The sequence below is a fragment of the Mauremys mutica genome, chromosome 1 (assembly GCF_020497125.1).
Source record: "Mauremys mutica isolate MM-2020 ecotype Southern chromosome 1, ASM2049712v1, whole genome shotgun sequence".
NCBI lineage: Eukaryota > Metazoa > Chordata > Testudines > Geoemydidae > Mauremys > Mauremys mutica.
The window spans coordinates 336,479,771-336,746,271 of record NC_059072.1 but is presented as its reverse complement, the minus strand read 5'-3'; the positions used below and the strand labels follow the sequence as shown (position 1 = coordinate 336,746,271).

Here is a 266,501-nt window from a genome sequence, read left to right as displayed (position 1 = left end):
TTCTCCTTAACCTCTGAGGACAGGACTAGAAGAAATGGGCTTAAATTCCAGCAAGGGTGGTTTATCATAGAATATCAGGGTTTGAAGGGACCTCAGGAGGTCATCTAGTCCAACCCACTGCTCAAAGCAGGACCAATCCCCAGATGGATTTTTACCTCAGTTCCCTAAATGGCCCCCTCAAGGATTGAACTCACAACCCTGGATTTAGTAGGCCAATGCTCAAACCACTAGGTTGGACATTAGGAAAAACTTCCTGTTAGGGTGGTTAAGCACTGGAATAAATTGCCTAAGGAGGTTGTGAAATCTCCATCACTGGAGGCTTTTAAGAGCAGCTTAGACAAACATCTGTCAGGGGTGGTCTAGATCAATGTTCTTCAGTGCAAGGCCCACGAGCCAGTAGCAGCGCCCATCGACCCTAAGTGTGGCTCCCTAAGTCGCCGCTAAGCTGCGCGGCTGTGTAGCAGACTATAAATAGCTGAAGATGAGAGAGGTAGGGGGTGGGCAGGAACTGGGGAGGGGAGCAAGTTGGGGCTTGCAGGGCTGCTATGGGCCTCTCCCCTGACCCTGGAGCTCCCTGCTGCCGGCTGGGGGTGGGGGGGAGGGGGAAGGACCCCTTCCCCCGGAGCTCCCATGCTGCCTGCCAGCGAGGGGAGAAAAAGGCCCCTTCCCCCGGAGCTCCCATGCTGCCTGCCTGCAGAGAGAGGGCTTGGGGAGTCCTCTGGCCCCAGCCCTGGGGCAGCTTGCCTGCATCCCAAACTCCTCATCCCCGGCCCCACCTCAGAGGCAGCACCCCTGCATCCCAACCCTCTGCCCCAGCCCTGAGCCCCCTCCTGCTCCCTGAACTCCTCACCCCCAGCTCCACCCTAGAGCCTTCACCCACAGCCAGAGACCTCGCTCCGAACCCTTCGGCCCCACCCCATGTGGCTCTCACATTGAAGGTTTTTTGCCAAAGTGGCCCCCACTTAATAGTGAAGAGCACTGGTCTAGATAATACTTAGTCCTGCCATGAGTGTAGGGGACTGGACTAGATGACCTCTTGAGGTCCCTTCCAGTTCTATGATTCTATGTATGGTACTCACTAGTATGGTACAGATGGGAAAGAAATCAACCTAGAGCTATATTTCTCAAACTGGGGTCTGTGGACCCTTGGGGGTCCCTGAGGGAACTCCAGGGGCCTCGTGGGCCCCACTGATCAACTCCTCTCCCTCCCTCTATCTTCCAGAGGCTACTGAAGCCAAACTGAGAGATTTTAGCCACTAAAACTCCAGCGCTGCAGCAGGGCTAAGGCAGGCTCCCTATCTGCTCCGGCTCCACACCTTTCCCAGGAGTGGCCGCTACATCCCTGCGGCCCCTGGGCGTGGGGGGGGCAGGGGGTCTCTGCACATTGCCCAAGGGCCAACTCCGCAGCTCCCATTGGCCGGGAACTGAGGCCAATAGGAGCTGCAGGGGCAGTGCCTGCAGGCAGGGGCAGTGTGCGGAGACCACTTGCCCTCCCCACTTAGAAGCCGCTGCCAGAGGGATGTGCCGGTTGCTTTCAGGAGCCACCTGAGGTATATGCCTCCCCTCACCCCCTCCCCAACCCTCTGCCCCAGCCGAGAACCTGCACCCTTCACACCCTCCTTGCACCCAAACTCCCTCCCAGAGCCCGTACCCCCTCCCACACCCAAACTCCCCCCAAAGCCTCTTGCACCCCTCCTGCACTCAAACTTCCTCCCAGAATCCGCACAGCTCACCCCCTCCCGCATCCCAGCCCAGAGCCCATACCCCGCACCAAAGCTGTCTCCCAGATCCTGCACCCCACACCTCCTTCTGCACCCGAACTCCCTCCCAGAGCCTACACCCCTCCCACACCCAAACTCCCTCCCAGAGTCTGCACCCTGCACCCCCTCCTGCACCTCAACCTCCTGCCCCAGCCTGGTGAAAGTGAGTGAGGGTGGGAGAGAGTGAGCGATGGAGGGATAGGGATGGAGTGAACAGGGAGCGGCAAGAGGTGTGGTGGGGCCTTGGGGGAAAGAGTGGAGTGGGGGCGGGGCCCAGAGCTGAGTGGGGGGCTTGGGGGGGTCCCCCAAAATTTTTAAATCAAAATGGGGGTCCTCAGGTTGCTAAAGTTTGAGAACCGCTGACCTAAAGCATGGTTATTTACCTAGCGTAACATTTTCAAAAGCATAAAAGGGTGTAGCTACACTGCACTGTAAGACCAGGCTCAACCCTAAAACCCTCTTCCGTCTACTCTCACTCTATCTAACATAAGAACGGCCATACTGAGTCAGACCAAAGGTCCATCTAGCCCAGTATTCTATCTTACGACAGTGTCCAATGCCAGGTGCCCCAGAGGGAATGAACAGAACAGGTAATCATCAAGTGATCCTGTCACAGGCCCAATGACTCCCTCAGGGGGTCCCATGGAGAGGCAAATTAGCATTGTATGTTGCTAATGCGGTTGCAAGCATTGCAAAGCATTTCGGGGGAGGGTCAAAGGTGTGTGAGTGTAAAGTGGAAGATTCCTTTGCAGGTTGGGAAAGACCAAGGGGGGAGGGAGGAAGAGAGCAGAGAACGGGTTAACTCGACACTTCAGCTAGCTCTGTCTGAAGATAAGACGCTGACCCCGGTCTAAGGTCATGGGCTCGACGAGAAATCTGCAGCTGCCCAGCCGTGAGAAGAGGAGAATTAAGTTGAGTAGGGCTGCAGAGATTGCAGTGAGAACAGTGAGAGTGAAGGAGATGGCGAAGGGCAATGTGGGTGGAAAACAAAGTCTCTGAAGCCAGTGTGTTTTGGGAAAGCCAAGGCCACAGCGAGCTGGTTTGGACTGGCACAAAGAACAGTAGAGCACCAGGCACTGAGGGCTCTGAACGAAAACACCCCCAAAAGAACCCAGGACTTAATGAGAGCCAAAGCAAGTTGGAGATCACAGCAGACTCTGGACAACCCGTTCACAGGACAAGAACTCCCGTCTACCCTTCCCTGCTCTTCTTATGTTACACCCAGGCTTGGCCAGACTCAGGTAGTGCGGGTGTGAGTATGAAAGTGGGCTAGAGCCTGGAACACTAACGCTTTGCTTTTTCCTTTCTCTGAGTGACCTGGGGGATCCCCAGCACTCTCTGCTGTTAGTTTATTAATAAAGCTTTAAAATTCAGCACTTGGTGTGCTCTTCATCTCCTCCGCTAAAGATCCTGTGGCCTCAGCCTGATCACCTGATGCCCCAGGCAGATTGGTAACATAAATCTGTCACAATCCATTCCCAGCTTCTGGCAAACAGAGGCTAGGGACAGCATCCCTGCCTATCCTGGCTAATAGCCGTTGATGGATCTAACTTGGGCCCAGGACCCTGAGGGGTGGAGGGTTTGAGACAGAGTCCCATGGATGCACAGGCCCAAACTCCATCATTTTGCAGTATGAACACAGCTCAGCCTGGGCCCCGTCTTTAGTCCTGAGTGTCCACCAATGCTATCCCACAATCCCATGGGATAATGTCCTTTCTATCCCAAGACTGGCCAATCAACTCCCCGGAAACTGAAGCAAGCTCATGATTCAAGTACAGCTGTTCAGCATTTAACCCTTCCATTTTGTTTTGAGTGCTGAGCTGCACACAGAATAAACCTTCCCCTGTGTTTGTAATGGCCACTGACATGAAGAGAGGAAGGAAGCCCTCAGGCTAGTCCCATGCAGTGTCCTGTTTTCCCTTTGGGAAATATGGTCACCCTAAGTCTAAGGGTGTGTAGAAGGGTTCAGCCAAGGCTCATCCCTCCGCGGGGCTGTGGGGGATCCCACCACCTCGCAATAGTTCAATGTGAGTCCAGGCCCTGGGTTAGGGCATGGCAGCAAACACACAATCAGGAGCTCAGGCCCTTAGGCCAGGGCTGAGCCAATAGTTCAATATGGGCCCAGGCCCTAGGTCAGGGCGGGGCAGCGAACACACAGTTGGGGCTCAGGCTTCTGAGCGTCTGGTGTGAGGGCCCCAGCAGCGGCAAGAGGCTCGCTGTTGTGTCAGTGGGGATCCTGATCGCAACACACTGACGTGGGTTCTGGCTGAACTGCAGCCAGACCAGGGCCGACTGCCCCCGGGTTACTTCCAGACTCCCCCTCATAGGGTACCTGGGTTAGGGTGGTGTCCTCAGAGGTTTCCAGCACCATCAGTTCCTCCAGGTAGCGTGCGAGGGGTAGGCTCGGCTGCTCCTCAGGGTAGGTGGCCATGGGTAGGCGGGGCTGGCCTGGTCAGTCCTCATGTCGGCCGCAGCCTGCTGGCGTGTCCCAGCCCGAAGCTAGGCCATAGGCATCTGGCCTCTCCAGCAGCTGGCTTCCAAGTGAGCACTGCAGTTGCTCTTTTCTACTTCCTGTCCTGTGCCCTGCCCTCTGGCGGGGCGGGTGCAGGACACGCTGGCTCTGCCCACATTGGTGCTAGGAGAGGCTCATCCCTCCACGGGGCTGTGGGGGAATCCCACTGCTTTGCTACAGGCTGCATTTACACTGAAGCTGGACAAAAGCTTCCTAGCCCAGACAGAGAGACACACACTAGCAAATAGCAGTGTGGACTTGCAGCATGGGTGGTGGGATGAACTAGCCACCTGAGTATGGACCCAGGGGAGCTGCCAGGCTTGCATTCAGGAAGCTAGCCCATGCAGTCACCCATGCCACAACATCCACACTGCTATTTTTAGCGTGCTAGCTCAAGCACATCTGTCACCTGACCTGGGAGTCACTTTAGGCATTTTAGGCATTATGAATGCCTACACTGCAATAAAAAACCTGTGGCACTGAGTCTCAGAGCCCAGGTCAGTTGACTCAGGCCGTGGGGCTATAAAACTGCAGTGTAGGCATTTGGGCTCATGGTGGAGCCCAGGCTCTGAGACTCTCCCGCTCCCAGGCTCCAGCCTGAGGCTGAATGTCTACACTGCAGTTTTATAGCCTTGCAGACTGAGCCATTGAAGCCCAAGTCAGCCGTGCTGCGGGTCTTTTATTGCAGTGTAGACATACTCTATGAAGCCTAAGTCTCACCTTGCTGCAATGAAGATGGTGTAAAATTGACTACAAGGAGCACAGCAATTTCCTTTCACCCTCTGTCTAGTTTTGTCCATCTAGTCTGGTGTCCTAGCTGTGAAAGTAGTTTGTACCAGGAGTTTCAGAGGAGGATGAAAAGCCTCATACTGCACCTGCACAACTGTACAACCATGGAGCACATTTCTTCTTGATCCTATCCACTGAACATTTTTTCCCTAGAAGCTTGACGATTGATTTCTCTTGAACTGTTATCTAGGCTAATATACACACAGGCACTATTCTTATTCATATGTCTAATCATTCATTTGAATCTTATTAAACAGTTTGCTTCAATAATATTCCACAGCTGTGAGTTCAAAGTACTTGCACATACAAATATTTCCCTTTATCGGCATTGATTGTGTTTGTCTTTTAATTTTATCAACTGTTGATTTGATCTTTTATTCTGGAACAGGGTTAAAAGGATTGTCCAACTGGCCTTCTCTGTTATACAGCATTCCTGTATCTCTCCCTCCATTTCCAAACTAAACATTCCTACCATTAAAAAACCCAAAGAACCCTTCTTATTTTTTGTAAGTGTTGATAAGATTTACAAATGCTCATATATTGACTTTTGTCTTTCAAAGTCATGCAATATATTTTAACTACTAACACAAAAGAGATCCAAAATCAACATATCAAGAAATCAAAGACAAAATAATAAGGGAAACACCTCCCTATGAAATGGTTGTTGCTGATTAAGAGTGTTGAATTACATAACTAAAGGCATAAAAGTCATTGTCTTTTTGTTTTTCCTCCAAGTATTTCCTCCTGCATCTTGTCATGAGTAGAAGTAGAGTTATGCATAGTCTGGTTTTAGCAGTTGGGATAGTCTATGAGTAAGTTTCATATAATACTTGCAGCTATAGTCCCATCCTGCAGTTCTGTAAGGGTGGATCCTTGCACTTGTACGGAAACTCACTGACTTCAGTGGTGCCAATGCAAGGATCCATCTGAGTGGAGCCAGTTGTAGAATTGCAGGTCTTAGGCCTGGTCTACACTAGGACTTTAATTCGAATTTAGCAGCGTTAATTCGAACTAACCGCTCAACCATCCACACCAGGAAGCCATTTAATTCGAACTAGAGGGCTCTTTAGTTCGAATTTGGTACTCCACCTCGACAGGTGGAGTAGCGCTAAATTCGACATGGCTAGCTCGAATTAGGCTAGGTGTGGATGCTAATCGAACTTAGTAGCTCCGGGAGCTATCCCACAGTGCACCACTCTGTTGACGCTCTGGACAGCAGTCCGAGCTTGGATTCTCTGACCAGCCACACAGGAAATGACCCGGGAAAATTTGAATTCCTTTTCCTGTCTGGGCACTTTGAATCTGACGTCCTGGTTGGACATCGGGGCGAGCTCCGCAGCACCTGCAACGATGCAGAGCTCTCCAGCAGAGGAGTCCGGGCAATCCAAGAATAGAAAGAGGTCCCCAGCATGGACAGACCGGGAAGTCCTGGATCTGATCGGTGTGTGGGGCGAGGAGTCTGTGCTCTCGGAGCTGCGCTCCAACAAGCGGAATGCAAAGACCTTCGAGGAGGTCTCTAAAGCAATGATAGAGAAAGGATACAGCCGGGATGCAATGCAGTGCCGCGTGAAAGTCAAGGACCTGAGACAAGGTTAGCAAAAAGTCAGAGCGGCAAACGGACGCTCTGGAGCACAGCCCCAGACATGCCGCTTCTACGAGGCACTGCATGCCATTCTCGGTGGGTCTGCCACCACTGCCCCACCAGTGACCGTGGACTCTGAGGATGGCATAGTGTACCTGGACAGTTCCTCAGCGATGTTCGCCGATGGGGAAGATGAGGAAGGGTTTGTGGAGGACGGCGCAGGCGACAGCGAACACAATACCGCTTGCCCTGACAGCCAGGATCTCTTCATCACCCTCACAGAGATCCCCTACCAACCCTCCCCGCCCGTTAACCCGGACTCAGAATCAGGGGAAGGATCAGGCGGTAAGTGCTATAAACATGGAAACTTTTATTTTTTAAAAAACGGGTATAGAAAAAATAGAAATACTATATACAAAATTTTACATGTCAAACTATATAAATAGTAGGTCCACACATATAGGGATTGAACAATAATCCTCTTGGGACAGTTCAAGAAAGCTCTCAGAGAGCACCTCGAAAAGCCTCCGCAGGAGGTTCCTGGGGAGAGGTGCCTTATTCTGTGCTCCATGGAAGCACACTCTTCCGCGCCAGGAGATCCTAATGTAGAGAGGAATCATCGCCTCCACCAGCATTGCTGCATATGGTCCTGGTCTGTGCAGGGCTTCCAGTAGCATCCGCTCTCTCTGACTGCGAGTGACCCGCCTCAGGGTGATGTCGGTCTGGACAGGCTGCATCTAAGTCGGGCAATTAGTGTATTGTTACTATTGTTAACGGTTTACAATTAGGTTGCATAACAACGACCCTCGCTTAACAGCCACGTGCTGGAGGCCACAGAGAACAAGCAGACATTGATCTTTCCCGTGCACTGGCGGGAGGGGCTGGAAAAGGCTCAGCCTTTCTGCTTTCCAGATTGCCTTTAGCAGGAGAGCACAGCTATCCACTAACTGATAAGCATGATCTACTTTAAGGCTTACCAGGACTGTCTGCAAGACGGATTATGCTGTCTCTCCCCGCTTGTCCGCTCTCCTGTGCAATGGCGCCGCCAATGAGAGCGTATTCCGAAATCTCGAACTTTTCCTGAGATCTCGTGAGACTTGGTGCCCTGTATGGTCTTGTTCAGAGAAACTGACTAGACTGTGTTCACTGTTCGCAAACATGTATCTGTTCAGGGAAATCATTTACTGTTTCCCATCACACAGCTTCTGCTCTTTCCCGGACTGCCCCGGCATCCCCCTCGCAGAGGCTGGCTCAGATTAGGCGGCGAAAGAAAAAGACTCGGGAAGAGATGTGTACGCTTGTCCACGGTCCTAGCGCCTGCCACCCCCTAATGTTAAGGCATGCTGCCCTTACCATGCACTTCCACCGTAGGCGCGATCCTCTCCGCTGCCCTGAGCCCCAACAAGAGCCCTCATCCACGGACAGATACTCACCCTTCCCCCACACCCCTCACCCCTTCCTACGCCCAAACCCACAGCCCAGAGCCTGCATCCAAATCCCTATCCAAAGACGGCACCACTCGCCCCTTCCTGCAAACCCACCCCTACATGCACAACCACTTGAAACCGTCCCCCACCCCAGAGACCTATGTAGGAGCAGGAGGCTGTCCGTACTGTATTGTACAAGCGGTCTGTACATCAGTGCACACCGTACCCAGCACAGTATGCGTCCATGTTTCAAACCCTGAACAGAAATGCAAAGTAAAGGAAAGATTTATTAAAAATAACTGTTCCATTTAATTTGTTTAAAAACGTGTTTTGGAAGTGGGGGAAACTTGGAGAACGGGGTATGTAACCGCAGATCTCACTCAACACATAGAGACACAGGCCCAGGATCAGCTTCTCTTAAAATCAAGTGGAGAGTCATAGGTTACCCTGCTCTCCGAGGAAACTTGCTTTCAAAGCCTCCCGGATACACAGCGCTTCCCGCTGGGATAGTTTTTCGGCACGGGTGTCTGGCTGAGCGTAAACAGCAGCCAGGCGATTTGCCTCAACCGCCCATCCGGCCAAAAAGGTCTCGCCCTTGCTCTCACAGACATTGTGGAGCACACAGCAAGCAGCAATAACTACGGGGATATTCTTTTCGCTGATGTCCGAGCGAGTCAGTAAGCTCCACCACCTCCCCTTAAGACGTCCGAAAGCACACTCCACCACCATTCTGCACTTGCTCAGCCGGTAGTTGAAGAGTTCCTTCTCACTGTCCAAGGCGCCTGTATAGGGCTTCATGAGCCAGGGCATTAGCGGGTAGGCTGGGTCCCCGAGGATCACTGTAGGCATCTGCACATCCCCAAACGTTATTTTGTGGTCCGGGAAGAAAGTACCTGCCTGGAGTCGTCTAAACAGACCAGAGTTCCTGAACACACGCGCGTCATGAACCTTGCCCGCCCACCCAACGAAGATGTTGGTAAAACGTCCCCTATGGTCCACCAGTGCTTGCAGCACCATTGAAAAGTAGCCCTTTCGGTTAATGTACTCGCTGGCCTGGTGGGCTGGTGCCAGGATAGGGATGTGAGTCCCATCTATAGCCCCACCGCAGTTTGGGAATCCCATCGCGGCGAAGCCATCTATGATGTCCTGGACGTTTCCGAGAGTCACTACCTTTGAGAGCAGTTGCTCAACGATTGTGTGGGCTACTTGCATCACAGCAGCCCCCACGGTAGATTTGCCCACGCCAAAGTGGTTCGCTACTGACCGGTAGCTGTCTGGCGTTGCAAGTTTCCAGAGGGCTATGGCCACTCGCTTCTGCACACTCAGGGCTGCTCGCATCCGTGTGTCCTGGCGCTTCAGGGCAGGGGCCAGCAAGTCACAGAGTTCAAGGAAAGTGCCCTTACGCATCCTGAAGTTTCGCAGCCACTGTGATTCATCCCAGACCTGCAGCACTATGCGGTCCCACCAGTCCGTGCTGGTTTCCCGGGCCCAGAATCGCCGTTCCACACCATGAACTTGACCCATTGCCACCATGATCTCCACGGCGTGGCGTACCCTGCTTTGTGAGAGGTCTGCGCCACTCTGTGAATTCCTGTCCTCACCGCGCTGCCGGAGCCTCCTCGCCCGATTTCTCAGCAGCTGACTGTGGAAGAGGTGGACGATAAGGTGCGAGGAGTTGACAACGGCCATAAGTGCAGCGATGATCGCAGCGGGCTCCATGCTCGCAGTGCTGTGGCGTACGCGCTGTAACTGACAAGAGAAGGGCGCGAACAGATTTCCCGCTGGCGCTTTCAGGGAGAGAGGGCGGGAGTGACGGTTCAATAATGACAGTTACCCAAAACCACCCTCGGCACATTTTTCCCCCCAGCAGGCATTGGGGGCTCTACCCAGCATTCCAATGGGCAGCGGGGAGTGCGGGAACTGTGGGATAGCTTCCCACAGTGCACCGCTTCCAAAGTCGACGCTGGCCCCGTGAATGTGGACTCAGAAATTCGAATTAGTGTATTTAGTATGGATACACAAATTCGACTTCATAAGGTCGAATCCACAAATTCGAACTAAGTTGATTCGAAATAGTCTTGTAGTGTAGACAAGGCCTTAGTCTTTTAACACTTGTTCCTTAGTTAATAGTTCCATCACATATGGGACCTTAGAGTAGGGGAGAAATCTTGGTTGTGCAGAATTATTCTTTCTCTCTGGATTTATAAACCCAAGTCTCATAGCCAAGTTATTCAAGAACTGCTTCTAACTAAAGATTCACAATGGAATACTGTGTCATAAAAGAACTAACAGACATCCACAGAGTCATACTGTGGTTGTCTGCTGCCTCTGTGTGTGTGTCACAAAACCTGAGAGCAGTTTGGAATCTTGAGATGAAAGTTTTTTGCTCCAGTTTTGGCTCTGACCTTAACACATGGAGTGGCCATTTGAGAACATCTTCTGCAACAGAAAGCACAGAGGCATTCTGGGACAGGGTTTGCAGATCAGGGTGTGGTCAACACATCTGTGCATCTCTGCACCCTGATCTGGCAATATTAACTTTACACAGCCCTCTGCATAGATTAATTCTACCCTACTCAGCATAGGCACCAACTCCATGGGTGCTCTGGGGCTGAAGCACCCACGGGGGAAAATTGGTGGGTGCTCTGCACCCACCGGCAACTCCCCGCCCCCCGGCCCAAATCACCTCCGCCTCCGCCTCCTCCCCTGAGTGCGCCATGTGCCTGCTTTTCCCCACTAGCTCCCAGCACTTGCGCCGCGAAACAGCTGTTTCACGCGGCAAGCGCTTGGAGGGAGGGGAGAGGAGGGGGAACGTGGCGGGGATTTGGGGAAGGGGTCCAATAAGGACAGGGAGGGGGCAGAGTTGGGGTAGGGACTTTGGGAAAGGGGTTGGGGAAAGGGTGAAATCACGGCAGGGCCAGGGCGGGGTGGGGCCCCAAGCACCCACTGGCACCGGGGAAAGTTGGCGCCTATGCTACTCAGATGCACCTGGGCAGGGCCAGCTCTAGGTTTTTTGCCGCCCCAAGCAAAAAAAAACCCTCCAAGAGCACAAGTGCCAAAGAGAAAGAAAAAAAAGCCTCCTGGAATGCCACCTCTCAAATTGTGCTGCCCCAAGCACGTGCTTGGTTTGCTGGTGCCTAGACTTGGTCCTGCACATGGGGCTATTACCTACTAGAATACTGGTGCACACTGACACTCCCTTTGCTGCATATAAAGACCATGGATTTAATCTTTTATATACAGTTACTTTTCAGAATTGTTTAATCCTTCAACCAAATAGATGGCATTCACCCAAGAGTTCTGAAAGAACTCAAATGTGAAGTTGCGGAACTATTAACTAAGGTTTGTAACCTGTCCTTTAAATCGGCTTCGGTACCCAATGACTGGAAGTTAGCTAATGTAACGCCAATATTTAAAAAGGGCTCTAGGGGTGATCCCGGCAATTACAGACCGGTAAGTCTAACGTCGGTACCGGGCAAATTAGTTGAAACAATAGTAAAGAATAAAATTGTCAGACACATAGAAAAACATAAACTCTTGAGCAATAGTCAACATGGTTTCTGTAAAGGGAAATCGTGTCTTACTAATCTATTAGAGTTCTTTGAAGGGGTCAACAAACATGTGGACAAGGGGGATCCGGTGGACATAGTGTACTTAGATTTCCAGAAAGCCTTTGACAAGGTCCCTCACCAAAGGCTCTTACGTAAATTAAGCTGTCATGGGATAAAAGGAAAGGTCCTTTCATGGATTGAGAACTGGTTAAAGGACAGGGAACAAAGGGTAGGAATTAATGGTAAATTCTCAGAATGGAGAGGGGTAACTAGTGGTGTTCCCCAAGGGTCAGTCCTAGGACCAATCCTATTCAATTTATTCATAAATGATCTGGAGAAAGGGGTAAACAGTGAGGTGGCAAAGTTTGCAGATGATACTAAACTACTCAAGATAGTTAAGACCAAAGCAGATTGTGAAGAACTTCAAAAAGATCTCACAAAACTAAGTGATTGGGCAACAAAATGGCAAATGAAATTTAATGTGGATAAATGTAAAGTAATGCACATTGGAAAAAATAACCCCAACTATACATACAACATGATGGGGGCTAATTTAGCTACAACGAGTCAGGAAAAAGATCTTGGAGTTATCGTGGATAGTTCTCTAAAGATGTCCACGCAGTGTGCAGAGGCGGTCAAAAAAGCAAACAGGATGTTAGGAATCATTAAAAAGGGGATAGAGAATAAGACTGAGAATATATTATTGCCCTTATATAAATCCATGGTACGCCCACATCTCGAATACTGTGTACAGATGTGGTCTCTTCACCTCAAAAAAGATATTCTAGCACTAGAAAAGGTTCAGAAAAGAGCAACTAAAATGATTAGGGGTTTAGAGAGGGTCCCATATGAGGAAAGATTAAAGAGGCTAGGACTCTTCAGTTTGGAAAAGAGAAGACTAAGGGGGGACATGATAGAGGTATATAAAATCATGAGTGATGTTGAGAAAGTGGATAAGGAAAAGTTATTTACTTATTCCCATAATACAAGAACTAGGGGTCACCAAATGAAATTAATAGGCAGCAGGTTTAAAACAAATAAAAGGAAGTTCTTCTTCACGCAGCGCACAGTCAACTAGTGGAACTCCTTACCTGAGGAGGTTGTGAAGGCTAGGACTATAACAATGTTTAAAAGGGGACTGGATAAATTCATGGTGGCTAAGTCCATAAATGGCTATTAGCCAGGATGGGTAAGAATGGTGTCCCTAGCCTCTGTTCGTCAGAGGATGGAGATGGATGGCAGGAGAGAGATCACTTGATCATTGCCTGTTAGGTTCACTCCCTCAGGGGCACCTGGCATTGGCCACTGTTGGTAGACAGATACTGGGCTAGATGGACCTTTGGTCTGACCCGGTACGGCCTTTCTTATGTTCTTATGTTCTTATGTTCTTATTACATTGTCCAAATAATACACTGTATGTAATCAAATTACATATGTGTTTAAACATTACACCAGAAAATAGCATATAATTCATTTTGTGCTGCATTTGACCTGCTTTTTCACACTGAGTAATGCCATACTCTGCAAACACTCCCTTGAATACTATTTGCGGAGAAAGGATTTGAAAATCTGACCCAGAAATATTTATATGCAGAAAATAGTATCCTGCCATTCTGTGAAAATAATCATTTCTGTTTTTAAAACAAACTCTGCCAGGTCTCCCATTGCACTACAGTATCTGGCTCAATAGTTTGGGACTAGAAATACATCACCATCTTCCGGTGCCTTTTTAAACTGGAGTTTTGAGACAGTTGATGAATTTAGAAAGAATTCAGACCTAAATAAACATCAGGTGCTAAAGAAGACAGTGAGTCAGAGAGGATGAAGAGGCCAGCTGGGCAGCTCTTGGGCAAAAAATTTGCTGCTGTTAGAAACTGCAAACATTTGGAATACAAAACAAGCAAATGTGTTTTGCTTTGCAATGCCTTTAGGGCTTAAGGGCCCAATCCTGGAATATTACTCAGTTCTTATTAGGGCATATTTGCCATTGACATCAGTGGGAGTTTTGCCCAAGTAAAGAGAGAGCAGGACTGCCAGATAAGACCCTATGTTTGTTTAGAAGAACCATGGCTAAGGAAAACGTTGCAGTTTCCAGTCTCCCCACCCAGAGAAATTAAGGGTATGTCTACACTGCAATTAGAAACCCAGGGCTGGCCTGTGCCAGCTGACTCAGGCTTGTGGAGCTTGGGCTACAGGGCTGTTAATTGCACTGTAAACATTCGACTTGGGCTGCAGACCGAGCTCTGCACACCCGCCCCCACTCACAGGGTCCTTGAGCCCCAGCTGGAGCCCAAATTCAAGGTCTTCACTGCAATTAAACAGCCCTTTTGTTGGAGTCCTACAAGCCCAAGTCAGCTGGCACCAGCCAGAGGTGGGTTTTTAATTGCAGTGTAGACATACCCTCAGAGACAGATTCCTCACCCTGTCTGAGCTCTGCTCAGGTGTGGGCGGGGGGGCAGTGCAGGGAGCTGGTTACAGCTCTTAGCGTCTGAGCCACCTGCCCCGAATTTATACATTATAAAGACAGCAGGGACCACTGTGATCATCTAGTCTGACCTCCTGTGTTACTCAGGCCATAAGACGTCCCTGAATTAGTGCCTGTTGGAACTACAGCATAGCTTTCACAAAAACATCCAATCGTGATGTAAAAGTTGCCAGTGATAAAGAATCCACCATAACCCTTGGTAAATTGTTCCAGTGGGTAATTACCCTCACTGTTAAAAATGTGCACCTTATTTCAAGTCAGAATTTGTCTAGTTTCAGCTTCCAGCCAATGGATCATGTTATAGCTTTGTCTGCTAGACTGAAGAGCCCCTTATCAAATATTTGTTCCCCATGGAGGTACTTATAGACTGTAATAAAGTCACCCCTTAACCTTCTCTTGGTTAAGCTAAATAGATTGAGTTTGTTGAGTCTGTTACTATAAGGTATGTTTTCTAATCCTTTAATCATCCTTGTGGCTCTTCTCTGAACCCTCTCCAATTTATCAACAGCCTGCTTGAATTGTGGGCACCAGAAATGTACACAGTGTTCCAGCAGCAGCGGCTCCAGTGCCAGATACGGAGGTAAAATAACCTCATTCCTCCTACTCAAGCAGCAGGGAAGCAGGCCCAAGTGACACTCCTGGAATAAAATCCCTTATACCAGGAGAGGATCAGGTATAGGGGAGCTCACATGCAGAAATTTGTCCAAATTTTGTACTCCTTCTCTATAAAGGAAGTGAAGAATTAAAAAAAAAAAAAGGTGACCCAGTGGCATGAGCACAGGAGCGAGAGACAAAAACTCCTGACTTCTAACCCTGGCAATTACATTGATTCTTTCTATGGCAAGTCACTCAATTTTCTTGAGCTTCAGTTTCCCAATCTGTAAAGTGGGAATTATAATCCCTATCTCCCAGGCTTAACTAGTCCACATTTACAACATGCTGTTAGACTGTCAAAGGCAGGCACTTTAAAAGTGCAATGTACTATTATTAATTATTATGATAATTATTAAGTGTGCTTAAAAGAGATTATTATGCTGTCTCTCAAATTTCTGGTGTTTGTGGAAGAGGTAGCAGTTGTTAGGGTCTGAGACATAGGCAGTCTAGTGCAGAAGTCCAAGCTGGGGGTCAGAGCCAAGACTGGTAACCTATGGTCTGAAGTGAGGCATAAGGGCAGGAATGGGAGGCTAGGCAAGGATGAGCACGGAGCAGGAGCACAGTAGGAACTGGGAGCAAAGGGGGTGAAGCAGGATCCAGAAGCAAGTCCAGAGAAGAGCAGGAACTAAGGAACAGGGGTTAGTACAGCAGGCACAAGCAGGGTCTGGTGCTGGAGAAAGACCAGGATCTGATGCTGGAGCAGGAGCAATCCATTGCTCAGACAACTTTTCTTTCTTTTTCTTTTTTTAACGGGGAAGCAGATTTGTCTGAATAGTCAATAGCCACCATCAGCTATAATTCCTAAATACTGTACTTAGTTTATATTTTCTCAGTCTACCCTGTGTCTTTCAGAGAATGCAACAACCACTTTCTAATACTACCCCGTTTCCCCAATATTTTTCATTAAATAACATAATGTAATTTTTTGTTACCTTAAGATGTTTGAATTCCTCAGAAAGCTTTCCCTTTTCTTCATCAAAGCCTTAACATACCCAGAAAAGGTGATCAACTGTTTCTTCCACCTTACAGTGAGTGCACACATAGTCCATCTTTGTGTCTATTTATTTCAACAGGTTTTTTTGTTTAAGCTACAATGGCCAGTTAGTATTCTAAAAAAAAAAGCACTTCATTTTTCCTATCCAGGCTCTGAAATGTATTTTTATCCTCACTTCAAAAAATCTTTTCCTTCTTTTTCTTATTAATTCTTGACATTCCTCTTTTAATTTTTTCTGTACTAAGCTTTTGAATTCTCATTTACTCAAGGGTATTTCTGTGTCAATTCTTCCATTTCATACAGCATTTTTAGTTACTTTTTCCATGATTTAATTCCCTGTTATCTTGATATGTGCCAGGATCCAAGCTAATGCTACACGTATCCCCATCTGTACTAACTTTGTTATTAGAAATATAATTTCTAATGGACTATGTACAATATGTAAAGCTAAGCACATGTAAGTCTTTGTAACAGCAGGACATTATTGTGGAAGTGCTCTTACTACACTGCAATAATACTAAAACACAATTTAAGATCCCGTCTTCTACTTCAGATTGGTCTTATTTTTATTTGCCATAATAGGAAGACAAATAATAAGGTGATATCCATGTTATATTTTCAAATCTCTAGCTGCCGTAAAACCTTGATGTAAATATTTATAATAGCTTGCTCCGGTATACAAGATATAGAGCTTTCGTTGGTGTACGTGAATACAAGAGGCCTGATTTTGACCTTGTTTAAACCAGAATAACTCCACACATTTGGATAGCGTTGCACTTCCTTTACATCGATGTAAGGACAGAATCAGGCTCAAAGTGTATTACAGCTGTTTTTCCTACTTGCTTATTTGGCTTTTTAGGTAAGATTTCAGATTTTTGACTGAAGACTCAATGTGAAACTGCCAGAAATCAAAAGTAATTAGCCAAATGTTACTACTAATCCCCAAAGAGAAAACAAACCTTTTGTTTTACCTTTAAAACAGATAAGGCTATGAAAAGGGGAAGCCTTGCACAATCAGTGACAGAAACAATATCCTATATCGCGGTAGGCAACCTATGGAGTGCACACCAAAGGCGGCACGCGAGCTGATTTTCAGTGGCACTCACACTGCCCGGGTCCTGGCCACTGGTCCGAGGGGCTCTGTATTTTAATTTAAATTTAAATTTTAAATGAAGCTTCTTAAACATTTAAAAAACCTTATTTACTTTACATACAACAATAGTTTAGTTAGATATTATAGACTTATAGAAAGAGACTTTCTAAAAACGTTAAAGTGTATCACTGGCACGCAAAACCTTAAATTAGAGTGAATAAATGAAGACTCGGCACAGCACTTCTGAAAGGTTGCTGACCCCTGCCCTATATCAATGGAACACAGACAGAAGAGTTGGAATTTACATTATATTTATTTTCATATTTCTTAATAATATTTAACATATAGCAACTTACACTTTCAGGGGTCCCAAAGTACTTTATAAATTCTAAAGCAATGACAAAATACTGATTGAGTTCACTGTGTGTAGGATTGGGCTTTGTATGATCAAATCATAATATGCTTAACACAGAACCACCTCTGCAAGCTACCAAAATAAAAACTTGATGTGCCAAGTGGAGCCACATGAATAAAAAATTATGTAGCTGAACTTTCAATAGCATCTGACATCACTGCTAGAAATTATACTACTGAAAGCCATAAGAATTATGATCATAGCCATTATGAATGATAAATATAATGGACAACATCCTAGCCCCATTGACATCAATGGCGTTTTCTCACTTCAATGGGGCCAGGTTTTCATTAATTATCAAGCAAAAATGGCTCAACTAAAGAATCGGCAGCAATAAAGTGGCCCTTTTATATCAATTGGACTCTTCTGTTAGAGCAGGAGATGGTCATCCTCTCTTTAAGCCAGTTAGGCCAAAGTGAACACATAATACATGCGTTCAATTCTCTGCACTGACTTCTGTATACCAGTCATGGTGCTGGTTACCTATGTAGTCCAAACTGTGAGGAGGGTTTGGTGGATGGGTGAGATGGTGTGGTCAAGGGATAACCACCCATTCAACATTCTCACCGGTTGATGGGAAAGGAGTTAGAATATAGGCAAAGTTACTGGAAGGCCAGGGCTGAGATATTTTACTCTTTATTCACATATGTAGTGAGGCACCCTGGCTCCCCACCGCGCCTGAGAAGGACGAGCCAGACCAGGTGCCGGAGTGGGCGGAGCCACCGCCGCCTGTCCCCGCCCCCCGGAAGTCAAGGGGCGAGACAAGAAGTATAAAAGCCCGGCCCCAACACTCAGTTGGGTGGAGGCTGCTGGAGAGGACAGATGCTGGTGCTTGAGCTTCTGCCAGGCCCAGCCTGCCCCGTACCCAGAGGAGTGCTGGCCTGAGCTCCCCCGTGCCCAGTACCCAGAGGAGCGCTGGCCTGAGCTGCCCTGTGCCTGGTACCCAGAGGAGTCGCCTGAGCTCCCCTACGCCCGATATCCAGAGGAGTCGCCTGAGCTCCCCTCTGCCCGGTATCCTGAGGAACCCATGGTCTGGGACCCACCGGATGACACTGGCGAGAGTCAGGTACCTAGGGAGGGGGAGATTGGAAGCGGCCCGGGGGTAGCCGACCCCAGTCTGGCTCCAGGGGACCCCAAGCCAATGTCAGTGTGTTGCAGCCAGGATCCCCACTGACTGCAGCGGATCTTTGCTGCTGCTAGGGCCCCGGGCTCGAATGCAGTGGAGTGGGAGGGCCTGCGTTCCCCTTGCCAGTGCCACCCTTCCAAGGGTGGCAGACTCCCCCTCCCCACTGGCCTGAGGAGGCCTTAGATACTGTGTTTTGCTCAGCCCTGCTGAAAGGCCTGAGCCTGAACTCCCACTGCCCCGCCCTGCTCTAGGGACAGGTTTATAGACTCTGGGTTTGCTCGGGCCCTGCTAAAGGTGAAGTTTCCAAATTGGACACTCTATTTTCATATCCAATAGATGTGTAGGGCCAAGTTCATCGTTCACCTCTGCCTTGTTTAGAGGGTATTGGTTTGCTCAGCCCTGCTGAGGGACTGAGCCCGAGACGGATTGCTGCCTATAGTGAGGTGCCCCGGCTTCCCGCCGTGCCTGAGAAGGACGAGCCCCTTACCGGACCCTTACAACATACATACTCTGTTGCTGGGTTTTCCCAAGTTTATGACTATGTTTCTTTTCCTATAATAAAGATTTTTCCTGTTTGTACACAGTTTTGGAGTACTTGCCAGTGGGTAATCCAAGCAGGGAGTCTTTGGTTTTCCCAGATTTCTGGGTGGGGGCTCAAGCCAGTTTCTCAAGTGGGGCCCTAGATGTATTGAACCCATCTCATTTTGTTGCTATTAACCACCTGGCAGAAGGGCAATTGCATTAGAATAGGGGTAAAGTGCAATTTACATTAGATAAGAGAACTGTGCTGAGTGTTTATAACTATGGTGCTGATCCTCCAGGGAGCCTGCCCAAAGCCTCATTGATTGAATGCAAAACTCACTGCAGGATTGGGATCTACGTTTGCTTTTAACATGTTCCAGTTACTAGCAAAACCTGGATACCCACAACTGAAGGAAATAACTATCTAAAGCATCAGACTTCAAAAATAATAATCCCCAGCCACTTCCACAGTAGTGACAAATTTAGCAAAATAAACATGATCTTATATTTGTCTGGTGAGATGTGTGTTGTTTTTACATTAGGAAAATATTATGCAGAATGTGTAAATCTTTGCAAATAAGGATCCAGCACAGATAGACTATTATAAATATACAGTGACTATCAGGGCTACTGTTGCTTAGATTTTTGTAAGTGCTGTGAACAGGGAATTGGAAGGCTGTCTATGATGCCAACTAAGCTTTGAACACCTCCACACATAAACTCTTCTTCCTTTTTCAGGATCAACATAATCCTGACATAAATCCTCCTAAGCTCTTTGCGGCACGGACTGTCATTTTCTATATTTGCACCGTGCCTAGCACATATGGGGCCCTGATCTGGGTGGCATCTAGAGGCTACTGTTATAAAATTATTTACTATTATTATTGTTATTATTTATAATAAAATCTAAGTTCTCAATCATGGGTCACTGTGGACTGCGGGTAGATTTACATGAGAGATGAACTTGGCCCTACACATCTATTGGATATGAAAATAGAGTGTCCAATTTGGAAACTTCACCTTTCCATAAAATAGCTCTCAGGTTTACAAAGCACCAAAGCTGTACACAGCACTTTGTTAAAACGGGGAAGTCCCTGCCTGCCCCCCGGGGTTTACAGACAAACCCAGAAAATACACAACCTGATTCAAACACAAGGGGACATAGAGGCAATGTGAGAAGGGGATTTAGATGGGTCAAGGCCTGTGGCTCTGGGAACAAAGTGCGTTGGAAGGAGTGATCTGAAGGAGAAGATGGAGGGAAAGTATTTGGAGAATGGAGGCTGTTCCAAATCTCTTGGAAGGAGAGAGCCTAGTCAGAAGTAAAGGAATGAGTGAAAGTGTATGAAGAAGCAAGAGTCCTCCATCCTCACGCTGAGTGTTCACTGGGCCCTTTCCTCACTGTGCTTATTGTGGCCTCTCCCGTCCCCATCCTGCCCTGTGTCTGCTCAGTCTGTACTCTGTGTCCTCATATTCTGTTCCCTGTGTGCTCTCCTCACGCCTATGCTTGGAGGCGGATGGGGTGGGGTGGAGTAGGGAGTGTGCCTCCTTCCTGAAGTGCAACCCCTGATGCAGCTGGTGGAAGGGAAGTGGGTTTCCTTATTTTCTGAGTGAACAAGGACGTTCATGGTGTTTATGCTGCCTTCAGCCATGGCGTGCCACATCAGTAAGATGATGCTGCAGATAAATCAGCCCAGAAAGGATGAGCAGCCAGGAGTGGAACACACCTTGGGGAGGGATGGTGGGGCTGCTAGGGGAACCATACAAGGGAAGGAGGAGGGATGGAAGTAAGGGAAGAGATGTGGTATCTTTAAGGCAAGGAGGGGCTAAGGGATGAGAAATAACGGGGTGGGGGTAGGAGAGGGAGGAAGGAAGAGGCAAGAAGAGATACATGCGCTGCAGGGAGCGGTACCTACACAGGGAGGGGTGTCCCCCTAAGGGAGCGACTGGTGCCCTGCAACGGGGTGAAGGGCCCTGGGGCGGGGTTTGTGCCCAGGTAGGGGGTGGGTCCCTGGGGAGGGGTTTGTTCCTTGCTGGGGGGCGGGTCCCTGGGGAGCGGCCGATGCGCTGGCACGGGGCTGTTGGCCGGGGCTGCTCGGCTATTCAAGGGCCGGGGCCCGGGTGGGCAGGGCTGATAGCGCCGGGCCGGCACCAGAGAGGACAACGTGACCGGCGGGGCCTCCCCCGGATCCCGCAGCTGGGGGCTGGAGGAATCGCGGCGGCTGCCGGATGCTCGCTCCGTCGCTTCGATCCCCGGCTCCCCAGCAGCAGCGGCGCCGGCCAGAGCAGAGGCAGCGCGGGCGGCTGCCCCCGATGGAGCCGGGCTCCGCTGGGCCCCCGGGCCGGGGACTGCGCCGCGGGCGGCGGCGGCGGCGGCTGCTGCTGGCGGCCGGGCTGAGCTGCACCGCGCTGACCCTGTACACTTGCCTGCAGGAGCTGCCCCCGCTGGACGTGGGGCCCGGCCGGGCGCGGCCCCCGCCGGAGGTGACCGTGCTGCTCTGGTGGGAGCCCTTCGGCCACCGCCGCCACATGGCCGACTGCCAGCGGCGCTTCAACATCAGCGGCTGCCGGCCCAGCGCCAACCGCAGCCGCTACCAGGAGGCGCAGGCTGTGATCTTCCACCACCGGGACTTCCTCCTCCACGGCCTGGGCCAGCTGCCCGCCGGCCCCCCGCAGCGCCCCCCGGCCCAGCGGTGGGTGTGGATGAACTTCGAGTCCCCCTCGCACTCGCCCGGGCTCAGGGACCTGGCTGGCATCTTCAACTGGACCATGTCCTACCGGGTGGACTCGGACATCTTCGTGCCCTACGGGTACCTCCGTGCCAGGCAGGCGTCCCCACGCTTCAGCTTGCCCCGCAAGACCAAGCTGGTGGCCTGGGTCATCAGCAACTGGAACGAGGCGCATGCCAGGGTGCGCTACTACCACCAGCTGAGGAAGTATGTCCCCATCGATGTGTATGGGGCACAAGGCCTGGCGCTGGAGGAGGGCAGCATGGTCAGGACCATCTCCCAGTACAAGTTCTACCTGGCCTTTGAAAACTCCCAGCACACCGACTACATCACTGAGAAGCTGTGGCGGAACGCCTTCAAATCCAGCGCTGTGCCCATCGTGCTGGGCCCTCCCAGGTCCAACTACGAGCTTTTTATCCCGCCCAACTCCTTCATCCACATCGATGACTTCCCCAGCCCTAGGAAGTTAGCCATCTATCTGAAATTCCTCGACCAAAACAAACCCCTCTACAGGCGGTACTTCGCCTGGAGGGACAACTATGATGTTCATATGACTTCCTTCTGGGATGAGCAATATTGCAAGGTTTGTGAGGCTGTCAGGACAGCTGGGGATCAACTCAAGATCATACAAAATTTGGCCAGCTGGTTTGAAAGCTAATAGTGTTGGTTGAGGAAGTTTTCTTTGTTGGCTTCTCCTGAGGATGCAGTACAGCCAAACCAAGGCTTAAAAAGCACTAGTTTTCATGGGGTCATCAAAAAACCCAGAAGATTTCAGAAGTGTGTCTGACCTGTCGCTTGAGAGGCAGGTTTAAAAATGTGGGTGAACAGACCATCAGACCGCTATATGTTTGTTATGAACTTATGCAATTCCATCTTTGGGCTGTGACAGACCCAGCACTTTCTCAAGAACTTCATTGTCCGGTGATCCAGAGCTGAAACCATAAACGCAGCATGGTGTTAGAATCATAGAATATTAGGGTTGGAAGGGACCTCAGGAGATCATCTAGTCCAATCCCCTGCTCAAAGCAGGACCAATTCCCAACTAAATCATCCCAGCCAGGGCTTTGTCAAGCCTGACCTTAAAAACCTCTAAGGATGGTGATTCCACCACCTCCCTAGGTAACCCATTCCAGTGCTTCACCACCCTCCTAGTGAAATAGTGTTTCCTAATATCCAACCTAGACCTCCCCCACTGCAACTTGAGACCATTACTCCTTGTTCTGTCATCTGCTACCGCTGAGAACAGCCTAGATCCATCCTCTTTGGAACCCTCCTTCAGGTAACTGAAGGCTGCTGTCAAATCCAATTTCTGTCACTCAGCCAATTTTGTCAGCTGTGACAGTTTCCGGGATTGTGAGACTTCCTCATACAGTTCTGACTGTATTTTTATTCCCTTCTGGTAATATATTTCTGCTGCACAAAGGCAAATGTATTAACAGTGATCATTGGGAAGATGAAAACTCTTTTGCATACAAATTCTGAGCCTTGTGCCTTTAACAATAGTATAGTATAACAATACACAGGCAGTTTTTGGCAGTGTTTTAAATAGCTATAACCAAAACTAAAAATGGAAAAGTCCTTTACTAGGCATCTTAAAAGTCCCAGTGAGGAAGAAGTGTGTGGAAGGATGTGGGTGTGAGTAGAACAATAGCCAGCTCTGAAGGGTAGCAAGTATTTCCTCCACTGCTTGGTGGGTAGCCCAATGTGCAGCAAAGCATGGGATGGACTAAGTCTAAGTAAAAACAACAAGGAGTCCGGTAGCACCTTAAAGACTAACATATTTATTTGGGCATAAGCTTTCATGGGTAAAAAACCCACTTCTTCAGATGCATGGAGTGAAAATTACAGCTACAGGCATAAATATATTGGCACATGAAGAGAAGGGAATTACCTTACAAGTAGAGAACTAGTGTTGACAAGGCCAATTCAGTCAGGATGGATGTGGTCCACTCCCAATAACCGATGAGGAGGTGTCAATACCAAGAGAGGGAAAATTACTTTTGTAGTGAGCCAGCCACTCCCAGTCCCTATTCAAGCCCAAATTAATGGTGTTAAGTTTGCAAATGAATTGTTGCTCTGCAGTTTCTCTTTGAAGTTTTAAACCCCTCTCTGTGGCCTGCCCTCAATAGACGCCTGAGTCTGTTCAAAGGCATCGGCTAAAAAAGCCATCTTATCCACAGTCTTTACATCTTTGTCCCATAGACACTGCTTTACATATGCTTAGGAAATACTTGTGAGCAACAAGATCTAGCATTCCTTCAAAACTTGCCACCTCTTTATCCCTCACCCATTTTCCCAACAAAACTTTAATTTTGTTTACATATTCCCCATTACTCATACCAATATCCCTCTTAAGATTCCTAAATTTAACTCTATATCTTTCAGGGGTAATCTGAAATCTTCGCAATACAGTATATTTAAATTTACAGTTGTCTAAAGCGTCTTCAATAGGCACTCCATTGAATACATTTCGAGCTTTACCAGTTAATTTCACAATCAGAGTGGGAACTGTCTTATCAGGAATTTCATGTATTACACAAAGTCTTTCAAAGGTAGTCAGATATTCAGCAATATCATTGTCCTCACTGTATGCAGGACATAAGTGTTCCCATTTGTGGATTTTTGGAGTGATGGAAATTGCTGGGGTCAGTGGGTTCTGGTTCTTCTCTAGCAGGTCCGGTTGGTGAGTCGTCACTTCGCTACAGGGTGTCAGATAGTTTTATGACAGTAGATGCTGAGATTCAAAAAGTTAACACAAATTGTCAACATCACATGTCAAAATATACAAAGTAAATATCCTTAAATCAACAAATTATATGTGTTTTTACTATTCATTTGCCAGTCCATTTGTAACCAGCCTAATTCAAATCTAAATCACTGGATTTTGACTTTAATTTCTCAAACAGCATTTTTCTTACTTTGCCTATCTGTAAATTTTTATTATTATTGATGGAAATATATTTTGTCAGTAAGTATGTGTATGGTGAAAGTGATGTACTGACATTTATTGATTAAAAATCGAATCCTTCCAACCCTAAGTATCAGTGAAAGGAGAACCAGGTCCAATGAGTTCAGTTTATGCAAGAGGTTTTTTTTGGGACCTCAATCTTCATTTCCACTGAGTGATAAACTCCATCAGATCTTAATGGGTTTTCTATTTAGCTATGATTATTTTGTAGAGCATCCATGATTGTTTTCAGTCCCTATTATTTCAGACTGGATGCTAACATGGACTCCCAAGTCAATCAATTGCTTATGCTCATGCACAAGTAAGTTCCGTTAACCAGAGCTAGGAATGTGCTAAGATGAGGTTCTGGCAAGTTGCCAGCAAGTATGTTAACGGAATAACAGACGTTCTTTCCCCATTACCATTAGATAAGTCTTTTGACACAGAATCATGTGCAGGAAACTGAAACCTGGTTAATGCATAGAAACCACTTCCTTGACTTGCAATCCAGAAGTGTTTTATTTTTCAAATGTAAAAATTACTGCCACTATAACAAATCAAGACATATCTATAATTAAGTATAGATACCTATAAAATTGATATATTCACTGTATAGTGTTTGAGTAATTTATAAATATATATAATATGTCTCATCTGACAAATTACTTAAAAACATAAATAATAAGCACAGTACTTTTACTTAATGTAACTGAGGGAGGAAAGATGGTCTTTAATTTTAAGCACATGGCCAGGAGATGTGAGTTCAATTCCTGGTTTTGCTACAGAGATCCTGTGTGATTGTGGGGGTGTTACTTAAGTTCTCTGAGTTTGATTTTAACTGAAGTCAGTAGAGGTGCCAGGAGTTACAGTCTATAAAATTGCTGTGTAGACATTCCGGCCTGGTCTGGAGCCTAGTGTCTGGAACCTGCAAGCGGGTAGGCAGTGGCACTGGAACAATTTACAGTGGGGGTGCTGAAAGCCAGTGGTTCTCACCCCAAACTTTTTACCTCACCCCCCAACCCCTGTCTGTGCCCCCCCCCAGAGTTGGGGCCAAGAGTGGGACTGTGGTGGGTGGGGGAGGGGGAACATGGATGGGGTAAGGGGGCCAAGGCTGGGACCCCACATGCAGGGCCGGGAACAGAGCCCCAGGTGCAGGTCCTACAGCTGGGAATCGGGACCCTGGTGCAGGGCCAGGACTACAGCCCCAGGCATTGGGACGGCAGCATTGGGACCCTGGGTGCGGGGTGGTGGGCAGGACCTTGAATTAAAAACTGGGGGTGCTTCAGCACCCCCTGCACCTCTATTTCCCATGCCTATGGGGGTAGGGTCCCAGAGCCTGGGCTCTAGCCCAAGCTCAAATGTCTACACTGAAATTTTTAGTCCTGCTGCCCAAGCACTGTGAGCCCAAGTCAGCTGACCTGGGCCAGCTACAGCTGTTTTAATCCAGTGTAGATGTACCCTGGGAATTTTGATTTCATTAGACTTTGGATTAGGCTCTGTGTACCTAAATCTTTTGCATCTGTAAAGTGGGGTTAATAATACTTACCTCACAAGTGTAGTATGAGACTTAACTAATATTTGCAACATGCTTAGTGATCACTGAACAGAAAGTGCTATAGAAAAGCAAAAAAAATATTACTCTACAAGAAGTGTCTCTCATTCCCTAGGTGCATGTATGGAATTACTAAAGCCACTTTTTGGATTTTCATGCTAAGATAAACACCTGGCCTATTATCATAGGTTATATTTCCCCTTTTGTTTTGAAAAGTTGAGGCCATCAATCCTCTTTTTTGATCCATTTGAGTGTTGCCAGCGTACCTGGTACATAGGGCAAAACACATTTCTAATGCTATCCACCTGCACTCCAATGTCTCTGGTTTATCCCGACTGAAATACTGTTATGCCCATGGAATGTAAGTCCTTCAAAGAATGTTGCAGAACACTACAACCCATCCTGAAACAGGCTGCTTGCTTTAGGGAGTAGAAGGAAAGAGACGTTTCCAAGATGGGTAAAATCATGGCCCTATAAGTCAATGGGAGTTTTGCAATTGACTTCAATAGGACCAGAATTTCACCCAATATATTTATTTCCGCTCTCATCAGTTTAACTCCCACTGAAAACATGTGAAAAGTGCCAGGCTCCAAGTGCGTGCCTGGGGCGGCAAGCCGCGGGGGGCACTCTGCCGGTCGCCGCGAGGGCAGCAGGCAGGCTCCCTTTGGCGGCTTGCCTGCGGCAGGTCCGCTGGTCCCGCAGCTTCGGCGGACCTCCCGCAGGCACGCCTGCAGAGGGTCCGCCAAAGCCGCGGGACCAGCGGACCCTCCGTGCTTGGGGCGGCAAAATGTCTAGAGCTGCCCTTGCTCAGGAGCTTGTTTTAACAGACCATGCATGAATGAGAAAGCCCTTTGCCCATGTAAAGTTCTTGAGATGACATCATACCTAATGTTCTGTTCATGTCAAACTCTTCTCCTTTCTGGACCCAAGTGTGAAATATTTTGCTTTCAGTCTCTTGTAAAGGTCTGCAATAAGGCAGGCAGAGAATAAGAAAAAATATATCAATGTGTTGGGTAGCAGGTTTGGGTGTGGGCTTTGGGCAAAAACTGCATGCCTATGAAAGGGCAAAATCTGCAAGACTTAAGACAGAAGGAAAGAATTCACATTGACAAAATCAGTAGAGTGAGCCTTGGCCAATGCAGAGACAGTTACAAAAATGTTCACTCATGGCACTTTAATGTGAAAAAGCGGAGTCTTAGAATTATCTGTTTTCTCAGTTCCCTCTCCTTTTCCAAATGAGGGTTATTTATACCACCTAGTTCAGGTTATTGAAAGCACTATTGCAGCTCCCATTGACTTGAATGGGACCTGGGGTTGCTGTCCACCTCTAAAAATGAGGCTCTTAATATACTCATCTTACTCTATTTTAGAATGTGGACAGCTAGAAATTAGACTAAAGTTCTTATTGAACTTTATCATGGAGCCATAGGCAATTGTCTGCAAATCGAACTATCAAATTCTGCCATAGGTCTGCAGAGAGGTTAAGAATAGAATTTCCTAAAATGTTTATTGACATTTTCCTTGGTTCTAGGAGTAGCTTTAAGGAGCTCATAGAGCAACCCCTCCTTTGAGAGGTCTCTTTCCACTTGAGTCTCCAAAATTACCTGAAATACAGATACAGCTCCTCAGCTGGTGTAAATCAACATAACTGACTTCAACGACTGAGAATTTGCCTCCTCCTATCTTTCTTGGAATATTATACACCAAGCTATTTCTTCCTCCAGAATATTAAGGATGCTAGCAAAAATTAGATTTTCTTTAGAGTTAACACACCATTTCTTAGATTCTGACATACATTTTTCCCAAAGATTCCTTGATTGCAGTTGTTATAATTTGTTGTGACACTTTAATTACCTCCACAGCAGCTAATTAGAATGATATTTAAATTAAAGATTATGATGTGATGTGAAGAATAAGTAGCAGGCACTGATGAATTCTTAAATATCTTCGTTTTATGCACATGTCTTTAGAAGAGGAAGCATAGTCTCCTGATTAAAGCACATGGGGGAGGGTAAGGAAATGTACCCTATTTATCCCACAGGTGATGAGAGGTTTAATTCATTCATGATTGTAAAGTGTATGTTGAGACCCTTGCATAGAAAAAACTACAGGAGTGCAAAAGATAAGATACATCCTTAGATTTTCAGCTTTTTCTGGCAAGGCTTGTGTTTACCTGTGTGTTTAGACAATGCCTAGCACAGTGGGGGTGCTACCACAATATGAATAAATAATAACTAATAGTGAAATGATTATAATACAGAAAGTATATGCTATATCAACATAATGTTATCAAAGATATGCCTGAAGTGGTAACTACCTTTGAAGGCAGCATCAGATTGTACCATTGTATGACTGTAGGCCATGTTCTGTTTGCCTTACTCATGGAGTAATCTTTCACTTCACTGAGACTACTTGTGTAAACTGGGCAAGATTTGGCATAGTGTCATCTTAGTGTAGTTGTCATCTTGCAACATATCCTAGTGTAGCTCTGTTATGTTCTGAATTAATCATGCTGCCCATGACACAAGACTGAGCATCTCACAAGGAGCAAGGGAGAATCAATGAGGGAAGGTGACCCAATGTACTATTTGTAAAGCTACTTTTTGGATTCTCTGTAGGACTTTTTGAAATTCAATACCGAGTGGCATTTATAGGAGGTGTATCTTCTGTAGTCATTATATATTTTTCCCTGTCCTCTGATACTGGAAATCCTACATACCTTAGTCCCTTCCTGGGCAAACAGATTCGACACTGCTCTCTAATTATATCTGTGCTGAGGAAGGAAGGAAGGCAGAGAGTGTTATCCCACCCAGGAGAAAGTGAGTTACTCACATCAAGGATCCCTTGTTTGCTTTTACTCTAATTCGTAACTCCCAAAGCACTTATAGGCTGCCAAGGGTATATCTGGGCCCTCAGGCTATTTGTAAGCCACGTGCTACTTAAGGGTCCGTCAAGACCAACAAAACTCCTAGACAACAGAGCATAGAGTGGCCGAACCTGCAGGAGATCTGCCTGGGGGAGCTGGTGGGCCCAGGCCCCTCAGAGGAAGGGCCAGCCCCCACAGAGACCATGTGGACATGGTACCCATGGATAAGACCCCAAACCCACAGGAGAATGTGGGGAAAAACTGAGGCAGGGAAGCTCCCACCCGAAGAGGGGATAGGTTTCAACCCCATACTTGAGGTATGGGAGGAGACAGGGAAGCTCCCGCTAGAAGAGGGGATAGGTTCCGACCCTGTACCTGAAGTACAGGACGAGCGGGGGTTGGCAGAGTTATGGGGACAGCCACTACTGCCGCAGTGTACCTTCTGCAGGTGGGGGATGGAGCAACCACCGGCAGAGGGGTCCGCCTGGCCACAGGTGGAGGCATCCCCCTGGAAGGCCCCACCCTGGGTTGATGGCAAAAAGGCCGAAGGGCAGGCGGACTGAGGGCGGCTGGGCCTTGTGGCTCTTAAGGGGGGACGGGTGTAACAGGGTGCTGGCTAGGAGATCCAAGCCAGGCCCCCGTTAGCCCAGCTCTGCTTAAAAGTAAATAGTAGGTGGTGGGGACAGACACGAACAATAAAAGAGCACTGGTGCATTTACTCTGGAGCATTTACTCTGACTGAGTTTGTGAAGGGGCCAGGAGGAGGCACCACTACAAACAGCAATTTATAAACAGAGCGGTGACGCTTGTCTAGGCTACAAGCAGAAGATAAGGAAGTAGTGGATTACACCCAGCACATGGAACGCCATAGAAACCAGATGAGCCCTGAAGAAAAAGGTTTTAGACACAAAATCCCAGAAGCTAAAGGACAAATACCACAAGCAGTATAGCAAGGCACACTGGGTGGTCAAACCTTGTGAGAGCGGACAAATGGCATTATATTGATAATCTGGCAACAGAAGCAGAGTATGTAGCTGCTCGTGGTGAACAAGGAACTGTCTACAAAATGATGCGGCTTATCAGTGGTAAATGGCAGACACCAAAGAACACTCTCATCAGGAACAAACAAGGACACCTACTAACAACCAAAAAAGAACAAGAAGTGCGCTGGACAGAGCATTTCAAAGAATTGCAGAACAGGGAGCCACCTAAAGAGGAAGCAAACACCCAGGAGGCAGAAGACCTTGATATCAACCCTAACTAAGGAAGAGATCATTCAAGCCATCAAATCCTTAAAAAATGGGAAAGCTCCTGGCAAGGATAACTTGAATGCAGAATTGCTGAAGGTAAATCCTAAATTAGCAGCATCTATCCTGGCCCCTCTATTTACATGAGTCTGGGAAAGGGAAAAGTGCCAGATGAGTGGACCAATGGGGTTATAGAGAAGATACCAAAGAAAGGAATTCTCAGTGATTGTAATAACTGCATGGTATCATACTTTTATCTGTGCCAAGCAAAGTACTGTGTGAGATCATAGTCCAGCGTATATCAGAGGCAGTTGATAGCGTTCTCAGAAAAGAGCAAGCTGGTTTTCGGAAAGGGCGTGGATGCACAGACCAAATCTTCGCTTTATGAAACATAATAGAACAGTACTTAGAATGGCAATGGCAACTCTACATAAATTTCATAGATTTTGAGAAGGCTTTTTTTAGCATTCACAGGACCAGCCTATGGCGCATTCTGTGGGCATATGGAATTCCTTTCCATATAATCAATGTCATCAAAAGCTTCTATTTCAACTTTACATGCAGTGTTGATCACAATGGACATCTGAAGGCAAATGAAAACAAGGCCGCACGAAAACAACATGGCGAAGAGCTGTGGAAGCCGAGCTGAAAAACCTGGGGCACAGCTGGGGAACCATTGAAAGACTTGCCAGAAACAAACAGGAGTGAAGGAGCTTCGTCGCTGCCCTAAACGTCAGAGGCATAATAGGAACATGATGATGATGTGTTGTCATTTGTCCCAGCCCTCCCACCCTGGTGTTACCAGATGGGTGAGACAATTTGGTGAAACTTGCAGCCTGTGCTATATCTGTTCTGTGGGGATACAGAGAACTTTAGTTTCCCAGGCTGTCAATTGTCTGGCTTCACAAATAGTAATCCACTCTGAAAAAAGAGAACAAATCCAGATATATCCTATTTGGAGCATTTAACTGAGACTCAGAATGAAGGGAAAGATCTAGTGACTTTAATGAATGTACCCAGCTTTGGTATAGCGTGTAGTGGTGTGGGTTGTTTTTTTTTTTTTTTTAAATTAACTTTATTGCAACAGTCACCCAGGGAAGGGCCATTTTGTAAACTTTTCCTGCACATTTCATGTGGTGTAAATAAAAGTGCATTTAAGCAGACCTTGTCCTTCAGCGCAGCAGAGATGGAGTTTTGTTCACTTTCACATGGGTGTCATAGTGCAGCTCCCTCTCTTGGCAAAAAGCATTGTGCTAATAGGACATTACGTGGACACTTCCTCTTTCTTTGGATGGGGTGTACTATGGATATTCCTGGAACCTTGTTGTGCCCCTGTGGTTCCTTGCTGCTGTTACATAAAAAGTAAGACTGGTTCAACTGGGTATATAATAGCTATGAGCAAGAAAACACATCCTCCTCAGAAGGGGACAGATAGCATAAATCAGCACAAAGAAAACGGGGTAGCTGGTTTATTTAAAACCCCTTGTTCAACAACCACTCTTTCAATTCATTGTCAAAATAGCCCCTGATATGGATGCTGCCAGTGACTTTGACTTGAATAGGTGGTGGTTTCCTAGCAAGCTGAGTGAAGAACTTCCTCCTCCAGGGCCCAGATATTCGATTTTCCTGATGAATGTCATCCTCCTTTTGCCACTGGTAATGTCCTTATAGCCTGGAATGTTGTGCATGTGGGGACATCTCACAAAGTAAGGAAGGGCAGGTGGAGTATCTGATGGCGCTCTCCAGCCAGACAGGTTCGGGTACCAGGCATGTTAGAGGGAAGCAGGATTTCTGGTGGGTGGAACGAATCTCTCCACAAGTATTCTTCAGTGGATTCCACAGTCCAGGGATAATGAGGGTTGCAGGTCTCAGGTTTGTCCCAGGACTGGCTTTGCAGCAGCCGCTGAGCTCCTGTGCCCTACATGCTGCCTGGCCGCCTCTTCAGCTCCACTAGGGCCATGGCCACCGCCATCTTGCTGTTGCATCTGGCTGGGGCCACTATAGGAAACTTAACTAAAATGGTTGGATGTCCTAGCTCAGCCTGCATAGGGTCTTTGTTAAAACATGGGATGGAGATCTGATAGGGTATTTTTATTTGAGCTGTTCCAAAGTCCTAGTCAGGAAAAAAGAGGGGATCTTTCCTGATCAAAATAAACATAGAACTTCAAATCCTCTTAGCAGATTATGGCCATTTCATTCTCTGCTTTTAAAAGTATACTTAAGATATGTATTAGTTCTAGTATTAATTCACCTAGGAGCCCAAGAAGGGCCAACCCTATGTGTTTTGCTGCCAGGGACAGAAAACATTTTTGGTGCTCCCGAAGCAGCCGAGCAAACAAAACAAAACAATTTGGCACTCCTGCTCCCCTACCCCCCAAATGTTGATCTGCTGCCCCTGGAAGTTGAAAGTCACAGAATCATAGAATATCAGGGTTGGAAGGGGCCTCAGGAGGTCATCTAGTCTAACCCCTTGCTCAGAGCAGGACCAATCCCCAGACAGATTTTTGCACCAGATCCCTAAATGGCCCCCTCAAGGATTGAACTCACAGCCCTGGGTTTAGCAGGCCAATGCTCAAACCACTGAAACTGGAGAATTGGCCTGAAATCAATATCAGTAAAGACAAGTGCAGGGCACAACACTTAGAAAGGAACAAGCAAATGCATAAATAAAAATGGTGAATAACTGTCTAGGCAGTAATACTGCAGAAAAGGATCTGTGGGTTATAGCAGATCACAAATTCAATATGAGCCAAAATGTGATGCAATTGTGAAAAAGGCAAATGTAATTCTGGGGTGAATTAACAGGACTGTCATATGTAAGACACTGGAAGTAATTGTTCTACACTACTCAGCACTGCTGAGTTTTGAGTGCCACACTTAGGAAAGAGATGGACAACTGTAGAGTGCAATAAAAATGATAAAACTTTTAGTAGACCTGACCTATGACAGAAGGTTTAAAAAAACTGGGCATATTTAGTCTTGAGAAAAGAAGACTGAGAGGGAACCTGACAAGTCTTCAAATACGTTAAGGGTTATTATAAAAAGGATGGTGATCAATTGTTTCCCATGTCCCCATAGATACTATTTAATCAGTTTAATCTGCAGCAAGGGAGATTAAAGTTAGATATTAGGAAAAGCTTTCTAACTATAAGGATAGTTAAGCACTGGAATAGGCAGGGCTGCCCTGGGGGGGGGCAAGTGGGGCAATTTTCCCCAGGCCCCGGGCCCCTCAGGGGCTCCTACGAGAATGTCAGAGGCTCCCTCTGGCCCCGCCTCCACCTTCCCCCATCCCCCGGCACCTCAGCGCGCCGCATCCAGGAGCAGCCCTGGACAGAGCTAAAGCGGTGTGGCTTGGGCGGGGCCTGAGCTCCTTCCATTCAGAGCCACATGGTAAGGGGGCAGGGCTGCGAGCTCAGGTCCCGCCGGAGCCAGGCCACTGCAGCGCCGTCCAGGGCCGCTCCTGGACGCAGTGTGCTGAGGCTCCGGGAGAGGGGGGAGGCAGGGGTAAGCGGCATGGTAAGGGGGCCGGGGCCAGGGGGTTTGGATAAAGGGCAGTCAGGGGACAGGGAGGGGGCAGCGGTTCTGGGCGGGTAGTCAGGGGATGGGGAATAGGGGGTTGGATCGTGGGCATTCTGGGGGTCTGTCAGGACTCGGCAGGGGGGTGGATAGGGTTTGGGGCAGTCAGGGGACAGGAAGCGGGGGGGTTCGTGAGGGGTGGGGTCCCAGGGTGGTGGTTGGGGGATCTCAGGGCGGCAGTCAGGGGACAAGGAGCAGGATGGGTTGGGGATTCTGAGGGGGGCAGTCGGGCGGCAGGAAGTGGGTGGGGGTCAGATAGGTGGCAGGGCCAGGCTGTTTGGGGAGGCACAGCCTTCCCTACCCTAAAGCTCATTCAGCAGTTTGAGGCTTGAAGACAGCTATTTAACACAAAGAGCCAAGCTGTTATCTTTTCCCTTAGGGCTACCATCCCTTTCACTTCTCAAATGCCAAATTATAGTCTACATTTAATTTCAGTGCCATAGGGAGATTCATGTCAGGGGAAGGTAGCTTCATTTAAAATTAGCCACTTTAGATTAACAGTGACCCCCAAGGGTCGGTGCTGGGGCCGGTTTTGTTCAATATCTTCATTAACGATCTGGAGGATGGTGTGGACTGCACCCTTAGCAAGTTTGCAGATGACACTAAACTGGGAGGAGTGGTTGATACGCTGGAGGGTAGGGATAGGATACAGAGGGACCTAGACAAATTAGAGGATTGGGCCAAAAGAAATATGATGAGGTTCAACAAGGACAAGTGCAGAGTCCTGCACTTAGGACGGAAGAATCCCATGCACTGCTACAGACTAGGGACCGAATGGCTGGGTAGCAGTTCTGCAGAAAAGGACCTAGGGGTTACGGTGGACGAAAAGCTGAATATGAGTCAACAGTGTGCCCTTGTTGCCAAGAAGGCTAATGGCATTTTGGGTTGTATAAGTAGGGGCATTTCCAGCAGATCGAGGGATGTGATCATCCCCCTCTACTCAGCACTGGTGAGGCCTCATTTGGAGTACTGTGTCCAGTTTTGGGCCCCACACTACAAGAAGGATGTGGATAAATTGGAGAGAGTCCAGCGGAGGGCAACAAAAATGATTAGGGGGCTGGAGCACATGACTTATGAGGAGAGGCTGAGGGAACTGGGATTGTTTAGTCTGCAGAAGAGAAGAATGAGGGGGGATCTGATAGCTGCTTTCAACTACCTGAAAGGGGGTTCCAAAGAGGATGGATCTAGACTGTTCTCAGTGGTAGAAGATGACAGAACAAGGAGTAATGGTCTCAAGTTGCAGAGGGGGAGGTTTAGGTTGGATATTAGGAAAAACTTTTTCACTAGTAGGGTGGTGAAGAACTGGAATGGGTTACCTAGGGAGGTAGTGGAATCTCCTTCCTTAGAGGCTTTTAAGGTCAGGCTTGACAAAGCCCTGGCTGGGATCATTTAGTTGGGTTTGGTCCTGCTTTGAGCAGGGGGTTGGACTAGATGACCTCCTGAGGTCCCTTCCAACCCTGAGATTCTATGATTCTATGATTCTATGTGATAGAGCCATGGGAGAGGGATCATATAAGAGCAATATCCTACACCACCTACCTCCTTCCCAACCCTACCAAGGGAGACCCCCTCCCCTGCATTCCCCGAGGCTCCAGAGGGGTTAATTCAGTGGTTCTCAAACTTTTGTATTGGTGACCCCTTTCACATAGCAAACTTCTGAGTGTGACCCCACCTTTATATATTAAAAAGTGTTTTTAATATATTTAACAGTATTATAAATGCTGGAGGCAAAGCAGGGTTTGAGGTGGAGGCTGACAGCTCGTGACCCCCAGTAATAACCTCGTGACTCCCTGGGTTAATTTAATTTTAGCACCCTGTGTCCATTCACATGCATGTGCTATTTTTAGCATTTCAGTTTTCACAACATAGGCTCATCCCAGATTCTTGAACAAGCTCAAATGCTCAGTTCATGGAGTATGTACATAAGCTATACTAAAGACAAACCCACAGTAACCATCTCCAGTTTGTGAGGGACCCTGTGGAGCCAGTCTCTAGGAAACAGATACATTCATGCAGGTTAAGTCCATTAGTGGCTATTAGGATGGGTAAGAATGGTGTCCCTAGTCTCTGTTTGTCAGAGGGTGGAGATGGATGGCAGAAGAGAGATCACTTGATCATTGCCTGTTAGGTTCACTCCCTCTGGGGCACCTGGCATTGGCCACTGTCGGTAGACAGGATACTGGGATGGATGGACCTTTGGTCTGACTCAGTATGGCCATTCTTATGTTCTAAGCTAAATGAAGCTAAATGAGCTAAGTTATGGAGACAGATATGAGTCAAGGAAGCCAGCAGAGTATCAGAAACTTGGAAAAATCTCTGACTGGATGGGCTCAGGCGTTTGGTCACAAGCTGAGGTGGTTCAAAAGTTTTGGGGTTTTTTTAAGCAGAATTTTTTTATTGTTTCTTTAAACAATCAAACACAGCAAGCAGCAAATATTTGGCCACACACTTCTGAAACCCCAAACCATGTTCCGGTTTTGGCAGATTAATTTCAGCTTTTCAATTAAAAAAACCACAACAAATTTTGAAGGAAAGCAGACATTGTCCGTGATTTTTTTCTGCTTTTTAAAAACCCCTAGTTTTCGATCCAAAAAAAGTTTTGATGGAAAATATTTGTCCAACGCTTTTAATGAGCTTTAGTCCCTTTTAGCACTAGCTGATGCTGAAAACCAGTGATACTTTGTAAAGGTGACTTGAAAAAAAGTTTTCTCAAAACTGGGTTTGTGCCGAGATGCAGAAGGTTTTTAAATGTTTATTTTTCCTAGGGCCACCGGGGAAGCGGGGGGGGGTGTGTGTGTGTGCAAGTGGGGTAATTTGCCCCAGGCCCCACAGGGCCCCCCACGAGAATATAGTATTCTATAGTATTGTAACTTTTTTTTATGGAAGGGGCTCCTGAAATTGCTTTGCCCCAGGTCCCCTGAATCCTCTGGGCGGCCCTGGGAATAGGTTACCAAGGAAGGCTGTGGAATCCCCATTGTTGGAAGTTTTTAAGAACAGGTTACACAAATATCTCTTAGGGATGATCTAGGTTTACTTGGTCCTGCCTTGGCATGGGGGGGCAGGTGGACTAGATGACCTCTTGAGGTCCCTTCTACCCCTACATTTATATGATTCTATGAATAAAGGTGTGGCAACTGGAGCAGGGGATTGGGGATTACCACTGTTCTGCTGGGTGACCTTGAGTAGGGCGCTAAATCTTTCTTTCCCTTAGTTTCTCCAGGCCTAATCATGGCCCAAACTATGTGGCAGAGCAGGGGTGGGTATAGCAGCATGGGAGGGGACACAGACTCCACAGAGCCATTACATCCCTTCCCTGTGCAGGTGAGCAGGGGAGCACTGTGCCCCACCCTGCACCTTTCTCCAATGTACCTGGCAGTGTAGCTCTGCTGCTACCTCTATGCTGCACCAGGTATAGGCCTAGTGCTGCATATCCCTTCTCTGGAGCAGTGTGGGGACTGGGAGGGAGATTGACTTCCTGAATCAGAGTCTCCCTTTTGGGCGGCTCCCGGGCAGTGCAATGATTTACTGCCACTAATGCAGGGCTCATGGCAAAGCCACAGTTGAGTCCTCAGTTTGTAAAAGGAGAAATAAGCCCAATTATATTTATCTATTTCCTACAGGTGCTGTGAGAAATAATGGTTTAATGTAGGGCTGTAAAGCGATTAAAAAAATTAATCACTATTAATTGCACGATTAATGGTGCTGTTAAACAATAATAGAATATCTTTAAATATTTTTGGAAGTTTTCTACATTTTCAAATATATTGTTTTCAATTACAACACAGAATACAAAGTGTACAGTGCTCACTTTATATCTATTTTTTATTACAAGTATTTGCACTGTAAAAAACAAAAATAGTATTTTTCAGTTCACCTAATACAAGTCCTCTGGAATGGTGTCTGAAGCATTAATGTATACCATATCTGGCATGTAAATACTTTGCAGTGTCTGCTACAAAAGTGCCATGCAAATGCCTGTTTTCATTTTCTGGTGACATTGTAAATAAGAAGCGGGCAGCATTATCTCCCTTAAATGTAAACAAACTTAGTGATTGGCTGAACAAGAGGGACTGAGTGGACTCGTAGGCTCCAAAGTTTTACATTGTTTTGTGTTTGAGTGCAGTTATGTATAAAAAAAAATCTACATTTGTAAATTGTACTTTCACAAAAAAGAGATTGCATTACGGTAATTGTATGAGGTGAATTGAAAAATACTATTTTAGTTTATCATTTTTACAGTGCAAATATTTGTAATAAAAAATAATATAAAGTGAGCACTGTACACTTTGTATTCTGTATTGTAATTTAAATCACTATATTTGAAAATATAGAAAAACATCCAAAATATTTAACACATTTCAATTGGTATTCTATTGTTTAACAGTGTGATTAAAACTGCGATTAATCACGATTAATTTTTTTAATCACGATTGTTTTGAGTTACTTGTGTAAATTAACTGCGATTAATCGACAACCCTAGTTTAATGTCCATAAAGTATTCTGAGAACTGCAGATAACAAACTCTACAGAAGCACTGAGAAGAGACCACAGTAGTACATACAAATAAAAGAAGAGGAAAGGAGTGCTCCTTTAAAACTGTCTGACTCTTGTGACTTTTGCCTGGATAAACTGTGTGACAACTCTATTAATCTGAAGTACTTGCTGGAGCTCTCACTTATCCTTCAGATAAGCATGTGACAGTACAGCTTTTGTGGTTTATAATCCCCTGGATTTTGTCTCAGAGAGAGAATTCTCTGTGCTGTGATGCTTGAACTAAACCTCTTCGCTGAGGTCAGGAGCTTTTCCTTGCTGCCAGCATTCTAGAATTAAGCTTGATTCGGTTCAGTTAAAAGCATCTATTCATTTCTGACTAACCAAAAACCATGGGGAAAATCCCCAGCCAGTTTCTCAATATCATCATAATTATAGGTGGTACTATATTTGGCTAATCCACAGTACAGTCGTGATCACGAATGATCCAGTTCATTCAGATTTTTTCAAAATGGATACAGTACTAAATACAGTGAACCAGCTGACGTGTTTGGTTTGACAGGGAACGCTGAAATAAGGTCATACTGTTCTTTTTCACATACAGCCTTTGTGTAGGAGATATTTACACTCAGATTTATGTACTTTGCACTGAGATAAAGTACAATTTAATTGCTTTGATCTTTGCAGACATTGAGATTACAGAATATACAGTACAGGAAACTGCAAGCAATAATATTATGGCTCCATATGTATTCATGTGCTTCATGCAGAACTTCACAAAGTCTTCTCTGTGTAGATTTCACTTTGCAGTGGTCCCTACACTAGGTGCTGACTCCGTGGGTGCTCTTGGGCTGGAGCACCCATGGGGAAAAATGGTGGGTGCTGAGCATTCACCGGCAGCCCCCCTATCATCTTCACCTCTCCCCCTCAGTGCCTCCTGCCTGCCCGTGGGCCCTGCCAATCAGCACCTCCTCCTCCCTCCCTGCGCCTCCCACCAGCTGCGATCAGCTATTTTGTGGCATGCAGGGGGCGCTGGGGAGGAGCGAGGGTGTGGCGCTTGAGGGAGGGGATGGAATGGGTCAGGAAGAGGTGGGGTGGGAGTGGAGCGGGGGTGGGAAGAGGTGGTGTGGAGGCGGGAAGAGGTGGTGTGGAGGCAGGGTGGGGGCAGGAAGAGGCAGGGCAGGGATGGGGCTTTGGAGGAAGGAGTGGAGTGAGGGTGGGGCCTAGGACAGAGCCGGGGATTGAGCACCCCCATGCACACTGGAAAACAGCGCCTGTGGTTCAATGACAGCAAACGGTACTGCATCAAGAACCTGGTACTATGGGCAAGAACTAATAAGACCACTTATCCTGTATTTTAAGGGAAATCCCTTATTTTGGGTACAATGTCCCACAAATCTTATCCAACAAGGACTCTTTAAGAAGGCTTTAATCATATAAAAATAAGTTTTCAAGCTGCAGATGAACCTCAGAGTTACGGACACCTCAGGAATGGAGGTTGTTTGTAACTCTGAACAAAACATTCTGGTTGTTCTTTTGAAAGTTTACAACTGAACATTGACTTAATACAGCTTTGAAACTTTACTATTGCAGAAAAAAAATTACTTTTTTTTAAACCATCTTAATTTAAATTAAACAAACACCTTTTCTTACCTTGTCAAATCTTTTTTTTAAACTTTCCCTTTGTTTTTAGTAGTGTGTGTTTACCACAGTACTGTATTGTATTTGCTTTTTTTTTTTCTGGTCTCTGCTCCTGCCTGATTGGATACTTGCAGTTCCAAATGAGGTGTGCAGTTGACCAGTCAGTTCGTAACACTGGTGTTCATAATTCTGAGGTTCTACTGTATAATCATTTGAATATATAATTTTGTATTATGAAAAAAATATTGCGGGGTTCTAGACCTTAAAAATAAGCTTGATGTGTAAATGGCCACTCTCACAGGAACTATATGATTCTGTATGAAGTTTTTGCAATGTGTATAGGGACTTTTCCTCCAAACTCTGGAACAAGGAAATTCAAACTTTGCCACATTGGCTTTGGCAACTTGCCAAGAGCCCAGGAGTCACATCTAATTTGCTTTGAATAAATCAGAGCACAGTCTCCTGATTCTTTACTGCATAGGTGTGGCCTGTGCAACAAATATCACCCCATCGTCCGCCATGTTTCTCCCAGTTCATTTGGGATGCATAGTTGTTGTTTTTTCAGTTGCAAGTACCACATTAAAGACACTGTGAGCTGAACTTGGCTCCATCAGGCTACCTTGTGGTGACCCCGAGCTAAAGGAAAACAGTTAGGTGAGGTCAGTGGTGAGGGCTGTCTGCCGCTTCCCAGAGCTCCCATTGGCTGGGAACAGCGAACCATGACCACTGGGAGCTGCGGGCGGCCGTGCCTGCAGACAGTCAATGTAAACAAACTGTCTAGCGGTCCACCAGCGATTACCCTCACGGGCCATGGGTGGTTACCCACAACTGTTCTAATTCATATAAACATAAGTAGGTGCCCATCCCATGTCCTGGGTATCCTAATATAATTTAATTTCACGGTAAAATCTCAAAGCAGTGAACTGCTCTTTCCAACCTAAAATAAACGGGGTGCCAGAAGATAACATGAACTACACATAGGGTGACCAGCTGTCCCGATTTTATAGGGACAGTCCTGCTTTTTGGGTCTTTTTTTTTATATAGGCTCCTATTACCCCCACACCTCCACCCCCCTCCTGATTTTTCACCTTTGCTATCTGGTCACCCTAACTACACAGAAAGCAACAGACCTCTCAAACCCTCAACCCAGCTGTCCAATGCCTGAGGAAAAAAAAGTCCTGAAGCGTAACACACCTGGCAAATCTAAGAGAATATGTTGCTAGCAATCCCCTCCCTTTTATATTGAAGGGCTCTAGATCAAGTACTTCCATGGATTGCAACTGGGGCTGTATTGCACAAGGAGAGAGGCAGACTCTCAGACTACATCTGCACTGCAATAAAGCTCCCACAGCCGGCATGTGTCAGTGGCTCAGGCTCGTGGTGCTGAGGCTGCGGCACTATAAAATTGCACTGTAGATGTCAGGGCTTTGGCTGGGACCACTAGCATTGTGGTGTAACACGCGCTCAGCCTGAAACTTAGCTTTTTGTGCAGGTCATCACATTCTGCACTAGCTTCAGTTTCTAATCTCAGGTGTCTTTGTGAGTATGTAGAATGCATTACAGTATTCCAATCTCACGGTGAGAAAGCATAGATAATTGTGGAAAGGTTCATACAGGAAAGGAACAGACAAACATTTCCTACTAGACGCAGATGGAAAAAAACCTCTTAGCCACAGCTGCTCCCTGGGCCTCTAGAAGGAGCCTGGGATTTAGTAATACACCTATGCTATGCACTTTTGTTACAAACAGTAGTTGCCTTCCCTCAGTCAGGTTCAACGTCACCACCACTTCTGGCTACTTCTTGAAAACCACATATTAAATCTCAGTTTTTTCCACATTCAGTCACAGACAGGTGGCCCTCGTCCAAGTCTCAAGCTCATCTAAACACGGTTATTTGTTCCAATGTACCACCCAGGTCAGACATGAAGCAAACAAAAAACCCTGTTCACTGACAACTTGTGTTCCTAAAAGTTATTAGAAAATGCTGCTAAAGAGACTGAAATCAAACATCCTGAGTGCTCTGATTTTTAGCCAAATCTCAATCCAACCTCCAATATTTGTAGGTGCAATTAAGTAGTTAAGCTTCTAAATGGAGGCAACTGTAGGTGCAATTAATTGCATAAATTATAATGTAATTTAGTTACATGAATACACATAAATATTGACTTCTTCTACTTGGAAGACATTTTATTTTGCTTGTACACCAGCAGCAGAAGTGGCTGACTTCTTTGTTTTTCACTGTCCCATTAGTGATGACAGACTGGAGTGTGCATAACTCTTAAACTGTATGGTCACTATTAAAAGGCCAAAGAACGCTGTTCATTTTCTCTGCTGAGCTCTGTAAATACACTGTTTGCTAACTAACTCTCTGATGGCGATAGTTGGCATCTTGCACTTTGTAATTGCTATGGTTAATTATTTATTTATTTAAATCTATACAAGCATAAAAGCAACTGTCCAGGGCTGTATGTGCCTTTAACAGATATTAAAATATAGTAAATGAATGCAGAAATAATATAAATCCTGCAGACAAGAAGTAGGGGTCACCAAATGAAATTAGTAAGCAATAGGTTTAAAACAAACAAAAGGAAGTATTTTTTCATACAATGCACAGTCAACCTGTGGAACTCTTTGCCAGAGAATGTTGTGAAGGTCAAGACTACAATGGGGTGCACAAAAGAACTAGATAAGTTCATGGAGAATAGGTCCATCAATGGCTATTAGCCAGGATGGACAGGGTCCCTAGCCTCTGTTTGCCAGAAGGTGGGAATGGGCAACAGGAGATGGATCATTTGGTGATTACCTGTTCTATTCATTCCCTTTGGGGCACCTGGCATTGGCCACTGTTGGAAGACAGGATACTGGGCTAGATGGACCTTTGGTCTGACCCAGTCTGGCCATTTTTATGTTCTGATGCTGGAAACTAGGAAGAAAAGAAAAACATCATACCAGTTGCTTACACCCAGTGCACCGGTCCCAGAATTCAGCTCACCCCTCACTCCCAAAAAGGCTAGGAAAAAGAGATGAACCTTGAATGTCAACAGATTTGGGCTATTTTAGATGGAGATGGAGAAAAATGAATTTAAAAGTCTAGAACCCTTCACAAAAAATACTCTGCAAACTAAAGGGGCTCCAGTTTAGGTATCTCCTCTGACTAGTTGTGGCAGGATGAAACAGAAAGAAAGGTGATCTCCCAAAAGGGTAGGTGTAGCCATGATATGCAGGACCATCCCTAGCCATTTGGGTGCCCTACACAGCCCCCCCATGGGGTCTGGGAGGCAGGAGCTGTGGAGGGGCCACTTTTGGGGGCCTTAGAGGCCCAGAGTGGCCGGGGCGATTAGCGGGGGGCCAGGAGCAGCCTGCTCCGCTTCCCTCGCCTCGTCCCCAGACATGTTGCTTGGGGGGCAGGGACTTGGGGGAAGGGAAGCGGCAGGAAGCGGAGCAGCCTGGCCCAAACCCGCTCTACTCCGCCAGCTCCCAGCCGTGGCACTTCGCTTCCTTGCACCTTAATTTGGTAGATCTATTCTATATTCAGAGCCCACAAAAACCATCTCCTTATTGGCTGATGAAAAGATCTGAGCAAAAATGTCCAGAGGAAACACATGCCCCTTCCCACTGTAACTGGGAAGACCAGGAGGATACATGTATACCTGCATGTGTATGTATATGCCTTGTAAGTTAAACTGACAAGAGCCTGGAAAAATATGCTGAATTGCTTAGCATACTAAATATTTATGAAAATGCATCATAGGTATTGGGATCTATCTGCTTCGTTTTTTCTGACAGCATGAACTGTTCGTGTCTGGGTGCCATGGCATTGCACTGCAGCGCAAGGCGACTGTTGTTACGGCAACGTGTGGTGGCTTTGTCACAATGTAACATCTGACTCAGGAAGCAACTTTGTCATGACATTACATGTCAGTTCCAAGGTGATTTTCTGGTGAGCATGACATTGCACCAGGGGTTGCAGCTGTGATGTCATGCAGTGCCCTCCTATTGCCTGCAGTATAGTTCCCCCATCTCTCTCTGCCTTTCCTGGTGCGGCTCTGTACGGCTGCCACCTGGCCAGGGCTCTCCCCATCCCCACCCTGGGGCCGGCTCCACATGGCGAAGGCCCCACTGCCCTGCCCCAGGGGGCTGCTCAACCCTGGGACCAGCCTGCCCCTGGAGGCGTCACGCGGATGCAACACTCCCCCAGGCCGAACGCCGTCGTGTCACTGAGGGGGGCGTGGCTTGCAGGGGCTCGCGCGCTTAGTCCAGAGCGGGCGCGGTATTGCCGCTGGAGGGGGCGTGGCTTTCTGCCGTGCCACGTGTGTGCGGAGGAGCGCGGGGGCAGCTGCGGGCGGGGTTGGTGAGCGCGCGGAGCGAGGCCCTGAGGCGCCTCCGGACCCCCAGGGGGGCGGCCCCGGTGTCTCCCCGTCTGCCGCGGCCCCTGCGGCTCGCCATGGCCCCCGGCCCGCGCTAGAGCCCGCCCGGAGCCGGTTCCGCCCCCGCCCCGCCCCGCCTCGCGGTGACCCGGCCGCTGGCAGCGGGCTGGGATAACGCGCGGTTGTAACGGCCCCGCCCCAGGCAGCGTGTTTCACACCTTCGTGTCTGTGCGTTTCCTGCTCACAGGGCGGCGCGCGGAGCCTCTGCGAGGGAAATGACCGGGCGAGCGCGGGTCCGAGCGCGGGGACAGGCCCTCACCGGCTCCCCCGGCAGCGGGGGGCAGCCGGGCTCCCCACGGCGGCCGGTGCGTACTTCGTGTCCGTGACGCGCTCCGTGTCCTCTGCCCCGACCTCCAGTGTGTCCTTCGCCCGTGTCCTCCCCGTGGGGCCCGGTCTTGTGTGTGCGCGACACCCGGGGCCGGGACAGATCCCGGGGGGCTTCCTGTTGTGTGCTGTCTGTCCAGGTTCATGCCTGTCCCTGACCGCCAGGGAGGTAGCTGAACACTGCCTTGCTCATCAGTGACAGCGGTCACCCCTTCCTCCCCCCCATTGGGGGGTAAAATGTGTCACTTCCCCAGTGGCCCCCAATCACCCTGCTGTGGGGTACAAGTACTTGAGCCAGAGAGTGGAAACTGGTTCTTGTAGCTGTTGATGCTGAGTGCGAATCAAGGGCCAGCACCATTTCATTCCTTCATATAACTGAATTTATCTTTTTGGATTAATCACTGAAATGAAGTCTAATATAACTTCCTTTAATGGCAAGAAATACAAAAATATTCACACTTTTGAGCAGCTTATCTTTCCTTCTTGAAAGACACAGACTACAAAATTGTACCATGAATATTGCCTGGTTTTAACTGACATTGCAAAACTGGCCTGCGTTTAAGGTGGAATTAATAGTCTTTCAGGACAATTTGTCCATGTGCCCTTTCTGTCCCGCCACTCTGTGTTTAGTTTTTATAATAGAGAATGAGTGAAAAAGGCCTGCCTTACCAAGAAGGGGTGACATCTACCATTCAAAACTAAGCACCAAAATTGTTTTCTTTTGACTCAGTATTTTTGTGACATGGATAAAATACTAAAGAAAAAGAACTCTTATTATTAACATCCCTTGAAAAACCTGAATCATGCTGTTTTTTAGAGTGAATTCTATTAGTGTTCGTGAATTGAAGATTTTTAAGTAGTAGACAGGTTGTATTTGTTTCTAGTGTTTGGTACACCTCTCTGTTGCTTCTGTTTGAGCAGGTCTCTGCATGAAATGATCTCAGTTCACTAAGGCTGTGATTCAGCTATCTATCTTAATCAGGAAAGTGTTTAAGCATGGGGGACTTCTGCACAGGCTTAAAGTTAAATATGTGCTGGGGATAATGTTATTTCTATTCTGTAATAGCTGCCTCTGTCTGTTCTATGCAGTATTGAAATTTCTTTACAGTATCACCTGTGCTGTACGTGGTGACTTTCAGCAGTGAAATTTCATCTCTTCCGTGAGAACATGTATCATATTATTAGGTCAACGGGCTATCTACAGAGTAACTATTTTGGTAACTAAGCCATTTTCCATCTTACGGACATCTCTTATCTAAATCTCATAGGATTGTTCTAGAAGTGATGAGCCGATGGCTGTTAGGACTCCGCAATCTGAGAAAGAAGCCTCAACTTCCTGTGGCCACAGGGAAACAACAAAACTTACTCAGCGATGTAAGAGGGCAACTGCATTATTTACTTTATTTTGAAAGCTCTTGAAGGCAGGGACTATCTATTTGTTCTCTGTTTGTACAGGGCATAGCACAATAGTCTTGGTCCATGGCTGAGGCTCCAGGTGCTAGTAGAATACATATTAATAATGGGTAATGTATTTTATTATTAACCACTGTAGCTTGTTTTCTAAGTGAATGTATTAACATGTATTAGGAAATTATAGACAGGATGAAGTATAAAGACATAAATGAGTTTCAAGTCTTGTATAAAAATATGAAAACATCTTGACATTGTCTTTAAAAAGGAATTTATTTTTTAAACCACTTTAAGAATAAGGTGCTGTTAATACTGCTGTGACAATCATGTGGTAGCTCAGGCTCTGGTTATTAAAAAGTGATTTTGCATCTCATTATTACATATTTTATGTGCTGCTGTCCAAATAAAATTCAGTTAAACATATTCCAATTATATAGCCTAATTCTTGCTACTAGGATGACAAAAATTGAAGTGTAATAGACTGAAGGCTATAAAACTACCTGTGTCCAAATTTATGAATTCTTAGGTTATTTTGCTGGATTTACAGGGAATGAATACATTTTACAGTTCTTTCTACGTTTCTGTTCAAGATGGCCTTTCTGCTGGGGTTTCTGGATGCACACTGCTGGAGAGAGGGGGAAAGACCCGATGTAACTTTCAAGATTTGGGAGTAAATACTAGAGAGACAATGGCACACGTGAAAGACTGTAAAACAGGTAGAGTAACTCCATTTCCTTCAGGTTAGCCTTGCCTTCTAAGGGTCTGCTTTGGGGAGGTGCTAAGTACTAGTAGTCCATTGATTTCAGTGAGTTGCAAGAGCTCCATATCTTCAGCAGCAAGCCCACAGTATTTGGTTAATACAGGGGTAGGTAACCTATGGCACGCGAGAAAATCTTTCTTAGTTTTAAAAAAAAAAGCATAGAATAAACATGGCTTCTGTAGTAAGATGTGGAATAAATGTCTCTTGTATTTGTTAAATGAAGTATTAAGAAACTGATTCAAAGATTGACTTTGAACATTGTTCAGAATCAAGAATGTTGTCTATCAAACAAGGAGGGCATTTTGATTTTATTTTTTCATAGAAAAATATAGTCTCTGCTAAACAAAAAATTCTACTAGAATGGAATTGTGATCTTATGGTGTAGCAGAGGACCAGGAGTCAGATCTGTGTTCTGTTACTGAATCTGCCACTTACTTTTTGTGTGACTTTAAGTAAACTACTTATAAAGCCTTCTATGCCTAAGTCTCCCATCTATGAAATGGAGTTAACAGCACTCTACTTCACAGGGGTATTGTCTGGCTTAATCCATTAATATTAAAGTGCTTTGAGATCCTTGGATGGAACATGATACAGAATTAAACAGTATTATTTCTTAGTCAGACGTTAGCATGCATTTCAAAGGGGCAAGTATAACTGGGATCAGTGAACATTTTTAGAAAAAATCAGTTACATCATTGTGGTGTACTGTTTTATTATACTGCAAAGCAGGTTGGGTTTTCAGTTAAAAGCAAACTTGCTCGGCCTAAGTACAGTGACCGCATTTATATGTGTCATGCTTTGTCTGGAATATAAAATATGGTAGTAATAAGTATTTTATGAAACTGCTTTTTTGAGAGAGAGAGAGAGAGAGAGAGAGAGGTCTGACCTAACCCTTACAAGCTGACATAAGCAGGGTTCCTTAGTTATGTCTCCAGAACAGTACACATTAGGGCATCTCTCTGTGTGTAACCTGGTGATTGGTCATAAGTCTGGTCTTCATGATCCCTCAAAATAAGAAATCAAAGGCTGGTTACACACACACACACACACCCTCCCACCCACCCCATATTACCATATTTATTTGGAGCTTTATTATTTGTTTTGACAGGTCTGGTATGTTTGCCAGTCACCATCAAATAGTTCATTGGGAGAAATAAACTAATATTTAGTGTATTTTTGTAAAATAATATATGTTGGCAGTGGAAAATTACTTTTTCTAGCCCATTTTTATCATTTTATGTTTCATTAGACATTGTGTTCCATCTACTTGTATTGATGTTGGTAAGGCATTCATTTTGATTGACTTTCATTTGTATTTTGATGACTTTCTTGTCGAAAAGATCTTAATGTTGTTTCTTAAGTTTACTGGGCAATAAAGTATTGCCTGTAATTACGTAATATGATTTAAATATTTTTGGTAGTAATATTTGTCTTAAAAGAAATAAACTTACTTATCTGTTTCAGGCTTCAGTGGAATTCCAGTGAAAGTGGTCACAAATCTATATAGCTTAGGCTTGCCCAGGGAATGGCAGCTTTACCAATACCATGTAACATTTAATCCAGAGTTGGAATCAAAGCGCCTGCGCCTTGCTTTGCTTTACAGCCATACCGAACTTCTTGGAAAAGCCAAAGCATTTGATGGAGCTATCCTTTTTCTTTCTCAAAAGCTGGAAAATCAGGTGAAGATAAGCCTCTTCTGCACTTTTGCATTACCACAAAGCCAAAGTCATTTTAATTATGACCTTTGTGTTGGCAGGCTGAAACTATCCCCTCCCCAAAACCTTTTGTTTTATTTGTTTAAAAGAGTTCAAATAATTTTGTGAGCAAGCCATCTCCTCTTATCTGAAGATTGGTGTTGGCAACATCTACTGCCGGAGGGGATGGTTTAGTGAGCTAAACACTAAGATTGAAATAGCAGGATCAATTCAGTTCATCCTCCTCCAAGGTAGATATATTGAATTCCTTGCATTTTATTGTATGTGGATCTTTAAAAAATGAGGCTTGTCCACTTTGTGAGGACACTAAAGATGGCACTGTAATGATGTCCTTGGCCAAAATTCCCCTGGCCACCATCTTCTGATGTGTAGAGTTTTACATGCTGGTTGTCTTATCTGACGTCTGTCCTTCTACTCAGAGGTGCCTGCATTTCATTAGTGCTGCATGTATGCATACATTTTGGCAATCTTTAATTGAGCATAGCTCCCATTTTAACTGTTTGTCTGTTAAGCTAATAGAGGTTGTTGTCAGTAGCTACTGGTGTGGTGCTTTGCTCTTGTTCGATGATAATAAGTCGGCTGCGTGCATGTTCCCTCTGTGTGCTGTCCCAGCTCTGCGAGATAGCTGACACAGCAAACCCCGAGAGAACCCCCAAAGATGACAGACTTTAGTAAGGTACAAAGGAACCCGAGCCAGATTTATTGTCAAACAAAGCACAGTAATAGTTTCCCATAGACTCTACAAGACATACTATGGCAATGGACTGGCTCAGTCAGTGGCGGGACTTTCCACTGCCCCCTAGGCAGGGGTGAAAGTAACTTACCGGTACCGCTGGAGTCCTGAGGGGGCGGGGCCTCAACTGGAAGGGGCGGGGCCTCAAGATTTAAAGCTCCTGGAGCACCGGCTGTGGCTGGGAGCCCCAGGGCCTTTAAATCAACCTGGGGCTCCCAGCTGCAGAGGTGGCTGGGAGCCCCCAGGGCTCAGGGGCAAATTAAAGGGCCCGGGGCTCGGGCCGCCATGGAGCCCCGAGCCTTTTAAATCCCCACCGAAGCTCTGGCTGCCGGAGCCGCGGACTGGATTTAAAGGGCTCTGGGCTCCCCGCTGTGGCGGGAAACCCAGAGCCCTTTAAATCCCTGCTGCTGAAGCCGGTGCGGTCCAGCACGGCGAACTGGCTCTTGCCGGTACGCCATACTGGACCGTACCGGCTTACTTTCACCTCTGCCCCTAGGTCAGACAAAGATGTGTACTCCGGGACCTTCTTTTATACAGTTTACTCATTCCTACTGACGTATTGAAGTACAGCCCCTTGGCTCATTAGAGTGCTGTCTCCCCTTTGATCATGTTGTTTCAGACAAACAGATCTATCCATCATGCTGTCCTGTCTCTAAGATGCACCTGCCTGTTCCTTGTTATGTCTATGGAGTGTCCTTGTATCGGGCTGTCCAGGTGTCATCTTGGCACAAGTTCCTCTTATTAGCACTTGTATGTGAATGCACCTGCTTCTAACAGCCCTCTTTTCGCCATCTTCTGTGAGTGAGGCCTCTTAGCAATGCGTGGAAGTACTTTTGTTTAGGCTTCAGGCCTCAGACTGGGCCTCTGACACAAGAGTTTGTTTCACTACTACATCAGTTTCCAGGTCTGTCAATCTAACACTTTTCAAAGCTTGAAAATACAATGTTTTTAAAAAGTAGAAAAAGACAGAACTATGGTGTACAGTTCTTTATTTTCTGGGGCTTCACATAGCACACTGAAGTGTCTTCACTTTACCATGTTAAAATTGCTATTGCACTTTAGTTGTATTTCCCAGTGTTTGGTGGCCTTACAAGCATTGCTCAGTCTCAAGTTTTTTAGTAATATTGCTAGTGTTCCAGTAGTCTGCAGTTTGAAACATATTACTGGAACAAAAGGTGAGTAAGCGGGGGAAAAAGCCTTGTAAACCAAGGAGCTGTTTAAATGGGTTTATGGAAGAAAATGCCACAAACCTTTAGCTTCTTCTGGGTTATGCTGTAGCAGTAGCTTTTTGGCCCAGAAATAAATTTTAAATTATCAGTGACTTTTGTATTGTAGGAAAGCTCTGTCTTTGGGAGAGTAAAGATTGTGCCAATAAATACAGTGCTCTGGATATGTTGGTTGAAGGCCTACGTGCCCAGTTAATTTTTGCATTAGTTACAGTCCTTGTTGTGAACATTAACTTCCTGATCCCAGAAAATCGATGAAAAGACAAATTATCTGAACAGTAATATAGGAAACATTTTTGGGCAGTTAAACTTTTACAACTACTATTCTGTATTCAAGGCAAGATGTGGATTGGATATTATATGTATGTGTTTTGAATTTTTTCTTAGGTTACAGAATTAGTGAGTGTAACAAAAAGAGGTGAGACTGTAAATATCACCATTACACTAACAAATCAGTTAGTATCAAGTTCCCCTGTGTGCATTCAGTTTTTCAATATCATCCTAAAAAAGTAAGTGGTTTTGAAAGTGTTTGTTTTAGATTAACTGTTAAAGATGGAGCATAAAAACATGGCCTTATAAAAATGGTGTGAAAATTAAACTTCTAAAAAGTTGCATATCTAGTAGCATCTGACTTTTTCAATTGTTCAAGTTGTAAAAATGCAGGTTGAAAATCTCTCGGTGTATTGTACATAGTAAAAAAAAAAAAAGAAATTGTTATAAAATATTAATTGTCAGAAGTAGTTATAGAAAATATAAGTACCGTATTTTTCTGTGTATAAGACTATACCTTTTCATAAAATAGTTAGACTAAAAATTGAGGGTCGTCTTATACACGGAAGTAAGCCGAGGAGACCCGCGGGGATGCGAAACTGCCCATACCCAGTGATGAGCTGCCAAAATCCCAACCCCTATCCACCCCCCCACCCCCGAACTCCCCTGCCCTCTCTCCAACACGCCCTCCCTGCCCCCTTACCGCGCTGCCTGGACGTGGCTGGCGGCGCTACAATCCGGCCGCGGCTGGAGCTGGGAGCCCGGGACGCGGGGCCGGGGCAGGAGCCGGAGGATGTGGCGGGAGCCGGGCGGCCGGAGCCGGGGAGGGCCGCGGCCAGAGCCACGCAGCCGGAGCTGGAGCCGGGCAGCCGGGGCTGCCACCGCGCCCGGACCCGCGCTGCCGGAGCCCGGCCGCATGGCAAAAGAGCAGGAGCCGGGCGGCTGGAGCCACGGGGCCAGGCAGTGTCCGGAGCCGGGCATCCGGGATGGTCAGTAGCCAATATAAATTGTGAGTTTGATTCCCCAACCCTCACTTGCTCTTCAGTTGCCTATGATGTAACAAGTATCAGAGGGGTAGCCGTGTTAGTCTGGTTCTGTAGAAGCAGCAAAGAATCCTGTGGCACCTTATAGACTAACAGACGTTTTGTAGCATGAGCTTTCGTGGGTGAATACCCACTTCTTCGGATGCAAGTGGTGGAAATTTCCTGGGGCAGGTATATAAAAGCAAGCAAGAAGCAAGCTAGAGATAACGAGGTTAGATCAATCAGGGTGGATGAGGAACAGGGCCTCATCCACCCTGATTGATCTAACCTCGTTATCTCTAGCTTGCTTCTTGCTTGCTTTTATATACCTGCCCCAGGAAATTTCCACCACTTGCATCCGAAGAAGTGGGTATTCACCCACGAAAGCTCATGCTACAAAACGTCTGTTAGTCTATAAGGTGCCACAGGATTCTTTGCTGCTTCTATGATGTAACAGTGAGCAGCATATGGCTGCATATATTTGTGTTGACTAATAATTCAAAGTAAAGGGTCAAACCTAACTACATTACTATTAGAGAAAGGAGGTTTGGGGATTTCCTCCCATGCTCTCCACTCCCATTCTCCATCCATTGTATTGTAATTTAAATAAATTACCAAAATAATTGAAACTAGCATGATTATATTGTGTTAGTTTAACAAATGAAATATGCAGAATTTTGCAGAATTTTAAAATATTGTGAGCAGAATTTTTAATGTTTTTGGCGCAGAATTCCCCCAGGAGTAAAGAATATAGCTAGATTTGAGACTTGCGTTGTGAGTTCAGCTTCTGTTGTGAATTTCGTTAACTTAAAATGTAATGATCTAATAATGAGTTAAATCTAGTCTGAAATCTATTTTCACTGTGTTCTAAGAATTATACTTGTTATGTGATGTTTGAAAAATATGCATTAATACATAGGGTTTTGAAAAAGCTGTCCATGTACCAAGTTGGGCGGAACTTCTACAGTCCATCAGACCCAGTGGAAATTCCCCAGCACAAGTAAGGTTTTTGGGTTTTTTCCTCCCTTTAATTCTAGAATTTTCTGATAACAGTTTATGGTAACATGTAAATCCTTTCCAGTATATCATGCTGGAGAATAGTTTTACTGTATGAGTCTTGTGTTTGAACAGAATCCCTGCCATCTCACAGAGGATTTATTATTTTAATTCTTAGGATGTGCTGAATTATTAATACAAATTGCAGCAGGAACTTGGGTACAGAATCGCTACCATAAGGCAGAGCAGCAGGAGCTAGGCAAACCAGTGTTGATACTCTTTGTATTACCAGTGTGAGAAGAGAGAGAGGTTATACATCTTGCATGTTTGTGTAGCAATAAATATGCAAAACTTAACCTTAAACACATGGCAACTAAGATGGTGGAAGTGGACCTACATTGTTAAATGTGTTAATTCAAAAAGAGTTATTTTAAATATTTTTCTTTGCATTCCGTAAGACTGACTCTTTGGCCAGGATTTGCTGTTTCCATTACACAGTTTGAGAACAGAGTGATGTTAAGTGCTGACGTGAGCCATAAAGTCCTTCGCAGTGAGACTGTTCTGGAATTCATGACAAGTCTGTATACCAGGATTGACAACGCATGCTTCATACAAACATGTGAAAAGGAGCTGGTAGGGCTTATTGTGCTTACAAGGTAAAGACATTATTATTTATTTTGCTGTTCTGTTGACTTAGGTGTCCTGTCAACTAGAACTATTTGAAAAATAGTGGCTTTTTGCACATCTTTCTATTTAAAAAATTGTAGTCCATGTTAAAAGTTGTAGTGGTTTTTTGTGTCATTCATAAACTAAGTGTTCATGAGGCAGTAGGTGGCTGTCTGCTAAGGATTATAGGTGTGTCTTGGAGTAGAAAGATCTGCAAAAGCAGGAGAGCATGAAAGAAAGCTGGGTGTCCCATGAAGAGGACAAATGTGGAGGTGGATAATGTATGTGGGGGAGAGCTGCTAGTTTTTGTGGATATTAGCCTGGATTGGGAGGATATTGTAGACACATCCAGGTCACAAGGATATGTACTTCACGTGGGAGTGCACTGAGTGTCTCCGCCAGGAAAAGAAACTCCTATGGGAAGTGTCTTTAAGAGGGAGCCTCTCTATCACAGTATTGCTGCCCCTTGAAGGGGCAGTGGGCCATCAGTTTTCTCCCCTCACTGTGTCCTTACTGTCTCTAGAAGGTTGAGTTGGCCATTATTGTCCCTTCCCCCTGCATAATCCTCCTGTTCTGTGGGAATTGGATTGACCATGTACCACATCTGTTTAAAAATCAGAGCCTTCTGGGGTCTGATGTTCGGCCACTGTTCAACCCCTCTTGGGGCTAGGTAGTACACCATTTTAGTCTGTTTTCTCTCTCTTTTTGGATTGCTCTTGCAGCACCTCTTCCTTCTGGCCTGGAAGGAGTGATGGATATGTACTCCTTGAATTTGATGACTTCAAAGCTTGCACACTGATCCTGCAAAGACATATGCATGTCATTATTTTTAGGGTTCTGTGAGTAATTCCAGTGGCCTCAAAGGGCATACACCTCTGCCCCAATATAACGCGACCCGATATAACATGAATTCGGATATAATGCGGTAAAGCAGTGCTCCAGGGGGGCGGGGCTGCACACTCTGGCGAATCAAACAAGTTTGATATAACACGGTTTCACCTATAACACGGTAAGATTTTTTGGCTCCTGGGGACAGTGTTATATCAGGGTAGAGGTGTACTTGCAGTCGATAAAATTAATGCATCCATATGTCTTTGCTGGTTTGGAGCCTTAGATTTTTTTTTTTAAACTTAATTCAGTGTAGTTAAAATTATCACTAAGTTATTAGAGTAAATATGTATCTACTGGTACATCTATGTTAAAACTGTCTTTTGTAAATTAATCAGTCTGCTTTACAGTAATATTTGATAAGTTTTTATTGTACTACTGAAAATTCATTAAAGGTGCAAGCTTTATCCTTTGAGAAAATATAGAAGACAACATCACATACAACTGTTAGGCGATATACTGATAATATTTGTTGTGTCATTCTAAGCTTCCCCCCCCCACATATTTCCAAATGGACAAGTCTCTGTACTGGAGAAGACGTATGACTACAGTCATTTATACCACACTTAAACAGGCCAAGCAATTAAATCCCCTCACTTATTCTGCATTTTCACAGATATAACAATAAAACCTACCGTATTGATGATATCGACTGGTGTGTGAAGCCAACTGACACATTTCCAAAACGTGATGGCACTGAAATCTCTTATGTTGATTATTATAAGCAGGTAGGTTAAAAACTAGGAAGCTGTTACAATCAAAAAAATTTTTTATATTATTTTGTATGATCACTTCTGAATGTACTGGCGCTGTAATTGTGGCAAATATGACCAAGGTTTTCTATATTAAACACAAAAAAGGAACCATTTTTAGTAGTATGATGTACATTGGAAATACAGTACTGTTACAGTTGGATGTTTAAAATTACTTTTACTAATAGACTCTGGTAACTCTTTGCCAGGTTCTAGGATGAGGAACTGTTAGTAAAGTGTTTTGAAGATGAAATAATTCTTTAAGTGTGAAATATTATTAACAGCATTCTGTATATTAGAGCATTTGGCTTAACCTCTTATGAAAAGTAACAGAACTTTAACTTGTTCCATTGTCTTAAAGTATTCTCAGGACAGAGTGCTCTTGGCAAGTAAGAGCAAACATTGCTCCATCCATAAACATACATGCGTAAAAAATAAGTTACAGTGAAATCCTAAGAAGAATGATGTTTCACATTTACATGGTACTTACATATTTGAAGCACTTTATGAACATTAATAAAATCATGAGTATACTTAGTGTGGCAAAAAGCATTTTCACACTCATCGCTACTGTACTGCACAGTGTATTAGTAAAAGTAATTTAAAATATCTAAAAATCTATATTACCAGTGTACAATAGTCCCTTTTTGTGTTTAATATGCTTCATAGTACATAAACGTGCTAATATGGAAAAAAAATCTGCTCATACTCTTAAGATGCTGCGTGTACAATACACATTAAAAGGTGTTATAGTTCATTTGTGTTTCCAGCACTGGAACTACTGTACAGTAGTTAGAATGCCATTGTTATCCATCTTTGCCCTTGTTCATATGTTTAAGGGCTGGCTTACATTTGGTCTTATCGCAGGCATCGTATCCTAATCCTATTTTGAGACATTAGATTGGTGTAAAGTATTGCTGCTTTTCATTTAAAGGTTTAATTAGGCCCAAAGATAAAATTGGGACTGTTACACTTGTTGGGTGCATTTGGCCTTGCACCTTCAGATATACTCTTCCTGAACGCTCTTATTGTTAGTGCCAGAGTAAATCTAGTAACTCCACTGATTTCTGTAGAGTTGCTCCTGATTTATACTCGTATAACTGATACCAGAATCTGGCCTTTCATTGTAATTATTGATGCAGATGTATAAAGTAGCTAGCTGGTCAGATACCTCCCTTTATGTCTACAGGTATAAAGTCCTTTTATGCATTTCGGTTCCATTTTCTCCTTTGTTAATGTCTGAGTTGTATTGGAGGTGATGGTGAATTAGAACCTCTGTCTTTATAATATGAACTGGTTCTTTACAAATACAAGAAAATACTGAAAGATAGGGATTGGCATGTTGATATGCAGAGAAGACAATACTTCATTCTTACCCCTTTTGGTTGGCCAGGAATCACTTTCAGTGCAAGCAAAAGATTATTCTACATACATGTGGAAACCAGAAAAGGAATATAGTAGCTGATGATGGTGGCGGCAGCATGAGAACAGTAGCAGAAAATGTCATACAAGAAAACTTAAGATTCTGTACTGCCTTGTACCTTGTGTAGGTATTTAGACCTGTGTAAAATATTAGCCATTCCTATTTGGTAGCAATTAACACTCAGTGGAATCAGGCCCAATATCTTTCTAGAGAGTAGTTTTGAGTGATGTTAGCAGCACAGGATAAAAATGTAGGGCTAGATTCTCAGTGTACTGGATCCCACTCTCCGCCCTTCCTCCTAATCCTGGGGGCTGTTTTTGACAACTGGTACAATTTAGAACAGTCTCAGGCCTGTTGTGAGCTATGTTGAGTTAGGAGTGGTTCCTGAGGATCCATCCCCTGAGCTGGGGATAGCTGAAGCACTGCCTGCTTCGGCTCTTGCACTGTATGCCCTATACATCGGGAGAGTAAGGAATAACTGGTTTAGAGGTATCTATGCCAGTTTTACCACACAGGAATTCCTCTACACAAGAGGAATCCCATGTGGTTGGGAAAGTGTGCTTTCCTTCCCATTTGTACCTCCGGAGTTGGGGTGTGCATGTGGACAAGCTTAATTTGGTCTTTATTGTACAGCCCAGAACACAGTCACTGGAATAGCTTGCATCTTATGAGCGGATTTGACTAATTATCTGGAATGTGGTGCAGTGTCTCCTGATTAACCTTTTCCTCAATAATATTTCACCTTACAGCAGTATGATATAGTCCTGACTGACCTAAATCAGCCTATGCTGGTTAGCAGATTGAAAAGTAAGCAGAATAGCACTGTTGAACCACGTGTTGTCCACCTGATCCCTGAGCTGTGCTATCTAACAGGTAAACCACACTTAATTTATAATTCTTGTCTGATCCAGCAGCCAAGTAATGTAGTCTGACAGCAAAAGAGGGCAAGGAGCATTTGGAATGGTATTTACTTAGCAAAATGACAGTATATTAAACTTACTCTGACTCAGTATGATGGGGAAGCATGGGGCAGAACCAGACCTGGCTGCTGAATAGAACAGCTCCTTAGCTTATGTGTCATATGGAAACTGCACTAGGGCCTCTGAGGGTATGTCTTCACAGCATTTGGGAGCGAGCCTCCCAGCCTGGTTGATAGACTCAGACTTGTGGTAGTTCTGTAAAAATGACTGTTTGAAGTTGCAGCTTGGGCTGGAGCTCTGGTTCTGAAGCCTAGAGAGGAGGCATGCTTGGAGACTTGCTGCTGTGGGCTGTGTAGATTCAACTTGGGATGGGGTTGGAGAGAACCAAGCACTCCTAATACCGCAAAGTCCTGGGTTAATTAGGGAGAGGAATATGACAGACACCAGTATCACCCCACTTCCCCCAACATAAGAGGTTTTCTTTACGCCATTCAGGGTCCCTATATTGGGATGGGGGGCAGTGAAGACCTAATGAGGTGATAGAGACAAGTAACCCTCCCACGATTAAACAATAATAGAATACCATTTATTGAAATATTTTGGATGTTGTCTACATCAATTACAACACAGAATACACAGTGTACAGTGCTCACTTTATATTTATTTTTATTACAAGTATTTGAACAGTAAAAAAAAGTATTTTTCAGTTCACCTCATACAAGTACTGTAGTGCAATCTCTTTAGCATGAAAATTGAACTTACAAATGTAGAATTATGTACAAAAAAACTGCATTCACAAATAAAACAATGTAAAATTTTAGAGCCTGCTAGTCCACTCAGTCCTACTTCTTGTTCAGCCAATCACTCAAACAAATACGTTTGTTTACATTTGCAGGAAATAATGCTGCCCGCTTCTTGATTACAATGTCACCTGAAAGTGAGAACAGGCGTTCTCGTGGCAATGTAGTAGCCATAGTTGCAAGATATTTACGTGCCAGATGAACTAAAGATTCATACGTCCCTTCATGCTTCAACCACCATTCCAGGGGACATGCATCCATGATGATGACTGGTTCTGCTTGATAACGATCCAAAGCAGACCCTGTGGACCGACGCATGTTCATTTCATTATCTGAGTCAGATTCCACCAGCAGAAGGTTGATTTTCTTTTTTGGTAATTCAGGTTCTGTAGTTTCCGCATTGGAGTGTTGCTCTTTTAAGACTTTTGAAAGCAAGCTTCACACCTTGTCCCTCTCAGATTTTGGAAGGCACTTCCGATTCTTAAATCTTGGGTCAAGTGCTGTAGTTATCTTTAGAAATCTCACATTGGTACCTTCTTTGCATTTTGTCGAATCTGCTGTGAAAGTGTTCTTAAAATGAACAACATGTGCAGGGTCATCATCCGAGACTGCTATAACATGAAATATATGGCAGAATGTGGGTAAAACAGAGCAGGGGACATACAGTTCTCCCCCAAGGAGTTCAGTCACAAATTTAATTAATGCATTATTTTTTTAAAGAGTATCATCAGCATGGAAGCATGTCCTCTGGAATGATGGCCAAAGAGTGAAGTGGGATACAAATGTTTATCATATCTGGCAATGCTGGCTACAAAAGTGCCATGCAAATACCTGGTCTCACTTTCTGGTGACATTGTAAATAAGAAGAGGGCGCCATTATCTCTTGTAAATGTAAACAAACTTATTTGTCTTAGCGATTGGCTGAACAAGAAGTAGGACTGAGTGGACTTGTAGGCTCTGAAGTTTTACATTGTTTTGTTTTTGAGTGCAGTTATGTAACAAAAAAATATGTTTTAAGTTGCACTTTCATGACAAAGATTGCACTACAGTCAGTTCTTGAATGAGGTTAATTGAAAAATACTATTTATTTTATCATTTTTAAGTGCAAATATTTTTAATAAAAAAAATATACAATTTGATTTCAATTACAACACAGAATACAATATATATGAAAATGTAGAAAAACATCCAACATATATAATCCATTTCAATTGGTATTCTATTGTTTAGCAGTGCGATTAAAACTGTGATTAATCGCGATTAATTTTTTTAATCACGATTACTTTTTTTTAGTTAATCGCATGAATTAATGTGATTAATCAACAGCCCTAAACAGTTATTTAACTTAAACTAGAAACAGGAGCCTATATGAGCTATGTCTAGGTATGTGTGTGCTTGGGCAATTTGCTTACCCTCACTGTTTGTTTCCTAATTTGTAAAATACGGATAAATAATATCTGTCATACAGGTGTTTTGAGAGGCTTAATTGGCTAGATCTTATTTTAATTTAAAACAGTTGTAAATCAGGAGCAATTCAGTTGAAGTTGATAGGTTTACACCAGTGCAAGATCAGAATTAGGACCCTGGTGATCATATAGTGCTTTGAAAATGTAAAATGCTACATAAATTCTAATTATTATTTTGTTTACAGGAATTCACTTTAGCCAACAGGTTCAACCGTGATCCGCATGACACAGACTCAGATTCATTTTCTTACGTTTCAAGACAGTCTTTTCAGTACTTTATATGCTGTGTGCAGTTACGTTATCTAAGGGAAGAGAAAAATTAGGTTGTTATAGTGGGTTCTCATATGGTGGGTCACAGTTAGTTTCTTTACAAGAGCTGTGTGTGTTTTTAATTGACTTTTATTCTGCCAGAATTTAGCAGTTATTTTCCCTGTCACCAAACAGCTGCTTTAAATATTCATGAGTGAAGTGCTGTGTACATGCTGCACTGGTGAGAACTAGGCTCATATTTTAGATATTCAGGAAGTGGGAGAAAGTTTGCTTTGCAGAAAATGGAGTTCTTCAAGTGCTTGCTCATGTTGATGCTATGTTAGGTGTGCGTGCCCATGTGGCTGCTGGAGATTTTTGCTTTAGTGGTATCTGTAGGGCCGAATCTGGTGCCTTCTGGAGCCTGGCACTCATGCGCCGGTATATGAGGTGCCACCGGCCCTGTGCTCTCTCAGTTCCTTCTTATCGCCTATGACAGTTGCTGGAACGCCTTTCCTCTTGCGACTGCAAGAACTTACAGTGGTTCTCTTTCATAGTTTCTTGTATATAGTTGTTCAATAGAGTTAGTATTTTGTAGTTAGGAAGTTAGAGTTAGTTAATGGTCCCACTAGGGACATCATCCGAGGGATGGAGCATGTTCCGGTCTCCAGACCTCAAACTGTGTTCCGTTTGCTGTAAGCTTATGCTGGTCAGTGACTCCTATAGAAGCTATCTGAAGCGTTTGAGGGAGACACACGTTTAAGATAAGTACAGAATTCGTAAGAACTTTAGACCAAGGACTCAAAAGGACAGAGATATCTGTTTGAAAGTCCCCCTGATGGAGGCGGCTCTGAGACCGGCCTCGGAGTCATCCCATTCTGACTCTGCACTGGGCATGTTCGCATTGGTACGGAATGCTCCACTGGCACTGGGTTCACCTTGGCACCATCCACCATCGCTGATGCCAAGAAAGAGGTGCAAAAAACAACGGAGTGTTCCCTGGCGCTGAGAAAGGAATGGGAGGGCAGGTAAATGACCCGTGTCGGGCCACCTGCCTTCTGTGGAGTGGTAAGGGGCAGCTTCTTCACCAAGGGCCCCAAGCCCACCCAGGGAACTACCTCAGACTCCTGGGAGCGGTAGGGGACCCCTACATATAACGGTTACTTCAATGCCAGAGGCATTTCAGGTGGCCAGGGACCTCATGGCCCTCCCAGTACCACTTACGCAACGGGATCCCTAGTCAGCTACAGAGTCAACGAAGGCTCTTCCTTCCAAATGGAAGCTCTCCATGGGACTACCACAATGGGCACTTGGTCATTGCCGATCCTGGAGTCATGGCACCAGTCTGTCACATCATGGCCCTGATCTCCTGTACCATAACTATGGTCTCCAATCCTGCGGCCCAGGTCGCTGGCTCCATGTTCGCACTCTTTAGCTTCATTATGTGGCTCACTGACCTTGCAATGTCAGTCACCAACCTCCTGGTACCAGCTGCCCTCCTCTCGGCAACAGTTGTCATGCTGCAGCACCAATCGCCGACTCCTTGAAGGTCCTCGACGTGGTCTCCAGCTCGGTGCCACTCTCCACCATCTTGACTCTGGTCCCTGCCTACACGGTACCGTTCTCCAGAACACTGCCAGTCACCTTCCTCTTAGCACTGCGTTCCGGCCTCCTGTCAGGGCTGACATAGGGAGGCACTGACAGCCCCGCCATGGTCCCCGAGGGAGGAGTCCTCCTCGGAGTCGGAGGGGGAATTCAGTTCACAGCCTCAGAAACATCGGTCAGCCTGGGCACTGGACTTTAGAGCTGGACCCGCAGTTACCCATGACGCCAGACCCGTACTCTCACTGGTCATCTGCAGCCACATCCGAGAAGCAGTCCGTGGCACTGCCTGCACTGGTGAAGGAGCCAGACTTGGTCTTTGATGCTAGTACTGAAGGGCAAGTGTCAGTTCCAAGGGAGACTTCCTGGTAGAAGGTGCCACAGCCCCTCACTTGGTATTGTCATCATCCTCCTCATCCCTGGACGAGGCAGTTGCAGGTTCCTTCCACCCACTCCCACCAGATGACTTTTGGCCCACCAGGAGGAGCTCAGAGCCAACACATAGCCTCTTTGCCATACTGGTGGCTGCAGCATTCTCTAAGTGCATGAAGGGGTTCTGAAAGTGGTTAAGGCCCTTTGGCAGACCCCATCCCCTTTGCCACCAATGTCTAAGAGGGCAGAAAAGAAATTTATGTGCTTGCCAAGCACTGTGAATATTTATATTCACACCCACTTCCAGCATCTCTGGTAGTGTTTGCTGCAAATGAGTGGGACAGGCAAGTGCCACACCTAAAACCAAGGATGCTAGAAAACTGGACCTCTTTGGGAGAAAAATGTATTCTACTGTCAGTCTCCAACCTAGGATATCTAACCAGCAGCCATTCTTGGGGAGATATAATTACAATATCTAGGATCCGTTGAGTAAATTTAAAGACTCCCTGCCACAAGAACTTGGACAGGAGTTCGCGTACATCCTGAAGGAGAGTAGAAGGTAGCCAGAGCCTCTCTCCAGATGGCATTGGATGCGGCTGATTTGGTGACCAGGTCAGTGGCCTCCACTGTATCCATGAGACGCAACTTATGGCTGTCCCAAGAAGTGCAGCAGTCCATTCAGAACCTTCCATTTGAGGGCAAAGTTCTGTTTCAAGAGCAAATGGATACCGGGCTGCACGAACTGAAAGATTCCTGTGCCACGCTTTGCTCCTTGGGACTGTACATGCCTCAGGCCGACATTTCCGGCCGCCTCCACCGCATAGATTCTCGGGTCCGCCATGGCAGAGCTCCTACAAGAGAAGGGACAGACACAAAGGTTTTAAATGTCGTTGTCGTCCCACCCTGTCATGCTCCAGCTGCCTAGTTGGGGCCCGCACAACACCCAGGTGGCCCAGGGCCGGCATTTTGAGGGTGCACCCGAGGACAGTATTTCAGTCTGGCCCCAGGATACATCCCCCCTTCTGTTTCTGAACTGCTTGTCTCCTTTCATCACTGTGCAGACTCAGGTTACCTCAGACTGTTGGGTGCTCAACACCATTGCAACTGGCTACACCCTGCAGTTTTCCTCCATCCCTCCTTCCCTGTGCCTTTTCAGGGACCCTTCTCACGAGCAACACCTCGTCCAGGAGGTGGAAACTCCTACAGATTGGAGCCATAGAGGAAGTTCCTCAAGATATGAGGGGAAAGGGGTTTAATCCCAATATTTCCTAATCCGGAACGCCAGAGGCATCTTCAGACCTATCCTGGACCTGCGTCGCCGCAACAAATATCTCAAGAAGTTGGAGTTCCGCATGGTCTCTCTGGCCTCCATCATCTCCTTTCTGGATCCATTTCCTGTTTCCACATTTCTATTCTCCATGGACACAGGAGATTCCTCCCATTTGTAGTGGGTCAATGCCATTTACAATTCATGGTGCTTCCCTTTGACCTTTTGTCTGCTCTGAGGGTGTTCATAAAGTATATAGCGGTAGTGGCCGCTTACGTGAGATGTCGGGGTATAGATCTACACATACCCAGGTTCTGCACAGCCTCAATTTGGTGTGGGCCACCTGTCAGGATCTGGGCCTGCTTATAAACAAGTGGAAATCAACTCTGACCCCAGTTCAGGAGATAGTTTATAGGGGCAGTACTCAATTCTACTCAGGCCAGGGCCTTTCTGCCAGAGTCCCAGTTCTGAGCCATGTTGGACCTCATCACACACGTAAAAGCCTGACCACTCGGGTATGCCTCAAGGTGCTGGGCCATATGGCAGCATGTGCTTAAGTAGTCCAGCATACACGTCTGTGCCTCTGGACCCTGCAGATGTGGCTGACGTTGGTTTATGCTCCCGGCAGACATGATTTGGATCTAGTGGTCACAGTCCCATCCCACATCCTGTCATCCCTAACCTGTTGGACAGATCTCCGATCAGTGTTGGAAGAAATTCCCTTCATGGCCCAATCTCCATCGATGACATTGGTCTCTGATGCTTCGAATCTGGGGTGGGGAGCCTAACTCGATGACTTCAGCACGCAAGGCCTCTGGTCACAGGGGAATTCAGGGCTATATGCTTGGCCTGCCAGGTGTTTCTTCCCTACGTGAGGGGCAGAGTGGTTCAAATCCTGGTGGACAGTAGTGCCGTGATGTTCTATATCAACAAGCAAGGTGGAGCTCACTTGTCAGCCGTATGCCAAGAGGCTCTCCAGTTATGGGATTTCTGTGTACAGTGTGCCATTCATCTCCTGGCGTCACACCTTCTGGGTGCCAGGAATGTGCTGGCAAATCTCTTCAGGAGGTCTTCTCATCTCGCTATGAGTGGTCACTACACCCAGAGGCAGTCAGTGTGATCCCCCCAGAGGTGGGGGACTTCCCAGGTGGACCTGTTCACATCCAGGAAGAACAGAAAGTGTCACCAGTTCTGCTTGATCTGCAGGTTCACCAGAGGTTCCCTCTCCGATGCCTTCTTACTACTATACACCTTTCCACTGGTACCTCTGGTTCTTCTCCGAGTGCTTGCTTATGTCTATTCCATTTTAGGTATATACACGCCCATGTGAGATTTTTGCCTTAGCGGTACCTGTAGTGTTGGCTGTTGTGCCCTCTGGAGTGCTGTGCTCATAGCACGGTATATCAGGTGCCACCAGCCCTATGCCCTCTCAGTTCCTTCCTACTGCTCATGGTGGTCAGTCAGAGCGCCATCTTGCTTGTCAAGGACTTGTGGTTACTTCCTTTGGGCTTTGTGCCTTTGGCTTTGTGTATAGTTATCTTGAGCGTTAAATACCTGTTAATTGTAGTAGTTAGTGTTAGTAGTTAGGTCCCAGCGGGACTTTGCCTTCTGCGATTCCTGTAACAGGCCTATGCCTGTTAGTGACCCCCACGGTGGCTGTCTCAGGTGCCTGGGGGAAGCGCACGTTTGCAAGAACTTTAGGCCTCACATGCAGAAGGAGACACACATCAGGCTTAGAGCCCTGCTTATGGAGTCCACCCTCTGCCTGGCGTCCGAGCCATCTCGGCATGAGTCTCCCAGCACCTCAGCATCAGCGCAAAGTGCGCCACCGGGGCCCACCCAGCACTGCTCCATGTCGCTGGTGCTGAAGAAAAGGGCCAAGAAGCACGATTCCCCAGCATCGACAAAGAAGGGCCAGTCAGCTGGGAGCAAGGAGTGGGCCCTGAGCCGCCTGCCTATACCAGAGCCCTGTGGTCGGCCCTCCCTGCTCAGGGCCGTCAGCCTGACAAAAGCTCCTCCTTTGACTCCTGTGAGCGGGAATGGACCTACTCCCCTGCCGGCACCGATGCCTTTGAAGGCCTAGGTGTGAAGGAGCACAGGCCTCCGCCCGCACAACCAGAGCGACCAGTGCCGCAGGCTTTGGTTAAGGCTCCCCAAGAGGGCAACCCAGCTGACAAGGCTTCTCAGGGAGTTGTGGAGCGCCGCCAATCCCTGGAGACAGTGGTGCGCTCTCTACCTAAGCACTGCCAGTTGCCAATGCCTACGTTAAGATTGACAAGGACTTACCCCTGGTCGCTGGCTCTGCAGTCACAGTCGCTATTGTCTCCATATTACTGACGCCAGTTACCGTCCCCAAGACCATCGTTACACTGCCATTCTTGGTCACCAGCACCGTGGGAATGATCTCTTTCCTGCCTGCAATCTCCTTGGCATTGCACCCACTCACCATACCATCAGTGCCGGTCCCCTCGGGCGGGGCACTTATCTCCAGTATCAGTGGTCTCTAGGCAGACCCAGGCCTCGACAGCCCCTCTGTGGTGTCCAGAAGGGGGCTCCTCCAGTACCGAGGGCCGCTTCAGCCGGTCACCCTGGCCTCAGCAGCGGGACTGGGCATCAGAGCTGACAGTGGTGGCAGCCAGGGCAGTGGCCTGATCATTGATAGTGTTGGAATGTCTGGAGGGTTCCAGTCATGGCGATGCCCCCCTCGGTCCAGTTGTCAGCCACCACCATGGAACAGCGGCTGCTAGCATCAGGCCCGGCACCGGAGGAGCACCTGGAGGCCGACCCTCAAGAGGGCTGTGCCTAACCCGAAGCCATCCTCCCCAGCGGAGGAGGAGGAGGAACAGGTCCCCCCTCCGCCCATACAGTCTTCCTCGTCCTACCCCAATGAGGTGATTGCAGGTCCATCCAGCACCAGCCTGCCTGATAACTTTAAGGACCACCAGGCCCTGCTCTGGCGCATAGCTGACAACCTGGGCTTGGAAGTGGAGGAGATGGCTGAACAGGAGGAACTCTGTTTAACATCCTGTCAGCTTCAACCCCTGCCCGTATAGCGCTGCTGGTGCATGAAGGGGTACTCAATATTGCCGAGGCCATTTGGCAGATACCCTCTTCCATCCCTCCCACCTCAAAACGAACCGAGAAAAAGTACTTTGTTCCAGACAAAAATCTGAATATCTTTATACTCGCCCCATGGCTCACTGGTGGTTTCAGTGGCCAATGAAAAGGAGAAGCAGGTGCACTCTAGTTCACCCAAAAAAACAAGGAGGCCAAGCGGCTGGATTTGTTTGGAAGAAAAATTTATTCAATAGCAAGTCTATAGTTTTGGGTGGCAAATCACCAGGCCCTTCTGGGCTACTGTAACTTAATAAACACTCTCCTTAAATTTAAGGAGTTCCTCTTGCAGGAGCAGGCCCAGGAGTTTGGCACTCTTGTGCAGGAGGGCATGTCGGTGGCCTGCAGTGCCCTGCAAATAATGTGAGATGCAGCGGACTCGGCAGCAAGAGTGGTGGCGTCTGCGGTGGTGATGAGGTGCAGCTTCTGGCTTCAAACAGCTGGACTCTCCCAGGAGATGCAGACCTCCATTCAGGACCTTCCCTTTGATGGGAACGGTTTGTTTTCTGACCAAACGGATGCGAGGCTGCATGAAGTGAAGGACACTAAAGCAACCCTTGTTCCCTGGGCATCCACACGCCACAGTCAGCGCGTAATCCATTCCGGCTGCCCTCGCCGCCAAGGTCATGGCATCTGCATTCCAGAGCTGCCAGGAGAAGGGATAGTGACACTGCCTTTAGTTGTCACCGCCCTTCTGCCTCCTGCGCAGCCTAGCCAGGCTAAACTTTCGGCAGGGCAGAAGTTCCTGTTTTGATGGCATGGTCAAGAGCGACACCCCAGTGGATTCCCCGGATCTGCTACCTTTCTTCAGTCATCTTTTTCCTTACCACTCAGCCTGGTTGAGGATTATGTCGTACTGTTGGGTCCTGGACATAATCGCTCAGGGCTATACCCTGCAAGTTTTTTGGTCATCTCTCCTTCCCGCCCCTGTCTCTCTTCAGGGACCCTTCTCATGAGCAACTCCTCGTTCAGGAGGTTGACAACCTTCTGCATCTGGGGGCTGTGGAGGAAGTTCCTTGGGACATGAAAGGAAAGGGGTTCTACTCCCAGTACTTCCTAATCCCAAAGGGGGTGCCAGACCCATCCTGGACCTGCGCTGCCTCAACAAGTCCCTCCAGAAGTTGAAGTTTCCTACGGTCTCCCTGGCCTCGATCCCATCCCTGGATCTGGGAGATTGGTATGCCGCTCTTGACTTAGAGGATGCTTACTTCCATATTTCTGTATTCCTGGGGCACAGGTGCTTCCTCTGTTTTGTGGTGGGAGTGCGCCATTTCCAGTTCATGGTGCTTCCCTTTGGCCACCACAGTGTTCACAAAGTGCATGGCGTTGGTAGTAGCAGCTTACTTCAGGCATCGTGGAGTCCATCTGTTTCTGTACTTCAATGACTGGATCATCAAGGGCAGGTCTCCGGATCTAGTGTGGAGCAGCCTCAATCTGGTGCGTTCCACCTGCCATGACCTGCGCCTGTTTAAAAAACATAGAAAAGTCCACATTAGTGCCAGTCCAGCGCATAGAGTTCATCGGAGCCATTTTAAGCTCCATGCCATCCAGGGCCTTCCTACTGGAAGCACACTTTCAGCCACATCGGACCTGATCTCCCATCTAAAGAACTACCTTCTCTCTATGGTCCACATCTGCTTATGGCTGGTGGGTCATATGGACACATGCATAAATGCGGTCAGCCATGCTTGGCTCCACCTACAACCCCTACGGGTGTGGCTTGCCTTGGTCTAAGTTCCCAACAGAAACGCCCTGGACTGGGTAGTCAGGGTACTGGACCATGTCCTTTCATCCCTGAGCGGTGCTGCAGGGAGTTCCCGTCGCTGACTCTAGTATCTGATACCTCAGCTCTGGGATGCGGAGCCCATCTGGGCGAGCTCAGCACCCAGGCCCTCTGGCTGCGGGATGACCTAACCCCTCCATATCAACATCAGGGAGCTCAGAGCAGTTCACCTGGCCTGCCAGGCCTTCTTGCCCCACCTAAAAGGCAGGGTAGTGCAGGTCCTGACGGACAATACAACTGCAATGTATTACATCAACAGGCAGGGCGAGGACAGGTCTTCGGCCCTTTGTCAGGAGGCTCTCAGCCTTTGGAACTTCTGTGTGCGGGATGATATTCATCTGGTGGCTGCCCACCTGCCTAGTGTCAAGAACATCATGGCAGATCGCCTCAGCAGAGCCTTCTCATCTCGTCACAAATGGTTGCTCCATCCAGAGGTGATCAGCCTAATCTTCCGCAGCTCGGGGAGTCCCCAGGTGGACCTGGCAGGTGGGTGAGTCCACAGATGGGCCTTACTTCCAGGCAGAACAGAAAGTGCCACATGTTCTATTCCCTGCAGGGCAGGGACAAGGGATCCCTGTCGGACGTCTTCTTGATTCTGTGGTCAGGAGTGCTGATGTATGCCCTCTTGCTAGTGCCCCTAATTCACAAGGTCCTGATAAAAGTGAAGCAGGACAGGGCGAGCATCATCCTCATAGCCCCGGCATGGCCTTGCGAACATTGGTTCAGCATGTTGCTCAGTCTTTCGACAGCCGCCCCACTGCAGCTACCTCTTTGGATGCATCTGTTGGCCCAGAACCACAGCATCCTGCTGCATCTGAACCTGGCAGTGGTGCACCTGATAGCATGGCTACTGCATGGCTGAATTTGGACAAGTGAGCATGCTCTGTTGGTGTCCAACGGGTCTTGTTGGGCAGCAGGAAGCTTTCCACCAGGGCTTCCTATCTGGCAAAGTGGAAACGGTTCATGTGTTGGGCCTCGGATTGACAACTTTGGTCAGAGGAGGCCCTGCTGCAACACGTCCTGGACTATTTACTGCACCTCAAGACCCAGGACCTGTCACTCTCTTCGGTTAGAGTCCACCTGGTAGCCATCTCGGCATTCCACCCTCCGTTTCAAGGCTGGTCGATCTTTGCCCATCCTATGACTGTGTGGTTCTTAAAAGATCTGGAGCACCTTTACCTGCATGTCGAGGACCTGGTCCCCCCTTGGGACCTGGCTCTTGTGTTGTCAAGGCTCCTGGGCCCTCCCTTTGAGTCCCTGGCTTCGTGCGCCCTCCTGCTTCTCTTTTGGTCGCCATAACTTCGGCCTGAAGGGTGTCCAAGATCAGAGCGCTCACTTTGGAGTCCCCCTATACAGTCTTGTACAAGGACTAAGTCCAGCTGCATCCGCACCCGGCCTTCCTGCCCAAGGTCATCTCCCAGTATCATACAGGTCAGAATGTGTACTTACCTGTCTTCTGTCCAAAGCCTCATGTGTTGGATGAAGAACACAGGCTACACACCCTGGATGTCTGATAGGTGCTGACCTTCTACATAGATAGGGAATGGCTTGGTCCTAAGTCAACGCAGCTGTTGGTTGCTGTCGCAGACAGGATGAAGGGTTGTCCAGTGTCTACCCAAAGAATTTTGTCTTGGATCATGGCCTGCATCCGTTACTGTTATGAGCTGGCGAAGGTGGCCTGCTGGCGATCGTGATGGCCCACTTGATTAGGGCGCAGGCGGCCTTGGTTGCCTTCCTGGTGCAAGTGCTGATCTAGGAGATCTGTCTGGCCGGGCTTCCTCTTACAGAGCCATGGCTGTCTGTTGCACCCAAAGCTAGTGTCCCTGTGCCTGACAGCGTGACTGAATGCAGAGAAACAAGCATGCTCAGCGCAAGTTTAGCAAGTTCTGATGGGTAGCACAAAGCCCTCCACCAGGGTGACCTACCTAGCCAAATGTAAGCGCTTTACAGAGTGGGCCTCAGACCGGAACCTTTGTCCTTCCTGGGCCTCATTACACTCCATCTTGGACTACCTGCTATATCTCAAGCACCAAGGCCTGGCCCTCTAATCAATTAAAGTTCACCTGGCAGCCATCTCAGCCTTCTACCCTCTGATCCAAGGGAAATCAGTTTTCTGTAATGACATGGTGTGATAAATGAAGAGTGGGAGGGTAGCTCCCTTTTATGGACACCCAGCCAGTCAGTTAGCTATAAAGTCCCTCTTGGTGGCTGCTTGCTTTACCTGTAAAGGGTTAAAAAAGTCCCCTAGGTAAAGAAAAGGGAGTGGGCATCTGACCGAAAGAGCCAGCAGGAAGGCTAAAACTTTTTAAAATAGGGGGGAAAAGCTTTCCCTTTATGTCCTGTGGTTGTTCTCCAGAGACAGGGGAACAGAGCAAAGCTAGGGCTTATGACTATGCTGTAAAAAAAAAAAAAAAAAACTTTTTGCCAGGTATGGAAATCATCAGATTATACCTAGGACTACCCAAACATGTAAGTAGATTAGGAAATGTCTAGAAAGACGCGGTTAGGTTTATTTCTTTTCTGTGCTAACCCCAGATGCTTTTGTTTGTGCGTAACCTTTAAGCTGAACCCCCAAGAAAGCTATTTTGGTTGCTTAATTTTTGTAATTGCTCTTTTAAAATCTAGCAAAAGCCCAAGTTCCAAATGTATTTTCTTTCTTTTTGTTTTTAATAAAATTTACCTTTTTTAAGAACAGGATTGGATTTTTGGTGTCCTAAGAGGTTTGTGCATATGTTGTTAAATTAGCTGGTGGCAGCTAATTTCCTTTGTTTTCTTTCTGAGCTCTTCCCTGGAGGGGGGTAGGGTGAAAGGGCTTGAGGGTACCCCACAGGAAGGAATTCCTAAGTGCGCCTTCCTGTGATCCAAAAAAGGGGTTTGCATTTGGGTGGTGGCGGCAGCATTTACCAAGCCAAGGTCAGGGAGAAGCTGTAACCTTGGAGTTTACTACAAGCCTGGAGTGGCAAGTATTTATTTTTTAAAATCATTGTGGGCCCCCATCTTCTGCACTCGAAGTGCCAGAGTGGGGAATCAGCCTTGATACATGGCAATCAAGTTCCTAAAGGGACTAGAAAGGCTTTACCCTCAAGTTTGTGACCCTATCCTACCTTGGGATCTGAACGTGGTGCTGTCAAAGGCCATGGGCCCCCCGGTCGAGCCATTAGCTTCTTGTTCTCTGCTGCTCCTTGTTGTGGAAGGTCTCCTTCCTGGTGGCAATTACATTAATCCAGAGAGTCTCCAAGATTAGAGCGCTGACATTGGAACCCCCGTATACAGTGTTATGAGGACAAGGTCCAGCTGGTGCTCCACCCAGCCTTTTTAACAAAGGTGGTGTCACAGTTCCACAATAATCAGGACACATATCTACTGGTGTTCTTTCCGAAACCTCACAGATCCATCAAGGAGCGCATCTTGCATACTCTGGATGTTAGATGGGCGTTGGCCTTCTACATTGAAAGAACTAGACCCTTCTGTACGTCGACACAGCTCTTTGTCACAGTGGCAGACAGTATGAAAGGTCTGCTGGTCTTCTCAGAGAATTTTCTCGTAGATAACCACCTGGATCACATTCTGTTATGAACAAGAAAAGGTGTCACCACCAGCGATTGTAACTGCTCACTCTACCAAAGCGCAAGCCTCATCATCAGCCTTCCTTACACAGGTGCTGATTCAAGACATCTGGAGAGCCCGCTACTTGGTCTTCTGTCCATGCCTTGGCATCCCATTATGACATCACCCATCAGGCTCAGGACGATGTCAGCTTTGGCAGAGCAGTGTGGCAAACAGCACATCCGTGAACTCAGAGCCCACCTCCAGGGATACTGCTTGCGAGTCACCTAACATGGAATCGACATGAGCAAGCACTCGAAAAAGAAAAGACGGTTACTAACCTTTTGTAAATGTTGTTCTTTGAGATGTGTTGTGCATGTCTATTCCGTGACTTACCCTCCTTTCCTGCTGTCGCAGTTGACAGCAAGCAAGAACTGAGAGGGTGCAGGGCAGGCAGCACCTCATTTACTAGCGCATGAGCACAGGGCTCCTGGGTGCACCAGAGCTGGCCCTACAGATACCACTAAGGCAAAAATCTCCAGCAGCGGTGCGCATCGGCGCGCGAACACCTAAAATGGAATGGACATGAACAACACATCTTGAAGAATAGTTATGCAAAGTTAGTAATCATCTTTTACCTGCAGTCTACTTACAAACTATTATACACTTAAAACAAGATATTTGTAAATTGCACCTAGAGCAGGCATCCAGAGCTGCTATGAAGATGGAAAAAAACAGCATAATCCTCTTTGCTAAAGAAAGTCCTGTTTATGTTGCATATGAGGCAATGATCAGAAATAAGCAACCTCTCACTTCTCAGCTATTTCTGTTAGGAGATGGGCATCTCTCACTGATTTAATCTGGAGTAACTACACTAAATACATATTGAGCATTGCTCCTTGTCAGTTTCAGACTAGAGAAGAGCATGAGTCTGGCACAATTTAAGGTTCACAAATTGACAGCAGTATGAAACATAGCAGCAAATTATATGCTTTTTGGATTGATACTCACTTTGAAACAAATCAAAAGCCCTATATACAGCAGGTCAATTTTGCTTTCAATTACACCACTTTAAATCTGGAGGAACTCCATTGAATTCAATGTGAAACTGACAAGAAGCCATACTAAGACACTGGCCAGGGTTGTGAAGACCAGGTAATACTTTTTGAAGAATGTATATTTGTGTAAATTAAGGATGCCTCAAATAGATTACACCATCTCAGTGACAACTTGTGAAAACAGTCAAGGCTGCATAATACATGTACCAAAATGTTGATGTAAATCTAAAAGAAAAACTACAGCAGTAACCTGAGATGTACAGTTTTTTGGTGGAAGGGGTTACAGTTATTATCAATTTGGACACTTCATCTACTGCTCTCCCCTTTATTGGGCAACCACTTTTATGTCATCTTTTTTTGGCAATAACTTCAACATCACGCATGCCAAAAGAATAACCTGCGTTCTTTCAAGATTGATAGCAGATGTCATCTTTTAACTCATAAGATAAGATCTCCATAGGTGGCATCTGTGCAACCAGGAATTTGAACCATTTAACTTTGGACTTGTGTTCACTACCGGGGTAAGTTGACCTAAGTTGCACTACTCCAGCTACGTGAATAATGTAGCTGGAGTCAAAGTAGCTTAGGTCAACTTACCCTGGTGTCTTCGCTGCACTGTGTCGATGGGAGACACTGTCTGGTCGACTTACCTTAATCTTCTCTGGGAGCTGGAGTACTAGAGTCGACTGGAGAGTGCTCTGCCATCAATTTGGCGGGTCCTAAATCGACCTCTGCTGCATCGATTGCAACAGCTTCGATCTCCCCGTAGTGAAGACCAGTTCTCAGTCTTGCATCCAATTCCCTACTAGTGGGTAGTTTGCACAGTGGCAAAATGGCTGTCTGCTAAACCAAAGAATGCTTTTTTTTGAGGAATTCAATATTAATAGCTAGGGAAGCTCCCAACTAATAAGAATTGCACACATCCTTCTGTTTTTATCTCACTTTCCCTTCCCTTATCCCAACCTTCTTGTTTTACATCGTACTTTTTTGGGGCAGGGATTGTCAATTTTCCGTGTTTATATAGTACCTAGCATAAAGAATCGCAACCAGGTTGAAGCCAGTAGGGGACACCACAATATATCTGTTACGTAATAATATAGTATCAGATACCATGATGGATAGGCCTGGTATGAACACACAGATACTCAAGATCAGTGCTGATGATATCCTTTTTCTGTATTTGTTTGTTTGTTTGTTTTTGGGGGGGGGAGGGAAGAATGCATTCTGACATATTCATTATCATTATTAGGTTTGACCAGCCAGGCAATTTCTGACTTCCGTCTGATGAAGGATCTGGCTCAAGAAATGCATCTGAATCCTGAGCAAAGACAGCAAAGGCTGTCTCAGCTTGCTGACAACATTCAGAGGTAATTTAATATAACCAAACCCGCCTTTAGGACCAAAATTAGACTTCTGCCTGAGATGTTAAGTGAAATGAGTTGTGTGATCTTTTGACAGTCTGTAGTTACCTGTTCTGCTAAAATGCCATGCAATCTCATTCTATGATTCGTCGTCATAGCACAGATGTAGAAGAGGAGGAATGGCTTACCAAAACACTTGCTACTACTACCAAAAAAAGCTGTGTACATAAAATCATGTGACAGCCTGGTTTCAAGCTTGTAAGGACTGTAGAAAGATTTTGGGACACAGTTAAAATATGATTTGCTGTTCTTTACACTATAATTTGGAGCACATTGCTGTCACCCTCAGCAAGTTTGCAGATGACACTAAACTGAGAGGAGTGGTAGATACGCTGGAGTGTAGGGATAGGATACAGAGGGACCTAGACAAATTAGAAGATTGGGCCAAAAGAAATCTGATGTGGTTCAACAAGGACAAGTGCAGAGTCCTGAACTTAGGATGGAAGAATCCCATGCACTGCTACAGACTAGGGACCGAATGGCTAGGCAGCAGTTCTGCAGAAAAGGATCTAGGGTTACAGTGGATGAGAAGCTGGATATGAGTCAACAGTGTGCCCTTGTTGCCAAGAAGGCTAATGTCATTTTGGGCTGTATAAGAAGGGACATTGCCAGCAGATCGAGGGATGTGATCATTCCCCTCCATTTGACATTGGTGAGACCTCATCTGGAGTACTATGTCCAGTTTTGAGTCCCACACTACAAGAAGGATGTGGAAAAATTGGAAAGAGTCCAGTGGAGAGCAACACAAATGAACAGGGGGCTGGAGCACATGATTTATGAGGCAAGGCTGAGGGAATTAGGATTGTTTAGTCTCCAGAAGAGAAGAATGAGGGGGGATTTGATAGCTGCTTTCAACTACCTGAAAAGGGGTTCCATAGAGGAAGGATCTAGACTGTTCTCAGTGGTAGCAGATGACAGAACAAGGAGTAATGGTCTCAAGTTGCAGTGATGGAGGTTGAAGCTGGATATTAGGAAAAATGTTTTCACTAGGGGTGGTGGAGCACTGGAATGGGTTACCTAGGGAGGTGGTGGAATCTCCTTCCTTAGAGGTTTTTAAGGTCAGGCTTGACAGAGCCCTGGCTAGGATGATTTAATTGGGGATTGGTCCTACTTTGAGCAGGGGTTGGACTAGATGGCCTCCTGAGGTCCCTTCCAACCCTGATATTCTATGATTTTAACTGTGTCAGGGACAACTATGTTGTAAATGGGCCCCCAGCATGGTTGATTTTTCTGTAGTGTAGATGGGATCAAAAATAAGAGAATGCATCACTAGTTTAGCCTTCTGGGAAAGTAAGGTTAATAGCTGAGTAGCTATAATGATTATTAATTATTTGGAGGATATTAGCTCAGTTTACATCACTGGTAGTTTCTTCATTTAGGGCTCAATCCTGCACCCATGAAAGTCATTGGGAGCGTTGCCATTGACTTCCATCGGTGCAGCACCAGACCTTTAAAATACTCTGTGTGCAATCAGATACTTGCATCAGTGCATAGATATGTTGGGGTGTACTCTAAGCACCCATTTTAAAAATGTTTGGCCATTAAATTAAGGTGTAAGTCATACACACACACACACACACACCTATAAATATTCTATTCGGAAATAATGGAATAGGATGGAAGAGTGAACGTTCTACTTACATCAGTGAATCGCCATATTTGGGGTCGGGAAGGAATTTTCCTCCAGGGTAGATTGCAGAAGCCCCGGGAGTTTTTTTGCCTTCCTCTGCAGCGTGGGGCATGGGTCACTTGCTTGAAGATTCTCTGCACCTTGAAGTCTTTAAACCATGATTTGAGGACTTCAGTGGCTCAGACACAGGTCTGATACAGGAGTGAGTGGGTGAGATTCTGTGGCCTGCATTGTGCAGCAGGTCAGACTAGATGATCGTAATGGTCCGTTCTGACCTTAAAGTCTATGATTCTATGAATACTTTTACAAGGTTTGTATAGTAATCACTGGGGTGGACTGAAGCTGGTAGAACAGATGGGCTCTGATATTTAATACTATAATTATTTCTGTATACCTGACCATATATATAACCACTCTTATTTTACTAGCTCACTAGCTTATTTTACCTTTTTTATGCAGTGGAAATTATTTTAAGCAGTTTTATTGCTTCACCAGCTATTTTTTAAAAATAGTGTATTACTTGGTTTTGACTGCCTTTTAGCCAGTCTAATCCTTTAAAAGGTATTTGTTTAAATGGGCTCCACTGTATTTATATACTTAAATTGTATAGTATCAAGGTAATATATTGACTAGTGTGGACAATTGGGGGAGATGAAGGTGAGCAGCAGCAAGTTCTACGTGCTGGAGTGATACATTGAAGAAAAGAGGAGGATGAGAGCGCTGTAATGGGACATAAGAATAGGAGGGCTTGACAGTTGTGAGGGAGAGAGTTAAGGAGAGAAAAGTACAGGTCTTGTACTTGAAATAATGCATTACTTTATTTACAATCAACAACAAGCTTTGAATTCAGTATTAGAGTTTTAGCAACTACATACATTTACTCTTATGATTTATGATATGAGTAGATCCCCTAGATGGAGTTAAAGTACCATAATTCTTAGTTAGGTGTTGATGGTTTTATATTTACAGTGCACTAGGCTAGATTCTACATACAGTACTTAAACATAATGTAGTACTCGGGCTCACTAGTTTAGCTGATATAGATTACTGGTGGTGTTTAGTTTTTTCCTTTTATTCAGAAGTTCTGAAACCTTTAGAAATGATCATGTATAGAGCACCCATATTACCAGCTATTCCATTAGAATAAAAGAAATGTATTTTTTCCTGTGAGATAAAAATTAAAATGGAAATAGAAACCGATCCTTTGAAAATTTGTTTGCTACTTTACTGACTGACTCTTCACTGGGATTTTTTGGTGCTGGTGGGTTTTTTCTTCCTTTTTTTAATTCTTGTCCATAAGATCAACAAAAATCTTCTTACAGAATCAAAGAGGCTCGTTTAGAGTTGGAGATGTGGGGGCTGCAGCTTGGGTGCCAAGTTTCCCTGACAGGCCGTGTTGTCCCAACTGAAAAAATCCTAATGCGGGAGCAGACAGTGAGTACAGAAACTTTCACTTTAATTTCCATATGTGAATGTCTCTCTAGGCACTCCCAGTGTGCCCAGTAACTGTTGTTTAAAGGTGCCAATATAGCTAAGGCTGGGAAACTTACTGAGGGAAAGCCTGCTGGTTAGAAAACTCGATTTTATCATTACGAATAGTTATAAGAGTCAGGTAGGGGCTGTAATTTAGGTGGCTGTAGACCACATTGAGCCCTCAGGCCATCCTCTATGCACCCCACCTTTGGAATACAGAAATTCATCCCAGCAGTCTGGATTGAGTCTAGGAAATTGATATTTGCTACCTTACACTTTGTAGCTGAGAATTTACCACAATTCACCCTTGTGTGAATAATTTTCTTAGCTATAGAAAAAAAAATGTCTGCATAGATCAGTTAGCCATCATTGCCATGTTCAGTAACCACCAGCACCTTTAATATGAGGGTGCTGAGCCAGATATGGGACATCTGTTTTGTAAGAAATGATTTTAAAAAACAGCTTTGTGGCTTGATCCAGTGGATGCAGAATGCCCTGAACTCCCTCTGAAATCAGTAGGAGTTAAAGATGCTCAGAAGCTTGCATGATCAAGCACCAAAGCAAGTTAATATAAAATAATAATTGGAGATATACCTATCTCCTAGAACTGGAAGGGACCTCAAAAGGTCATCGAGTCCAGCCCCCTGCCTTCACTAGCAGGACCAAGTACTGATTTTTGCCCCAGGTCCCTAAGTGGCCCTCTCAAGGATTGAACTCACAACCCTGGGTTTAGCAGGCAAATGCTCAAACCGCTGAACTATCCCTCCCCCCTGTTGAGACAGGCTGTCAAGTCGACAGCCTCTTGGGACCCCGGATGGTGGTGTTTGTTAACTTAATACCTGCATATGGTACTTTTTGTATCAGCTCACTTGCTTGCAGAACCATCTCACAGCCAGATACATATTTAGCAGTTGTTTTTAGGTATGATCAATGGAGTAGGGTGAATGCATACTTCATTTAGTAAGATTTTCTCAGTGCATAGAAATAAGTCCTGACATTTGCTCCAAGTGCCAGATCAGACTCTTAAAAGTATTCTGTTCCCACTGTAAACTACTACAGCCTGTCTTTAAAGAGGGCTACTGAATTACCCCTTGAGCTAGGTATAACAATGTAAGAATGGTCAACAAAAATGACACTTAATATTTTCTGCTGAAGACTGTTTGTCTATGAAGAATCGTCTTCTGACACGATATTTTTCTTTAATTGTTAATTTATTGTTGTTTTTCCTTTGGCAGTGTCTGCCAATGAGTGCTGGTGACTGGTCAAAGGATATGCGTAATATGAAGATAATTGGAGTGCAGCCTCTGGACAACTGGTTAATGTTGTGCAGTAACAGAAACGGAGAACTAGCTGAGAACCTTCTGAATTGTCTGAAAAGAGTGGGCGGTCCCATGGGATTTCACATTGAATATCCCAGAATGTGAGATTTCTCAGAGGACTAAACTATATTTGCTTTTCTTTCATCCATCAGTCCTGTGCATTATTACTACCAATAATAATACACCTCTACCCCAATATAACGCGGTCCTCGGGAAACAAAAAATCTCACTGCGTTATAGGTGAGACCACATTATATCGAACTTGCTTTGGCGCCCCCTGTTCCTTGTTCCCTGACCGCTCCCTCCAGAGACCCCTGTCCCCAATCACCCCCAGGACCCCACTCCCTATGCAACCCCCTGTCCCCTGACTGCTCCGACCCCTATCCACACCCCCCATACCCTGACAGGCACTCACCGGCAGCGGCGGGAAGCGGAGCAACGTGGCCCCAGCCCGCCCCACTTTGCCACCTCTCAGCCACGGCGCTCCGCTTCCTGTCGCCAGTGAGTGCGGGGAGGGTTGGGGAAAGGATGCCCCCCGTACTCACCTGCAGAAGGAAGTGGAGCACCGCAGCTGGGAGCTGGTGGAGTAGGGCAGGCTGGGTCCGGGCTGCTCTGCCTCCCGTTGCCGGTGAGTGCGGGGAGGTTGGGGAAAGGAGGCCCCCTGCTCTCACCTGCGGCGGGAAGCGGAGCCCCGCGGCTTCAACCTGCTCCGCTTTCCTGGCCCCAGCCCCAGTTGTGACCCCAGGGGATAGGTGGGGGAGGTTTGGGGAAAGGTCCCACATTCACCAGCGGCAGGAAGCGGAGCGCCGCAGCCCAGCCCACTCCGCTTTCCTTGCCCCAGCCCCAGACTTGTCGCTGACAGGGGGTTGGGGAAAGGTCCCTCACTCACCTGCAGCAGGAAGCGGAGCACCATGGCTGGGAGCTGGCGGAGTGGAGCAGGCTGGGGCCGGGCTGCTCCGCTTCTGCTGCTGCCGGTGAGTGTGGGGGGGATCCCTTCCCCAAGTCTCCTCCCCTGAGCGACATGGCTAGGGCTGGGGCAAGGGAAGCAGAGCGGGCTGTTCCCAGCCCCCCGCTAATCCCCCGGGCCATTCTGGGACTGCGGGGCCCCCAAAATTGCCCCCCCCACAGCTCCTGCCTTCTAGACCCTGCGGGGGGGAGCCCCTGACCACCCCGAGACCCTCTGTCCCTTATCCAACCCCTCGGCCCCGACCCAGCACCCTTAACGTGCTGCTCAGAGCAGCGGGTCAGAGCTTTACCACGTTGTAGGCGAACCCGTGCTATATCTGGTCGTATTATATGGGGGTAAAGGTGTAACTTGCATTTACGTAGCTCTTTCAACTGGCAATATTCCGAAGTCCTTCACAAAATTAACAAATGAATTATGGGCAGCCTCAATCACCTGCTTACCCACTTCTCTCTCAAGAACCACTGCTCTCTTATGCTGTCCCCCATGCACATAAAAGTTCCCAGTCAAAATCTGTAAAGCCACCACCTCATCCTCCAAATCCTTCTTCAAACTCACTTCTGCCATTATGCGTACACTAAACTGCAACCATATCATGGCTAGACATATAGTGAGTTGTGGTTACTGCACCTGATTGGCTAGGATTGAGACACATCCTGTTAAATTTGTTGCTCTTTCTTTCCCATCCAAGCTTGCTTGTGTCTCATCCACTTACTGTGTTTTGATTTTTAGCTCTTTGGGGCAGGTATTTTCATTTTCTGTATGTTTGCACACTGTCTAGCTACAATCTGATTGGTCTCTTGGCACTACCACAATATAAATGTTGAATAATAACAATAATAAATAAGTATTATGTATAAATAATTATGTATGCAAGTTGGCACAATGAAATATGGATTCTAATAGGTGAAATGAATTTTTTTTAAAAAGAGGATGGAATATCTCAGCCACTACTAGAAACAATCACTTCTGGGACATATAGTAGACCAGGTATTTAATAACTTGCAGCAACATTATGTAACGGAGCCTTAGGGTAGAGGAATACTGTATATCCATTTGAAACTACAGAAGTGATTTAGGGAAGCAGAATATAAGTATTGAAGGACAATAAACTGCAAGACTTGACTTACGCCATAGGAGCCTTTCCTATATATTTTAAGGTATCTAATGCAAACTTAGTTTTACAAAAAGTTGCGTTTTAATGTAAGCAGCTTTCAATAGATATATCTTACACTATATATCAGGTTATTGCTTAATTTTCTGAATCTGCATTTTGAAGGAAAGTAACCTTTTCGGATTCTCATTAAACTACCATCCTGATAAATTAAATATTAATACTTTATATTCTGTAGTAACTTTGGGACAGATTCTCTCCTATGTCTGCTTGGCTCGAGAGTATGGGTCTGTTGGAGCCATGTACAGCTCCCTGATCTTCTGCCTTGTGCAGCTGTCACCCACCTTAGATTAGAGCAGTGTAGGGACTATTTTAACCTAATCCAGCTGGCAGGAGTCTCCAGGGGATCATTCAACAGTTGAGAATGGCCTGAGTACACCCATGCTCTGGCCGTGCCCCTAAACCGGCCCTCTCCCACTTCTTGGTGTAGCCTCCTAGGCCAGGAAGGTAGCATAAAGGCCAACCATGTCAGTTTGTTTCTAGTTATGAGGTCCCATGCCACTGGGAAAATTCTTAGCTGGCCAGCTATGGACAGATTCCAACGTCTTTCCTGAGGATGGTAATGTGTAATGTGTTCAGATCTGTTTCCTCGATGATTTTGTATTCACTTATCTTGTTCTTTTGATATATACATATTTAACTTCCATGGATAGTGGGAATTACATATGCAAAAAATGAGCATCTCTTGAGTGAAACTGAAGGGCGGTTAGACTTCATACGGCATTGTCAGGGTTATTCCTTCAGGAAGCTGATCCTGTGATATGATGAGTGATTCTATAGGGTGTTAAGTGCACTTCAAGCGGCTGTGAGACCCCCTGATTTTACAAGGAAGTAACTAATTCACATTTCTCCTTCACCTTGACTGCAACATAGACTGCTGCGACCATGCTACTTTCATATGTTCTCAGTGAGCTGACTGTGATGCTAGTCCTAAAATCTGTGTTCTCCTATATCCCACAAATATGCATTGCCTCTCTTTTTACTTTCTTCACCTCCATGTCAGATTCTGTGGAGTAGGATAATGAACCATCAGCAACCCCCCTCTCCCAAAAATCAGTGATTTGCCCAACTCTAGTCTCCACACAGATGCGGTCTCTTTCAGGCAATGGATGGAATTTTGAGTATGTTTTAATATGAATAACATTTTAGTCTTTGTGGAAAATCTGTTCATAATGCTTCTAAAGATGTGCAGTGAACTGACATTTGCAAAGATAGTGCATGTTTAAATGTCTTTATATGTTTTTGTTCAGAGTACAAGTACAAGAAAGCCCAATGGCATTCCTGCGAGCAGTGCAACAGCATGTAAATCCTGAAGTACAGCTGGTGTGTACAGATTTATGTTCATTAAGTGATGCTTTTGATAGGGCTAAGTCCAGTCTTCTGATATGCAAGGAAGGTGGGGGGAGAGGAGAGAAAGCATAGAGAGCCTCTTCTCCCTGTAGAATCAGCAGAGCAGAATATCTCTGAGAACACTATCAGCAGCCTGGCTACAGCAGCAGATAATATACCATAACCCCAAAGGATGACTTTCCAATAGGAAGCATGTCTAGCTCAGGACGTGCACTACTTCTTTCCAGAACAGCACTGTCAGAGGATGCTTTTTTAGCTACCAAGTGAGCAGCACTTCTAGCCTGTTTTTGTGGTCTTTCAGTCACAAACACACAAGGTTACTTTTTCCACCTCATATACCTTTAATCCTTTGTTTCCTAACAGAGCAGGATGTAGCACAGGTATACAGCATGTAGAGCCTTCCAAACAGCTTTCTCTTTCATCCAGCTCACCCTCTCAGATTCCCCCCCCCCACTTCCTGTTCCTCCTGATTATATATCCTTCCATTACTAAGCCAATTACTTTATTAGCCCACTAATTGCCACCAAGTGTCAGTAATCCCCACCAGTAACAGGTTGATTCCAGTTAAGTCTGCCACTTTCTCTGCACTGCAGCAACCTTGTGACCAGAATTCTGCAACCAGTACTCCTCTCACAAGCACCCTCCCCCATTTGTCAGAATTCCTAGAGAGGGGAATACATCTGCCAATATCTCTGCTCCCTCAGTTTACACTGGTTGTGGCTGGATTTGGCCTATAGTTAATCAACCAGTAAGTGTAATGTGGTCCATTAAAAAAAATTATACACACCTTTATCTGTCAATGTCAGTTTTCCAATCATGGACTCACAAGAGCAAGAGATTTGCAGGAAAAACAAGTTAGTCTGGCTTTATAAATTTTTCAGATTTGTTGGGGAAATTGTATGTCTTTTAAGAGGGTGAAATGTATTAAGTGTAAGGAGATATCTGTAGAAGTAGAGCACTGACCACTGTTCTCCCCTTCTTCGACTTAGGTAATGTGTGTACTGTCTTCCAATCAGAAGGACTGTTATGATTCGATTAAAAAGTTCCTGAGCCTTGATCGACCTGTCCCAAGCCAATGTGTACTAGCACGCACTCTGAACAAGCAGGGCATGATGATGAGTGTCGCCACGAAAATCGCAATGCAGATTATCTGTAAACTTGGAGGGGAGCTGTGGGCAGTAGACATCCCTGTAAGTAATTTAAAATATTTGTTTTTATCACAGCAAAACTTCTTCAACCATTTATATTAACTAGTCTTTGGTATGTCAAAAATGCTTAGCTCTAGCTGAAATTGATTTAGCATGGTATACATTGTGCTTTGTTGACATTTTTCATCTGTGGATCTCAGAATACTTCAGCAACAATAATTCATATGAGAAACCACTCCTCAGCATGAGGAATGATTGCCCCAGTTTGGGCCCTGTGTTAATGATGCAGGATCCTTACTCTTGATCTGATGACTTCACAAAATGTTGGTGTATATAATCCCATCAAAATCATTTTTACATTAAAATATGTCTCTGTGCATACTCAAAACTCTGAGCACTTCTTGTTTACAATAAAAATTGTTACAAGGTACAGTATTGTGAAATATCCATGTTTTATGAAGGTGTACAAACAAATGTCCAACTTCAGCATTTCTTTGATCCACATTTCTGGGCAGGAAATCAAGCATTTGTGACCCTAATGACCCAACCAATGAGGGGAAAAAACCTCTACAATTCTTTAAATCAGCTTTATTTTAATGTGATCATATCAATAGGCTGTTTAGTTTGACAGTATTTTTGCAGTGGTGATGAGATTTAAAAGAATAGAATTTAAAGAAATGTAAAGCTTTCCAACAAAAAAGGACGTGTTCTGGGAAGATATATGGTCTATTGGTTAGAACAGGGGATCATTAGATGTAGCAGTGGTATTACAAATAATACCTGAAGACCCCCAAGTAGGGTCTGGGTCCCATTGTGCAAGGCACTGTACAAACATAGTAAGAGACAGCTCTGTCCCCAAACAGTTTTAACGCATGTGTCTCATATTAGCCATATTTAACACTGGTATAATAATCTTTATGTATCTCACAGAAGTGCAGTGAGGCTTAATAATATTTTTGACCTTTGTGGATCTACTTGTGTGAGTAATAGCTCCCTGATGTAAGGGCTGTACAATCACTCTTGAGGTCTAAACTTGCTTCCATTGAAATCAGTGGCCAAATTTCCACTGACTGAAAAAAGGACAGGATTAGGGCCACAGTTTATATCAAGCAAGCCCTGTCTGGAAATCACAAATTCTAGTGTTAAAATGCCAGTTATTTGATTGTTACTTATGGTATTTGCATGTCCTTCAATACCTTGTGGCTTCAGACTTAAGGCCAAAAGTGAGATTGAATAGTGATTTCTTAGAAACCTGGTAAAAAGTAAAATAAATGATCACACTACAGAATGTTTTCATTCATCAGTAGGAGATTCAGTAAGCAATTCATTCCATATCAAGTTCTGTCATCTCCCCCTGATTTTTAATTGATCATTTTGGGATGCCTCCTGCACATTTTAAAAATACAGTGGAACCCCGTTTATTTCATCTAATTGGGACTGGGACCAGATTGGATAATCAAATTTGGATAATCAGGAGAATGGGCAAAGAGCTTTCTGTCTGTTATTTTAAGATGTGAAATTGCTTTAAAACTAGCTGACCACTCCCGGAAAAGCATTAAAACACACACACCTTTTCTTATCTACTTAACAGAATATACAAACCCCTAGTTCTTTCAAAGAATGTTTTGTTCATTTTTTAACAAGTACAGGTATTGATCATTTTTACACTTTCCTTTTAACCCTGAACATTATAGGGACTGTCTACAACAGTGTTTCTCAACCTTTTTGTTGCAGTTGCCCAGGGCGCCATACCACATGGAGGTTCAGATAAATGGAGTTTTTCTGTATTTCTTAAAGTATTCAGAACTCTGCTTTATTTCATATATATTTTATCAATCTAATGTTTAATGGGAAACAGGTAATTCTGTTTCATCTTTAATCTTTAGCACTGACTTTAACAAGAAAATTTACTTAATTCATTGATTTTCTTTGTCATTATAAAAACAGCTTGACAGCATGCTGAAATTCAGTTGCCAGAACTAAGTGGAGGAAATGGACTACTTTGTTTTATTTAGTATGATCTTTCATCATGAGTCACCTATGCTCTTTTTGAAATTCTTCCATTTCATCTGATTTCCCTTCATAAAAGGTGTCGATTCCTTACTGAACGAGCAGGGCTTAACTCTATTAGTGCTAGACAATATCCTTACAATGACTGTTCTCTTTTATCTTTTTTCATGAACCAGAGAACTCTGCTCATTCTTTATGCCTCTCTGCTATCACTCCCCTTCCCTTCTATGGTTTATTTAGTAAGATATAAAAATGTAAACTATGTACCAAATTTTGCCCTGAGTTACTCCTCTGCAGTTACGCTTTTTCAACCCCACTAAAAGTCCATGTCTGATGTGCTCTATATGTGAATTTCACCCTGTATCTCTACTTCTCCTTGTGTTGTATGAGAGTCTGAGCCTCGTAATGAGGTCCTGCTATAATTATAAATAACAGTAAAAATAGGCACACTAACCCAAGTATCTGCAGTACTTTTGCAGTCCTGTATTTGAATCCTCTTGTAATTTAATTAGGTGAGAGAGGCATCAGACTACAAACATTTTGTGGGGATGAGGATGAGATTTCCATCCCTCTTTAGAATGAAACATTCTTCACTTTCATAGTTTGCATAGGTAGAAACAGATTAAGTAACACAATCTTATTTTCATAATGCACAGTTAAATTTCACCAGTAGTACTGTATGAAATATTTGCTCCTACCTATTACAGAGAGCCTGAGTCCCATCTACAGATGTCCTAAATAGTGGTTATTTCTGACCACTCAAAAGATTTAATTCAAAAGATTTGATTCAATTATTCCAAGTTGATAGTGTCTTTTAGCAATCTGTTCCTTCTCAGAATCACCTTTTACTACTTTTTTCCCCCAAGTGGAAAGCACACTATGACCTGGCCTTCAATAATAAATACGCATAGCAGCATACATAAAATATTTTTTTAACAGTTTTCCCCCAGTGAGCAAAAGGGAGAAAGAAAGGATCCCATTTTACAGACTCTAGTCATGTTGATGCTCATTGGCATATCATTGTGATGGCATGGTAAAATGATCTATGTAGAATGTGGGTACAAGGTCAGGACCTTACAGATATAGCAAATAAGGTCTGAAGTGATTCATTAGCATTGGTGGGAATGTTTCATCTAAACAGAGTTTAAAATGTCTTTATTTAACAAAATTAATCTTGAGGATTTGAGGGTTTTATTGAAAATAGCGTAGTCTCATCTGACAATACTCTAGCTTTGCTCTGTGTGGCTCTTTAACTGTTTCAAAAAGTGATTTGGTAAAGCTTTGAAAATCAGTATATTTGAAGTACTGTATATAATTCAGTGCATCACCAAATTATTGTCAATTTACATTTATTTCACAGCTAAAATCACTCATGGTGATAGGTATTGATGTCAATAAAGATGCCCTTAACAAAGGAAGTTCAGTAGTTGGATTTGTGGCTAGCACTAATTCAAAAATTACTAGGTAAGCCTTTTATACTACTACTCCTAAGGGTCCTATAATTATGCCTACCTATCTCAGAAGGATGTCTGGGGGCTTACTTTCTGTTTTGATTCTTTGGACAGAAGGCACTATCACAGACCTGGAAGAAAACAGTAAAACCAAATGTAAGGTCATATATCTAGCAACAAAGAACATAGACCATATTTATAAGGTGTGAGACTATATCTTGGGAAGCAGTGACTGAAAAAGATTTGGGGATTATGGTGTATAATCAGAATGGAGTCATTATTATTCATTAATTTCTGTACATATATACATACTTAATATCTGCCATCATACTGAGTCAGACTTAGTAAATCACCACAGCCATTTCAAACCAGTATAGTTAAATATAATTTATTTTAAAAGTCAATAATTTTGTGTTTTTCTTTGCAGTCCCTTAAGTACACCAAAGAAAATGAGAGTTTAAAACAAATGTGAAATAACTTCAAATGACTCTTAAATCCATAAAGACTGTAGAAGTCTTAAAAATGGCCATTAAGACATGAGCCTATGCTCATCAGCCATAAATGTTTTACTATCAATTTCAACAGCAGTAAGTTTGTGCCCTTATTCCATCCATCACTCAAACAGTTCCTAAGTATTACAGAATGTATAATACTCTTTAAGATCAGCTATTATGAGCCATATGAGGTGTTTTCCATGTTAAAGACAATATCACACCCTTGGTCACTAGGCATCACTTCCAGTTGATACTGATTGTAGTTGTATATGTGGATCAAGAGTACCATGTGGGTCTTTAATGTTTATTCATAAATATTAAGGAAGGCAGTGTTTAATGTTGTGAGCAAGGGGACTCTTGGGTTCTGCTCCCACATTGGATGTGCTCACTGGTGCTGGCTTCCTCCTTTCCCTCAGGGTGCTCAACCCCTGCTCAGCCCCAGGCTTCGCCTCCACTTCACTCCTCCACCCAAGCCCTTGCCCCACTTCTTCCTGCCCCTGCTTTGCCCCAGGTCCGGCCTCCAATCCACTCCTTCCGCAAAGGCCCCACCCTGCCTCTTCCCACTCAGTTCCACCCCATGCCCCGAGTGCGTCCCACCCCCACTCCTCCCCTTCTCGCCCCCAGCACCTTTTGCACACTGTGGAACAGCTGATTGCTGTGGGCGGGAGGCACTGGGAGGGATGGGGGTGCTGGCTGCCAGTGGGTACTAAGCACCCACTAATTTTTTTTTCCATGGGTGCTCTAGGACTGGAGCATCCACAAAGTCCGTGGCTGTTTTTTGGATAGGATGTAAAATTCATCTGCATGTATTATTGAAAGGCAAGGGCATTTTTTGCAAGAATATGGGTGTTAACCCTGTTGTCTTTGCTGAATTAGGTAATTACATTCTGCCTTCTAAATTGGATATAGTATTCTTTTCACTTTCTGTCTTAGTATTAAACAGCTGCCTTTTTTTGCCCCAAAGATCGATTAAGTGACTCGTGTATATGACTTTAATAGTAGTTAATGGAGTGCTTTAGGATAAAAGGTGCTATATAAATATAAAATAATATTTATTTATGAGTTCAGAACTTTTTGGAGTTTGGACCTGGTATAATGATAGTGAATTCGTTGCAAATCCTTAATTCATACAGTGTCAGGGCAAGTGTTTGTTAATACAATATTCAGTCTGTAGACCCTTCAGAAGATAGAATGGTGGCAATTTAATTTCATTGTTATGATATAGATTCAATGTTAGAAAAAGAAATTTCTTTGCATTCAGAGGTCTGTATAAAGTTAAATATTGTGATGGTTTACGTGTTTGGGGATATAATCAGCAACCAACACAAACTTAATTTTTTCAAAGCTTTTTTTTTTTTTTTTACAGTAATCCAGTAAGGGTGTATTTTTAAACCATTGAAACCACACAGCATTATTTATGAAGAACTCTAGAATTAAACATTGTAACCAAAGTCAGCTATTTTATTAGTGCATGATAGTGTCTTCATAATCCTGGACCTGGAAAGACTTGTTGGCAGCCCTGATGGGGTTCATTATAAACTGACATGATATGGTCGGTCAACTTCTCAGTGCTGAATGGATGTTAATGTTCCCTTCATATATGTTCAGTCCAGTTCATTGGTGTACCCCCTGCTTCTGCATATAATAATAATAATTAGCATTTACATAGAGCCTTCCATCAGAGAATCTGAAAGTGCCTCACAAATATAGTCTATTCATCTTACAACACCCCAGTGACAGATGTAGGCATTTTACAGAGAAGAAAGAAAAACAAGAGGTTGAAGCTCAAGTTTTCAAAAGTGGCCTCTAACTTCAGAGTCCTCAGTGTTTTGGGTGGCCAACTTTAGACACCAACTAGCTCATTTTCAGAGCTGTTGAACATTTAATCTACCAATGGAATCAGTGTGAGCTAACTAGACATCAAGTTTGAAAACTGTAGCTCATAAATCCTGGGGAATAAGGCAGGTCTAACCTGTTCTACTGCATTGCTCAGAATCTGGATTTCATATTCTCCTAAGCTATCCCTACTTTGAAGAGTCCTCCCTTTATTAGTAGTTTCAGGTGATGGCTGCATGATTTATGAGAAGCGCAGCCAATAGTAAAGGAAACTTGGTGTTAAAGTAATGCAAAACTCAGAACACAATTGTAGTGGTTGCCTAGTAACTTACTACTTATTTTTAGGTGGGTCTCTCGCTGCATCCTTCAGAATACAGGGACTGATATCGCAGATTGTTTAAAAGTCTGCATGAAAGGTATAATGTCATGTATCTTTTAAAGTTAGAGCAATACAGTTTATAGGTTGATTATTGGCTATTTCTCAATGTATTGTTTGCATTACATTCTAGTCTCTTGTGTAAATGAATTTCACAGTGCATCAGAACCTGTAGTATTATAGAAACTATTATTATTACAGAAATTGGCTACCCAAACTAGTTTTAAAACCAGATGCACAACATTATTACACCAATTACTCTGTATTTTGTAAATTCTAATATTCTTTTATTGGTTCTTCTAATAATAAGTTAGGGGTTTAACTTGTAAATCCTTAGTCACAGGAATAGTCCTTATTCACTATCCAGAGTACTACTCCCATGTTCTCACTTTGTAAGCTCTTTGGGGCAGGAACCTTGACTTATTATGTATTTGTAAAGAGTAAGGCTCACCAGGTGTGCTAGATAAATACATAATCAAAATTACATGGTAATATATAGTAAGAGACCTTGAAAATGTCACTCATCCAGCATGATTAGAACTCTTCTTCGTCAACATCTGTAGAATCTAAGCTCTACCAAAAAACAAAACAAAACACCTCAACCCCATTTCTAGCTCTTGTGGTTGTGAAGAAAACCTCCCAAGAACCAAATGTGGTCTTCCAAAGGCTTACGTCTACACTATACACCACTTTTGGTAGCATGCAGGGTACATGTAGCTTCACGCTGCAGTATGTGTCAACTCAGTAAAATGCTCTGGCATTTCCAAAAGGTGTCAGTAGCTTCCCCACCAGAGTCTTTTCCTGCAGCTGGGAAAGGCTCAGGCACTGGGACAGTAGATGGCTAAAAATAGCAGTATAGATAGGGAGGCATGTCTTGGGCGAGCAGAACCATGTAGGGTATGTACTTGGTTATATAGCCCCCTCCCCCCCCGATGTATATTTACTTGCCTAAGCCATGTCTCACCATCAACAGTGCTGTTTATATCTATGCTGGGGGTCTGAGTATTTACACTACGCACTGCTGAAAGAAGCCTGCAGTGCAGATGTAGTATAACTCTTCAGAGAGATGGTTCCAATGTTGCTGTCACTTTAAGAGGGGCAGTCTGCCCGTCACCAGTGCTAAGGCTGCCAGAGTCCAGCCATCACTCCTAGGAGTGATGGGCCTTGGTGGGGCTTCCCCACCAAAAGCAGAGGCCCACACGTGCTCAGTGGGAGAATGTCTAGCAGAATCTTTGCTCCTCACGTTTCCCCTTCTCCCCCCCGCCTCTCCCCCTCCCCCCCCGTAGAAGAGCCCTCTGTGGCAGTAACAGGCAAGGAGCCCACTGCTATTGGTCTTCAGGATGGCTTGGATCACCCTGCTCCTTGTTCTGATGCTGCTGCTCTATTTTTGGGATGGCTGGGGTCAGGTACAGGAAGAGGGAAATCTCACTCTCTGCCATTCCAGCACAGTACTCTGCTTTATTTTGAGTTAAGGAATTGGTGCCTAGCAGATGCAAAGAAAAAGATCCAAATTCAGATGCGTGGCTTTTGTCCAACTCTTCATCATGCAAGTTACATCAGTTTATTTACACTATATACACCCATTTCCAGTGTGTAACTTGCATCTTTGATTTTGGCCTCTGGAGACTTATATCCTGATCCAAAGTGCATTAACATCAGTGGGAATGTTTCCATTTACTGTGGTAGGCTTTGCCCCATAATTTGCATATTTCAAGTATATTATAAATAGGGCTATCCAGTGATTAAAAAAATAATCTTGATTAATTGTGCTGTTAATAATAATAGAATACCATTTATTTAAATATTTTTGGATGTTTTCTACATTTTCAAATATATTGATTTCAATTACAACACAAAATACAAATATTTGCACTGCTAAAAACAGTTCTTTTCAATTCACCTAATACAAGTACTGTAGTGCAATCTCTATCATGAAAGTTGAACTTACAAATATAGAATTATGTACAAAAAAAACTATTCAAAAATAAAAACTATGTAAAACTTTAGAGCCTAGAAGTCCACTCAGTCCTACTTCTTGTTCAACCAATCACTCAGACAAACTAGTTTGTTTACATTTGCAGGAGATAATGCTACCTGCTTCTTGTTTTCAGTGTTACCTGAAAGAGAACAGGCATTCGCATTGCACTGTTATAGCTGGTGTTGCAAGATATTTACGTGCTAGATGCGCTAAAGATTTATATGTCCCTTCATGTTCCAACCACCATTCCAGAGGATATGCATCCATACTGATGACGGGTTCTGCTCAATAACGATCCAAAGCAGTACATACTGTTGCATGTTCATTTTCATCATCTGAGTCAGATGCCACCAGCAGAAAGTTTGTTTTCTTTTTGGTGGTTCAGTTTCTATAGTTTCCACATGGGAGTGCTGCTCTTTTAAGACTTCTCAAAGCATGTTCCACACTTCATCCCTCTCAGATTTTGGAAGGCACTTGAGATTAAACCTTGGGTCGAGTGATGTAGCTGTCATTAGAAATCTCACATTGGTACTTTTGCGTTTTGTCAAAGCAGTGAAAGTGTTCTTAAAATGAACAACATGTGCTGGGTCATCATCTGAGACTGCCATAATATGAACTATATGGCAGAATATGGATAAAACCACAGATCAGGAGACATACAATTCTCACTCAAGTAATTCAGTCACAAATTTAATCAATGTATTATTTTTCTAAGGAGTGTCATCAGCATGGAATCATGTCCTCTGGAACAGTGGTCGAAGCATGAAGGGAGCATACGAATATTTAGCATATCGGGTACAAAAACCTTGCAGTTCTGGCTACAAAAGTGCCAAGCGAACACCTGTTCTCACTTTCAGGTTACACTGTGAATAAGAAGCGGGCAGTATTATCTCCCGTAAATGTAAACAAACTTGTTGTCTTAGCAATCAGCTGAATAAGTAGTAGTACTATGTGGACTTGTAGGCTCTGAAGTTTTACATTGTTTAGTTTTTGAGTGCAGTTAAATAACAAAAATCTACATTTTGTAAGTTGTACTTTCACGACAAAGAGATTGCACTACAGTACTTGTATGAGGTGAATTGAAAAATACTATTTTCTTTTGCTCACAGGTGCCGACTTTCCAAATTGCTGGGGGATGCTTGACTCCTGGCTCTGCTCAAGTCCCCACCCCCACTCTACCTCTTCCCCCAAGGCCCCATCCCTGCCCCACCTCTCCTGGCCCCGCTCTGCCTGTTCCTTCCCCCAAGCGCGCCATGTCCTCGCTACTCTCTCCTCCACCCCCAGCCTTCTGCACACCATGAAACAGCGGGCAGGGAGAGGGAGGTGCTGAACCATGGGACCCACCAGCAGGCAGGAGGCACTGGGGGATGAGGAAGAGCTGATAGGGGGGCTGCCGGTGGGTCATAAGCACCCACAATATTTTCCCCATGGGTACTCCAGATCTGGAGTTGGCACTTATGCTTTTGTTTCTTTTTTACAGTGCAAATGTTTGTAATAAAAATAAATAATATAAAATAAGCACTGTACACTTTGAGTGGCCTCTTACAGTTGGTATGGCTACTTCCACCTTTTCATGTTCTCTGTATGTATAAATATCTTCTTGCTGTATGTTCCAGTCTGTGCATCCGATGAAGTGGGCTGTAGCCCACGAAAGTTTATGCTCAAATAAATTTGTTAGTCTCTAAGGTGCCACAAGTACTCCTGTTCTTTTTACTGTACACTTTGTAGTCTGCATTGTAATTGAAATAAATATATTTGAAAATGTATAAAAACATCCAGAATATTTAATAAATTTCAATTGGTATTTAACAGTGCGATTAACCTGATTAACCACGATTCATTTTTTGCGTTAATTGCGTAATTAACTGCAATTAATTGACAGCCTTAATTATAAATTGTGCCCAGCTTTAAATAGATCTAAGATGGATGTGTATTTGTAATATATGTTTATTATATACACAGAAATATATAGTGTTCTGCATTAGGTAGTCTATATTTACAGAATCTTAAATACAAGCATTTGTAGTTTTCTTTGGTACTAGGAATAGATAAAAACTGTGTTTAGCTTTTGGTAAATCATGAACGTTTGATGGAGCCAACTATATATAAAATACAGGAAACCACAATAAAAAGATATAATCAATTTATTTGAGTCATTAACAGCAGGAATGAATTTGTACTATAAGTTTCATAAAATAATATGCTGTATATTCATGCATCAAAAATATTCAAGTGAAACAAAAATGCATCAGAGAACTTGCTGTTACTATTAACAGTGCATACAGTACAGTACACATTTTAGCAGAGAGGGAGATTTATTACCTCTAGAGCCAGGGCTAGATGATATAAGTTTTTATCTCCAGTACTATTTTTATGACACAATATTCTCTGAAAATCAAAACAAAATGATTGAATATTGTTACAAAAGAAAACAAGAATATTAATATTAAATTAGGTTGCAAAGAAATAAACCCTGATCACTCTCTCCTTACTGATGCGGTATGTAATATAGGCGCTATCAGCAAGTGGCACAAGTATAATTGTGAGTTGCCTGCGCGCATCATAGTATACCGTGATGGTGTTGCAGATGGCCAGCTGAAGATGGTGGTGGATTATGAGGTCCCACAATTACTTAGTGTCCTCACAGAATTAACTACTAATTACAGGTAACTAGAATTTCTTCTCCCTGCCCCCCGCCCTTCCATGTTGGAGAAATCAAAGCAAATTCAATGTACTTGTATCTATTATGTCATTTCCTATAGAATATATCTGAAAACATAAAATTCTGGCTGACATCCAAAGAGACTGAGGACTTACAGACACTATCATGTAACTTAATGTGTTCTTTCAGCTCTCAAAGCTGAAAGCATTGTTTATATGCTTTATAAAAAGACATATAAATCTGTTCTATATAGAACATTCTGAATGAGATATAGCAACATAATTCAAGCCATCTGCCTGTTTCTATTCTTAGTCCTTTTATAACTAGGAAAGAGGTAATATGAAATCATTTATTATAGCTACTTTATATTTGTCCTTTGTTTCAAGTCCCAAAGTGTCAGTGATTGTGGTCAGGAAGAAATGCATTCCTCGATTCTTTGCAGAGGCAAACAGAAGCCTGCAAAACCCACCTGTTGGCACTATTGTTGACACAGAGGCTACTCGTCCTGAATGGCAAGTATACTTGCGTCAAACGGAAAGAACCTGCTGTCTCCTTCATAAAGTACAATTTGAATATCAAATTAAGGGAGTATAATGTTATTAAGCAGGAGTCTTCTAAAACTTCAGGTTAGAAAGGCACCATGAAATTTTTTCAGCTCTCCTAATTCAACAACCATACAGTATAATTTGTTTGAAGGAGCAAATGTATCTGTTTTCAGATATGCTTGTAGAATTTCTTCAGCAAACAATTCATTTTACGTTTAATCCATGTACAAAAATTCTGATTTTGAAACTCCTATTAAAAGTGAAATATACAGTGTTCTGCACTGAATTACACTAACCAAATTGAAAAAGTACATAAACTGCATTAATTTTTTAAATGACAGTTATAGTATACAAAATGTACGTACCAATATAATCCATTCATCTTTACATTGTATTTTAAAAGATAAATCCTCCAAAAAAAAAACCCAAAAACCCCCCAGAGAAAATACAACTTTAAGATTCTCATGTGGGTCTGATTTGCCCGTGCATTACTCCAGGTTTAAGTTGATGCAATTCCATTTATTTCACTGGCATGAAGTTAGAGTAATACATGGGCGAATCGGACGCATATGAGAATCCTAAAGTTTATTTTCTCTGTTATACTGGTTATAGGTATTAATATTAATGTAACTAACCAAAGATGCTACATTAATAGACGTCGATACAGAGATGACAGACTCAGAAACCTAACAAAGAAAAAAGTCTGCATTTTGATGTCCTTTTCAAACCCATTTCAGCCAAGATTTTAAACTCGGCCTTGTGTACACTACAGAGTTTTGTCGACAAGTTATGTTGACACTCAAAAAGCACAATAATAAAAATCGGTATTGCATGTTCACACTACTCTCCCTCTGTCATCAGGCACTAGCATTGACAGTGTGAGCAGTGCATTGAGAGTATCTATGCCACAGTTCAGCTCAACACCTTTTGCCACTAAGTCTTGTGGGAAAGCGGAGTGGATCACAGTGCATCTTGGGACTGGGCTCAACATCCCATGATGCATTGTTTTCCATCCCAGCGTTCAGTGGTCTTCCAGCTTTCTTTCATGGCATTTTTCAACAGCCCTGGTTCGCTGTGCACCCCAGCATGTGTGTGTGAAGGGTTGGATCCCGCACTGCTCTCCTATGCTCTGATAACTGTCATTAAGACATCACGGATGGCAGTGCAGTTAATCATGAAGTTCCTAACCAAACAGGACTCCCGGTTGCCTCATCTGCTCTGTGATATGGATAGAAGCAACTTAGATTTCTGTTGGCATTCACGGAACAGCTGCACATGGTGGACCATCGTTTTTGGGCTCAGGAAACAAGCAGGGAGTGGTGGGATCATATTGTCATGCCGGTCTGGGATGACGAACAGTGGCTACAGAACTTTCAGATGCAGAAAACCACCTTCTTGGAACTGTGTGCTCACCCCAGCACAGCGGCACTAGAACATCGGACCCAGAGTTGCCCTATTGGTAGAGAAGCATATGGCAATCGCAGTGTGGAAGCTGGTGACTCCAGCCTGCTACCGGTCAGTCGTGAATCAGTTTGGAGTCAGAAAGTTGACCGTTGGGGCTGTGTTAACGCAAGTGTGCAGGGCCATTAATTGCATCCTTCTATGAAGGACCCTGACTCAGGGAAATGTGTGTGAAATAGTGGACAGCTTGGCAGAAATGGATTTCCCTAACTGTGGAGGAGCGATATTTTGTGGAGGGTGCCAATTTTGACACCAGACCACCTTGCAACAGAGTACATTAATAGGAAGGGGTACTTCTCCATGGTGTTGCAGGTGCTTGTGAATCACTGTGGGTGTTTCACTGACATAAATGTGGAGTGGTCCAGGAAGGTGCATGTCCACTCCACGACCCATTCGCCTACCCTTCTGTTGGAGCCAGCTGGCAAGAAGGAGCTGAAGAAGCGGCGGTTCGGCAGGGCCCTATTTGTGGCACCATGAAGGTGCGATTCCAGGGGGCACTTCGACCAACCCGAAGGGTGCCGCTAGGGGAAAAACCTTCCTGCAACTGTGTCCGTGGCACGCACACACCTACTTGGATTGGACATGAGCAACACATCTTGAAGAACAACAGTTACAAAAAGGTAAGTAACCGTTTTTTCTGACATACAGATTAGCTGTACAGGGAAATGTTGAGCACACAAACACAGCATGCCTTGTATATTTATGTACCCTGAACCCACTTCATGCATCTTCAGGAACACCAGCCTTTACAGAAAGCTGCAAGTGGGGACTTTCTTTCCGGACCAGAAGATTACTGTGGGGGATGTTGAAGTGATCCTAGGAGACCTAGCGTACCTCTTACAGCCATGGCTCAGGAAACCGTACACAGGAAACTTGGATATCAGTAAGGAGCGGTTCAACAACAGGCTGAGTAGGTGCCGGATGACCATGGAATGTGCCTTTGGCAGATTAAAGGCACGCTGGTGATGCCTTTATGGCAGATTAGACCTCAGTGTGGATAATAATTCCATGGTCACAGCTGCGTGTTGTATGTTGTGTAATATTTGTGAAGCTAAGGGTGAAAGGTTTGCTCAGAGGTGGAATGCTGAGGCAGACTGCCTGGCTATCAGGGCTATCGGGGGCTCAGAGGGGGGCAATTCGAATTAGGGAGGCTTTGAGGCAACACTTTGAAAATTGGAACCAGTAAGGTATATCCCTGTGCCCGGTACAGCAGTGTTACATTACATCTAGTTTTCTTAGGAAGGAATTGTGAATTTTGAGGCCTTAAATTCCAGATGATTAAACTGCCTGTGTATGTCTTGGTAGTGCCTGCTGTCTCAATTTGTAGGACACAAAGATTACTTATTCAAAAACTTTGCTTTTATTACACAAAAAACAACACAAACACACTTGGTGGGAAAGAAGGTACCAGGGAAGGGCAGACTTTCAGAGCTGTGCATAAGTCTAGCTATCACTCTGAAAGTTGTCCAAGGGGGTGGAGTGAATGGGAAATAGAGAAGTCTTGGAAAATGGAAAGGAATGTGAGAGTGGAGTTGGGGGACATGGAAAAGAGTTTTGAATGTGCTGCAAGGGAGGGTGGGCAAGCATCTGCTCAGTATGCAGCATTATTAAGGACTTCAGCATCTGCGTTTGCTCCTCCATGACTTTAATCATCTGCACAGTAACATCCTTAATGAACTTCTGATTTTATTTTCTGTCCCGCCTTTTGGCTTCCCTCCATTCCTGGCATTCCCTTTTCTCTGCATTGGAGAATTGCAGTACCTCCCCGAACATGTCGTCTTTGCTCTGTCTTGCGTGCTTTATCATCTGGCTGACATGCTCTGCTAGAGTGTAGGGGGTGCCTCTGAAGCCACATCTGTAGAAGCATAAGAAACAATATAGAGAAGCGTGATTGTTAAGTTCACACACAGCATTGAAACATTTCAGTAAAATGCACCTGCGGTAACAACAATCACTTTCTTGCTGACCCTTGGCAAATACCCCAAGCATGGTGAGTGTTGGCTGGGGGATAGGGGTAAGTGTTCTACACAGGAGCACAGCACTGAGGCCAGCACCGATATCAGGGCTGGTGCCGAGCTTGGCACCAAAACTGAGGAATCAGCATAGGCTGGACCCTGCAAGCTGGAGGGACAGAAGGGCCATGTACCAGCCCGCGTCATCTTCACCCCTGATGAAGTGGTGACACCAACTCCAATGGACAACAGGGCTCACCAGGAGCTGTTGAGGAGAGTGGCCCAGAATCTGGGACTCCAGGTGGAGGAGGCAACGAACCCTGTGGTGGATATTTTGATACAAGGGCCCTTCGAGGGTGGCCTTACTGCTCATAAAGACCATTCAGACCACTACCATGACATTGTGGCTGACACCCGCCTCTCTACTTCCCGCAACTAAAGGGATAGAGAGAAAGTACTTTGTGCCATCAAAAGGGTACAAATACCTCTTTACCCCCACTCAGCCTGGGTCAATGGTGGTAGCGGCCCCAAATGAATGGGAGAAGCAGGGGCAGCAAGGTCCAACACCCAAAGGAAAGGATGTGAAGAAGCTGGACCTCTTTGATAGAAAGGTTTATTCTACTGGAGGGCTCAGCTTCGCATTGCAACTAGCAAATGATCTTTGGTCGCTATAATTTCAACTACACAAAGCACAGCCGCTTAGCAGGCATGTGCTCTCCTGCTTCTTGCTTGCTGGAGAGCAACTGCTGAGACTGGCTAGACACCTCCAGAGTGGTGAACAGTTTCTGGCTGCCTGCCCCACTGGGCAACCCCCCTGTGGGCTCCAAATCATTGTCTATCTCCACCTCTTCATCAATGACTTCGTCCTCCAGGTTAGGTCCTCCTGCCGCCTCCAGGCCCGTCCAAGTATCCATGGACGTCTTGGCAGTGGGGGTTGCCTCTGAGGATAGTGTTCAGCTCCTTATGGAACCAACAGGTCTTGGGTGCAGCACTAGAACGACGGTTTGCTGCCCTCGCCTTCTGGTTCGCCTGCCTCAGTTTTCTTGTCTTTGCTCTGCACTGCACCATGTCCTGGTCATACCCCTTTTCGTACAAGCCTCAAGAAATCTACTCATGGATATTGAAATTCCTATGGCTGAAGTGCAGCTGGGACTGTACAGCCTCCTCTCCCCAAATACTGAGCAGATCCAGCAGCTCCTCAGCTAAGTTCCCTATTAGCTGTGTGGCTGTGCAGCTGCCTGTTAAGCCCCGCACAAGGGCTTGAGGCTGCAGCAGGGAGAGATGCTTCTCCTCCAGCATGAACCTGCGGTGGCAAGGAGAGGAGCCTCTCCCCACCGGGTCCCAGCACGGACCTGTGGTGGCAGGGAGAGGTGCCCTTCCCTGCTGGCCCCAGCATGGACCTGCAGCAGCAGGGAAAGATGAGGAGCTTCTCCCCCCGGGCCCCAGCACAGGCCTGCTGCAGCGAGGAGAGGCACCCCTTCCCAGGGCCCCAGCACAGGCCTGCTGCAGTGAGGAGAGGCACCCCTTCCCAGGGCCCCGGCACAGGCCTGCTGCAGCGAGGAGAGGCACCCCTTCCCAGGGCCCCGGCACAGGCCTGCTGGGGTGTGGGGAGAGGAGAACCTCCCTTGGCCCAGCCCAGGCCAGTCAGAGCTACTGGGGAGAGGAGCCCCGGGCCAGCCCCGCCAGAGCTGCTGCGGCTAGCAAGAGGCACCTCTCCCCTGGTCTCAAGCTGCTGTGGCGAGAGAGGGCTGGGGGGAGTCCTCTCCCCCCTCCCCGCAGCTGCGGGGCAGCCTGCACCCCAAACCCCTCATCCCCAACCCCACCCCAGAGCCCACACTCCAGCCATCTGTCCCAGTCCTGAGCCCCCTCCCTCACTCTAAACCCCTTATCCCCAGAGCCTTCACCCCATAGCTGGAGCCTTCACCCTCCCTGCACCCTACCCCCAGCCCTGAGCCCCCTTCTGCACCCCTCATCCCCAGAGCCTGCACCCTACCCTGAGCCCTCAAGCCCCTACACCCAAACCCTCTGTCCCAGTCCTGAGCCCCCTCCCGTACCCTGAGCCCTCATCCCTGGCCCCACCCTGGAGCCCACACCCCTGAGCCCCCTCCGAACCCCTCGGCCCTACTCCCACCAAATGAACTTTATGTGCACCAATATGAAGGTGATGTGTTATATATGGATGTAAAAAATCAGAGGGAACACTGCTCCTTAGTAGTCCAGCAGGAGAGCTTTTGACACATGGGGTTGCCATGGTCACCTGGGAAGATGTAATGAGACCTCTCCACAGGGAGCAAACAGGAAATGGATTTTCAAAAATTCCCTGGCTTTAAAGGGGAGGGGTGGGGATGGTTGTTTACCTGGCTGGAGGGCAGCAGATTTCAAACTGCTGACCAGAGCAGTCAGGATGGGCATTGTGGGACACCTCCTGGAGGCCAATTAAAGCAATAAAAATCAAGTGCGGTGTCTACAGTGGCACTTCGTCAGCAAAACTTTTGCGCAAAAAGCCTTATGTCTCTCATCAGATGGTTTTATTTTGTCGATAAAACAAGGCATTTTTGCCACCAAAAGTTGCATTATAGTGGTTATGCCTCCACTTTTTTGTAGACAAAAGCTGCCTTTTTTTGGTAAAACTCTGTAGTGTAGACAGGGCCCTGGATTTGTCTAGAATATAAACAGAGGAGGATCAGATTCTCATTTACACTAAAGCCTCTTTACATTGCAAGACTGCTGTAAAGGGGCCTTAGCGGAAATATGAATCTAGCCCAGAGACCCTTAATCTGATTGCAGCATAGTAAATCCACTAGTTTCAGTAGAGTTACTCCTGATTTACAACAGCGAAAGTGAGATCACAGGCCCTTAAATGATAAAGAACCACCTCACATTTTAACTAATAGACAATATTAGTGAGGGTAAACTGTCAAGTGCACATAAGCTAATGCTTTTTTTTTTCCCCTCCAAATTCTTTAGGTATGACTTTTACCTAATCAGCCAACTAGCACGTCAGGGAACTGTCAATCCCACATACTATAATGTTGTGTATGATAACAGTGGATTAAAACCAGATCACATGCAGCGCCTCACGTACAAGATGTGCCACCTGTACTACAACTGGCCAGTGAGTAAATAGTCGCATACAATCATCATTAAAAGTAGTGTAATTTTTCCAGCTGGTTTTAAATAAAACTGGAAAGAAATCACACATAGTTTCACATACGATGATTCAATGCAGCTATCGCAGTACTGCTGTTATAAAAAGGGTAGGAGTTGCAGTTGCCAGCCTGCTGCTGTTATGGTGGGAGGCATAGGTGACTTGTGCCTCCAGATGCTGGGGTAGGGGGCACAATGTATAGGGGAGGACATGTGACTGCCCACATGTCTCTTCTACCCAGCAACCCTTTTGTACTGCGCCCAGCCTGGGGCTGCCATGCTCTCCCCACCCCACCACAGTTACCTGCGGGGAGGGCTTTGTTTTTCTCCTGCTGTGCGCCCCCCCGCCCCATGTTAGACCGCTCTCACTGACAGCCGGGCCTAGACAGGCAGTGGTATGGAGCCACTTCTCATGTGACTGAAGCTGGCCGCTCTGGGTCACTGATTCTGTGTGGTGCAGCAGCTGCCTGAGAGCGAGCCTGGCTGGGGCAGCGGCCCGCCCCACCCGGTCTGCTCCCTGCCCAGGCCCAGCTGCCAGGGACAGGGACTGAACATGCAAGGGGGCAGGTGCAGCAGGAGGAAGAAGGGCTCTGTCCTTCTCCTCTCTCCACCCCCCAAGCAGGCCAAGCAGAAATCTTGATCCCACATGCCTCCGCCATGTTATCTATGGTGGGAGGAGCAGCTTCTCCAGCTGCAAGCTGGTTGGACATATTTACAAGGGCTAGAGGATTGTTTCTTAGTAGCCAAAAAGCTATTTTGAAAGGCCTGTATTTGCTGAAACCTCCCTGGAAAATGTGTTTGATATTAATTCACTTTCTAGTAGACATGTATCCATGTCACAATTATTAATACTAATTGGCACCCTTGGCGTACTTTAATAGAGAGGCCAATGATTGAATAGGCAGACAACCTGCATTACCCATTCAGCTGTAGAAGTGGTCACTCCATTTCAAGGTTGAGACATTTTGGGTATGTCTACACTGCACTCAAGATATGCAATTGCAGCACATGTTGGTGTACCAGAGCTGGCTTTAATTGAGGTAACTCACTAAAAATAGCAGTGTAGCCACAGCAGCCCAAGCTCGCCCCCCGAGTATGTACTCGGGATCCTGGGTCCAGGTATTTTAGACTGCATCTGCATTCAGTTTCTTAAGACCGGGGGGGAGGGGGAGTGGCCTACCTCTCCACTTGGTGTATACAACATAACCTTTGAATAAAGGGGATGGTGTTTTCATTGCGCAGGAGTGCCCTCTATCGGCTGAATTTCATTGATACAAACTTGGGCAATTCCTGCCTACCATTGGCTGGGAAAGGAATTCTGGGATTATATTATGTTTGGAAATGGCAGTTGGGATCTTAAAAATAGTTTGCTTTTCTCAGCAGAAAGCAGCAATACAGGCTGGGAATGTCTGTCTTACTTTCATCTGATGTTTGTTTCATAGGGTCTAATCAGAGTGCCAGCGCCCTGTCAGTATGCCCACAAGCTGACCTTCCTGGTGGGTCAGAGCATTCACAGAGAGCCAAGCCTGGAACTAGCTGACAAGCTTTTCTATTTGTGAGGAGAACAACAATAATATATCATGAAGACAACTTTAAGAAATACTAACATGGCCAAATCTGGATATGGTCTCACGGCTGCCAGCATAGTGTAGCTCAAACTCAGTCTTGTATTTGAAGGAAAACATCTAGTTTTAGACTTAAAGAGAAATATCTATTCTCTGAATTAAGAGAACAGAGCATCCTGAACAGATTAAGGTACTTTACTTCAGTTAGCCCCAATAGGAGACTTGGAGCATACTCCCTAGTAACATTGGAAAATGTAGGGATATATGATAGACATTTTGTTGATATAGATACACTGTACAGCTGATTATTCTGTAAGCATATCATTGCCGTTTAATTTCCAGATTGTTTGAGGATTACTTTTTCCTTCAAAGACTCTTTTAGAAAACTGTTTGGATAAGGTTGACATTTTTTTAACAAATAAAGTTTTATTCTGTTTGCATTTTAAGATTATTTTTGATAATTAGTTAGAATATATACCAAACTTTCTTTTAAGCTCACTCTGCTATTGATAGACAAGTCTTAAAAAAAAAAAAAAGTGCCCAGTGTTGCACGGATGTTTTGCAAATTAACACAAATCACAGTAAACAAAATGTAGGAACAGACACCTTGTTATACATACGTATTAGCTGGGAGGTATTACTAAATGGTTTAGAATTCAGTTAATTGAAAAAATTGGTTTGGAGGAGTCTGGTTTTTTAAGTGTTAAATTACATCTATTGTAGTTTGATTTTTAAATAGTGTAGGTGCCTCACTGCACTAGTTAGATAATAGCCCTACTTTGTGAGTTTTTCATTCAAGGATCTGGGTTCAACAGCCAAATTGTGTCTCAGCAACCCTGGATGGTTGGTAAATGTTACCATATATGCTTAATAGATGGGTAGACTGAAGTTAAGTGTCTTGGTCATAGCAAAATTTTGAGTGAAGAGCAAGAATACAACCTAGGATCCTTAACTCTATCTGATTATGTATTAGTGCCACAGAAATACCTATATTCTATGTTCAGATACTTCACAAACATATGAAAAGTTTCACAGTTTTAAAAGGGGGGTTTCACATAGAGATACAGTCAAATCTGTAAAATAAATGAGTGGGATTCAAAGAGAGAAGCTACCCACAAGCCATATCTAAGGAAGTAATGAAAGTGGAGTCTACACATTGCTGGGGTGAGCTGTTTCCACTTTGGGCAAAATAGAGTTCAAAGAATCAGGATTGATACTGATAGCAAAGAATAACGGTGGAGAGATTGCTGCCCAAAAATGTCCTAGATTAGATTGCTCCCCAAAGAGTTCTGCATCTTGCACCTTTTTCACATAGTTCCAGTCAGTGACCTAGTTCTCTGAAACTAGTGGAATCTATTAATAGTTGTATCATTGTTACCGCAGGTCACTTATCAAAATAAGCACTCTTAGCATTATTGAGTCCCTCATGCAGGTAGTTTGCCACCTGGAAGCCAGTGAGTCCCTAGCCAAACTGGTGATATGAAGTATCTTGATGGGTATCTGATGTGACTATCACATTATTCCATATACAGCTACAGAGTTCTCTATTTTGATAGAATTGACGGTTTCAAAAAAAAAAGTCAGTGAAAGTTCTATTGAAAAAAGAATATCCACACAGAGACTTGCACCAAACTAACAAAACATTTAAACTGCAACTCAGTTATTTCGGTTCCAGCTACCAGGTTGACTAGCCTGCAATGACAGTTGCTAACTGCAGTGTTACTCTGAATAGTTGCATTCTGGCTTAGAGCACATAGGCCTGTACTTTAACAGTGCACAGTTAAAATTATGGATTAACTTGTGGTTTCCAGTTGCCTGAAATCTTATAAACTTACATGCAAAAATCAACATGGAGAATGTTGAAAGTTAATGACCAGGCAGTGCCACAATTAAGGCTGTATAACTTTAATTCCGCCTTCTTGTGGATCTGCATTATGATTTATTGCCAGATCCATAGCTGATGTATATTGGCTGTTAATTTTAATGGTTAACAGCCTATAGTTTAGTGGCCCATAGAACGGAAGATCTGTCCCTCAGTCATTAATTACATGATTCACATACTGTGCTCCCAGGACAGCAAAATGCTCCAGCCATTCATGAACTGTATACAGGGAGATACCAGCAAGCCCCCCCTTGCACCTCAGAAGTGTGCATCTTACACTGCTCAAAACCCCCTTGATCAGAGTAAGCTCATTAATTAGTTTGTGATACCATCAAAGGGTACAAGTATGCACCAGCCTTTGTAACCCACATAGACTTCCCACATTTCAAACAAAAAACACTCTGGCTTAGATAAAACATTAAAATAAGTTTAACTACAGAAAGATCCATTTTAAGTGATGTATAAATGATATAGGCATAGAAGTTCAGAACTGGTTACAAAAAGAAATAAAAGATAAAATTGCAGTCTAATTCCTGAACTTTATCAAACTAAGTCAAATTTAAAGTAATAAGGACCCTACAGCAGTCTGTGCTAACTGGCAAGCTTTGCCAGTTAGGACCACTACTCCCCTCCCCTGGTCAAATGTTTCTTTGTCTTCCAAATATCTTGTTGACTTCGGTGCAGCTGGGAGAGGAGTGGTGAAATGGTGATGTCATTGTCCCTTATTTTATACTCTCCTCCAGGCAGGGCCAGCTCCAGGCACTAGCCCAGCAAGCAGCTGCTTGGGGTGGCCAACGGTGTGGGGTGGCACATCTGGGTCTTCGGTGGCAATTTGGTGGCAGGTCCCTCACTCCCTCTCAGAGTGAAGGACCAGCCCCCGAATTGCTCTGAGGACTGAAACGGCGGCGGTAGAGCAGCAGATTGCGATCACGGCTTTTTTTTTTTTTTTTTTTTTTTTTTCTGCTTGGGGCGGCAAAAACCCTGGAGCCAGCCCTGCCTCCAGATGCTGGAAATATCCTTGCTGTGTCATGGGGGTTAGGCAGCCCTATGGTGTGGAGCAACTGTCTTTTATTGTGCACTGTAAATCTCTTTCTTACAACTCTCCTGCTGCTGAATGGCTTAACACCTGGCTGGGTGTTGATCACCCCTTTGTTGCCACTGCAGCCCTAGTCCCTGGGTGTTTCCTGGACTCACAACATGTTTCAGTAACAAACATAGCAAAATCTCAAAACTTCATATACAATGACGATACAAGCAGCAAAGAGTCCTGTGGCACCTTGCTTTTACAGATCCAGACTAACACGGCTACCCCTCTGATACAATGACGATACAGACATTTCAACAGGACAGTAATGGTCAACAGATTGACTTTTTCAATGATACTTCACAAGGCATACTTTGCACAAGATTGATCATAATTTTTTAAAAGTGGTGACTATAATACTGTAGACTATCACACCAATATATGCCAGCAAATTGCTCAGTGTTGTATACTTAATGCTGTGTGTTGGGTAAGGATGAGTTAATGAATACTTATAAAATGACTTTCAAAGACACTTTATTCATAACAAATAGTTGGATCCGCACTAGTCAGTCTTTAGATCATTATTCTCAATTACTTTTGGATACCTTTAACATGAAAGGCATTAGTTAATATCAAATTCTGTTCTGCAACGATACTGCAACTAATTAGTTTAGTGGACGCAATGGATGAACCTCATAGCATTCAATAGGGTGCATGGCTGCAAAATTTGTCCCTGTATGGGAACACAGGCAAGATCAAACTGTTCAAGTTAATAAAATCCATAAGGAAACAAGTTAATAGAATGGCTGATGATCCAAATAACATCACAGTTAGCTCACTGGCTTGAAAGTAGAGTTGCAGCAAAAGACCTTTGGTCTTATAGCAGATGGAAAAACTGGAGGAGGGTATATATTGAGAGGCAGAAAAAGTAAATTCAGTCCTGGTTGTATAATTAGTGACATTACAAGTAAATCTAGGGAGATAGAGCCTGGTTTTTGTGCAAATTTTTACAATAAAATTGTCCCTCTTATCATCTGGTTAAAATACAACACATGTTCTTCGTGGAAAGTTTCCTCCATTCAATTTCCACTGAAGATGCTCAAGTGTAATCCTTCTGCCAGGTGAAGCCAGCAGCAACAAGGGCCAGGTTCAGTATCTAGGGGTTCCTTTTCAACAATACAACACAAAACCAGCTTGAGCCCGAACCCGGTGAGCTGGGACAATTACACACCAACCCCTGGGCGCCTCTAAGAGGCAATACTTCCCCTCTCACAAGCACAGAGTCTGTGTAGCAAAAACTTTTAATCAAAGGAGGGAATTATCTCAGCATTAATTTGGGAAAACACTGCAACTAGGGTTCATAAACACAAACCATGAGCAAAAGCCCCATCCCCAAGTAAGTTGAGCAGTAGCCTTTTCCCCTCAGGATCTTAAGTCCAGCAACCCAAAAGTCCCTTTAATGTGCCCATCCCTTCTCTGCATCCCACTCACAGTTGCTGTTCTTGGCCAGTGCAGCCCCGGAGTTCAGAGATTAATCCACAGAGTTCACCACCCTGTGTAGAAGGCAGGTGGGGGATAAGGAGGCACCTTACATGCTGCACTGCTCAGGCATTTGCTCATTGCCCCAACAGCTGACTGCCATGCCTCTGCAGGGCTCTGCTCTGGTGCTCTTCACCAGCTTCTCTGCTAGCCACTTGCCACACTTCTCCACTAGTCACCCTGCCGGCTGCTTGCCAAGATGTTTGCAGAGCCCCCCCACACTTAACACAGCTCTTAGTGATTTCAGCTGTTAGTGGAAGAGCTTCACTGCTGGTGCACACTGGATAATCTCTTGTGATAGAGACAGTGTCTCAGAATAGGTCTAATACTCAATGATTTCATCTCTACAGCATGTAACAAGACTCTCAATTAAGCCTAAATTATCTATTTTATTATAGAGAGAAAGGATCAAATCACATCTAAGACCCTTACATAAAACCAGGTACACATACCTATACTCATCTATTCTCAAATCATTGGATTTTGGAATCCACATGACATGCTTAGCGAGTGCTGTTGAGTTGAGGGTGAGTCCCTCCATTGGGGTATGCCAGGTACAGTTCTGCTGCCCTCAGTTCATACAACAAGGATAACAACTCTTTATTACTTCTGCCCCAATAACAAGGAGACTGGGGATCCAACACCAGCAACAAGTGATCATTTGGGCAAGCAATCCCATCATGTTGAGCACCTAGGCAGGATGGGTGTGTCCATGCAAACGAGATCAGCTTCTGAAGTCTTTTTCCACAGCTCACCACTAGATGTCAGGGGAGAGCTCATTCAGACTGCATAAGCAAGCAAAACACAGTGCTTTCCAGTAAGGGGCTTGGAATTCTTCTCTATTGAGCACTGATGATGTTGCAGTTGGGCTGCTGCACTCAGTTCTGGGCACTGTTCTACAGGAAACATACTGATCAGACAAAGGATTCCACCTACTGATTTCTCTGCAATTCCCTTTGCTTCCAGGGAAATTTGTAAATCCAGAAGACACAGACTCCTTTCCAGAATGAAACATTCAGATGGCATCATTTGCTCCATATTTGTGAAAATTACAGATTCCTTCTGCTATCATGTAGGGATTAGACATTAAGAATAGCCACAGTTATCATAATTCATTATAAGAAAAAATTAGGTAGGGATGTTAAATCTCATGCTTCAGGTCTTAAGCAAATCTCTAACTAGTAGACACCAGGGTGAGACCTGATGTAGAGGCAGATTATCTCACATTTGCCTACTGCTAGATTCTGACACCTTTCTCTGAAGCAACTGGTACTGGCCACTGTCCGAGACAGATCCTGGACTAGATGGACCATTGGTCTGATCCAGTACAGCAATTCCTGTGTTTCTATAAGAGTAGGCAACAGAGGAGTGCTGGGAAATACTGTGTGACCCGAGTCAGGGTTCCAAAGATTTTTATCCTGGTCACATGATTAGGTCAGTGTCCATGGACTCCAGTGGCTGCTGTTAGATTGCCTATTCTGTGACTGTCATTACTTGAAGAAAGCTTGTGCAAATAGATGAGCCTTACTTTGTGCCCTAAAGGTAGCAAGACTTGGTCTCCACTGGTTAAGTGACAACCACTTGGAATTAAACAAGATGGTTATTTGTGTAAAGTTATACTAACAAGCAGATTTCTGCTTCTATCTCTGGCCATATAGAAGGCTTGTCTCTCAGGACCTCAATTCAGAAATCTTTCTGAAAATGAAACACAATATTAGCACCTTTATGTTCTTCCACAAAGAGAAAAGCTAGAGGACTTTTAAAGGAAACAACAGGGAATGAAGAGAACAAACGTAAAGTCTCCATGAGAGAGCACAGAGTGTGGGGCTCATGCTGGAACAACCATCATCGTAAATTACCTCACTTGAAAACATCCACCATTACAATCACAGAGCTATGTCTCACACTCCCCTGAAGACTATGCAGAATGGGTTTGAGATTAACTTCCCAGCAATATATCTTATTATCGTAGGCCATATCATCAATATTTAGAAGGTATTTAAAGTGCAGCCCTTCAATACATTATGAGATGGTTTTTGAAGATGAATGAGACTTTTATGCTGTGCAGGGGGGAAATGTCAGGATTATCATAAAACTGTATAACTTGGTAATGCTGCATGAGAGCAGAGAACAAAATGATCATAACTGTAACGCTTACAGCAGGTGCCATTAAAAATGCCACATTCACCCCCAGACTCCTTTACTCAGGCTAGCGCCATTGGCGGAAAGTTACCACTGTGCAGAAAGGCCAGGCACCCATGTATGTGCCTGGGTCATAAGTGATGAATTAAGCCTTGTGTTAGCCCTCTGCACAGGAGTGACTTCCAGGTGTATCGCACCACTACCACTGTACCTGGGCTCCTAGGGGTACCCACTGTACCGGTATTGGGGGGCAGGCTCTACATGCTCTCAAGTGGGAATGCAAGCTGAGGGAGCGGGGGCAGGGAGCCTCTTTGCCTTTAGGTCCAGTGCAGGGGGCACGATGGACTCTCCAAAAGAGAGAGACACTTATCTCTTTAAAGTTCCCTTTGGGTGTCTCTCTTCCCTTGGGAGTGTCACTGCTTGAGTTTGGAACGCCCCCTACTCACTCTCCATTTACCTCCTTAGCAGGAGCAGCTGGAGAAGTGGGTGGGAGTCACGTCAGCAGGGCCTGCTCCAGCATTTTTGCTGCCCCAAGCGGCAAAAAAACAAAATAAAGGTTGCAATCGGTGGCACTCCGGCGGCAGCTCTACTGCTGTTGCTTCACTCTTCAGCGGCAATTCGGCGGCAGGTCCTTTCCTCCAAGAGGGACTGAGGGCCCCACCGCCGAATTGCCACCAAAGACCCAGACATGCCGCCCATCTCCGTTGGCCACTCCAAGAACCTGCTTGCTGCGCTGGTGCCTGGAGCTGGCCCTGCACGTCAGACACACCTGCTGCCTCCCAGCTTGGCAGCCACTGCAGCTGGGACTGGGGAAGTGCAGGGCCACCCAGAGGATTCAGGGGGCCTGGGGCAAATTGCCCCACTTGCCCCCCACTCTGGGCAGCCCTGGGGAAGTGGCAGCTGCTCAGAGCTGCTTGAGGAACTCCTGCATGAGACTTAGTGGGAGGTGGATGGCCTGGAGCGGCTTCACATCACCTGCCTTCCCCACATCACTTCAGCTCTTGGTTTTCAGGCAGTGGCATCAGCTTCATTTCTCCCTCCCTCTCCCCCGCAACTTCCTGATCAGCTGAGCTACTGGAAGCAGCACCTTAAGGCTGCTTGACCCTGGGAAGGATTTGCTGCCCTAAGGACCAGTCTAGGGGAGTATGGCATTCTGGGGTGCAAGCCAGACCAGTGAGGGGCTGTGTCACTCCTGCCCTGCAAACCTGGGTGTCTCATGCTGTAGCTCCCACCTGGGCCACTCACAAACTGCATGCAGTGTTTGTGTATAAGTGTAGCAGGCCAGTCACACTCTGGCTCTGCACCAGCCTTGAGAGAGGTGGTTTATCTTCGTAATTTATTTGAAAAGTATTTAATATCTGACTTGATTTCCTATGGGTTTATTTTTGAGAGTATAATAGGGAACACTGGGGCTGACTCAGAAGCTCTGGATAAACATTGGGCTTTGGTTGAGCGGTAGCTGCAGGAGTTCTCTGCCTCTTCAACCCCTGAGGCTGTAGCTCTCATCAAGGCTGCTTTGTGGTAGTTAATGCCCTAAATGTAGCCAGTCAGATCTTAGCATTACATTGTGGCTAATATTACTGTGAAACATGACTGTAGGAATGGCACCTCCTTGCTCAGTAGATCGGCTCTCTGGGTCAAATCCTGCTCCCATTTACACTGATGTAAGATAGAGGTTACTCCACTAGCGTGTAAGTCCAAATCCAGATCCGAACAATGCAGCTTGGGCCCATTTCTATAGCAGAAGAAGCCAGCACTTTGTTGCTCAGATGGCTTTCCTATCATGTTTCTCTATGGAAGGGCCATTTGGCACTGATTGAACCAAAAGAGTGGGATACAGTTGACAGCATTTTGCTATGGGAGAGAACTCTCAAGATGGCAACACCACGTTATTATTTATTGATATTACAATAATGCGTGGGGACCACAGACAGGATCAGGATCCTGTTATGCTAGTCAGTGGTTCTCAGACTTTTGTATTGGTGACTCACACAGCAGGCTTCTGCGTAAAACATTTTTTATATTTAACACTATTAGAAATGCTGGAGGTGAAGTGGGATTTGCGGGTGGAGGCTGACAGCCCTCAGCCCCCATGTAAGGGGTCACAACCCCAAGTTTGAGAACCGCTGTGTTCGGTGCTATACAGACATATAGTGAAAGATGATCCTTGCCCCACAGAATTTTCAAGTCCAGTTCCAGGCAAGATATAAGCAGTTACTGGAACGAGTCAGGAGAGGGGTGGAGAAGAAGAGGCTAACAGGAAGATGATGCCCAGGCTAGGAGAGGGCACAATTTGTAGGCAGAGGGTATTTTTGTTTACTTGTTTGTGGAGACAGCTAGAGCACTTGGAGGCTTGTGATTGGCAGGTGGTGAGCTGGGTCTACAGCCAAAGAATGGGAGTGGGTGCAGTTTGAGGTGCTCTTTCTCTGTGCAGCATGGAGACTCTGCGGGGGGGAGGGGGTGTTCGGTTCTCTGCATAGCTGCATGCAAGGTGGGGCCGGAGGCACGGATGGAGCAGGGGAGGGGCTGGAGGACACCTCTACTGCAGTCTAGCTCTGGATTGTCAAAGTAATAATATCTGACATCTCTATAGCTCTTCCCCGCACTGTGCAACTTGCTAACACCATGGCTGGCTAGGTCACAGCTGGTGACATACAAGCGACTACATGAAAAAGCAATGGTTCCCCAGAAGGGAGATAGTAAGAGAGCAAAGGCAGAAAACACAAGCCCAGCTACTTTTTAGATTTGAAAAGCCCCTTCGGGTGGTGCTGGGCCAGGCAAGGCCCCCCACGCACGGGAAGGCCTGCGCCACCTGTGGGAGAAGCCATAGGCAGAGCAGCTGCTCAGGTAGGTTCCCCACTCCTTGGAGTGAGGGGAGGAGTAAAAGCCCATGCTCCAGGTGTTGCTGGCACAAAGGAGAGCCGTGGGTTGAACAATAGGGATCCAGTGCTTGGAGGAAATCCCCAGAGGGGACCCCGAAGGTATGTCCACACTGCACTGTAAGCTCAGGCTTACAACTCAAGCTAGCAGAGCCTGGTTTTGTTAACCTGGGGCTTGAGCGCCTGTGCTCGTTTGTAACCCCAGGTTAGGAATTGTTGAACCCTGGGTCCCAACCTCAGGCTCCAGCACCTACACTGCATTCAGTGGGCCTGAGTCCCACCACCCATATACCAGATTTCCTAGCACCCTCCCAAAACATGGTCGTGTTGCATTGTGGGAAAACCTGACTGTCCCGAGGACAAAGAAAGTTGGCCTGTGGGATTGTGGGATACTTTTGGCCAACTCTCAGAGCAGCAGTCCAGTGGGGCTGCATTTACCTAGCAAAGCAATAGAGCTTGAACCTTGGGTCCTGGCTTGGCTCAGACACTCCATCCCTGTGGGGTCCTGGTAGCTGGGTTTCAAGCCTTGGGTTAGCGTGACTTGTGTGTGGATGGAAGAGGGGTTAGGCTTGAGCCTGAGTTGCAGGGTAGACATACCCTGAGGGCTGTGGGTGCTCCACTGCTTGCCCCCGGGCTGGAGAGGAGTGCATTTCACCTTCCCCAGTTTCCACGCAGAGCTCCACATAATCCCAGTTACTCAAGCTATATGAAAGAGTCTGTCATTTCACTTTAAGAGCAAATCCAGCCTCGGTAGACTCCCCTCATTGTGGACCCAGTGCAGTTCCACTGCATGGGGTGGGGGGTAGGAGAAGCTGGATTTTGAAGTGACCATGCAAGGGGGGCTCCCTTCCTGTGCTGTCTGAAGATTTCTGCCTGGGGGTTCCTAGCAGGGACAGTTGGAGCACCTGCTGCTATGGTGTATGGATTCTCCCCTGTGTGAGTCCTGGGGGCAGAGCAGGGAACACGGGCTGCTGGAAGCAGGGCGAGGCCAGGTTGCAGGAGAGGCCCCATGGCAGCAGTGAGGAGGAGCAGTGCTAGCTGCCCCACTGACCACTCAGCGGCTGCACCAGGGCTTCCCCGAGGGCCTACCTGGCCTTGTTCCGCTTCTAGCAACCTCAGTCCTGGGTGCTCTGTCATGGTAAGCACTGGGTGTAATGTGTGCATGGCTGCAGGTGCCACTACCCACTCTGCCACTGGCCTGCAGGATGACCTTGGTCAAGTCACGTCACCGCTCTGTGCCTCAGTTTCCCTGTCAGTAAAATGGGGATAATGATACGAACTCCTTTTATAGAGTCTGTTGACATCTACTCATTAGTGCTATATAGGAGCTAGGCATTATTATTGGGGGGGGAGTATAAAAGATCACAGGGGCATCTCTGGGCTAACGCAGCTCCTGGGCAGGAGTTGTGGTGCTGCCCAATGACCTAGGAGGAGAAGGCCTCCTCTCTGTCCCTGTGCCTGCGGGGCTCACCCATAAATACAGTAATTTATTAATAACAAATAAAGGCTGAAGGACAATCACATGTTCATAGAACAGAATTCTTGGGGTGGGGGCAGGCAAATTTAACATATTTAACACTTTTGACTCTTTATTCATGAGCAGCAGCAAAACTCACTCTGAGTTCAGGATGAAACCTCCTCTGATTACATAATCCCCCAGACTCAGCTCAGCAGAGACATAGCCCATTAAAATGGAGAGCATGTTAAAAAGCCACAGGAAAGTATTTCACCTTATCAGCAGTTTCTCAAATGGGTCCGTGTTACTTTAGGTGGTTTTTTAAAACTATTATGGAATTTAGGTCAGTTGCTATGCATCATACACAGTAAAAAGATAGATTCTCCCTGCCTCCTTCTGCAACTCGGTTCCTGATCCAAAACGCGTTCCAATCCATAGACAGACACCCATTGGCTTCAGCAGGCTTCGGATCAGGTCAATAATAGGTTTTAAATTGAAGATCAGAGTCCTTTCTCTTTGCGAGGCTGTAGAGACTCTGGAGGGTATTTGTGATGGACTCCTGGAGGACTCTTCTGCAGTATATATGCAAAAGTAATAAGATCTACTGCATGTTACATAATGGAATAATTAAGTCTTCCCGCTTCCTTAGCACCTAGGCTACAGCTGAACATGTTCTGTTATTAATAGTTCTTGTATAATCGTCCTAGGGTAGACTTTGTTTATGGTCATTCTTTGCTGATCAATCATGCCATTTGCATGGTGTTGTCGTGCCTGTTGGAGTCTTGTACATCGTTAGAGCCTTTTGTGGATAATTGTTACTTCAGTTCCCTGAGTGAAAATTTTAAATAACATGCCCCAAGTTGAGAACTGGCATTGCTTCAGAATGCCCATTTAGAAAGTGGGCAACCAAGAATGGAAAATGAAAGAATTGGGGCACACCACAATTTAACGGGCACTCATATTGCTGCCTCATTAATCTATCCATGGTGGAGACAGCTTTATGTTAAACATGCAAGTTAATTTGATACCTCAGACTCACTGTGGAACAGCACAGAGGAGGACTTGTGACACACTCCTCAGTGGGTTACATAGACACCACCAATCCTGCTACATGCTTTGCACAGCAGAGCCCCTCTGAGGAAGAGTAGAGAGCGTGAGCTGGAAGAAAGCAGGAGGAGGTGTCCCCCTTGGGAAGTAAACGGCCTCAAGAAAAGTTTCTGCACACCAGAGCGGTTACGTAGACATCTCCAACTGTAGGGCAATCACCACAGCAGGCACAGGAGAAAGCAGTGCTGGGGAGTTGTGCAATGATCCCTGTGTGTGGACCCAGATGTGTGTGGGCTGCAATGTCGCTTACTGTACTTCTTCGGCTTATGCCGAGTTTTGAGCTCGTTTTGCATCGTGAGTGACTTTGCCTTTGCTAAGGGAGTGTGTGGTGGTTCTTCGCACTAGCAAGTGGAGTCTTTGCACCAAGCTTCCCCTTCTGTAGATTTTTGAGAAAGGGGAGTACAGATCCCCATGTATGTAAAACCCACACTGCTACAGAGTCAAGTAAAGCTACCCTTCACTTTCATTCTAACCTACCGGTTGGCCCTTTCTTTAAAACCACAGATTCCCTTCAAAGCTGGAAAGAAAAGAATGCCAATGTCTTGCTTCTGGAGCAGAGCATTGTAGCCTTTTGCCGTGTCCTCCTTTTTACCGGCAGCTTTACACACTTCCCAATCAAAATGAGTCAGAGGGCAGTCATTTGTGTATCTAGCTGCGACTTGCTGGTGGGGCATGCAGTATATTTTACATGCCATATGTATTCTAGCACCTGAGAATGGCACAGTGTGTGAGGTATCCCAGATGGTAGAAGGTAGTTTGCATTTGATCTGAGCTAATCCCAAGAGCAAAAGAAGGCTGCATCGGACATGTTCCTGCTGACAGAAACAAGATAAGGGTTGGGCTGACGAAAGCACCCGGAACATCTGTCAGTGAAACGGAAGGAAAGCAGGTTGGGTGGAAGAGGAGTTGTTGGCCTGGCTCAGCACAGCCTTGCACTTGAACTGCAGCATACTTCACCAATGGGATGGCTGAGCTGTGCAGGCATATGCAAAAGGGGAGTCCCAGTCAGTCTAGGGAGTGATGGTATCGTGTAGCTAGCGCCAGCTCTGAGGAAGAGAACTGAGGCAAAGGTGGAGCCATGGTCCCCTCCTTCCTTCTGCAGCAGCCAGCTGAGGTGGCCTGGAGTGGGGCAGGGCAGAGGGAAGGAGAGTGGTGCTGTGCACTATTTCCTTTCATAGGACAACGGAACTCCTCTTCCCATGAGCTTCCCTTTGGGGCTTTCTGCTGTTGCATGACCCTTCTCACAACTCCTAGTTGCAGCCATTGCCTTATAACCCCCAGCCTGACCCTTAGACATTACTGCACTCTGTCCCTGTGGAGACTACAACCAGGCCCTATTTGGCACTGAAAGTTTCCGTTCCTTTTCTCTGTCTGAGGAACGTTGACTGTGTTTCCCAAGGAGCACGAGTGCTCCAACCAATCAGAGATGCTGCCCAGTCTGATTCCCCCCACTAAATGTTTTCCTTAGAAGTCTGCATCTGTTTTCTTAACAACTCTCTCCTTCGAGAAACAGTGCTGGCCTGGCCTAGGCCTTGAGTTTTCCCATTGATTTTCATCTGTTCTACAGGCTCTCTTCTGTCCCTGCTTAAGAGCTGGGCAAGTGAGTTTTTTCCTGTAACTTGAGCAAAGGAGCTTCATAAATCTGCTCTGGAGTTGGAGCAAAGTGCAACATCTCTGTGGCTAAACCTTTTAGATACAAAAGTCTTGACAGTGAGGAATAGGATCAAATAGAATACACAGAAATGCTACCATAGGCGCATACAGGGGACCTGAGCATCTATAACTGTAGACCAGGTGCTGTGAGAGTGAGACCAGCCAGAGAAGCAATGAGATTTATAGCCCAGAACGGAGTTAACCTGCACAAGTTTCTCTAAGGTTTCCCTTGCCTCTCTTCAAATAGCTGCCTCTGTTTGTCTTCCCTGCTTAGCTCAGCCTCACCACCAGGGAGCGATTAACTACTCAGACTTCAAACAGCTGACAGAGGGTCCAAGGGCTAGGGACTCATGGTCTTTAGCAAGACACTGATCAAAGCTCCAAAGGCTTACTCACAGGTCTGCAGTGCAGCTTTGTAGCCTGTAGACTGAGACGAACAGCCCACAGCTGGCTCAAATGCACCACTCACCAAGTCCTGTGCTACCTCCAAGCACAGCATCTGTAGCTGGAACGACTCCCTCTCAAACTCCCATTAGCTGCTTTTCTTTGTGGCTCTTGATTTTGTCTTGCAAGTGACTTCTTATATCAAGACTTGCCTGCTTCGCTCAGCTAGTAGATGACTTCAGGGAACTTGGGAGTATGCTGAAGAATGTCCTAGCAATCTTCTCTGAACTCTTTCCTATCCCATGAGCAAAGGAAGACAAAAGGCAGAAGATTCTGGAAGTGAATTGCTGGTGAGGTAAGTGGTGTAGGGAGGCGAGCTTTGGTTTTGTGGAACTTTAGCCCACCTTCTATGGGAAGAGGGAGCTGTATAGTTTGGATGGCCTCCAGCTCAGTAGAAGGGAGACCAGTCTCCTGGGGGACAGGAGGGGCTTAAACTAATGGCAGTAGAGAAGAATAAAAAGAGGGAAGATACATGCATGCAGTGCAAAGTCAAGATGTTGAGAACAAAATTAATCAAGAAACAAAAGGACATGAAGAGAAGAAACTCTTGAATTGCCTATGCACTAATGCTATGAGTCTGGGGAACAAACAAGACAAATTCTAATTGCTCATTTATAGGCATAAATTCAATCTAGCTGGTGTTACTGAAAGCTGGTGGGATGATTTGCACCACCGGGATATTAAAATCCATGGTTATAACCTATTTAGGAAGGATTGAGTGGGCAAAAGAGGAAAGGAAATTGCAATCTGTCAAAAATGGCATTAGCTGTTTGAGTCATTGATAACTCAGAAGAAAACGATCTATGATCCATAAGCGTTCATGTCCTAACAGATAAAGCACAAGATGGGGGGGTATTGGTGTCTGCTGCACGCCTCCAAATCACACCAGGGAACAGGATCATTGCCTCCTTACGCACCTATCTACAGTGTGTGTGTTTGGGGGGGCGGGGGGACTGTGATCATGGGGGACTTCAATTTGAGTGACATTCTGGAAGTCTCATGCTGCTCCCCTAAAACATCCTTGGAATTTCTAAATAGTACAGATGACAATTTCCTAATTCAAGAAGTGTTGCAGCCAACATGGTGGTGGTGGTGGTGGGGGGAGGGATTCTATATTAGCCCTTGTCCTAACAGATAAAAAGGAACTGATCACAGAACTAAAAGTTAACAGTAGCTTAGGTACAAGTAATCATGACTTGATCACATTTATAATGTGCAAGCAGAATAAAGTCAAGACCAATTTTATTTATTTTTTTTATATATATATATATATATATATATATATATATACACACACACACACACACACTTGGTGCTTTAAAAGGGGCAAAGTTCATAAAGTTGAAAACAATTGAGACATCATCTGGGAGGAAGAATTTAATCAGAAAAAAGTGAATATTAATTGGGACTCATTTAAGAACAACTTTGTAGATGCCCAAAAAGCCACAATTAAGGGAAAAGGCTGTGATGGTTAAGAAACCAACCTGGTTGAGAGAGGAAGCAAAGGCAGCTATAAAAAAATAAATGCAACAAATAGAAGAAAGGGGAAGTTGAGACTAATGAATATAAATACGTCAGCAATTGTAGAAAGTTGATAAGGGAGGCCAAGGAACACAAGGATAAGTCTATGGCCAGCAGAGTTAAGGACAAAAAGGAGTATTTTTAAAATATATTAGGGACAAAATGAATCCTAACATTACTAGATGGAAATGGTAGATTTTTCAATAATAATGCAAAAAAGACAGAATTGTTCTGTTCTATATTTGGGGGGAAAAACAGATGGTATAGTTTCATCATACGGTCATAACACTCTTTCCATTCCACTGGTATCTGTAGAGGATGTTAAACAGAAGCTACTAAAGTTAGACATTTTAAAATTAGTAGGTCTGGATAATTTGCATCCAAGAGTTTTAAAAGAGCTGTCTGAGGAGCTTGCTGGACAGTTAATGCTGATTTACAATAAGTCTTGGAGCACTAGGGACATTCTATAAGACTGAAAAAAAGCTAATGTTGTTTCACTTCTTTAAAAAGGTTAAGCCGGATGACCTGGGTACTTATAGGCCTGTCAGCTTGACATTGATTCCAGGCAAGATAATGGAGTGGCTGACTTGATTGATAGAGAATTAAAGGATGGTATATAATTTAATGCAAATCAACCTGAGTGTATGGAAAATAGATCCTGTCAAACTAACCTGATACCTTTTTTTGATGAGTTTACAAGTTTGGTTGATCAAAGTACTATTGATTGTAATATATGTAAACTTCTGTAAAGTGTTTGCATGACATTTTGATTAAAAAATCTATAATGCTAACAAATTAACATGGCACATAGCCAATTTTTAATACATTTTGAGACATATCAATTATTAAATGGAACTGTAAAAAGGGACTAGTCATCAAGTGAGAGTGTTTCCACTGGGGTCCTGCAGGGATTGGTTCTTGGCCCTACTCTACTTAATATCTTTCTCAATGACCTGGAAGAACACACTGATGAAGTTTGCAGAGGACACAAAAATTGGGAGAATGGTAAATGATGAAGAAGCCAGGTCACTGATTCAGAGTGATCTAAATTGTTTGGTAAACTTGGTGCAAGCAAGCAATGTGTTTTAATATGGATAAATGTGTGTACATCTAGAAACAGGGAATGTAGGGCCTACTTACAGGACAGGGGACTCCGTCCTGGGAAGCAGTGACTCCGTGAAAGATGTGGGGGTTGTAGCTGGTTATCCACTGAGTCTGAACTCCCAGGGCGATGATGTGGTCATAATGCCTAAGCAGGAGACTCTCAAGTAGGAGCAGAGAGGTTATTTTACCTCTGTGTCTGGCACTGGTGTCCATGCTGCTGGAATTCTGTGTCCAATTCTAGTGCCCACAATTCAAGAAGGAGGTTGATACATTGGACCGGGCTCAGAGAAGAGCCACGAGAATGATTAAAGGATTAGAAAACATGCCTTGTAGTGTGTGACTGGGCAGAGTGGCCCTGCACTGGTACCGCAGGGGTTAACTCTTCCTTCCTAGCAGAGGCAGCCACCCCCCGGAAGCGCTGCTGGGCATGCCCCAATTGGAGACTCTGGCCGCTAGGCTAGGCTGCACTACCCCGCCTGCGAGGGGGGAATTATATGGGCTCTGGCCATTGCGCTGCACTGCCCTGACCCTTGGGGCAAGTTGTATGGACTCTGGCCGTTAGGTCACACTACCCCACCCAAGGGGTGATTGCGTGGAGAGAGGCCATTCGGCCGCATTGGGCTGCCCACAGAGAGGCGAGCACGTGAACTCGGGAGTGGTGAGGTTCTGACACCCCATCCCACCCCTGCCACAACAGGGCAGTGCGGTGTCAGGCCTGCCATATAGTGATAGATTGAACTCCTTGAGTCTATTTAGCTTAGCAAAGAGAAGGTTAAGGGATAACTTGATTCAATCTAGAAGTACCTCCGTGCAGAAGTAGATTATGGTTTTGTGGGGCCGTGGGCCAGAGCAAGTGGGGGCCCCACCCCTTCCGCCTGCAGTCCTCCCCAACCCCCTTCCCCGGTGCTCCTGCCAGGGAAATGGGGTCATGATGCAGGGGCTGGCCCCATTCCCTGGCAGGAGCGCCAGGCGGGTGGAGCAGGACAAGCAACGTGCCCCGACCCTGCTCTGCAGCAGGAGCAGCTGGGCCGAACAGGTCGGGACATGGGGGTGCCCATTTTTCTGGGGGCTCTCAATTGACTGGGGCATGGGCCCCAGTGGCTAATCCACCACTGCCTACAAGGGGAACAAACGTTTAATAATGGCATCTTCAGTCTAGCCGAGAAAGGTAGAGCTCGAGCCAATGGCTGGAACTTGAAGCTAATCAAATTCAGACTGGAAATAAAGCACATTTTTAACAGTGAGAGTAATTAACGTACAAAGGATCACGGTGGATTCTCCATCACTGACAATTTTAAAATCAAGGCTGGCTGTTTTTGTAAAAGCTCTGCTCTAGGAATTATTCTGGGGAAGTTCTACGGCGTGTGCTATCCAGGAAGTCAGACTAGATGATCACAATGGTCCTCTCTGGTCTTAGAATCTCTGAAAGTCCAATGTTTTGTGGCATAGCAGAGCTTGAAACACTTTGGCCGCCCAGTCAGCTATGGGCAGCAGGAACCTTTCACATGGTTTTGGTGTATTTCATACCCATCCTTCCCAGAGTAGTACATACCAATCCAAGGGGCAGAGCAGTGGAAAATAAGTCCCTGCTTTGTTAGTTGCTTTACCTTTGGACTAAAGGCTTCTCTCCACTCTGAGCTGAGGAGACCCTGTACATGTGGCTCTCACCTATGGGTGCAGAACTGGAGTTTAGGCTCCATAGCCTGCTTCCACCTGACTTTGGAAAAATCCATCCAGTGGGGTATTGCACAGTTCAGATATCATGGCTGGGGAAGGAACTCGGGGGTTTGGCCACATTCCATGGGATTCTCCCACCCGGACAAATCTATGGGGTGTATATAAGAGGGAGACATTCCCCTCTACAATAACGCTATTTGCCGCTGTAGTTCTAAACATGCTATGTGCTGCATGTCATTTCCTCAGCACCCCATTCTTTCCAATACTGAAATCCAAAGCAGGAGGGAAAAGATTTGGATTGAATTTTATCTTTTTGCCTCATTCTTCTTAAAGGCAGATTTACATAGTATGCCATAAATCTGTCGTGTAGTTAATGACTCACTACTTGTTTTAAAGCTCCCAGGGATTGCACAATATCTGCTGATCACTTTCTGAAAAATGAGTCTGGCTTGCCAGGTTGTTTATGTAGGCATGAATGTGACTAGATCCTGTGCTGACTGATAGCATCTAAGCACAGACATGTGAATAAAGAAGAGTTACTGCATGCCCTGTGCCAGTAGGTATTGGATGATTATCAGGATTCTATCGTCTATGTAATTACAGCTGTGGGAGTTTTGCTTTATTTTTTTTTTTTAACGAGCCCAAACCAAACCCCCAGTAGCAAGCACCCCTGAACTTCAGTGACATTCGGAGCTGAACTCTGATCCAAACACAGGGGCTTGTCCCAATCTCTCCAAATGGCTAAGCCAAAATCCCAGTCTGGAACTTTGCAGGCGGGTCTATATCTATATCTGAACCTTCTCTGTCCTATGTAAAAGTTCACTAATGGCATATGCATTTCTTGGAGCTTCTAAGGATTATGATTTGAAACAAGCTACCATACCTGAAAACAACCCTTGATGGAGACAATGACAACAGGGCAATCCCACATGGTGACTGATGAAACTCTCATTCCGATCTGGTGGTGCCTGATTCTGACCTGGCATGTACTGATGTAAAGTAGACAGTCCCTGCTCTGAAGCAACATACAGTCTAAGGAGACACAGACAGTCGAAAGGTTAGGGAAGGAGATGCAGCATCCAAAAAAAAATGGATCAAGATGATCACAAGCAAGTAGCTTATTAGTCACAAATTTGCTGAATTAATTTTTAGTCATGTCCACACTAAGGCCTCCTGGTCCCTCCACCACTCTGTCCCCTGGCCTTGCCCTCCACAGCAGTCCCAGCTTCAGGTCCATTATCTCTATACCCCTGGCTCCCAGCAGTCAACCCTTCCCCTTCATGTAATTTCATGCACTTCAAAGCCAAATGGGACCATTAGCTCATCCACTCTGACCTGCTGTTTAACACAGGCCATAGATTTTCATCCAGTTACTCCTGTGTCTAATTTCCCCTAATTGTATTAATAATGAAGACTCTTTGGTGTTTGGTGTCTTTTGTCTCTTCTGGCATCTCTTTAATCATTGTGTTCTTATCTAGTCACTGTTTTATTGAGTATCCCCTTGAGCAATAGAAGGCCAGACCCTCAACTGCTGTAAATCAGTGCAGCTCCATCACAGTCAATACCTATTTATACCAGCTGAGGATCTGACCTATTGTGTGTGTATAATATATAAAAAATATGGGCATGCAGATGGCAACTTACTGTAGGAGAAGTTTCTGTGGGCCTCCTCGTGTCTGGGAATAAATGAAGTGTATTTGGGGTGGAAGGCTGCAAGGAGGACATCTTTCTCCAGCCTAGCAATGACATTTATGGGAGGGTCCTTTCATTGCTATTTAGTGTGCTGTCCTCTAATTGCACTTGAACAACCTTGCCTCACATAGCCAGCTACCAAAGTGCTCCTGAAGACATCATAAGCAAGCAAATAGAGGTAAGATCTGGCTGTGATCAACCTTATCACTCTCCATCATTAGTGTTACCTCCTCAAAAGACTCCATAAAGACCTGGGGAAGGCCGAGAAGACCTTCAGAAATACACAGATGTAGGGAAAATAATCAGTACTGCTGCCTGCCTGGACCAAGGATCATTCTTCTGGGATCCATCACCAAGAGATCTGTCCAGGCAAGAGGTCATGGCTCCTGCTGAACTATTTCCATTACAGTCATGAGTGCATGTCAGGTAAGTGAGGCTGCTGCAGGGATAGATATTGAACTTGCAGTGCGAGTTAGACAAAGGTGCATTTCTTTACATAGTGCTTTCCATTCATGGGTCTCAAAGCACTTTAAAGATGGCAAACAGAGGCAACACTGAGAGTAAAGTCATTGAGGAAGTCCATTCTAGAGCAAGGAGTAGAACCTTGCTCTCATGACACATGGTCCTGGCCTTTAACCACAACACCAGCCTGTCCCCTGTAGGGTACGGTGTCCAATGACCAAACGTGATGGTGGAACCATATCCCACCTGAACAGGTAGAAGTTGGAGAAAGATGCTGGTTGTGGTGCTGAGCTGCTTGCTGCTCTGCCATATGCTAAATAGTACAAACTGCAAATGATCTGTTTCTGGTTCAAAAAATCATATTTTTTACTACAATGTTGTCCTAAAAGTTCACTCTCTCTCTCCTCCTTTATCTATCCATTAGTATTTGTATTGCAGGAGCATCCCCAGGACTCACTGAGAATCAAGGCCCCATTGTACGAACACACAAGGAGATGCAGCCCTAGTATTAAGAATTCTCTCTCTCAGGTGCTCAGCTGGCTGGTTCTTGTTCACATTCAGGGTCTAACTGATCACCATATGTGGAGTTGGGAAAATTTTTCCCCCAGGTCAGATTAAAAGCCACTAAGGTCACTTCCAATCTTCCTCTGTAGCATGGGGTGCAGGTCACTCGCCCGGATTAACTGGGTCTATCTCACTTACTTGTTTGTTTGCCATTGGGAGGGCCTTGAGCACTGGTGCACCTCAATCCCTCCTATTCTCAGCCTGTGGCACACAATAATCTAGTATCCTCAGAGCTGTCATACTCTGGTCTCATTTTGGTTGTGGGCTGTTTGTGTTGGTGGACTGTGGTATCCAGGAGTTGATCTGGTGGTCCCCTCTAGCCTTAAACTCTATGACGCTATTATCTAATTCAGAGGTTCTCAAACTTCATTGCACCGTGACTCCCTTCTGACAACAAAAATTACTACACGACCCCACAACGGGGGACCAAAGTCTAAGCCTGCCCGAACCCCTCCGCCCCAGGCAGGGGAGGGGGTATGCAAACCCAAAGTGCTTCAGCCCCAGGTTGGGGGCCCGTAACCTGAGCCCTGCCACCCAAGGCTGTAGCCTTTGGACTTCGGCTCCAGACAGTGGAGCTCAGGCTTCGGCCCCGGGTGATGGGGTTCAGACTTCAGCCCTGGGAGGTGGGACATAGGCTTCAGCTTCAGGTCCCAGCAAGTCTAACACCAGCCCTGGTGACCCCGTTAAAATGGGATTCCGACCCACTTTGGGGTTCTGACCCACAGTTTGAGAACCACTAACGTAATTTGATAGAAGGCATGACAAGAGAGGGTCACCACAGAAGGGAAAGAAGCTGAGGGTAATGATTAAGGTTAAGATTTTTGTCATGGTTATTTTTAGTAAAAGTCACAGACAGATTGTAGGCAATAAACAAAAATTCATGAAACCTGGTGAGCTGTCCATGACTTTTATTAAAAATAACCAGGGGGGAAGGGCTGACTGCTGGGGGTGGGGGCTGAAGTCGGAGCCCGGGGGTGGCAGGGGAGGGGCTGAAGCCAAAAAAGTGATGGTTGTTCATTAAAGTCATGGAATCCATGACCTCTGTGACTAAATCATATCCTAAGCAATGATGATAAGACCATGTGCTCACATAGGTTTAGCTATTGCACAGCTTGATGGATCCAAACTAGTGCAAGTTCTTTCTTTTAATAGATCACTAAAATTGTCTCCCGCTGACTGCTGCACAGCCTGGGTGTCAGGGGTTGTCTGACTTCTTGGGGGCATCGCAGCAGGAGTGAGCCTTAAGCAAGGATTGGAGAGGCCCTGAAAGTGAAGACACGAAGCTTGAATCCCATGTGGTGTGAAATCCAGCAGAGGAACTCAAGGATGACAGTGACATGGTCAGGCAAGGAAGAATCACACAGATTTTTTTAGAACCAGAAGGAACCAGGGTGATCATCTAGTCTGATCTCCTGTATAACGCAGGCCACAAAGTTTCACCCAGTAATTCCTGCATCGAGCCCATGTCTTCTGGTTGAGTTAGAATATCTCTTTCAGAAAGACAGCTGTTGTGTAACAGTAAGGAATCATATGACCACAGGGGTGCACAAATAACTGTTTATTAATTATATACAACAGGCAAGGCCTAGCTACTTATATACACTGCTACTTCATCAGGGTTACGGTGACTTCTGAAACACAGAAGACAGTGAAGGCCACTCAAGTGCTATTTAAAGGAATACTAACCCAATTTCAATATGTTACAACATCAAATCTGATTTAAAGACTTCAAGTGAGGGAGAATCCACCACATACCTTGGTAAATTGAAATTGTTCCAAGATCATTCTAGCAGCTGCATTACAGATTTGTGGTCAGGTTGCTTCATAACCTCTCTTTGATCAGCTAAACAAATTGAGCTCCTGTAGTCTCTCACTGTAAGGTGTCAGAGTAGCAGCCGTGTTAGTCTGTATCCACAAAAAAACCAGGAGTACTTGTGGCACCTTAAAGACTAACAAATTTATTTTAGCATGAGCTTTCGTATGCATCTGAAGAAGTGAGCTTTAGCTCACGAAAGCTCATGCTAAAATAAATTTGTTAGTCTTTAAGGTGCCACAAGTACTCCTGTTTTTTTTACTGTAAGGTGTGTTTTTTCAAAGCACACATCAGTCTTGTACCAGTTTTCTGAACCCTTTTCAGTTTTTCAACAGCTCTTTTAAAGTGGAGCCACCAGAACAGGACACAGTATTCCAGTAGTAGTCTCATCAGTGCTGTATACAAAGATAATAAGGTGCCCACTCCTACTTGATATTTGCCTGTCAATACATCTAAGCACCATGTTAGCCCTTCTGGAAATCTCATTAGACACGTCTGTGGGCACAATTGTGCTCCCATTTAAGTCAATGGGAACAGGGGCAGGCCTATTAACTGTATTACACCTCCCAATATGCATATGAGGTAGGTATGGGGTACGTAGGAGTAATCATTTTACCCACAAATAAAGCGCAGTCACCTCTGAGGTGGGAAATAGCAGCTGTTTAACATTATAGAACAATTTAGGGTAAGCAGGGACAAAGAATATTCTATCTATTAGAAACTGCAGGGAGAATTCAGATCGAATCATAGAAATATAGGACTAGACAGGACCTCGATAGGTCATCTAGCCCTTCCTCAGTGCATGGGACTGGACTAAGTATTATCTGTAGACCATTCCAGACAGGTGTTTGTCTAACCCGTTCTTTAACACCTCCAATGATGGAGATTCCATAACCTCCCTAGGTAATTTGTTTCAATGATTAACTACCCTTACAGTTAGGAAGTTTTTGCTAATGTCTAAGCCTAAATCTCCCTTGCTGCAGTTAAGCCCATTACTACTTGTCCTGTCCTCTGTGGATAAGGAGAACAATTGTGCATCCGAAGAAGTGGGTATTCACCCACAAAAGCTCATGCTGCAAAACGTCTGTTAGTCTATAAGGTGCCACAGGATTCTTTGCTGCTTCTACAGAACCAGACTAACACGGCTACCCCTCTGATACTGGAGAACAATTGATCACTCTCCTCTTTATAACCTTTTTTTATATACTTGAAGACTGTTATTAGGTTGCCTCAGTCTTCTCCAGCCTAAACAAACCCAATTGTTTCAATCTTTCTTCATAGGTTTTTTTTGTTTGTTTGTTTTTTTAAGACCTTCGAACACTTTTTGTTGCTCTCCTCTGGACTTTCTCAATTTGTCCACATCTTTCCCAAAGTGTGGTGCCCACAACTGGACACAATATTCCAAATGACACCTTATCATCGCTGAGTAGTCAAGAATTACTTCTTGCGTCTTGCTTACAACACTCCTGCTAATACATCTCAGAATGTTTGCTTTTTCTGCAACAATATTGACTCATATAATCCCCAGATCCTTTTCTGAAGTACTCCTTCATAGGCAGTCATTTCCCATTTTGTGGTTGTGCAATTGATTATTCCTAAACGTGGTACTTTGCATTTGTCTTTCTTGAATTTCATCCTATTTATTTCAGACCATTTCTCCAGTTTGTCAAGATAATTTTGAATTCTAATCCTGTCGGCCAAAGCACTTCCAACCCTTTCCAGCTTGGTATAGCCCACAAACTTTATAACTGTACTCTCTATGTCCTTATCCAAATAATTTATGAAAATATTGTCTAGAACTGGACCACGACAACTTAATGTGGGACCTCACTTGATATGGCTTTCCAGCTTGACATTGAATCATTGATAACAACTGTTTGAATATGATTTTCCAACCAGTTGTGCACCCACCTTTATAGTGGGGTTGTCTAGGCTATCGTGTAGATAGGTAGAAGGTAATTTCTTGTTAGAATTTGGTCAGGGCACCAGGGATAACACCTAAACTCCTACAAAAAGGGATATGTGGCCTTTATAGATATATGAAAAAGATGTCAAGTCCTTAATCTGCCAAAAGATGGCACTTCCAGCTGCACAGTGCCTCTTTGCATCGTATAGTAGCACTGATTCTGTACTGATTCAGAGGCTAAAGTACCACCTGATGAATTGTCTCCACCACTTCCTTCAGCACATAGGAAATCATATTCACGACCCAAAAACCAGCCAGGCTCAATCAAACAGGCTGTAATCACAGATGTCTCCCTAGCGCTCTGTGACTCAAATCCCCCTCCTCTTTATCGCAGTAGTACATCCATCAATTCGTCTCCAGGATCCATCTTCTCCTTTCTTCACCTGTGCTTGGACCAAGGAGATTCTCTGAGAAGGTCACCTGCATGTCATCCATCCTCAGTTCGCTTCCCAGGCTGCCTAAAGTGGTTTTTGAGTATTGCAAATGTCCCTTCACTGGAGCCATTTGTTCTGAGGTGGTCTGGAATCAATGGAAAATACCCGGAGTTTTTCAAGATATTCAGTATCCCTTTTAAGATCTGAATAGCCCAGTCACCCTAGATATAGTATAATGTCCTATTTTCTTTATCTGGGCCGTAGATGACTCAGCCTAAGTTTTTTCACTGCAAAGTCACCAGTCAGGATTACTTGCCTTTACTTTCTTCCCTAGTAAGGATCTAATTCATGGCCCACCGAAGTCAGTGGGCTTTGGATCAGACTCTCTTGTGCTTCAGGTAGGTTTAGAGAATCCTCATCTGCTTTTTCTTTCAAACAGATTACACGCTGGTTAAACCTTTGGAAGATGCAGGAACTAAAGATAAACCAATGGCTCTGTTAGCTTTCAGTGCTTGGGAATATGTGAATTAGAAATGCCCCTATGGCGATGCAGTCATTTGGCAGCTTCTAAATGGGAACTGCTCACAATAATACTTTCTACCTTCTAGGAATGAAAATAAGTGTTTGCATATGTTTTTTCCTGTTGCACGTCCAGTGGCTTAATATCCCAAAGATAATTATATGACTCAAGAAAATGAATGCATATTTTAGATACTCCCAGTACTGGTAATGCTGATAGGTGGTTTAGAGTGTTTTGAAGCTCTTTGAACCCACAAGAACAGTTGAATTCCAGGGCTTTACCTATACAAACCTAAGCAAGCCCAGGCAATGGCTGCATAGTTTTCACAGTGTCATCAACGGAAGAAGTACAAATAGCTCACTGGGAGAACAATCTTTGGTCTTGCAGTATCAGGGTGAAAAGTTTTCGTGCCAGAGGAGTCACACTACGGACACTTTGTCAGGTAAGATTTTACTGTTTGTAATTCAGACTTTTTGAAAGGCCTTATCCAGATGTAGCTGGAACATTTTCCACCGTGCGTATAGAAAAGAGCCATGTACTTTCTGGGAGATAAGTATCAGAGGGGTAGCAGTGTTAGTCTGGATCTGTAAAAAGCGACAAAGAGTCCTGTGGCACCTAATAGACTAACAGATGTATTGGAGCATAAGCTTTCGTGGGTGAATACCCACTTCATTAGACGCATGATACCTCTTCTTAGTTCACAGGAAAGCCACAGAGAAGTAATTAACTGTTGACTAGATAAGCAAATACCTAAAATGGACTGGCATCTAATCAGTCTATGCATGCCACTGACTGAATTAGTGATAATGGGCTAAGACATTTTTTTTTTATTTGGTGGTTATCTGTTTAGTAGAGACAGTATGGTTAGCTCTGTATGAGACACAAAGGAAGACACAGCCCTTGCCCTGAGGATTTTAACATCAGAATAGGTCTCTTACAGTCTAATTTTAAAATATATCACGACTGATGTTGAAATAAAAGGCAAAAGAAGAAATAAAAACCATCTGCTTAACTATTCCATGCAATTTACTGTGAAAGGATCTTTTGGAGCTTTAAAATAATAATAATAATGAAGGGTCCTACCAGCTCCATGTGGACATATTGATCTCATAAGACTTTTTTTACAAAAATAGGAGATTACACCACTTTCCTGGCCAATATTTCCAGTCCCACCAATGTTGTGGCTTCCCTCCACCCCAGAGGTGGCTGCATTTCTGTGGCATTGTACAGCCTTAGTTTGGGAGGTTCTCTGGGGTGGTTTGTGAGGGAATCCCCCCCCCCAAAGTAATTTGAGGAGAGATTTGGTTAGTGCAATAACCTATAGGGGGCTTTGGTGGAGTTGATTTTTATGGACAGAGGTGGTGGGGAGTCTGAAATGGATTTAAATGATTATTTTTTGCATAAGTTAAGTAATGCATAGGTGCCTAGGACTATAGACAGGTGACTACAAATTCATCAAAATCCATCTATCTAATCTTTTACATTTCTTCCATAGCTGTCTTACAATAGGCCAGATTCCAGCACCCTTTGTAATATTAAAGGTGACTTAATGTTTCCTGACTCTGCAAATAGTCCTACTGATTTCACATTGGACCAGATTTTAGAAAAGCACTCAGCCATTCCCATCGTCATAGTTATTTCTAGATTTTCAAACACACTTAGCACCCTTTGGCCACCAAGCTCTGTTAGACAATCTGGCCCTAAAATACTACTTTTTAGCTTAAATAAGGGTGTTAGAATTTATCTGAACCATGTTAATGATCACCATGTGTTCTCAGTAAGGTAATTTACATTGTAGCTTTCCCCATCTAAAAATCTTTCAAAAGATTGTTTGGAGACAGCTCTTAAAATAGGGGGTAGGACAGTTGTTGCTATTTTAAATAAACAGCTCTTCCCAGGAGATCATTCATTTCACGATTCCCATGTGCCTGCATTGAATGCTTTCTCCATGGGCAGGCGTGGGACGTGGTTGGAATGTACATTTCAACACAGAAATCTAAACCCTGTCCCAACATGCATATACCATGTCTAAACTAGTGCCTTGTCTCAAGTCATAACAGCTTTTTAGAAGATTTCTCTGCTGGGGATTGCAATGCCCAAAACCCCACAGTGCTCTTGGCTTCTCCTTTAGCTATAATAAAGTCAGATTAATAATGTAGTAGTTCAAGATAACTATCATGAGATCATGTAATTAACATTGTGACCATATTCCATGCCAGTTGGCTCAAACTTCACGGTTTAGGAAACTTTAAGAGCAGCTATATGGATTTTTTTTTGAATGATTGCATTAACGAACAGCTCATTAGCTCTCTGGTTAATTAAAGGAGAATGTTCATGGGGAAGGGATATGTGAGGCAATAAATGGCCTTTGAGGATGATTAAATGAAGAAGCCACGCCAAGGCATTTGATAACCACAAAGGCAGCTTCCTACCTTGTACATTCCAGCACAATGGACATTATTCCTATTATATGAGTGTGCGCGCACACATCCACACTGTTTTTCTGGCCTCATGAGGGTCTGAGTGATTCCGTGTCACTGCGTTCTAGGGGCCTGATCCAAATGTCATTGGCTGTGCTGGTGGCTGGAAGAAGTTTTCACTCATGTTGCTCTTGAGAGCAGGTGTGTAACTGTTCAAAGGCAGGTTCAAAACAATTAATCTTTTCCAAAGGCTGAACTAGGACTTGAGAGCAGGCTGTGCAGAAGCAGAGTGAAGTGACTGCACTGCTGTGAACATTTCAAATTTGGACATCTAAGGCCTTCTTTACACTTAAGTTTTTTTGTTTTTTTTTGCTGCTTTAACTATCCCATAATAGTTAAAGTGGCAACTCTCCCACAGTTATGTCAGTATAAAAGTGCTTATGCCAGTATAACTTACTCAGGTTCAGTGAAGTAATTTCTACCATTAGAAGTGCATTTATACTGGTATAACTGCATCTGCAGCAAGGCTTTCACTGACAGAGTTGTGTCAACCAAAAGTCACCCACTCTCAACCGATATAGCTATGCTGGTAAAACTTTTATACAATGTAAACCAGGCCAAAGCCAGTTGTACATCGACACCCTAAATTCAGCACTTATTTAGAGGGGTATTTGGGTATCTTCAGTGTCCAAGTGCTGAACTGAGGGAAATGCGGTCTAGATCAGTGGTTCTCAAAGCCGGTCTGCCCCTTGTTCAGGGAAAGCCCCTGGTGGGCAGGGCCGGTTTGTTTACCTGCCTCATCCACAGGTTCGGCCGATTGCGGCTCCCACTGGACGCGGTTCACCCGCTCCAGGCCAATGGGGGCTGTGGAAAGGGTGGTCAGCACATCCCTTGGCCCAAAATGCTTCTCGCAGCCCCCACTGGCCTGGAGCAGCGAACCGCAGCCAGTGGGAGCCGCGATCGGCCGAACCTGCAGACACGGCAGGCAGGGCCGGCTCCAGGCACCAGCAAAGGAAGTGGGTGCTTGGGGCGGCCAATAGAAAGGGGCAGCAAGTTGGCAGCAGGTCCCTCAGTCCCTCTTCCTCTTTGAGCTGCTGCCGAAGAGGAAGAAACGGAGTGAAGGACCCGCCACCGAATTGCCACAGAAGAATGAAGCGGCGCAATTGACCTGCCATCGAAATGCCGCTGATCAGCTTAATTTCCCCCCCCCCTCCGCTTTGCCACTTGGGGCAGCGAAAAAGCTGGAGCCAGCCCTGGCAGCAGGTAAACAAATTGGCCCGGCCCACCAGGGGCTTTCCCTGAAAAAGCAGCGGACCAGCTTTGAGAACCATTGGCCTAGATGAAATTACTATAGGATGGGTGGACAACTATCTGAAAAACCATACTCCTGGAGAAGTTATCAATGGTTCACTGTCAAACTGGGAGGGCGTATCTAATGGGGCCCTGCAGGGGTCTGTACTGGGTCTGATGCTCGTCAGTATTTTCATGAATGACTTGGATAATGGAGTGTAGAGTATGCTTCAAAAATTTGCAGGTGACTCCAAGGGAGAGGTTGCAACTTGCAAGCACTTTGGAGGATGGGATTAGAATTCAAAATGTTCGTGACAAATTGGAGAATTGATCTGAAAACCGCACGATGAATTTCAGTAAAGATATGTGCAAAGTACTTCACTTAGAAAGAAAAAATCAAATGTACAACTACAAAATGGGGAATAACTGGCTAGGTGATAGTACAGCTGAAAAGGCTCTTGCAGTCACAGGGAATCACAAATTGAATATGCGCCAACAATGTGATGCAGCTGTGAAAAAGGCTGATATTCTGGGGTGTAGTGAAATTTGTAAGACATGGGAGGTAATTGTCTCACTCAACTTGGCACTGGTGAGGCCTCAGCTGGAGTACTGGCTAGTTGTGGGTACCACACTTTAAGAAATATATGGGCAAACCGGAGACAGTTCAGAGCAGAGAAACAAAAATGATAAAAGATTTAGAAAACCTGAACTATGAGGAAAGGTTTAAAAAAAAACTGAGTGTGGTTAGTCTTGAGAAAATAAGACTGTGGGGAGGACCTGGTAAAAAGAAGATGGTGATGAATTGTTCTCCATGTCCAATAGTACTGGTCCCAGTACAGACCCCTGGGGGACACCGTTATTTTCCTCTCTCCATTCTGAAAACTGACCATTTATTCCTACCCTTTGTTTCCTATCTTTTAACCAGTTACCAGTCCATGACAGGACTTTCCCTCGTATCCCATGACCGCTTACCTTGCTTAAGAGCCTGTGGTGAGTGACCTTGTCAAAGGCTTTCTGAAAAGCCTTGGAAGAGTTCTACCACATCCTCCAAAATCTGACGGTTGCATGGTGCAGTATTGGGGATTTAATCCCATGAATCATTTGCTTGTGTGTATTAGTGTCAAGTTGTTACAATTTATTTTCCTGTTGTTCTGGCTAGTTGAATTCTGCACAGTTTAGTCTTTAAAAAACTCTAGTGCAGCTGTTACTGTCCAGAGAATACATGCAACAGATTGTTTTAAACTGGAAAAATTCCAAACCAGAAGCTTAACTGACCTTTGTCCTCTGACATCCAGTTCTTACAGATTAGAGGTTGAAAAAATGTTACTGAAATAATAATTCACATATTGCAGTATTTATTATGCAGTTAGGGAGGACTTTAACGATGAGGACAAAAAGGAAAAAGACTTGGATTTGTGCCCCCTTTTTTTTTGTTCCTTTTTTGATGTGTAGTGATGCGAAGGATTGAGGTGTGTGTGTTCCACACCCCCCCCCACCTTAGAAATATCAGGAATGTTCAGTCTTGTCCTCCTTGTTTTTGTTAGAGGACGAAGGTCTTGGGTGTATATTGTAATTTCTCAGCCCTAAGTCGAAGGGCTGAGGAAATGCTTATGTAACCCCCTGGTGTGTGAGTTACAAGTCCCCCTCTGTGCCAATTCACAGAGGATATGAGTTGTTATGGCCCCCAACTACAGAGCCTGCATTCGTTAGCACAAGATGTAGCACTGCATACTTTACGCTTGGAGGCAGAAGTGAAAGTAAGCCGGTACAGTACGGTCCGGTATGGAGGACCGGTAAGAAAAAGTGCAGTAGCTACTGGCAAGAAAATGGAGCATTCTCTCCCTCTCTGACTCCGCCTCCTGGCTCCAGCAAAATTGAGGGTCTGGGAGCCCAGCTCCACGAATATTCGGGGCCGGGTCTCCCCCTGGCCCCACCTGCTGCCCCCCCCCACGCCTCCTCTGAGTGTGCCCTGGCCCCCCTTTGCTGCCCCCATGCACCTCCCTGGGTCCTGGAGCAGAGCATTTGTCTCTCCCCGTCCCCTGCAGCTCCATGCTGCCTGCCTGCATTAACTGCCACCACAGGGTCCAAGTGCCCCCCCTCCACTACTGCCAGGGTAGGCTGCCCTTCCCCCTTGGACCCTTTCATTTTCCAGTGGGACACTCCACCAGTACAGCCCCCCCCACCCGCAGTCACTGCTCTTGCCCCATGCTGGGCAAGGGGCAGCCCCAGTGAGGCTACGGTGAGGGGCAGCAGTGGGGAGGAGGTGCACATGTGATGGCAGCTGCCCCCCCTCGGCATGGCACCCACCACAGGGGAGGCAAGAGGGATTCCTGGACCTGAGAGGGGCCCTAGGAGCATGTGTAGTGACAGTGGGGGGGGTGAGTGTGCTGCCAGGGGGCAGAAGGGGGTCCCTACCCCAGAGCTTGCTGCTGCCAGCAGGGAGATGGCTGGGGGGAGTCCTTCTCTCTGGCTCCAGTCCCAGAACAGCCTGCCTGCACCCCAAACTCATCCCCAGCCCTGACCCACCCCAGAGCCCACACCCCCAGCCAGAGCCCTCATCCCCCACACTCCAACCCTCTGTCCTAGCCCTGAGCCTCTCCAAAACCCTCATCTCCAGCCCCAGCCAGAGCCCTCATCCCCCTGCACCCTAACCCTCTGCCTCAGCCCTAAGTCCACTCCCACACCCCAAACCGCTCTTCCCCAGCCACATCCCAAATCCACCCCCAACCTCACCCCACAGCCCTCATCCCTGCTCCCCCTCCCTCCACATCCTCTCCCATCCCCAAACTCCCTCCCAGAACCTGCACCCTGCACCCCTCCTGCACTCCAAATCTTCTCCCCAACCCAAACTCCCTCCCAGAGTCTTGGGCAGGTGGGGGGTAGAGTTTGGGGGGGCAGAGTTTGGGCAGGGGCAGGTTCTGGGAACCTCCAAAACTTCTACAAACCTGCCACCGCTACCGGCAAGAGCTGGTGTGCTATACCAGGGTGGACCGGCTTCCTGAGGCAGCAATTTAAAGGGCTGGAGCCCAGAGCCCTTTAAATTGCTGCCAGAGCCCCGCTGCCAGTGCCCTGGGTAGCAGCTGCAGGGCTCGATTTAAAGGGCCCAGGACTCCTGCCACTGCTACCACCCCGGGCCCTTTAAATCACCACTGGAGCCCCACTGCCGCTACCCCAGGGGTCCGAGGACAATTTAAAGGGCCCGGGCCCTTTAATTAGCCCCCAGAGCCTGCCGGAGCCCTGGGGTAGCAGCGGCAGGGCTCTGGTGGCTATTGAAAAGGTTCGGGGCTCCTGCTGCCTCTACCACCCTGGGCCCTTTAAATAGCCCCTGGAGCCCTGGAGTAGCAGCAGCAGGGCTCCGGTGGCTATTTAAAGGGCCTGGGATGGTAGAGGCAGCAGGAGCCCCGAACCCTTTCACCACCCCGGGCCCTTTAAATAGCCACCAGAGCCCTGCCGCCGCTACCCCAGGGCTCCAGCAGCAGGGCTCTGGAGATGATTTAAAGGGCCCTGGAGGGTAGCGGCAGCAGGAGCCCCGGGCCCTGCTGCTGGAGCCCCGGGGCTCCGTTGGCAATTTAAAGGGCCCTGGGCTCTGCTGTGGTAGCAGCAGCTAGAGCCTTGGGCCCTTTAAATCATCCCATTTAAATTGCCCCCAAACCCCAGGGCTCCCAGCCACCTCTGCAGCTGGGAGCTCAGGGGGTGATTTAAAGGGCTTGGGGCTCCCAGCTGCTGCTACCACAGCCCTAGCTCCGGGCCCTTTAAATCAGGATTTAAAGGGCCTGGGGATTTAAAGGCTCCGCCTCTTCCGGTGGAGGCCACACCCCTCCTCAGGATTCCAGAGTACCGGCAAGTCCTTTAAGTTACTTTCACCCCTGCTTGGAGGTCCCTGCTTCAACCAATCCCTGTGTGTTGGTCACAATGGCAGCCATCACTTCCTCTTTAACATGTGCTCCTAAATACCTGAGGTGATTTTTGAAAATCTCCCTCAGCTCTGATCTGTTATAACTGCATAAGGCATTTGAGCTAATGGGGTGTTCACCACCATGCTGCAAATCTCAGAGTTCTAAACAGTCTGTCTGAAAATCATGTCCCATCTCAATCAGTCGGTTTCACTTGCATCATATCTGTGATGCTGTAAACCAGCTACTTCCCATTTACTCACAGAGTCTTCCACGATGTATGGAAGTGCTGGCAGCTTCCCATAGCCTATGTGCAGGGCCATCCTTAGGCATACGCAGCATATGCGGCTGCATAGGGCACTCGAAAATGTGAGGCATCACCAGGACCATAGGCACCGACTTCTGATTTGTCGAGGGGTCCTCGACCTCCCCACACCTCCACTCCAGGCCCTGCCCCCACTCCACCCCTTCCCCCCAAACCCCTACCCCACCTCTTCCTGCCCCTGCTCCACCCCTGCCCCGCCTCCTCCCCCTCCCTCCCTCCCTCCCGGAGCTTGAATGCCACGATTCAGCTGTTCGCAGCACTCTGGAAGCACTGGGAGGCAGGGGGAAGAGTTGGTAAGTGCGGGGGGGAAAGGGGTAGAGGGGAGGAGCTTGGTGCCGGTGAGTGCTCTGCACCCACTGAATTTTCCCCATGGGTGCTCCAGCCCCAGAGCACTCACCCACAGAGTCCATGCCTATGATGGGAAGAGCAGGTAAGAACAGGTCAGCTCCTGCACACCCAGCGTGCGCTGCAGTCTCCTTACTAGGCATAAGGCAGGAGCCATATTCACAGAGCCGAATGCACCGGCATAGGGCACCAGTATAGGGGCACCACTATTCACAGAGCTGAACGTGCCGGGGTAGGGGCACCAGTTTAATAATACAGCGTAGGGCCCCATAAATCCTAAGGATGGCTCTGCCTATGTGTCAAGGAAGAAGGGTTCAGGAGGGGGAACCAGGTCTCCCCTGTTTCTGGGTCACGGAAGTAGTAGCTGCTTGGTGAGGGCTGAGGGAAAGAAGTCTTCCTCTAAGTGGTTGTAGAAGGAAATGGGGCCCCCAGGCTTTCTGCCAGTGTTGGCACAACTAGCTCCAGGAAGGCGCTCAGAGAGAGTGAGCACCAGGCAGGAGGACTCTTAGTGATTCAGTGCAACAGTTTTCAGGCTCCATGGGATGAGGATGCAACTTTCAGCACTGCTATTTAGCAACATTAGACCAGCTGGGCCTGATTCTCCCCGCTCCCTTTTACATTAGGGTAACTCTGTTGGCTCTGAATTACCTTCGTGGACGTGAGGGGAGAATCAGGTCCATCCCATTAGGTTCCTTCTGATCTAGTCTTAGAGGTATGTGCTGGGCTATGCTTTATCATGTAAATACCGAGGACATAGGTTATGCATTCATTTGGAAACTTGAACTATTGGTGCGGGCGCGCACACATACACACTTCTAGGTATCGATAGAAGCACATATGGTGCCCACAGCCATAGCATCTACATGTCTAAACTGCATCTGGAAGTAATGGCAAGGTCATACCTATTCAGCACAAACTCTCCATGTGGACACTCTTATTCTGCACTGAGTGTCTTTCTGCAGTTTAGCTTAGTCCACTTTCAAAGTGCAGAATAAAGGTGTCCATATGGAGAGCTATTCCACAATAGCGGTTTTGGGCTATTTCTCCATGTAGACAAGGACTGACTTGAGCTTCCACTCAAAAACACACTATGCCCCAGATACCAGGATAAAAGGCCCCTAGTTTGTGTGAAAAACATCTAATACCTAGTATCCAGTGGTTTTTCTCCTGATGTCTGGCTATTGTTCTGCTAAGGTTATGTTAATCGGGTAATAATGGTGGCCCAGAATCTTCCCTGCATTAAGACTGCATGAATGCAAAGCAGGCGCAGCAGTAAAACCAGCACAGCCAGCCCCAGCCTTAGCACTGAATCCAGTTCAAAACCATTCTCCTTGTCTGGACTTGCCTCAAACAAATGCATGGATGGTCTCCTTCTCCCGTCCCTTCTTCCTCAGCTCACCTAGCAGTGGATTCCTCTTTATCTCTCTGCCCAATCTTGTCAAAACAAGCTTGTCTTCCTCTGTGGTTTCTGCTAACTAGAACAGTCATCTGATAACTCTGTCTGCCTCACTGACTCTTCATCTATTTTCAAATCTCATCTGGAATAAAGCTGTGTCATAACCCAACACTGCTAATTACCTGTGGATAGACTGGCAGCTGGCCATACAGGAAGGACTAGGAATGATTCCCATGCTCCTTTCCACATGGACAAGATGGGAGGAAAGAAGTATCTGCCTCCACGTGCTATTAATACCTCACACAATGCAAATCTCCAGGTAATCTGGAAATTGATCATTCAAACTCTAGTGGCCATTAAAATAATAATAATAGTAATATATTATAATTAATACTAGAGTAGATAGCAAATCATTAGGGTTCAGCTCTAAACCACACTATAATCCATAGCTAGAGACTGCTGAGTAGCATCAGAGAATTTCTAATGTTCAAAGGACATGGTCAGGTGGGTCTACAGGGGCTGAACGCAGGTGCTCTGGATCTAAAAGCAGGAGCTGCTGCCTTGGCTAAAGGATTAGCTTGCTTAGCTTGAAAGCAGTAGCAGACTCAAAAACCTGTTATGTGGCTTAGCCCCTATGGGGGCAAAGAATCAGACTGTGTTATTGTGCTATAATATACACATGTAGAATTTTTAAAGATGTGTGGATAATTCTTATGCACGTGGCAAAACTTAAAGCAAGTAATTGTAAATGTTTTGGTATAATTTGGCTCAATGCTGATAAAACACTCTCCCTGACATCAGCTCAAAAAGCCTATCTAGCAATCCTGCCAGTAGCTCCCTCTCATTTAAACCAGGGACCACAAGTTGAAGCACCCTGGCTAGTTGCTACTGTTATGGCAGTCTCTAAGATACAGGTTATACAGCTACAGAACTGGTTGCCACCTTTTTTACATTTTTTTTTGGTCTGAAAAATGCCTATTTGTCAATACCCAAACTGTTCATAAAACAGCGTCAGGTTCGAGACACCTGATTTAAAAAAATTTTGGTTAAAAAAGGTTTTAACTCTATTGAACCAGAAAGTTTTGGTGTTTCAAGTTGTCCTGAAGTTTTAGTAAATTTACACTAAAAATGTTAAAAAAGGAAAAAAGTTAAAACTGAGACAAAACATTTCAATTGACCTGAACTGATTTTTTTTCCTTTTAGTTAATCACAATTTTTGAGACTTCAACTTCATCCTGATGTGCGAAGGGATGGGGAAAAATTTTTTAAATGTCAAAAATTTTCACGGGACAGGAAAACAAATTCCCACTTAACCCTAGTTAAACCAACACCTAAACGTAATCTGGAAACTGTACACCCTTTCCATCTCTTGCACACCCCTGTGTGGTGTGGGCACAATTTGGCCAATAGGGATAGACATAGAAATACTAGTTTCACTCTGTTTCAGTGGTTAGCTGTTGGCAGATTTTGAAGCCTGGCAATTGCAATAATTCACACTAGGTTTTGGTTATTCCTCAGAAAGAACTCTGGGAGGCGTTACCAGCAACTCTCTGATACTGTATGGGAAGCATGGACCTTGGTGACAACTGGAAGCTGGATGAAATCAACTGGCTGACTCACAGTGGTATTTTTCACTTTGCTAGTGACAGAGGAGGTACGGTAGCTGTGCAGCATTTAATCCACCTAACCATTTAGTGTGTATCTCACTCTCTGTGCCCCAGACCCAAAAAAGTTCCCAACAGTTTTGTGGAAACCAAAGTGTTTTGCTTCAGCAAAAATGTGCCACCCAACTCTATTTATTTCCCTTTAGTGCTGGTGATGGCCAATCTTGCACCTGTTACAGATGTTGGGAATTGTCCAAGGTATTGCATGGCCTCTGTCCCTACAAATGCTTTCAAACTATTGGACCTTGTCCTTTGGCTTAGGCAGCAGGGGCTTATGCCACACAATGCACAGCCAACCTGCGGAACTCGTTGCTGGGGAATGTTATGAAGGTCAAAACTGTAATTGGGTTTAAAAAAGAATTAGATAAGTTCATGGAGGATAGCTCCATCAATGACTATTAACCAAGATGGTCAGGGATGCAACCTCATGCTCTGGATGTCCCTAGCCTCTGATTGCCAGATGCTGGGACTGGACAACATGGGATTGATCACTCGATAATTACCCTGTTCTGTTCATTCGCTTTGAAGCATCTGGCATTAGCCACTATCAGAAGACAGGATACAGGCTAGATGGACCATTGGTCTTATCCAGTATGCCCTTTTTAGATCCATAGATCCTTGGTTCAGTCCCCGCAGACAATGACCACAACCACCAGAACATGTCCTGTTTAACACTAGAGATTCTCTGATGCTATTCAGCCATCTCTTGATATGGGGTATAGTGTGTGTTTGTATTGAAGTGAATAAGGCTGTACTAATAATAAGCTGAGAAAATTGTCATTTCACTGCTTACCAAACTTGGATAGCACTTCGCCTGCACTGGCGCTAGGGCTTAAATTCAGCAGGAGCCCACTGGAGAAGAGCTTTGGAAAATATTTTCAAACCTGTAGGAGCTCCGCTGGAGGTGCCGGTGCCTCCCAGCACTCCCCTACCCCCTGGGGGACTTAAGTCCAGAGCCCTGAATGTGGGGAGGGGACTCCAGGAAATAATCTTTGAGAATTTAAACACCTGCTCTGAAACAAGCATTGTCTTAGCAAACCCTCAGACACCTCCCACCATTGTCCCTCCACCTAACCATTAAATGTTGGCTGATTTCTTATAGGCACCACAGCATAGGCTTGCCTCAGCTAAGGTCAGGAAAGGAAGGATGGGCTTGTGGCTGAGGTTGGCCTGGGACTCAGGAGATGTGGATTCGTTTCTCAGCTCTGCCATAAACTTCCTGTGTGACTCTGGGCAAGTCACTTTGCTGCTTTGTTCTTCAGTTCCCCATCTGTTAAGTCGAGATGATTCATAGATAATAAGGCCAGAAGGTACCACTGTGATCCTCTAGTCTGACCTCCTGTAAAACACAGGCCATAGGACTTTCCTGTTTGAATTAGAGCAGTTGTCACCAACGGGTCAACTGTGATCAATTGATTGATCCTAGAGGATCTCCCAGTCGATTGCGATCCCTAGTGGTGCAGTGGGGCTGCCGCTAAGGCAGTTTCCCTGCCTGCCCTGGGCCCACGCCGCTCCCGGAAGTGGCCAGCGCAGCCCCACAGCCCTGGGGGCAGGGGAGTGAGGAGGCAGGGGTTTCCCTCTGCGTGCTGCTCCTGCCTGCAAGCACTGTCCCCGCAGCTCTCATTGGCCAGGAACAGGGAGCTGTGGCCAATTGCAGGGGCGGTGTTGGCAGAGAGGGGTAGTGCGCAGAGCCACGTGCCCTCTGCCCCCCCCCAGGGGGCGCGTTGGCCCCTTCTGGGAGTGGCATGGGGCCAGGGCAAGCAGGGAGCCTGCCTTAGTGGCAGCCACGCTGCACTGTCAACCACCGGAGGTAAGTGCTGCCCGGCGGGAGGCCGCACCCCAACCCCCAGCCCTGAGCCCCCTCCCAGAGCCAGCAACCCATACCCCTCCCTGCATGCCGAACCCCCTCCTGCACCCCAAGCCCCAGTCCTGAGTCAGCACCCCAAACCCCCTCTGGCACCCCAACCCCCAGCCCTGAGCCCCCTCCTGGAGCCAGCACCGCACACCCCCGCCTGCACCCCAACACTCTGCTCCAGCCCGGAGCGCACTCCTGCTCCTAAACTCCCTCCCAGAGCTCACCCACTCCTGCATCCCAGCCCCCTGCTCCAGGCTCAGCCCAGAGCCCTCTCCCACACTGCGAACCCATTGGCCCCAACCCCCTACCCCAGCCTGGTGAAAGTGAGTGAGGGTTGGGGAGAGCAAGCAATGAAGGGAGGAGGTGGAGTGAGCAGAGTGAGGCTTTGGGAAAAGGGAGGGTAGATCCTGGGTTGCCCTTAAATCCAAAAAGTGATCTTGCGCGTAAAAAGGTTGGAGATCACCGAATTAGAGCATATCTTTTAGACAAACATCCAGTAATGATTTTAAAATTGCCAATGATGGAGTTTCCACCACAACTTTTGTAAGTTGTTCCATTGGTTAATTAACCTCACTACTGTTAAAAATTTGCACCTTATTTCCAATCTGAATGTTTGGTTTCAGCCTCCAGTCATTGGATCTACTTACAGGTTTGTCTGCTAGCCTGAAGACAGTATAGTATAATAGTACTTCCTTACCTCACCGGGGTACTGTGGGGATAGATTCACTGATGTGTGTCAAGTGTCAAGATCCTTTGGTGAGGTTGACTTTCTAGATTTCAAGTCCCCATGTCTTATCCTCAGTGTAGGATAGTCCCTAGTGATTTATTTTCTACTAGTGCCTTGCGAGACTTTCTCCTGTGAGTGTTACAGGTGAAAATTCACAGAGTTAAAGGGCTCGCTTGGTCTGCTATTCAGGAGGAGGGAGAAAACTGGGCTGTAGCACTTCCCCTCCTCTCCATAGGTTGAAATGTATTCTGGCTACACAACATCCTCGTTTGATAGACAAGAGATTTCGGTATCAGGGAGATCAAATCCAGTGACTGAAAGGGAAAGAGTCTCTTTGGTTTGTTTATTATTTATTTGTCTTTGAGGATCTGGCCTTTTTCAGGGTTTTTTCTTTTTAAATAATTGAAAAACAAACAAAAATCTCATAGAGGGTGGGAGAGTTAATGCCGAATACGTTTGCCTGCTGTGGTTGCCTAGCAACCAGTGGGCAGGCAGGCCAGATGGCAAAGAGGGGCCTGCAGTAGCGAAGGGAGGTGTTTGTGTCCATTCAGGTGGGCACAGGATCGGCGCACTCACTTCTGGAGCCTCTGTTCTGGTTAATGATGCTTCTGGCCAATCTTTGGACACTAAAAGGAACAGGAGATGGGAGTGGCGGGGTTTCTGAAAAGTCTGGAGGACACGTCAGAAAATGAGGTTCTTATTTTGCATGTGCAGCCTGGGTGTCCCACCAAGGATCAGGATGGTGCAGTGCAGCCCCTTAGGACTCTGCCAATGCAAAGTGTATGGGTGCTGGAGGGACGACGAGGTTTCATTTTGCAGCAAGAATACGCTTTGGTTTTGGGGCTGAATTGACCCAAAGTTTCTTTGACAATTGCTAATTTCCAAACAGACATGCTGAGAGAAAGCACCACCTGGCAGAACTAGGGGCAAGCTAAGCAACGGCCTCGCTGCAGTGTTACTAGAAGCAGTTTTATTTCTCTAACAATATACACCTATGAATCAGGCTGCTCTTTCCAGGCATTTGTTCTTCTTCCTGCAGACAATGAGATTTCCGAAGGCGCACCAGCTCCATTCAGACTGGATCAGCTGGGTAAGTCCCATGCAGAGCATATATTCCTATGTCTTTTTCTTCTCTGCATCCTATACTGTAATTTGGATGAGAAGATTTAGTTAAAAAATAGGGAGGCTGCTGAGTGCAGTCTGCCGCATAAATGCATCATTACCAGTGGCTCCTTTCTGCGTTGCTTTTGAATGCACAGACCAGAGAGTAGGACACTGCTGGATACTAAAAGATGTATTTAGTAGGTTTCTGAATCACATTTGCTTGGTTATTTTATTTTGTGCCAAGAGCTTGCATCTTTCTGTTGCAGAAAGTGTAAATGCTCCAGCTTTTTGGAAGTGCAGTTAAAGTTTAACCCATGCCTGGCACCAGCACTTCTGTGACCTTCTGCTCTGATGGTTAGTGCTATGATGAGCTCCAAAATCTTTGTCCTCCAGTATGCTCTGTTCCTAGTGATTAGAGCAGAGAGCGGGGAATCACGACTAGAAATGTGTGAAGTCTGAGGAGTGAAGAGTCCAGCTCCCAGACTGAAATCAATAGTTCACTTCATATGGGTTGGTTTTCGACAAACTCAGGGGAACATACAGTCAGCCCCTTGCTTGGGCTCAGTATCCCACCCACTTTACGTTCAAGTGGGGAGCTGGGTGCTGATGGCCTGCCCTATCCCTGTTCAGTCTTATAGCTAGAAGTTCCCCTGTTTGCCCTGCAGGGGGCACTAGGTAGCTTCTTGAGGGGCTACCCAGTGTAGGTGACTGGCTCAAATGGGAATAAAGGCATTTCTGGAGACTGAGTGTCCATACACCCAAATAATGCAACAGGGAGCAGCAAACAGACTGCTGCTGTTGGGTCTACTGAGCTGAGGCTGAGAGACACCCCCTAATTCTTTGCTTGGGGTTCTCCAGCACTTGCTTTCTAGGAGAGATGATCCATAATCTCTAACAGGTTCATTAGGACAGCCCTAGGCAATAAAAATCATGAGTCTTCTTTTAGCCCCAGCTCAGCAGGGCCGTGGCAGAAGTAGTCTGTTTTGTAGCCCTAGCTAGAAGTGCTGTACTGAGGCAGGAGAGAGAGGATGAGATGGACTACATGTTGCTCATCAGAAGATCCTCAACAGGTGGCCCATACCATCAGCGCCCTGTAGAGCCCGCTGAAGATATTGACCACCTGTTCCCCTGAGGAATGGGGAGAGGGCATGGAGCTACAAGAGTGTGTGTGTGTGTGTGTGTGTGTATGTGTGTGCGTGCACGTGTGTGTGGTGGTGGTGGTGTGTGTCATGCTGTCAAGGATCTCACATCTAAACTAGATAAGACCAAAACAGAATATAAGACAACTGTGCAAAAATGAAAGAACAAGGAAAGATTAGAGCTTAGAAGAAGGAAAAGAGTTTTTAGCAAGGGGGGTGTGTGTGTGTGTGTGTGAGAGAGAGAGAGAGAGAGAGCGCACACGCGCGCCTCATGGTCAGGTAGTGGGAGACAGTACAGAAGTGCTCCAAGCACTTTCATGAGATTCTCATCCTTCCTGCTTTCTATATAGCTTGAAATATCATGAGAACGGTCTTTATTATGGTATTATGTTTCATGCTGGAAGCCAAAAGAACCAAAATAAGGGGGAAGAAAGTTTAACCAATTTTTTTCCCCCACACTTCATAAAAGGTTTGGTTTGGATGACTAGTTCTGTTGTCCCTAGCAGTCATCAATGAGTCTGATTCTGCATGATGAAGGGCATCTCTTGAGATGAGTTTTGCATGTTCAATTTTCACAAGAGTATAGGAACTGAGGGTGATGAGAAGCCTCAGGAGGTGTTCATCATCTGACACAATTGTGCCCTTATGTAGCTGCTAGATGAGGTGTCCCGTTCTCATTCCCAAGTTAAAACGATTGTGATAAGCAAGTACTGGAAGCATCATTTTGTCAGGGATCCATAATGATTAGCCAAAAATGAACTCTTCTCTCTCCTTCTCATTCATTCTGTCTCCTCTCCCAAAATTCAGGATTTCTGCACTTCTGATTCCGCCTGTGACTGTTGTGTTCCTTTTGTTCTGTAAATGATGAAAACAGAACATTTCACACTTGTTCTGCAGCCTAGCAGAAGAATGTTGTATTGTCTCCTTGGTGAGCTGTGAGGTGGAATTTTTGGTCTTGGAGAAAGGAAGGGCAAGGGAGAGAGAGTTTCTTAAGCAGGGGCATCAGTTGATGCTTCCACAGCCACATCCTGCTTCTCAGTCCCACCCAACTGGAAGTGTCACTAGAAATTGGTCTGTTCGCTGCTTTAGGATAAGATAGTTGAATATCAGGGCAAAGAGAGGCCAGATGAGGAAAAATGCATGGGAAGAAAGAGCTCTCTCCCTACATGAGGGGATCAGAGAAATCTGTGATAGAATAATGGAAATTTGATGAAAGTGGAAAAATAAAATGGGGGGGGGGGAGTTGAGATGGGAAACCAACTCTCCCTGAATCCAGCTCCGAATGCTTTTGTAAAAGACCTAATACATCTGTGGAAATTCTTAGAGGCTGTGCATCAGATTTCCTGATAGCTGAACACATGTGTGATTATCTAGCTGTACTAGGGGAGGCATGCTACAACTACTGTGATTGAAGGAAATACAGTTTCTGTGGCACATTGTTCCTGTGCAACCATTACAACTAGGAATCCAATCCCATTGGATTTTTAAAAAAATCCCTAGCCTGTTTGTTCCAATTGCTTATTAGCCACCAGCTGCTTCTTTTTTCTTGTTGTTCTGACTTCATCTCTGGCTGGAATGAATCCAGGAAGCTAGTGCTCCATTTAACGGAGTCCTCTGTCAGAAATGAAACAGGTCAAATTATTAGAGGAAAGAAAAATGAAAGCTCTTTGGCAAAATTGGAAAACCAGATGTGCAGAGATGACTTTGCTGTCTGTAGCTGCAATGCCGCCTATTAAATGCACAGTGGAGGGGAGCTGATAAATAAGTACAGCCGACATCATAGTGAAAACCTTGCAGTGGCTATTAATTTAGTGCAATAATATATTAATGCTCACCAAGTTTTTGAGTTAACTGGCCATCTGGTAGCTAGATTGTTTAAACACCTCTTGCTGATGGAATTATGGAACTACTGCTTGAAGGGCAGAAGTGGATGTGCCTCCGTTCATAATTTAAAACATTCCAGAGAAGCTGATGACTGCTAAAATAATATCTGCTGAAACAAGCCGTGTATCTGGGATAAATGAAGTTAGTGACTAATCAGAACAGATAGCATTCTTTCCATCTGACGGGTAAGGAGGCTTTTTTTTTTTTTTAATGGATCTGTGTTACTTACTCTAATGAAACTTCTTTATAGACGGTATTTTAATTCCACGTTTTGGTTCATGCTGTTGTCCAAGCATCTTACCATGACTATTTTGGTTGTTCCTATCTTAGGCTGGCTGTACATACAGCCCCGCTAGCATTACCCCCCGCTGTGCTGTAAGTCGTGGGCTGCCTGGCCTAACATCAGAAGTGGCAGTCACAATCAAGAAATAAAATGGGGTGCAGGCATCTGGGGTTGCCAAACTGTCAGCTGGAATGGGATAATTGTTTGTTTGTTTGCATTTGGAGTCAATGTGGTTACATGCAAAGGGGGTTTCAAATGTGACTTGCATCTGAAGAAATGGGTATTCACGCACGAAAGCTCATGCTGCAAAACGTCTGTTAGTCTATAAGGTGCCACAGGATTCTTTGCTGCTTTTACAGATCCAGACTAACACGGCTATCCCTCTGATACTTCAAATGTAACGAGCATCAATACCAGACTGAACTTGCTGTTCAGAACGGCCGAGTCCGTGGGAGTTCAGTGATCTTGCCTGCAGCCTGGGTGTAATAAACATCACAGACCTGTATAGTAAAAGGGAGTCACTAACAGAGAGCTGACTGGGGGCTCCAGATGACCCAGGAGATTGGTAACTCAGTGCAGTAGGGTCACTAGAAATGGGTGGAAAAATTTGTCATGTTTTGGGGAATGTTTGCTCTGCTCCCCTTCCCCCCTCCCCAGCTAAAGCAGAAATGCATGGGAAATTTGGGGAAGTTTTTTTTCCTCTCTCTCTCATAGAGTAGAGAGCCTTCCATTTTTAGATTGCTGGTCTTAAATCTGTCCAGGGCCCTTGTTAGCAATAGGTGGCTGGGCTGGGCATGGGCCTATGGGAAATGAGGAGATGATATCGTCAGTCCAGTTCACAGTGGACTGTTGTCTACATGACCATAATAGGCATCCTCAGCAGAGAGGCCAAAGACTGAGTGGGCATGGGAACTGAAATACCCTCTTGCCTCATTAAGGGTTACGTTCTAACTCCATTAGACAAGTGGTGTGAGGAAGCTTGAGCTACTGCTGGCCTGTACCAGACCCGTTACCTACTAGAGAACTTCAGTCTCCAATCTTGCACCCTTCACGACCACTACATTCATTGTAAAGTCAAAACAGAATTGAACAAGAGAAGGACTTTGAAAAGCACTGGCAAATGTGTCTCCAAAAATACAGGGTCTGGGGGGAAAAGAGAAACAAAGTTACATAGGCAGAAAGAGATCATCATCCTCTGAAATTCAGCACAATCCTGATCGTGCACTGTGGGTTGAAGGGGCTATAGGAAGATGGATTAGGAGTAGGGTGACCAGATAGCAAGTGTGAAAAATCGAGACGGTGGTGGGGGGTAATAGGTGCCTACATAAGAAAAAGCCCCCAAAATCGGGACTGTTCCTATAAAATCAGGACATCTGGTCACCCTAATTAGGAAATAATCCTCTTTTGCAGGCACCTGTAAGGATAGGCTAAAACACCAAACCAAACCCTTCTAAACACTGGCTTGGAGGAGTCTCTGGCTAATGTAACCAGACTCAGTTAAATCCCACAAATCTAGTTTTATTCAGCTTGTATAAAATTCAATACAGGATCAAGGTAACTAAAGAAAAATTCATTCTATTTCATCAAACCAAATTAAATGACAAAGGACAGCACTTATATTACCATTTTTAAATTGGCTTTGAGAGAGACCCTCCCTTTGACCTACAGAGATTATGAATAGGCACATTACAAGCCAAGGCCAAATTCTGCCCTCATTTACAGGCAAGTAGCTCGCTGATTGCAGTGGGCTCATAGAATTATAAATGAAAGAAGCATTTGCCTCTGTGGGGTGGGTAGTTTATTTCTCCAGAGAGATTAAGTGACTCGCCCAAGATCACACAGGAATTCTGTAGCAGAGCAGGGAATTGAATACTTTCCAAATCCCAGGTTCATGCCTAACCACTGAACCATCCTTCCTCTCCTTACAAATGTGTATATGGGACATGATCCATTGCGCCCCACCACTTTATCTCTTGAGCTCTCATTTACACTGGTGTGTAGCCTGAGCGTAGCTCTTGACTTCAGTGGAATCATTCTGAATTTATGCCACTCTAACTACGAGGCTGATCCTGCATCTTTGAGATTAGTGGGAGCTGCTGAGTGCTCAGCTCTTTTAAAAATCATGCTGCTTACCTAAATACCTCAATAGCGATATAGGAGGCTAACTTCAGACACTCATTTTTGAAAATCTTGGCCCACATGTATTTAGATAGCACCCAAAGGCCGCAATCCAGATAGCAGCCCTATTCTATTAGATGCTGTACAAGGAATAGGAAGGATCCCTCCTGCCATGCCACCTACAAGATATGCAAATGCAGAGAACAATTCTATACTAAATGGTACCATAGAATATAGGCACAGGCCAGAGCTGAGTAATCCAATGATTTTATTATTGTTGCCTTCTTCCTTCCTCATTGTCCCCCCAACCCTACTGGTTTGTTACTGTCTTTGTGTCATGTCCAAGTTACAGGGCAGGGACTCCAGGACAGATTATGTGATGGGCTCCCCAGTGTAAATTAGAGCAGCACCTAGGACTCCTGTAATTTCCAGCAGCCTTGCCCAGGCAGCCTAGGGAATGCACTACAGCCTAGAGGAGCCCAGAATTCCCATAGTATTTATCACTATAGAGATTCTCCCCTCTCAGCCCCATCCCTAGCACTCACCCCATTCTCCTCCAGCCTGTTGCAGTGCCTCTGTGGCCCCTCTACACCATCAGAGTAGCACATAGGAACAAGGGCTGAGCCCAGGATCAGCCCCTTTGACTTCTATGTGGGTTGTAAAGCACCTTGCAAATTCTAGGCACTGTAGAAGTAACTACTAGGATAGGGCTAATCCTGCAGTCACTGGAGGGTTTGCTTGAGTAAAGGTAGCCAGAGCAATGAAATAGAGAAATCTAAAGGTATTTCTGCACTGTGATTCCCAGCTTGAGGAGACATACTCACGCTAGCTCTGATCAAGCTAGCGCGCTAAACATACAACGTAGCCATGTGAGTGGTGGGAGGGGCTAGCCACCCTGAGTATGGACCCGTGCTGGCATATGGGTACATACTCGGGGTAGCTAACTCCTCTTGACATGACAGCTACACTCTATTTTTAGCAGGCTAGCATGATCAGAGCTAGCAGGGGTATGTGTCCTCAAGCTGGAACTTGCACCCCCAGCTCAAAGCATAGACATGCGTTAGCATTGTGTTGTCTCTCCTGATGAGAGACGAAAGAAGGAACTATCCAGTCACCATAGGAAATGTTGGCACCAGGAAATAAAGCAAAGGCACAGCACTAAGTACAGGTACATGGCATGAAGGGGGTATGCCTGCCTGACTCCATGCCTCAGAAAGCTGAGTGCGTGCACCCCTTTGTGCAGTGCTTAGAGATCCTCTGATGAAAGGCACTAAGCACAAAATAATCTTTCTCTCTCTCTCTCTCTCTCTCACACACACACACACACACACACACACACACACACACACACGAGCTACCCACATACCGGTAGTTCTCCCACTTTGCAATCAGACTCCACAGCAGAATGGCTTGCTTAGGTAGGGTTGGTGAGATTAAATCATGAATAATTCCAGCCATAATGAGAATGCCATTCAGCACACCAGTTCCACAGGATGCAAAGAACCACTGTGTGCTGACAAATTTCCTGTTTTCCTGTTTCTACAGTACTGCTGTCCAGCACAGTCAATAAATCCACTGCTTGACATGAAGGAATATGTACAGTAAGCGATTTATGGGAAAACGAGTAGGGAGGCAGCTGTGCAGCAGGGAGAAGGGCCTGGATTTAATAACAGTAATGTTATTTATACTGCTCCCCCACATCTGCACACTCGGGATGCTGCTCAACAAGACAATGAAAGTGCAAATATACTAACAAAATGCAAATCCTTCACTCAAATTCTAAGCGGTGTGAGAGGATTTCCTAACAGAGATCAAGAATGATCTTGCTTAGGGCATGGGACTGGGGCTTTGAAGGTCTGGATTCAATGCCTAACTCTCCCACAGACTGTCTATGTGACCTTGGGCAAGTCACTTAATTTCTTGGCGCCACCATTCCTTATTTGTAAAGTGGGATGTTGATGATACACTTTTTCTCCCACCCTTTGTCTGTCTTAGCTCTTTGGGGCACAGACCCTGCTGAAATACAAGAAAACGATAGGAATAGTGCCAAAGGGGAGCACTGAGATGGGGGAAGGAGTGGAAGGTAATGGACATGGCCAGAACTGTATTCATAGTTTCATGGAATTTGAGGCCAGAATGGACCATTAAACCATCTACGCTGAGCGGTAACTTGGGTTAGACTAAAGCCCTTTGGTCCTCAGGAGATTAAATTTATGTGCATAGGCAGTGAATGAGAGACTGAGGTACCACCAATGCCTGAGGCCCCCGGATTTCATGCTAAAAACATATTTTTATCTATCCATCTTGGGTACTTATATGGCCCCCATTCTATCAGTAGGGGAGCACCTCATAATCTTGAAAGTATTTATCCTCACAACAATCTCTGTGAGGTAGGGCAGTGCTATTAGCCCCATTTTATAGATGGGAACCGAAGCACAGAGAGACAAATGTTATGTCTACACTGGCAAAAAAACTCCTGCAGCAGCAAGTCTCAGAGTCCAGGTCTATAGGTTCGGGCTCGGAGGGCTTGCACTAGGGCACTAAAAATAGCCATGTTCCCACCCCCCTTGCCTGATTTCAGAGCCCAACTCCAGCACAAGCAGGAATGTCTACACAGCTATTTTTATCACCACAAGCCCAAGTCTGTAAACCCAGGCTCTGAGACTTGCTGCTGCAGGGTTTTGGTTATTTTATTATTTTTTTATTCTATTTTTGCATTGTTGACACACTAAGTGACTTGCCCGAAGTCACACAGGAAGACTGTGCTGGAGCAAGGAATCCCAGGTCTCCCACGTCCCATGTTGGTACCCTAACCACTTAAAACAAAAATCTTAAAGTGATGGTGATTATGGTTGAAAAGGTGACCACGTAAAAATGAGACATTCTTGCTCAACAGATCTGTTCCCTGGGATCTGTGACTTTGGTGATTAAGCTTTTTACTTCTATTGGGATGTCAGTCAACACAGCTAAGTGAGAATGAGCATGACTCTGTCTTGACTTATGTATCACCAAGAGAATGGTAGCTTCATGCCGTTTGCAGGACTAGATTTTTCCCTCAATTACACCTGTGCAACCCAGTCGTGTGCCATCACCGGTGCAATCCCACAGTACAACCACCAGTTACACAGATGTGTGAGCTCTAGTCTCTGCCTCATTCACTTGAAAAGATATTAAATGAGCGAGAGCTCCATAGAATTTGGCCTGAAGAATCTTTATTACTTTAGTAGCTTGACTTCCAAATCACAGGCCTTCAATTAAACAGGAAGCATTGCACCATATTTACACAATCTTTTGCAGAGTATTACCACACTTTAAGGTGTGAGGAAAAATTAATTAATATGGGTGCCTAAGGCAAGTGAGCTCCACGCCCTGGCGTCCAACAAAGTAATAAAATCAAGAGAAGAAAAAAACTTATCCCAATATGAACCATGTTTACTGCTCAAGCAAAAAACTCTGAAACACCAATATTTAGAAGTTACTAAGAAGAATAGACCAAAACCAATATGGTAGATTGTAACTGATGCATGTACAGAACTAGTGACTATTTTCTCACAATATAACATGCAAAACTAAGGCAGACTCTTACTAAACACAGAGTCGGTGGTGACGATAAGGTGGAGATAATAGAAAATATACATCTGGAGAGGTGCATCTGTTCAAGCAAAGGATAAAAAGAGAAAAGGAAGGACTGTTTATACTCCACTATCTAAAAGAGGAAGGAATGCAAGAATGATACCACCTCAAATTATCAAACATGAGAAGACTTTCCATTATGAAAAGCAATGAGGAAAAACTGTGCATAATCCTAGACCGAAGGCAAAAAATGGAAGAGAAAGGACACCAGTTCAGCTATGGGCAATGACAAATGCAGCCAGGTGAAACAACTCTATCCTGGGCCTGATTCTGCTGTCAGTGGTTTACACCTGTGTCACAATATTGATTTGAATGGAGGTACTCCTGATTCTGGGAGGAGAATCAGGCTCACCATGTCTGCCTTTACCAGAGATTTGCGTGTTCTGTCTTTTTATACTTTGGCAACAATTGTCTAAGTTGTCATGCCAATACAATACTATTGAATTGAAAGAAGTGTGGTAACTCTGAGGATGAGGTTCATGAAAGGGGGTCTCAAGTAAGGACAGATGACTACTGGAGAAAATTATTACTGAATTATGAATGTATAGAATACTTATATAGATATAATTATTGAATTACTTGCTGATTGATAAAAAAATAATTTGTTTGCTGAATATTGCTGGGCCATCTATGCAGCTGGTTAAATAGCGGGAAAATGTATTTGAGAGTCCTTTAGGGCTCATTGAAGTGAATGGGAGCATTTCCATTGATTTTAACAGGCTTTGGATAAGAGCCTTCTTCAGCTCCTGATGAGATTAAAAACTCATTGACACAAATTATTTGTGATTACTCTATGACCATCTCAAGGCCTGAACATAGCCTGCATGTACACTATTGAGCCCTCATCCTGCAAACACTTATGTAGCAGTTTACTTTTATTATCCTAAAGTTGAATAAGTGTTTGCAGGATTGGGGTATTAATAAACCAGCATCACCTTATCAAGCAATATTTTATTGATTTATGCCATTCCTTTGAATTGGTAGGGAGAGGAAAATGGGGATCACATGCTGCAGGGAATCCTACTCTTTGCTTTGGTCTACACTAGGGGACGGGGTCAATGTAAGATACGCAACTTCAGCTACGGGAATAGCATAGCTGAAGTCGACGTATCTTATTTAGACTTACCTCCAGTCCTCACAGCGCGGGATCGACAGCCGCGGCTCCCCGTGTCGACTCCGCTACCGCCACTCGCCCTGGTGGAGATCTGGAGTCGATGGGAGCACGTTTGGGGATCGATATATCGCGTCTCCCGATAAATCGATTACTACCCGTCGATCCGGTGGGTAGTGTAGACATACCCTTTGCCTCCTTCAAAAGGAGATACTCAGTGCAGCAGGCCCTGAAGTTTGCAGAAATCTGTTAGGCATTGAAAGCATATTTAGTGTAAGGATCTCTTAAGGTTCCTGTTTGGCAAGTGACTTTTTTGAGAAATGGAACTGCAGAGTGGCTTCCAGAGAAGAGAGGGGGCAGGGTAGTGGGAAGGTGAGATTTAAAAATAAACAATCACCAACCCCCCAAACCAACAAAAATGGAATGAAATTTGATTTTATTTATTTTATATTCAAAATAATCTTAAATTACCTTCAGGGATAGATTCAGTTTGATCCGTTCCAGCGCAAATATTGGCAGAAGAAACTTGCTCAAGAGACCATTCTAATTAGAAATTACCAGACCGCCCCCCTGTGTGCTGAGCATGACTGCTCCATCTTCACTAGAAGACCACCAAGTATTTTGTCACTCCCTTAAGCGGTTGCTTAAAGCTGTTTCAATGCGTTTTTATGCCCTAGAATCAGGGTCACCTGGGGGGGGCAAGTGGGGCAATTTTCCCCGGGCCCTGCAGGGGCCCCCACGAGAATATAGTATTCTATAGTATTGCAACTTTTTTTTATGGAAGGGGCCCCCGAAATTGCTTTGCCCCAGGCCCCCTGAATCCTCTGGGTGGCCCTGCCTAAAATAAAATCCTAAAGAGCGTTAGATGAAACCACAGTTAAAATCTCCAAACTCCTGCTACAGGGGAATATGCTGCTTTTCGACCACCAGCAGGCCCTGCTGTGCCAGCACTGCATTCGCTGCCAGAGACTTCGCTTACTGCCCTACTCCGGGTGCACTAGGACCTGGCAGCCCATCGGCGTGTGTGTGTGTGTGTGTCTGTGTGTGTCTGTGTTGGACAACAGTGTAGTGTTACCGTTTTGATGCCAGCCCCCTATCCCGCTCAGCACAGTCTGCTTGGGATACATGGTGCAACATTAGGACCCAGCAGAGACTACCATGATTTGGGCAGTAGGTAAAGCTCTGACATTCCTTTCATTCCAGTGTGAATGGGGCTGATTGTTGTGTCGTGGATCTGAGTTTTTCCTCTGCATCTCGATCCGTTTTCTACACATCATGTCAAGCAGCACGTTTGCACGGTAGCCGCTTTATGCTGGGTGGTGGTTGTTTTTTTTTTTTTGGTGGGGACAAAACTAGCCATGGTAGCCTCATGTGGATTGCAAAGTTTCTGCCGGGAACTTCTGAGCAAGAAGTGAAAGGTAATAAACACAAACTTATTTTTGGTGGGGGTGGGGGGACATTGCAAAAGCTACTTGCTCCATGTGATCTCCTTTAACAGAGCAGGGGAGACTTTGGGTGGGGGGGCACCGCGGAAGGGTTGAAGCCTTTGATTGCAGCTTTGGGGCTGTATTTTGGATGTAAACAGCGACTGGGAAGTCAAGTGAGTTCGCTTTTCCCTGAAAGAGGCTGACATATGGTTGCAGTGTCTGAGATTCCTTAAGTCAGAGCTGCCTGACCGTGGAAGTGCCTGCTGCCTCGCTCAGTGCTTGATTGTGGAGCAGACTGAGGAAGGGGAGAAAAGGCTGGAAGAGAGAGATTGAGAGGGTGCCTTAGTGCAGGGGTTCTCAAACTTCATTGCACCGCGACCCCAGGAGAGGAGACTGAAGCCTGAGCACCCCAAGCCCCGACACCCCAGGTGGAGGGGGCAAAGCAAAAGCCTCACTGCCCTAGGCTGGGAGGCCAAAGCCCAAGGGCTTCAGCCCCAGGCAGGGGGCCTCTAACTTTAGCCGTGTTGCCCGGGGCTGAAGCCCTTGGATTTGGGCTTGAGCTTTGGCCTTGGGCACCAGCAAGTCTAAGCCAGCCCTGGTGACCCCGCGGCCCACTTTGGGGTCCTGTCCCAGAGTTTGAGAATCGCTGCCTTAGTGGGCTTTCAAACAGAGAAAAGCTTATAAGCCGCATGCTTTTATGAAGGCTGTGCTGAGTAACCAGAATTCGGGGCATACCGTGCATGTTCTGATACCGGTTCTGCAATCAGTCGATACAGATGTACTGTACTTCAGCAGCCTGGTTCTGCAGTTCTGGCTTTGTTCCATGGTACTGTCAGAAATAGGGCAGTTAGATAAACCCTCCAGAAACTACTTTTTAATGAGTCGGGTGATAATTTGAAAGAGTTGCAAATTATTTGAAAAAAAGAATCTTTGAAGGGTCTGGGCAAACAACACTCTAGAAGTTGGGGCCTGATCCTCAGCTGGCTCAATGCTGGAACGCTGGACGGACAGACACCAGCTCAGGATCTGACCCATGAGCTTTCCCTGGAATGTGGCAGTGTAGGGGAAGTGACACAGGGACATTAATTCATAGGGGCTGCTGTCAGGGAGCTGGGAGTCCCATCACATGCGCATGCTGCCTGGGATAGGGGTGGTACTTAACATGAAGAAGCAGCAACGCTGTTTATTTTTCAGCTGATTTATATGTTGTCTTCAGGTTTAATGCAGTGTTAGAGCTAGGTAATCCTAAATTCTACAGAGAGAGACTCCATGTTTATTGAATATCATATTGCCTCTATATAAATCCATGGTATGTCCACATCTTGAATACTGCGTGCAGATATAGTCGCCCCATCTGAAAAAAGATATATTGGAATTGGAAAAGGTACAGAAAAGGGCAACAAAAATGATTAGGGGTATGGAGCAGCTTCCATATGAAGAGAGATTAATAAGACTGGGACTTTTCAACTTGGAAAAGAGGCGATTAAGGTAGATGATAGAGGTCTATAAAATCATGACTGGTATGGAGAAAGTGAATAGGGAAGTGTTATGCACTCTTCATAACACAAGAACTAGGGCTTACCAAATGAAATTAATAGGCAGCAGGTTTAAAACACATTTCTTTACACAACACACAGTCAACCTGCGGAACTCTTTGCCAGAGGATGTTGTGAAGGCCAAGACTATGGTTCAAAAAAGAACTAGATAAGTTCATGGAGGATAGGTCCATCTCTGGCTATTAGCCAGAATGGGCAGGGATGCAAAACCATGCTCTGAAGCGTCCCTAGTCTCTGTTTGCCAGAAGCTGGGAATGGGCAACACGGGATGGATCACTTGATGATTACCTGTTGTGTTCATTCCCTCTGGGTCACCTGACATTGGCCACTGTCGGAAGACCGGATACTGGGCTAGATGGACCATTGGTCTGACACAGTATGGCTGTTCTTATGAAACAGTAATTTTTAAAACCTTCCAAAGCAACACACATGATTTCTGTGTGTTTACCATGTTAAAAATAGTTTAGGGTCAGTAAAGAAATGACTGTGGGGGTACATCTACACTACCCACTGGATTGGCGGGTAGTGATCGATCTATCTGGGATCGATTTATCACGTCTAGTGTAGACGCGATAAAATCGATCCCCGATTGCTCTGCCATAGACTCCGGAACTCCACTGCGGCGAGAGGCGGAAGCGGAGTTGACGGGGGAGCAGCTGCGGTTGACTTGCCGCCATCCTCACGGCCAGGTAAATCGACCTAAGATACGCCGACTTCAGTGTAGATCTAGCCTAAGTCACAGAATCATAGAACTGGAAGGGACCTTGAGGGGTCATCTAGTCCAGTCCCCTGCATTCAAGGCAGGACTAAGTATTATCTAGAGTGGACCATCTCTGACAGGTGTTTGTCCAATCTGCTCTTAAAAATCCCCAGTGATGGCGATTCCATCAAGTCCTATCATTATGTTTCCAGTTTTCTTTTAAGGTGGAATATGTCAAGCGTTTGATGGGTGTTTTGGTTAAACTTTATTAGTGAACACTGAAACTATTTCCATCTGAACTTTAAGGCTAAGGAATTAAATATCTGTGGGTAGCAATGTGTCCCTTAAAAGTCCCTTATTAAAAAGAACCCTATGCCACTTGTAATACTCTTCTCAATATACATCAGAAATGTGCACTATCCATTGTAGTTTAAAGTGGTTTAGGTCATCAGTGCAAGAAGTGTTAACAGACTCCTTTCTTTGAAAACACATTTAATGACTGAGGTTGTGATTAAAGTAACATTAATAATTATTCAATCAAGCATCCTGCACTATAAGTGAAAATGTGTGTTTGAAAACACTCAGCAATCATTTAGCAATTGGTTAAGCCAAAGAGATAGGAGCCTTTAGAGCACATGTAGATTAGAATTTGTTTTTCTGGATGCTTGTATTTAGCAATTTTAATGAGAGTTTAAAGTACATTATCAGAGAAGGGGAATATGCATGTAAGGGATTTTTGAAGTCAGAGGAGATACATAAGTAGGGTATTTTCTTCTTTTGCAGGCATTGCATGGGGGTGGTGGGCTGGGGGAGGAGAAGGAGCTGGTCTAAAGAAGCTTTTGTATTTAGGTTACACTTTATTAGAGAATGGTGAAACATACTAATGCACCACAGGAAAGAATGAAGATAAAACTGCATATAAAGGATGCATAGATGGGAAACCTAGTCAGTTTAAAGAAGAAAACAATTAAATTGAGGCAGGTTTAGAATCTGAAATTACAAGTCCCGCTGCCAGTTATTGTGGTTTTACATTTTCCTATTTTAAAACATCTTTCATTGCTGTATGAAAGACCCACAAGAACAATAGTGGAAATTGACTTAGTGGCTATACAGTGGAAACAGTGCAAATGATTATTCAGTAAGTGCTGTCAAATGCACAGAGCAAATTCTCAGTTATATCTAATATGTCTATCGATGCATTTGTATGGCCCTGATCATGGTAGTATTTATAGTAATACTTTATAGTGTATTTATAATATATAAGTATATAATACTCTTTATAATAATCGTAGGTGTTTTACAATAGTAGGTAAAAAAAACAAAAACACCAAGAATCCTTTCAGAGAGAGAGTGATTTTAAATTGAATGAGGTCCTTTTACATTGTGTGGAAATTTGAGGGGTTTATTTATGACAGCTATGTTGCAATTAACAAAAAGAGTTAATTATTTGAAAAGTTCTTTATTTTAAAGGTGTCCTGTAAATACTTTATCAAAAAAAGTGATTGTGTGTTGAGTGCTCCAAATAGCAAAGGTAAAGGGGTTTTTCACCCTCTAGTTACATTAAAGTCTCCTCTTTTTTCTTTTCAGTCCTACTTAAATTGCAGTACAATGCTCCTGCCCATCTGTGATGCCCCAGCATGTACCCTATTGTGATGTCATAGCTAATAATAATTCTACAGCAACTTTAATCCAAAAACCTCAAAGCACTTTACAATCATTAGCAGATTAAGCCTCACAATACCTCTGTGAGGTAACTTTATAGTGATCGTGTCACTAAAAATGCAGATACACCTCTACCTCGATATAAAGCTGTCCTCGGGAGCCAAAAAATCTTACCGTGTTATAGGTGAAACTGTGTTATATCGAACTTGCTTTGATCCGCCGGAGTGCGCAGCCCCACTCCCCCAGAGCACTGCTTTACCACGTTATATCCGAATTCATGTTATATCAGGTCGCATTATATTGAGGTAGAGGTGTATTTCTGAAGTGGAAAAATAGTAGCTTATAACAGAGCACAGCAGTCTTGCATAACATTTTAGTATAGGAGGTGAAGTACACTGATCCAGCTGAAATTGCTGAGGGAATGTAAATAGGCAGAACATAATTGGCCAAGTTCCCAGGGAAACCCACTGTGCATGGAATCGGCCTATAGGGGTTGTACAGCACCTGGCACACTGGGGCCCTGATCATAGTCTGGGCCTCTGAGCACTACTGTAATACAAATAATAAATAGTAGTAGCAGGGTCAGGTCAGTGATGTTTTGGGAGGCAGTGTGGTCCAGTGGATAGGGCACTGGATAGGTGCTCAGGGTTCTATGCCTGGCTGTGCCACTGGCCTGCTAGGTGACGTTGGACAAGTCGAGTCATCTTTACCTCAGTTACCCCTTCTGTGAAAGGAGGCTGTTGGTATTTATCCCCTTTGTGATCTTCAGATAAAAACTCTAAACTAGGTGCTCTTGCTCTAATTAGAGGTAATATTATAATATACAGTAATATTTTTTATCTTCTATCCCAAAAGAGAAATAATGGAAATGCAAAACTCCATTTCAATACCATATCACATACCAAAAAATGACTTCTCTGATCCTACGTGGGTCAGTGCCAGTACTCACAAGGGGTTGTGAGTATTGGCACTGGATATGATGTCACAACGTGGTGAATGCTGGAGCATTTGCAGCCAAATAGGAGCCAGCCAGCCAAGCTTTGGAGGACCTGGAATGAAATGTTAAAATGAATGGGTCAGATTCTCTGCTTGTGTCATATGGAAGACTTGGCCCAATATGTTGAAGACTCCTGTGAATCTGTTTGTGGCATTCAGCACATAGAATTAGGGTGACCAGATGTTAAGGGGAAAATATTGGGACCGACGTGGGGGGGGTGTTGTTTTGTTTTCTTCTTTTTTTTTTTTTTTTTTTTTTACACTCACCTATCCGAGAGTTTGGCGGCAATTCGGCGGAGAGCCCTTCAGTCACGGATGGTCTTCGGTGGTATTTGAGTGGCGGGTAATAAACCTTGCCGCCAAAGACAGAAGCACCTGCCGCTGAAATACCACCGAAGACCATCTGTGACTGAAGGACTCTCCACCAAATTGCCGCCAAAGACCAGGAAGCAAAATATCGGGACAAATGGTGTCCCGACTGTACTCTGGTAGGGATGCGGGACAAACTCCTCAAAATCGGGAAAGTCCTACATAGAATACCTATAGCTCATTTTGTGTAGCACACGCTGAAGACCCAAATATGATGGTGTAACTTCACCAAAATCAGTGGATCTAGAGATCTTGGATTTATGGCTTAACCGGATTGTTTGGGTGGGGTTGGTGAAGATTCTCCAGCACACCACATCTACCAGCTCGAGACTAACTCTCAAAAAGGATAATCTGTAGCACAATCCATGACCAAGTCAGATTCTTCCATTCCTGAAATGTGTTTTGATGATGATGGAGACTGACTTAAATCATAAGTGGCTTATGCATGGGTTTAGAGCCCCAGACAACCTTGCCTTCGGGGCTAGAACTGAGCCGGAATAGCCTATGTATAGCCTACTAGTACTTGGCAGCTAGATACCAGCCAGACCTATTCTGAGGGCTTTGCTGTAACTGCTTAACGGGAGATTGTTCTCATGGTGTGAAAGCAGGGCCCTGCAGAGGTTGTGAGAGGTTCTGTGGAAGAGAAGAGAGGATATGGGGCTTAAGAGCCAACCACTGAGCAACAAGAGGGAGAGGAGGCAGCTGTTCTGGGCGGGGATCCCATAATGGAGGAAGTCATCTTCATGCATGGGCCTGCAAAGAGAGAAGGAGGCCAGTGAGGCTGAATACTGACTTATTGGTATGGGGAGAGAGGGTGGTGTATGGTAGGAAAGTCAGAAGTAGGAGTGAGTGTGTGCATGTGCATGCGCGTATGAGAGGAGGAGTGGAAGAGAGAGAGTAAGATTGGAGGGAGAAAGCTGACAAGGAGTGTGGAATATATAGGAAGGAGAGAGATGGGGGAGGAAAAGAGGTGTAGGTTGGAGAAGGGAGAGCAGGAACGAGCGGAGGCCTGTGAGGACTAGAGGGAGAGATGACGAAAGCATAGAAAATGGAGAAGAACAGAAGTCCCAGAGAGGAAGACAGAGCTCCCACAGAGCAACCTGGGGAAGAATGAGGAATAAGGTGGAACTCGGGGCAGGGGAGAGCTATAATAGTGTAAGGAGCTGGGACTTCATTATTGGCACAGAAAATACCATGAAAGGGAAGAGGTAGGGAGAAAACAGTAAAGGGGACAGAAGCGTAACTAGAGTGTTAAAGGGCGGGCAGCAGAACAAGGGAGAGCTCAGCCGCCTATGTGCAAACGTTATATAATATTAAAAACCAGGGCAAGGATTGGTTTAGCAATCAGCCAGATGGCTGAGACTGAAGCTAGGGTTGCTGTGAGGGGAAGATAGGGGAGTTGCATGACAGAGGGGGAGAATTTTGTTTAAGTTAGCAAACGGCCAAACTTGTAAAAAAAATAAAAAAAATAGGCCATGCACCTGCTATTTCCCTGATCTTTTAGGGCCACATTCTGCCACCCTCTGCTCACTCTGATTAGTACCTTGTTGTGCATTGATTTCAGTGTATATGCTCACTGCGTGAGGTGGAAAAATCAGGCCTTTTGCTTGTGTGTTGCATCATTGTCCACCATCCTTTTCTATCTTTGTCTTTTTTGGTCTGTAAGCTCTTTGGAGCAGGGTGTCTGCTTTCTTCTGTGTTTGCAAAGTGACTAGTGCACTATGGGTGTGACCCCAACTAAATAGGTAGCAGATTTTGGAGCCTTGCAAATCAGTTTCCTGTTGTAGGAGAAATCAGTGACATGGAGTCTGGGTATTTTCTTAGTACAATTTGCTTTAGTTGCTCATATACAGCAAACCTGAAACAGAGGTGATCAAACAATATGCAGGCAATTGTCTCTTTCAGAAATCAGCCCCACATCACTACCCAGTTCCCAGGAAGCAACTGCGCCTCAAGAACTGACTCTCATTAGGGATTAAGGCAGAGAGCAAACTCCCTTGTGGCTTGCACTAGTTCCCCCTGAAAGAAATCTTCCTCTCGAAACTAACAATGTAGCATACTGCACAGAATGTACACTACTAGCACTCTAAGGCCTGGTCTACACTACAAAGGGGGTTCGAATTAGGGTATGCAAATTCAGCTACGTGAATAGCGTAGCTGAATTCGAAGTACCCTAATTCGAACTACTCACCCGTCCAGATGCGGCGGGGTCGAACTCCGCGGCTCCCCCGTCGACTCCACCACCGCCGTTTGCAGTGGTGGAGTACCGGAGTCGACCGCGGCGCTTCCGGAGTTCGAACTATCGCGTCTATGTAACTTTAGCGCCCTCGTAGCCAAGATGGAGTCTGCTCTGCAGGCAGCTCTGGCCAAGAGACAGCACGTGCAGGAATGCAGCAGGAGAAATCCCTTCCACCCCAGGGGCACCTGTTCCAAACCCCCCAGAGTGAACACACACACACCCACAGGAAAAGTACAATGGACATAACAAAGGGAGATATTTATTTACAGAGGGCTGGGAGGAGAAAAGCAACAAGGAGAAATATAGGGGGAGCAGTAAAACAGGGCTGCATTCAAAACAAGGCCCCACGGACCCAGTGGTAGCACAGTCTGGAGGGGCAGACACTAAGCAATGTGTCTGCACACAGAGTTCAGGAGGCCTGAGCAAAGTTCCAGTCCGGTGGTGAGTCTTTGGTGCTTCTGGTCGTCTTCGGCGCCAGTGAACTCTTCCCAGCAAACCCCTCCGGTGCCCTCTTCTGTCGCTCTCTGCAAAGCCACACAGAGCGACCACCTCCCCACTTAACTATCTAACAGCCTCCCTCCTTATTCCCAGTGCAGAGTCACAAGCCCCAGTACTCACAGCCCCAGGCAGCTCCGGGCAGCCGTGATACTGGGTCCAGTTCCGGCCTGTCCTCCTCGGGTGATTCCCCCCGGCACAGGACTCCTCCTGGCTCCTGTCCTGGGCTGTCCCCGATCGGGCCTGTCCTCCTCAGGCCTCCGGCAGGTTCTCTCTGCTTCCTTCTCCAGGGCCAGCCATGCTGCTTCTTCTCTCTCTCCCTCCAGCTCCAGCCCTGCCCCCTGGAGTTTCCCTCCTTTTTCTTACTCTCCCCCTCCCCCTTGGGAAAAAGATTTAAAGGGGCCATGCTCTCTAGACCCCAAAGGGGTTACATCTAGATCAGACACGATAGTTCGAACTCCAAGAAGTTGAACTCACCGCGTCGACCCGGACGGTAAGTGTAGACTAGCCCTAAGGGGAAAACCTCCCCCACCAACTTGTAAAACTGTAATAGTGCCAACTGGTGACTTCTGCTATAACTATATCTAGCTAGTATAAAGCTGGAATGTGATCTCCGTACTCCATGCATAGTTCCTTTTGACTTCAGTTGAACTACAGAGGAGTCAAGTGTTACTTGGAGGAATAAAGAGTCAGAATCTGCCCAACAGTAAACAATAGATGGGGCAGGAAGCAAAAAATTTCTAACATTCCCTGGCTTTTTCATGATTGATTGTTGCGGAGCCTGAGCGACGTATGACTTAAAGTGCAGTTCTGAAAAGTGGCCATAAAAATGGCATCATGGGGTTCTATATTTTGTTATTTTACAATGATTCCTAACAAAATGTGGTCAGTTTATATGTAAAAAGTTGTGTTTATTTCCTAGCTGCCACCCTGCCAATCCCAACCAGCTCTCTGAAAGGCTTTGAATCTCATGCCCCATCCGTAGCTGCGGGCCCTAATTTAAACCATTTATAATCCCATTGTCTTCAAATGTAGTTGGGAATGTGTGGGTGCATGTGCTTGAAGGTTCGTGGGATTGAACAGGCAGGAGTAGCTGAAGGCAGAGTATTTATTAAGTGATGATATGTAAGACAGAAAGAGCTCCACTGGGCTCTCAGAGCACCGGCTGAGTTTGCAGGGCTGGCAGGCAGGGAAGAGTCTATTTTTTTTTTTATATATGAACTCTGCAGATTTGATCAGGAATCCATTAAACAAAAGTCTAGTGCCCCACAATGCCATTTCTTATACAGCCACTTTTCAGAGTAGTCCTGCATTTTAAAGGCCTGAGCTGGTAAAATGTTACTCCAGCTTTCAGGTGGAAATAGCTTTCACTTTGCAGCATCCTTATAGCTAGAGGAATTAGGGAGATGGCTAGATACATATATGGATATGTCTGCACTGCAAATTCCCCCTTCCCTGCCACGCAGTGAGTCTCAGATCCCGTGTCAACTGACTCAGGCTTATGGGATTCACGCTACAGGGCTAAAAATAGCAGTGTAGGTGTTCCCACTCGGGCTGCAGCCTGGGCTCTGAGATCCATTCCTCTTGCTGGGTTTCTGAGCCCGGGCTCAAGTCTGGGAGGGAATGTTTACACTGCTATTGTTTTCCCTGCAGCACATGTCCTGGAAGCCCAAGTCAGTTGACCCGGGCTCTGGGACTCACTGCCATGCGGTTTTTTGTTGTTTTTTTTTGCAGTGTAGATGTAGCCTATCTGCTAATGTAATATTCCCAGTGGAAACTTTTGCACTCAGGAATATTTTGTGGATTTGGGAAAATCCCAGGAAGATTTTGTTTTAATAAAACATTTTATTTGGCAGCTTTGGGACAGATATAATCTGGTTTCCATTTGTTTCCTGAATATTAAAGGGGAACAGTCCTCAATCCACTCAGAGCAGCAGAGTTAAATTGAAGAAACAAAAAATCACCTCTCCCCAAGAATAAATCTACATGAAAATTCGTTGGACATCATCTTTTGAAATGTCAGAAATTTGCGAGGAGCAAATGAGCACGGTTTCTTTTTAATATTTTTTTTATAACATCAAATTCTGCTTTTCGTTTCCTAGGCATAAATCTGGAATAAATCCATTTAAGGCAGGGGAGTGACGCCAGATTTACACTGATTAGCCGGGAAAAGAATTTTTTCCCACATCAGAAAGAATGCAGCAAATGGGCAATTGCTTCATCTAAAACAATGTTTCCCAAACTTGGGATGCTGTTTGTGTAGGGTAAGCCCCTGGGGGCCCGGGCCAGTGTGTTTACCTGCCGCGTCCGCAGGTCCAGCCGATCGCAGCTCCCACTGGCCATGGTTCACTGCTCCAGGCCATTGGGAGCTGTTGGAAGCGCAATTTACCTGCCGCGTCCGCAGGTCTGGCCGATCGCGGCTCCCACTGGCCGTGGTTCGCTGCTCCAGGCCATTGGGAGCTGCTGGAAGCGACAGCCAGTACATTGCGCTTCCAGCAGCTCCCAATGGCCTGGAGCAGCGAACCACGGCCAGTGGGAGCCGCGATCGGCTGGACCTGCGGACGCGGCAGGTAAACACACCGGCCCGGCCCGCCAGGGGCTTACCCTACACGAGCGGCGTCCCAAGTTTGGGAAACACTGATCTAAAACAATAGCAGATATTGCAATATTTATTGGCATGCATATTATGTGTCTTTTCAATTAGCTTGCCTATGTCATGCCATTCTATAAGTGTATCATCACTGCAATGCAGTTGCCATGCCTTTCCCTGCATGGACATGCATGTCATATCTTGAAATCCCTACCCCTTTCTTATTAACTAAGTCTCCTGAAGACAGGTAGCATGACTCTGTGCAGTGTCTTTCACAGGAGTTATGTGATCTTTGACATGTGCGGTGGGTATTGCATGCCCCAAACAGTCCTGCGTGGCCCTGCCCGCACTCCGCTCCCAGGCCCCCTCCTGGGCTGGGGAAGCTGGGGACCAGCAGCCCCCCTGCCCGGTACTCCGGGGCTCGGGGAGCTGGGGGCCACACTGCCCACTTGGCACTCTGGCTGGGGGAGCTAGGGGCCACACTGCCCGTCTGGTGCTCCAGGGCTGGGGTGCTCAGGAGGCCCGGGGCTGGGGTGGGGGGGCTGGTGGCCATGGGATGGGGGCGCCTCTGGGCTCTGGTGGGGGTGGGGTCTTGGGCAGAAGATGTGGGGCCAGGGGCTAGCTTCCCTAAGCCAGTGGTTCACGGGCTGCCTAGGATCTTTGATCCTTTTACAATGCAGCATTTTAGAAATACATTGTTTGGGATAATCTTCCATGGAAAGATCCTTTGGATTAGCCGTTGTGACTAGGGATGTCAGTTAATCTCAGTTAACTCAAGCGATTAACTCAAAACAAATTAACTCGATTAAAAAAAATTAATTGTAATTAATTGCAGTTTTAATTGTACTGTTAAACAATTTAAACCAATTAAAATTTATTATAAATATTTTTGGAAATTTTTCTACATTTTCGATCATTGATTTCAATTACAGAGCAGAATATAAAGTGTACAGTGCTCACTTTATATTATTATTTTTCATTACAAATATTTGCACTGTAAATGTCAGGTTGTGTAATATTTGAACTTATTTTTAAATTTATTTTTCCCTTTGGCAACCCCTAAGTGAAATTAATTGTGCTGAGTAATTTCTGACACCTGAAAATATAATAATTTTTTGAAGGGACTAACACAGTGAATCATACCTTGGATTGGAATTCTACAAATATTTGTCCTGTAAATTGAAGCAGTTTGATATATGGATAGTTTCATTTCAATTAAAAATATTTTTCCTGCTTGAACACGTTGCATGGCAAGTTTAGCTTGGAGCAAAGTTTTTTATGGCCTGATGATCAGAGTATATAATGTAATGAAAATGCCAATTGCCCCTTAACTGTATTGACAAAACGGGCGCTGACCATTCCTTGAATTGCAGGCTCTATGTCATCCTCTATATTTCAGTGTTTCAAGGAGAGTTTCCTGCCTTTCCAACCAGATAAAGCACATGGGCCTGATTCTATGTGGCTGTGCACCTTGTGTAGTTCCTTAAATCTGTGCAGAAAAAATGCAAAATGAATGTAAAATGTAGCCATTTTGATATGGTAGGATTTTACATCCACTTTGCACTCCCTGGGCACGTTTGTTAGTGACTAACTAACATGCAAGGCAATGGAGAATCTAGCCCTTTGTTTTTAGTTGGCCCAAGATGTTATACCAGGCCTGCACAACATGCGGCCCGCGGAGGCTCACTGTGCGGCCCGTGGCTGGGAATCAAAGGGCTCTGGGCTGCCCGCAGCTGCGGGGAGCCCAGAGCACTTTAAATCCCAGCCGCAGCCAGGATTCAAAGGGCTCTGGGCTGCCGGTAGTGGCGGGGAGCCCAGAGCCCTTTAAATCCCAGCCGTGGCCGGGATTCAAAAGGCTCTGAGCTGGCTGCAGCCGCGGGGAGCCCTGAGCCCTTTAAATCTCAGCCGCGGCCGGGATTCAAAGGGCTCTGGGCTGCCCGCAGAGATTCCCGGCCGTGGCTGAGATTTAAAGGGCTCAGGGCTCCCCGCGGCTGCAGGAGCTCTGGGCCCTTTAAATCCCTGCCACAGCCCCGCAAAGCTCCGGGTTCCCCCAGCCGCTGGAGCCCCGGGCCCTTTAATTTGCCCCTGAGGGCTCCCAGCCACCTCTTCAGCTGGGAGCCCCTGGTTGATTTAAAATCAAGTATCACCTCCCCACCCCCAACCTTCCTTTTTGGCCCACAGCTGTTTTGGTGGGGCGGCGCTGGGGAAGGAGAGTTTGTTTCTGCAGGCCTGGGCGGTGCTGGGGCAGGGTGTTTCCACGGGGCCAGGAGGTGCTGGGGTGGTTGTTTCCCCGGGGCCGGGCGGTTTTGGCCCTCAACTGTTTTCTTTGGAGTAATGTGGCCCTCGCTGCTTTACGAGTTGTGCAGGCCTGTGTTATACTGTCATCTCATCACTGATCTAGGTGAAGGACTGATTCTTGCTATCCTCAGAACAGTGTAATTTTTATTTACTTTTGGGAGTGGCGAGGTGGTGGGCTGAGAGTTGTGAAGAGAGAAATTTTGGAAGCATTATTTTTAAATGGCAGCTGTTTAAATGCTGCAACCTAGCAGATATGGAGTATTGGACAGAGTCGAGGTGGGAACAGGAAAAGGTGTAAGATAGAAGCAAATTGGCACATGAATATTACCATCATATAAGTGGTTTAAAATGTATACAAACACATGGGCGCCTTTTGAAATTAGAGCATGAAAAGATTAGGGATCTATTAGTGGGACTCCCAGACAGTAGAACCCCTTGTCTTTTCAGATGGGATGGGATGAAGGTTGGTCTTGTGCTGAAGCCGCTATGGGTAGGGCTGTCTTTCAGAAGCACCATGGCCAGAGGTCAAAAAATGGGATTTTTCCTCATTGAAAATTTTGATGAAAACATTTTTTTTCCATTTTCATCTAAATTTTCCACTGGAAATGTGTATTTGGTGGAAATTTGAATAACAAAAACAAAGTTTGATTTGCATGTGCTGCTACAGTGCCTCATGGGAGTTGTTGTTTAGTTGCCTCAGGTTCCTATTCTCCTGTATATGCTGGGCTCTCTGGTCAGGCTACATCTCCCATAATGCACCACCATCTTCTCTCTTGGAAAGGGAGGTGGTGCATTGTAGGAGTCTCTAACCAGGTTATCTTATGAAGGATACTCCTGGAGAACATGGGCTGTGAACTTAGATCTCGAGAGTCTGGGGTTAGCATCTTCATAACAAGACCACCCTTCCTCCCATGGTGCAGTCAGTTAAATAAGATTGCTTCAGTCAGGTGAACCCTGGCTGGTGAGGAGGGTGTGACGTATATAATGATTAAAGATTTAGAATGCACCAATAGATCCAGTAGTCTATTTGGATGAATATTGCCTGTGGTTTTCCACATGAATCTCTTGCTTGGTGGATTCTACGGTGGTGGATTTTTCTATTATGCTTAAAAAAAATTAGCAATGAGAATTCAATTCTGTTCAGTCCTGGCAACGCTGTGTAGCAGGGGAAGAAAACAATATGTATTTCTTCTGTATTTATAAGAAGCACTTCAGATCATATAACTCACGGATGTGAAAATCAGATGCTCAGGTATGGTGGGGAGTGTGTTCTTCCTTAATGTCTTTCATTTCCGAGCAAGCATGGGTACGTTAGTTCTTGTTGAACTTAGCTGGTGTGAAGATGAGCATTATCTAAGGATCGTGCTAGTATCTTGAAAATGGCACCACCACGTCTAGGAGTATTCCAGCTTGAAAGGCCTTGGGAAGAAGATAAAACAAGAAGCTAAGTGTGAGATCATTTTAAATGTGTTGCAATACTTGTGCGAATGAACCGTCTGTGCCTGGATGCTGTACATTGAGACTCTTTTAGCAGCTTGTCATAATTAGTATTGCAACTTGTCACTTGAAAGGGACACCAACAGCTTAAAAAACCACTCTGTCCAAAGTTGTTTTACCTACTGTTACAGGTAATGCTTGAGATGACTGTAACTGAAAGAGATTAGAGAAGAAAAAAAAATCACCTCCCTTGCTCTGGCCCATATGTACAACTGCAGCAGCCTATAGGGGCCAGACTGGAGCTTCAAGGCATCAGGGGAGAGTTCTAGGGAACCTCTGAGAAAATGTTATACAGTAAGATAGAGCAGTTGGTGGGGCTGCTCTTACTTAGGGCTTGTCTACATTGGCACTTTACAGCGCTGCAGCTTTCTTGCTCAGGTGCGTGAAAAAACATCCCCCCTGAGTGCTGCTATTTTCAGTGCTGTAACGTGCCAGGATAGACAGTGCACCAGCGCTGGTAGCTATGCCCCTCGTGGAGGGTACTACGCGGAGGGAACTACACAAGCCACGTTAAAGCGCTGCTGTGGGCTTGCCTTCTGTGCTGTGCACAGAACAGAATCTAGCCCTCTGTTTTTCCAGTTTCTTTTGTGTATTTGGCAGCACATTGGTCATAGTCAGTTTCCATTGTTTGTTACAAAAAATAATCTCATGGAACAACAGGGGAGAGAAAAGTACTTTGCAAATAGGATAGCATGGTTAGTGTGGGACTGAGGGGCTGTTGTAGAGTCTTAAACTATTTCAAATAATTTACATTCTCTGTATTATTTCTGGAAATGCTTTATAAACCACAGAATCCAGGAAGGTGTAAAATCCACTTATTCTCTTTTCAATTTCAAGTGATTACTTCAAACGTGATTTCAGAGGCCTCAATCTCCTTTAGGATTGTTTGATCCATTTAGAAAAATTTAGAAAATAATTTCTCATAGGAAATATTTCCCTCCACACTGCACCATGACTTTCTATTGAACACTCTTCTCGCGTTCCACAGTGATGAATGTCAGAGGAAGTGCCATATGTGCAACTAATGCAGAATATGCCACAGAAATCCAGCTGACTGAGACGAGATCAAGGGGAGGTGGTGAGAGATGCAAGATACATGAATTTATCACATAATTCTGCAATTTATCACTCGATACGTGTCTAAATGGTAGCCACTTGCGGCTGTTTTATATGTATTATCTTTGTAAGACAAGTATTTTCTGTGCCTTGTAGAAGGAGCTATATTATTTATCTACACGTATGTGTGCTCACAATATAAACACACCTTTTTTTAACCCTCCAAATAAGTCCCCCATTGTTTGGAAATAATCCTGTTTCAGGTCCAGGTATAGAAGAATCTGCTGTAACTCTTCCATTGCTATTCTCTAACACAACCACAGAGTGCAGTATTAGTGAAATTAGCAACATTTTGTTGGAACTTTTGCAGCTCATTGTTTGTGTATCTGGTGCATGGAGCAGCACTGGAGGAGCATTTTGCCTCATGTCTAATGTGTTACTCAGCACTCAGGAGGTTAATGGTTGGGACTCTACATTTCTGAGCTGGAGCTGCTTGTGCCCTTCGCCTACTTTGAAAGTTTCTGTCTCTCCTACTTCTATATAAGGTTCCACTTTGACTTTTAATAACCATTTATTCCAATCAGTCAAATGAAGACCCTCTCTACATCTGCTTCGGGGAAGAAGTCTGTTTCCTAGACGTACCATTAGAGTTTTAAGAAATCTATTTCTCCTTTGTGTTGGTAGGAATGAGCAATACCTGAAATTTTTATATTAGATTCTTCCGGGATACCAGACTAAACTCACATCAGACACAGGAAATGTTTGGGTATTGCTCTTCTGCCTCTGGGTTGGCCAATTACTCACCTACATTAGTCTTAATATGTGAGTCATTAGAATGGTAATGAACCTGTAAAGGTGTTATAAAATGTGGTATAATTACCCTTTGAATACAATATCTCCTTCTATATGATATGAAAAATACCACAATACAAAAATAATACATATAAAATGGGTGCAACTGGCTACCGTTTAGAGAGTAGCGGTGATGCTGAAAATTAGCATAGTGCAAAACATGGGCTCAATCATTCTTGTATTGAATTCAATGAGAGTTGGATCAGGCCCTAAATATGTTTAGGATCCATGTCAACTACAAGTTATTGGACTTGATGCAGGAAACACTGGATAAATGTCAATTTAAAAGGAAAATATGTACTGGCCATTTATGCAACTAGATTGAATTCCAGCTTAGCAGTTTGAATGATTGCAAAAATGAATGCATATAACAACACACATATTGGCTTCTTGTTTCAGTGGACATCAGGGTTTATTGTTGCTGGAGGTAAATATTGACCTTGGCTTTGCTTCAGACAATGTTTACCTTCTAGATCAATACATTGTGATGTCCGCCTTAGCCATGTGTGTGCACAAGCACAGTTCACCACTGACTGAAATGCACACAGGGTGGAAGATAGCACTTGTTTAACAAAGCATGGCAACATGGCACACCAGTTTGGAGTGGAGTTACAGAGGACTGTGATATAGAATTGAGGGTGCATAGGAAATGTAGGTAGGCTGAATGGAATTACTCAAATTGGAATGTGGTCTGACATATGAGTTAACTTTATTCTTGCAAAAAGTGCCCATGGGCTAGACAATGAGTGGTCAGGACCAAAAGATGGCACTGTCATCCAAAAAGTGCTTCTGGGCACCATGCACACACTAGTGATATACTGACTCCGGGGAGTACCACCCACTGAATCACCAAATCCACTCTCTGTAGGGTGCCATACATCTTGTTTTCGATAAGACAGTCCCCTTTTTAATCTCTGTCCTGGACATCATGACTTTTTTGGTGGTTCTATTTGCTCTTGCCCGGGGGGGAGGGGAGGAGCACAGAGGAATGTTCAGGCAAATGCCCAGTTTTGCCAAAAAAGTAGTGACCTCCATGATATCGTCTTGGGTGTGTGGCGATGCCAGGTGGCTCGGGCCAGCCCTGCATGGCGGGGCTTGGGCCAGCTCTGCTGGGCAGCTGGAGAGTGGCAGCTGCTGGTTGAGTGCTCAGCTCTGAAGGCAGCACCACCACTAGCAGAAGCGCAGAAGTAAGGGTGACATGGTATGGTATTGCCACCCTTACTTCTGAGCTGCTGCTGGCGGTGGTGCTGCCTTCAGAGCTGGGTGGTCGGAGAGCGGCGGCTGCTGGCCAGGAGCCCAGAGGTGCTGGGCCTATGAACGGCCAAGCCTAATGGTGCTGGGGCTCAGCCCTGGCAAGCCCCAGCACAAATTAAGCACTGCCAGCACAGCTGGGCTTGGGTCAGTGGCGATGCCGGGCAGCTCATATTGTCTCAATGCAGAGAGGGCAGGGGAGGAGGGCAATAGGAGCAGAGTTGGTCAGGGAGAAGGACTGGGGCATCTGTATCTACTCCCGGTGTCCCGTTTTCAGTGTAGGGAAATATGGTCACCCTAACTCTCTACCACACCACACAGCTCTCCTGTCTGTGTAGTAACTAGGCTGGAGTTTGCTTGGCTTATGAGCTCTGAAAGGGTCTCAACTGGAGGTGGTATAATGGACACAACCTATGGGCCAGATTCTGCCACCCTTACTCACACTTAGTAGTACTTCATATATAATCCTGCTGATCAGTGGGACTACTTGCAGAGTAAGGCACTGCTCAGTGTCTCTACAGATAGCAGAATTTTGGCCTATGTTATTATCTAAACACCTGCTGCAGGGCCGGATCCTCAAGATATATAAATCAGTTCATGGAGCTTAGCCAATTTACACCAGCTGATGGTGTGATTTATAAGGACTAAGGCCCAGGTCCTCAAAGGTATTTAGGCTCCTACCACTTCCAGCTGGTATAAACTGGCATATCTCTATGTGCTGTTGTTATGTGTGTGCTGAGATGTTGGCTATGGCATAGTGTTCTCCACAACTTGGTGCCTAGATACAGTAAGAGACATATTAGAAATAGCTAGCTAGATTGGTGACAATGTTCACTATTGGATCTCCCTGCATGTATTTTAATGTCATATCTCTGTGTGTTCAAATGTCAAATCTTGGTACATTCAACATCGGCAATGACTTTCTCTTTAGAAGAAGTGTTTTATTCACATAAATAATATATTTGTGTACAGGCCAGCGACTGCATCCTTGTCTTTTGAGTAACTAAGAAAACTCAGATGACACATGAGACATACAGGAGGCCAGGATATGGTCTGTGTGATGATTCTCATAGCTAAAACAGTGTAGTGCGCTCAGTCCTGGTCCCTGGCACAGCTTGTGAGCAAAGTCTGTGGACAGGGGAAAGATACATGGGGTTGCGTGCATCCATATCTTTCTCTCCAGCCTGGGGACAGGGCTGCAGTAGCATCCGTTGCCTGCTACACTTACCTGATGCCAGAACATTTGCTATCATCCCATCCCCAGATCCATCTTCATCAGGCCGGCCCAGTGTGGAAGTCATGGAGATGTATTCCTTAGCACATGGGAAGGGGAAGAGGTTACGCAACCTCCGTATGTCACCCCTCTTGCTGTAGCAGATTTCTACTGTGTTCAGGGCCTTCTGCAGCACGCACTTGGACTGCAGGATGTAGCTATGTATTTGTATGGTGGGGGAAAAGTATTCCATTTACCAAGGAAATTCTGATGATGAGTCCTTCACAAATGAATAACGAGCCCCTAAATTCATTAAAATCAAAATGAAACAGTGCTCAGCCAAACAAGTACACCCAGAAAACCTGTCTGCAGTCCATGCATGTGATAGACCCAGAGGCAGCTCCAGAGCTGCCAGCTCAATTCCTAGAAGGGGAATCTGCCAGGGAACTAGATGCTGATGTTCCTGGAAAAAAGATCCTCCATCCCGTTGCTTGGCATATGGAGTCTGTGCCTGGCACCCCCAGAAGAAGGATAGACAAGGAGAAGAGGGCAATGGGGGCAGGTTTCTACCCCAAATGGCCTTGTGAACAGGTTAAAAATCCATAAACCAGTTGCTATAATATACATATTCAGACAAAACAAATTCAGTGTGGATTCCGTTTATAGTTTTATTTCCCCCCTAATTGCGAGCTCATGGCATGCATTTGCATTATTTGGCAGTTAACTGGAGCAGAGGGTTTATATAACAGTGTAAGCAAATGGGTTTGCACAATAACTTGTTTCACTGACTTGTTTGAAGCACCAGGGTGATTCCCTGCCATTTTTTAAAAATGCAATGAGATCTTACTTAAGTGAATTTAGTGCCAGTGAAATAAATCAGAGTGAGAGCATTAGAGAGAGACTGAAATTACTGTATCAGCAGAACAGTACAGCCACTGCAGTGCGACTTTCCCTACAGATCCTAGCCCTAATCGGAGGGCTCAGGCTAAATTGCTCTGTCCCCATAGGCTGAGGAGGAACCTGTTGACAGGACAGTGTGGTTAAGCTTGTATTACCAGTGCCATTGCCTATGCTGTACCTGTTCTGCAGGTAGAGAATGTTAATCTCCCAGGCTGTAAATCCAGCACCTTTCATAAATAATAAACGCCCCGAATCCCCCCTCCCCAATCAAATGGCTGACTCTTATTTATTTATTGGAGTGATATGTGTTGGAACAAATCAAAAACCTCCCATTAAAACGCCTCATCTTGCTGTTCCTTTACAAAGGCACTTCAGGCTGCAGCCTCTGGCAGCTAGAGGGAAACAACTTCGACAGAACCCCGAAGGCTTTTTAAAAATTCTTGATTTGATTTGCTTATCAAAGTTTTGTTGAAATCTGTGCTGGGTGCATTTCTCTGCTGGAAGTTTCATCTCATTAAAAACCCACCCAGCTGTAAGCATTTGGTCAGCATAGGTCTGAGCAATCTGTCAATGAGCCGTGCCTTATTACCTCTCATCTATGAGTGGAAATCTAGGCTAACATTTTTGAAAGTGGCTAGTGATTCTGGGTTCCTCCATTTTGTGTGTGTGGTGCAGGGGAGGGAGCGGAGCTGAACAAAATTTTTAAAAGTGCTCAGCTCAGACCAGCTCCCATTTAGGCACCACAGGTAGTGGGTGGATTTTCAAAGTGGCTCAGCACCTTCTGTTCTCAGCGGGAGCTGCAGGGTGCTGGGCACTTTGTTTAGGTGCCTATATGAGAGCTGTGCATTTCTGAAAACCTGGCTCCTTGAGCCTGATTTGAAGAGATGCTGAGCATCTGCAGCTGCCATCGGTTTCAATAGGTCAATACGTTGGTGCCATGCCCATACCAGTCTCAAGTTAGTAGACCATGCCTGGTATTCATGGGCATGATTACTGCCAAGATAAACTTTTCTGTCCCCAACTGTGGGCCAAGTACTTGCCTCTATCCACCCTTTTTCTGAAGTCATTCCCATAGTTATAGTATTCGCTAAGTTCAAGGGTCAAGTGGCTTTTGCCTCCTGAAACATGACTGAGGCTTCACCCCTACAGGCCCACCACAGGGCCCTAGCAGGTCAGTACTCTGAATAGCTGTTTCTTCATCGAAGCACGGTCTGCAGAACCTTGGCCTGCTTGCAGCTTTCGAGACAGAACATAAAGGCAGAACTACACATCCTGCACTTGCCTGTCATTGAGTGTCTGAATGGGCATCTATTCTGTAACGAGCAATTAGGCCTCTCCGGTGTGGCATCCGCCAGGGAGGTATAGCCCAGGCTATTGTGCCATGGCTAGGGATCGGGTGACCCTAGCCCAGGGCAAGTAACTAGTGGAGGATACCCCTTCAGAGATCAGCATCCAAAGGGAAGTCCAAGAAAAGGACCCAAATACTCTTCCAAGGTTCCTGAGCCCACATCGCCAGTCACTGGTGACTATAAAGCCATTAGATTGTTGCAGGGACCCTTAGGCCCAGCACCAGTTTTCTAATCATGATTCCTGAATCTGTATCAGGGGCCTTCCGATCCAGTCCTATCATTAGATACTCCTGAGCTGCGATTCCTACTGCATCAGCAGGCAAGTGACTTTAACCAAGATCCCCTAGGATGCAAGCTAGTTTTCTCAGGCTTGTATTCCTTCCCCTTGGGGCCTATCTTCCTGAGCCAGGCAATCCTGGGATCAGTTCCCCCTCTCAGCCGCAATCCAAAGGCTTCCTGCGGGGGATCAACAGAAAAGAAGTCCCACATGAAACTAAGGACAAGACCTGTGGCAGAAGGAGTCCTAATGGGTTAAGCGCTAAATCCTCTGGTGAGGCACAGCAAACCTCTCCCTGTCAGAGAGAGTTGTACACATGAGAGCCAAAGGAAGGGCCTCCCAGGCACAAACTACCTAAGAACTATTCTGCCATCGTCTGACCCTGTGGGACTAGGGGATTCATGTTCCCTTGCAAAGATCTTGGTCTCAAAGAAAACATCCTCAACGAGGCTAAGATGCCCCATCTCTTCTTGAGAGTCCCCTGTGCCCAGGCACTCCAGGCGGAGGGGCTTTCCTAGGAGGAAAGAAACAGAAGGAATCTTTCTCCTCCTCCTCATGGGGACAAGGTCAGCTATCTGAATCTGAGGTCCCCTGGCTTGACCAGATCAGCCATTCTGGACTGTGCGGCCTGCTACACTTCCAGTCCTGAGCCTTGTGGATATGGAGGTGGAGGTGTTCGTCTTAGCTACTCCCTACCAAAGCTCCAAGAAGTTCTGCTTTCAAGACTGATCCTTTTAAAGGGTCTGGGATGGTGGGAGGAATCTGTCTTCTGGTCTCATTGGCTGTGGGCGTCCGCTCCAAACTCTCCTTTCTTGGCCAGTATACAGTGAAGCAGAGGGGACAGCAGGAACTATATCTGTAATTACCCAGTTAAAGAAATGTTGCTCAATGCTGCTACGTTTGCTCAGTTACATCCACATGTTGGATAATAGAATTAGAAGAAAACGAAAGTGCTATGAAGAAAGGAAAGGGGTGGGATTAGCCGGCCTATCTGAATCATGTTTAGAAGGATGTGGCTCACAGGAGCTGACTGAGCTAAGCAATATTTGTTTTTAAAGTGGAATCAGTGCTGGTGAATGTTGGCGATGAATTAACAGCAGTGGTGGCTGCATTCCCTGTGTCATAGGCACCAACTCCATGGGTACTCCAGCCTTGGAGCACTCACAGAAAAAATTAGTGGGTACTTAGCACTCATTGGCAGCCAGCTCCTCCCTCTCCCCCCCTCTGCACCTCTTGCCCATCAGTGGCCCCACTGATCAACTCCTTCCTCTCCCTCCCAGCGCCTCCCGCCTGCCGCAATCGGCTGTTCCATGGCATGCAGGAAGCAGTGGGATGGAGGGGAGGCTTGCTGGGGGCGGGGAATGGGCAGGAAGAGGCAGGGCAGGAGCTTGGTGGAAAGGGTTGGAGTGGGGAGGGGACCTGGGGCGGAGAGGGGGTTGAGCACCCCCAGGGGCAAGGAGGAAGCTGGCACCTGTTCCCCTTGTTACCACAGAGATAGTCAGTAGACCTTAGTTCCTCTGCTGAGATTGCTAGGCTCCCAGTTTGTTTTTGCTAGGCTCCCAGGATGGTGTTTTTGATCATGTGGATACATGTCTCTTAGGAAATAGACTGAGATCAGCAACCCATTTCACATAGATCAGTCAACAGCAGTCAGATGGTCACAGATTTGGGTTACTACCACCGGAGGAAGGAATTGAAAGAGCTCAAAGTAATGGACTCCATTACCAGTCCCCTGAACTAGAAGCAAATACATGGTTTGCATTTGGGACCACAGGTGGTTGGACTGGCAGCAGTCCTGCACATGCCTGGCTTTAGATACATAGGCCCCAATTCATGGTGCTGTGAAGCTGCACTGGTGCTGTGGTGAATCAGGACCTCAGACTGTAAACTCTTTGGGGTTGGGAGGGACTCTCTCTTGCCATATGTCTGTCCAGCATCTAGCACAATGGGGGGTTGATCTGGTTAGAGCCTAAGTGCTACTGTAATATAAATAATAATGGTCTACTAATACTCCCACCTTACTTCTCCTAGTCTGAATTCTCTTGCATACACCCCCACACATCTTTGTCTCCCTCTTGTCTTCCCACATCCTAACCACTTCCCTTCTCTCCGTAACTCCCAATTTAAAAATAATGTTGTAGTAAAGCAAGCACCTTCCATCCCTTTCTTCAGATGATTAAAGAACAAACAGTTGATTATGTAATTCATGCAAGAATGAAAAGGCCCCTTTCAAGATAGGGTAAAGCAAAAGACCCACTGTGAGCCAAAGAGCTAGAAAATAAACGCCTGCCACATCCGTCCCTCTGGTTTTCCTGTTCTACTTTACTTCCCAGCAATGCTCTCAAATTCAGTTTATTTTTCAGCGTGGGAGATAACCTGCTGCTTTAATTTGTTTGAGACACAAATAGTAGCTTTCTAAGGAGCCAGCTCCTTGTCTCAGTCTCTCTCAGAATCAGCCTTCATAGGGTCACATGTGCTGCCTGCCATTCTCTTGCTGCCAATCCACTTTTCCTTCCTGCCCTCCCATTTGCTGTCAGCGCTGGTTTTCAATACCACTGCTTCTGCATGGCGCACTGGCCCTCTAAATCTCTTCCTTGCAGTTTCAGTGTGGCCTGGTGCTCGCAGGCTTTCCATAACTGGGCCAGCAGCATGTGTGTTCTGTTGAGGGCTGCCACTTGGCCTGATGTTCCCAGTAGGCTGGCCCAGAGTCCTGCCAGCCTAGCTTGCAGGGCCATTAAAGTCTCTCAAAGAGATTTCCTTCATTGCATCGTCATGAGGAGAAAGAAAAGGTGAGAACTTGGGTTTCGTGTTACTATTTAGTTGATTTAGTGCCAGTGCTGTTGTGCGATATGGACTATGACATTGTACGATATACAAAAATGAAGACATTGCCTGCCCCAAAGAGCTCACTTTGTAAGACAGACATGTGGAAGATGGGTCGCACTAGGAAATCCAGACTCAGAGGATGCAGGGTGAAATTCAGTGATGTGTCTTTTATGCTTTAAGCCACCTTTGCACCCTGAGTTTGGGCTGCTCCAGGGGCCAAAACTCCTCCTGGTGTCACTTGGGCAGCCCACCCTAAACTGCCTTGGGGAAGTAGCATTGCTCAGAATCCTGCTAGTGCTGTTCCTACCAGCCCCAGGCCCCACCCTAGGTTGGAGCTTGTGAGAGGCTCTCTGAAAGGGCTGCTTAGGATGGCCTTATGCATTGCCTGCTGTGAGAGAAATCTTCCTTGTCTGGTTGTCAGTCTTACCCTCTGGGCATGGCTACACTTGCAGATGTAGAGCGTTTTGAGTTAAACCAGTCTTCGTAGAGCACAGTAGGGAAAGCGCTGTAGTCTGTCCACACTGACAGCTGACAGTGCACTGGCATGGCCACATTAGCAGCTCTTGCAGTGGCCACAGACAGCAGTGCATTGTGGTAGCTATCCCAGCATGCAAGTGGCTGCAACGTGCTTTTCAAATGGGGGTGTGGTGGGGTGGAGTGTGACAGGGAGTGTGTTGTGTGTATGTGGGGGGAGAGAGGGTGGGTTTTTGGGGGGCTAAGAGCATGTCAACATGCTGTCTTGTAAGTTCAGACAGCAGCAGACCTCCCCTTCCCTCCCAGCCTCTCTCTCACACACAGCATTCCACAGTAATGGTTGCTTTTGTCTTGGAGCAGATAAGCTTGCCGGCTGTCAAACGGAGCTTTCAAAGGTCATATCCAAAACGATGACAAGAGTGGCCACTTGACTTAAGGAGATTATGGGACGTTTCCAGAGGCTGATCAGAGCGCAGTAATGCAACACCCGTTCACATTGACACTCGGGTGCTCCAGTGGGGGCGCATCAAACGTTATTCTACTCGCCAAGTTGGAGTACCAGGAGCGCTCTAGCTGTTGGGTCAGAGCGCTCTACGTGCCTTACCAGTGTGGACGGGTAGTGAGCTAGTGCGCACAGGACTCCTTTAATGTTCTGTAACTCGCAAGTGTAGCCAAGCCCTTAGTGTTTAGGCATTTTCTCCTGTCCAAGTTCACTTCTGTTGGGCATTGTGGGAGATGTTTTTTTTTAAAAGGGGCTTGAATGCAGAGAATGCATGGTGATTGGGACAGAGTGGGCTGGGGTCTTGGCTACACTTGCGAGTTACAGTTCATTAAAGGAGCCCCGGGCGCACTAGCTCACTACCCGTCTACGCTGGCAAGGCAAGTAGAGTGCTCTGACTCCAGGGCTAAAGCGCTGCTGGTACTCCACCTTTGCGAGAGGAATAACGTTTGCTGTGCCTTGGCTACAACGCCCGGGCATCAGTGTGAACAAGGTGTTGCGTTATTGCACTCTGATTGGCCTCCGGAAACATCCCATAATCCCCTTAAGTCAAGTGGTCACTCTTGTCATTGTTTTGAACTCTTGTAGGAATGCGGAAATGCCCTTTCAAAGCTCCATTTCTGACAGCTGGCATGCAAGCCGTTACTGTGGAATGCTGTGTGAGAGAGAGAGAGGCAGGTGGGCTGGGGGGGGTCTGCTGCTGTCTGAACTTACAAGACCGCATGCTGACATGCTCTCAGCCCCCCAAAAACCCACTGTCTCTCCCCGCACATACACACATCACACTCCCTGTCACACTCCACCCCACTCCTCCCATTTGAAAAGCACTTTGCAGCCACTTGCATGCTGGGATAGCTACCACAATGCACTGCTCTCTGTGGCCATTGCAAGCGCTGCTAATGTGGCCCCGCCAGTGCACTGTCAGCTGTCAGTGTGGACAGACTACAGCGCTTTCCCTACTGCGCTCTAGGAAGGCTGGTTTAACTCAAAGCGCTCTACATCTGCAAGTGTAACCATGCCCTAAGAGTTTGTACATGGGAACAAAGGCTGTGCATGGTGAAGTGACCTTGGGGTGAATTCTGTTGGCCCAGCCCTGAAGACGTTTTGGAACTGTTTTAGGGCCTGCTCCCATTGACATAAATGGAAGTTTTGCCATTGTCTTTGTTGGGAGCAATCCTTTCTCCTCCGGAGAAGAAAACTCAGTTGTTGAAAGTCCTTTAATAGCATCATATACAAAGAAGAAAGAGACATCTGCCTCGGACTGAAACGGCTTATTAAGCTTAAATACCTTTCAAGTTTTATTTTATTGTCTATGGTCTGGGTTAAGGCACTCTGCAAAACACGGATCTTTCAGCAACTGTTATCTGTTTTACACGCAAACTGGTGTATGTTTCCTGTGCCAATTAAATCTGACATTTTATTCAAACCCATGGACACTGAACATAAAACACCACTACAGTAACAGAGACAAAGCAGAGAGGGATGATTTCTGCCTGGGCTGGAGTTATTTGGGATCAGGGCCGCCCAGAGGATTCCGGGAGCCCGGGGTCTTCGGCGGCGGGGGGGCCCTTCCGTTCCGGGACCCACCGCCAAAGTGCCCCGAAGACCCGCGGTGGGAGCCCCCCCGCCATCGAATTACCGCCGAAGCGGGACCCGCCGCCGAAGCGCAGCCCGGTCTTCGGCGGTAATTCGGTGGCGGGCCGGGGTCCCCGCCGCGGGCCTTCGGGGCACTTCGGCGGCGGGTCCCGGAACAGAAGGGGCCCCCCGCCGCCGAAGACCGGGCTGCGCTTCGGCGGCGGCGGCGGGTCCCGCTCCCCCCGCCCCGGCCCCGGCCTCTTACCCGAGCGCGTCTCCGGCGGGGCCTGAGCTCCGTCCCGCTCAGAGCCGCGAGGTGAGTGGGCGGGGCTGTGAGCTCCACGCCGAGCGGAGGCAGCTGCCCCGCCCCCTCCCCACGCCGCTCTGAGCGGGGCGGGGCTCAGGCCCCGTTGGAGCTCCCAGCCCTGCCCCCTCACCACGCGGCTCTGAGCGGGGCGGGGCTCAGGGGCTCAGCCGGAGACTCGGCGCTTGATGCGCTGAGGCTCCAGGAGAGGGGCGGAGGCGGGAGCCTCCGCTCTTCTCTTGGGGGCCCCTGCGGAGCCCGGGGCCCGGGGCAAATTGCCCCCTTTGCCCCCCCCCTCTGGGCGGCCCTGTTTGGGATTGGGACTAGTGTAATTGAGGTCAGAATCTGGCCCTGCATGTAAACACTTTGGGAGATCATCCTGATTGTCAAACTTTTATGATTGTTATCACGAGTCTTGTGGTATTGATGTTTTATTTAAACTCGCGGCTTCTGGAGACAAGTGATTAGGTGAGAATCGTGGCTGCAGAGAAAAGGTTGAAAACATGCCCGAGTACTAAAGACTCAACAACCAGAAGGCAAGTAAAAAGAACCCCAAATTATTTTTATTGTTAAAAAACTCATGATTTTAAGACAGTCTCATCATTTTGGAAGCCTGATTCATGATTTTTGAATGTTTGAGGTTGGCAGTACTGGATGGTTTAGTTTGTTTTCCTTGCTTAGATTTTTCTGACGTGCTGCAGTATACAGCTTATAGTCATAAAGCAAATCTAGGGTTGTTTTATGCAAAGCTCCCACTGATTAATGCATAGGAAATTTTGTGTGTGTGAGGTAGACAGGGTTAGGCTGCTACCGTGTTATTTTGTAGCAGAATGCGATATTATCATGTTAGAAATGAAAATTCTGTTCAATATAGATATATTTGGTCTATATCGGTATCAACACAAATTCCAGAACAATTTACTTTGCTAATCTGACAGTCTTTTTTTGCCTTAAATTCACTCAGTTGAGTAATCTTTCCATGTTGCTCTCTAAATATAGATATTCTGTACAGCAGATCATGCCTACTCTGAACGATCAAATGGTGAATTCATTAACATTTCATGGCAACTCTGCTTTTCTCTCCTCTGGGTACCAAAAAAAAAAAAAAGAGAGAGAGAGAGTTTGCCATATCAATGCCTCTGAAGACATTGGGTTGAATTCTGTCCTGAGTTGCACTCATTTAGCCCTACTGAGGGCAGTGGAACTGATTCAGGGAAGAGTCACTAATGAAACTGAGAGCAGAGCTTGGCTTGTTGAAAGCAAATGTCATTTAAAATGTGTGTGGTGTGTGCTCTCGAATATTCAGTTATCTTTATCTTACTCTGAGTAATCAGGGTAAATTACTTTGTCTCATCCTTGGCTGCTTGTGTCTCCTGCAAAGACCGTACAGACTTGCCAACATGCTGTACGCTGTTGTCATTTATTATTTATTTGATGACAACCATGTACTACAGACAGATGTGAAGATGAAGGATCTGATTCTCCACTAGCTTAAACTGGTGTAAGTCAAAAGGATATCTGCTGGTGTCTTGTCTGCATCAGTGTGAAACCAGTGGGAGTGGAGAATCAGGTTCAAGAGCACTGCTCTAAAGAACTTTTCAGCCTAGAAAGACAATATAGATGGGGAGTATTCAGACACAGGAGGGGAGTAATGGAAACTAGATAAGGCAGAGTGAATGAGACATGCAGTTTAGCTGATGTTTTAGCAGTTCTCTGACTTTTGGATGGATTTTTTATAAAGTAAAATAAATATTTTTACTCATTTAATTACTAAATGCTCATCTAGTTGGTAAACACCAGTCTGAGGAGATGACTAATGAGGATAGGCCTCCTTGAAGGAGCGAGTCTTAAGGAGAATGGAGGTATTTTTGGCTGAGGCAAGGAGGGAAGGTTTATTCGGCAGCATGGAAGCGTGCTCAGAACCAAGAGAAGGAGAAGGACACAAAGGGGAAGGTTTGTCATGCAGTATGAGTAGAGTCTGGGGACTGGAGATGGAGTGGAAAAAGCTAGGAGCAGATGGTAAGCCTAAGCCAGGTTGTGCAGGGCTTAGAAGCAGGGACAAGGAATTTAGTTTGATGCAGATGGTGATGAGAAGCTGGTGGTGATGGAATTTGAACCGAGGCTGGACACGGTCTGAGTAGTGGACATGAATTTTATGGTTGCATTTTGGACTGATTGAAAGGAGGGCTGAGGTGATAATGTAAAAAGCCGGAAAGGAGGAGACAGCAGCAACTGATGCAAGAGGCAATCAAGGCCTGGACATGGTGGAAATTGAGAGAAGCAGGTGGACTTGGGAGTGGTGATAGAGGAAAAACTGGCAGGATTAATGTCAGTAACAATGTTCATGGTGGAGAAGGAGGAGTCGTGGATGTTGCCAAGAATAGCTGGAAGAGACTGGAGCTGACAACAGTAGACTGATGAAGGGAGAAAGAGATATCAAAAAGGCAGCCAGGGAAACATATTTGGCTGCAGGGGATAATTTAAGTGTGGAGAAGTAGCTTCCAGATCTATCAGCATGGTGCTGATTTAAGTTGTGTAACTGGATGAGGATTCTCAGGGGAAAGGTGCAGAGGGAGAAAAGGAAAGGCTCATGGACAGATCCCTGAGATACTCTGACAGAAAGAGTTGGGAACGGGAAGTGGAGCGGCTGAGAGAGACCCTGCAGAATCAAAGATAAGCAGAGAAACAGGAGAAGTCAGGCTCTCTGAATCCTAGAAGGGAGAGAGAGAGAGTTTTGAGGAGGATGGGGAAGTGATGGACCATTTCAAAGGCCATAGACCAAGGAGCATCAGGATAGAGAGGAGGCCAGGCAATTTGGCCAGGAAAGTTCGCTGATGACATTGAAAAGGGCTTTTTCACAGCAGGCAGATGCTGATTGAAGAGGACTGGAGAGGGAGCTAGCGAAGAGGAAGCCTGGGCAGAAGGATTAGACAGTAAATTCAAGGAGTTCAGCAATGAAGGGAAAGAGGGAGAGGGGTAGTTGGATGGAAACTTCTTTGAGACAAGTGTCCACAGTGGTGTGCTTGATGGCAGGGGAAAGGAGTTAGGTGACAGAGAGTGCTTAAGGATGTGGGAGACATAGGTTGCAAGGAAACTCATGAATCAGGTGGAATGTAGTCAAGGTAGTAGGTGGTGTAGTGAGCAGAAGAGAGTAGAAGACATGCTTCTAAGTTTTGTTAGCATTATGGCAGCCGTAAGAAATGTAAGCATAGTTACCCTTGATGTGGTTCTGTTCATGCCAGGGTAGATTTGATTTAAATCAAATTGATTAAAATCATGATTTAAATCACTAGTCAGGAAGACTCGATTTAATTATGGGTTTCTACATAAAAGTGCATTCTTGTTGATTGTTATAACCTTAATGCACATTCCTCACAACTCAGAGATAGATGTAGGTTTCATTTTTAGAAAGTACACACTATACATTTTTAAACAGTGATTTATTTTGAAAACTTTTCAGATTAGTTTTACAGCTATATCAGAAACTGAATGATTGTTTGGTTATTTCATTTACCAAAGATAATTGAAGCAGATATTTATGAAGTCATTGGGAGTTGAACTATCTCTAATTCAACAGGTTAATCATTAATATTTGGAGGATTATCTTGCCATGTTGTACTAGGAGGAGAACATCACCAGACAGACATGTAAATTGTTTTATTTAAGTAAAACAACAACATTAAGTATTCTGGATTTTTTTCTCTAACAGCAAACATATAATATTTTAACAAAACAAGCATATGTCCCTCCCTTCTCACATTTATCTCCAGACTTCTTCTCCTTGTCCAGATCTATTCCAGATCTTCTATTCATTGAACTTTTTAAAACTTTGCACTTTTAGAGAGAGGTAAGGGATTGACTCTGTGTACACAAATTTGCAGAGGGACAGTAGAGTTGAGGTCTGTTATTTCTCACCTCTATATATTATTTATTTATTTAAAAACATTTTTGCTGTTAACAAGCATGTACCTCTGGAGACACAAATCCACAGTTTGAGAACTTAAAAACTAAGCTTCTCTGATGGTATCTTCTAGACTGAGCACTGAGTCCCATTGAGTAGATAGAAAGATTAGCCTAAATAATCTTTACAGAAGCCCGTGGAACCCCATAAGATTGGGTCCCTAATGCATGAACTATTGGAACTCATTTACAAAACTTTTCTTAAACATTACATGAATATTGTCTCATACTATAGAATTAGAATGTATAATCCCTATTCCATGATGAGATATCTTTGAGCTATAATGTATCTTAATTAAAACTATCTTTAAATAGTTTTTTCCTCAAAAAGCATTTTATCAAAATCCGATTTAAATAAAGGAAATCCGATTTATTTGATTTTTTAAAAAAATATCATTGATTTTTATCTACCCTGGTCATGCTCTAGCTAGATCTTCCTTTTACCATATTAAGAACATCTGTACATATTGAGTCATGTTCTCTCTACCTATGTGGTGGTGATGGTACTCTATGAAACAATTATGTTCTGCATTAGATGACTGTTATTCATGGGTTCAGTGAACGTCCACGTAAAAGGCTTCATGGACTTCAGATTGAATTGAATGCTGCCATTTGGATTATTACAGATATTTGGATTTCTCAGCCCTTTCTTTCAATAATACAATCTCCACATTTACTTCCCATTACTATTTTGTGGCTATACCTTGATTTGTGCTCTTGCCAAATTGTATAAGCTAAGCAGAGTCAGGCCTGCTCAGTATTTGGATGGGAGACCTCAAAGGCTAAACTGGTGCAAGAAATGGTATTGATGATTCAGTAGGTGGTACTTGTTCCTATCTTGGTGGTGTTGGCCTTGTGCTGTTTGAATGACTGCCTTTCAAATGACATGTAAGCCCAAGGTTCAGGCCACTTATGACCATTCAAGATCCCAGTGTGTTTCTTAAGAGCCATGGTGTTAGCCTTGGGATTATAGCCAAATTCCAATGTGGGCCCTGTTCAGACTAAGAAAAAAAGTTGCTTTGCTCAATGGTATTAGCTCAATCAGCCTATCTTAACTCAATTGAAAACTCCATTAAATACCAATATAGACACAGTTTAAGTGCTTTAGCTTGATTTTAGCAGGTCACGGTATTGTCTAGGCAAGGCCTTTTAGGGACTGATACCTCACTCGAGTTGAACATTAATGCTTTATATATCCTGTGAAATCAGAGATTCCCCGGCTGTTTGAGATGATATAAATATTTATTCCTAACTCTAGAGATTAAAATCATGTCAGATTAAAAAGGGGATTGATGCAGTGATGATGGAAATAAATTTGTAATCAAAATAATGTGATTTTATGAGCTTATGTTACATACCCTGTCAGGGCTAGAAATTAATTCTTTATGTCTTTGTGGGTGAAGGTTTCCCAGCTTTCCAGTGATATAGAGCAATAGTCTAGATTCCTGAGGGTTCCCAGCATGGCAGGCCTTCAACAATCACTGGTCCCTCGGTCTAACAGTGCTTTTGTGGCATTGAACGAGAACTGAATATAGTAAATCCTGAACCTCAGAGCTTTGAAGCTTTCAGTGCTTAGTTTTGAACCTACTGAGCCTCTGACAGCTGGAATTGCCGCCTGTGTTTGGTTCAAAGCACAGCTGTGCTTTCTTTTCATTTATGGTTAGGTTTAAGGCATATTTTTTTCTGTGGCTTGTATAACAGAGCAGAATAGTTGTGTTTGAAATTATGGTGTAGTATAAACCTTCCTGGTATGCTAGAAAAAGCAGTGTTGCATTGTATTGAAAATTTGTCCTGTGTAGCCCTTACCTGGGTGGCTGACCTTGGATACATTTTCCATAGTAAAGGACCAATCCTGCAAGGTGCAGAGCACCTCTTGAGAGATTCTGAGTGCCCTCAACTCTCAATTAAATCACTGGGAGTTGAATATGTTCAGCACCTCACCAGAAAGCACTCAGACCTGGCAGGAATGGGCCCTAAATCAGAAATGATGTGAATAAAAAAAGAGGTATGGATACTCCAGTAGAGCCACTCAGATCATTCAGCAAGATGCAAATCGTTATTCCAACATACGGCCAACATGAGTCATGGCAGCAAGACTTTTCACTGACTGGTTTATTGGCATTGACATCCCATTTTTGTTTCTTATAGGCCCCCTATCTGCTTGTTACAACCCCAGTAGCCCTGTTCAGATACTGGAAGATATTGGCTTTCTTTATCAGGACCATCAGCTGTTTGCCAGCAGGCTTGATGTTTCCCCGTTAACAGCAGAGGCAGGCAGTGGTGCTAAAAATAAAGCTGGTAAGAAAGCAACGACCCTTACACACCTGCCTGTAGAATTAACTCCAGTTCCTTTTTCTGTTATCAACTCCTTGAAGAGAAGTTTAGAGTTTCTTCAGAATGATCTGTAAAAACTTAAGAAAATCATGGGCCAAATCTTGATTCCCATTGAAGTCAAGAGAAATGTTGCCATTTACTTCAGTGAGAGATCTGGATTTGATCTTGTGTCATTTTTCACCCAATACAACGTATCATGTTACACTGCAGTAGTCAATTGCTCTTCACTGGACAGTTAGACCAAGGTGGATGAGACTCTGTTTAGGGAATAGGACTGCAAGAATCCTATGAAAAATAAGCACAGATCAGTCCTTTTGGGTCAAGTTTTCAAAAATAGGCAACTATTTTTTGTCCCCAAAATATAGAACTTAGGGTGCAAATGGATGACTGGCTAGGCAGGTGCTGTAGAGAGACCTCCATCATAGGGATGGTGTCCTTAGCCTCTATTTGCCAGAAGCTGGGAATGGGCAACAGGGGATGGATCACTTGATGATTACCTGTTCTGTTCATTCCCTCTGGGGCACCTGGCATTGGCCACTGTCGGAAGACAGGATACTGGGGTAGATGGACTTTTGGTCTGACCGAATATGGCCATTCTTATGTTATGTTTTCTGCTTATGTATTATAACTTGCTTTCTTTACTGTAATCTTGTCATTTGCCACCTCCTATGTGTTTATCTCATCCACATGTTGTGTATTGTCATAACCTTGATTGAGAACTCTTAGGGGAAAGAATATTTTTACAGTGTGTCAGCACGATGGGGCCCTGATTATTGGCAGTGGTTTCTAGATGCTACAGTAATATAAATCAATGGTAATAGCTGTAAATGAAAAATAGGCAACTGCAGGTACAGGTTAGGTAAATACACATGCACGTATCCAACTGAGCACATAAATGGATGTTTTTGAATCTGTACATTTTGCAGGCTCACCTTACGGGCCTATTTTTAAAAAAAAATTGGCCCTTCGTTATTTTGCAGATTTAGATGGAATTTATCCCTTTGCAAAGTGTGAAAATGTTTACATTTTAGTGATTTTTACATATGTGTTCTCTGCACTCAAGCCCTGATCCAGCAAAGCACTTAAGCAGGTGTGTAACTTTTATCAGGTTAAGTAGTTCCATTGACTTCAACTAAATGGACATTGTGAGATCGAAGCACTTCCTGGCAGTGCTTAGACCCTGCATAGGCAGATAATGTCCTCTGAAAGACTTTGCAGAGTGTGTGACATGACTGTAGTGAAACTGCATGGTATCCACTCTCCCCTGGAAACCCTACAGTCATCTTTAAGTCTTTGCCACAAAAATGTTAATAGAAGTGACCTATTTTCATAGTGGAGAGCTGAGGGTTTTTCTTTTCTATCCAGCATCCAATTTGTATGTAAGTGATCACACAGTGTGAGCAATAACAGATGAAACCTCAGGGAGGTACCAAACCTTGAGAGAACATTTGTTTTTTAATTACTTTCACATTAATTTTTTTAAATACTTATTAAAAACTGCTATGAGAACTGAGAACAGCAGGCTTCAGAAATAACATTTCCAAGAGTGACCTCAAAAAATGAACACAGAATGGTGCTTCCTCGTTGCCTAACAATTTGTGATGATTATATCCAACTCCTGAGGACTTGATTCTAATCTCGTTTACACCCATGTCTCTAAGGAGTAACTTCATTGGTCTCGATGGAGTTACACCCCTGTGGAACTGGTGCATGGTAAGTGAGGGGGCAGCAAGTCCTGGTGAGATTGTGTAGATAGAATTATTGCTTTGCTACAGTCTAGGAAATTCAGGGAAGACCCCAGCTACGTATTTCACTTTTTGCAATTCATTAGGTGCAACTTGTTTCCAGTAGAAAACTAGGTGAGTGGGTTCAAGTGCTGGAAAAGTGGATTGGAATCAATTCAGACAATAGTCAGTATTTTGCACAATCTGTGCAACCTTATTGAAGTCAATGAGTTTCACAGCGTACAAATTAATGTGGTATTTGGCCCACTCAAATACAGTACTTGGAGATTTGTGACTTTTCCTTAGCTCCCGTCCTCCTGTGGCTCAGGATATTGCACTATCCTTTTTATTTTCTGTGTCATTTATGGAATATATTTTATCTAATCGGCCTAGCTGTGATATTTCTAAGGTGCCTGACACCTGGGAATAGAGCAGCCAAGGTACTGTATAAGCAGATCTGATTTACGTAGCAGTGCATCTGTCACCCTATCATCTTGTTAGAACTGACATGTCAAAATTACTGTTAATCATGTAGAGATAGCATAGATAGTTAGAAATAAATCAAATTACTGGACTAAGATAGTAGATTCATGGCCAGATTCTGCTCTTAATTACACCAGTACAACCTCATTATTTTTAATAGCATTTCAGAGTTTTCCCACGGTTATCCTGCATTGTTTGGTAAGGAGGAGAGGAAGCAGGGTACTATAGTGTAAAAGGATTAGATGATTTCTCAGCAGTTGCCAGCCTTAAATAATGGTGTCATCAGAAAATATAAATCCTGACTTTCTTCTGTTCTATGTTTAGTTGAGGACCCTCTTTGCAACTTCCACCCTCCAAACTTCCTTGGGATCTCAGAGGTGGAAATGAGAGGTTCAGAGGATGTTGCAGCTGGAACAGTATTACAGCGATTGATCCAGGAGCAGCTGAGGTATGGCAATCCAAATGAGAACATGAATCTGCTGGCAATTCAGCACCAGGCCACAGGGAGCGCAGGACCATCCAACAGCACTACAAGCACACTTTCTTCCACAGAAAACCTCACACAAGAAGACCCACAAATGCTCCAGCAGTCAGCACGCCAGGAACCTCAGGGGCAAGAACATCAGGTGGACAATACTGTGATGGAGAAACAGTCCAGGGCCACACAGCCTCATCAGAACAATGAAGAACTACCAACTTATGAGGAGGCGAAGGCCCAGTCCCAGTTTTTTAGGGGCCAGCAGCCAGGTGCTGTTGGCCCAAGTTTTTACATTGCTGGAGTGTCCAATCAGAAATCGAGAACGGAAGGGAGAGCAACTGTGAATCGGGCCAACAGTGGGCAGGCTCATAAAGATGAAGCACTTAAAGAACTTAAGCAGGGTCATGTCCGATCTCTAAGCGAGAGGATAATGCAGCTGTCCTTGGAGAGAAATGGTGCTAAGCAACACCCTCCTACCTCAGGGAGTAACAAAGGCTTCAAAACTGGAGGACCCCCACCCGCTCAGCCTTCTGGCAAAGGAATGGATCCCAGAGGTCCCCCGCCTGAGTACCCCTTCAAAGCCAAGCAGGTGGTGTCACCAGTCAGCAAGACTCAGGAACACGGGTTGTTTTATAATGACCAGCACTCGGGGATGATGCAGATTCTCAAACCCTCCTACCCTGCTCCGCTGCCAGCAAGAACGGAAGGAGCAGTTGTCAGATACCAGCCTCCCCCAGAATATGGTGTGACAAGGTAATTCTAGCTCCTGGCCTTTGATGTCCTTGCTTGTGTAAATACTCTTTGGCTGTGAACTTTTTTTTAAATTGACATTGTTGATGCTTTTAAGCAAACAGACCTACTCTTTTAACCCGGCTTCTTAGCTTTGAAGGTGAACTCCATCAGCTCCGTAACGCTAGAAAACCGAGTGAGTTCATCTGTGGGCATTTTTTCCCGTTAAACAAGTTGAACTAAGGAATCAAATTGCACCAGACTTTCCCACAGACCTAGAAATATGCTGTGTAGGTCATAAATAACTCTTTTCTGAAGGGATAAGTGAAAGTGCAGTTGTACAAGCCCTGATCCTGTGCCCATTGACATCAATGGAATAACTCCAGTTGGCTTGTGCGGGTTCTGATCCTATATAAACAAAAATGGGTCTGATTCCCATTACACTAGGGCCATTTTATACAACTAGCAGTGCAAAAGAGCCGTAAAATGGATGTAAATATAATTTACTCCCATTTCAAGGCCCTTTACACTGGAAGAATGGTGTAAAGTGGCCTTAGTGTAAATGGGAATCAGGCCCCATGATTATAACACTGATGATATATTTAGATACAGTGGACTATATTCTGCTCTCAGTTACAGTGGCATAAATCTGGATTAACTCCACTGAAGTCAATGGAGTTACTCTGGATTTACACTGCTGTAACTGAGAGCAGAATTGGGTCCAATATTCTGATCATCTCTGAGCTCTAAAGTTCTTCAAAAACTAATATTGTATTTAGAAGTTCTTCAGTATCTTAATTCCTATTAATTTCACTTTACGCATAAACGTAAAAGTATCTGGATATATTTATACAATTGAATTATAGTAGAAAAAACATCAATTAGGTATGTAATTCTTCATCGTTAATCTAATACCAAGCTGTACAGATGTCCCCATTTTAATGTAGGTTATTTGAAGCAACAAAGCTGTAGGTCACCACCATAGGTAGTTAGAGGTGCCATAAACTTTCTAACACTTACTGTGGTTCAGCTTCTAAATTAAAGGGCACAGTGCTACCTTTGTAAAACCCTATTTGTCAATTGTTTGTAGTTCACAAGTAAGAAAAAAAATGCTTTGGGCTGAGATTTGGCCTAAAAAATTTAGTCAAGCAGTATTAAAAAAAATGAAATAGTGTGTTGGTTCTTTTTAAATGAGAGTGTGAACCCCTCCCCCCCAAAAAACCAAAAAACCCCAAAAACATAAACCCAAACTCCGTGAGGTAACGAGTTACCTGCTTATTTCAGGCTGTTCTCATTGTGTGTGAATTTCACTCAGAGGGTAAAATGCTGTCTTGTGCAAAGGGCCCTGTGTGCCTCTTATGTTCCACTGAAATCCTCACAAGTGGGCTTATGTGGCGCGTAGTCCCTTGTGCTGACCTTCTGCACAGGGGTGAGTTTTCCCTCAAAGTGCATAAAAAGTCATCTTAAAATGTTACCTTCTGTGGACTGACTCCTGAGAGTTAGTGGAAACCAGTTAAGCATCACAGCGCCTACTGAATTCTCATGCTCCTGTCTGAAGGTGGAGCTTGGCCTTGAGTATGCCTTAAACAATGAGGCTTCCACCATTCCTTGGGGAATTATCCCATAGTCCAATGGACCGCACTGTTAGGATATTTTTCCTGATATGTATAACCTCTGTTTCACCCCATGATTCTTAGCAATTCCTCCTTGGTCTCCCCAAACAACATCTCTCCATCCTCCTTGGATCTGGAGGACTTTAAAAATCCACATATTTGATGATGTGTTAATATTTTCCATGTTAAAAGTGGTCTAATTAGATATTTATTGACCCATAAATCCTTGAAGCTCCTTTGACTTTAACTCCCAATGCAGAGTTCCTCCTCTTTCCTCAGCGTTGGCCCACGGTAAAGCTGGAGTATGGTCTGAATTCCCAGGTCCAGCTCTGCATTTCTGATTTTTTTTTTTTTTTGGAAAGCAGAAATCAGAACATTATTGTGAGTGTTTGAAATACTGTAGGTAACTTGTTTGTTTTCAAAATGAGGGCTGGTAAAGATGATTGCTCATTCAAATAGTACAATGGTTGTAGAAATTGATTAAATAAAATCTGATCCTGCCAGGTGGGGATGCTCAGGATCAGGACCTTGCCGCTTTATTTGCAAGCACGAGCCTGCACTGGTGGCCTGCCAGTCTTCCCTTACACATGTTTAGACTTGGGAACATTATTTGAATTTCACCAGCTAAACATTTGTTTTGAATACCAGCATTAACTCTCCGGAGTTTGTGTAATTTTTCAGCTGAAAATTATGCTTATAAGAGCCAAGTGAAAATCCCTGTTGCTGATAAGAAATAGCTATATGAGAATGGGAAATGCAAGATAATGGGGTCACGTTCAGGTTATATTCTCAGGAAGCGTAACAGGATTCCAGCTGTGATTCATTATGTTAACAAACATTGCAGACACCAAAGGGATTAATCTCCACATAAAAGGGTGATGGCTTGATTTTTATAGCTCATGAAAAATGCTGATTCAGTAACCAAAGAGCTTGTTCTGCTGAGTCTCTTTAAATATTTTTTGGGCAAGACCCTGTATACTAAACCTCAGAGCTTACTCCAGTGTATGTGGCAGAGCTTCATTGAATTCTGTGTCAAAGTGGGAATGATACAGTGAGGTTAATTGATTGTGAAATTGTTTGGGCCCAGTTTGTGAACTCCTTATTGCTTACCAGTGAGCAGGTACTCTTACAAGTAGTCCCACTGATTTCAATGAGACTGCTCATTTGGGTAACATAATAACGGCCATACTGGGTCAGACCAATGGTCCATCTAGACCAGTCTTCCAACAGTGGCAAATGCCACATACTTCAGAGGGAATGAATAGAACAGGGCAATTGTCAATGATCCATTGTCCCCTGTCGTCCAGTCCCAGCATCTGGCAGTCAGAGACTTAGGGACACTTAGAGGCTGGGGTTGTATACCTGACCATCTTGGCTAATAGCTATTCATGGACCTATCCTCATTAACTTATATAATTCTTTTTTGAACCCAGTTATACTTTTGGCCTTCATAACATGCCTTGCTAACAAGTTTCACTGGTTGATGGTGCGTTTTGTGAAGAAATACTTCCTTATGTTTGTTTTAAACCTGCTGTCTATTAATTTCATTGGGTGACCCCTGGTTCTTGTGTTATGTGAAGGGGTAAATAAATAACACTTCTCTATTCACTTTCTCCATACGATTCATTTTATAGATCTGTATCATATCCCCTCTTAGTCATCTCTTTTCTAAGATGAACAAGTCCCAGTCTTTTTAACCTCACCTCGGATGAAAGCTGTTCCATACCCCTGATCATTAATTGTTGCCCTTCTCTGTACCTTTTCCAATTCTAATATATTTTTTTGAAGATGGGGAAACCAGAACGGCACACAATATTCAACGGGTGAGCATGCCATCAGTGTATATATAGTGGAATTACGATATTTTCTGTCTTATTATCTGTCCTTTTTCCAATGGTTCTTAACATGCTGTTAGCTTTTTTGACTGCCACTGCACATTGAGCAGATGTTTTCTGGTCCCATCTATATGATAGCTGAGCTTTTCTGGGGTTTATTTTCTGTGTGTATATTCCTACTGGCAGTGTTTAAACAGTCACCATCTCTGTCACTGGCAGATAATTGTTCAGGAACAGTTTGAACTACTTTATTCTTGCATCTGGATTTGTTACAGTTTATTTGCTTTTGCACATAGACTGTGTATGTCATTCTTTCTGGTACTTCTGATACAGCTCCCCTTTGAAATGACAATTTATGGTCTGTTTGGCAACAGGCGAAACGTTCAAAATGAGGATTCAGCCTTGGGCTAATGTGGCACTGATTTGGTAAACATCACTCTGATTTTGGGCCATTTTATCTTCCATGTCTTTTGCCACAGTCTTCACTGACACAGTGATATCCCACAGCTCAGGATTATGTAAAATCAGCATCTGTGAGCAAATGGCTGGCATCTCTAACCACACACCAAATAGTTCCTCGAACCATCATCCAGATTTGTTCCAAATTGACTTGGCTTCTTCAGTTGTGCCACATGCACACTTGTGAGCTTGGCAGGCTGCTGATTCCACTTATGAATCTATGTGCATAGGTTTTACTTCCCACAGGTCTCAGAAGGGAATGCTACCGTTTTGTTATGCTGCACCATAAGCATCAACAAACTGCTGTAGTCTTTCAATGCATGACTATCAGTCCTCACAGGTTTCGTCATAGGAAATCGTTTTATTTCTAGGCCCACAATGATCCTGATTAAAATAAAGCATCAGACAATTGCTCCTCATCCCAATTTGTTCATTGTTCAGAGAGTATTAGTGTAGATTAATTATCTAGGTATCCCATCCATGTCACTAATGTGTGGCATCAGAAGATGCAGTGGAGGACAATCATGAACAAACTAGATTAACAGCAAATAAATAAATAAATAAATACAGAAAAGCATCCTCTAACTTGTTACATCTAAACTTAGGCTGTCAATTAATCGCAGCTAACTCACACGATTAATTAAAAAAAATCAATCATGATTAAAAAAATCAGTTGCAATTAATCGCAGTTTTAATCACACTGTTAAACAACAGAATACCAATTGAAATGTATTAAATACTTCCATGATAAAGTTTTCACTACAGTACTTGTATGAGGTGAATTGAAAAGTACTATTTCTTTTGTTTATCATTTTACAGTGCAAATTTTATAATAAAAATAATAGTATAATGTGAGCACTGTACACTTTGTATTCTGTTGTAATTGAAATCAGTGCAACTTACAAATATAGATTTTTTTTTTGTTACGTAGCCACACTCAAAACAATGTAAAACTTTAGCGCTTACAATCCACCTAGTCCTACTACTTGTACAGCCAATTGCTCAGCCAAACAAGTTTGTTTACATTTACAGGAGATAATGCTGCCCACTTCTTATTTACAATGTCACCTGAAAGTGAGAACAGGTGTTCACATGGCACTTTTGTAGCCGGCGTTGCAAGGTATTTACGTGCCAGATATGCTAAGCATTCGTATGCCCCTTCATGTTTTGGCCACCATTCCACAAGACATGCTTCCATGCTGATGATGCTTAGAAAAAAATAATGTGTTAGTTAAATTTGTGACTCAACTCTTTGGGGGAGAATTATATGTCTCCTGCTCTGTTTTACCTGCATTCTGCCATATATTTCATGTTATGGCAGTCTTGGATGATGACCCTGCACATGTTGTTCATTTTAAGAACACTTTCACTGCAGATTTGACAAAACACAAAGAATGTACTAATGTGAGATTTCTAAAGATAGCTATAGCACTCGACCCAAGGTTTAGGAATCTGAAGTGCCTTCCAAAATCTGAGAGGGATAAAATGTGGAGCATGCTTTCAGAAGTCTTAAAAGAGCAACACTCTGATGCAGAAACTACAGAACCTGAAACACCAAAATAAATAAATAAATAAAAATCAACCTTTTGCTGGGGGCATCTGACTCGGATGATGAAAGTGAACATGTGTCAGTCTGCTCTGCTTTGGATTGTTATCGAGCAGAACCCGTCATCAGCATGGATGCATGTCCCCTGGAATGGTGGTTGAAGCATGAAGGGACATATGAATCTTTAGTTCATCTGGCACGTAAATATCTTTTGATGCCGGCTACAACAGTGCCATGTGAACACCTGTTGTCACTTTCAGGTGACATTGTAAACAAGAAGTGGGCAGCATTATCCCCTGCAAATGTAAAGAAATGTACTTCTATGAGTGATTGGCTGAACAAGAAGTAGGACTGAGTGGACTTGTAGGTTTCATACTGTTTTATTTTTGAATGCAGTTATTTTTTTGTACATAATTCTACATTTGTAAGTTCAACTTTCATGCTAAAGAGATTGCTCTACAGTACTTGTACTAGGTGAATTGAAAAATACTATATCTTGTTTTTTATAGTGCAAATATTTGTAATAAAAATGAGCACTGTACACTTTGTATTCTGTGTTGTCATTGAAATCAATATATTTGAAAATGTAGAAAACATCTAAAAATATTTAAATAAATGGTATTCTATTATTGTTTAACAGCACGATTAATTTTTTTAATCGATTGACAGCCTTAGTATTTATTTCATTTAAAATATCCATATCCAGATCAGATCCTGGGGGTCTGTAGCAGATCCCAACCATTATCCAAGTGGAACCTCTGTTACCTTTCTTCCCCAATTGATTTTGACCCAAATTCCATTTTATCCATTCCATCACTTCCAGTTTCTGTACAGTCTATCTCGTCATTAATATACAATGCTACTCCACCACCTTTACCTTTATTTCTGTCTTTCCTGAACAGCACATACCCTTCAATACCTGTATTCTAGTCATGACGGCTATTCCACCATGTTTCCATTATCCCTATAATATCTGGTTTCACTTTCTGCACCAGTAGTTCTAGTTCTTCTGTTTTGTTACCCAGGCTCCTTGCATGGGTGTACGGACATCTTAGTTGTTTCTGCTTGGCTTCACTCAGATTTCTCGCCCAATTAGGTACAGTCACTTTACTGCCAGTATCACATACCTGTTATTGTCAGTGGTATTGGCACTATCTTTCCTCTTGATGTCCATTTTCCTACCCTCTGTTGTTCCTTTCTCCATTGCTGTATCCTCTTTCACGTGATTTTCCTGCTGCTCAAATATTGGAATGAAGCATTGAGATTACACGAGCACCTCCCAACTGCCTCTCCTGAATTCCTAGTTTAAAGCTCTTTTCATCAGTTGTGCCAACCTCAATCACAGAAGTCTGTTTCCCTTCCTGCTCAGGTTGAATCCATCCCATGAGAACAGTCCTATGTTGGTGAACACCTTCCAGTGATCTAACACCTCGAAGCCCTCCTCATAGCACTGTTGTGCGAGTCATCCGTTGATCATCATAATCTTGTCTTGCCTCTGCTCTCCTCCTCCAGGTATGGGTAGAATCCCACTGAAGATCAGGTATCAGAGGGGTAGCTGTGTTAGTCTGTATCCACAAAAACAACGAGGAGTCCGGTGGCACCTTAAAGACTAACAGATTTATTTGGGTGAAAGCTTATGCCCAAATAAATCTGTTAGTCTTTAGGGTGCCACCGGACTCCTCGTTGTTTTTACTGAAGATCACCTTAGCTTTCATTTCTTTAAGCATTTTCCTCGGCCTGGTGTAGTCTTCCTTAATGCACCCTAACGAGAATCTAGCAGTATTCTTTGTCCCCATGTGAAGAACAATCAGTGGATTCTTGCCTGCTCCCATTAGGCTCCTCTTCAGCCTTAGGTCCACATTCCATATATTGGCTCCAGGCAGACAGCATACACTTGTATTCTCCAGATCAGCTCTGGTGACAGGCCTTTCTGTTCATCTTAGTAGGAAGTCCCCAGTCACATAGACCTGCCTCTTCCTGGTGTTTGGGGAGGCTCAGCCTCCTCCAGCCCATGATAACCTCCATCCATGCCTCTTCCCCTCTTCTTGTAGGACTAGCCACTTTTCTCTTCTTCCATGCTCTTCCATCTTCCATTACTGCCTGCCTGCCTCCTTCCATTTTCCAACTCAGCAAACCTATTCCTCAGTTCTATTTCTCCTTCGCTAGCCGGTCTTTTCCTCTGCCTTGGTCTCATAGTCACATGCTTTCACTGGCCACTTTTCTCATCCACAGTTCTCTGATCTGCAAGTCTTGAGGTTTCCCTTCATCCTTCTCTCTTCTTCTCTCTATCATCTGTTCAAATCCCCTTAGAAACTCAACCATAGTTTCTAGCTGCATCTCCAAACCTCTGGCCTTCTCTTCCTTTAGGTCTATCAGGCGGCACTTCATATAAACGAAGCACCTTTCAAGTACCCTCTCCAGAAGATTGTACATCCTGCAGCTTCCACATCTAGTCATCTTCATTCTGTGGGTCACTACTGCTGCTGCCTCTGTAGCTGTCATAGCCTTCCCTCCTAAATGCCTGTCAAAAAGGACAAACAAACAAACAACAAAACTATCCTGACAACACTAACAAAGTGCAATCACTAGTAAAAGAGTTATAAGGAAAAAAAATGAGAGCAAAGCTGGTTGAAAAATGATTTCAAAATTACCAAGTGTTCCAAGTGGACCTATTTTTCATAATGTTTTAAACTGAAAAATTAATAAAATTATCAGAATCATTATTGACATTTTTCATTCCCCAAAGTAGTGTTGCATTATTTCGTATCAAAAATTTTCATTTACCAAAAAACCAGGTTTTCAGTAAACAAAAAAACTCATTGAGTTCTAAAACAATTTTGACAAAAGCGTTTTAAAAAATTGATAAAAACATCACTGGAAATTTTGCAAAACGTGGAAAATGTCTATAATTTTGATGATTTTTCTTGAAGAGTCATTTTAAAAAATAGGCAATTTTGTCATGAAAAACCTTTTACACAGGAAATTTCAGCCAGCTCTAGTACAGAGTAAAATCATCATCTAAAAAAATAAAGGAAAATCGTTGGTATTTGTGTGCCCTATTAGTCCAAGGGACTACTCTGTTGACTTTCTGGCCACATTTCTTTATTCATTCAGGCATTAAGTAGAGGGGTTGGATATGGACTGTATTTAACCTCATCAGGGAATCTTATTTTTTCTAACTGCCAGTTTGCTTTTTGGATTGTTGTGTTATATGTATTGTACATGCACCCAGAAGTTTAACAGTGGGTTCAGTTTTAAAAAACTTCAAAGGAAACCTAGGATAAATGAAACTTGTAAACAGTAAAGAACAAACTATTCATCAGTAATTCATTATGTTTACCAGCCATACAACAAAAGAAGCGACATAAATTGTACAAGTTCAAGATGGAAAATACTTAGGACAATGTCCAATACACTCTGGCCTGTGCAGAATCTATGGCCTGATTCTGCTCTCACATGGATATAAATCAAGGAGTAACTTGGGGTGAATAACTCGAAAATCAGGAATGACTGAATTAACTGGGCCTGCTTCTCCCCTCACTTCTCAATGTAAACCTAGACAGGCTGAAGGCAACCGAAAAGTGCAAAACCAATATGAGGTTAGAAATCCCCAAATAGGACAATCAGGGCTTAACCAGTATAGTTAAAGTAGGTACAGCTCGCCTAGTTTGGATGCAGGTATATCAATATATAGGTGCTTTATACCAGTGTAGCTATTCCGGTACAGGAAGGAGAATTAACTATACTGGTAGAAGTCTTCTTTATGCTGGTATAACTGTGTCCACACTAAGGCTTTTTCCAGGATAACTATTTGGGTAAAATAAACACTAATTGAAATAATTATATTGATAAAACTATTAAGTGTTAGACTAGGCCTCACATAAACTAGTAACGTTCCATTTACTAGGTTGCATTTGGAAATATCTGAGGTGTTCATAATATTGTATGTGACATTTTATTGCTCAGCCCAGTTTATAATATTGGTCATACTATTTTTATATTGTTAATTTTTTGAAATAAGAAGAAATTTCAGTTCCCTGACGAGGACAGGATACTGGTGGTTTCCTATGAGGTTTTACAAAACAGAGTGTGATGATGAAAAGGGCAGTAACAAAATGGCCTCAGCAGGCGATCTTTAGGAAATGTGGTAGTTCTTGTTTGGAGTACAGTCTGAGACTTACTTAATGGTGTTAAGGAGAAGCTTTCGGGAAAGGGAAAGAGCGTGGATAAAACTAAGGGACAGATTTTCTGCTGGTGTAAAGTGGTATACACCTGGGAAGGGCTGGATAGTAATTTGGGGCTGTAAATAAGCACACTAAATGCTTCTGCTGAAGTGATCAGTAATGAGAGAGTTAACAATGTTTACATTTACACTGCCACCTTTCAGTGTCACAGTTAATGACCCATTGAGATGAACAAAGCAGCTCAAACCTCTCCGAGCTGTTGTTTCAGGCTGTTTGCAGACTCTGGAAGACAATACAATTTAAACTTGGTTCACATTTTCTAGGTTATCTTCACAAAAATAGAGGTAAAATGCTGCAAATGTCATGGTTGTGGAATTGCGGGCTATAGTGAAAATTGTACCCATGTAACTACTTGGGCCCATAGATTATCACTCCAGAGGAGGATTAAATTCTGTTGATGACCTCTAATTCAGTGATATCCCACCTTTCTATGTGCTAAGATATTTGAATTTATAAGGAAGTCTCAGGGATCAAAATAAATTGTTCCCAATCTAGATGTAAACCAGTGAACAATAACTGAGGTCAAAACTTGACCCCTGGTCCCTGTCTCAGGGGCATACAGTCTAACGTCTGAAGGCCACACTGATCAGTTCACAATAACTGGTTGACCAGGTATAGGTCCAACCTCAAACACTATTGCAAAGGAATGAAAGGTTCCCCCACAACACGTGGGCCTGCATGCACAGTCCTTTCCTTTCTCTGATTTTGCTGGTGATAAGGAGACAGCTGTGGCAGAGCAACATAACATTCCAAGCAGTATCACCTGTGACCCTTCCACATAAGGGAGCACTGCGCACCCTTCAGCCCAAGCAGAATACATCATGTTTACTTCCCATTACTGTATAATCAATACTGAGAACAGTGTTGCTGTAACTTCCCAGCCCCTATGATATCATCACTGATATAGCAGTGCAGAAGAATTTCCAGTTCCAGACAGTGTTCCATTCAGTTAACAATGGCTCTGCTTGTTACAGCTTCCCTTATTTCTTTTCCCTTGGATGCTCTGTGACCTCGCTTTAGCATCAAACATTATGTGGCATATGTGGGATGTGGCATGTAGTGTGAGGAGGCCAGGAGGAGAGGGGTTCTGCCAGCAACACTGAAGCAAAACTATAGTATAACAATGGCAGCAAATCTATTTTCTGATGTATTTGGTGCCTATCAGAATTCTACTTTCCTGGCACTGACCTGCTTTCTTGTGCCAACTTAATCATTAGCGAACTAGCAAATAAGTTTTTAAAAATTCACTAATGCGATGATGTACTCAGCACACAAAGTAGCCTCATGAGTGTTTACTGGTTAAGTCTGCCCTGCCGCCCATTCCCATCCCGCTTGTGTAATGGCACCTTTGCTGCTTCAGGACATTTCCTATTTCAACCAGGTTCTGTCCATCAAGGCATAAGCTAAGATACTTGTGAACTGCCAACAGGCCACCTGCCTAGGCGTTGTTATTAGGCTGTGGTGAGCGCGTTACTATTTGGACCTTTGCTTTTAGGTAGGATTTTCAAAAGCATTCAGTGTTGGTCTAACTCTGCACCCACTGAGGTCAATGGTATGCTGATTCCAGTGGGAGCAGAAGTAGCCAATGCTAAGTGCTTTTGAGAATCCCATCTTTCCCTCCTTGAGAAGCACCGTACACTGTGAAAACAATATTGATCACAGGTATTGTGTATTTAGCAAAAAATATGGTGTACACATAACAGTATTCGTAGATTTTAAGACCAAAAGGGATAATTATTACCTCTTGCATAACACAGGATGCAGAAATTCATCCAGTGATTCCTGCATCGACTCCAATAACTTGTAGTTATCTGAGAACTTATCTTTCAGCAAAAGTAGATACGGCTGCAGATGATGGAGACTGGGTAATTGGAGAGGAAGGATGATCCAGTGGTTAGGATGCTAACCTGGGACTTTGGAAACCCATGTTTGATTCTCTGTTCTGTCACAGACTTCCTGTGTGATACTGGGCAAGTCTCTTAGCCTCTCTATGCCTCAGTTCCCTATCTGTAAAATGGGGATAATACATAAGAACATAAGAATGGCCATACTGGGTCAGACCAAAGGTCCATTCAGCCCAGTTTCCTGTCTGCCGACAGTAGCCAATGCCAGGTGCCTCAGAGGAAGTGAACCTAACAGGTAATGATCAAGTGATCTCTCTCCTGCCATCCATCTCCACCCTCTGACAAACAGAGGCTAGGGACACCATTCCTTACCCATCCTGGCTAATAGCCATTAATGGACTGAACCTCCATGAATTTATCTAGTTCTCTCTTAGACCCTGTTATAGTCCTAGCCTTCACAACCTCCTCAGGTAAGGAGTTCCACAAGTTGACTGTGCGCTGTGTGAAGAAGAACTTCCTTTTATTTGTTTTAAACCTGCTGCCCATTAATTTCATTTGGTGGCCCCTAGTTCTGATATTATGGGAACAAGTAAATAACTTTTCCTTATTTGCTTTCTCCACACCACTCATGATTTTATATACCTCTATCATATGTCCCCTTAGTCTCCTCTTTTCCAAGCTGAAAAGTCCTAGCCTCTTTAATCTCCCCTCATATGGGACCCGTTCCAAACCCCTAATCATTTTAGTTGCCCTTCACTGAACCGTTTCTAATGCCAGTATATCTTTTTTGAGATGAGGAGACCATCTGTACGCAGTATTCGAGATGTGGGCGTACCATGGATTTATATAAGGGCAATAAGATATTCTCCGTCTTATTCTCTAGCCCTTTTTAAATGATTCCTAACATCCTGTTTGCTTTTTTGACTGCCACTGCACACTGCGCGGACGTCTTCAGAGAACTATCCACTATGACTCCAAGATCTCTTTCGTGATTAGTTGTAGCTAAATTAGACCCCATCATATTGTGTGTGTAGTTGGGGTTATTTTTTCCCACGTGCATTACATTACATTTCATTTGCCATTTTGATGCCCAATCACTTAGTTTTGTGAGATCTTTTTGAAGTTCTTCACAGTCTGCTTTGGTCCTAACTATCTTGAGCAGTTTAGTATCATCTGCAAACTTTGCCACCTCACTGTTTACCCCTTTTTCCAGATCATTTATGAATAAATCGAATAGGACTGGTACTAAGACAGACCCTTGGGGAACACCACTAGTTACCCCTCTCCATTCTGAGAATTTACCATTAATTCCTACCCTTTGTTCCCTGTCCTTTAACCAGTTCTCAATCCATGAAAGGACCTTCCCTTTTATCCCATGACAGCTTAATTTACGTAACAGCCTTTGGTGAGGGACTTTGTCAAAGGCTTTCTGGAAATCTAAGTACACTACGTCCACTGGATCCCCCTTGTCCACATGTTTGTTGAGCTCTTCAAAGAACTCTAATAGATTAGTAAGACATGATTTCTCTTTACAGAAACTATGTTGACTATTGCTCAACAGTTTGTTTTTCTATGTGTCTGACAATTTTATTTTTAACTATTGTTTCGACTAATTTGCCCGGTACTGACGTTAGACTTACCGGTCTCTAATTGCCGGGATCACCTCTAGAGCCCTTTTTAAATATTGGCGTTACATTAGCTAACTTCCAGTCATTGGGTACCGAAGCCGATTTAAAGGACAGGTTACAAACCTTAGTTAATAGTTCCGCAACTTCACATTTGAGTTCTTTCAGAACTCTTGGGTGAATGCCATCTGGTCCCGGTGACTTGTTAATGTTGAGTTTATCAATTAATTCCAAAACCTCCTCTAGTGACACTTCAATCTGTGACAGTTCCTCAGATTTGTCACCTACAAAAGCCAGCTCAGGTTTGGGAATCTCCCTAACATCCTCATCCGTGAAGACTGAAGCAAAGAATCCATTTAGTTTCTCTTCAATGACTTTATCATCTTTAAGCGCTCCTTTTGCATTTCGATCGTCAAGGGACCCCACTGGTTGTTTAGCAGGCTTCCTGCTTCTGATGTACTTAAACAACATTTTGTTATTACCTTTGGAGTTTTTGGCTCAGGGGTGTGTTGAGGATAAATACATTAAAGATTGTGAGACAGCCAGATACTATGGAGATGGGGACATATAAGTAGCTAAGATAGAATTAACCTTACTGTTAAAGATCTGCACCTTATTTCCACTCTGAATTTGTCTAGATTCAACTTCCAGCCATTGGCTCTTATTATACCTTTATCTGCTAAATTAAAGAGACCTCTATTGTCAGAAAACATATCCCCATGTAGATACATCTAGACCATGATCAAGTCACCTCTTTGTTTTCAGTAAGATCAATGGATAGATTAATGCATCTGAATATAACTCGCCTATTCATACAATCATTATGAGGTCTCTCATTGTAAAATGACTTTGATGATTTGAAAGAATTGATCAGGGTTGTCCAGCCAGCCATTTTGCAGCAGTCTGTCCTTTGCTAGGCTAAAGCTATTCAGGAACATCACATTGCTCACCTCTTCTACTCACCGACTTGCTCCAGGCAGGTAATGGTGGAAAGATTAAGGAATATATTGTTTATTTTTAAATTAGCATCCATCAGCCAGTACTCCTGAATTACGTTGGTGTCTGAAGTCTGTGACACTATTTGTGCATCTAGGCAAAAGCAGGATACCCAGTGCTTTTGGATGGATGCCTTTTTATCATTTGAGAGATCCAGATAAATATATAAATCATTGTCAATCACATGTGAGTAGATGCTTTACAAGGAGTACAGTTGTTGTGATTTATATTATGGTATTGCTTAGAAATCAGGGTCCCATTGCTAGGTGCTGAACAAACTTGTAGTAAAAATACATGCCTTATCCCAAAGCCCTTACAATCTAGATGGCTGGTATGTTTTCAGGGCAGTTTCTCTGGGCTGGTATAATTCTTTTCCCATATTTGCTTTTATTTAGCCGACAATGTCAACCTGCTTTTCCGTTGGTGCCGGTACAGCAGCACAGTCCAATGTCCTCCCAGGCCTCCTCCATTACTGGCCCACTGCACTCAGCAACCTTGCCACCGCTCCCATCAGCTGTAACTGCCCAGCCTCCACCTGCGACTCCACCGAGCCAGCAGCTCACACCTGATGCATATGCCATTGTGGAGCGAGCGCAGCAAATGGTGGAGATGCTGTCGGAGGAGAATCATGTTCTGCGGCAGGAGCTGGAGGGATACTATGAGAAGGCAGACAAACTTCAGAAGGTACGTAGAATGTTCTCACAGGGTATAAAAGAGGCAAGCCCCTATTATAGTGTGTCTGAAGTGTGTCTATTGCCCTCCTGGGCACGGGCGGTGATCTAAGTAACCCTTCCTAACATGAGGCACTCAAATTGCCTAACACGGTTTGTGGTTCCTATTGTTGCCAAGTGGGCCCTCTGTAAGTCCTTGCCAGTCATTGGATGGACTGTGATTCCAATACAGTAGGCTATGCAGACTCCTTTGCCATGAAGATGTTACTCAGAAGGCGTGCTGTGTTTTCTTTTCTTGGGAGCATCTACTTCAACTTTTTTATGCCTGCCTTAGGGAAACTTCCTTCGGTAGTCTCCCTTCTGGAGTGCAGCGTCTGAATACATGGCATTTTACAGCTAGCACCTTTTTACAGGTGTAGCATAATCAGCAACATTGTGTACATAACTGAAGAGCAAAATATGTTTAGTGATCACAACAAAACCTGTCCTGTGTGGTCTTGCGTGTTCTGATAGATTTCTTTTATCAGAAGAAACAAACACACCAGTACTGTGGGTTGACTGATGTTTGGGAGTTTGATAATCTTTTCTGAGGAGTTGTTTTTAAATTAAATAATAATAATAAAAAAACCCACTTCAGAGCCCAGTTTTAAAACATGGGCACCTAAAATTAGGTGCCTAAATCCATTTTTAAGGCCTCTACATAGGTGGCCTGATTTTCAGAGTTGCTTCCTTTGACCTCATTACATACCCAATCTAATGGCACCCAGACTGTGTAAAATAATTATTTAAAGATTTTGTTCATATTTCCGCCACTGTGCCTATTTGTCTAGCTAACTGTCTAAAGCAACAATAGAAGAAAACGGAAAAAAAGAAAATCGAGCAAGAAGATGATACATAAAAAAGAGACCCACTGCCAAAGAGTGGGCACTGGTGTCTGTCTCCTGTCCAGGCTTACAGTGGATTGCTTAACTCAGTGCTAGAATTCTTATGGTCTGTACATATTAGGGCATAAACAATTACGTACCTACCTTGTGTTCAACCCCAGGATCACCTCTCAAGCTGCTAACCGAAATTAAAAGCCACATTGCCGTGTGTTCACTGCTGTTTTAACCTGAGTTATCTAATGTGGATTAGCAATCTCAAGTTAAGAACACACCTTTTTTTGCAGTATAGACATACCCTAAGTATAGGAAATACTGCAAATATAATAGTAATGTTACCTACGTGCAAAGGAAAATGCTGTGAAGATTTTACACCACTGAACAATCGACAGGACTTTTGTATATCCACTTTGAACTTCATGGGCCAGATTTTCAGAGTTGAGGCCAGAGTTCCAGCCCCATACTGAATTTTGTGTAAAGAGTTGTAAAGATTTTAATGGTGTCCTCTGTATGGCCTCCCTGGACAAAAAATATTCTTTGAATGGGTTGGATTCCAGATGTTGGTTTTACAAAGGCTGCTTTCTTTTATAAAATATATTTGAGTATGATGCACAAAAAATGTATTAATTGAAGAGTCTTACCACTCTACACTGGTTAGTAATTGCATTCTCTTTCTCTTTTTTGGTGCTCTGGAAGTTTGTGGCATTAGGCCCTGACACAGGAAAGCACATGCTTAAGTCCCATGGAACTTAATTACGTGCTTAAAGTTAAACACGTGAATAAATGCTTTCCTGAATAGGGACGCTTCCCTGAATCAAGGCCTTCATTGGCCAGTCATTTAAAAGGGCTCCATTTTCTTACCTGCTTTGATGTGATGGACAGACAAGAGGAGCCAAATCCTTCTCTCAGAGGCTCCTGAGGTTCCTGTTAGACTTTGGTGGGAATTGTGAGTGTTCAGAGCCTCTTAAAAATAAAGCCACTCATTTGGGTGCCTAACTTAGGCACCTAAATCTGAAAATTTTTGCCTTAACTTCTATGTCTTAGTTTCCTCACCTGTAAAATACTAATAATGTTTACCTGTTTCTCCTGAGGGTTGTGATTAGTTAAATAATGCATTTTGGACTTGGAAATTGCTCCATATTATTGCAATAAGGCTGTACGTAATGTGTCACTGCAAAATAATTAATAATAATTAATAATAACAATATCTAGCTTTTATAATGCTTTTCATCAGTTGATCTCAAAGCTCTTCACAATCCTTAGTGTATTTATCCTGACAAGACCCCGGTGAGGTAGGGAAGTGTAATTATCCCCATTCTACAGATGGGGAACTGAAGCGCAGAGAGGCTGTGGCTTGCCCAAGGTCACACGGCAAGTCTGTGGTGGAGCAGGGAAAAGATGTTTGCAATATGAGGGACAGTCTTTCCTCCACCAACATTCAGAACAGAATAAAAATACTGGGGACTGAAAAGCAGACTGTGTTCCTGATGTGTATAGCACAGCTAGTAGTTTGTATGAACAGATTGTCCCTAAGTGCTGTCAAATTCTAAACCATGTTTGAATAGACATTTTGCAATGAGTTACAAAGTGGTGATTAATTCTGGCGTTGTTTGAAACATTGTCTCATTCTGACGTCTAAAAGAGCTGTTATCTTTTTGATATTTCATTTTTAGCTCACTTGTTCGTTGCTTTCATTTTTTCTTTCTTTCTTTGTTGTTGTTGACGATGACGTTACCTCTTTGAAGCTTAATGATCAGGTTGGCATGGTTTCAATCAGTGTCTCATCATGTAGGTTGTTTGAGTGGGTTGGTATCAGAAGCCATCTGGGGATAGAAAGGACTGGGGAGGGGGTGGGAGTTGAAAAGGAAATTGAAGAGCTGCTGAGAAACATGAGCATGATTTACTGGTGTTCCCTTTTATCACTTTAAACAAAAGCAGCTTTGATGGAAGCTCTCCTTTTATCCTGCCTCAAGCCTGCCCATGGTCGTAGCTGCTTGACCATGTGGAGGGACTTGCATGGTGGAGTGTGTTTTGGGGGAAAAAAGATATCAAAAGAGATAAAGGGCATTAAACAAGGCTTCACTTATATGACTTAACAATATTGATCAGCACTAATAAGTTGTTAAACTACCTGGTTTTGTTAGTAAATTAATTTCATTGCAACAGGAACATTATGTAGCAGGTGGCCTTTAGGCAGGAAAGACTAACATGGGAGAATGGTTGTGAGGATAAAGCCTAAGCCCTGGGAATCTGGAGAGGTAGGTTCTCTTTCCACCTCTGCCACAGACTTCCTGTGTAATCGTGGGTAAGTAACTTCATCTCCTGGGGCCTCGTCTGGAAAATGGAGATAACCAGGATAACATGAGGTCCCAAGGTGATGAGGTGTCTAAGGGGGAGTGCAGTAATGTGATCCAGGGAAATGTTGAGAAGGAGCATGGAAGTGATATTACCTCTGTATATGGCATTGCTGCGACCACTACTAGAATGCTGTGTCCAGTTCTGGTGTCTGTACTTTAAAAAGGATGTTGAATAATTAGAGAGGGTTCAGAAAATAGACACAGGAATGATTTGAGGTCTGGAAAACCTGCCTTCCTGTGAGAGACTTGGAGAAGCTCAATCTGTTTAGCTTGGTAAATAGAAGGCTAAGAGGTGGTTTCAACATGGTCTATATGTACTTACCTGGGGAGACAATTTCTGATAGCAGAGGGCTCATTAATCTGGCAACAAAGACATAACAAGCTCCAGTGGCTGGGAGCTGAAGCTAGATAAATTCAAACTAGAAATAAGCACTGATTTTTACACTAAGTGTAATTAATCAGGGTGTGCTGGACTCTTCATCACTTGAAATCTTTACATTAAGACAGGATGTCTGTCTAAAAGATCTGCTCTAATCCAGCCAGAAGCGATGGGGTGGCTCAGGAGCTGCTGAGTGAAGTTCTGTAGCTTGTGTTATGGCAGAAGTCAGGCTGGATGATCATAATGGGCCCTTCTAGCTTTGAAATCTATGCCTGCTTTGTAAGGCACTATGTTATCTTCAGAGGGAAGGCACTGTTGGGTTGTTATGTATTGAGTAAAAACCAACTAATCGAAGCATTGGTTTGATTCTGCAAAACTTGCAAGAACAGGCTTTCTCTTGAGATTTCTAGTAATTGTCATCCTGTCCAAAATAGCCTTTCTTGTGAGATTTTGGTCCAAATTTGGGTTACAGAAGATGGAAAAAAAAAAGTTGTTCAGACGTTTTTGAACCGCAGTAAAGATTCGGGTTGAATTTTGGACAAAGATTCTTTGGGGTGTCTTATTTTATCCAAGCATGTTTGCCCATTGCCAGTTGGAAAGTAAATGATTGCTGATAAATTCTCCAGTTTTAGTGCAGGAAAGAGTAAAAAATAAACTCTCTTCCTGTACAAGGTGGTTTTCTTACAGCAACAAAGTAATGTGGCAAGGTTTATTCAGAGTTATTTTGAGCATGCGGTCTCTTGTGCTCGAAATGCTCCTGTTATTTTGGTGTGTCTCAGTTGTGCTAAAGAGAGAGGCCACTTTTTAAAGATGATGATAGCTGAAAAATAATGCTGCTTCCTGGAGTTCTTACTTTTTAAAAACAAAATAAAAAGTCAGGATACTAATCTGTGGTAGCACTAAGACAGTGTTTCAGATCATAGCGAGCTCCTCACATTACAACAAGCCCATTGGATTCTCTGTGTTGTGCGGAATTGGGCATCACTTGGGAAGCAAAGGACATTAGGTAGCTTTGTTAATGACCTTTTAAAAATGTTGAGTAGAGATGAGCAGTGCCTGGTAATTGTTAAATGACCATGAAAGCTAAATGTTTGATGAGTTGGGGCCTGATCCAAAGCCCTTGAAGACAATAGGAGATTTTCCATTGATTTCATTAGGCATTGGATTAGGTCCAGGTTAGTTTCCATTAACATAGATTTATACCCCAGAGTTTTACCTTCACTTTCAGGTCTAAATAAACTGAAATCAAAAGTCAGTCAAAATGGCTGAGTTTCTCCTAGCTCGTTCCACATCCCAGCCCTGCAAAGTGACACATCTCAGGACTCGGGGGCTCTAAACAATCGCAGACCTTTTGGGGAATCTGGATGAAAGTTCGAGTTTGTGACAAAATGCGAAGCCTGGCCAGTTTCACTGGTTTCGAGTTCCACTGCAAACATTTTGTACAACGCCAATACATTACTGTAGCTGGGCCTCTTCTTTGCCATTGCCGCAACTAGCAGCATCAAGTCCAAGCAGCATCAGAGAGAGCCCTAACTCTAGAGTTTTCATGCCAGATAGGCTCTATTATAAGGAGAGATGGGTCCAGACCCAAAATTGCCAACCTCAAGTGTCCAAAAATCCTGAGTTAGGCCCTGAATATGTTGAGATTGTAACAAATAATAAATTTGGGTTCTTTTAATTTGCCTCCCGATTTTTGAGCCATTAGGGTTCTTGTTTTCCTGCTTTTCTCCACAACCATGAGGTCTATAAATATAGAGCCAGACACTCAGTTGGTGTAAATCAGCATAGCACCATTTACTTCACTGGAGCGATGATGGTTTGCACCAGCTGAGGATTCGGTCCTTAATTATATATATATATTTTTAAATGAAAGCTGAGAGCCTGTCATGATCCCAGCACTCCAGGAGCTAGTTATCATGAGATTCAGCGACACTGCAAACCAAACCCTGCTTTTGACTCCCTTCCTAGCACCCTTGGACCAGGTAGGGATCTGAGTACACAGCTTAAGCCTATCTCTGTAATGGCTTGAATACCAAATCTGTCCTGGCCTGAATGCACAAAAGGAGTTAAGTACCTAAAATCCTGTTTTAGACCCCTAAGTCCCCCGTTTTGGGGCCACTGCGATGTACTAAACTCCTGCTGAATCCTGTAGGCACCTAAACTTATTCAGCGCCTAAGTTTTGGCAGTAGAAATTGCCAAGGCACCTATGTCTTTGCCTCTGAGCTAGTGCATGTTGCCTCCCTCTAGGTGTCTGGGTGCCCTAACCACCAGGGTATAGAGTCATTTTTATGCTTGTGCTCGCTTTCTGGAACAAATAACGAGAGACAGGCAGACCTGTATCTCAGGGTCTAGTCTCCCTGCTTCAGTGATGCTAATTATTTAGCCACAGTGCACCAGCTTCCACTGGAGAGACTGAAGCCTGGTCTACACTAGGCGTTTAAACCGGTTTTAGGAGCGCAAAACTGATTTAACGCCACAACCGTCCACACTAGGAGGCACCATATATCGATTTTAATGGCTCTTTAAACCGGTTTCTGTACTCCTCCCTAACGAGAGGAGTAACGCTAGTATCGGTATTAAAATATCGGATTAGGGTTAGTGTGGACGCTGATCGACGGCATTGGCCTCCGGGAGCTATCCCACAGTGCACCAGTGACCGCTCTGGACAGCATTCTGAACTCGGATGCACTGGCCAGGTAGACAGGAAAAGCCCCGCGAACTTTTGAAATTCATTTCCTGCTTCCCCAGCGTGGAGATCTCATCTCATCAGCACAGGTGACCACGCACAGCTCATCAGCACAGTTAACAATGCAGTCTCCTGAGAATCATAAAAGAGCCCCAGCATGGACTGCACGGGAGGTACTGGATCTGATCGCTATCTGGGGAGAGGATTCAGTGCTAACAGAACTGCGTTCCAAAAGACGAAATGAAAAAGTATTTGAAAGAATTTCTAAGGCTATGACGGATAAAGGCCACAGCCGGGACTCAGTGCAGTGCAGAGTGAAAGTTAAGGAGCTCAGACAAGGCTACCAGAAAACCAAAGAAGCAAACGGAAGGTCCGGGGCAGGTCGAAAAACATGCCGCTTCTATGCTGAGCTGCATGCAATTTTAGGGGGCTGCGCAACAAGTACCCCACCCCTGATCGTGGATTCCGAGGTGGGGGTTGTAATCTCTTCCATGGCTGAGGATTATGCAGACGGGGAAGATGAAGATGAAGAAGAGGAGGAAGACCTAGCAGAGAGCACACAGCACTCCGTGAGCCCCAGCAGCCAGGAGCTTTTTATCACCCTGACGGAATTACCGTCCTCCCAGCCCTCACAAGCGGAATTACCGTCCTCCCAGCCCTCACAAGCCACTATCCCAGACAATGACACCATGGAAGGGAGCTCTGGTGAGTGTACCTTTGCAAATAGCAAACATTGTTTTTTTAACCAAGCCTTTTTTAATGATTGATTTGCCCTGAGGACTTGGGATGCATTCGCAGACAGTATAGTTACATAGAAAAGTTTGTTAACATGTCCGGGGATTGAGAGGAAATCCTCCAGGGACATCTCGATGAAGCGCTCCTGTAGGTACTCCAGAAGCCTTTGCAGAAGGTTTCTGGGCAAGGCAGCCTTGTTCCGCCCACCGTGGTAGGACACTTTACCACGCCATGCATGTAGCAAGTAATCAGGTATCATTGCGTGGCAAAGCATAGCAGCGTATGGTCCCGGTGACTGCTGGCATTCAAGAAGCATCCGTTCTTTATCTTGTTCTGTTATCCTCAGCAAAGTGATATCGTTCAGGATAACCTGTTTAAAAATCAGGAATTTAAGTAAGGGGGGTGGCCATTTTTCTACTGGGTTCGTGGAATGCATCAGCTTAAAAAAAAAACTTTCCTGCACGTAGCGAAGCGGGGGGAGGGGAGGAGTGAAATGCCGATGATCTTTTCTGTGTTTGGTCACCGGCGATCTTCCCCAAGGTACCAGACACGCAGGGGGTGGGCGGTGGGAAGGGTGTTGATTAGCAGGGAGCTAGCGTGGTATTAGCCATGCGTTGGGGGGAGGGGTAAATCACTGCAGAAGCCGAAAGACAGTGGCTTACCATGGCCGCATGCAAGCTGAATTCTGATGCCTGGACCTGTGTCTGAGAGATGTGTAACTGCAGAGCTGCAGGCACTCACTATTAAGATGAAAAATGCGACCTTGTAGGGAAATCACATGTGCTAGGTGAATACTGCTTTTCACTGTGAAAGAGTATAACCATTGTTCTGTAAAATGTATCTTTCTAAATATTTATCTCCCTCATGCAGCTGCAAATTTTTCAACCATCCCTCCTCCATCCCAAAGGCTAGCACAGATAAGGCGGAGGAAAAAGAAGACGCGAGATGAGATGTTCTCGGATATTATGGAAGTTACACGCAATGAAAGAGCTCATCTGAATGAGTGGAAGGACGTGGTTTCAAATTACAGGAAAGAGGCCAGTGAACGTGAGGACAGGAGGGATGAACGTGAGGACAGGAGGGACAACCGAGATGAGAGGTGGCGGCAGGAAGACCGGCAGGAAAATCAGCGGTGGCGGCAGGAAGATCAGCGGTGGCGGGATGCAACTCTGGGGCTGCTGCGTGATCAAACTGACATGCTCCGGCGTCTTGTGGAGCTTCAGGAACGGCAGCAGGATCACAGAGTGCCGCTGCAGCCCCTGTATAACCACCCTCAACCCTCACCATGTTCCACATCCTCCTCACCCAGACGTGTAAGAACGCGTGGGGGGAGGCTCCGTGCACCCGCCCACTCCACCCCCGTGGACAGCCCAACCAGAAGGATGTCGTTACTGTGAATTTTTTTTTTAATGGCCTTCTCCATCCCTCCTATCCTCCTCCCAAACCACACCCTTACTTCTCTCCCTCTTTTTATAATGAATCAATAAAGAATTCATGCTTTTTAAATGAGAGTGACTTTATTTGCATAAGTAAGCTGTACTCGAAGGGGGTGGGGGAGTTGCTTACAGGGACTGAGTCAATCAAGGGGGTTGGGTGTTCATCAACAAACACAGCAGTCACACTGTACCCTGGCCATTGATGAAGCTCGTTTTCAAAGCTTCTCTGATGCGCACCGCTTCCTGGTGTGCTCTTCTAATCTCCCTGGTGTCTGGCTGCGCGTAATCAGCGGCCAGGTGATTTGCCTCAGCCTCCCACCCCGCCATAAAGGTCTCCCCCTTACTCTCACAGAGATTGTGGAGAATACAGCAAGCAGTAATAACATAGGGGACATTGGTTTGGCTGAGGTCTGAGCGAGTCAGTAATGTCCGCCAGCGCGCCTTTAAACGGCCAAATGCACATTCCACCACCATTCTGCACTTGCTCAGCCTGTAATTGAACAGATCCTGACCACTGTCCAGGCTGCCTGTGTATGGCTTCATGAGCCATGGCATCAAGGGGTAGGCTGGGTCCCCCAGGATAACGACAGGCATTTCAACATCCCCAACTGTTATTTTCTGGTCTGGGAAGTAATTCCCTTGCTGCAGCCGTTTAAACAGAGTAGTGCTTCTGAAGACGCGAGCGTCATGAACCCTCCCTGGCCATCCCACGTGGATGTTTGTGAAACGTCCCTTGTGATCTACCAGTGCTTGCAGCACCATTGAAAAGTACCCCTTCCGGTTTACGTACTGGGTGCCCTGGCGCTGCGGTGCCAAGATAGGGATATGGGTTCCATCTATCGCCCCACCACAGTTAGGGAATCCCATTGCAGCAAAGCCATCCACTATGGACTGCACGTTTCCCAGAGTCACAACCTTTCGTAGCAGCAGCTTAGTGATTGCTTTGGCTACTTGCATCACAGCAGCCCCCACAGTAGATTTTCCAACTCCAAATTGATTCCCGACTGACCGGTAGCTGTCTGGCGTTGCAAGCTTCCACAGGGCTATCGCCACTCGCTTCTCTACTGTGAGGGCTGCTCTCATCTTGGTATTATGGTGTGTCAGGGCAGGGGCAAGCAAGTCACAAAGTTCCATGAAAGTGCCCTTACGCATGCGAAAGTTTCGCAGCCACTGGGAATCGTCCCACACCTGCAACACAATGCGGTCCCACCAGTCAGTGCTTGTTTCCCGGGCCCAAAATCGGCGTTCAATGGATAGAATCTGCCCCATTACCATCAGGATCTCCAAAGCGCAGGGGCCCGCGGTTTGAGAGAATTCTGTGTCTACGTCCTCATCACTGTCATCGCCGCGCTGCCGTATCCGCCTCCTCCTCGCCTCGGATTGAAGGTCCTGGTTCACCATAGACTGCACGAGAGTGCGCGAGGTGTTTAAAACATTCACGATTGCGGTATGGAGCTGAGCAGGGTCCATGTTTGCTGTGCTATGGCGTCTGCACAGTTCACCAAGCAAAAAAAGGCGCGAAACGGTTGTCTGCTGCTCAGGGAGGGAGGGGTGAGGCTGTACCCAGAACCACACGCGACAATGATTTTTGCCCCATCAGGCACTGGGATCTCAACCCGGAAATGCCAAGGGGCGGGGGAGGCTGCGGGAACTATGGGATAGCTACGGGATAGCTACCCACAGTGCAACACTCCAGAAATCGACGCTAGCCTCGGACCATGGACGCACACTACCGATTTAATGTGTTTAGTGTGGCCGCGCGCACTCGATTTTATAAAATCTGTTTTACAAAACCGGTTTATGCAAATTGGGAATAGTCCCGTAGTGTAGACGTACCCTGAGGAAGCCCCACATTCAGAATATCCCATAGCCCAGTGGTTAGAGCACTCACCTAAGAGATGGTAGTTCCTTGTTCACATCCCCTTTCTCCTTCGGGTGGAGGTGGGCTTTAGCCAGGGGTCTCCCACATCCTAGGTGAGTACCCTAACCATTCTCCTCCTCCTTACTAACAACATAGGTGCCTACCACCAAGAGAGGATTTACAGTTGAGAATCCCAAGCAGAGCTAAGTGCCTCCCTGCAGCCTGGATTTAGGCACCTACCTCTGCGACTGGGTGGGATTTAGCACAACCCATCTCATTGGCATCTCCCATTGACTAGCTTAGGCTGCGCCTCACCTAGTGTGCTGGTTTTTGTGAGCTGCAGTCCAAGGTGCCTGTCTTTCCCCATTTATTGTATAGGAGCTTGGATGCCTACCTCAGGCTTTGTGAATCTGCTCCGTGTCCCCATGCCAAATTCCTTTTGTGCATTCAGGCCTCTGCAATTTGCCTAAGTTTGGATTGGGATCTAGATTTCAACAGTCCAAGTGCAAGAGTGTTCAAATCCTGCCTTTTGCTTCAGTCCGTTAAAGCAGAAGTTCCCAACCTTCTGACTGAGATGACCCACCAACTACATTTTGTCTTTTTTTGCAACCTATCATTATATATATGCACCCTCTGTCCCAGGACCATAATCCTAATCCTGGCCTGGTGCAAAGGGGAAGCCCTGGGTGCAGGAGGGTCGGGGGTTGGAGTGCGAGCCCGACCCCACTCACCTCGCAGCCGCAGCTCCTCAGCAGGGGCAGCTCCAGCCTCCAGCGTTCCAAGCACGTGCCTGGGGCGGCAAGCCGTGGGGAGCGGCCTGCTGGTCGCTGTGAGGGTGGCAGTCAGGCAGCCTTCGGCGGCTTGCCTGCGGGAGGTCCGCCGATCTCGCGGCGTCGGTGGCAATTTGGTGGTGGGTACGCCGAAGGCGTGGGACCGGCGGACCTCTCACAGGCAAGCCGCTGAATCTGCGTTAGCAGCAGACCTCCCGCAGGCATGCCGCCGAAGGCAGCCTGACTGCCGTGCTTGGGGCGGCAAAATACATAGAGCCTCCCCTGCCCCTCGGGACCAAACCTGAGTGGCACTGTGAGCGCATGTTCCATGCTGCAATGCCTGGAACAGGATCCGGACCCAGCCATGCTGGGTAGGAGCTTATACTGTGGGTTGAGTTGGGGTGGGCTCGTGCTCACCCCCCTCCTCCTCACCCACCCAGGCCCTCCCCTTGGCACCAGAGCAGGAGAAGTATATGTTTGCCTAGGTCAGTACCTAGTAATGGATTAATCAGCCCTGGCCATCACAAACCACCTAGAGCTCTCCTGTGACCTACTGGTGTTTGGAAACAGTGCGTTAGAAAGATAAGGGGCCAGATTCTGATCTCACTTACACTGGTATAAATCAGGAGTTACTCCACTGAAATCAGTGGATTACAATAGCTTCAAACTGATGTGAGGTCTGAACGTGACCCAAGACATTTACATTTGGGATCTGGTGTTCAGAGCGAAGTTTTGCATTTGGAATTCATCCCTAGTGGGGAAGTGATAAATCATGCCTCCCAAATCCTGTTTTTAAGAAAAAATTCAGCCCATTCTAATGTGCATATTTCCTCAGCACCCCATGAGGACAGCTTTCAAGTGGAAGAGGCCTCTGTAGCTGAAGTTTGACATCATTAATTGTTCTGGGTTTACACCTTGGTTAGCCTATAAAATAAGTTTAACAATTTAGTCAGGACCCAAAGGTGTTTTTCTTCAGTCTTTAAATCCTAGATTAAAACACAAGTGGGTTAAAAAGAAAAAATATAAATATACGTTTTATTTATTTAGGAAATATAAAGGGAAAATTGCAATTGGATAAGTTGAACATTTTACTTTGATGAATTAGGATCTGTAACAACAACCATGGTTTATATTGTGGGTAGCAGTCTGCTACATTTTGATTGTTAGAGGCTTCAGTGCTTCCTTAAAAGAATAATTTCTGTGTAAGGCAGAAAGATTATACTTCCTGGCTTTCGTTACCTTGCTGGGTAAGTTCAGAACTGCAACTAACTTGATATCTATTTTTGGAATAATAATGTACAGTCGATTAGTTAAATTAGGAATATATTCGTTAACAACTTGAGCCACAATTTGGCTAATAAAAACATGCAAGTAACAAAACAATATAAATAGCGTTGAATTTCACCTTGTAATTAGCTGTTTTATGGGGGGAGGGATAGCTCAGTGGTTTAAGCATTGGCCTGTTAAACCCAGGGTTGTGAGTTCAGTCCTTGAGGGGGGCCATTTAGGCATCTGGGGCAAAAATCTGCCTGGGGATTGGTCCTGCTTTGAGTAGGGGGTTGGACAAGATGACCTCCTCAGGTCCCTTCCAACCCTGATATTCTATGAAAAAAAAAATCAAACCACTATGTTACATAACCCCACCTCTTGAGTTTGCTTGGAAGCATTTATCTGAGCATGGGCATGTGCTATTGTAGCAGAATGTTTTTGGGGTAGGTGGGAAGTTGATTGCTCAGTGCAATAAGGATGTTCAAAAAGCACAGGGATCAGCTTTGTCATCTGTCTATACGAATTCTTATTATAGAATCATGCTTGTGTGAAACTTGGAACGTGCATCGCCCCGGCACACAAAGCCTCCTGGGAAATGCTCCAAGCGAGTGTCAGAATAACATACATTCCTGCCCTGCTTTAATGGGAGGTCTCTCTCCTTTCAGTTTGAAATAGAAATTCAGAGGATTTCAGAAGCCTATGAGGGCCTGGTCAAGACCACCACTAAGAGAGAGTCTCTGGACAAGGCTATGAGAAACAAGCTTGAAGGAGAAATTAGGAGACTTCATGATTTCAACAGGGATCTCCGTGGTATGTTAAGTTCTTTACACATTTTTTCGCCCTAAGTGACATGCTGTATCATTCCTCAATTTTCAAGCTTCTAATCGCCAGCCTCAGGCTTTAGACCAACTGATTTTCATGTGTTTTAGATAAACTGCTTTAGAAATCAAGTTCTATTTGTTGGTAAAGGATAAAAATGCTCTTATTTCCAAGTTACAAACGAGTCCTCCAGCAAACTACATGAGACAACTTTAAGCATTGGATTGTTGTTCTAATTCTTAAAACACCAATTTAACCTGAAGACCAAAATTATAAACTCTGCAGTAAACATCTAAAGGTTATTCTACCCAGTCTACAAATCTAATCTGTCTATAATGAGCTCAACAGCAAGGTATATAATATAATGTAATATATAATATAAAATACAAGTCTCAAATAGGACAGTCGATTAATTGCAGTTAACTCACGTGATTAACTCAAAAAATTAATCATGATTTAAAAAATTAATAATGATTAATCAAAGTTTTAATTGCACTGTTAAACAACAGAATATTTATTAAATATTTTTGTATGTTTTTCTACATTTTCAAATATATTGATTTCAACTACAACACAGAATACAAATACAGTGTTTACTTTATATTATTATTTTTATTACAAATATATTTGCATTGTAAAAATGATAAACATAAGAAATAATATTTTTCAGTTCACCTCATAAAAGTACCATAATGCAACCTCTTTATCATGAAAGTGCAACTTACAAATGTAGACTTTTTTTGTTACATAACTGCACTCAAAAACAGAACAATGTAAAACTTTAGAGCCTACAAATTCATACAGTCTTACTTCTTGTCCAGCCTATCGCTAAGACAAACAAGTTTTTTTACATTTATGGGAGATAATGCTGCTGGCTTCTTATTTACAGTGTCACCTGAAATTGAGAACAGGTGTTCGCATGGCACTTTTGTAGCCGGCATTGCAAGATATTGCCAGATATCCTAAACATTCGTATGCCCCTTCATGCTTCGACCACCATTCCTGAAGGCATGCTTCCATGCTGATGATGCTCATTAAAAAAGTAATGTGTTAAATTTGTGACTCAACTCTTTGGGGGAGAATAGTATGTCTCCTGCTCTGTTTTACCCGCATTCTGCCATGTATTTCATACAATAGCTGTCTCGGATGATGACCTAGCACATGCTGTTCGTTTTAAGAACACTTTCACTGCAGATTTGACAAAACGCAAAGCAGGTACCAATGTGAGATTTCTAAAAAATAGCTACAGCAGTGGACCCAAGGTTTAAGAATCTAAAGTGCCTTCCAAAATCTGAGAGGGACGAGGCATGGAGCTTGCTTTCAGAAGTCTTAAAAGAGCAACACTCCGATGCAGAAACTACAGAACCCGAACCGCCAAAAAAGAAAATCAACCTTCTGCTTGTGGCATCTGACTCAGATGATGAAAGTGAACATGTGCCAGTCCGCTCTGCTTTGGATTGTTATCTAGCAGAACCCTTCATCAGCATGGAGGCATGTCATCTGGAGTGGTGGTTGAAGTATGAAGGAACATATGAATTTTTAGTGCATTTGGCACGTAATATCTTGCGATGCAAGATACAATAGTGCCATGTGAACCCCTGTTCTCACTTTCAGGTGATATTGTAAACAAGAAGTGGGCAGCATTATCTCCTGCTAATGTAAACAAACTTGTGACTGGCTGAACAAGAAGTAGGACTGAGTGGACTTGTAGGCTCTAAAGTTTTACATTGTTTTATTTTTGAATGCAGGTTTTTTGTACATAATTCTACATTTGTAAGTTCAACTTTCATGATAAAGAGATTGCACTACAGTACTTGTATGAGGTGAATTGAAAAATATTATTGGTTTTGTTTTTTACAGCACAAATGTTTGTAATCAAAAATAAATATAAGTATAAATACACTTTGTATTCTGTGTTGTCATTGAAATCAATATATTTGAAAATGTAGAAAACATTCAAAAATATTTAAATAAATGGTATTCTATTGTTTAACAGTTAATCCACGATTAATCGCGATTAATTTTTTTTATCACTTGACAGCCCTAGTCTCAAATGCATTACAGGCATGTAAAAGCCAAATTTTCAAAGTGCTTCCCATTGAATAGGCAACATTTGTAGACACCCTTTTGTGAGTGCAAATGGATGTGCACGTTGTATAATTGTGTGCCTAACTATCCACTGAGTATGCACAGAATCCTCTTTGTGCACTTGTCCAATGGAGGCCCTTTAAAAATGGAGTCCTGATTTACTCAGCACAGCTGGAGGTTGGTAAGTTTGACTGTCACCATTTTACAGATGGAGAAATGGAAGTGAAGAGGCAGTAAGGTTAGAGCCGATGGAACAGTGGGGTGCAGGGAGGTAGAATGAGTAGTGTCTGAGTGGTGGTGGAGGAGGGTGTCACATGTCTCTTTAAAGGGACTCACAGTTCAAAGCAGCACTGTTGCTACTCTGGTACTAGCTGCTGGTCGGGAGTGAGGCTGTCCCCTTTGTGGAGTACAGCACACCAGCCACAGCAGGATTGCCCTTGCACTTACAGGGTGAGGTTCACCCTTCTACAGAGGCTGGCACAATGCTTAGGCACCATTTCATTGCCCTGTCGTCCTCTTAATTGGGGCTAAAGCATAGGCATTGTGCTGGCCCTCAGCCTGGAGCTGAATTTCACCTGGAGACCACAAGCATCCACATTAGAGTACTTCGTACCGTGATCCACAGTGCTGCAGGCATTCAGGTCTCCTATTTCCTGTACTGTTAAGTTCAGCCTTTCAGCTCCTGAAGCTCGACAAATTCAAACAGGAAATAAGGGGCACTCTTTAACAGGGAAGTCAGTTAACCACTGGAACACATTACTCAGGGATGTAGTGGATTCTTTTTCACTTGACAGCTTTAAATCGAGTCTTTCTCAAAGAGATGCTCTAGCTCAGTGTTCCTCAATGACTGGTCCGTGCACTGGCGCCAGTCCCTGAGATCTCCCTGACACAGTTTAGGAAGGCAACAAACTGGTCCCAGGTATCAAAAAGGTTGAGAGAGACTGCTCTAGCTCAGCCACAAGTCATTGGGCTTGAGACAGGAATCACTGGGTGAAACTCTGTGGCCTGTGTTATGCAGGCAGTCTAACTCGATGATCTAATGTTGCTTCTGGCTTTCAAATCTATGAAGGCCTGAACTCTGCCAGCCAATAAACATCTTCTTACCAACCAGAAACTAAAAGATTGCTCTTCTGTAGGAGTCCAGGGCTCATCCCTCACTGATATATACCTCAGCCTCTTTCATTTTAATATCTCCTTTTTGAGCTTCTATTTATACCATGCTGCTAGCATGTGTTTTCTTGGTTGTTGGCCTATAATTTTATATACTTAAAGTATTTCCTGTTTATGTGCAGACCGACTGGAGACTGCCAATAGGCAGCTAGCCAGCAGAGAATTTGATGGGCATGAAGATAAGGCAACAGAGGGCTTTTATGCCTCTCAGAGTGAGTACTGCATTCATCTCTTCTGAAGATACAGTTTTTAACTGGAGTGGCGGAGCGAGCTTAGTCATCATTTTTGATTGCCTTTGTGGTTGGGTTTTACTTAGCTAATTCGTTGTGTAACCTTATTTCAGCTACCAGACTAGGTTCTGTAGCCTGTTATTTCTCTGTGCACCAGAGCCATGCAACAGGAGTTAATGGTACATACAAAATTAGCTCATTTTTATTAAATATTTACTTTAAAATGTAAAATGTTGCTTGGAGGGATAGTCCCAGAACACACACATCTCAGAGAGGCCAAATTCTTCTCTCAGTTGGGTTAGGTTCAGAGTAACCTCCATTGACTTCATTGGAATGACTCAGGATAGATACCAATGTGAATGAGAGCAGAATTTGGCCCCTTCTTTGCAGAAGGGAACGGGAGGGACAGTGGTCGTACAACTTCTTGTGACATCCCGGGCATGCATTTCCCCACCGTTTTAGGTTTCTATATGGGTGGAATGCTGTGCTGTTCTGATACAGAACAAAAACAAATGAGAAATTTCCCACAAAACAAAATTCTGGAAAAAAAATAGTTTTGGGTCAATCAAAATGTTTTGTTTCAATAAAATCACAACATTTCATTCTGATTTTGACCTTTTAAATCTTTTTTAAAAATTAATCTAAGAACAACTAATTTTGTTTTTTAAAAAAGTCATATTGAAATGGAAAATGAAAACATTCCATTCTGAAAATTTTGAAACGGGATGTTTTGATGTTATAAAAATATTTTTTCTTTTATTTCTGAACAAAATGTTGTCAAACTCAACACGTTTTCTGAAATGTTTCGATTTCTACAAAACCAGAGTTTTGTGTCAAAACCCATTTTGATGAAAAATTTCCAACCAGCTGTATCAAACGAGCTTCAGTGGAAACTCAGGGTGTTGAAAACCTCCCTGGTGTTATACAGCACCTTGTCAGATTTGATCCAAATGAAGCAAATGTCCTGTATATGACTTAGTCTTCATTTTTTGTGTGTGTGGATGGTTTCCTTGGATGATAGCATGTGACTGTATAGCATGTGACTGCATAACAATGTACGCAGGAGGGCAGAGTTCAAGTTGCACAGACAGCCTTAATTTAGTCAGTGGATGATTCACTTTGCAACTGTCGTTTTCTTCTAACATTGTTTTTTTTAATATGAAATTTCCTACATTTAAAAAAAAAAAGAGAAATAGGAAAACAAAAAAATTCTACCATGTGCTGCTATTTGCTGGCAACACTAGAATGCTCTGCATTGCACAGTGTGTGCAATCTATAAGGCAGGAGCCTTATTCCGTGCCCACCTGTCTATAATGTGTTGACTTTTTCTTTCTTGTACAGTGCTTAATAAATACAAAATAGTTCTAGAGGTTTCAGAAGTCGTGTTCTTCAAGTAGATGCAGCGGTGTATTCCACTTATGTGTGTGTGCTCCCAGTGCACCGGAACCCGAGAATTTTGCCTCATAGTACCCGTAGGAGGGCAGCACTCACTCCTCGTGGTTGTAGCCCTTCCCCTGGCTATATGAGGTACAGTTTCTTCTCACTGCCTATTGCTGGAGTTGAAGCTCTGTGTGGTTTTCAGTGAGTGACGCTGCTCTGTGTTGCAGGGCTGGCGTCTCTCCCAAGAGATGAATAAGCTGTTCAGCCTCCTGGAGTGTGCTGAGGAAAAGGTCTCATAAGACCAATTGGGACCGCTCCAGGTCTCATGGAGACTCTTCTTCTTTGTCTAAGAGGAGTATGGCCTGGCGTCGTGCAACTGCCGGCACGCGAGATGGAGCAGGCCCTTCACACTGCTCCCCAGTACCGTGTGGAGGCATGAGGGAGCCCATACTGGTGACTAGGATTGCAAACTTTGGTTGGATATATTCATGGAGGTTTCAGCAGATGTCATAATCTTTAATTAAAGATTAATCTTTAATCCCTGGAGGCTCCAGGACAATCCTGGAGGGCTGGCAACCCTACCGGTGACTCTGGTTCCAGCTCTGGAGCATCTGTGGAGTCTGGTACCGACAATAGTGATGCCAGCATCGGGTGTTTACATGCTGACAGTATACCAGGCAGCAGTAATCTACTCTGCCTATCAGTTCTGGGCTTCCCACTCATCCAGGACTTTGCTGGGGTTATTATGACATCCATGACCTTGTTGGCACTGTCTGGGCTTGTCTCAGAATCTTGTGGTCCATGGACAACACAGCCTGATTTCCACCTGCCACAGACTGCAGAGTTGAGGCTGGTGCTGGGCCTGGAACTGAGAACCTCCTCTCTCTGGTGCACTCCTTAGCGCCGATGTCGTCTTGACAGCAGATCCTATCTTCCATCTCAGCACCATGTGCTGCATCAGCACTGCTGCTGACGTGAGTACCAACACCGCTCCCGGCACCGGATGTAACTGTGATGTATTTGGTGTCGGCTGTGCCAATTCCATCAGCAGCACTGGTACCTCTTTCCTACTAGGTAGCAGGTGAATCAGACCAGCTCCTTGCACCATCAAGGCTAGCTTCATCACTGTCCCCAGAGACCCAGGGCTCCTGAGGATTCAGGCTGGGGTCTTTCTCCTGCTCTCCCTCACCCGACTGATGCTAAGAACAGTTCTCTGAAGAGCACTGGTAGAGAGACAGGGGCCCCTCACCCAGAGTCTCCTGGCCACCAGTGCCCTACCTGTATTCCCAATGACCTCCTTGGAATCTGTGGGATGGTCCTCAATCTCAGAAGTCACATTCCTCACCCTGTTCCAGAGCAATATCATGGGATAGGTCGGTGGTGGTGGTGGTGTTCCACTGCGAGTTCAGACATCGGTTGAGCTTCTCTTCTCAGAGTTGTCCTGTCCAGATTTGACAGTTCAGGGCAGGACCCATCTCTAGTGGAACTGCGGCTTCATCATTATCCCTTGATGATTTGAGGGTACCAGGCTCCTCTTCTCCCTCAGCACCTGAGGACTTGAAGGCCGACCAGGACCTTCTGCAATGTGTGGCTGCTATCTTGGACATCCAGGCAGCATACCTGCAGGAGAATACTCACAAACTACTGGATATTCTTCAGCTGTCTTCCCTGGGGAGGGTAGCCCTCCCTATTAACAATGAACTCCTGGAGCCTGAAAACATCCTTTGGAGTTCAGTGCCGGCTTCAGTGCCACCTGCAGCAAAGCATTCAGAGAAACACTATTTTGTACCTATGCAGGGTTTTGAGGGCTTCTGTTCTCTAATTCCCTGGTTGTGACTGCGGTGAATGATGGTGCTTGGCAGGGCAGGTGTAAGTCTGCGCCCAAGGACAAGGAATTCAAGAGGATGGACTTAATTGGTAAAAAAATCTATACCTCCTCTTCCCTCCAAATGTGTATTGCGAACCAGCATTGCTATCCAAGTACAATTTTATTAATTGGACAGCTGTGTCTAAATTTGTACACCAGTTCCCTGAAACCTCCAGGGAGGAATTTTGAGCACTGGGAGCTGATTTCTGTTTGGTGGCCAAGATCTCCTTGCCGTCAGCTTTGTACATGGCAGGTACATCGGCCGGAGTTATGGCCTCAGCGGTAACGAGGAGAAGGTGTCTTGGCTGAAAAATTCAGGCATTGCTTCTGATGTGCTGCAGACTATTGAGGACGTGTCTTATAAAAGTTGTGTGCTTTTTCTGGAAAAGACAGCTGAAACCTTGCTCTTGTTTAAAGACTCAAGGACCACCCTATGCTCTCTTGGGATATATACTCAGGCAGCATGGAAACGTCATTTTGACAGTCAGTGGCAGCATCAACTGTACCACTTGCAGCACTCCTTTGGGCAATCCTTCCTCCCTCGAGGCAACAAGACTACCCCAGAGAGGGTCATAGATCCCAGAAGCAGAGGCCCTCGGGTCCTGGGTTTGACCAGTTCATGTGCAAGTGTGGGAATTTCACTCAGCCCTTCCCAGCTGTGAGGTGAAGGGATGAATGTTAATAGAAGTTGAGCCATAGAAACAGGGGTGGATTAACAGAAAATGGGGCCAGACTCACCAAAACTTTGCTGCCCCACCTCAAAGAATCACCCTTTTGCTGCATAGACTCCTGCTCTTGCTCTGCCCTAGTGGGCTCCCTGATATTACCCTCTCAGCCACCCTAGATAAACTCTTGGTACCCAGTTTGGTCCTCACTTGCCCTCCCATGGGGAGTCACATCTGTGCCAGTGAAGGCAGAAATAAACACTTTGTTCCTCCATGACACTTTGCACATCAGACCACTCAGATTGCTGGACTTCTGGATCCAGAGACCCTGCTTTAATCTTATCCTATTGGGATCAGTGGCTACAAGTTCAGAGTGAGGCATGCAGTCTGGACAGCAAGGTGAAAGCTTGTCCTACTGCTCTCCATGCTGAATGTCTTTGATGGGTAATCAGGTCTTCAGGCCTGGCAACTTGGCCCCTTTCAGTTAGAAAAAATAATATTTAAAGCCTCATTCTGTGTCTCAGCAGTGCAACCCCCATTGAATTAGCAGGATTTGTGGAGTGCAAGCCCAGCCCGGTACTTTGAGAATTTACAGCTAAAGGTCTTTGCAGCATGTGAAATGACCATGTCTGAATTTCAGTATCTTTCTGGAAGCTTGTGCTCATCAATTCTGCATCCATCCTGCCACCTTCTGCGCCATCTTCAAATACTGGCATTTTTGGTAGGGGCTCAGGATCCAAGTGGCCTGTATCCCTTTTCACCCCTGTGTCCCTATGACCCTACCAATTTGTTAAGGTCAGGTTCTGTGAATCAGCCAGATCAAGGCTGGAGCTGAATGAGCAGAAAAGGCATATCTTGTTACCCAGCCTGCATTCTAGTGAATCAGTCACTCCATGATAGGACTGGCAACAAATGGAGCAATGGATTCCTGCGTTTGTAAATGGCTCATGACAAATCTCATCAGAAAGCTTGCCGTGTCAAGGCTGTAAAACTGATCAAAAGCTAAATAACTACTATAGGTCTCACTCAAGAAAGGCAAGGTCCCTCTGTGGTGTCTTTGGAAATAACAGCTATAAGTAAAGAGCAATAAACCAGAACTAAAAACCACATTAGTTAAAAAACAGATAATTGTGAAAACAACATGGAGAAATTCTGATTCAAAATGAGGGAGATTAATATTTTTAGCAAAACTCTTGGAGCCAAATTCTGCCCTCTCTTCTACCAGTCAATTTTGATAGCCCCACTGATGATGATAATTCTAGAGGAATAAAAAATATTTGTTTTAAAGGCTTCATTTTGCAAGACTTTGGGTCTGCTTGTTTCGAAGAGAGGACAACAGTTCTGGGTGCACTGATGGAATCTCCAGATTATTCGTTTCATTAATATTCACATAAACCTAATAAATGATCAGTAGCTCTTACAAGCATGTTCCAGACATTAGTATATATTAATGGTTATAAGCACATCAGTATAAATAAGCAACCTATTGAACTTTATAACAATTGATTAAAACATTGATTAATCATTTAACAACTTTTTATAAATAAAACCTTAATAAAAAGTGTGACCCATTTTTGTTCCCAACTCGTCCAGATCAGTAACATTTGTTAAATGTGTGATCTGGGTAAAAATATGGGTGCAAACTTTCCCGTGATTTATGACCTGGGTGCAAATCAAGGGCAGAGCTTCTCCCTAAGGTCTTAAAAATTAACACTGAAAACAAGTCCACTTTTTTCTTGCCTTTGGGGTTAGGGTGGCACCGAGCAAATGCTTCTCTCTGTATAATGTTTCTGTTCCAGAGCACAGTCAACAACTGTCTGTTTCTGGTGGAGTTATTTTATTATTTGTGTTGTGGTAGCACCTAGCAGTCTCAGTCCTGGACCAGGACTCCATGGTGCCAGGCACTGTACAAACACATAAGAAAAAGATGTATCTGTAACCTGACCTCTCCGAGTAGAGTTACTGTGTTTATAATCTGAAATTTATTGAGGGTCACCCTGCCCCAAAACCACTGACCAAAATTTAATAATGGTCCATCACAGTGGTGGTACAATACTATTGGCATGTGAGAGCTGTGGGGGGAGGGTGTTGCACTGTGATAAAAGATTGTGTAATACTAGACAAGATAATACAACTGGTTGTCAAAATAAAAAAGATAACATATCAGGGATTTTATTTAAACTGGAACAAACTGGATTCCACCTACCTTCAATAACACTAAATATATGAATAATATATATAATAAAAATAATAATGATTTACACACATACTGTAATTACTATTAAGTGCATTTAGAGACATATAACCCTCTAAATAAAATAAAAATCTGTGTCTATCTCTGTCTGCACGGGCTATTAGTTTATATGTTATTTATTATTAATAATAATTTTATTATATTATTTTTAGTTCAAGGTTCCCCTTTCCCAAGATGTCTCACTGGGTTCTGTCTGACGCCCAAGTCAGTCTTTGAGCTCAAGTGCCTCTCAGGATTTCCTGAAGAGCTGGACTTGTCTCCAGTGGTGCTTGCTTGTAGGGGTGCACATTAGATCAGACCCACTGGATTTGAAGGACCTTTGGTTCTCCTGTTCTGGGTCCCTGGGACAGCATGAATCAGACCAGATGACCAGATCTGATGATCAGGAACAAACAGGACGGATACTCAGGAACATGCCATTAAACACAGACTGACTTGACCAGCCATCTTTAACCTGATAGGACCCTCTCTGTCCTGCCCAATCTCAGCCTCTCCACTTGTTCTCAGTTTCTCTCAGTCTCAGCTTCCTGCCATCCATCTGTCTGCCCTCTCCCCTTGCCCTCTTTCTCTCTGCTTACTCCCAGGTGCTCTGTTTCTCCTCTTCTTCACCCACTGTCACTTCCCTTCCCCCGAAGGGGAGGGGCCACCTCCTCCCACTTTCCCAGAGGAGGGGCTGTCTCCTTTCCGTAGAATAATGACAGTGCATTCACCCTGAATACATCCTAAATCATATATCCCCATGCAGGACTGCGTCCCATTACCATATTTACAAATATATATAGCCCAAGATGTGTGTTTGGAGAGAACCTTAACCCGCCCTCTGCACTGTATTCCCCATTTGATCTGTCCAAACACACCGAATAGCTCTACTCATTCTCAGCATGTTGAAGGATGACTATCAAAGGAAGGGGATGGAACTCTATATAATTCCAACCATAACAATAAAAGAGAAGCCATTTGGGAAGCATCCCTTAACAGTCTGAGCATACTGACCAATTACAACAGGGGTGGGCAAACTATGGCCTGTGAGCCGCATCCGGCCTGCCAGCCATTTTAATCTGGCCTTCGAGCTCTCACTGGGGAGTGGAGTCTGAGTCTTGAGCGCCGGGGAGCAGGGTCGGGGGCCGCTCTGTGTGGCTCCTGGAAGCAGCGGCATGTTCCCTCTCCAGCTCCTATGTGTAGGGGCAGCAGAGGGCTCTGCTCCACAAGTTGCCCCCTCCCCAAGAGCCACTCCCGCAGCTCCCTTTGGCCAGGAACTGCAGCCAATGGGAGCTGCAGGGGTGGTGCCTGCGGACGGGGCAGCACGCAGCAGAGCCGCCTGCCTGCGCAGGAGCCAGAGGGGGGACATGCTGCTGCTTCCGGGAATTGCTTGAGGTAAGCCTACACCCCTGAGTCACCCCCCTGCGCCACCATCCCCTTCCCCAGCCCTGATCCCCCTCCCGCCCTCTGAACCCCTCGGTCCAAGCCCAGAGCTCCTTCCTGCACCCCAAACCCCTCATCCCCAGCACCACCCCAGAGCCCACACCCCCAGCCATAGCCCTCACACACACACTCCATATCTCAGCCCTGATCCCCCTCCTGGCCTCTGAACCCCTCGGCCCAGCCTGGAATACCCTCCTGCACCCCAAGCCCCTCATCCCCAGACCCACTCCAGAGCCCGCACCCCCAGCCGGAGCCCGCATCCGTGCCCCAGGCCAGAGCACCCTCCTGCACCCTGAACTCCTAATTTCTGGCCCCATCCCAGAGCCCACATCCCCAGCCAGAGCCCTCAACCCCTCCCACATCCCAACCCCAATTTCATGAGCATTCATGGCCCGCCATACAATTTCCATACCCGGATTTGGCCCTCAGGCCAAAAAGTTTGTCCACCCCTGAATTAGAACAACAGAAATATTAATTAGTTTATTAAGTGCATAGTAAACATCCAAGTGCAGAAGCAATTTCTTTTATGGAAGATGCATGTGTTGTAGCTCATTAAAGCATAATTTTGATATTTCAGGTGCACTTGACAAGAACTAAAAGTAGTCCTTTTTTACCCAGAACTAACCAAATAAAGAAAGTGCTTATAAATATAGAAGGTGCAGTCACCATTTTTCAAGCAAAAGTTAAATGACGGCCTAATCTGCTGTGAAACATCCTTGTGAGCTGTTAAATAACTTGTGCTTTCCAGCCTAGTAATGGATGATCACTCTTGTATATTGCATATCCCTTCCCTGCCTGATGGGATGAAGTACAGCTTAATGAATCAATGTGGTGTGACAAAGTTCCTCCTCTACCTTGGTGGGTCCTGCGCTTATTGGCAGATTTGCTCACCTCAGTGATCTTCCCCATAAACTGGGTCAACTTCTCCTGTGTCTGATCAGGAGTTGGGAGGTTTGGGGGGAACCTGGTCCCGCCCTCTACTCCGGGTTCCAGCCCAGGGCCCTGTGGATTGCAGCTGTCTATAATGCCTCCTGTAACAGCCGCATGACGGCTACAACTCCCTGGGCTACTTCCCCATGGCCTCCTCCCAACACCTTCTTTATCCTCACCACAGGACCTTCCTCCTGCTATCTGATAACGCTTGTAGTCCTTAGTCCTCCAGCAGCACACCCTCTCACTCTCAGCTCCTTGTGCCTCTTGCTCCCAGCTCCTCACACACACTTCCTCTCCTCTGGCTCCTCCTCGCCTGACTGGAGTGAGCTCCTTTTAAACCCAGGTGCCCTGATTAGCCTGCCTTGATTGGCTGCAGGTGATCTAATCAGCCTGTCTGCCTGAATTGGTTCTAGCAGGTTCCTGATTACTCTAGTGCAGCCCCTGCCCTGGTCACTCAGGGAACAGAAAACTACTCATCCAGTGACCAGTATATTTGCCCTCTACCAGACTCCTGTACCCCACTGGCCTGGGTCTGTCACAGTGGGTAAAATGTTTTGAGTTCTTCAGGTGCAAGACGGTAGAGCAGGTCCAAGACTTGTTTTTATATGTGTTGCCAATGTACTGTATTGCTTTTAAAGCCAGAGTTGATCCAACTAACTCTTAGCACATGACAGTTTAATGCCAGGGGGCCTAAATAGCATTCATATTTCGGCTTCACAGAAACTTGGTGGAACAATGATAATCAATGGGAGATAGTAATACTAGGGTACAAAATATATAGGAATGACAGCATAGGTTGAGCTGGTGGGGGAGTGGCACTATATCTGAAAGAAAACATAGAATCAAATACAGTAAAAATCTTACATGAATCAAACTGTATCACAGAATCTCTACAGATAGAAATTCCATGCTTGAACGGGAGTGTAGAAGTAGAAATATACTACCGCCCACCCGACCAGGATGGTGATGGGGATTAGGAAATGGTCAGGGAGATGAGAGAGGCTACAAAAACAGAAAACCCAGTAATAATGAGAGCTAGTTACTCCCCATAGTGACTAGCTACATGTCACCTCAGGATGAAATGCAGAGATAAAATTTCTAGTCACTATTAATGACTACTTGGAGCAGCTAGTCCTAGAACCCACATGGGGAGAGGCGATTCTTGATTAGGCCTAAGTGGAGCACAGGATCTGCTTTAAGAAGTGAGTATAGCTGAATTGCTTTGTAATAGCTACCATAATGTAATTCAATTTATCATCCTTGTAGAGAGGAAAATACCAAAGAAGAACACCCCAGTAGCATTTAACTTCAAAAAGGGAATCTATGCAACAATGAGGAAATAAGTTAAATAGATATTAGAAGGAACAGTCACAAAATTGAAATATCTCCAAGCTTCATGGAAACCTTTTAAAAACACCATAATAGAAGCTCAAACTATATGTATACCCCTAATAAAAAACCAGTAAGATGACCAAAAAATTGCCACCATGGCTAAATAGCAGAATAAAAGAGGCAGTTAGAGGCAAAAAGTCATCCTTTAAAAATTGGAAGTCAAATCCTAGTGAGGAAAATAGGAAGGAGCATAAACATTGGCAAGTCAAGTGTAAAAGTATAATTAGGCAGGCCAAAAAAGAATTTGAAGAGCAGCTAGCAAAAGACACAAAAACTAACAGCAAAAAAATGTAAAGTACATTAGAAGCAGGAAGCGTGCCAAACAATCAATGGGCCACTGGACGATTAAGGTGCTAAAGTAGCACTCAAGGAAGACCAGGCAGTTGCGAAGAAGCTAAATGAATTCTTTGCATCGATTCCCATACTTGAGCCATTCTTTTTAGGTGATAAATCTGAGGAATTGTCCGAGATTGAGGTGTCAGTAGAGGAGGTTTTGAAACAAGTTGATAAATTAAGCAGTAATAAATCACCAGGATTAGATTCACCCAGGAGTTCTGAAGGAACTCAGATATGAAACTGCAGAACTATTAGTTGGTATGTAATCTATCACTTTAATCAACCTCTGTACCAGATGACTGGAGGATAGCTAATATGATGCCAATTTTTAAAGGAGCCTCTAGAGGTGATCCTGGCAATTACAGGCCAGTAAGTCAGACGTTACTACCAGGTAAATTGGTTGAAATTATACTAAAGAACAGAATTATCAGACGCATAGGTGAACACAATATGTTGGGTCGAGTGCTGTAGCTATTTTTAGAAATCTCACATTGGTACCTTCTTTACGTTTTGTCAAATCTGCAGTGACAGTGTTCGTAACTCAAACAACATGTGCTGGGTCATCAGCTGAGACTGCTATAACATGAAATATATGGCAGAATGCGGGTAAAACAGAGCAGGGGACATACAATTCTCCCCCAAGGAGTTCAGTGACAAATTTAATTAACGCACTATTTTTTTAACAAACGTCATCAGCATGGAAGTATTTCCTCCAGAATGTTTAGCATATCTGGCACATAAATACCTTGCAACATCGGCTACAAAAGTGCCATGCAAATGTCTGTTCTTACTTTCAGGTGACATTGTAAATAAGAAGCAGGCATCAGTATCTCTCGTTAATGTAAACAAACTTGCATGTTTTAGCGATTGGCTGAACAAGTAGGACTGAGTGGACTTGTAGGATCTAAAGTTTTACATTGTTTTGTTTTTGAGTTCAGTTATGTAACAAAAAATCTACATTTGTAACTTACACTTTCACGATAGAGATTGCAATACAGTACTTGTATGAGGTGAATTGAAAAGTACTATTTCTTTTATCATTTTTAAAGTGCAAATATTTGTAATAAAAATAACATAAAATAAGCACTGTACACTTTGTATTCTGTCTTGTAATAGGAATCAATATATTTGAAAATGTAGAAAAAAATCCAAAAATATTGAATAAATTTCAATTGGTATTCCAATTTTTTAATGGTGCGATTAATCACAATTAATTTTTTAACCGCAGTTAATTTTTTTGAGTTAATTGCATGAGTTAACTGCAATTAATCAACAGCCCTACTATATAATAAAAGGTTTTGGCACTTGAAGCCCGAGAGCCCTGTCAAGTGTTGTCTGATAGTCTAATGATTAACTGTAATTACCAGGCTGTTTTGATATTTTCAGAACAAAACATTTTGAATTTTTTTAAACATGCCTGTTTGAGTTTTTTAATTTTGCGTTGTGTGATGTGATATGTTATAATACAAAAGAAAAAGGGTCAAAATCAAACTGAACAAAATGCTTCAATTGATCTGAAATTAACTTTTTGCATATTTTCCTTGGCAGAGAATTTCAAAATTATTGATTTTCATTCAGATTCAGAATGAAGCCAGATTTTGAAATTCTTTGTAGAACAGAACTTCTGTTTTCCACGCAGCTTTAAAAATTAACTCCCCTCCCCCCCCCAGGTAAGAGACAATCCAGCAGCCAACTTTATGTGCAGGTAGCTCCACTTACATTCACAGGAAGGGTTTCTTAGGTGAGTCTGGGCTGTAATTAATTGACATTATACTCTCAATAGGCAGCTAGCCAACAAAGATGCTACGTAGGCCTATGAATTGTTGTTTAGATCTTGTTGCCATCTTGTTAAAGGAAAGATCATGGGCACAGCTGGTTGTGAAATTTGATTTTTTTTAAGTCATTTTTAATTTTGAAAATTTGAAATTTTGTAAAAAAAAAAAAAGGGAGGAGGAAATTTTTGCAGAAAATGTGTCTACTTTTCGGCTGGCTGTAATGGTGAAATTAGATCTGGCAATAGAGAGGGTCACACCCATGCCAGAGGTCTGACACTGCTTTGTTTGCTCTGCCATCAGGGCTGCCTGCATGGGTGGTTTCTGGTACGTTTGTTGTGAAGGAAGGGATCACTCACTACTGGCATCTGAACAGTCACGTAGTAGGAGAAGAGCCAGTTCACTGGCAGTCACAGCAGGGCTGAAGGGCACAGAGGTCATGCTGGACTAGAGGATCAACTAGAGCCCAAGTGGGACTAACGATTAAATTCTCTTTCCTGGAACTGCTTCTACAAATCCCTATTGCGGGTCCTATGGCTATGCAGGGGCTATAGGTCAAGAGAATGCCAGTTCCTGGAGGTTACCTTCCTTTCCCTTTAAATAATAAAATCACAGGTTCAGTAGGGTTCATTAGAAGGTGAGGATTCTGAGCTCAGGTCAGTGAGGCACTTTGATCAGCTCCCCTGTCCGGCTAATGAAACACTGAGATCCTTTCTGCTGGTGCATCCTGACTTCGTGTTTGGGCAGGTTTGGATTATTTCCTAGAAAGTAAAAGGTCTTTGCTTATTATCCCTTGGCAGAGGCAGAGAAGCAGCTTTGTGCTGGCAATGTAGTGAGAAGTGATTCTGTTCTTTTGGCTAGTTTTCGAAAAAAGGAAGCCTCGCCCCCGTTTAATTTGGTCACCTTTGCCCTTTCATTTTGTGAAACGCTGTGGCACACCAATGGCAGGCTGGAGTCTATATACAGCAGCCATCAAAACAGATACATTTAGGGATTGTCAGGTGCCCTCTCTGGAGCTCTTCAGCTATCCACTCATTTGTTTTGCCATGGACTGAATACAGTATCATTTGCATTTACTCTATGACACCTTTGCACTTTCTGTATGTAGCATCTTCCATTCAGTGATTTCAAAGGGACCTGATCAGTCATTTACCTCTAACATCACCAGTAACGTAAAGCCAGGCTGTGGGCTAGTGAGTTCTGGCATATGAGAGACTGCCCATCACACCACTGCACAGTTGAATCTCAGGCACTGTTCTGGAGTAGCCCAACCCTCTGTTGCTTTGCTTAGTTTTTGGTTTTTTAACATGGTGCCAACTTACCTCTGGCACCGGGCCCAGAGTCTATGCACTGTTCTGATAGAGCTGCTCTTGTTCTTGTCTCTCTTCCAGACAAAGAGCACTTGAAGGAGAGGGAGAAGCTGGAAATGGAATTGGCAGCCGTGCGCTCTGCCAGTGAGGATCAGCGAAGACACATCGAAATCCTGGACCAGGCACTGAACAATGCTCAAGCCAAGGTCATCAAACTGGAAGAGGAGGTGAGATGAGGGCATCATTCCCTCTGCTTTGCTGCAAATGATTGCTTGTATTTAGTATTCATTTTACAGCTGTAATTCAGTCCAGCTCCTTAACCCTTTCCAGCACAAGGGTGGCAGCCCCCCTCTTCCCCAGATCCTTCCAAACAGAAAACAATTATAAAACATTGAGCCAGGCAGGATATGGCAGGACAATCATAGATGCTTTCTGTATAACCAAAAGCTTGACCATATTTCACCAGCTGATGGCTAACGTAATGTTAGGACATAGGCTTCTTTCTCTTTAGGATACCCTATCTACTAATTTAGGACTTGTGTAATTCATGAGAAAATATCTTATATGGGTATAGTCCATTTCTTCTCAAAGAATCCCAAAGTGCATACATATAGCGTGTGTATGTGTATATAAACACACACGCTGCACCACAGAAATACAGTAATCTCTGGAATGAAGGGTGGCAGTCAGCCAGTTAATCAGTTCACAGAACTCAGTACAACAGAACCAGATAACTTGCATTCAGGATAAAAGAAATTGCTGAGGCGCTCTGGTATTTAACAAATCTTTGAATACTGGTGAAGTTCCAAAGGACTGAAAAAAGCTAATGTCCCAACATTTATACAGGATTAACATTGGTAAGTATAGGCTGGTTAGCTTGACATCAGTCATGGGCAAAATCTTGGAAAGACTAATTGGGTGCAATCAGTAAAGAATTAAAGAATGGTCGCATAATTAATGCAAATCAATATGATTTTATGGAATACAGATTGTCAAACAAACATATTATTTGATGAGATTACGAGATTAGTTGAGTTTAAAATAATGTATTCAGACTTGTGTAAGACATTTGACTTAGTATTGCACAACATTCTGATTAAAAATTAGCATACAAAATCAGTGTAGCCCTTATTAAATGGATTAAAAAGTGGTTAACTGATGGATCACAAAAAATCATTGTACATGGGGATTAGTCATCCAATGAGGATGTTTCTAGTTGATCTGTTCTTGGTCCAGTGCTATTCAATATCTTTGTCAATGATTTGGATGAGAACATAAAAACATTGCTGATAAAGTTTGCAGGGTTCTGAAAAGAGCTACAAGAGTTATATGAGGTCTGGAAAACCTACCTTACAATGAGACTAAAGAAGATCAATCTATTTAGATTACCCAAGCATTGTTTAAGAAGCGATTTGGCCACAGTGTCAGAATACTTACATCATCATGTAGATGTACTTACATAGGGAGAACATTTCTGATAATAGAGGGCTCTTTAATCTAGCAGACAGACAAAAGCATAACAGGATCCAGTAGCTGAAGATGAAACTAGACAAATTCAGACTAGAATTAAGGTGCACATTTTTAACAGTGAAGGTAATTAACCATTGGAGCAATTTACCTACGGGGGTTCTAGTTTCTCCATCATTTGAAGTGTTTAAATCAAGATTGGATGTCTTTCTAAAAGATCTGCTATATCCCAATCGGAATTTTTGAGCTTGATGCAGGAATCACTTGGTGAAATTTTATGGCCTGTGTTATGCAGGAGATCAGACTAGATTATCATAATTGGCCTTTCAGGTCTTACCTAAGAACAGTGGAAAGAGAGAAATTCTGAATAAGGATAAAAAGACTATGGGATTTTGAATGTCTATACAGAGCAGAGCAGATCAGACCTTGGTGAGAGGAAGGGTTGTTCAGTGGTTTGGGCACTAGCTAGGACTTGGGAGATCCAGGCACAATTCACTGCTCTGCCACAGAGTTCCTGTGTGACTTTAGGCAAGTCACTTAGTCTGGCTGGCCCATATTTTTAAAGTATCAGAGGGGTAGCCAGGTTAGTCTGTATCCTCAAAAACAACAAGGAGTCCGGTGGCACCTTAAAAACTAACATTTATTGGGCATAAGCTTTCGTGGGTAAAACAGGCATAAATATACTGGCACATGAAGAGAAGGGAGTTACCTTACAAGTGGAGAACCAGTGATGACAAGGCCAATTCAATCAGGTTGAATTTGGTCTACTCCCAATAATTGATGAGGAGGTGTCAATACCAAGAGAGGGAAAATTGCTTTTGTAGTGAGCCAGCCACTCCCAGTCCCTATTCAAGCCCAAATTAATGATGTTAAGTTTGCAAACTGCAGTTTCTCTTTGAAGTCTGTTTTTGAAGTTTTTTTGTTGCAGGATGGCTACTTTTAAATCTGTCATTTAATGTCCAGGGAGACTGAAGTGTTCTCCTACTGGCTTTTGTATGTTACCATGTTGATGTCTGATTTGTGTCCATTTATTCTTTTACATAGAGACTGTCCGGTTTGGTCAATGTACATGGCAGAGGGGCATTTGCTGTCAAATGATGGCATATATCACATTAGTAGATATGCAGGTGAATGAGCCTCTGATCACAGAACCATAGAATATCAGGGTTGGAAGGGACCTCAGGAGGTCATCTAGTCCAACCCCCTGCTCAAAGCAGGACCAATCCCCAACTAAATCATCCCAGCCAGGGCTTTGTCAAGCCTGACCTTAAAAACCTCTAAGGAAGGAGATTCCACCACCTCCCTAGGTAACCCTTCCTCCTAGTGAAAAAGTTTTTCCTAATATCCAACCTAAACCTCCCCCACTGCAACTTGAGACCACTACTCCTTGTTCTGACAACTGCTACCAGTGAGAACTTTTTGGAACCCCCTTTCAGGTAGTTGAAAGCAGCTATCAAATCCCCCCCTCATTCTTCTCTTCTGCAGACTAAACAATCCCAGTTCCCTCAGCCTCTTCTCATAAGTCATGTGCTCCAGCCCCCTAATCATTTTTGTTGCCCTCCGCTGGACTCTTTCCAATTTTTCCACATCCTTCTTATAGCATGGGGCCCAAAACTGGACACAGTACTCCAGATGAGGCCTCACCAATGTCGAATAGAGGGGAATGATCACATCCCTCGATCTGCTGGCAATGCCCCTACTTATACAGCCCAAAATGCCATTAGCCTTCTTGGCGACAAGGACACACTGTTGACTCATATCCAGCTTCTCATCCACTGTAACCCTTAAGTCTTTTTCTTCAGAACTGCTGCCTAGCCATTCAATCCCTAGTCTGTAGCAGTGCATGGGATTCTTCCATCCTAAGTGCAGGACTCTGCACTTGTCCTTGTTGAACCTCATCAGATTTCTTTTGGCCCAATCCTCTAATTTGTCTAGGTCTCTCTGTATCCTATCCCTACCCTCCAGCATATCTACCACTCCTTCCAGTTTAGTGTCATCTGCAAACTTGCTGAGGGTGCAGTCCACGCCATCCTGCAGATCATTAATGAAGATATTGAACAGAACCAGCCCCAGGACCGACCCTTGGAGCACTCTGCTTGATGCCGGCTGCCAACTAGACATGGAGCCATTGATCACTACCTGTTGAGCCCGATCATCTAGCCAGCTTTCTATCCACCTTATAGTCCATTCATCCAGCCCATACTTCTTGAACTTGCTGGCAAGAATACTGTGGGAGACCGTATTAAAAGCTTTGCTAAAGTCAAGGAATAACAAATCCACTGCTTTCCCCTCATGCACAGAGCCAGTTAACTCGTCATAGAAGGCAGTTAGGTTAGTCAAGCATGACTTGCCCTTGGTGAATCCATGCTGACTGTTCCTGATCACTTTCCTCTCCTCTAAGTGCTTCAGACTTGATTTCTAGAGGACCTGCTCCATGATTTTTCCAGGGACTGAGGTGAGGCTGACTGGCCTGTAGTTCCCCAGATCCTCCTCCTTCCCTTTTTTAAAGATGGGCACTACATTAGCCTTTTCCCAGTCATCTGGGACCTCCCCCAATCACCGTGAGTTTTCAAAGATAATGGCCAATGGCTCTGCAATCACATCTGCCAACTCCTTTAGCACCCTCGGATGCAGCGCATCCAGCCCCATGGACTTGTGCTCGTTCAACTTTTCTAAATAGTCCCAAACTACTTCTTTCTCCACAGAGGGCTGGTAACCTCCTCCCTATGCTGTGCTGCCCAGTGCAGCAGTCTGGGAGCTGCCCTTGTTCATGAAGACAGAGGCAAAAAAAGCATTGAGTACATAAGCTTTTTCCACATTCTCTGTCACTAGGTTGCCTCCCTCATTCAGTAAGGGGCCCACACTTTCCTTGACTTTCTTCTTGTTGCTAACATAGCTGAAGAAACCCTTCTTGTTACTCTTAACATCTCTTGCTAGCTGCAACTCCAAGTGTGATTTGGCCTTCCTGATTTCACTCCTGCATTTCACTCCTGAGCAATATTTTTATACTCCCTGGTCATTTGTCCAATCTTCCACTTCTTTAAGCTTCTTTTTTGTATTTAAGATCAGCAAGGATTTCACTGTTAAGCCAAGCTGGTCGCCTGCCATATTTACTATTCTTTCTACACATCGGGATGGTTTGTTCCTACAACCTCAATAAGGATTCTTTAATATACAGCCAGCTCTCCTGGACTCCTTTCCCCGTCATGTTATTCTCCCAGGGGATCCTGCCCATCAGTTCCCTGAGGGAGTCAAAGTCTGCTTTTCTGAAGTCCAGGGTCCGTATTCTGCTGCTCTCCTTTCTTCCTTGTGTCAGGATCCTGAACTCGACCATCTCATGGTCACTGCCTCCCAGGTTCCCTTCCACTTTTGCTTTCCCTACTAATTCTTCCCAGTTTGTGAGCAGCAGGTCAAGAAGAGCTCTGCCCCTAGTTGGTTCCTCCAGCACTTGCACCAGGAAATAGTCCCCTACACTTTCCAAAAACTTCCTGGATTGTCTTTGCACCACTATATTGCTCTTCCAGCAGATATCAGGGTGATTGAAGTCTCTCATGAGAACCAGGACCTGATGGTGTGACTGATGTGGTTGGGTCCTCTGGTGGTGTCGCTAGAGTAGATATGGGGACAGAGAAGGCAACGGGGTTTGTTACAGGGATTGGTTCCTGCGGTGTGGTGTGTAGTTGCTGGTGAGTATTTGCTTTAGGTTGGGGGGCTGTCTGTAAGCAAGGACTGGCCTGCCTCCCAAGGTCTGTGAGAGTGAGGGATCATTTTTCAGGATATGTTGTAGATTGTTGATGATATGCTGGAGAGGTTTTAGCTGGGGGCTGTACGTGATGGCCAGTGGTGTTCTGTTTTCCTTGTTTGGCCTGTCCTGTAATAAGTGACTTCTGGGTACCCATCTCACTCTGTCAATCTGTTTCCTCACTTCCCCAGGTGAGTATTATAGTTCTAAGAATGCTTGATAAAGATCTTGTAGGTGTGTTGTGAGGGTGAATACACTACAGATTGTGACATGCTCAGATACTGCTGTGATAAGGGCCTTCTAAGTACTTTCTGAGGTCTCATCTGTAAGATTCAGAAGCAGCAAAGTGCATGCAATTCAGTTGGAAGCAATGGTGCCAAATAATCTAGGTATTTCAAACCTAATGATTACATTAATCAGCATTGTACATACTCTTGACGATGTAAAGTGCTATGTGCAACTGCTAAGTATTATTATTACTTTATTTTAGAATACTAATCCATCTATTTTTGAACTCACAATATTAAAGTAACATGGAATATGTAAATTATATTCTCAGTACTGTTCCCCTTGAAATCAATGGGAGTTTTGCCATTGACGTCTTAGTTACAAAATGAACAAATAAAGGAACAGTCTGGATGGCAAAACAAATGGAGAAGGGATGGTCAATGAAGGCAGTAGGCTTCCTGTGGGCAAATCACTGAGCCTTTCTGTTGCTCTACCATCCATTTGTACGATGAGCTATTAAATACTTCCATTCTTCCACCTTTTGTTTGTTTCTAGTCACAAAATTAAATGACACTTTCAAAAGAGCGCACTGATCTTGTGTGTCTCACTTTTTGGTTGCCTGACACGAGACATGTTAAGATAACCATTTCTGAAGTTTTGGACCACATACATAAAAAACTTCTTGTTTAAGAAATTTGGAATATATGGAATGAAAGAAAAAATACTTTAGGGAAAATCTACACTTTTATTAAGGTTTTACCACCTGCAGATCTTTGTAAATCTCAATGGATTTCTTATATTGCCAACCATCATACCGGTAGTTAAGTTAAAAAGCTTTTTGTAGTAAACCAGGGCAAGCATGACTCAAAACTATTAATGAAACGTTTAAAAAATGTAAAAAACCTGCTGTGTAAATCTACATTATATGGAATGCCTGTTAATAGAAAGATTTTATTTTAAAATATGAAGTTAGTATTAACTCTGTATATGGCAGTAGTGAGAACATTACTGGAATAGTGTCCAGTCTAGTGTCTGCACTTCACAAAAGATGTTGAAAAATTGGAAAGGGTTCAGAAAAGAGCTACAAAAATTATTTGAGGTCTAGAAAACATAGCCTACGGTGGGAGACTAAAGAGCTCAATCTATTTAGTTTATTCAAGAGAATGTTAAGAGGTGACTTGTAGAGCCCTGCAAATGTGCAGATATCCACTTTATATCTGCAGATATCCACATCTACATGTGAAAAGAAGGTCAAAATCAAAATGAAATATGTTGAAATTATCATACAGAAACAATTCCATTGACCTGAAATGGAAAACAAATTGGTTTTCCAGTTTGCAAAAGTTTAAGATTTTGACTTTTTGTCCTGATTTGAGAGGGGCAAAAATATTGAACTCTTGAAAATATTTATGAAACTGGAAAACTACGGTTTCCTCTTTACAAGTATACAGACATGTCTCTTTATAGAGCACTCCTCTAACAAGAACTGTGTTAAACATTAGTCTTTCAACCTCCTATTTGGACTGTAAACTGTGCAAAGAACCAAAGCCACATGAGCACAAATAAATGAGGAAGAGTGGGAGTGCCTGTGTATCTAGACTAGAAGCCAGGAATCCTGCATATGCTAGGAATTAGCTGTGACTTTGGATAGTCATATTAACCTCATATTGTAACTAAAGTCATATTAACCTCTCTGCCTCAGTTTCATATCTATCAAGTGGCAATAATCACACTGATCTCTGTAAAGTCCATATTTAACAAAATGCAAACTATCTAACTCCAACTCCTGGGCCGAGTGAACTTTTCAGTCTGGCTAGGAATGTTTTTAATTGGTTTGGATTTGCAGCCTTGCTTTATGCAAATTGATTTTTTCTGTACAACAAAGCAGGTATGTTTTGAAGGGGATTAAATGTTTACGTTGTGGGGATGGAAGAACAAGGACACGATATCTCACCAGAGAGAGGCATTTCAGCTGCAGGGTGAAGTCTTGACTGCAGCAGTCAAAGTGATATGCATGCAAGTTTTGGGTTAGCATCCTAGCTCCAGGGAAAAGAGGATTGTATCAGTCACTCTTGATAGAAACAATTTTCATTTTGGATTACACTGGGACTGATCCTGAGAGGCGCTGAGCAATTGCAACTCCAACTGACTTCACTACACCTCAGGATCAGGCCCATTTTTTGTCCTAATTGCTTCCCTAGGATCAGTTTTCACAAAAGGCTTTGATGCCCTTCTCACTAACATGTGCCTTGGGCTGTCTGTGGCCTATCTGAACTCTTCCCCAAAGGTTCTAAGGCATGTTAATCCCTGCCATGGATTAATATCATTTTACCTTGTTGTCCTGCAATTACCACTTCTGTAGCACAGTGGGAGGCTGCAAGAATAATGGCTTAGATAGCGATACACCTAATGTCTGCATCCACTTGCTTGCCTAAAAGGCCACAAAAAAAGTCTGCGGTCCACTCCCACAAACTCCTGTTAGGGTATGTACTTGAGCAAATCAGGATTAATCTCAGGCTATAAAATGCCAGGTTGCAGAATCCTCATGTAACAGTGGGCCTATAAATCACTCAGTGCATGTGATACTAACAGTCACCCATATACATCTGTATTACCTATCCCTTGGAAGGCAAGAAAACATCTGGAAACCATCCAGCAGATGTACACCTTCAGCTAAGGGTCTGCAGATGCCTTTCCCACCATCAGGGACTGGAACATGCAGATATACAGGGTTAAGATTTATTTCTAGAGTCATAGAGTTGAAGGCTAAAAGGGACCATTCGATCATCTAGTCTGAACTCCTGTATATCACAGGTCAATTAAATTTCACCAAGTTATCCCCTTATTGATCCTGATAACTTTTGTTTGACTAAAGCATAGATCTTGTTTTGAAAACATCAGTAGATAGAGAATCCGCCACTTCCCTTGGTACTTCATCCAGGTGATTAATCACCTCACTGCTAAGATGTGGGCTAAATTCTAATCAGCTTCCAGCCACTGGTTCTCATCATGCCTTTCTTCACTAGATTAAAGAGCCCTCTGGTACCCAGAATTTTCTCCCTGTGAAGTTTTAGCTTCAGTAAAAGCTACATTTACATGCAGCATGCACATGCCAGTGATTTATGAGATCATATCGCAACCTGATTCATAGACATAAACGTTCATGTCATATTTGTTCGGCTTCTGCTCTTCTGTTAATGACACTGTGCCCTCCGCTTGCGCTCTGCCCCCAGTTGCGTAAGAAGCAGGCCTATGTTGAGAAAGTGGAGAAGCTGCAGCAGGCTCTGACCCAGCTCCAGGCAGCATGTGAGAAACGGGAGCAGATGGAACGGCGATTGCGCACACGGCTGGAGCGGGAGCTGGATTCGCTGAGGATGCAGCAGGTGAGAGGCTGATTGGTTGTGGGCCACAAGGGTAAACAAGGATGGACTATTTCATGCCCTGTCCCCCTGGCATTACCTCCAGAATGTGTCTTGGCAATGAGAATAGGAAGAATGATGCCCTCTCACCCTTTGCCACCCTGTTGATAATAGAAACAAGAATGGTATTTTATTTGACCATTGAAAACAATTTCCTTCCCCCCGCTCAGTGAGTGGGAGAGTGCAGTTTTGTGAGGCTGAGTCAGGGGGTGCTTCCAAACCCTTGATTGTTTCTGCAGTTCTTTGTTAGCTATAAAAAGCACATTATATCATAGAATATCAGGGTTGGAAGAGACCTCAGGAGGTCATCTAGTCCAGCCCCCCGCTCAAAGCAGGACCAATCCCCAGGCAGATTTTTGCCCTGGATCCCTAAATGCCCCCCCTGGATTGAACCCAGAACCCTGGATTTAGCAGGCCAATGCTCAAACCACTGAGCTATAAGTGCCTTTTTCCATTGGTTTGATGCAGTGGCTGCAAGAGTTTCTCTCTGATGTTTGCCACAGTTAGCTAAGTCTTTTTGTGAGCTCCACATTGGATTAACGATGCGGATTCTCTCTCTGTGAGGCTACCCATGAAAGCCATTTGGAAGCTACAGCTCATTCAGCATGTAACAGCTAGCTTGCTTAGTAGCGTTAGGCAAACTGCATGTTACACCAGTGCTTCAACGGCTGCCCTGCCTCTTTATTTGTTTCTAGGCAAAATTTATTATGATCCTTAAAGCCCTGCCTGGCTGAGTCCTAGTTATAAGAGGGACCACGTCTCTCCCTCTGCAGCATTGTGACAGCTGAGTTCAGCTGACGTGCTCTCACTTACAGATCTGAGTATCTGGGGGTTGACTGTTTTCAGGGAGGGGCCCTTTGTTGTGTCCCTATTGAGAGTCCTTAAGGCAGGTGCTGAGGTTAGATTGCAAAGTACATGATGACAGACTGCTGATCAGGCCTGCGCCGTGTGACTATTCATATAGCACTCACTAAACTCCTATAGTCCTGACCCTACATGTGCTTGCCTTGATGTAAAACCTGCAAAGACTCTCCATTGGTTGCTAAATATACCAAAAAGCAAACCAGCTCAATGACAAGCTAAACAAATACAGGAGCATTTTGGACAATTCTCATATTCTTAGGATTTTTATTTTTTTTAAACCAGTCCCTCTAGAGAGATTCAAGAGTTCCTTGACTCCATGGGGTGTTGTCAGGGCTCCTGCATTAGAGCTGTGTGAGCGCCTGGTTGAGTTTTAAAGCTCACTGAAGAAGAAAATTGGATGCTTAATACTCATGAGTGGACACATACCACATACTTTTTCCGGTTTTTACTCAGGACAGTCATTTTTAACTATATCAAAGGTCACCCTGGTCGAAATTTCTGGATTTTAGATGAATCCTTCACTTAGAAAAGCCGTTTTCATTGCTGATTTTAAATAGAGGATTATTTATTTTTTCTCCACCACTTTTGCTTGATGATGCTTGGCTCTCTCCAGATGCTGGGGAGACACTAGTTACGGCTTCATAGTTAAGGTTGAGTGTAGTTTTGCACTGAAAGTAGGGATTCAACTGCTTTCATATCGATGGAGAATACAGTGTATCCTCCCCAAAATTACTTTTCAAAAACTACCCTTTGCACCAGATCTGTTCAACAGGGAGGGTAGATGGGGAAAACTCTGTATGTGTGTACAGGTGCATGCAGAGGAATGTAGGGGTTGAAGGAGTGAGTGGGAAACAGGTGTGTGTGTGTCTGTGTGTGCAGGGGAAGATGGAGGGAGTGGGGAAGCTGGGGGGAGGGATGCAGGAGAATGCGGGGGACAGGATGTAGAGGAAAAGTGGGGAATATACTCCACTTTGTTGCATAGCTGTGGCAGTGCAGAGCAGCTGTATACCCATCTGTACTGGCTAGTATGTTCTGGCTGATTTGTGCTGCTCCAGGGAGTGTAAAGCAACCAGAGCACACTGGTGAATCTGGCTATAAAAGACTTAAAATAAAATAAAATAAATACAGAAATAAGATGTTTTCAGGTTGATATTACACATCTTCATGTCATTAGAAATATCACAAGGCGACATTCTCTTTTGTTTCCTATTTAGGGTTTAATATCTGAAAATTGTAATTAAAAAAACAACAACAAGGAAATTCCTTGACAAAAACAATGTTAAGTTGAAGTTTGGTTTGAGAGTACATATATCAGTCATGTAGGGTAAAACTCATTACAGGAATGTTGCAGTTATCCCCCAAACAAGCATTATAAACCCAGGACATTCAGATTTCAGGCTAAACTTATCATAATCAAAAGATGGTATGGAAATGCAGAAGTGGAGTACTCAAACAACCTTGACTCGGCCTGGTGGTGAAAGAGTGAGTGGGCTGGGGTGGGGAAGGAAAGCAAAAAAAATCAAATGTGCTTCAAAAATCAGTCTAATTTGGGACTAAGCACTAAAATTCCTTAGCTGTCATCATATGGTTATTGCACAGTGTCACTACAGAGTGGAGTTAAGGTCCTGAACTGGGGCCAATGTAAGTAAGGAATTCATACACTCTCCAGCCTTAACTTTGGCAATTCCAGACACTTAAACACTTCACAATTCAACCACACCATTTATAAAGCTTTAGGATTTACACCTGCTAAGGATCTGGCCCAAAGTTTTTCTGATGGACTTTTACTGAAAATGCAAGTTACTATCAAATCGGATCCTATAGAACCAAACACTCAAACAGCATTTAATAGCATTTTCTGATGTAACATGACATTGATTTGGTGTATGGACATACATGTGCACAAATTCAGAATAATTTACATAATTACAAAGGACCATTTCTTCTGCTACTCCAGTAAATTATGTATATATGGGTTAAAAACAGAATGGGATGGATGTGCAGAGACCTGATTCTATGAATGTTCCCCGGGATCTCATGGTTCTCTTTGGGAGCGCTGCGCCTATGTGTTTGAGCGTGTACTTTTATGCGTAGTTCAACTGTCTGACAGTTACTCATCTAGGTAAGTAACCGCCTCTATCGCCTTCACTTATCACCTCCTTCTCAAAACAAATCGTAATGTTATTTTGGGGAGTAGATTAGTTCATGACAAAGAAAAAGTATTGAAGAGTTTGCAGAGAGAATTCCCAGCTGGCAGCCAGCACTGAGATCAGAACATGTGACTACTGGCTGCTGAGGGTCAGCGAATGGATATACTAGTGCAGTAAGGCACCATTTGAGAAAAACAGCTGAAGGGTGTAAAAAGGAACATAACTGAGGCATGACATGTAATTTTAACTTAGAAAGTTCACACATTTCCCACTGTCGAGAAACACTGCTGCTGCCAGAACCCTACTGTAATCAGGGCTTGTTATTACTAAGACTTGTGGCAAATGGACCCACTGCTACACAGTGTTTTGCTTAAAAGGAAAGGACCTGATTCTGCTCCTAGCTACATGGGGGTAAATCAGGAGTAACTCCATTGACTTAAATGGGGTTATAACGGTGTAAAACTAGTGTGAGAGGTGGATCACGGCCCCAAAAGAGAAGATAGTTGCAGTTAAGTAACATTAAAAAAAAAATCTTGTTTTCAGTGTTTGAATATCAGAGAGCCACATCAGTCTATGGTGTAATCAGAATGGGCTTCTGGGTCAGGCACTGGACTTGGGTTCAGAGGATCTAGGGTCAATCTCTGGCTTTGCCACAGACTCTCTGTGTGATCACAAGTTGCTCAATCTCTTTGTGCCTCAGTTTTTACCGGGAAGGTGGGAAATCTGCAAATATTTCTCTACTTCACAGGGATGTTGGGGGGATAAATGCATAAATACTGGGCAGGCTACTACACTTAGTGGGTTGGAATTGTAATTAGCACCATGTTTAAAGTGTCATAATTCTGGAACACTTTTTCCCTTCAGATTTTCACTTCAAAAAATTGCCTTGGCCTCCCATCTAACCTGCCAGGTTTGAGGGGAGGCTGGTATGAATGTTTGGTTTATTTTTTAATTTGAGAGAGGGCCAAAACTGAGCTTATGATGAACACCTAGCTCTAATTGTAACTGTGGGGTGAGTCCCATCACTCCATAAAATGACACCTGCTATTCGTGCATCACAGTCATATCTATGGAATATTGAGTCATGCCAAATAAAATAGACTTTTACTACGTTTTACCCCAGTGAGCTTTATAGACCCAGTCCACCTAGGAGAGAATGAGCTAGATTCTGTTCTGGCTCAGGTATCATCAACAGAATTATTAACTAAGTTCCAAATGGCCAATCTTTATTGTTGGTGATGCACGTGCCAGGGAAAAAAGAACCTCTTAACTTTGTATTCCAGATTGAGTTTACGGGGTTGTCATTTATTTTGATCTGAAATTAGTAAGACACTCTATACATGACAGGTTTCAGAGTAGCAGCCGTGTAGATACAATTAACTCTGGCCTAAACAGAGACTGGGAATGGTTGGGTCATTACACTAATTGAATCTATTTCCCTATGTTAAGTTCTCCTCACACCTTCTATGGGCCATCTTAATTATCACTTCAAAAAGTTTTTTTTCCTCCTGCTGATGATAGCTCATCTCAATTGATTAGACTTTTCCTGTTGTTATGCATACTTCCACCTTTTCATGTTCTCTGTATGTATAAATATCTCCTGTCTGTGTGTTCCATTCTATGCATCTGAAGAAGTGAGCTGTAGCTCACGAAAGCTCATGCTAAAATAAATTTGTTAGTCTTTAAGGTGCCACAAGTACTCTATACATGGAGTTTCAGGGTACAATTTTTAGAGTGGAATTGCTCTGTGAAAATATGATCAGACCTTCCAGGACTGACATTATCTGAAGCATAACTGATGTTTTTGCTGGTGAAGCATCACAACAATTGCCCCCAAAGGATTGTTCCATAATGGATTATTCCAGAAAGCGTCTTCCAAAAAAGTCAGTATTACCCTAAAACCAAAGTTCACTTAAGTCTTCTCCTGCATTCCCAAGTCATGTTTTCTGTCATCAAGAGGAAAGGTTCCAAAACGAAGAACTGGAGGCTGTAGTATTTTGTGGCACAAATTCCAGAGAATGGAAGTGTAGGTTACACGGTCACCCCTGATTTCATGGTTTTGATACATCACATAGAGCCTGCCTTGCCCTGGGCAGCTTGTGGTGTGGCACAGTTGACAAACAGGGGTGTGCACAACATAGTTTCCTTGTCTCTGACACAATCTTATGTGCCACTAAATGCAGCAACTCTTATACTTTATAAAACACTTCAATAATGTCTTCTCTCTGAAGGTCTCGGAGAACTTTACAACCCTTAATTCTCACACAATCCCCTATGGATTAGGTAACTAACGTTATCCCCATTTTAGGTACAGAGAGGTTAAGTAATTTGCCTACGGTCCTACTTTCACTGTTCCATAGAGAGTTCCTGTGGAAACTGAAAACCAGCATTTCTGCTCAGTTTCAAACTAGGGACTTTTTGCATGCTAGATAAACACACGAACCTCTCTACACTACAGAAATCACCTCCTAAGATCATGTGGGAAAGCCAGGAATAGAGCCAAAGTCTTTTAACTCCCCATTAGCTTCCCTGCTTTGGATAAACAATTTTCTATTCTATCGGGTTCTTTCATCCACTGTGGCCGTTTTGCTTATCCCATAACTCTGACATTTCAAAAGATGACGCCAAATGAGATAATGCGTAAACAAACATCAGTGTTATCCGTAACATAAAAAAGCTTTATCCACACTCATGGATTGATTTCTATATCTTATAAGAACATAAGAATGGCCATACTGGGTCAGACCAAAGGTCCATCTAGCCCGGTATCCTGTCTACCGACAGTGGCCAATGCCAGGTGCCCCAGAGGGAGTGAACCTAACAGGCAGTGATCAAGTGATCTCTCTCCTGCCATCCATCTCCATTCTCTGACAAACAGAAGCTAGGGACACCATTCCTTACCCATCCTGGCTATGATGATTGAAATACCGTTAATGTGTTAAGTGCAGTAGAGGTACTGTAGCTGGTATTAAGAATGCTCTCTAAACTCATATGACTAAGGGAGACCGACATTCTGAAGCTGGTGCTTAAGCCATCATAGTAGATACAAGGGGCCAGATCCTCAACTGCTGTAAATTGGCATAGATCCATGGCCCATAATAGTGGCCAAGTGCCATTTAATTTAGCATGCAATATTGCTTTGCTTCTGGGTTATATTTAACTATTTTCTGATTTCCCCATAATACCTACACATATCGGACACTCTCTCCATGCATGAGAGAAATGTGACAAAGTGTCAGCAAAACAGGTATTTTAATGCTCGGTTTGGAGTATCACACGATGCCCTTGCATTCCAGGATGAGCAGCAGGAATCCTAGTTCTGTCAGCCTGGTTCAGCATCCCACAGAATATATGATGGCCGTAGTGCGTATCTGGAAAGCCAGTCCTGCCAGCACAGTTTTTTAATGTAATAATGGAACACAACCTTTGCTTGCATTGCACCTTTCCTACAGATTGCACCCCCGGCTGCTTGGCAGTGCAAGACAGCAGCCATTACAGAGATAAAAGACAAAGGGTGGGACTTTTTAAAGCGCTCCGTGTAGGTGCTGCAAAAGTCACTGGTAAAACTCCCATTAACTTCCATGGAAGAAGACTTAGGCCAACACGGAGCTCTTGAGAAAATCCCACCCAACATTTTCAAACTCAGGTTTGAAACTTTAACTAACTAATCTCTACCTTTAGTCCCCAAGGCCCAGATTCTCAAAGGTATCGAAGGACCTAATTCCCATTGAAAGGAATGGGGGTTAGGCGCTTAAATACCTTTGACGATCTGGACCCAAATCCATATTTAGGTACCTGTTTAAGTGGATGGATTTTCAAGGATGCTGAGAACTCCCCACTCCCCACTGACTTCATTTGGATTTGCAAGTACTCAGCACCTCTGAAAAGATGGCTGATGTAGGTGCCCTAACTTGAGGCTGCCAGGTTTGAAAATGCCAGCTTGAAAAACAACAGGAGGAGAGAAAAATGAGATTGGACATGGGGGAAAGAGAGATTTGAAAAGAGATAGCAGGCCAATAAGGGAGAGAGACCCAGGCAGGCTCTCTCAGACAAAGCTGATCTCTTGCACAGACAGTGGTGAGATTACATGAAGGAACTGAGGAAAGAAGGGAAAGGGACGTAGAGACAAGAAGTCGGAATCTGTTTCAGCTCCCATGCAGTGGTGTGGCCATGCTGTAATAGGCAGCAGACATGCTGTCTCTGCTAGCCTATTTCACAATTCCATTTTTCAGCAGTCCATCAAGTATGTTATATGGGCAGGTGTGTGCCTGGGATAGCAGCTCATGTCAGCTCTGCCAGCCTGTTTCACCAGCTTATGCAGTATATGCATGTGCGAGGGTGAGCAGCTAGAATGCCAGCTTGATCAGCCCATGAGGTATTAACACCACCATGGTGGAGAGCTGGATTGCTCCACCCCATGAGGAGTGTGCCTGCTGTGGTGGGACCACCAGCTCTTCTAGCCTCTTTTAACATCTCTTAGCCCTCAGTCAGTCACCTTCAGGAACTTGGGGAAGACCCCACCTTCAGCTGGAAGTTTTACACACGCCATCTGTAGCTTGCCTCCTTTGCTAAGCAATATACCAGCTTTCCAGGTGCTGTTGAGTTGCTAGGGCCAGTTTCTAGAGCAAACTTGCATCTCACTGGTTCTAGCAATAACAATTGGGTCACTCTTTGACAAGGAGCCCTATTTAATCTCTGATCGCCAGGGTGGCTACTGATTCAGCAAAAGGCCACGCAAAAGGTTGAAAGCCCCTGGGTTTATTTTGCAGAAGATTTTGTAGAAGAGGTGTTTGCAGCTCTCGTGTTAGTGCAAGCTGAATATGTTCCATTGTTTCCCTCTCCCTAACTCCAGAGACAGGGGAACTACCAGGCCGAAAGCCTGCCAGAACACAATGCCCCAGCACTGATGGAGCTAGTGCGGGAAAAGGAGGAGAGGATTCTGGCTCTAGAAGCTGACATGACCAAGTGGGAGCAGAAGTATCTAGAGGAGAGCACTATCAGGCACTTTGCCATGAATGCAGCAGCCACAGCTGCAACAGAAAGGTAAGATCATGTTGTTCCAGGCAGTCAGCAATGCACTCAATCGAATGAAGCTTTGGGTAGTTAAAAGAAGTGGGTGTTTTCTTAGGGATAAATCAGGCTTGCTTTATCCAGTCATGAAGTCCCATTGAAGTTAATGGGACCATTCACCATAGCAAGGCCGTGAGGCCTTACCATTCTGGCTCAGGACCAATGGTTCATCAAGGCCAGTGAACCAGCCTCCAGCAGTGTCCTGTAACTAGGGCCCTGTGTAAATCATGATTTTTAGAAAAGTCACGACAGCATAAATGGCGAAGTATTGAATTTCATGGAGTTTGCACAAAATGAAGTTTACAAGTAATGTTCATCAGTTTCATTAATTAATTGACTATTGTTACTTGTAAAATTAATTCCATCCTTGAAACAGACTTTGCTGTAGACTTTTACCTTTTAAAAAATATTTAAAAATCACGGTTTGGGGCATTTTCACAACTTCCATGCCCTCCAGGAAATCATGATCATAGGGTCCTACCTATAACTGTTGCATCAAAGGAAGGCAGAAGTTTTCCTTAACAGACCTGGTTGAATGTACTTGACATGTGCGGGGGAGGAGGGCAGATTTCTCTCCACAGTATTAAGGAGTCACAAAGGAATTTCCCTCCCTTTACTGCCAGATACTATCAAGCATTTCACATAGACCCAAGCATTTTAATATACCCAGAACATGAGTGTATTTACTGGGGGCTTGATTTTCAGAGATGTATGTCATGGGGCGCACCACTCGCCGCCTGACTGGTAGTGCCTTCTTCTGGTACTCTGGGGATTAGCTTGAGGCCGACAACCCCCCACTGATGGTTTGCACACCGTCACCCTGTCCACCTGGAGCTCCTCTCACAGCATCCTCTTCGTGGCTCGGCCCTGTGGCTGTGTCATGTTACAGGTTCCCCGCCCCCCAGGGGAGGTTTAGCTCCTCAGTAGCCCTAGGCAGTTCTCTCGCTCGCTGCCTCGGTGCCACTCGCCCAGTGGCTGGTAGGGGAACCCAGGCCCACCCTCTTCTCCAGATTCCAGCCCAGGGACCCTCAACGTAGCAATCTGGGCCTTCTCTCTCTGGCCTCACTGCTCTATCCCTGAGCTTCTTCCTGTTGGTTCCCCTTTTCTTCATAGGCCTACCAGTTCCCCAAAGCCTCCTCCCTCTTCCCAGGTAGAGTTTGCAGTCTCCACTCATTCCTCCTTTTCTCCTGGGGGTGTCTGCCTTTTTCGCAGTACCCCTTTCTGCTTCTGCCAGGGGTGAAAGTAACACAGACAACTTACTGGTACGACTTACCAGAAGTTGGGGGCTGAGGGTCAGCCTCCCGCAGCCAGCCCATCCGCGCTGCCTGGCCCACACCACCTGGGGCTCTGGCCACTGCCGCGGTAGCCCCAGGCCCTTTTAAATCGCTGGGCCCCGGGTCAGCTGCCCCTTTTAGCCCCGCCGGCGGCAGCAAAAGGGGCAGCGACATTAAAGCGCTTTAATGTCGGCTGCGTATGGGCCGGCACCGGTGGCCACTTCTTACCGGTACACCGTACTGGCCTGTACCGGCCCACTTTCACCCCTGGCTTCAGCTCCTGGGCTTTATAGATCCTGCCTATTCCTGCCCAGCTGAGCTTCCTTAATCAGCTGCCTAAGTGGTTAATTGGCCCATCTGGCCTGCATTAAGGTGATTGTGGGATAGTCACCCCATCACAATGCAAAGTACCTACAACTCCTGTTGACTTCAGCTAGACTTGTGGGTGCTCAGCACCTTTGCAAATCAGGCCCTTTGTGTCTTCAGAATAGGGTTTTTAATATTTCTGTGTCACAGTTACTACAAGGCATAGTCACTGGTGTGTACCGGCATCTAAAGTATCATAATTAAAAGGACCCTATCAAATATTTTAGATCCTAAACGTAGGTATGACTTTATAAAAAAAAGTAAAATAAAAAACAGCAAAACCAAGGTTTGCAAAATTTCACATAAAGTATGTTTTTTAATAAATTATATTATTTTCTTTGCATAAATATTTTCTTGAAAATTTTCCCCTACGGCTTTGGAAACCCAAACACACCAGCTTTGTGCTAGTGTATGAGAACCAGAAAGTGAAACTGAATGTGAAATAGGAAACTAAATTGATCAGTCTCATTTTCTCATCCAGTGTTGAAGTGCAGAAGCAAACAGCAAATTAGATTCAGTGTTGCTGACTCTTGTGATTTTCTTTCAACTCTCACATGATTTGGTTTTTTTCTCAAAGCCCCAGCACATAGAGTCAAGTGATTACATGAAAATCTTGGCTTTCATTAATTTTTTAATTTTTTTTCTAGCCCTGGTGATTGTATAGAAAGAACATGAAACATGATTCAAGCGTACACCAAAGGCTCAGAAACCTGAGGGGAGCTAAAAACAATCCACAATTCATTTATTTATATCACCAGCTAAGGATTTATTATTTAATATACTGGACCAGGTCTTCAACTGATGTAGATCAACATAGGTTCATTGAACCCAATGGAGCTGAGCTCTTTTAGACTGGCAGAGGATCTGGCCCATTATTTTTATCTTGACAGTGTCCTTTAATTTTAATTCATTTTAAAATATGAGATTTCACCTCCAATTTGTTCCCTCCCACCTTTTGTTGTATTTTCAGAAACATTTTGCTGGACTATTACACCCTCCAAATACAGCTGTAGATTTCCATTGTAATGTGAATGGTACAATAACAGTTGCATGCCTGTTTGTATCGAAAGAGGCCTTTTATTGAACCAAGTAACACTAACGGGTGTGGCTGTGTCTTGTGTTGCTAGGGATACCTCAGTCATTAACCACTCTCGGAATGGCAGCTACAACGAGAACTCCCTGGAAGTTCGAATATGGCAGGAAGAGGAGGAGATTGTTCAGGCCAACCGGAGGTGTCAGGACATGGAATACACGTAAAGGACAACTGTTAAATACTTACCGCGGGATTTGTGCTATAGGTCTTATCATGAGATCCATAGCATCCTAGCTGCTCGGATTCTTGGATAAGCCAGTCCACGCGTCATTTAGCCCTTCGCATGCCAATAGGCCCATTCTAAAAGGACGGATTTTGTTTCAGTTTGACTTTAGTCATTTCACTCTTTGGCTATTAAAAGACAGATTAGATTCTGCCTCTTCTCCTCCCTAGATTTAAACCTTCTTCACATCAAAGAGAGACCTTAAAAATGGATGGCTTACTAGAAAAAGGAGGTTGGCATGAGCTTGCATGATCTCATTCAAAATTCTGACTTTTTAATACAAGACTCTCTAGTAGCCAATGCTGTAATTGTGACTTCATTGCTGCCCAACCAAAAAGGTGTGTGTATGTATCTGATAGCTCTCTCTCTGAGTTATATGAAATGTACCATGGCATGTAGGGACAAACCTTCAAAACTGAACACCTGAAGTTGAACCCACAAATAAAATGCATACACAAGTACACCTCTACCTTGATATAATGCTGTCCTTGGGAGCCAAAAAATCTTACTGCATTATAGGTGAAACTGTGTTATATTGAACTTGCTTTGATCCACCGGAGTGCGAAGCCCCGCCCCCCCAGAGCACTGCTTTACCATGTTATATCCAAATTCGTGTTATATCGGGTGGCGTTATATCGAGGTAGCAGTGTATGTTGATAAAATTGGAGAGGGTCCAGAGAAAAGCCACAAGAATGATTAAAGAATTAGAAAACATGCCTTATAGTGATAGATTCAAGGAACTCAATCTATTTACCTTAACAAAGAGATGGTTAAGGGTTAACTTGATCACAGTTTCTAAATAGCTACATGGGGAACAAATATTTGATAATGGGCTCTTCAATCTAGCAGAGAAATGAATACCGTAATCCGATGGCTGGAAGTTGAAACGAGACACATTCAGCTTGGAAATAAGGCATACATTTTTAACTGTGAGGATAATTAACCATTGGAACAATGTACCAAGTGATTCTTCACCACAGCATTTTTAACATCAAGATTGGATGTTTTTCTAAAAGTCGTGCTCTAGAATTGTTTTGGGGAAGTTCTATGCCTGTGTTATATAGAAGGTCAGACTAGAGGATCACAGTGGTCCCTCCTGGCATGGAATCTATGAAAGCAGTAGCTGGTACAGAACCTGTTTATGCACACACAAGTTCCCATTTGCACGTGCAGTTTTCCCATTTTGAGCATGCAAATGCAAATATGTATGTGGCACACCCAATTACTTGTTTGCTAGAGCTGCTCAAAAATATTTGTAATCAACACTTTTTTTTAAATTAAAAATGGCTTTATGACTAAACAGCAAATTTTTTTGAGAAAATTTCTGTTTTCACAGATATTTCCTAGGTTTTGTCGAAAAGCAAAAAAAATCCAAACAAAATTCTGACAAAAAAATTCATGTTCTTCACATTTTTTTTTCCAGAAAATAAAAATATAATTTAACCGGTTCTATGTGTTTCATCTTATATACACATGCATGCATGCAGGCTCACACACAGAGGACTTGAAATCAGTGGGAATTTTTCCATTAACTTCTTTAAGAGATGGATCTGGATTTTATGCTGCAAGTGCAAATTAGGCACTCCATTTTGAAAATGACAGCCTTAAAGTTTCCACCTCCCTTATATGTCTGTTTAGACCAGTGTTTCTCAAACAGGGGTCGCCGCTTGTGTAGGGAAAGCCCCTGGCGGAGCAGCGATCCGCGGCCAGTGGGAGCCGCGATCGACCGGACCTGCGGACACGGCAGGTAATCACACTGGCCCAGCCTGCCGGGGGCTTTCCCTACACAAGCGGCGACCCCTGTTTGAGAAACCCTGATTTAGACCGTATGTGACATTTCTTTTTTAAATCCCTCCAAAAAATGTCTGCTGTACTTGGCTATATTTCATAAGACATGGTTTTCATTTGACTGGCATTTTCATTAGTTGGTTCAAACCTTTTCAGTTTGATTCAGTCTTAAATTCCCCACCACCATGTTTCCACAGCCTGTTCTCAAATAATTGGTTTTCATCTTAAAACACTTTCAGGGACTATAGAAGAAAGCTGTTGGGGCCTCCAGTAAGTTGGAAACACAGACCATTAGTTATTTCCACAGGTTTCAACAGAAACGAAGGTCCCAATCCAATGCTCACTGAAGGCAATGGAAGTTTTTTTCATTTATTTCAGTGGCAGTTGGTATGGGCCCTCAGAGATTTGGGCAAGATAATTTAATTATTAAAATCTTTATTTCAGTCTTTTATAGGGCCAGTTCCTGAGGTCTTTACTCAGTTTTAATTCAGTCAACCTTGATTCAGGCAAAACTCCCCAAGGGCAATCTGCCACAGGAAAGAACTCAGGATTTAGCCCAGAAGTATTGTGGGGCAAAGAAAACTGCTCCTTTACCTATCTGAGTGATCCCATCAGTCCACAGCATCTTTAGGACTATTTTTCAGATTATCCTTGCTAGTTTATTGAAGTAATATCAACGGACCAGCTTAATTTAAATCTATTTATTTATTTAATCTTACAAAAAGGCATCGCCATTGGCAGAATAGCAGGAAATATTGCCCAGTTAAGCTGTGCAATTGCCCTCAAAGGAAATGGTGGAAATTTAATTGTTTGAGTTGCTTAAAACTGGAAGGAGTAAAGCAGCAGAGAATGTACTACGGGGAACAGTCCCGAAAAGACAGCAGTGGAATAGCTGTGATCTAGAAGTTATTTTTCATCTTTGTAAGCAGAACATTTGTATTTTGGCAGGATAAAGAATCTGCATGCAAAAATAATTGAGAAAGATGCCATGATCAAGGTCCTTCAGCAGCGTTTGCGGAAGGATGCTGGGAAAACAGACAGCACAAGTTTGCGGCCTGCTCGATCGGTCCCGTCCATCGCTGCAGCAACGGGTGCGCATTCCCGCCAGACCTCTCTCACCAGCAATCAGATAGCTGAGGAAAAGAAGGAGGAGAAGACCTGGAAAGGAAGCATAGGTGAGCTCCAGTTTGAGCTAGGCATTGGCAGTGCAAATGGTTTCAGAGAGAGGACAGCTTAACAAGTAAAATCTGTCTGTGGCCAGAATAAGATTTTGAGGGGCAGTTTTGAAAGTGTGATTGGCCACCTTACACAAACAGTTTGAGCCACCACCCTGTGTGTTCAGGCACAGCTGTACTCGCCTGACAGTCATACCCAGAGGAATGCAGGCAGTGTATGCACATTTCATGGGAATAAATCCTACTCTGGGCTAGGAAAATTTGCATTAAACTAGAGAGCAGACAGCACTTTGGATAGGAATTTGCAATGTAATATGGCAGGAAAAAAAGAAGGCATGCCATTTTGGGCTGTGTGCAAAAAGGCATTACAGTCCAGCGATAGCCTCTCTCTGCATGGCACTGCTGAGACAGCAATTTCAGAATGCTATGTTCAGTGTGTTCAATGTCAAAACAATGTAGGCAAACGAGAGGGGGTTCAGAGAAGAGCAATTGTTCTGAAAGGACTGATGGATCAGAAGAGGTAAAAATGACTGTCTGTACACCTTGAGGAAATAGTCTCTGAGAGTGTCATGGGAACGACATAAACACCAAAGAAGAAGAAGAACAATGCCGAATATAAAGAGTGGTGATGGGATCAAAGGAAGGGTCTGGTGCTTTTATCTGCTCATATAGGCTGCGGGAAGCAAATATGCATGGATTTGAGAGTGGGGGAGTGAAAGATTGGCAATAGAATCTTCATTGTATGCTCCTCCCCTCCCGGGTAGCCTACAGAAGCTCCTCTATCCCAACTCTGCAAGGTTGGGCCTCCATGGCTCTGGGGAGCGATAGAAGGGGTGCATGGCAACTGCTGTCTGAGGCGCACTTTACTCTTAACCAGTCAGCTGTGCTCCTTTGAGAACCATGGAAGGAAGGGGAAGTTGGGTGGCACCACAGTGGGGCCAGCACACCTCTGAGTATGTGCTGAGTCTCCAAATTCCTCATCCCTGAGGTGAATCTCACACCATTCCTGAGCCCTCTTTCCCCTCTAGGGGGTTTTATCCTGGACTCAAGAGAAGGGACCTTTTAAGCTGACTATGAGGAAAATCTTCCTGATAGTGAGATCTAGGAGGCTCTCTCTCAGGGGGAGCCTCCCCAGGTGAGTAGTGGACACCTCATTAGTGGATATATTTAAAATTACCCTGCACCAAAGCCCTGGAGAACAATCCTGCCCTGGGAGGAGGCTGGGCTGAGGGATCTAGCAGGGCTTCTCCCTCTCTGATTTTACTAACATGGTCGTTATTGTGTTTCTAGGGTTGCTGTTAGGGAAGGATCATCACGACCATTCATCAATCCCTGCACTGCCTCCCCTCCCTCCCTCTTTGTCCTGTGCAGCCTCCTCCTGGCCAGTCAGCGCCTCCCATGCTAAAACAGGCAGCAAAGACAGCAGCACTCAGACTGACAAAAGCTCTGAGCTTTTCTGGCCAACCACTGCCTCTTTCCCAGGCAGGGGAAGGCTAAGCACCACCCCTTCGAACAGCCCTGCCCTGAGACACACAGGAGCCAAAGGCGCTAGAGATAAACTGGGTAAGTGATTCCAACCTTCATGGTACAATCAGTGCATTGATATTATGGTGACTCGCACTATATAGGTGCCTGAGACAAATATAATTATAGAGAGACAGCTAGATAGATATAAGTACTTCTAAGATAGATAGATAAATTGTTGTTGGTTATTATCTCAAGAAAATCAAAAGCATTCTTTAAGTCTAATTTAAGAGAGAGGTGTGTGCAAAACCACCTGCTTTGGCCTTGCCAACTTTCCTATGCAGAGCTTAGATTTGTTTTTTTTACCAGTTTTCATCAAGTTCCATTAATTTGCTGAAAGGGGAAATTTCAGCATGTACAGTTATTTGTGGCGCCAAAAGTGACATTCCAGCGTGGAACTGGTCACAACATTTCTCATCGTGGACACATTCCGCATTGTACCCATATTCGGACAAACATTTTTTTGGAGAATTTTCCCAGTTTAAACTATTTTGGGGGGAAGAAGCCATTTGCTTCATATTTTTATGAAAACTTGTGGGGAAAGTGAGCCAACCCCACAGAATGGTTCACATTTGTGCGAAAACGAGGGATATTTGATTTAGAAATACTTTTGACGGATGGGGACTGTTTCTATACAGCCCTAGTTACAGGAGACATTTGTTTTAAAAACATTATTTTAAAAAAAGACTGTTTCCTACACGATCTTTTATTCCCCTTGAAAACAAATTCATTGCTGTTAATTGAAAGAGGTGCAGTCAAGTAATTTAAACCCTAAATTTAGGCTTCAGGAAGGGAAATAAGACGGGTGTAGAGTTGTGTTTTCAGCCTTTAGATGCTCTTGTGATGTGGGCAATAGACAGATCAAATATGCGGATTACAATAGTATCTTGGACTAATTTTTCAAAACGCTGTATGATTAGAACTGTTATCACAGATAAAGAAAAAGAATAAAAACAACTTAAAATATTTAGGGATTCTGCACTCAGTTATATCACTATAGATCCAGAGTAGCTGCACTGAGAAGCTTCCCCAAGTAATGGTAAAGCCTACAGCATATTGACATTTTTCAGATACAGTGAACACTGGGATTTTGATGCTCAAATTGAGACACCTTAAAGGGGCCAAAGCTGAGCCACCCACCTCCTAAAAATCAGGCTTCTACAAGGTGTCCACAGTGACAAGTGTCCTGAAAATCTTGGCCAGTGTGTTTTCCAAAATTCGGCTCTAGGGTTTAGTTCAAGCCCATTTTCAATGAACAATGAATTAATCTTTTAAACTTCTCTGTGCTTTAATGATCTAAAAGATTCTTTCTGCTTTAAGAATCTGAGGATTCTTATGGTGATATGGCAGTTTCAGTACCTAGGTAGGCATTTATTGTGTTTATTAGCAACACAGGGGAAGAAACATTGTTAAATGTCATTTTTATCTTTACCGTGTCCCTTTAATTCACACTGTGTCCAATTCTACATTCTTTGCATGCTAATTAACCTACTAACCTCAGTGGGATTCCTTTGGTGCACCAGGAATTCAGGATCAGGTTCTACTATGAAATACACCCCAGCCTTTCTTGGTGCAAATCCAGTTTGCCACAGAGAAATTCAGATGTTGCAAGTGGAAGGAATTATATTTTCAAATTGCAAAACTGAAACGTAAAAATAAGAATTCTATTTCAGAGGGCATAAGTGACTGAGGAGTTGTTGCATCTTGGCAAATGCCAGAGGAGCAATCTCTGATTTCACTACTCTAGGGATGAATTTGGCCTTAAATGTTAAAAAAAAGTATAGTTAGAGATTTTCCCCAAAAAATATTTTGCATTAGTTTTAGACTTTTTGATGAATCTGGACTTCTCTCCTCACTGTCACAGAGAACTCCCCCAGCCACGGGAAGCTGTCGGATAGCAGAGGCCGAGTAAGCAGTTTGGTCCACAAGCCTGAATTTCCTGATGCTGACATGATGGAAGTCCTCATCTGAGGAAAGAGTGACCTTCCTCAGGATTTTGTGCAAATACATTCAAGTCCAGGGAGGGCAATGTTGTGCAAATTTTAAAAACTAAATATACGAGTTTGAAGAAAGTCTGAGCAAGATTGAGTCTGGAAGGAGCCTAGAGGCTGAGATGAATAAGACTTCAAATTACAGAGGGAAAAGAAAGAGATGTAAACATGAAATGAAGGATACTGAAGGTGGACATGAATGGCCGGAATATTCTGACAACAGAAGGTGATGATTCATGAAGAGATGGTAAAGGAAATAGGAACTGCATTTTCTATTGTAGCGAAAAGGTATCTTTTTACCATGTACAACAGTGTTCTATAATGCTGTTCTATTTTACTCTCTAGCTACAACCAAGACAGAGACTGAAATCCTGGCTCTGTTGAAGTCAGCAGGAGTTTGTGAATTGTCCAGGAGAAGTTTAAACTTTTCTCAAATGTAATCATTATTCATAATTGTTCACCAGATTATTTTAGCGAAAAATTCTTGGTCTGTAGATTGTGCACAAAGCAGTTTGTTGTAAGTATTTGTTTCAAGCCAGGTTGGTTTGTTTTGATTGGATATATAGGTCTTTCCTGATTGGATGAGTGCTACTCTTGGGATCAGATTTCCAAAGCAAATACTCATGTTTTGCAAATTCTAAATTTGCTCAAAATTCACTGTTGCCATGAGCATTTCTTTGCTAGAATTTGCATAGAAGGTGCGTGTAAAAGGGGCATAAACCCTGTCAAAGTGATTTCTTTTACAATTTTGGTAACTATTCAAGAGGAAATATTGAGCGTATTCCCTCAGCTCTAATGCATAAAACACACACACAAAGCTGTGTAAGCAGCAAATTGTACATACATTCAAGTGCTAAAAGTTTTTACTCATGAGGGCTTGGAGACAGTGGGCATTCAGGATGCTCAGCACCTTGCAGGGAACAACATGGTGCCACTGTAGATGTATTCTCTGGCTTATTAAAATAATAGTATAGTATTTTGCAGTATCTGTCGAAACTGCTTCAGCATTGTCAGTGGGGCAAATTCTACCCTCCAGTTAAAACTGAGGGTGAATTTGAGCATGTACTGGCAGGCAGAGTTTCAGGCCAGGGTTACTACAGTGTTTGGGCACAATTACTGTAGAGGTTTGAGAGGAATGTGGAGATCATTGACTGATTTCAGCCTAATTCATCCAGGTTTACTACTTGCAATTGAGATCAGAATCAGGCCCTTGGGTGTATATTAAATAATAACAATAAATTAGTCAATACACTTAGTATGAGAAATAATAAACGTCCTCACTTAAAAATGGATTTCCACTGCACATGGCACTGCAGGAGTTAATTCACACAACTGCATAGCATGGATCAGTTTGTTGGTAAGATTTCTACAGCACTTCATAGCTGCCTGTCTGGGATGTTTACATTCATTTTAAAAGACAGCCTGGTTGTGTAAATGAGAAAGGATGTTTCTGAACGTGCACAGAAATTCTCCTAATCCTTTTTCCTTATCTTAAAGCAGGGGTTCTCAAACTGGGGGTCGAGACCCCTCGGTGTCCCAAGGTTCTTACATGGGGGGTCGCGAGCTGTCAGCCTCCACCCCAAGCCCCGCTTTGCCTCCAGCATTTATAATGGTGTTAAATATATTTAAAGTGTTTTTAATTTATAAGGGGGGGGTCACACTCAGAGGCTTTCTATGTGAAAGGGTCACCAGTACAAAAGTTTGAGAACCACTGTCTTAAAGGGACCAGCCCTTATATAAGTAGCCATTCCTCACACGAGTCGAGGTTACAGGACTGGGCTCGAATTTTGATTATGACACACGTGCATGTGTGCTGAGAGGTGGAAGATTTAACATTTCTAAGTTCACCGGGTTAGGGTCCCTGAGGGATATTTTGATGGTGAGTTTGTATATTTACACATGCATCACCATTGCTGTCTAAATGATCGTTCCTTAGAAGTTACATTCACCCTCCATGCAGAGGAGCCTACACAAGACCTATGCCCCACTTAAACCCTCCCAATAAGGCTTAAATGGGACGAAAGTGGTACCTGTTCGATGTAAAAAGTTCCCTGTCCTGGCTCTTTGCACAGGGGTGAATTTCAGCCTCCGTAATTCAGCCAGAATTTGGTTAAATCAAAACACGTTTTCATGGAACAGGGACTATGTCTGCAGAGTTCCTCAACAGGGGCTATTGGTGCTGGAATGCACCTTTTCATCACTTTGGTTGTGGGGCTGCTCAAAGAAAGGGCACAAGAATTCTGTCTTTTTTTTTCCACTCAAACCTGGCTGGAGATTTGTTCAAACTTAAAAATAAATGGCTTCTGGACAGAGCCCAGGTTTTGAAAATGTCCCCCCAAAGTCTAATAACTGGGAGCCTAGAAACTCCCCAGGCACTAATCTTGGCTCAGCCACTGTTTTGCTGTGTGTCCTTGGGCAAGTCAGTCAATCTCTCTGGGCCTGATTCATCGCTGTGCTACTCCAGTTTTACAAACAGCGTCACTGACCTAAAATGGGAGGAGCGCAGTGTAGCATCAGGCCTTGTGTGTTTGAGTGAGCCCAGCTGTAAAACGGGGAGAGGAATCCTTTCCTTCCTACCAGGGCGGTGGAGAAGGTTGGTGTCTGTGCGGTGCTTCGACGATGCAAAGCGCTATATAAATAAGTGCTTAGTGTTATTAACCCAAAAAAATCTCCCCAGGAGAAACCATGCCGCCCCGCTCCCTCCCCAGGCCTGATCCTACATTCCTTGTTCACCTCAGACTCCATCAAGTTAATGGGATTTGAGGCACTTCAGGAATGCAGAACTTGGCTCCAAGAGTTTAACTGCATCGTTGTTAATCGTTTGGTTGTTTACTGCTGAGCTGCCATCTCTCTTCTCCACTTGTTTTCTCCCAAGATGAAACATTCCTCATTTTAAAATGTACCTTTCATTGGTGTAAGGTGTGGCAGTAATTAAGGGGACACACCTCGTCATGAAACCTAACACTCACACACAACTTTGCTTCTTTTATTCCAAATGCTGGTGGAGTGATGTTGTTCCTCATCATTTAAAAAAAAAAAAATCTTTCCAAATCTTTGGATTCTCTTTTCCTATTGAAGTTAGGAATGAATATGGCCTTGAGATGGGGATGAGGGGGATTTTTGCAGTACTGGTGGTCAAAGATTCAAAGTGTGCCCAGGCACCTCTTCCACCTCGCAGGGCTCAGCACTTGCTCCTCTGCTGGTGGAGGCAGGGCTGGAGTAAATCAGCCCCACTCCAGACAGGGTTTATTTTCCCACTAGGGGGCTTACTTGTCAATATTTTCCAGCTAGGCTTCAGGGGAGGCCCAAGGAGTTCTCCGCCAAACCAAAGGATACAAATTCACAACACAGAAAAGGGGAAATACCTTTTCCTACCCTCTTTCTGAGGTTGGGTGGCCTTGGTGTTGGCCCTGGGGTGCCAGTTCATCCCCTAAATAGGCACTCAGGTAGGTAGCTTGCCCTGT

General features: G+C 44.7%; 3 protein-coding genes, 1 long non-coding RNA gene and 1 pseudogene across 7 annotated transcripts; 3 read left to right on the top strand and 2 right to left on the bottom strand.

Annotated features, from left to right (window-relative positions):
• Positions 1-21,088: 21,088 nt before the first annotated feature.
• Positions 21,089-22,708, top strand: FUT4 (fucosyltransferase 4). Its single transcript, XM_044987755.1, has one exon. The coding sequence runs from the start codon at positions 21,137-21,139 to the stop codon at positions 22,292-22,294; it is 1,158 nt and encodes a 385-aa protein (XP_044843690.1). The 5' UTR covers positions 21,089-21,136; the 3' UTR covers positions 22,295-22,708.
• A 9,013-nt stretch (positions 22,709-31,721) lies between these two features.
• Positions 31,722-32,220, bottom strand: LOC123375036 (annotated as a pseudogene).
• A 12,068-nt stretch (positions 32,221-44,288) lies between these two features.
• On the top strand, positions 44,289-103,103 carry PIWIL4 (piwi like RNA-mediated gene silencing 4). Of its 3 annotated transcripts, XM_045019670.1 has the most exons (21): positions 44,289-44,307; positions 44,571-44,688; positions 45,976-46,081; positions 46,708-46,833; positions 48,342-48,556; positions 50,939-51,060; positions 52,763-52,843; positions 53,298-53,495; positions 55,010-55,121; positions 57,318-57,441; positions 73,992-74,109; positions 77,116-77,227; positions 78,502-78,686; positions 81,974-82,046; positions 83,063-83,263; positions 86,592-86,695; positions 89,358-89,428; positions 93,879-94,032; positions 94,415-94,540; positions 100,954-101,101; positions 102,576-103,103. In XM_045019670.1, the coding sequence occupies exons 2-21, from the start codon at positions 44,599-44,601 to the stop codon at positions 102,690-102,692; spliced, it is 2,583 nt and encodes an 860-aa protein (XP_044875605.1). In that variant the 5' UTR covers positions 44,289-44,307; positions 44,571-44,598; the 3' UTR covers positions 102,693-103,103. The 3 variants fall into 3 exon arrangements, with proteins under 3 accessions (XP_044875605.1, XP_044875608.1, XP_044875602.1); XM_045019667.1 differs by lacking the exon at positions 44,289-44,307 and having other exon boundaries at positions 44,339-44,688; XM_045019673.1 differs by lacking the exons at positions 44,289-44,307; positions 89,358-89,428; positions 93,879-94,032 and having other exon boundaries at positions 44,338-44,688.
• Positions 97,425-133,429, bottom strand: LOC123371823. Its single transcript, XR_006579952.1, has 3 exons — positions 133,200-133,429; positions 122,010-122,158; positions 97,425-97,889 (listed from the first exon to the last, which is right to left on the bottom strand). It is a non-coding gene; the product is annotated as an uncharacterized LOC123371823 (long non-coding RNA).
• On the top strand, positions 116,895-264,618 carry AMOTL1 (angiomotin like 1). 2 transcript variants are annotated; one of them, XM_045019661.1, is made up of 18 exons: positions 116,895-117,119; positions 123,040-123,244; positions 123,719-123,808; positions 124,997-125,184; positions 139,705-139,840; positions 143,472-143,522; positions 188,218-188,367; positions 190,935-191,841; positions 206,375-206,663; positions 219,691-219,835; positions 223,225-223,314; positions 236,745-236,890; positions 245,334-245,483; positions 253,386-253,576; positions 256,371-256,496; positions 259,296-259,522; positions 260,813-261,085; positions 262,911-264,618. In XM_045019661.1, the coding sequence occupies exons 5-18, from the start codon at positions 139,747-139,749 to the stop codon at positions 263,015-263,017; spliced, it is 2,946 nt and encodes a 981-aa protein (XP_044875596.1). In that variant the 5' UTR covers positions 116,895-117,119; positions 123,040-123,244; positions 123,719-123,808; positions 124,997-125,184; positions 139,705-139,746; the 3' UTR covers positions 263,018-264,618. The 2 variants fall into 2 exon arrangements, with proteins under 2 accessions (XP_044875596.1, XP_044875600.1); XM_045019665.1 differs by lacking the exon at positions 188,218-188,367.
• The last annotated feature ends 1,883 nt before the right edge of the window (positions 264,619-266,501 follow it).

Coding starts and splice junctions, on each gene's coding strand:
- FUT4 (XM_044987755.1), top strand. CDS start 21,137: ATGCTCGCTCCGTCGCTTCGATCCCCGGCTCCCCAGCAGCAGCGGCGC.
- PIWIL4 (XM_045019670.1), top strand. CDS start 44,599: ATGACCGGGCGAGCGCGGGTCCGAGCGCGGGGACAGGCCCTCACCGGC. Junction 48,557..50,938: donor CTCAAAAGCTGGAAAATCAG/GTGAAGATAAGC, acceptor ATTTTTTCTTAG/GTTACAGAATTAGTGAGTGT. Junction 94,033..94,414: donor GAATTAACTACTAATTACAG/GTAACTAGAATT, acceptor CTTTGTTTCAAG/TCCCAAAGTGTCAGTGATTG.
- AMOTL1 (XM_045019661.1), top strand. CDS start 139,747: ATGGGAAGCATGGACCTTGGTGACAACTGGAAGCTGGATGAAATCAAC. Junction 139,841..143,471: donor CTTTGCTAGTGACAGAGGAG/GTACGGTAGCTG, acceptor TTCTTCCTGCAG/ACAATGAGATTTCCGAAGGC. Junction 188,368..190,934: donor TGGTGCTAAAAATAAAGCTG/GTAAGAAAGCAA, acceptor TTCTATGTTTAG/TTGAGGACCCTCTTTGCAAC.